Source organism: Callorhinus ursinus, unplaced genomic scaffold, assembly GCF_003265705.2.
Source record: "Callorhinus ursinus isolate GAN/ISIS: 27379988/994484 unplaced genomic scaffold, GSC_fseal_2.0 scaffold5, whole genome shotgun sequence".
Classification (NCBI taxonomy): domain Eukaryota; kingdom Metazoa; phylum Chordata; class Mammalia; order Carnivora; family Otariidae; genus Callorhinus; species Callorhinus ursinus.
This window is the reverse complement of record NW_027397067.1, coordinates 17,974,944-18,263,301: the sequence shown is the minus strand read 5'-3', so window position 1 is coordinate 18,263,301 and position 288,358 is coordinate 17,974,944. Positions and strand designations below refer to the sequence as shown.

The 288,358-nt window shown below is 38.2% G+C and overlaps 4 protein-coding genes, 1 long non-coding RNA gene, 1 other non-coding gene and 2 pseudogenes across 12 annotated transcripts in view; 6 read left to right on the top strand and 2 right to left on the bottom strand.

Annotated features, from left to right (window-relative positions):
• PPP1R42 (protein phosphatase 1 regulatory subunit 42) overlaps positions 1 to 37,977 on the top strand; it is a 64,499-nt gene extending 26,522 nt beyond the window's left edge. For both annotated transcript variants that reach the window (XM_025870695.2, XM_025870696.2), the window contains exons 6-8: positions 20,865 to 20,982; positions 24,773 to 24,889; positions 37,747 to 37,977. In XM_025870695.2, the coding sequence (XP_025726480.1) occupies positions 20,865 to 20,982; positions 24,773 to 24,889; positions 37,747 to 37,760 (249 nt within the window). In that variant the 3' untranslated portion in view covers positions 37,761 to 37,977. The remainder of the gene's footprint in view (positions 1 to 20,864; positions 20,983 to 24,772; positions 24,890 to 37,746) is intronic.
• Positions 33,811 to 34,614, top strand: LOC112823141 (small ribosomal subunit protein eS6-like; annotated as a pseudogene).
• A 1,306-nt stretch (positions 37,978 to 39,283) lies between the features above and the next one.
• On the top strand, positions 39,284 to 49,346 carry TCF24 (transcription factor 24). Its single transcript, XM_025870558.2, has 3 exons — positions 39,284 to 39,521; positions 40,124 to 40,536; positions 46,984 to 49,346. Exons 2-3 carry the CDS (start codon positions 40,147 to 40,149, stop codon positions 47,095 to 47,097), a joined length of 504 nt encoding a protein of 167 aa, XP_025726343.1. The 5' UTR covers positions 39,284 to 39,521; positions 40,124 to 40,146; the 3' UTR covers positions 47,098 to 49,346.
• A 20,074-nt stretch (positions 49,347 to 69,420) lies between these two features.
• LOC112823135 (uncharacterized) lies at positions 69,421 to 72,933 on the top strand. Of its 2 annotated transcripts, none has more exons than XR_003207950.2 (4): positions 69,421 to 69,560; positions 72,209 to 72,321; positions 72,583 to 72,647; positions 72,824 to 72,933. It is a non-coding gene; the product is annotated as an uncharacterized lncRNA (long non-coding RNA). The 2 variants fall into 2 exon arrangements; XR_012378227.1 differs by lacking the exon at positions 69,421 to 69,560 and adding an exon at positions 69,605 to 69,900.
• LOC112823749 (small nucleolar RNA SNORD87) lies at positions 72,420 to 72,508 on the top strand. Its single transcript, XR_003208120.1, has one exon. It is a non-coding gene; the product is annotated as a small nucleolar RNA SNORD87 (small nucleolar RNA).
• A 1,716-nt stretch (positions 72,934 to 74,649) lies between the features above and the next one.
• On the bottom strand, positions 74,650 to 108,807 carry MCMDC2 (minichromosome maintenance domain containing 2). Of its 2 annotated transcripts, XM_025870683.2 has the most exons (14): positions 108,654 to 108,807; positions 108,429 to 108,559; positions 108,299 to 108,358; positions 106,065 to 106,260; positions 105,038 to 105,160; positions 104,814 to 104,918; positions 101,888 to 102,013; positions 100,008 to 100,245; positions 95,266 to 95,471; positions 92,649 to 92,815; positions 91,965 to 92,144; positions 88,160 to 88,302; positions 81,001 to 81,110; positions 74,650 to 75,370 (listed from the first exon to the last, which is right to left on the bottom strand). In XM_025870683.2, exons 1-14 carry the CDS (start codon positions 108,745 to 108,747, stop codon positions 75,204 to 75,206), a joined length of 2,046 nt encoding a protein of 681 aa, XP_025726468.1. In that variant the 5' UTR covers positions 108,748 to 108,807; the 3' UTR covers positions 74,650 to 75,203. The 2 variants fall into 2 exon arrangements, with proteins under 2 accessions (XP_025726468.1, XP_073748946.1); XM_073892845.1 differs by lacking the exons at positions 108,299 to 108,358; positions 108,429 to 108,559; positions 108,654 to 108,807 and adding an exon at positions 106,445 to 106,534.
• A 14,852-nt stretch (positions 108,808 to 123,659) lies between these two features.
• On the bottom strand, positions 123,660 to 262,925 carry SGK3 (serum/glucocorticoid regulated kinase family member 3). 4 transcript variants are annotated; one of them, XM_025870680.2, is made up of 17 exons: positions 262,804 to 262,925; positions 191,232 to 191,448; positions 184,947 to 185,030; positions 180,284 to 180,356; positions 173,603 to 173,678; positions 166,360 to 166,447; positions 161,248 to 161,297; positions 158,479 to 158,536; positions 151,310 to 151,393; positions 151,075 to 151,206; positions 146,878 to 146,990; positions 146,746 to 146,782; positions 146,074 to 146,160; positions 135,299 to 135,394; positions 133,137 to 133,292; positions 129,793 to 129,882; positions 123,660 to 126,399 (listed from the first exon to the last, which is right to left on the bottom strand). In XM_025870680.2, the coding sequence occupies exons 2-17, from the start codon at positions 191,307 to 191,309 to the stop codon at positions 126,229 to 126,231; spliced, it is 1,473 nt and encodes a 490-aa protein (XP_025726465.1). In that variant the 5' UTR covers positions 191,310 to 191,448; positions 262,804 to 262,925; the 3' UTR covers positions 123,660 to 126,228. The 4 variants fall into 4 exon arrangements, with proteins under 4 accessions (XP_025726465.1, XP_025726466.1, XP_073748947.1 ...); XM_025870681.2 differs by lacking the exon at positions 262,804 to 262,925 and adding an exon at positions 208,542 to 208,670; XM_073892846.1 differs by lacking the exon at positions 262,804 to 262,925 and adding an exon at positions 194,111 to 194,131.
• LOC112823132 (cyclin-dependent kinases regulatory subunit 2 pseudogene) lies at positions 144,117 to 144,522 on the top strand (annotated as a pseudogene).
• Positions 262,926 to 288,358: the final 25,433 nt, after the last annotated feature.

Below are 288,358 nucleotides of genomic sequence, written 5' to 3'. Positions count from 1 at the left end.
CATAATGTATTATTAGTTTCAGAGGCAGAAGTGATTCATCAGTCTTATATAATACCCAGTGCTCATTATATCACATGCCCTTCTTAATGTCCATCACCCAGTTACCCCATTCTCCCACCCCTCCTCCAGCAATTCTCAGTTTGTTTCCTAAGATTGAGTCTCTTATGTTTTATTTCCCTCTCTGATTTCATCTTTTTTTAGGCCCTATGATCCTGTTTTGTTTCTTAAATTACACATAGGAGGAGATATGATAATTGTCCTTTCTCTGATTGACTTATTTTGTTTAGCGTAATACCCTCCTGTTCCATCCATGTCGTTGCAAATGGCAAGATTTCAATTTTTTGATGGCTGAGTAGTATTCCAGTGTGTGTGTGTGTGTGTGTGTGTGTGTGTGTGTGTGTGTGTGTGTACCACATCTTTATTCATTCATCTGTTGATGGACATCTGAGCTCTTTCCATAGTTTGGCTATTGCAGATATTGCAGCTATAAACATTGGGAAGCAGGTGCCCCTTTGGATCACTACATTTGTATCTTTGGGGTAAATCCCTAGCAGTGAAATCATTGGGTCATAGAGGGTACGTCTATTTTTAACTTCTTGAGGAAACTCCACACTGTTTTCCAGAGTAGCTATACCAGCTTGCATTCCCACCAACAGTGTAGGAGGGTTCCCCTTTCTCTGCATCCTCGCCAACACCTGTCATTTCCTGAGTGGCTAATTTTAGCCATTCTGACTGGTGTGAGTTGGTATCCCAGTGTGGTTTGGATTTGTATTTCCCTAATGCTGAGTGATGTGGAGCATTTTTTTCATGTGTCTGTTGGCCATTTGTATGTCTTCTTTGGAGATATGTCTGTTCATGTCTTCTGCCTATTTCTTGATTGGATTACTTGTTCTTTGGGTGTTGAGTTTGATTAAGTTCTTTACTGATTTTTGGATACTAGTCCTTTATCTGATAAGATATTTGCAAATATCTTCTCCCATTCTGTCGGTTGTCTTTTGGTTTTGTCGACTGTTTCCTTTGCTGTGCAAAAGCTTCTTATCTTGATGGAGTCCCAATAGTTCACTTTTGCCTTTGTTTCCCTTGCCTTTGAGATGTGTCTAGCAAAAAGTTCCTGCAGCTCAAGTCACAGAGGTTGCTGCCTGTGTGTTCTCCTCTAGAATCTTGATAGATTCCTATCTCACGTTTAGGTCTTTCATCCATTTTGAGTCTATTTTTGTGTATGGTATAAGAAAATTGCCCAGTTTCATTCTTCTATATTTGGCTGTCCAATTTTCCCAACACCATTTGTGGAAGGGACTTTTTCCACTGGATATTCTTTCCTGCTTTGTCCAAGATTAGTTGACCATAGAATTTAAGATCCATTTCTGGGTTCTCTATTCTGTTCCATTGACCTGTGTGTCTGTGTTTGTGCCAGTACCATACCGTCTTGATGAATCAGCTTTCTAATAGAGCTTGAAGTCCAAGACTGTGATGCCATGAGCTTTGATTTTCTTTCTCAACACTCCTTTGGCTATTCGGGGTCTTTTCTGGTTCCATACCGATTTTAGGATTCTTTGTTCCATTTCTGTGGAAAAAAAAGTTGATGGTATTTTGATAGGGATTGCACTGAAAATATAGATTGCTCTAGATAGCATAGACATTTTAACAATATTTGTTCTTCCTATCCATGAGCATGAAACATTTTTCCATTTCTTTGTGTCTGCCTCAGTTTCTTTCATGAGTGTTCTATAGTTTTCTGAGTACAGATCCTTTGCCTCTTTGGTTAGGTTTATTCCTAGGTATCTTATGGGTTTTGGTAAAATTGTTAATGTGATCAACTCCTTAGTTTCTCTTTCTTCTGTCTCATTGTTAGTGTATAGAAATGCAACTGATTTCTGTGTAGTGATTTTACATCCTGCCACTATGCTGAATTCCTGTATGAGTTCTAACAATTTTGGTGTGGAGTCTTCTGGGTTTTCCACGTAGAGTATCATGTCATCTGTGAAGAGTGGGAATTTGACTTCTTTACCAATTTGGATGCCTTTTATTTGTTTTTGTTGTCTGATTGCTGAGGCTAGGACTTCTAGTACTATGTTGAACAACAGTGGTGAGAATGAATATCCCTGCCATGTTTCTGACCTTAGGGGAAAAGCTGTCAATTTTCCCCCATTGAGAATGATATTCGCTGTGGGATCTTGATATATGGCTTTTATGATATTGAGGTATGTTCCCTCTATCTGTACACTCTGAAGAGTCTTATCAAGAAATGATACTGTACTTTGTCAAATGCTTTTTCTGCATCTACTGAGAGTATCATATGTTTCTTGTCCTTTCTTTTATTAATATAGTGTATCACATTGATTTGCAGAGGCTGAACCACACTTGCAGCCCAGGAATAAATCCCACTTGGTCGTGGTGAATATCTTTTTAATGTACTGTTGGATCCTATTGGCTAGGATTTTGTTGAGAATTTTGGCATCCATGTTCACCAGGGATATTGGTTTGTAATTCTCCTCTTTGGTGGGGTCTTTGGTTTGGGAATCAAGGTAATGTTGGCCTCATATAATGAGTTTGGAAGTTTTCCTTCCATTTCCATTTTTTGAAACAGCTTCAGAAGAATAGATATTAATTGTTCTTTAAATGTTTGATAGAATTCCCCTGGGATGCCATCTGGCCCTGGACTCTTGTTTGCTGGGAGATTTTTGATTAGTGCTTTAATTTCCTTTCTGATTATGGGTCTGTTTAGGTTTTCTACTTCTTCCTGGTTCAGTTTTGGTAGGTTATATGTCTCTAGGAATGCATCCATTTCCAGATTGCCTAATTTGTTGGCATATACTCGCTCATAATATGTTTTTATAGTTGTTTGTATTTCTTTGGTAGTGGTTGTGATCTCTCCCCTTTCATTCATGATTTTATTTATTTGGGTCCTTTCTCTTTTCTATTTGATAAGTCTGGCCAGGGGTTTATCAATCTTATTAATTCTTTCAAGGAACCAGCTCCTAGTTTCACTGATCTGTTCTACTGTGTTTTTGGTTTCTATTTCATTGATTTCTGCTCTGATCTTTATTATTTCTCTTCCCCTGCTGGGTTTAGGCTTTATTTGCTGTTCTTTCTCCAGCTCCTTTAGGTGTAAGGTTAGGTAGTGTATTTGAGACCTTTCTTGTTTTGTGACAAAGGCTTGTATTGCTATATACACTTCCCTCTTAGGACTGCCTTTACTGAATCCCAAAGATTTTGAACAGTCGTGTTTTCATTTTCATTTGTTTCCATGAATTTTTAAAGTTCTTCTTTAATTTCCTTCCTAATTTCTTCTTTAATGAATGAGTTGACTCATTCATTCTTTAGTAGAATGCTCTTTAGCCTCCATGTGTTTGAGTTCTTTCCAAATTTCCTCTTGTGATTAAGTTACAGTTTCAAAGCACTGTGGTCTGAAAATATGCAAGGAATGATCCCAGTCTTTTGGTACTGGTTGAGACCTGATTTTCGACCCAGTATGTGATCTATTCTGGAGGATATTCCATGTGCACTTGAGAAGAATGTGTATTTTGTTGCTTTAGGATGGAACACTCTGAATATATCTGTGAAGTCCATCTGGTCCAGTGTGTCATTCAAAGCCCTTGTTTCCTTGTTGATCTTCTGCTTAGATGATCTGTCCATTGCACTGAAGGGGGTGTTAAAGTCCCCTACTATTCCTGTATTGTTATCAATGTGTTTCATTAATTTTGTTACCAATTGGCTTATATAATTGGCTGCTCCCACGTTAGTGGCATTAGTATTTACAATTGTTAGATCTCCTTGTTGGATAGACCCTTTAATTATGATATAGTGTCCTTCCTAATCTCTTATTACAGTCTTTGGTTTAAAATCTAATTTGTCTGATATAAGGGATGGCCACCTGTGCTTTCTTTTGATGTCCATTAGCATGATGAATGGTTTTCCAGCCCCTCACTTTAAATCTGGAGGTGTCTTGGGTCTAAAAATCAGTCTCTTGCATACAACATATCAGTGGGTCTTCCTTTTTTATTCAGTCTCATACCCTGTGTTTTTTGACTGAGGCATTTAGCCCATTTACATTCAGGGTAACTACTGAAAGATGTGTATTTAGTACCATTATACTACCTGTAAAGTCACTGTTTCTGTATATATTGTCTCTGTTCCTTTCTGGCCTATGTTACTTTTGGGCTCTCTCTTGGCTTAAAGGATCCCTTTTAATATTTCTTGCGGGGCTGGTTTAGTGATCACAAATTCTTTTATTTTCTGTTTGTCATAAAAGCTTTTTGTCTCTCCTGTTTTGAATGACATCCTTGCTGGATAAAATATTCTTGGCTGCATATTTTTTCTCTTTTAGCACCCTGACTATATCATGACAGTCCTTTCTGGCCTGCCAAGTCTGTGGTAGGTCTGTTGCCAGTCTAATGTTTCTACCCTTGAAGGTTATGGACCTCTTGTCCCGAGCTGCTTTCAGGATTTTCTCTTTGTCTCTGAGATATGCAAGTTTCACTATTATAAGTCGAGGTGTTCACCTATTTTTATTGATTTTGAGGAGGGGTTCTCTTGCCTCCTGGACTTGAATGCTTGCTTCCTTCCTCAGATTAGGGAAGTTCTCTGCTATAATTTGCTCCAGTATACCTTCTGCCCCTCTTCCTTTCCTCTTCTTCTGGGATCCCAATTATTCTAATATTGTTTCACATTATGGTTTCACTTATCTCTCAAATTCTCCCCTCGTGATCCAGTAGTTGTTTATCTCTCCTTTTCTCAGTATCTTTATTCTCCATCATTTTGCTTTCTAGATCACTAATTCTCTCTTCTGCCTCATTTATCCTAGTGTTTAGAGCCTCCATTTTTATTACATCTCATTAATAGCCTTTTTAAAATTTCAACTTGATTATATTTTAGTTCTTCTGACATCTTACTCATATTCATACTGATTAGGTCCCTGGCAGTCAGTACTGCCTCTTGTTCTCTTTTTTGAGGTGAGTTTCCCATCTTGTCATTCTTGGAGAAAGTGGTCGTTTTTCTATTCATAGAGTTGCATCTATTGTTTTCTTAGATCTCCGGTTGAGTTCACAGGTGTTCTAAATTATTTAACAACTATCAAGCTGAATTCCTGGGACCAGAGGAAACTAAGGTCTCCAACTCCTCTGCCATCTTGGACTATCTCCTCCAACCCCATTAATACCAATTTTTTATTGGATCTGGAGCAACTGGGTTTCTCATTAATTGCTGAGGAAAATCTAAAAGGTACATCTCTCTGGAAAATAGTTTGACAGCTTCAGGGCACTTGGGTGGCTCAGTCATTAAGCATCTGCCTTTGGCTCAAGTCATGATCCCAGGGTCCTGGGATCAAGCCCCACATCAGGCTCCCTTCTCAGCAGGAAGCCTGCTTCTCCCTCTCCCACTCCCCCTGCTTGTGTTCCCTCTCTTGCTGTGTCTCTCTCTATCAAATAAATGAATAAAATCTTTTTAAAAAAGGAAAATAGTTTGACATTTTCTTATAAACTTAAATATGTACTTTTTATTTATGTAAATAAATATGATTCAGCAACCCCATTTTTATGTATTTACCCAAGTGAAATAAAAAGCTATGTTCACTCAAATATCTGTATGCAATTCTTTATAATAACTTTATTTGTAATTTTAGAAACAACCAAGTTTCCCTCAAATGGGCAATAAACAAACTGTATTCCATACCATGGAACATCTCCCAACAATAAAAATGAATGAACTGCTACTGATGCATACAACATGGACAAATTAAAAAATATTATACTGAGTGAAATAAGACAGACAAAAAAGTGTACATACTGTATGATTCCACTTATATGAAACTGCTGAAAAGTAAAAACAAATGTATATAGTACCAATTATATCAATAGTTGCTGAATGGGAATGGGAAGAGGTTGACTGGAATGGGCTACGAGTGAATCTTAAAGAATAATGAAAACATTCTCTCTTGATTATAGTGATTGTTATATGAATGTATAGGATTTAGTCTTTTAGTGGATGCATACTGTATGTAAATTACAAATCCATAAGGTTAATTTTAAATATTGGAGGAACTTCCAAAACCAAAGGACATGAATTGACAGAATGAAACTGTCTCCCAAATGCCAGCACAGTGGATGGAAAATGACCCACACTGAGGTGCATCCTTAAAAGTTTTTAGGACACCAGGAATAAATAGTTCCTAATGAATTTGACAGAGAAAAAAGGATAATAATACAAAGAATCAAAATGGAATCAGAATTACAGACGTTTCTATCTGGAACACAGTAGAAAAATGCCTCCAAAATTTTGAGATAAAAATCTTCTAAATCTAGAATTATATAGTCCATGAATTTTTCAATCAATTATGAGGTATAAAATATCTTTGAACATGCAAGCTCTAAAAAAACTTATGTCCCTTTCTCAGGCACCTTTGAAGAATGAGTCTCATCTAAACAGGACAGAAAACTAAAAAGAGGGAAGACATAGGATCCAGGAAACAGGAGAAAGTCAAAAGAAATTCCCAGAATGAATATGAAGGAAATCTAAAGTGAAGTCTTAAAACAGTATCTACCAGCCCAGGTTATAATAGGGTGAATTGGTGATAAATACATAGAAAAATAAGCAAATAATCAACCAATTTTTAATTCCAGGGACAATAAAAAGCAATCATAGTACATTATGTGATTTAACTTTGAACAATATTTAAGTGAGCTTAATTATGTAGTCAATAAATACTAACCATATCAACAATTTTATTTTTTTAATTTCTTTCTTTCTTTCTTTCTTTCTTTATTTGAGAGAGAGAATGAGATAGAGACAGAGAACATGAGGGGGGGAGGGTCAGAGGGAGAAGAAGACTCCCTGCTGAACAGGGAGCCCGATGCGGGACTCGATCCTGGGACTCCAGGACCATGACCTGAGCCGAAGGCAGTTGCTCAACCAACTGAGCCACCCAGGCGCCCCTTTAATTTTATTTTATTATGTTATGTTAATCACCATACAATACATCATTAGTTTTTGATGTGGTGATCCACAAGTCATTGTTTTCGTATAACACCCACTGCTCCATGCAGTACGTGCCCTCCTTAATACCCATCACCGGGCTAACCCATCCCACCACCCCCTCCCCTCTAAAACCCTCAGTTTGTCTCTCATGGTTCATCTCTCCCTCCAATTTTCCCCCCTTCATTTTTCCCTTCCTTCTCCTAATGTCCTCCATTTATTCCTTATGTTTGTTTTGTTGGCTGTTTCCTTTGCTGTGCAGAAGCTTTTTATCTTGATGAAGTCCCAAAAGTTCATTTTTGCTTTTGTTTCACTAGCTTTTGGATGTATCTTGAAAGAAGTTGCTGTGGCCGATGTCAAAGAGGTTACTGCCTATTTTCTCCTCTAGGATCTTGATGGATTCCTGTCTCACACTGAGGTCTTTCATCAATTTTTAGTTTATCTTTGTGTGTGGTGTTAGAGAATGGTCGAGTTTCATTCTTCTGCGTGTGGCTGTCCAATTTTCCCAGCACCATTTATTGAAGAGACTGTCTTTTTTTCTATTGCATGTTTTTTCCTACTTTGTCAAAGATTATTTGACCATATAGTTGAGGGTCCATATCTGGGTTCTCTATTCTGTTCCATTGGTCTATATGTCTGTTTTTGTGCCAGTACCATGCTGTCTTGGGGATCACAGCTTTGTAATATAGCTTGAAATCGGGCAACGTGATGCCCCCAGCTTTGTTTTACTTTTTCAACATTTCCTTGGCGATTTGGGGTCTTTTCTGATTCCATACAAATTTTAGGATTGTTTGTTCCAGCACTTTGAAAAATGTCATTGGAATTTTGATCGGGATGGCACTGAAGGTATAGATTGCTCTGGGTAGCATAGACATTTTAACAATGTTTACTCTTCCAATCCATGAGCATGGAATATTTTTCCATCTTTTTGTGTCTTCTTCAATTTCTTTCATGAATGTTCTGTAGTTCCTAGAGTATAGATCCTTTACCTCTTTGGTTAGGTTTATTCCAAGGTATCTTATGGTTTTTGGTGCTATTGTAAATGGAATCGTTTCTCTAATTTCTCTTTCTACAGTTGCATTGTTATTGTATAAGAAAGCAACTGATTTCTGTGCATTGATTTTGTATCCTGCCACATTACTGAATTGCTGGATGAGTTCTAGTAATTTGGGGGTAGAGTCTTTTGGGTTTTCCACATAAAGTATCATGTCGTCTGCAAAAAGAGAGAGTTTGGCTTCTTCTTCTTTGCCAATTTGAATACCTTTTATTTCTTTTTGTTGTCTGATTGCTGTTGCTAGGACTTCTAGTACTATGTTGAACAACAGTGGCGAGAGTGGGCATCCTTGATGTGTTCCTGATCTTAAGGGAAAGGCTCTCAGCTTTTCCCCATTGAGGAGGATATTCACTGTGGGTTTTTCATAGATGGATTTTATGAACTTGAGGAATGTTCCCTCTATCCCTATACTCTGAAGAGTTTAATCATCCTTAGGAAAGGATGTTGTATTTTGTCAAATGCTTTTTCTACATCAACTGAGAGGACCATATGGTTCTTCTCCCTCCTCTTATTAATGTATTCTATCGCACTGATTGATTTGTGAATATCGAACCACCCTTGCATCCTGGAGATAAATCCCACTTGGTCGTGGTGGATGATCCTTTTATTGTATTGCTGGATCCTATTAGCTAGGATTTTGTTGAGGATTTTGGAATCCATATTCATCAGGGATATCAGTCTGAAATTCTCCTTTTTGATGGGGTCTTTGCCGGGTTTGGGGATTAAGGTAATGCTGGCCTCATAGAATGAGTCTAGAAGCTTTCCTTCTGTTTCTATTTTTTGAAACAGCTTCAGGAGACTAGGTATTATTTCTTCTTTGAATGTTTGATAGAATTCCCCAGGGAATCCATCAGGCCCTGGACTCCTGTTTTTTGGGAGGTTTTTGATCACTGCTTCAATCTCGTTACTGGTTATTGGCCTATTCAGGTTGTCAATTTCTTCCTTTTTCAGTCTTGGCAGCTTATAGGTTTCCAGGAAGGCATCCATTTCATCCACATTGCTCAGTTTATTGGCATATAGTTATTGATAATAATTTCTAATAATTGTTTCTATTTCCTTGGTGTTAGTCATGATCTCTCCCCTTTCATTCATAATTTTATTAATTTGGGTCCTTTCTCTTTTCTTTTGGATAAGTCTGGCCAGTGGTTTATTAATTCTTTCAAAGAACCAGCTTCTAGTTTCGTTGACCTGATCTACTGTGTTTCTGGTTTCTAATTCATTGATCTCTGCTCTAATCTTAATTATTTCTCTTCTAATGCGTGGCTTAGGCATCATTTGTTGCTTTTTCTCTAGTTCTTTAAGGTGTAGAGTTAGTTGGTGAATTCGCGATTTTTCCATTTTTTTTGAGTGAGGCGTGGATGGCTATGTATTTCCCCCTTAGGACCGCCTTTGAAGTATCCCATAAGTTTTGGACCGATGTGTTTTCATTCTCATTGGTTTCCATGAATTGTTTAAGTTCTTTGATTTCCTTGTTGACCCAAACATTCTTGAGCAGAGTGGTCTTTAGCTTCCAAGTGTTTGAATTTCTTCCAAATTTTTTCTTGTGATTGAGTTCCAATTTTAAAGCATTATGGTCTGAGAATATGAAGGGAATAATCTCAATCTTTTGGTATCGGTTGAGACCTGATTTGTGACCCAGTATGCGGTCTATTCTGGAGAAATTCCATGTGTGCTCGAGAAGAATGAGTATTCTTTTGTTTTAGGGTAGAATGTTCTGTACGTATCTATGTGGTCCATCTGGTCCAGTGTGTCATTCAAAGCTCTTGTTTCTTTGTTGACTTTCTGCTTAGATGATCTATCCATTGCTGAGAGTGGAGTATTGAGGTCTCCTAAAATTAATGTATTGTTATCAACATGACTCTATTTTGGTTAACAGTTGGCTTATGTAGATTGCTGCTCCCATGTTGGAGGTGTAGCTATTTAAAATTGATAGACCCTTTAACAATGATATAGTATCCTTCTGTGTCTCTAACTACAGTCTTTAGTTTAAAATCTAGTTTGTCTGATACAAGATTTGCTACCCCAGCTTTCTTTTGAGGTCCGCTGGCATGGAAGATGGATCTCCATCCCTTCACTTCCAGTCTGGATGTAACTTTAGGTTCAAAATGAGTCTCTTGTAGACAGCATATGGATGGGTCCTGTCTTTTTATCCAATCTGCAAGCCTGTGCCGTTTTATGGGAGCATTTAGGCCGTTCACTTTGAGAGTGAGTATTGAAAGATATGACTTCATTGTCACCATGTTGCCTGTGAAGACCTTGTTTTTATAGATTGTCCCTGTAAATTTCTGTTTTATATCACTCTTGGTGTCTTTCTCCTTTTATAGAAACCCCCCCTTAATATTTCTTGCAGGGCCGGCTTAGTGGTCACATATTCTTTCAGCTTCTGCCAGTCTTGGAAGCTCTGCATCTCTCCATCCATTCTAAATGACAGCCTTGCCGGATAAAGTATTCTTGGCTGCATGTTCTTCTCGTTTAGTACCCTGAATATGTCTTGCCAGGCCTTTCTGGCTTGCCAGGTCTCTGTGGATAGGTCTGATGTTATTCTGATGTTCCTCCCTCTGTACGTAAGGAATCTCTTCCCCCTAACTGCCCTTAAGATGGTTTCTTTGGTTCTAAGATTTGCGAGTTTTACTATTACATGCCAGGGTGTTGGCCTGTTTTCCTTGATCTTGGGAGGGGCCTCTCTGCCTCTAGGACACGAATGTTTGTTTCATTCCTCAGATTAGGGAAGTTCTCAGTTACGATTTGCTCAAATATATCTTCTAGTCCTCTCTCTCTCTCCACCCCCTCCGGGATTCCAATAATTCTGACACTGGAATGCTTCATGGTGTCACTTATTTCTCTGATTCTATTTTCATGGATTCTGAGTTGTTTTTTCCTGGCCTCCTCTTTTCCCTTTTTATCTATTAAATTGTCTTCCAGGTCACTAATTCATTCTTCTGCCTCACTTACCCTAGTTGCTAGATTATCTAGATTAGATTGGATCTCATTGATAGCATTTTTAAATTCTGCCAATTCAGCTTTCATTTCTGCCCTTAGAGACTCATGTTGCCATTAATTGATTTCTCCATTCTAGCTATTGTCTTCACAATTGCTAGCTTGAATTCCATCTCTGACATCTTGGTTATACCTGAATCCATTTGTAAATCTGTGGCATAAGTCATAATCTCTGAATCTTTCCTATTTTGGGGTTTCCTCCTCCTAGTCATTCTGTTGAGGGGTGGTTGAGGGAATGTATAGAGTCCAAATTATTGACCACAACCCAAGCAAGAGGCACCTGTTTTCTAGGGACCTTACGGTTACTGGCCTCTTGTTCTCCCAGCCTGTCTTCTGGGGTAGGGGCCTGCCACACTGTTACTCAGGCAACCCTGTTTGGGCAAAGTTGCCCTGCCCCCGTGTGGTGGTGGATGGGCTCAGTGAAAACCAGTTTTGGGGGGCTTTTGTTCTCTGGTGGCTTTCCCTGGTGGCCTTCCGCATCTCTTCAGAGAGTCAGCATAGAAGAGACCATTTCCTACCCTCTGCCTCAGAGCCGAGAGATCGCCATCTGTTCTTCAGTGAGCTCTCCAGGCCACACTATCTCCGTTTCTGTCTGTGCTGCTATAAACTGCAGCGTCCTGGGTTGTGCGCCCCTCAGCAGGGCTCCCAGTCCTTGCCTCCAGGTCAGGGCACAGGGACACATCTCTGCCCTTTGTGCTTCTGAAACCGCCAGCCACCCCCAGTTCGCATGCGCAACCTCACTGCTCTGGGTTTCTGTCCTGGGTGCTGCCCTAGAGTCCTTTCCCTGCCGCTATCGGTCTGCAAGTCTGTGCCCAGTCCCCAGTGCGGTAGGCTATCGCTCACCAGAGGTAGGGTCCTGATGGCTCAGCTCCCTCCTCCTCCCGTTTATCCTCCGATATCTGCCTGTGGAATCACGGCTCCCCGCTTTGTACCTTGAAACCAACTGCCTGCGATATTCTGTTTGTAGAGATCCTGATCTATCTTCTTACATCTCAGGCTGATTTCATGGGTGTTCAGCTGGTAGATATCCAGCTCAATTCTGGGAACCGGTTGGAATAGGGTCCCCTACTCCTCCACCATCTTTTCCCCCCTCATATCAACAAGTTTAATTTAACTCTATTGACAGGATTGGGGAAGGGAAGTTTATTAGGGGTTGAGGTGGTCCTTACAAGAATTATATCATGTTCCATAGTAGGAATTCAGTAGATAATTATCTAAGATTTAAAAATCAATAAATAACGGCTGTTATTTAGTAATGTAGAGGTAAGTGTATGTAGGAATAGCTGTAAAAACTGAAAGTGGTTCTGTTATAAGCCCTTAGGTACTCTTTAAGTTTTGTTATAAACCCTACGGTCTTATTTTTTAACAGTGTTGATTGCATTGCCTTGATTTTTAAAAAATCTAATTTAAAAATGACTGAATGATTGGTAAGGAATGCCTGGGTTAACAGAATTCTGTTAACATATATCACCATATCCCCCATTAGGCTGAGAGCATTTAAGAGCAAGGAATTTTTGTTATTTCAGAATTCCCTAGAGTTCAGCCCAGTGAGTGCCTGGCACATAACAGGCACCAACTACATGTTTACAGAACGAATGAATAAACGAACAATAAAAATTATCCAACCATCTGAAGAAGGAATGTAAACCATTCAGCAAGTTCCAGAGGCTGGGCTATGCCAAAAATTGCTTTTTCCTCCCATAAAGAGAAGATACCCAGGGAGTAAGGATGAAATTTCAAGTTCTTTTACTTTCACCAAGAAGACAAGCAATTTAAAATGCCCTGCATAGCTTCTTGGAAGAGTGAATATATAGACTTGCCCAGGGTTCATTTAAAATGTGCTCTTGTGTTGTTGGTGGAAATGCAATATAGTGTAGCCACTCTGGAAAACAGTATGGGGGGGGTCCTCTTTCAAAATGTTAAAAATAGAATTACCCTACAACCCAACAATTGCACTACTAGGTATTTATCCAAAAGATACAAAAATGCTGATTTGAAACATCCCAATGTTTATAACAGCACTATCAACAACAGCCAAATTATGGAAGGACCCCAAAAGTCCAATGACTGATGAATGGATAAAGAAGATGTGGTGTATATAATGGAATATTACTTAGCGACCAAAAAGAATGAAATTGCCATTTGCAACAACATGGATGGAACTTGAGTGTATTATACTAAGCAAAACAAGTCAGTCAGAGAAAGACAAATGTATGATTTTATTCATGTGGAATTTAAGAAACAAAACAGACGAACACAGGAGAAGGCAAGGAAAAATAAAATAAGATTTAAAACAGAGAGGGAGGCAAACCATAAGAGACTTTTTTAAGTCTAGGAGAACAAACTGAAGGTTGCTGGAGGAGAGGTGGGAGGCTGATAAGGCTAAATGGGTGATGGGCATTAAGGAGGGCACTTGCTAGGATGAGCACTGATTGTTACATGTAAATGATGAATCACTAAACTCTTGAAACCAGTACTACACTATATGTTAACCAACTTGAATTTAAATTTAAAAATGATAGGAACAATAAAAAAATAAAACATGCTCTTGTGGTCCATTTCAAATCAACTTCCAATGGCTTAGTAAAAGGACATGTTGAAGTTTAGCAACAAAATATTAACTTGTTTCTTGATATGTATTATTGGGGTCAGTGTCTCCATTTTTTTTTTTTTGGCTTTCATTTTTCCATTCTTTATGCTCACAGACTGAAGCTGCCCCAAAGCTGTGACATCAAACTCTGTGCCATGGGAGAGAAAGCTCAATGTACCACACATAAGGTCGCTGACATCCTTCCTAAAAGTCTTCAACTACAGACAGCTTTGTGCCATGGGGGAAAAGGAGACCTCATTAGTGACTCCTAACAAAAACCCTATAATTACCCAAGGTTTTTAGCACTTAGAGCAGCTGCTTTTATATGGACATCCATAGGTTCCTGTATACACCTATAGAAAATACATGAAATATGAAAAAAAGAAAAATAATGGTCCCTTAGGATAGTTAAATAACTTTGAATCTTCCAATCAAGATTCTGGTTTGAGCAATGAGAAAGATATTTAAGAAAAATTAAAAGGAAAAGATATAACAACCACAACAAAAATTCTGGCAGGGCAACTTAAAATCTTGGAGCTCTGTGGAAGGAATAAGAAAAGGAAAAAGTAAAGAGAATCAGGTCACTGGCAAAAATAGGTATTCCTAAATGGTGCCCATTCCCTAGCCTACTGAGGGTACTAGAGCCACAGGGGAGTGGCTACATTAGAGGTGGAGGCACAGGACATAGACCTGGAAGAAGCTTCCTCCTTTTTGGGATTTCATTCCCTTCCCTCTCACTTCTACAGGCCCACAGCTGCCAAAGACTCCTTCCCCCAAGATCCTCTAACCCTGCCCTCATTTCTCCTATTCTCTAGTCCAAAACTGGTCCAGGGCAGAGATTTGGGGCAAGGGAGATGGGGGGAGGAGAGGGGGAGGGTAGCAGAGGAGTAGAGGAGGAAACAGAGTAACAGAAGATAAATCCTGTCTTTTCCTCTTTCTATGTCTGTGGCCCCTCTAATCAGCAAATTTTTCAAAGTGGCTTCATACAAGTTCTCCTTTATAATTCCTGTCCTTCTAATGTCAGATCCATTGATTCATGCGTGCTTTTGTTCATGTCTTCTTATCCATTCATTCAAAACACCCACCATCTAGCAGTGCTTGCTATGGAGGGAGACAATAGTGAACAAAAATCATAGTCCCTGGCCTTGAAGAGCTCTCACCCTTGAGGGGGAGAGAAACATTAAGCACATAATTACCCAAAAACAAATGTAAAATTGCACCTCTGGCAAATACTACAAAGAAAAAGTATGTGACTTTGAGAGCCTACAACAGGGGGATTTGCCTTTGTTAGAGAGCTCAGTGAAAGCTTCTCTTAGAAAGGGATTGCTAAACTGGGCTCTCAGAGAACAGAAGGGTTTACCAGGTAGAGAATAGCATGTGCAAAGGCCCCGGAGAAGGTGAGAGTTTGACAAAGATGAGAACAGGAAGCAGAGAGAGTGAAGGTGGAGCATACTACACGTAGAGGCTGATGGGTAGATGGGTCACATAGGTCATGGTAGAGGGTTTTGCCTTTAACCTAAGAACAATGGTGAATCACCGAAGGTGTTTAAGCAAGGGGTAAAGTAGTAATAGAATAGCATTTTGAAAAGACCAGCATAGCTACAATGTGGAGAATAGCTTGGAAGAGGCTAGACTAGTTAAGAAGTGAGAGATGGTAGAAACTTGAATAGAGCTGGGGTAGAAATTAAGTGAGTAGACACTCTGGAGAGCTGTTTGGAAATCAAGTGTACAGAACTTGGTGGTGAGTTGGATATACAGAGCATCGAAGAAGGAGAGGTCAAGAAGGATTCTCTAGCTCCTGCCTTGCTCGAGAGTCAGGTTCAGTGGAGAGGGAGAAGATCATGAGTTTTAGCCATATAGAGTTTGAGGTGCCTTGTAGTCTTCCAGAGAAAATATTAAGTAGACAGTTGGATACATAAAGCCAGAGCCCAGTGGACAGAAGAACATGGGTGTCTTCAACATATTGGTTATGTGGTCACTTAAACGGCCATGATGAATGATACTACCTATATATGGGAGGAAAGAATATTAGATGAAATGCTCAGTGTAGTTTCCTGTAAAATCTGGTTCTTCCCACCATGTACAGATGACCCTTCCTTCCTCAGTGTAACAGATGTTTTACTATTTGCATCAATGTGGCTATTCTTTTTCTGTAAAGGATATGCACATAAATGGAGATCATGGTGTGTTAGATAATTGTTTTTGTAGCCATGATTTTACAGTCCGCTGTGGTCCAGGGAAGGAAAACAAGTTCGAAAGAAATAAATGTAGATTATAGAAAAGGAAGCAAGTGAATAGATCCCTGAACATCTGCCACAGGGATACCTATCTGCTCCCATTCCACATAGAAAACTGTATGTTCAGAAAACATGGTGATGCCAGTCAGAATGGCTAAAATTAACAAGTCAGGAAACGACAGATGTTGGTGGGGATGTGGAGAAAGGGGAACCCTCCTACACTGTTGGTGGGAATGCAAGCTGGTGCAGCCACTCTGGAAAACAGTATGGAGGTTCCTCAAACAGTTGAAAATAGACCTACCATACGATCCAGCAATGGCACTACTGGGTATTTACCACAAAGATACAAATGTAGGGATCCGAAGGGGTAGTGCACCCCAATGTTTATAGCAGCAATGTCCACAATAGCCAAACTGTGGAAAGAGCCAAGATGTCCATTGACAGATGAATAGATAAAGAAGATGTGGTATATATACACAATGGAATATTATGCAGCCATCAAAAGGAATGAGATCTTGCCATTTGCAACGACGTGGATGGAACGGGAGGGTGTTATGCTGAGTGAAATAAGTCAATCAGAGAAAGACATGTATCATATGACCTCACTGATATGAGGAATTCTTAATCTCAGGAAACAAACTGAGTGTTGCTGGAGTGGTGGGGGGTGGGAGGGATGGGGTGGCTGGGTGATAGACATTGGGGAGGGTATGTGCTATGGTGAGCGCTGTGAATTGTGCAAGACTGTTGAATCACAGATCTGTACTTCTGAAGCAAATAATGCAACATATGTTAAGAAAAAAGAAAAAGAAGAAGATAGCAGGAGGGGAAGGATGAACGGGAGTAAGTCGGAGAGGGAGACGAACCATGAGAGACGATGGACTCTGAAAAACAAACTGGGGGTTCTAGAGGGGAGGAAGGTGGGGGGATGGGTTAGCCTGGTGATGGGTATTAAAGAGGGCACATTCTGCATGGAGCACTGGGTGTGATGCACAAACAATGAATCATGGAACACTACATCAAGAACTAATGATGTATGGTGATTAACATAATAAAAATTTTTAAAAAAAAAGAAAACATGGTGATGTCCTTGGAGAGGTTTTATAGCACTGTCACTGCACAGATATTCTTTGGGCTTTTTCTCAATAGGTTGTTTCCATGGGCCAACTCAGGCAACAGTCCACTGGGTATAGCTCTTTTTTATGAAATGGTTTCTCCAGTCTCAAAAGCAACTTTTATAAAACAGCTTGTTTATACATTAGGGATTTCTATGGTCAGAAGTTTGTTACTTGTAGAGTCAGAGATTCATTCAGGATCCAGGAAGCCTGCAAAAACGTAGAATCACAAAGCCATTAGGGAGCAGTCAGTAAAGTAAGATGCTCCAAAAAAGTGAAACTGAGAAAGTTTGAGACTGTAATGTATGGCTCAGTGATAAGGTTGGCAGTGCCTGTTCAGAAGGACCAGGCTGCAGGAGTGCCCAGTGATTGAGGAAGCACAGTCAGTGGCTTAGACTCTTATAACTCCAAATGTCATCCTAAGACCAGCAGCATCAGAAATGCAGAATCTCTGCTTCTACTCCAGAACAAATATATCAGAACCCACATTTAATAAATGAGATCCCTAGGTGATTCTTAAGCACATAAAAGTTTGAGAAACACAGCTCTGTACTACTGTTTCAAGAAGTGTAGCGATGGTAGGTTAACATATAGGATAAAAGCCATAGGGGAGAAAGAGATTAGAAATGGAAATGCAAGAGAAAGAAGACCCTAAGAAGAGAAGGCCTATGGAGAAGGGAAAAGATCAAGAGGACTGATTAATTTGAAAAAAGAGATGGGACTCTTCCTTTGTTCACAAAAATAGGAAAGAGGAATGGAAGAAGTGTGAGACCAAAGGCAGAAAACTGAGAAAACTCTGTGGGCAATGACCCAGTTCTCCCCAATAGACAGTAAAGTCAACCACTGAGGAGGAGAAAGAGAGGTTTGAGGCCAAACAATACTCCATAGTTTAAATTCAGAGGGCTCTAGTTTAAATGACATTTACTTTGGTTAATATTCCTTTGCATTTTTTCCTGTAACTCCTTTAAATAAGTATGCATCAATGTATTAAAATATTAAAACTTCACTGGCCATTTATAATAAAACTTCCATTTCTATAATAGTTGATGAGACATGAACTCCCCTAGGGCCAACATTATATACCTTGATGACATATTAAGTCAAATAAACATCATGGTTGCAAAAATGTATAAAAACTTGAAAGAATAGTAATATTAAAAAAATCTTTACCTATAGTTTTTATGTCTGCAAAGTTTGCTAAATCAATAAAATAATCTGAAAAGTTCATCTCACAGTCAGATATATTAGTGATTTACTTCATTGGTTTTCTGATGACCATTTATCATGAAGCAAAGCATCTTCAGAATGAATGGTGGAAATAAAAAATTTGATGTGCCTGCCTCTTAAGATAAACCAAATATTTGATTTATAAGACACAAATGAACAAACCACCATGGCCTGTCATGTTTTTCCAGTTTCTAATTTATTCAACCTCTGCTCAGTATTGATCCTGACAAGCAGAGTAGCCCAAAGATAAATTTATTCACTCCACAGTTTAGTCAGAAATAAGCCAAAAATTATAGATTTTCCCAGGCAGATGATGACAAGCAGTCAGGGGGATGACAAATGGCCGTCTTTAGATTTAGTTAGGACAGCTGGACCAGACATTTCCGATAAAGACTGGAGCATGCTGGTCAAATACAGGTTCATCAGTGGCCATCATTAATTGTAGAGCAAGTACTGCCAGTTACTGCAGGCGCCTACAGAGGAGCTCAGGCACCAGCCCTGCATGGGAAATAGAACTGGTTCCTCAGTATTTTGCAGCACTCCTCTAAGTGATAGCATGACATGATCATTTATCAAACAGAGACTGTCCAGAAAAGTGTCTGCTCCCTTCAATAACACTGAAGGGCAGGAAAGCGAAAGCATTTTATTAAAGACAGGAAGGCAATGAACTACCAGAGCGTATCCAAAGGGTAATCATATTTCAGCACAGGATTAGTTTAGTCTTAAATAAACATACACTGGAGGGAGTATGTCACGGGTCATTTATCAAGTGAGGAACAATTAACAAAACTCTACAGGATTCTTTTTATCTATACAAATTTTAAGTTTTCTTATTATTGTTATTACTTAACTTTTGGATGATGGGCATCATATTCAACACTACAAAAATACAATGCACAGTTCCTTCCTTAGAGGTTTTTAGACTAAGAGAAATACAGTGAAACTCTCACATAAAATAATCACGGGGATGTTTCAAATGCTGTTAAACAAATGCTGTGGAGAGGAAGTAATCCAGGGCCCAAGACTGAAAGATGAAGTTACAACTTTTGAAGACAGCTTTCTTATAAGAAATCAACTACTAGTCAGTGAGTCAGAAGGTTATTCTTCCTTACAACAATTTTTGTTCTCTATTGACCACAATTAAGAGAAAGGTTATTAGCTGAGGGGTGGTAGGGCAGACAAGACAGAGAATTAATATATTTATTATTTCTGCTTTGTTCCAGGCACTTTATGTGCCACAACAACCAATCCTAACTATTCACACTTTATAAATGAGAACACAGACTTGCCTAAGGTCATACAGTAAGCAGCAGTGCCAGGAAGGTTGGGATTGTCTATTTAAAAAAAAAAAACTCCTATATTTTTTTCACAAATTATTTATTTGGATACCTCAGAGTCTAGTACAGAACTCAGCCATGATTCAGTTAAGTATTTTGTTGAATAATGAAGTAGATAGAACTGGAAATATTTTTTACCATTTTACATAAGAAGACATGGGTCTCAAGAAGATTAAGAGAAATACCAGGTGCTCTGCAGTGGGTCCTAGACACCCACCCAGCTGTCCTTGTAATTATTCCCCTAAAATACCATTCCTTCATGTAGAATGTGGTGTATTTACAATGTGAAGCATTGTAAGCATTGTAAAGCATCCAGGCATATGCCTGGATGTTCCAAATTTGTTACCTGCATGATATGAAAGAGTTTTTGTGGGGATTTTTTTTCCACGTAAGTTCTACATCCAACGTGGGGCTTGAGCTCACTACCCTGAGATCAAGAGTCACATGCTCCACTAATTGAGCCAGCCAGGTGCTTCTTGTGGGGATTTTTAATATGTGGAATGGAACTGTTGTCACAGCTCATGGTAAAAAAAAAAAAAAAAAAAAAAGATTTTCTGGGGCGCCTATGCCTAGGTGGCTCAGTCGGTTAAGCTTCCAACTCGACTTAGGCTCACGTCATGACCTCAGGGTTATGAGATCAAGTCCGGCACTGAGTTCCGTGCTGGGTATGGAGACTGCTTAAGATTCTCTCTCTCCCTCTACCCCTCTCCCCTCTAAAAACCAAAAATAAACAAACCAAAAAAAAAATGATTTTCTAAAATCTAAAGAATAAATGCAGTCTTACCAAAAGAAAGTTTTCCAAAAATGGAAAAATGAAATATCTAAGTAACAAGAAACATGGATCAAGCAAAGAATAAGATGGAAAGTACAAAGAGGTTAATAAATATACAAGGCTGAAAGGTATCAGGCTTTGAAGGTGAGGAAATGATACCAGGAATAAAAATTCCAAGCAATGCATTGCCAATTAGTTTTAGCTTTGTAATTAAGAACACGTATGAATTAATCTATACTTTGTATTTCTTAATTCTCCCTTATATCCTATAATTTTGGTCTTGGCTTGAGGAGAACAAACGGAAGAATCATAGGTGTTTGCCTGTTGCTATTCTTCAGAATTTTCATTAATTTTGTAATTCTTACCACCTTATTCTAAAGAAAAGTTATTCCCCTAGATGTGTACAAGATCGATTAGTAGTATAGACCATTTTATTCAAAAAAGATTTATGGTACACCTTTTAAGTACCTAGAAAAGCAGTAATTACCTTTAAAAACAGTTAACTGATATGAAAGGAATTTTGATGATTATGAAATACTTGTGTCTTGCTTTTTCTTCTCTAATTATAGGATTTGGAATTTCTACTGAACAAGTTGATGAAGCTGTGGAAAATGGATCTAAATGGAAATCCTGTTTGTCTCAAACCTAAATACAGAGACAGACTGATACTGGTGTCCAAATCACTGGGTATATATTTATATTATATTAATATAATTTTCTTAGAGAAAGAGAACTGCTTAACTTTTTAGTTAATTTAACATCAAGCCTTGAAAAATATAAATATGATGTCTGATTCTATGAAAATAGTCAACTTTAAATTCAATATTTTAAATAAAAGCAAAAGTTAAAACTGAGAAATAAAACATGAAAAATATCTGCTCTTCAGAAATAATTAAGGCACCACATACCCTTTCTTTAAAAATGTGTAGAACTTGCTGACCTTTTGTCAAATTCTCATTGGCACAAATCCTCTGAAGATCCCAAGAGAATGTTCAGTTCTTGGATCTGTAGATAAAAATTAATCAAAGTATTCATTGTTTGACAACTGCCCTAAGAACGTACAGGGTCCCTTTCATTTGAAAGGGGAGCAAGGTAGGGAGCTCCTTTATGAGATCCTTAGAAATAACAACAGCCTGATCATGCACTATACTGGGGGTAATGGACCACAGCTCTTCACTAGGGACCAAGTCATACAACATTAAAGAGACAAGCACTGCCTTCTCACGAGGGAGATTCATGAAAGAGTTTCCTATATCTGAACTTCTGTGACATGCTATACTTGGGTATAAAAACTAATGCATGGCAAAACCATTTCAAACCATAGCTGTAATAAACCTTGATTAATCATGATGCTAGTACAGTGGTTCTCTTAGGGGAGGGAGGGGTTGACAAAGGGTATATCACAAAAATCCAAGATTTTTCAAAATACATATGCAAGGTCACACCCTGCCCACCACCCTTGACCCCACCAGCCAGGGGAAGGAAACTGAAAATATACCAGGAAAACAGTCATGTGTATTTTTTGTAAGTTGTGCAGATGAATCTGCAATTCACATTCCCTCAACTCTCCATCTCCTTCCCTTCCTGCCCACCACACACAATTGTATTAATCCACTTTCCTTAGGAAGCAGAGTAAATACAACTAATGTTAGATGCTTAAGAATCTTACTATGTTCACGGAATACTGTAGGTGATGCAGTAAAGGATTTGAAGATAAGGTACTGATTTCCAAATAAACAGGATTTAGTCAAAATTTTTTAAAAATAAATCTTTCCGGGCGCCTGGGTGGCTCAGCTGGTTAAGCGACTGCCTTCGGCTCAGGTCATGGTCCTGGAGTCCCAGGATCGAGTCCCACATCAGGATCCCTGCTCAGAAGGGAGTCTGCTTTTCCCTCTGACCCTCCCCCCTCTCATGTGCTCTCTCTCTCATTCTCTCTCTCAAATAAATAAAATATTTAAAAATAAATAAAAATAAATCTTTCCTAAACATATTTTCTGATTATAAAAGTAACACACATTTCCTTTTTTTTAAAATTTTAAGTAGGTTCCATACCCAATGTGGGGCTTGAACTTACAACCCTGACAGATCAAGAGTCACATGCTCTACCAACTGAGCCAGCCAGTCACCCCTAAAATTAATACACATTTCTTATAAAAATGCAGAAAATACAGAGAAGAGTATTAATGTCATTCATAATCCCACCATAAATCTGCTAACACTTTAGTATATGTCCTTTCAGTCTTTCCTTTTTGGGTTCTAGCTTGTCATTTTTTTTTTAAGATTTTTTTTTTTTAATTTGAGAGAGAGAGCACTAGAGAGAGAGAGAGAGAGAACAGGCAGAGGGTCAGCAGGAAGCCTGACATGGGGCTCAATCCTAGGAACCTGAGCAGAAGGAAGACGTATGCAACTGATTGAGCCACCCAGGCACCCCTAGCTTGTCTTATTTTCATGTCCTTTTTTTCCTAAATGCAAAGCCAAAAACAAAAAAGTGAATTGAGGACCTGGTTTGATGTGTCCCAGTAAGGCTGTGGAGAGACATGTTTTATAAGTAACCCAGTCCTCACCAAACAGAATGACGAGCCACACATTTGGTTTACTTAGCTGAGTGGAAATAAATTTTGTGTTGAGAACAACTCATTAAAACAAATCTCACAGGTGTTTGATCTTATGTCCATTACCTGGCTTCCCCTCCTGAATCACCTCTATCTGATCATTTCCTAAAAGAAGAAATCAGGCTTACTAAGGCACAGTCTCCTAGTCATTTCTCAGCTCTGTCTGCAACATAAACATGGGGAAAAAGGGATCATGGTAAAAGATTTGGATTTTCATTCCTTATCTTTATAACAGATGTTTTAAAAATATGTATTGATTTACACATATAACACCCAAAAATACACTAACAAATTATACAATTACTAATAAAAACAAATCTGGAAAGATATCAATAAAACCAAGTGGTTGGGAAAACTAAACATAAAAGAATGACCTTTAATATAAAGTTGTAAGTACAAAGATGCTTGATAATAAAACATTTAGCCAATTTCTTACATTATAATTTGGAGAGTACTAATTTCAGTTAAAATAAGTACATGGGACAATATATGGAAACAATTATATTTCTAGAGTTTATGGTTCTAAGTTTATATTTCCAGTTTCATCACTTTATTTTGTGCTTAGGATCTAACAATACTATGGATCATATTTAAATGGCAATGTTAATACTTTCAGTAGTGCAATGAGTAGCAGGATACTGTCACTTTCCCTGTAAGAACATGATTTAAACATTTTTACTACATCCTTTTCTCATTCTGGGATCCAGTGGAAGACATTACATGGATAATGAAAGAAAAATGTGTAATTACCTTACAAAACTACTATATAGCAAATTTTGTTAGAAAGAGATAGTCTTTTTGTCAAATGAAGGCCACATGTAATTACATATAAAACAAAATGTCCTATAAAGGAATAGTTTGACATTTTATAGTATATGTCACATATATACATATACAATGGAATACTATCAACCATTAAAAATTGTGTTTAAAGAAAGACATGGTAAAATGATCACAATACAATAATAAAAATTAGGATGTAATACTATATAAATAGAGAATTCCAACTTTATATAATATACACATACATAGAAAACAAAAAAATGTTAAAAATATACTGTTAGTGGGTTTTAGTGATTAGTTTTGGTTGTAGAATACAGGCAATATTAATTTTTTTCTTTTCCCACTTTTTGTATTTTCCAAATTACACAAAAAATTATTTTGTGTAATTTAAGATGCTCAATTTTCAAAACTTTTTTAGAGGAACAAAATGTAAACATAGCTGAAATCTTCACAGAACAAAGAGGCCAGCTTTGTGGGTTGTCCCTATCATATCCTATGTCCTAGGAGAAAATAGTGGCACCTGGGTGGCTCAGTTGGTTAAGCCTAGGATATAATAAGCATTATTAATGTATGTGCTTTTAAAATACCACGCTAAATGTACAAAATTTCTTATTCACTTTAACATAAAATATATTTTGCTTTTCCTTAAGAATAATAACCATAATATGGAAATGAATAGATAATATCTAAATTTTGTTGAATATGACATTTTTGTTTTTAAAAAATAACAATTTACATGTGCCCTAGAAGGGAAACCATACATCAAATTGTTTACAGTGACTATCTTTGTCAGTGATGGTAAGGAGAGTTATGGACAGTAATTACAGAGTCTTTTTATGTTTTTTTCACCATGTTTCAGTTGTTTATAATAAGCATATATTCTTTTTGAAATCAGAAAAAAAATAATTAAAAATAAGTAAAAGCTCAACAAAAACAAAGAAGTTGTATAAATAAGGTATTTTTAAAAGATATTTATTTCAACCTCTGGTGTAATTTAAGTTCATGTGCCTTAAACCAAAAATATATATATATTATCTATATATTTATATATAGTATTTTTTAACAAATATATTTTTCTATAGAATTTCTCGATGGAAAAGAAATTAAAAATATGGAAAGACAATTCCTAATAAATTGGAAAGCATCCAAAGATGCCAAGAAAATCAGCAAGAAAAGGAACACTAAAACCGAGGATGCAGGTAACTCAAACTAAGTAAGCAGGCTGTCATTTATTAGTTAACCACTTCTACTAAAAGGGAGAATATTCTACTCAACAACAACAACAAAAAATGCCAAGAAATAAGAGGCTTTTATTTAGATTTTTTTGTTTAAGATTTGGGTTTTTTTTTAACTTATTTACAATTTCTAGGAAATTTTACCTATAATGTTTACAGATGAAAGTGGTAGCTACTGTCAACAAAAGCTGTGTTTGGTTCATATTGAGTTTGACTGTGTCAGCTATGAAAACAGAGTCATGAGAGTGGAGGAAAATGCATAATTTTAATATCTGACAAAAGTGCATGATATTAAATATGCAAATGGTGAAACAACAATCAGCTATGTAAATTGTGAAACCTAAGTCACTAGTATAGGTGTTTAGCAGCAGTGCAAAAATCACATTTTCCATCAGGATACAAAATAAAAATGTTTTATGACAACCCCATCTGTGGCCTATACTCTGTAGCCTGTCCCCTTTCTTACATACATACCCCAACACTTGAATATTTTGTTTATGATATGCTTAAGGTTACAATACAAAGGACAGGTCAACTTCCCTTGCTTAACTTATACAACTAAATGTAGCAAAGTGTAACATGTAACAATAATCTTTACCATACTTGTGAGCATCCTAGAATTCATTCATCACAAATTCTATAGTCCACAACATTGGAATGAACCTCTTCCTCTGTTCCATGACAGTGTTTGAATGCTAACGGTCCTCCTATTTCACAGCTAATGGGATGGGACTGTAGAAAGGGGTTAGACTGGGGGAATAAGGAAAGGGAAACTACAATAGTGTAGTGAGGCTTCATGCATGGATACCATATCCTAGGAGCTCTGCCACTCTAGAATAAGGAGGTTGAGGTGAGGAGAAGCAAGGGTAAAAAGGCATGGAGCTCTGATGATTTTGCCATATCATGTCAATTGAATATGAACTGTGGGAAATCGTTTTGAAGAATGGGACTTTCTGAACTGACAGTATACCCATGAGTGATGATGCTGTGTTGGCAATGTGAATTTTTCAAGATCTGAAATCTATAAAATGGACAGGCAGCATTTCTTCTCCTCTGTTTATCCCTGGCGGGCTTTGAAGAGCAGAACCAGACCAAGGGTAAGGATTGCAGTATTTCACATATTTTCAGAATTATAGCAAGGACACCAAAGTACCTTATTAATACTAAAGTATTCATAGAATTCAACACCAGCCCTCACCCAAAAACTGAACCTATTCTAAACATAATGTAGTTTCCCTCATCTTAATAGATTTTAAAAAGTCTTCCTCCTTCAGAAACAAGTTAATTTATTTTTAACTTCTCCAATGAAATTCTACAAAACAACAATTAAAATGTGCCTTAAAGTTTATAATTTAAAAAATTAGTCATTTTATTTTCTCAATAAAATCCTTATTAATTTCTTCATAATCTAGTGTGACCACTAACAATTACCAAAAGCAATCTTTAAAGCCATTATAGATACAGTAACAACAAACCATCTGAAAAGTGAATTAAGAAAAGAATCCCATTTACAATAGCACAAAAAAGAATAAATATACCTACAAATAAATTTAACTATAAGGTAAGAAAAAAAAATAAGTGTATACTGAAAACTACAAAACACTAAAGAAAGAAATTAATAAACAAATGGAAAGACATCTTATGTTCATGAACTAGAAAATTTAATATTGTTAAAATGTCCATAATACCCAAAGCAATTAACAAATTCAGTACAACCTCTATCAAAATCCTAATGGCATTTTCACAGAATTGAAAAACAATTCTAAAATTCATATGGAACCACAAAAGACCACAAATAGCCAAATCAGCCTTGAGAAGGTTAGAAGCATCACACTTCCTGATTTCAAAATATATTACAAAATACAGCAATCAAAACAGTGTAGTCCTGAGGTAAGACAGATATACAGATAAACAGAATAGAATAGAAAGCTCAAAAATAAATCCATGCATAAATGGTCAACTGATTTTTAACAAGGGTGCCAAGAATACACAGCGGGGAATGGATAGTTAAATGTTGGGAAAACTGGATATCCACATGCAAAAGAACCCTTATCATACACCATACAAAAAATTCCACTCAAAACGGATTAAAGACATAAGACCTGAAACTGTAAAACTCTAGAAGAAAACACTGGAGAAATCTTCATGACACTGGTCTTGGCAATGATTTCATGGATATGACACCAAAAAGCACAGGCAACAAAAAGAAAAACAAACAAGTTAACTACATCAAACTAAAAAGCTCATACACAGCAAAGGAAATAATCAACAGAGTAAAAAGACAACCTACAGAATGGGAGAAAATATTTGCAAACTATACATCTGATACGGTGTTAAGCTCCAAAACATATACAGAACTCCTACAACTCAACAGCAAAAAAACTAATAACCAGATTTTAAAATGGGCTAGGGACTTGAAAAAGGCATATCTCCAAAGACCTACAAATGGCCAACAGGTATATTTTAAAAAATGCTCAATATCATTAATCCACAGGGAAATGCAAATCAAAACCACAATGAGGTATCACCACACACCTGTCAGATGGCTATTAATCAGAAAACCTAAAGACAACAAGAGTTGGTGAGGATGTAGAGAAATTTGAACCTTGTACACTACTGGTGGGGATACAAAATGGTGCAGCCACTATGAAAAACAGTATGGCAGTGCATCAAAATTTAAGAACAGAACTACTATATGATCCAGCAATCCCAGTTCTGTGTATTCATTCAAAAGAACTGAAATTAAGATTTTGAAGAGATATTAGCATTCCTGTGTTAATGCAGCACTAGTCACAACAGCCAAGATGTAGAAACAACTTAAACGTCCACTGAAAGATGAATGGATAAAGAAAACATGGTAGATACATATACAATATTATTCAGCCTTAAAAGAGAATGAAATTCTGCAACATGTTACAACATGAATGAACCTTGAGGACATTATGCTAAATACAATAAGCCAGTCACAGAAAGACAAATACTGCATGATTCCACTTACATGAGCTATGTAAAATAGTCACATTCATAGAATCAAAGAGTAGAATGGTGGTTGCTAGAGGCTGGGGGAAGGAGTAAATGGGGAGTTACTAATCAATGGGCATAAAGTTTCAGTTAAGCAAGATGAATAAACTCTAGATATCTACCGTACAAAGTTGTACCTACAGCCAAAAATAATTTATTATACACGTAAGAATTTGTTTACAAAGTAGATCTCATGTTAAGTGTTCTTACCACATACATTAACCAAAAAAGCTTCTGCACAGCAAAGGAATCAATTAAACTAAAAGACAATCTACTGAATGGGAGAAGATATTTGCAAATAACATATCCAAGAAAGGATTAGTATCCAAATATATAAAGAATTTATACAAGTCAAGACCCAAAAAAACCACAAATAATCCAATTAAAAAGTGGGCAGAAGACATGAACAGACATTTCTCCAAAGAACATACACAAATGGCCAACAGACACATGAAAGATGCTCAACATCACTCATCATCAGGGAAATGCGAATCAGACCTACAATAAGATATCACCTCACACCTATCAGAATGGCTAAAATAAAATGCAAGAAAAAACAAGTACTGGCAGAGATGTAGAGAAAAAAGGAACCCTCATGCACTATTGGTAGGAATGCAAACTGAGGCAGCCACTGTGGAATACCATATGGAAGTTCCTTAAAAAGTTAAAAAAAGAACTACCCTATGATCCAGTAATCACACTACTGGGTATTTACCCCCAAAATATGCAAAAACTAATTCAAAGGGATACATGCACCCTTATGTTTATTGCAGCATTATCTACAATAGCCAAATTATTGAAGCAGCCCAAATGTCCACTGATAGATGAATGGATAAAGATGTGGTGTGTATACACAATGGAATATTATTCAGCCACAAAAAAGAATGAAATCTTGCCATTTGCAACAACATGGATGGAGCTAGAGAGTATAATGCTAAGCAAAATAATTCAGTCAGAGAAAGACAAATACTGTATCATTTCACTCATATGTGGAATTTAAGAAACAAAACAAATGAGCAAGGGGGTAAAAAAGAGACAAACCAAAAAACAGACTCTTAACTACAGAGAAAAAACTGATGGTTACCAGAGGAGAGATGGGTAGAGAGATGGGTGAAATAAGTGAAGGGGATTAAAGAATGTACTTATCATGATGAGCAGTGAGTAATGTATACAATTGTTGAGTCATTACATTGTACACCTAAAACTAATCTAACATCATAGACTAACTATTTGGAATTAAAATTAAAAAGTTATAATTTTAATTAAAAAATTTTTAATGTTGGGGCACCTGGGTGGCTCAGCCGTTAAGCGTCTGCCTTCGGCTCAGGTCATGATCCCAGGGTCCTGGGATCGAGGCCCACATTGGGCTCCCTGCTCGGCAGGAAGCCTGCTTCTCCCTCTCCCACTCCCTCTGCTTGTGTTCCCTCTCTCGCTGTGTCTCTGTCAAATAAATAAAATCTTAAAAAAAATTTTTTTAATGTTTTTAGCACAAATTTTTTAAAAGCCATATAGAATGTTATATAGTACAGAAGTATCATTTCATACCTTGCTATAGTTGCTATTATAATAATCATTAATAATTTAAAATGGAAAGCACTCTAGTCAAGGAGGCAAAGGGGGGTAAGGGAAGAAAAGAGAGGTAATATTTACTGTACTAAACATTTCAGAGATCTATAAACATCATTGCATTTAATCATTATAACCTATGGCAGAGATAATTACATCCATTTGTAGATGAGAAAGCTGAGTTTCAGAAAGATGAAATAACTTGTCTAACGTCACAAAGACAGCAGTCATTCATCAAAATTATTTAACTTCATCAAACAGCTTTGGCTTCTAGTGACCACTCTAACAATGACTGGCTGAATTGTGCTTGGATATAAGGACAATGATGTCTCCTCTACTTAGAAATTCACTTCAGATTGGTGGGAATTTAGGAAAATCTGCAGATGTGTAAACATGATAATGTAAACAAATAATTTTTACAAATAAAAAGGAACTACAGAGAAAATGGGATAATATAAAAAAATTTTAAGTATTCTAATAGATTATATGATTTACTATATTGAAAAATAAACTCTAAGGTCAATTAAAATACAATTGAAATTGAAAGCTGATTAGCTGCAAGAGAAAATTACCTGAGTTTTCCTCAGGAGTACTTAGTTATACTCCCTTGGCCACTTGTAGAGATCCTTCTCTCTCACCTCCTACACATTTGTCATCCCCATCCAAACACAATGACACAGTTCTGAGCCTTTCAGGCTTAACATCAGTGACATCTGTGGATACATGTATGTAGCACATGATAACTCCATCCTTAGGTATGTGGCCAACAACTTAACACTATGGTCTTTATACTAAGGCTCTGTTATTACTGCTCAAAAGAAATGGAAAGCATGAATTAAAAGTCTAGGAGGTATGTTATGTATTTTTAAAATCTACAATATACCTTCAGGTCTTTAGAAGAACTAAGATGAACCATTTAAAGATACACTTGTACAACCAAATACATTATAAGTGAACAGGAATTCCTAGGAAGATAGTAATTTCTGTACTTCCTGACCTTTTACATATTTTTATAGCCTTATAAATTTGGAGCTGTATATTGAGGATTATGACAAGATTTATGCGGATTATGACTTAAGACTTCAAGGATCTTATGATAAAAAATCTTGTCCTAAATATAGCCACATAACTATATAACTCAAATTTGGAAACAAAATCAAATACTTAAACAAAATCCAAAATATATGCATATCTTTTAGCATATACTTCTGTAGTGCTTCTATGGAAACACTGATTTATTTATTGGGCACCTTGGATGTACACAAGACTATGCTAGACACTGGAATTAGAGGTAAATAAAACAGTCCCCACTTAAGGGGAAATAACTGCTGGAAAGGGAGGAGGATCTGTCAATAGGGAAATGATGTGGAATGTTAAGTTTCAAAATAAAGGTGTGAACACACTCCAGAAACTATACATAACTAATCTACTCCCTAAAGGTTAAACACTCTGAAAAACTAAACTCAGAACAGCAGAATGCAAGTCTGTGATATTTTATCTGGGATATTAAGTTTTTAATTGGCCTTATTTTGGATCTATTTAAATTTAATTCCATTTCATAAATTATAATTTTGGATTGTCTAATGCTGTCATAGGCTATGTTTACAATTTAGTTATTAGTTTCAAAGCAGAACCTTTTAACTCTTTGTATACTATAAGTAAATTTGAAACAATGCATCACATAGTTCCTATTTATTACCCACAGGTGGGTAAGCCAAAATTAGTCTTTTTTCTGATATACAGAGATACCTTCCAAATGGAAATGCATCCACAGAAAGCTCCCAAGAATATAACCCTAAAATTATTGAAGATATGGAGTAGATTCTTTCAAATATTTGTGATTTCTCTTTTTTGGGAAGATGGGACACCCTGACAACAACACAAAGGAAGAGAGGCCCTCCAACTGTCTCCTTGTTCTTGGGTCTCAATTCTTGACAAGGCACCCCCACTCCGCCCAAAAGTTCACTGTTGGTCTGCCCAAATAATCACACTGTGATGGAATAACTAGTTCAAGAAAGAGTGGGAGTCACAGACTAGATATACTCACTGAGGTAGGGCAAGTGACTCAGGACAGTCCCAGAAGCAGCAGGTAAAGATGTCTCAATGAGTAGAGATCATATCAAAGGAGCTTGAGGCCTAGCTGATGATGGGTAGTCCACTAAAGAATAGATGACTATGCCAACGGTATCTAGTAGCAGATAGGAGGGGCAACCCAGAGCATTACAGAGGTAGGCTACTTTCACTTCTCCAGACTAAAGGTTCTTAATCTGGTGTCCCTGAAGGAGAAGTTTCATTAGATTCTCAAAAGGGTTTATGATCTAAAAAATTAGTTGAAGAGTCACTATTCTAAACCTTGAGTATATGCATAATGTAGCTCCATATGAATCAGCTCTAAGTTTCCTGATAAGGAGAAAATTGCTTTTTTAGTTTTAAAAAATGATATTGCTTCAATGTAAAGATAAATCATACCAGAAATAAGTTTTATTTTATTTATTTATTTTATTTATTCATAAAACTAATAGGTACCTGCTCTATGCTGGGCAATACTGGATATAAAAACTCAAATGGAATACTCCTGATCTCAAAGGTCTTACAACAAGCTGGTTGGAGAGTCAAATGTGATACAATTATTGTGGAGTGTGATAAATGTTATGAGAATTATAAACCAGATCCTAATACATCCTATAAATTATTCATTCAAGCTTTTCTCATTTATACTCAATATAATTGCTCTATTGATCTTTCCAATCATATCATAGTAGTCATTACAATATAATGAAGGGGGCAACAGCATATTTCACTGAGAAAGTAAGCAGAGCCAGTGTACATATTCTAGAATAGATTTCCTTTTTCTGAGAACTGCTTGCTGAAGGCCAGATAAGTTTGTCGTGAGACCCTCTTTGCAGAGTCCAATCAAGGGATGGTGACTTAGCATTCTTTAATGGAGCCAACCTAAAGAAGACCTATGAACAACACTGCTGCACTGTCCTACCCCCATTCCCTGAAGAGTGGCTTAGGCTTGCTGGGATGGAGGCCTAAGGGAGAAAGGGTCCTGTGAGCCTGGAAAATGCTTTATTCGGGGAGAGGAAAAGGGATATGGAATCTGAGCTCATCTCCACTCACCAAAAACAAACAAAAAACACAGAAGCTGCGTGAGAGTTTGCTCAACTGCTTACGTTTGTTGCCATTACCATCAAAACCTGAACCACTGTATCCATCGATCACCCTGGTAGTTTCTTAAAAGATTTTCACTTTCACTCTGCCCCCACCCCAACCCCACGCACAAGTGCTCTCTCAAATAAATAAATCTTAAAAAACAAAAACCACAAAGAATAAATTCTAAAAATCTAAAAAGTTGATTAAAGCAACTCCTTCCCTTAATTACTTTAAGGGGAGAATGAGCTAGCATCAACAGACGTGTCTCCTATAGTCTACATTATTGCTCAGAGGTATAAAAGAGCTTAGAGTCTTCTTCCAAATGATAAAAGTATGTGCCCCATATTCCTTTAAGGTTCTGCACATTAGGAGCTGTGCCCGTATCCTATGTGAACACAGTGAAGCAACATCTGTCCAATGACAGGGGAATGTTTTTCACCTCCTTTATAAATGTGTGCAGTCTGTGCTCATGTATATTTATACAAGCCTGCTTTCCCTACAGGGAGGAAAAAGTCAGACTCATTGACGTTGTTTTTGACCCTCAAACTGAACTTGATACTGTCGATGTACACTTTAATTAAAGATTAGTTCAAAGCTATTTTTTATTTAACGGCTGATTCTAAACAAATGCCTTCACTGTTCAATTAAAAATAATTTATGTTATTAAAAAGTGTACACATGATTGCTTCTTTCTGTGTTTGTCACAGTAAATACTTCTGACAGATGTTTCCTCTCTTTTCAAACATGCTAGGAGGTGCTTGAGACTTAGTAATTTTAAAATAGACATTAAATGCATTTACATATTGTAAATAAGATCCACTGAGAATACTGTAGAGCACCATACACTGAAGAAAGCAAATTGTTACTTGATTATTTATCTTTTAAGCCTAAGCCCTATGCATAGAGTCAGTCCATCTCTTTTGTTACTATAAAAATAACTGTGTAGCTGGGTTAGAATGCCTTAGTTTCAGATACTTTTAAGGAATGTGAATCTCTGGGACCCATAATTCACTGGGAAATGTTCACTGTACATTATTTAACTATTTATAAAATACCTACTATCTTTAGTTAGAATATGGAAGTATTAGGTTTCTTTGAGTTAAAAAGTGAACTTTAGCTCTTTTTCGTGGCACCTTGGAGGCGGTAGGCTGCTTCAGGATGAAGCTGAACATCTCCTTCCCAGCTACTGGCTGCCAGAAACTCATTGAAGTGGAGGATGAAAGCAAACTTCGTACCTTTTATGAGAAGCGTATGGCCACAGAAGTTGCTGCTGATGCTCTGGGTGAAGAATGGAAGGGTTATGTGGTCCGAATCAGTGGTGGCAATGACAAACAAGGCTTCCCCATGAAGCAGGGTATCTTGACCCATGGTCGTGTCCACCTGCTGCTGAGTAAGGGGCATTCCTGCTATAGACCAAGGCGGACTGGAGAGAGAAAGCGCAAATCTGTTCAGGGTTGCATTGTGGATGCCAATCTCAGTGTTCTCAACTTGGTCATTGTAAAAAAAAAGGGAGAAGGATATTCCTGGACTCACTGATACTACTGTGCCTCGTCGCCTGGGGCCCAAAAGAGCCAGCAGAATCCGCAAACTTTTCAATCTCTCTAAAGAAGATGATGTCCGCCAGTATGTTGTGAGAAAGCCCCTAAACAAAGAAGGGAAGAAACCTAGAACCAAAGCGCCTAAGATTCAGCGTCTTGTTACTCCACAAGTCCTCCAGCACAAACAGCGGCGTATTGCTTTGAAGAAGCAGCGCACTAAGAAAAATAAGGAAGAGGCTGCAGAATATGCTAAACTTTTGGCCAAGAGAATGAAGGAGGCCAAAGAAAAATGCCAGGAACAGATTGCCAAGAGACGGAGGCTGTCCTCTCTGAGAGCTTCTACCTCTAAGTCTGAGTCCAGTCAAAAATGAGATTTTCTGAGTGACAAATAAATACAATCAGACATCAAATCCCCCCCCCAAACAGTGAACTTTAAAAACAGTAAAAATAACTTGCTTTCACCACTGCTAAGGTTATGTTTGAACAGTTGTAACAACAGATCTTCTATGTTCCTCAAGAGTTTTTAAAACTTAGGTAATATTTTTAGTTACAAAACTCTGGGATGATCTTATATAAACTCATCTGCAAAGCTCTAAATGCCTTTAATTATGCTGTGTTAAACCTAACCTCTGTCTAATTCATTTTATATGCAAAATAAACTTCTATGTATCAGTAATGGAGATATAATATTAAGACTTTGATTTGCAGTTAGTTGTCAAGGAACCCTTCTGAAATTAGGACACCCCTCCTTTAAAAAAAGCAATAGTGGTAAGCAACAAAGGGTTTTTTTAGAACAATCTAAGCTAGGTTTTGTGACTTCTAGTCTCAATTCTGTCAATGGCTTACTCTGTGAACAAGAGTTATGTAAGATCTAATTTTTAAGAATTATGTTATGTACCCCATTTTAAAATGTCTCCTTTGATACCTGAATATTCACTACCTTAACTTTTAAAAAACAGCAGAACCCTCTGAGATAAGAGTATGATCAGACCCATTTTATAGCCGGGGAAAATGAGCATTGGAGAGGCCCAGTCAGAGAGGGGCCCAAAGTCACACAACGGCCATGAGGCAGAGCTGAACTTGAATTCGGGTCACTGACTCTAAAAGCCAAGCTCTCAACTAATCTGCAAGGGGTCTCAAAAACGCCCTCTGGTATAGGCAGGTAAAATAAGTGAGGGAAGGGGCACCTGGGTGGCTCAGTCAGTTAAGCTGCTGCCTTCGGCTCAGGTCATGATCCTAGGGTCCTGGGATCGAGCCCCACATCGGGCTCCCTGCTAAGCGGGGAGCCTGCTTCTCCCTCTCCCTCTCCCTCTGCCTGCCTCTCTGCCTACTTGTTCTTTTTCTCTCTCTGTCAAATAAATAAAGAAAATCTTTAAAAAAAAAAATAAGTGAGGGAAGCAGGAGAATGTGATTGAGGTGAACTGAAGAGCACATGTCCACCCACCTAAGGGCATTTGCAGCTACTCCATTCCAAAACATTGTAGTCAGGCAGAACTTTCTCAAGTTCTTAAACTTGAGAAATCAGACTAACTGACAAGCAAGATATCTAGATTAAGAAATCAATGGATTTTAAAATATTGGCTCAATTTTTCTTAAAAAATATATATTAAAATGGATAAAAAGAAAAAGAATCTGGTAATGCTAGCAAAGATAAGGAACAACTGGAAATCTTGTGCATTGCTGATGGGAATGCAAAAATAGTACAGCCACTTTGGAAAACAGTCTGACATACTTTTTATAAAGTTCAACATGTACTTACCACATCTAACAGTCCCACTGTTAGTCCAAGGTATTTTTTCAAGTGAAATGAAAACCTATATGCACACAAAAATCTATACCCAAATGTGTATAGTGGCTTATTCATAATCACCAAAAACAAAATGACCCACAGACCTGACACTGGGGAATGGATAAACAAACTGTGGTATATCCATGTAATGGGATACTACTCAGCATTAAAAAGGATTGAACTACTGATACACAAAACAACATGTACAGATCTCAAAGTATTATGCTAGGCTAAAGAAGCCAACTTAAAAGAGTATGTATACACAGTAAGATTCTATGAAGTTCTGGCAAAGCTGAAACTATAGAGACAGAAAACAGATCGGTAGTTGCCAAGGCCTAGGAGTAGAATGCACAAAGTCACAACAGAATGGAAGGGTGGGATGATGAAATGCATATCTTTATTGTGGTAGTTTTTAATCAAAACTTGCTGAACTATTATATACTCAAAAGAATGAATTTAACTATGTACATTATACCTTAACTAAACAATAAAGGAAATAGTTGAAAGATGAAAAAAAAGCACCAATTATATAAAACCTAAGTTTTATTATACACACACACACACACACACACACACATATATATATATAAAACAGCAATGTACTTTCTTCACTGATATGTGTGATTATTTTACATTATAAAGATAGTAAGTTAAGGACAAATTGATATATTTAGAGAAAGACACATAATTTTAAGATCTACACCATACTCCACAAAATAAAATCTATAGCACTCTAAAGCCATCTACTTTCTGGAAGACTAGACAAGAACTCCAAAAAATACACTGTATTATTATGAAAAGAGTGTTTGAATTGTTAATAGGGAGTCAAGTTAAAATATGCCTCTTATTACAGTAACAGATACAAAAAATGTTTTGCAAATTATGAAGAACCTACAAATATTAAATAGAATAGGTATGGTAAAAAGCACAAGGATTTAGGGTCAGCCTGGCTCGAACCCTGTCTCTGCCACTTACTAGCTGTGTGACCTTGACAAATTGCTTAATCCTGCGGAGTCTTATTTTCTCAACCATAAAATGTAAAATCCTCAAAGGGTTTGCGTAGACTAAATGAGAAAATAAAGTGCTTTTTTGTAAAGCACTTTGCACATATGGTTAAATAAGGTACCTGTTTCTAATGTATGTAAGGTTGAAAATTTGAAGATTTTCATCTATTTTTAACTTAATGGCAAATAATGGCTTCTTGCGAGAATAGGACTACTCTAGAATCATGAAAGGATTCGGAGAGGCTGCTTCGAGTGGCAGCAGGTAAGACGAGGTGGCCCGAAGTGGTTGGTATTGTTTCACCAATCTTTTCGTTTGAACCTGACTATCGGGCAATACAGCTGTCCACTTTCCAGCCTCTGTTATCAGTGAAGAGCTTCCCTGGTGCCCCCACCTCCTCCGCTTAACAGGAGGCTTTAGCAGGCTAGGCTAGGGTGAGGCATGTGAGATGCCAAGGGTGCAAAAGTTAAGAAGCTCTGGGCATTTGCCTAGAGCTAGCCCTAGCCCAGCCCACCTTCCCTCCAAAATTCTTATTTCCACATTTCTCCCAACACATAGATTTTCCACGTTCTTCTCTACTGGGGGCGGGGGCGGGGGGAAGGAATTGTTCCGCTTCCTTTAAAAAGATTCACACAGTTTGGTGACTAATCATTAGCCTCTACTACTGTTGTATCCTAGAGTCTGTATGTTCCCATTTTGGGTAACTTTCATTTTTGAAATATTCCTGTTTTTTTTCTCTATTAATCCAGGTATCTCTCTTTGAAGGAATCTGAAAGCTGGTTGACAAAAGTGATATACCTGAACTTCACCTTCTCCGAACAAAAGTAAAAGAAAATTTGTAAAAAAAAAAAAAAAAAGATGAGTAAATTCAGCCTTAAGTGATCTAAAACGTACGTTTTTTTACTTTTATACTACCAGGCAATATCATCTTTTGTAGTTTGTAGCTCTAGGGTATCTCACTATATAAGAAAAACCTTTAAGCGGTTTGATTTGCTTCTTTATGGCATCTGAAACATTGCTTTTCAATTGGTTTTCCCTCATTACATACAATTTACTGAGAAAATAAAGATGTGCTTCCTCATTCATCAAAAGAAAGTAATCCTTTTTGAGCCAATGGTATTTTGGTCCATCTTTTCTAAAGCGTAAATCTAATTACAGTTATTGAACGGGAACTGAAGATTATTATTATTCTGATTCACTAATATACCTGAAGTGTAGAATGATACATTAAAATGCAAGTTGTCACCATTACTACATACTACTTCATAGTTCCAATTTAAAAATCTATAGTACAGAAATTACGTCTCATATACAAGAGCAATTTCATCAATGATATTTTAAATTTGATATTCTGTCTTGACTCCAAAGATTTTTAAATGTCCTGCTCTTCGAACTGAGGGCATTAGTTCAAGGACATACTAACTACGTTCTAGAAACTATCGTGCGTCCACTTAGACTTCACCTCTGAAGGCCCTGGGCCCAGGACCCGCGGGAGCCACAGGGTTGGGGGCGTCGTGGGCCCAGCGCTTCCCGGGCGGGCTCTGAACAGGCCAAGCGGCGCCGAGCCAGCATTAGCTCTCAAAGAGCCTCAGAGAGAGCCCCTCACCGGACAGCTTGCAGGCCACGTTTCCCGTGGGCCCCCAAGTGCAAGACATCTGAGGCGAGTTCCCTGCAGGGGGGCGGAGCCAGGACGAATTTTAGGTCCAAAAAACGAAACAAAGCGGGGCCCCGCGCGTGCGACGGAGGCGACCCGCAACGGTCCGCGCCCCCGGGGGAGAAGCGACCGCGATCCCAGGGCTTTTTACTCCGGTTTGGGAACTTCCAAATATCCCCGTAGGCGCACTATCTCCGAGCGGCTATAAACTGGTCACGGAGTACCGAGGTGGAGGGACTACTGCTTCAATTAGGGCAGCATGAAACATTTACCTTGGTGGTAGAATAATAGGTTAGCGCATCGCAGCGACACACTCCACATTTCCTCAGAAAATTAAAAGTCACGCTGGGCAAAACGGCAGGGCTCCCCGCCTCAGCTCGGCGCCTGCCTGGGAGGCGCCCGCGCTCAGGCCGAACCCGTGACGGAAAGCCGGCGGCGAGGCTAGGCAACTCGCGAGGCCGCCCCGAGGGCCTTCATCACCGCGGACGCTCGACGTACTGCGCCTGCAGTCACGCCTCGGGGCGAACCCGGACGGGGCGGAGGGAGGGGACATGACGACGCCCCGCCCCCTGTGGCCCCGCCCCGCCGGGCCATTTGATTAATGACTCTCAGCCCCCGGCAGAGCCCGTCAGGTGGGCGCGGACCTCGGCGGGTCCCGCTGTCCCAGCCCTACATGGAGTCTGGCCCACACACGCCTGGCCACGGGGGCGACCGCATAAAAGGCGCGCCCAAGAGGGCCTAGAAGCGGCTGTCGACTTCGGCTGGACGAGGATGGAGTGACTTGTGCGGCCCTGGCCACTCAGACCAAGCTCGACGCTCCTGGTCCGCTCTTGGAGCGGAACGGAGCCCTGCACGGCCGCTCCAGGAAAGGTGAGAACCTCAGTCCGACCCCAGCAGCGTCGCTTGGTCCCCAGGTTCGTTAGGATAGCGGGTGCCTAGGTCCAAGGTGAGGTCAGGGGGTCCCCTCTCCTCCCGCGGAAATTAGAATGAGCTCCCGCCGTCACCCCCGGGATCCCTGACCTCGGGAATGAATGGTGCGAGGGCTGCCCCCGTGGGCACTGAGGACCTTGGCGAGGCCAGGGCTTCCCGCTGAGCCCGCGAGAATGACCTGCCCATCTCTCCTGCGGGGCTGGCGCATAACGTTCCAGAAGTGCAAACAAGTCCCGAACCGGAGCTCTGCTTCCAAGATCTTCCTTCCTCGGTAGAATAGCCCTTTCACTTAATTTGTCCCTGAGAAGTAAAGTCGGCACCGTGCCCCTCCTGCGCCTTCTAAGCCCAGGAACTGTCAGGCCCCACAACTCTCCCAAGACGCGGGGAGGTAAACACGCCCCAGGCAAAACGACCTCATCTCTGAGAACGCCCCGAGCCACGTCGATGGCCCGGCCCGGCATGCCGTTGAAGCGAGAGGCCTGCGGTTCCCCGGGTTAAGCCCGACCGGCACCGGGTCTCACCGAGCCTTGGGTCCTTTGCAGGGCACGCAGCGCGGGAAGCCGCCATGGACCGCGACGGCCCCGCAGGCAGCCCCCTGATCGCTAGCAACGAAACCGCGACCCCTGTTGCCGCCACCCGCGACTCGAGCCCGGGCAGGGCCGGGCCAGGACCCGCGGGCCCGGGCGGCGGCGGGCGCCCGGGGGGCGGGAGGCCGGCTGCAGCGAACGCTGCGCGGGAGCGAAGCCGCGTGCAGACTCTGCGGCACGCCTTCCTGGAGCTGCAGCGCACGCTGCCGTCGGTGCCGCCGGACACCAAGCTGTCCAAGCTGGACGTGCTGCTGCTGGCCACCACCTACATTGCTCACCTCACCCGCAGCCTGCAAGACGACGCCGAGGCGCCGGCGGACGCTGGGCTGGGCGCCCTGCGCGGCGACGGCTACCTACACCCTGTTAAGGTAGGCAGGCAGGGCGGCCTGCGGAGCTGGGCCGGGGAGCAGGGCACCTTAACCCTCCGGGTCGGCCACCGCCTGGGCAGATGCCGCAGAGCTCTCACTCCTCCCTCGCGGCGAGACGGGGAACGGATCCGGACAGCGACCTTGGCCCGCAAGGGCACCGGTAGCGAGGTCCCCACTGCAAAAGGCTACTCCGTAACTGTTCACAGGTAGTGGATTTAAACCCGAAGTGGCTTGGGTCGTAGGAGTGTCCTACTCCACTTCCAGGATGCAGCCTACATGATGCCTTTCCTAGGTGAGAAGTTTCTTGGGAGTGCCTGTTGGGGTTTTTGGCAAGTTCTAGTGATTTTTAGTATCAGATTTACATTTATGAGCCTTTGAGAGTTTTAAATTTACATAATTACATTTCCATCGCGGTTTTTATCAGATGGTTGAAAAGTTTCACGAATTAAAGGGGGTGATGGAATTATCGCCCCTTAAATAATCCAGGAAACCATGTTGAAATTTTTTGTAAAACTGGTTAAGAACAAAGTGAGACCGTTCTGCCATTCTGCAGAGTAAATTTTCAGTCCGTTTTAATAAAGGTTAATTATCATGGATTAGGCAGTTAGCTAGAATGTTAGAAAAACTATAATGTATTTATGTAATTTTCACAATAGATTGGGGTATGTTAATCAAGCCGATTCAGTACTATACTAAGATTCTGTAATGTGCAAATTAGCCCCTAGAATCCGTTTTGTATAATTTGTTACATTACATGTAGGTAAAATGGTCAGGGTTTTCATTTAGCATGGTGTATACGATTATGATTTATTACCTATATTGCAGTGTTTAGACTCTGCATTGTCCTTCTTGCCTAGATTTGTTTCAAAATCCAGCATTTATCTGGCTTTCTGTTCAAAATGCATTATCTACCCTATATTTTCTAAACCTAAATTTTCAAATTTTTGGTTCTACCATTCTGAAATATTTTGCCACACATATAAATATAAAATCAGGACTTAGACTTAAGCATATTAGTGTTCAATAAATTATTGAATAACCATCATTGAAATGTAGTAAGGTACACTGTCTAATATTAACTGAAACAAATTCTTTGGTGAGGTTTAACAGTTTACTTTGCAAATATAATCAACATAATGATAGACGCAAGCTATTTTGAATATAGAAATTTGGAATATCATTTGTTTATAATTATACTGGACCTCATATCTTTGTGCTATATAATATAATCTCTGCTGAAAAGTCATTCATTATTAATTAGGGGTTTTGCTCTACAGTCTGCATTAGATTGATATTCAAATATATCATTAATATTAGATTTCTTTTGACTTGACATTTCCCATATACTCTAAAAAAGTTTAACATTAAGTAGACTTTAATACAGAAAGCATCTGTTAAATGCCTCTGTAGGAGATACAATTCAGATAAGAAATCAAATTGTTTTCACCTTTGTTTCTTATAGTATCTTTTTGAATAAATACTGTTAATAATTTTCATGTAACAATAAGCTTAACAGGAGTTTTTTTGTTTTTTGTACTTGATTCAGGCACCAAATGTTTTTGTAGTCTAATAACTCCTTTAAGAAAAATTAAATCTCATTTGTCCTCAAATCAATTGTTTTGATTTTAAAAGACAATTCTAGGGATAATGAAACAAGGTCAAGGATTACCTCTTTAAAATGAAATTGATGATGGTTGAACAAGTGACTAGTCTGTTTTAAAATCATTTACTGAGTGTCTACTGTGTGCAAAGCACTGTTAGGAGAGTGGATACAATTAAGAGTAAGACTCAATCCCTGCCCTAAGTTAATATATAATAGAGACAAAGACAAAAATAAAATAATGTAAGGGATAATGTTCTGTATACCATAAGAGAGCTATAACCATGTGCTTTTGGAGGTTTAGAGGAAAGAGATTTCGTACGCGTAATTGAAACCACCTGTAACACATTATTTTACGGATATTACCAAATGTTTAAGTCTATTTTTGATTAATCTAATGCAAAAGAAATAAAAATATTCTGATCATACTAATTTTTAGTTAACTAAGGATGTTGTAACCCATAGTTAAAAAGTGTTCCAAGATGACTTTTTTTTCTGCCTTACAACATAGCATTACTATGTCTTTGATGATTAAAGATCTGTTAACAAATATTTCAAGGCCATGATTTTGAGTCATCAGTCCTTATTATCTGTATTGAGATTTAACATTTTTGGGAATTTACATTAAGAGTATCTCAAATGAAACTGGATGGTTAAAGTGATTGGGATCCTGGGGCATAGCCTAAAACAGCAGTTTTCATCCCTTTGGGATGTGAGCAATTTGATTAGCACCAGTGTACCAAGGGGCAGTGATCCTTCAAGAGAACAGGGATATATTTCAGATTCTTATATTGGAGAAAAGCACAGATGACTTTATTAATTGCATTATCCCTGGAGAATCACTGTTGATAATATACATATACAGTAATCTTAAAACTAAAATACAAAGTTTTGTTATTTTGGGTCATTTAACTCCAGAATCCAAGAGTGCACTTTTAAGGTTTTCAGGTTCAGTTCGGTTAATCCTATGAGTTTGCTAGATTGTTCTAAGCCTCATGAAACATCATGGTTTTAAATAAACTTTATTAGGTAAAATAGAGGTCAGGATTGTGTTAATCTACAAAATGTTAAAACATTCCATTGAAAGGTGAAATGTAAAACAGTCAAACTAGCTTTTTCGGCATAATACATGCAGCCTAACCAATATTTTATTTACATTTTATTTCTGACTCTTAAAACTACATATATACATTAAATTCAGTTGAATAAAATCATTAGAAGCCTTTTGGAAAATCAAAGTACGAAGTTCTTAAAGTTTTATCATTAAGTTCATGAAAAATGAGGCAAAAATTCACATACACATTTTTTTAAGTTTATTTTATTTTTTAGTAATCTCTACAGCCAAGGTGGGGCTCAAACTCATGACCCTGAGATCAGGAATCACACATTCCTCCCACTGAGCCAGCTAGGCATCCCAAAAATCCACATATACATTTTTAAGTTTGCTTCATTAATTACTCATGTCCCGCCAAGGAACAGATGCCTTCATTTGTCTCCACATTTGGTTGCATGATTTAGAGTCATTCTCAATACAGCAGGACCCAGGTAGCACATATCAGAAATACCAGGGAGCATTCAGTGGAATGTTTATTTGCTTTTAAATATATTTAATTCATATGGAATATTCAAATTACATCTGAAGTTTAAGCATGACATTTTTATGCTCCTGAATATGAGGCAGGAATTTAAAAGATTGAGAAGCACAGGTTTATAATGTGCCAAAAATTCTACACTTGAAATTGATTATTTTAGCCCTACACTATTAACTACAAGTATTAGTCGGCTTGGACTGCAATAACAAAACACCATAGACGGGAAGGCTTAAAAAACAAATTTATTCTCTCACAATTCTGGAGTCTGGAAAGTCTAGGATCAAAGTACAGGCCATTTGAATTCCTGGTGAGAGCTCTCTCCCTATCTTGTGGTTGGCCAACTTCCTTCTTTCTCAGGAAAAAAAGAAGCTTTCTCTCTTTTTTTTTAAAGATTTTATTTATTTATTTGACAGAGAGCGAGATAGTGACAGTAGGAACACAAGCAGGGGGAGTGGGAGAGGGAGAAGCAGGCTTCCCGCTGAGCAAGGGAGCCTGATGCAGTCTCGATCCCAGGACCCTGGGATCATGACCTGAGCCGAAGGCAGACACTTAATGACTGAGCCACCCAGAAGCTTTCTCTTCAAAGACCACTAACCTGGGCTCCTGGGTGGCTCAGTCAGTTAAGTGTCTGCTTTCCACTCAGGTCATGATCTCAGGATCCTCAGAGTACCACGTCCACATCAGTAGGGCTCCCTGCTCTGCAGGGAGTCTGCTTCTCCCTCTGCGCCTCCCCCAACTCTCTCTCTCAGTCTCTCTCTCAAATAAGTAAGTAAAATCTTAAAAAAAAAAAAAAAAGACCACTAATCCATCGTGAGGGGACCCACCCTTTTAACCTCATTTAGCTTGAATTACCTCCACAAATACCATCACATTGGGAGTTAGAGCATCAACATATAATACAAACATTCAGTCCATAGCATTATGGCACAAGGTTCTTCGTTATAATGCAGGACTGGAATCTGATCTAACAATGTCAGCTCCTGACATATCAGAAAAAACCCATACCAGTTTCCAAAACTGGGGTTATCAACCCATGGCAAGAACCCAAGGACAGGACCAGAGATACACCCAGAATGTGTAAGAATGCACATCTGTGATTTAAAAAAAACCTGAAATGGATGCAAAAATAGGTAGCACAGTGTCAGTGTTATTACTGCATCAAATATAAAGTACAAGGTTATTTACAGGAAGATTATACAGGAGTAGATCATTTTAAATTCTAAGTAACACAAATTTTATATTTTATCTGTGTTTAAAGTATAGATTTCCAGCCAGAATAATCTGAATTTAACCCTAAAATGGACCTGAGCTGCATGAGAGCAAACACTTACTATATCTGGAGGCATAAAACTAGGACTCTTGTTGGTTGCAAAGAACAGAGGCTTCCTGGATGGTATCACATGCCTACTTAACTATCCCTTATAGCTACATTTTACATCTGGAATGCTAGTTTAGGTGATAGTACTGTACTCAGAAGTACAATCTGACTCTACCTTATACTCAACTTCTGCAAAAAGAGGTCCATTCCGATTTAATTGGTCTGGTGTGTGACTTGGCCATCGGTATTTTTTAAAGCTCCCCGTGTGATTTTATTTTTTTATTTTTATTTTTCTAAGATTTTATTTATTTATTTGACAGAGAGAAACACAGCAAAAGAGGGAATACAAGCAGAGGGAGCAGGAGAGGGGGGAAGCAGGCCTCCTGCTGAGCAGGGAGCCTGATGCAGGGCTCGATCCCAGGACTCTGGGATCATGACCTGAGCCAAAGGCAGACGCTTAATGACTGAGCCACCCAGGTGCCCCTCCATGTGATTTTGATATGGAGCTTGGGTTAAGAATCTGAAGTTCTTAGGGTCTTTTACCTTGTTAATAATTGTATCTCTATTTGAGCACTGCAGATTATTTGTCAGGCATTTAAGAACATTTCATGGTGCTGTGTAACCAGCAGTGAGCCTGTGACTGTTCAGTGATAAAAACAGCCTGCTACTCACTGTAGCATTTACTCTCTGAAGAGTGTGGGATCCCATTGCTGACCTTTGGGAGTTGCACTTTATTAGTCTAAAGACTTCTCTTTGTATAAAAGTAGTATTTCTCTGACTAGTATTCCAAGGACCTTAGAACTAACGGATTATCAGACACCCCTCCCCAAGAAAAATTTCTGAAAGTACTACTTATATAATACATTTCTTTCTCATCATGTCTATTTGGCAATAAGTCATATTATTTTTGAGAGGTTGTCCACTTTTAAGGTGAATTTAGAAAATTCACAATCAGGGGCGCCTGGGGGGCTCAGTCGTTAAGCGTCTGCCTTTGGCTCAGGTGGATCGAGCCATGCATCGGGCTCCCTGTTCAGTGGGAAGCCTGCTTCTCCCTCTCCCATTCCCCTGCTTGTGTTCCCTCTCTCGCTGTATCTCTCTCTCTGTCAAATAAATAAAATCTTTTTAAAAATTATAAATAAATAAGATCTTTAAAAAGAAAATTCACAATCAGAATACAAATGCAATAATTACTGAAAGGCTAATGCTGTATGATGCCACTACATCCAGACATTTATTTTGGATGTTTTATCTACATAACACCAAACATTATAACATTTGCAACTTCGAGATAATGCTTTTAGCTAGATAAAAATTTTTTTAAGATTTTTATTTATTTATTTGATAGAACTCAGGGGGATGGGCAGGGGGAAAGGGACAAGAAGACTCTGTGCTGAGCGTGGAGCCCAACGCGGGGCTCATTCCCAGGACACTGAGATCATGACCTGAGCAGAAACCAAGAGTTGGACGCTTAACCGACTGAGCCACCCAGGCGCCCCCTAGATAAAATGTGTAAAAAGTTGAGTTAGTCACTTATTGTAGTTCTGTGACAAGTGGGAACATATAATATTTACCATGTATAACTTCTTAAAATATCTTTAAATATTTTGTTTTAGAGTTAGTTTTAAATTAAAACACTGTTAATAGATGTATTTTCCTTTGCTTATCTATATTTTCTCCATGGTTTCTTAAGGTTCTTGTCCACATGCACCCATATTATTTTATACAGTTATAATCAAAGTCTTGGTATATTTTTACTTTTATTGCTAGCACTAATAAACATTGTTTTATGTTGTTCCTTCGACTTCACAATTATAATTGTTACTAGCTTCATGATGTTGCATTTGCTTTGAGGCATTTGGAATTTTTAATATTACTAATACAGACCTATCTGTCACAGATACTAATTTTTGGATTCTTGTTTAAATATTCTTTTTCAGAAATGGCCCATGCGATCAAGATTATACATTGGTGCTACTGGTCAGTTTCTGAAGCATTCTGTGTCTGGAGAAAAAGCAAATCATGGCAGTACTACAACAGACTCACAGCCTTAGGCTTTTCCCTGATGGGTGCTGGTAGAAAGTGGCGTGCATTGTTTTTAAATAGTAGGAAATCAGTCTGTATTTATTACATCAGGCATAACAAACATCATTCCTGAAAGTCTGCATGTAAATCCATAGTGGGAAGTTCAGATTTATCTGTCTCATCTAAATAAATGTGGAATGAAGTCATCAGTCTTGTATAAAATACACAGCTTATCTATCCGTTGTGAGAGATATTCACTACTGTATAGTGCAAGAAAAACTATTGGAAAAAAGAAAAGCACCCAAATCAAAGAATTGTGTATATATCCAAAGAATGCACACATTTTCTGTAGGTATCTATTACACCCTGAAAAGCTGATATCTATCAATAATCTTGATAGTTTAAAAAAAATAAGACACCGATATTCCATTTTTGTGAAAACCAGTTTATGCTTAAGTTGGTCTGAGAAGCCATTTCAATTGGAAGGTGTGAGATCATTTATTCAGTTTTAGCTAAAGATGTGTGAAAGGATTGTTGAGGTATTAGGAAGTTGCAGTAACTTCTACAACTGGTTATTTTTCCCTCTTAGAAAACCTATTTGGAGTATTAGAAGAGTTTGCTGTATTGGACAGGGCTTGGCCACCTTCCTAGATGACTATGAAATATCTTATTATGTTTCCAAATTGTGGAAGGCTTTGGGAATCCCTGTAGCCCAGTGTAAACAGCAGATGAGTGTCACTGGGCAGCAGGGTTCCTCACCCTCCTCCCTGGTCCCTCCATATCCGCTCCACCCTTTCAGGTCCTGGACTAGATGAGCAGGCACAGCTGCAGCCACCTTACAGAGTCAACCCCTCCCAGTCTCCGCTTTGCCTAAGCTCCTTCTCCCCCTTGTCTGTTGCTGTTCACAATCTACCTACTTGGCCATTATGAAATTGGAGAGAAAACCTGTCTGATTGGGAATTCCGGCACTGATCTGCACCTTGAGAGGGTCTGAGGACACACAGTGACTACCCTGAGCTCAATCAGGCCAGAGCATATCCCCCTGAATCTGCCCCAGTGTGAACATACAATCGGGAAGGTCCTCTCCCGTGGGCCTCTCCCCTCACACTGCACACCACGTGCCCAGGGAGCAGCTGTTCTACCTGATTGTGCCCGTTTCCGTTTTCAACAGGAGCTCAGGGGTCAGAGCCATGAAGTAGAAATGTCTGTCAGGGACCGCACTGAATCCCAAAACAGGTCTCTTGTCATGTCTTGAACTCCCTTCCTTCTCTTTCTCCTCATCTTAACTATTCCTCTTTCCAACCGTAAAGTTCATTTATTTCTCAATAACCACGTGTTAAGGAAGCTGAATTTGATCCAAGATTAGCAAATAGGAAAGTATATTAATGGACTTGGTTGAACCGATTACTATAGCTGTTGAACCATCATTTTATTTGTCTCCTCACTGCGGTTTTCTTACAGCTTTTGGCAGTGAAATGAGGTAAAGGACCATTGAAGGCACAAACCATCACTCAGTTGATTCAGCTGAACATGACCATATTTCAGCTCATATCTGATAGCCTGTAATTTTTATTATTTGAATGTGAATACTCCTAGTAATGTGACCAAAGCATGTCTTTAAAAGAAAAGGCATATAATAAAAAATTTTCTACATATTAATATGTAGCAAAAATGTTTGTATATTTAAATATTTGTGACTGTATTTACCCACTCATATAACATGGAAAGGAATAAAATGTAAAATGAGGTATGAATTCAGCCATTCACTATTATGTTATTTCCATAAAAAGTGCTATGACTAATCTTTTATCTTAAGGCATGAAAGCAAAGTTCTTTAAAGTTACCTGAAACTGAACTCTAAATACTACATTTGATAGCAAGAGTTTCAGAAAAATGGTTTTCTTGCTAATAATGATCTATTTGGCTACAGTTGTTAAAGCATTTAATTGGGGGAAAATTATGACTTTTGTTGAATTGCCAGACCTTTCTATATCATCCTGTTAAAATAGTTAAGCTTTGCCTTTGGCAGTATTAGTTTTTATTTCTTCTTGTCCACTTACAGAAATGTTTTAATGCCAAAGAAGTATATTTCTGTCCTAGGTTTTCTTAACACTTCATTAAATTGCTAAATATGTTAACAGCTTTTGGTAGATTGGAAATTCTCAAGGGAGAAATCGCATATTTTCACCCAAAGGTTCAAAGGAGCATGCTGTTTTAATTAATGGTACACGGTCGAGATAAACGCATTACTAAAATAAAGCATTAATTTGAAAATTAATTTAGTCTGTTAAGTTTGCATCTGTCTCTGGGGATATTTAACAAAGACTTAAGGTACATTTGAAATCTTTCTAGAAGATAGATAACTGTTTGGCATTAGCTTCTTCACCATGCTCCCTTTAATGGAGTATATATTAGGACTGGGGAGGGGAGGTATATTTGGATCACAGTATTATCCTATAATCTGCAAGGGAAATCCTAAATTCCCATCATTTCACTCAGCTCTCAGCAATATGACAGATATTTAAATTCTTCTGTAATGAAAATTTTAGAGGATAGGGAAGTGCCTTTTTAGAAGCATAACCAGTTCCAACAGACTTTAAAAATATTATTTCCTTTTCTGATTATAAAAATACAGTGCAGTTGATTGTATGTTGATCATGCATCAATAATTATATTAAAAGTATATATATATATATACACCTGTTTTACAAATTAAAACTTAATAATAAAAGGGATTACGTGGAAAATAAAAGTCCTGCAATGGAAGAGGGTGTTTGGGATATAGAATAAGGGTGGGGAAATCTATTCACACATTACCTGGTAAAAAAGATGGGTTTTGCATTTTTATGAGGCTTATTTGGCCCAACTACTTCAATCTGCAGTTATAGATATCCTAAACAGTGGTTTTCTTATCTATTCATGGAGACTTTATTTAAACTTAGAAGAAACTGCAAAAAGAATATAAATGCTAATTGACCTTACTGAAACACCCAGTCATTATTTGAGTTGAAATTGCTTTTTAGGTTAAATTACTCAATAATTTCTCTTTCTCTCACAGGTCCTCATTTTATATTCTTGAAAGCAACTAACCAGTTATTATCAAGAAAAGCGAAAGTAGGAGAGGGAGAGGTAGTTGTATATATATTTTCCAGCACATCATTTAATTTTTTTATTTAAGCCTTGGGGTATCATAGTGTCATTCTGAGGAAATAAACCAAACAGACAAAACATTTCTGCAGTGGCCTACGTGATTCCCTTAAAAATCAACAAATGGGGCGCCTGGGTGGCTCGGTTAAGTGACTGCCTTCGGCTCAGGTCATGATCCTGGAGTCCCGGGATCCAGTCCCACATCGGGCTCCCTGCTCAGCAGGGAGTCTGCTTCTCCCTCTGACCCTCTTCCCTCTCATGCTCTCTATCTCTCATTCTCTCACTCTCAAATAAATAAATAAAATCTTTTAAAAAAATCAACATGAATTGTACTTGGCATAATTATAAGAAAAGGTGCTTGTTGGCTCCACACAAATTGTATTCTTAGCTGGCAGGAAGAAGAAATTATAAATCAAACACATTGCTTCTGATCCAAATTTATATATTAGATATCTTACTTTGAGAGGATGGCTTAATCCAAATGCTCTTTCCTAACCAGGTATAGGTTATTGCAGGTTATATCAGTCGTATATTTTATTTGAAAAGGTATGAACTTGGACTCTTCGAGCATTGGCATATTGTTTTAATCTGGTAACAAATTCTATTTTTTAAAAAAAGGTTTATTTATTTATTTGAGACAGAGAGAGAGAGCATGAGCGTGAGGGGCAGAGAGAGAGGTAGAGAGAGAAAGTCCCAAGCAGACTCCCGCTAAGCATGGAGCCCAACATGGGGCTCAATCCCAGGACTCTGAGATCATGACCTGAGCCAAAACCAAGAGTTGGATGCTTAACCCACTGCGCCACCCAGGCACCCCAAATTCTTTTTTTTTTTTCACTTTGCTGGAGGATGTGATATCTACAGTTTCCCAAATGACTTTTACAACTAGTAGTGTACTAATGCTATCCTTCTCCATGGTACACTTTTGATTTTTTTAGTTTTGTTTTTGTTCTTGTAACTTAAAAAATATCCAAAAGTTAAGATTCCCAATTTTTAAAAGGAACACTAGGGAAATATAAAATTGTATATCTCAAAGAAATTAATATGTATAGGACTGTCTTACTGGGGAAAAAATGCCCCTTAAATCCTATAGATTTGTTTCCTATAAACTTTGAGTACAGCACAGACGGTACTGTGGCACAGTTGGGAATGTGGGACATTAGTGCTCTTGCCTAACTACATAAACCCGGCAAGGGCTTCCCTTCCTATGTTTATACAAGTCTTAGTTTCAATTCATAAGAGAAACCAGCTCAGTGAAATATACCTCAATCACTCAAACTCTTTCATTATAAATTTTACCATAGCATTCAGCTGTCAGAAGCTTTTAAATTATAAACTGAAGAATAATCTTAACTATTAGGCTTAAAGATTATGTCAATAGTCATTTCCTGTGCCTATGAATGTTACTGAAGAAACTCACACATTCCTGCCTTCTCAGAACCAAGAAGTATGTCCACGGGGAGCTCTGGAGGTGGACTTAAATCACTTGTCTCCATTTTTATATAGTCAATGTGAGGTCTAGATAAGAATTGATTAAAGCAATCTTATTTTCCAGTAAGTTCTGAAATCAGTCAATTTAAAAATCTTAAACATGTGCTATTAGAAAGCATCTTAATGCTTTATGTAGATATGTATATCATGTGGATCAGTATTTTTTTTAAAGATTTTCAAGATTTTATTTGTTTATTTGACAGAGAGCATGCACAAGCAGGGGGAGCAGAGGGAAAAGCAGGTTCCCCGCTGAGCAAGGAGCCCGATATGGGACTTGATCCCAGAACCCTGGGATCATGACCTGAGCTGAAGGCATCCCAGGACTCTGGGATCATCACCTGAGCTGAAGGCAGATGCTTAGCCAACTGAGCCACCCAGGTGACCAGATCAGTATTTTTTTTAAATTAAGTTGTATTTTAGGGGCGCCTGGGTGGCTCAGTCGTTATCCATCTGCCTTCAGCTCAGGTCATGATCCCAGGGTCCGGGGATCGAGCCCCACATCAGGGTCTCTGCTTGGTGGGAAGCCTGCTTCTCCCTCTCCCGCTCCCCCTGCTTGTGTTCCCTCTCTCGCTGTCTCTCTCTCTGTCAAATAAATAAATAAAAATCTTAAAAAAATAAAAAATAAAAAATAAGTTGTATTAAAAAAAAAAAGGCCTGTGCAAGATTGTTTCTCCTTTGTGTGCAGCACACCTGTCTCTCTTGCTGATTGTAAGCCCCTATACTGGAGTCGTCTTGAAACATAGGCCATAACCAAGTGGAAAAAGTGGTGTGCAATGGCAGAAACAGGAGAGTCAAGGGAAGGAACAAAGGTGGGAAGTGGGAAGCTATTTCCAAATTCTCCTTTCAGAAAGAGGAGGCCAATTCCACCACGAAACCAGTCAGACTCTAAAAGTGTTGGAAAGACTGCCTTCAAAAGACCTGACTTGAGGACAAGACCAGAACAAGAAAAAGCTGCTGATGTTGTGCTACACCTGACCCGAGAGGTCCAGAAAGCAGCCACACGAGGTCTCAGGAAGGACTAGAACCAGGTGGTTCTATTTCCCTCTCTGGCCAGACAGCCAGTGCCAGAAGCTGGACAATGTCTATAGAGTGATAGTGGTGGTGGGAATGGCTTGACTCAAGACAGAAATTCTTGTCACTCCAACAGTAACTGCTGTTCTCTCCCCCTCCCCCAACCCATGCAAGCCCCACCCAGACGTACGGCCACTCTAGGGATACACACTCATTACATTAGTGCTCTCCCTTCCCTTGGTGAAAGGAAGCAGAGCTTCCTGCAAAAATGAATGATGAGAGGAGAGACAGCATGTTACTCAAGATCCACCTTTAGTCAAACTTGAGGAAGTGAGGAATGGGGAGGCCAGAAGAGGTCAAAAAATAAATAGATCCTAGATAAAAACCCAAATCCCACTTCCTAATAGGAGGTGAGTTGGGGGACACCTATGTGAGCAAATTTCCTTGGGGCATGAAGTAGTTTACTAACAAGAGGAGGGGACCATATATATACATATGTATACATGTATTTAAAGGTTTTATTTATTTGAGAGCACAGAGGGGACAGTGAGAGGGAAAAGCAGACTCCCCACTGAGCAGAGAGCCCCATGCGGGCTCGATGGATGTGGGGCTCCATCCCAGGACCCTGGGATCATGACTTGAGCCGAAGGCAGATGCTTAACCAACTGAGCCACCCAGGCGCCCCGGGGATCATATATTTTTAAATATTAAACTGATTTAGTAGTGTGCAGGCTCTCCTACTCACTGAATTAAGGACCTCTGGTTAAAGGGAGACTCCTCCTAGAATGAAGTCATTGTTCACCTTTGAAGTCACAAAACTGACTCAGAATCCCTAGTAAGATAATAGACCTAAACTTCAAACTTTATTAAAAGAGAAAACAAAATTTGAAATTCCAAAAGTTGCCCTATAGGAAGAACAGCCAAAATTGGAGGCCTCTAAATACGGTTTTACTCTAAATGGTAACAGAGGGGAGAGTCAGGCCAAGGGGCAGACAGGGAAAAAGGCCGCAGTGCAGACATAATTCTCCGATGTCATCCACTGTGGGTAGAGTGATCCCAGGACCCTGGGAACATGACCCGAGCCGAAGGCAGACACCCAACTGACTGAGCCACCCAGGCACCCCTGAGAGTCTGCTTCTTACCTGCTTGAGGCTGCCTGCCCTGTTACCTACCTGGATGCTTTAGGCATTCTAGTGTTCTACCCCCAGTCCTGTTGGAAAATACCCTTCTTGGCTTCAGGTCTCTTACTGTGATAAGCATTTGGCTTCGTGTTTGCCCTTAACAAACTTCCCGTGCCTTTTCCTCATGTTCCCATCAACTCATAAAGTTGATGAGAAATAAAAGCTGAGGAAATGTATGTAGACAGTAGAAGTTAGGAATGTCTTCTCTGGCTGGTTAGCTCAATTAGATGGAGGGTTAAAGATGGCAAGGGGAAGCATGACACACATACAGAAAAACAAAACAAAACCCAAAAAGCCATAAAGGAAAAGATGGGTAATTTTGACTATATAAAAATAATTTTTTATGAAAAATTATGTTATTGAAAAAATCATAAACAAGACAAATAGACAAAAAGAAAACCGGGGGAGGGATGTTGGGGGGACACAACATATAAGATAGTCACAGTAGTCATTTCCTTTATATAAAATCAGCTTTGGGTGCCTGGGTGGCTCAGTCAGTTAAGCGTCTGCCTTTGGCTCAGGTCATGATCCTGGGGTCCTGGAATCGAGCCCCACGTCGGGTTCCTTGCTCAGCAGGGAGTCTGCTTCTCCCTCTGCTCTTCCCCCTGCTCGTGATCACGTACTCGCTCGCTCTCTCTCACAAAAGTAAATAAATAAAATCTAAAAAAATAAAATAAAATTAGCTCTCAGAAGTTAAAAAAACCAGCAACTCAGTAGAAAATTCTGCAAATGGTATAAGAAGTTCATTGAAAGAAAACAGCCAATATTTCTACGGAAAGACACAAACTCACATATGATTAAGAAATATAAATTTAAAAAGCAATGAAACAACATATTTCACCTATCAGGATGATACAGACTATCCAGTTGTAAGACAAATAAGTCCTGGGTAGGTAACATACAGCATGACCACTATAGTTAACAATTATATAACTGAAAGTTGCTAAGAAAGTAGATCTTTTTTTTTTTTTTAAGATTCTATTTATGTAATGGGGCTCCTGGGTGGCTCAGTCGTTAAGCATCTGCCTTCGGCTCAGGTCATGATCCCAGGGTCCTGGAACCGAGCCCCGCATCAGGCTCCCTGCTCCGCGGGAAGCCTGCTTCTCCCTCTCCCACTCCCCCTGCTTGTGTTCCTGCTCCCGCTGTCTCCTTCAAATAAACCTTTAAAAAAAAAAAAAAAGATTTTATTTATGTATTTAATTGACAGAGAGAGACACAGCGAGAGAGGGAACACAAGCAGGGGAGTGGGAGAGGGAGAAGCAGCCTTCCCGCCGAGCAGGGAGCCTGATGCAGGGCTTGATCCCAGGACCCTGGGACCATGACCTGAGCCGAAGGCAGCTGCTTAACCAACTGAGTCACCCAGATGCCCCAAGAAAGCAGATCTTAAAAGTTCTCATCACAGGGCGCCTGGGTGGCTCAGATGGTTAAGCATCTGCCTTCGGCTCAGGTCATGATCCCAGGGTCCTGGGATCGAGTCCCACATCGGGCTCCCTGCTCGTTGGGAGCCTGCTTCTCCCTCTGCTTCTCCCTCTCTCTCTCTCCTCCTCTGTCTCTCATGAATAAATAATTAAATCTTTAAAAAAAAAAAGTTCTCATCACAGGAAAAAAAAATTTATAACTATGTGAGGTGGATGTTAACTGAACTTATTGTGATATTTCACAACATATACATATATCAAACCATTATGCTGTACACCTTAAACAACGTTATATGTCAATTATGTCTCAGTATACTGGGGGAAATGGTTAACTGGACTCAGAAGGTAAGTGATGATTAATTTTTCTGGCATACTGGAGTTAATTTATTTTAACCAGGCCCTAATGCTTAAGAATGTTTTGTTTTGTTTTTTAAGATTTTATTTATTTGAGAGAGAGCGAGCAAATGAGTGGGGGTAGGGGGTGGGGAGGAGCAAAGAGAGAGGGAGAAGGGGAGCAGGGAGCCCGACGAGGGACTCGATACCAGGATCCCAGGATCATGACCTGAGCCAAAGGCAGACACCCTACCGATGAGGCACCCAGGCACCCCAAGAATGTATGTTTTTGATGAAAATAAATCCCTAGTTTTTATCCTCATGCCTTTTTCCCCCTCTCCCAGGTAATATTAAATGGAGCAATGGTGGGGGTACGGGGAACAATGGTACAAATTTAAAATACCCATTATCGGTAAGGATAAGGAAACGAGGACTGTCACACTGTTGGAGTGCAAGCCCTTTTAAATACAACGTGGCGATATCTCTCAATATTTTAAGTGTATACACTCCGACTTAGTATTGCACATTAAAAGATTTCCCTAAAGATACTCTTATATTCACAAATGCAAGAATAATTACTCCAAGTATTTGTCATTTACCTTGCAATTTGTAGATTTAACAATGCAGTATTACCTGCAGTTTCGGCTGCACCCAAGTAACCTACCAAAAATGCAAACCTGAGGATGTAACACACCTGCTGAAATCCCTTTAAAGATTCCCTATTATCTAGGGGTGCCTGGGTGGCTCAGTTGGTTGTGACTGCCTTCGGCTCAGGTCATGATCCTGGAGTCCCCGGATTGAGTCCCCGGATCGAGTCCCACATCGGGCTCCCTGCTCAGCAGGGAGTCTGCTTCTCCCTCTGGCCCTCCTCCCTCTCGTGCTCTCTCTCATTCTCTCTCTCAAATAAATAAAATCTTAAAAAAAAAAAGATTCCCTATCATCTAAAGGTATGTAACGCTCTAACTTCACCTGTGAAACCCTTACGTACACCCTTACTCTACCGCTTCCTGTTTTACATTTTCCATTATAACACACACACACACACACACACACACACACACACTACTATTTCATGCTTCAGTGCCTTTATTCATAAATCAGTTGGTCCACAAACATTTTTCCATTATTTTTTTATTGAAGTATAACTAACATACAGTGTTATATTAGTTTCAGGTATACATTATAATGATTCAACAATTCTAAACATTTCTCAGTGCTCATCATAACTGTACTCTTAATCCCCTTTAACTGTTTCACCCCACCCACCCACCTCCTCTCTGGCACCCACCAGAGGGGGTTCTGAATTGTTCTCTGAATTTGTCTGTTTTTTGTTTGTTTCTTTTTTCTTTGGTCATTTGTTTTGTTTCTTAAATGCTACACATGACTAAAGTCATATGGTACTTGTCTTTCTGTCTGATTTATTTCACTTAGCATTATATCCTCTGGGGTTGCAAATGGCAAGATCTCATTCTTTTTTATGGAGGAGTAATATTCCATTGTAAATATATACCACATCTTCTTTATCCATGCATCTGTAGATGGACATTTGCATTTCTTCTATATTTTGTGGAAGTGGGGTGCAGCTTTTTGGATTAGTGTTTTCATTTTCTTTGGATAAATACCCAGGAGTAGAATTAATGGATCATATGGTATTATTCTTAATTTTTTGAGGAACCTCCATAGTGTTTTCCACAGTGGCTGCACCAATTTACATTCCCTCCAGCACTGCACTTGAGTTCCTTTTTCTCCACATCCTCACCAATACTTGTTTCTTGTGTTTTAGATTCTATCCATTCTGACCAGTGTAGGGTGATACCTCATTGTGGTTTTGATTTGCATTTCCCTGGTGATCAGTGATGTTGAGCATTTTTTCATGTGTCTGTTGGCCATTTATATGTCTTAATTGGAAAAATGTCTATTCAGGTCCTCTGCCCATTTTTTAATACTATACTACAACAATATAATACTATATTATTACTATGTTAGTATTTTTTAACACTACAATACACACTGTTCATTGCTTACCATATCAGTTAGGAATTGCATTCAGCTGCTAATAAAAAAGACCCAACCTCAGGGGGTTAAATAAATTAGGACTTTATTCTCTCATGTAAAAGAAATCCATAGGTAGGAAGTCCAGGACTGGTAAGATGGCTTTATAAAGTCATCAGGGTCCAAGGCTTCTACTTTTTTCTCATTGGCCAGAACTGGGACACAAGTTCACCCCAGGTGTCAGGAAGGTATATCAGTCTGGATTTTGTTGAGGTATCTGCTCCAACTAGTTTAAAAAGAAAGATGTGGGACACCGGGTGGCTCAGTCAGTTAAGCGTCTGACTCATTGATTTCAACTCAGGTCATGATCTCAGGGTCTTGAAATCCAGCCCCGCATCAGGCTCCATGCTAAGCTCTATGCTAAGCATGGAGCCTGCTTAGTATTCTCTCTCTCCTGCTTCCTCTGCCCCTCCCCCCATGCACATACATGCACATGCACTCTCTCTCTCTAAAAAATAAAAATAAATAGTAAAAGAAAGAATGGGGTGCCTGGGTGGCTCAGTCAGTTAAGCATCCAACTCTTGGTTTTGGCTCAGGTCACGATTTCAGGGTCTTGGGATCAAGCCCCGCATCCAGCTCTGCCCTCAGCAGAGTCTGCTTGGGATTCTCTCTCTCTCCTCCTCTACCCCTACCCCTGCTCATGCTCACTTTCTCTCTCAAATAATTTTTTTTTAAAGAAAGAAAGAGCTTATTATAAAGCATTAGTGACTTACAGAGTCATTGAGATGAAACAAACTCAGGCTTAATTTATAGGAACAATTTTCAAAATCATTCCACAGAACTGGGCTGCCAAGGCAGCTGATACTTCTGCAAGGATCTGGATCCTGCCTGCCAAATGAGAAACTACCCCGACAGTGGCTAACTCTAGAAGCACACTGCCTTTGCCGCATATATGCCAGCAAAATGGATGGCTTGTGGCCTGCTTTTCTCATCACATAACTTGATTTAGAATTCAGGTTTTGTACCAATGCATTTGATTGGCAGGACCCAATTCACATCCAGAATCCTAGCTGCAAGAGAGTCTTGAAATATGTAATACTTAGCTTTTCAGTCTCTCAAATACAGAAATGCAATAGCTATCAAGTGAGCCAGTCTCCAGCATCTACCACAAGAGGCAGGAGAGACAGGCAAACAGATTGGCTTAGCCCTAAGACTGGGCATAAAACACAAATAAAATCTGGGTTTCAATATCAGGGAAGAGGGCTGGGATGGCTACAGAGACAGCAACAAGAGTGTCAGCCAGGGGTACCTGACTCAGTCTTAAGAGATCAAGGAAGACTTTACTGAGAAGACAAAGAGGAGCGGCATCTGGGTGGCTCAGTTGGTTAAGTGTCTACCTCTTGATCTCAGCTCAGGTCTTGATCTCAGGTTCATGAGTTCAAGTCCTGCAGTGGGCTCCACTTAAAAAAAAAAAAAAAAAAAAAAAGGAGAAGGAAAAGAGGGACAAGAGTATTCCAGGCACAGGGAAGGCAAGAATATACTGCTTTGAAAGAAAGATCATGGGGGGGGGGGGGGGGGCGCAGCGGGGAAGTGCCTGGGTGGCTCAGTCAGTTAAGTGTCTGCCTTCAGCTCAGTCATGATCCCGGGGTCCTGGGATGGAGCCCCACAGCAGGCTCCCTGCTCAGCAGGCTCTGCTTCTCCCTCTTCCTCTGCCCCTCCCCCTGTTTGTGCTCTCTCTCTCTTTCAAATGAATAAATAAAATTTTTAAAAAAAGAAAGAAGGAGCACGGGGAAGAGGGATGAATACTTCACATATATTATCTCATTTCATCCCATAAAAATCATAGGAATGAGTACTGTATCATTCCCAATTTGCAAATCAAGGAGGGCCTTAAAAGGCACAGTAAAGAATTTGGATTTCAAGGTAGCCAGAAATTCTCCATAGGAACACAGAGGTGTTGGGTGTTAGGGAGCTGCTGGTAAGCAGAAGAATACAGATTTCCAAACAACATAAAACACCATAAATATAATGATAAAGACTGGGAAAAGTTATTTGCCATGCAGGTAACTGATAATTGACAAAAGATTAGTATGCAGAATATTAAAGAAATCCCATCAATCAATTTTAAAAATTACAAATACTCCAATAAACAATTGGGTGAAGGCTAGGACTTACAGAAGTGAAAACCCAAATGATTAAAAAACATACGAAAAAAAATTAAGGAAAAAAGAAAATATATGTAATCTTTTCAACCTCGTGGCAAATGCAAATTAAAATAACAATAAATACCATTCTGCATTTATCAGATTGGCAAAAATGTTTAAATTCTGAAACAAGTTTTGACAGGGATGTGGTACTACCACTTGGAAAACAATTTGACTATCCTAAGTATGAAGATGCATTCCTCCTTCAATCCTTCAATCCTTCAACCCAGCAATTCAGCTTCTTGGGAATGGTGTTCTATGAGAACCAACTGTTAATTATTCAAGTATTCAGGTATTATGTAAACCAGTTGTTAAATAGCATCTTGAATGCTATTCCCCCATGATGGGGATATTTACGCCATAGAAATCTGCAACCACTATAAATCAGGGTTGGGTATTTTGCTTTGTTTTTAGATCCTATTTAGCAGAATACCACCATACACAGAGAAACTCTCATGCATATGCACAAAACACTGTGGAAGAAATATTCAGAATCTATGCCATGTTTAAGTTTATGGGGTATTAATTTCAGGACATCATTTGCATTAGATCATCACTAAGGTACCAATAACAACATAATTTAACCTTAGTTTGAATTTTTCAATTACTTCCACATTCTCAACTCTCTATGTAATCGTTCTTAAATAATTTCTTTAAACACTAAGAAAAGTGTATTATTTCACAAAACAAGAAGCCTGAACTGGGGTGGCTCCCTGGCTGGTTAATTTGGTGACTATTCGATGTCTTTAAGTTGCTTGATTTCTTCTCCTTTCTACTTTGCCATTTCCAGCAAGCTCCCCTCATTCAACAAGATGGCTGCAGTGAAAGAATTCTTTCACAGATAATATGTAGGGGAAGAAGAGCTATTTCTTCCCATTTGTGTCTTTTCATCAAAGAAGAAAACTTCCCCTGAAGTCTCCTAGCAGACTTCCCCTCAGGTCCCATTGGTCAGCTTGAGTAATTTCAGTAACATTCCATTACATTTAGAATTTGTCGAAGGATTTAAGTAGTTGTTTGCAAGGCTTACTCAATATAAAAGTTAAATTTTTTCAACAGAAAAGGAAAACCCTAGTGTCTCACACTGACAATTAAAGCCACTCATTATTTTAGATCCGGGCAGAAATCATAAGTAATTTAGGTAATTTTCACCAAAATTATCTCAGTAAAGTTCATGCACTTCAAGTGTTTAAGAATCAACTTTCATTCAGATCACTGCCCTATTTTCTGACAATTTAATGTATTTTTCACAGATTTGGAACTTTAACCTTGACGAGAGGTATAAATGCTATGATTATCTTAATGTCAATATTATGTTTAAAAATAATCTTGCCTGAGGTAAAATGATCTTATACATAAAAGTCATGCGTTTATGACTAGGGTCATTTACATTTCCCTTGCATTAACTCTATTTTGACATGCTTACTATTGAGCAAGGGAGAGCACAAGCATGTGGTTATTATAGCCAACTTCCTTCCAGTTCCAACCTCATTTTCTGCTGCAAACATCCAGGGGAACTAGGAGGTTCTCCAAATCATTCACTAATATGAAAAAGGACTGAAGGGTAAATGTATTAATTTACTAATGAGATTTACATGTGTAAAGTAGAGACTATAGATTCTGACAGCTTAAGAGAAGATAATATCCTATATGCTCTGAATCCACACATATGTCTATCTACAAAATGTAAACTTTCTAAGGTAATCCTGGTTATATTGTCAAATCAGTGGCTCTTTTTTAAAAAGTTACTTTTGATAAACTGCTATATCAGATTTAAACCATAAATCTTTTCCCTTGAAGTGGTTTTAATTGTATCTGCAAACTGGCAACATTAACTCAGTTCAGCAACTTGGAGACCAGCAACCCCCAGGGATGTGCTCATTGCTGGAGAATACCAAACACTTTTCATAAGGCAGGTCAAAGGTAAAGGAAGGAGTGATGATGAGCTGAAGAGACAAATTTTAGAAATGGTCTATTTTTGCAGTTGGAAGCAAAAATGTACTATTTTTTAATTATTATTTTAATATTTTTTAATAATTTTAATAATTATTTTTTAAGTTTAATTATAAAATTGCATACACACAGTAAAAATCCAAAGAGTAGAGAATGGTATACAATAAAAAATTAAAATACCACTTTCCCCACAAACCCCAAGTTTCACTCCCTAGAGGCATGCATTGTAAACAGTTGCAAAATTTTAAATACCATATTTTGTTTATTCATTCATTCATCAACGGATATTTGGTTGTTTCTTTTTGGCTATCATGAATAATGCTATGAACATTGGTGTACAAGTATTTGAGTCTCTGCTTTCATTTCTTTTGGGTATATTCCCTGAAGTGGAATTGCTGGAACACAGGGTAATTCTATGTTTAACTTTTTGAGGAACCGCCAGATTGTTTTCCCCCATGGCTGCACTATTTTACATTCTCACCAGCAATGCACCAGCAATGATACAAGGGTTCCAATTTCTCCGGACCCTTACCAATATTTGTTAATTTGTTGCTGTTGTTATTGTTTTGATAATAGACACTCTAATGGGTGTGAACTGTATCTCACCACAGCTTTGATTTTCATTTCCCTGATAGCTAGTTATATTGAGCATCTTTTTCATGTGGTTATTGGCCACTTGTATATCTTCTTTGGAGAAATGTCTATTCATGTCCTTTGTCCATTTTTGCACTGAGTTGTTTGGTTTTTTCCATTGTTGAGTTTAGGAGTTCTCCATATATTCTGGATATTTACCCCTTATCAGATATGTGCTTTGCAAACATTTTCTCCCATTCTGTGGATTATCTTTTCACTGTCTTGACACTGTCTTTTAATGCACAAAAGTTTTATTTTGGTGAAGTCCAATTTATCTATTTTTCTTTTTGTTGCTTGTGTTTTTGGTGTCAAATCCAAGAAATTATTCCCAAATCCAAACTGATGAAACTATTCTCCTGTTTTCTTTTAAGAGTTTTATAGTTTTAGCTCTTATATTTAGATCTTTGATCTATTTTGAGTTAATTTAAGAACTTCATTCTTTTGCATATAGATACTGTTTTCTCAGTACCATTTGTTGAAAGATTGTCTTTTCCCCATTGAATAGTCTTAGCATCCTTGTCAAAAATCAATTGACCATTTACGCAAGTGGATATTTTTTAGGTATAAAGGGAATTTATTCACATTATTTTTTGTGCGTGGAGTCCAACGTGGGACTTGAACTCACGACCCTGAGATCAAGACCTAAGCTGAGATCAAGAGTTAGAGGCTTAACCAACTATGCCACCCAGGTGCCCCAAGTTATTCACATTAATCAAGTCATCTGGCAACCCTGAGTCTCTACATTGACTTTCTTAAGTCCCTTTGAACATGATAGACTTGAAAGGGAGATGGGAATTCTAAATTCCAAAAATCCCTTTACTATTAAGAACAAAGTTTAAAGGAGTTAACATTAAATTTTGCCTAGGAAAAGGAATCTCAAGAAATGACTTAAATGAAGTTTCCATTAGAAAGGAAGGAGAAATACAAAGGCTTCAATAGAAAAAGAGAGATAAGAAAATGAAAGGTCAAAAGTCAGGTCTAAGTTCTTTACCCCACCCTCAGCACTGGAGATGGTGAAGTGGAAAAACATACGTTAGTTTGGAGGTGAGGTCTGAGGTAGAAATGTAAATTTGAAAAAAAAAAGAAATGTAAATTTGGGCAATATCAGTACATGCTTTTATTAAAAGAAGTGGGAATGGACACTAGGCAGCCAAAAATTAATAAATAAATAGTATAGAGACTGGAACATGTTTATATGTTGCTGGAGTGGTCCATTGGTAAGGGAGAGAGATGAGGCAAAAGAGAGAAGACACTTGAAGGAGCGTCCTTGAGCAGGAGAGAACCAAAAGCCTTTAACAGGAGGGACACTTTGGGCAGCAACAAGACAGAAGGAGAAAGTATGCACTAATGTACAGAGGGGCGTGAACTGGATGGTGATTTCCCAGCTGGTGGCTTCTTTTTGTTCAATGGAGAAGAAAGAATGTTCCAGTTATTAATTTACTGTCTTTCATCTCCAGATCTACCCCATATTACCTGCTCTGTGAAAATGGACCTGGACCATATAAACATTTCTCTTTTGCCAAACACATAATGTAGAGATCTGTCAGCAAACGGTACTGAAGGGAGATTGCAGGAGGAGCTTCTCTTCTTGTTTCTGGTTTGCTCCTCTCAACGGGTTCCTACGGTGCACTGTGGCCGGCACTACGTAGCACCTTCCTGTGGGTAGCTTCCCCTAGCGATCCAGAGGGCACCTTACTTCTCTGCCATTCACTTAGCCACAAAGTCTGGAGTGGCCGCCACCAAATCTGCTCCTTGCTAGGTTCTGTCTCAGCTCAGAGGGGGTGGCAACTTCAATATGTTATTTCCATAGGCTTTAAAATTTTTTTTCTCGGGCGCCTGGGTGGCTCAGTTGGTTGGGCGACTGCCTTCGGCTCAGGTCATGATCCTGGAGTCCCGGGATCGAGTCCCACGTCGGGCTCCCTGCTTGGCGGGGAGTCTGCTTCTCCCTCTGACCCTCTTCCCTCTCGTGCTTTCTATCTCTCATTCTCTCTCTCTCTCTGAAATAAATAAATAAAAATTTAAAAAAAAATTTAAAAAAATAAATAAATAAATAAAATTTTTTTCTCTTAATAGATAATCCCTTATTACAGTTAACTTTTTTTTTAAGTTTTTATTTATTCATTTAAGTAACCTCTACACCCAACATGGGCTCAAACTCATGACCATGAGATCAAGAGTCGCACACTCTTCCAACTGAGCCTGCCAGGTGCCCCTACAGTTAATTCTTTATATTAAATTTTCATGTTTAAATTACTTTGTGTTTTCTCTTTGTAGTCTCTTAAAGGGTCCTGACTTACCTAATAAGTTATAAGCTAAGAATGTTGGGGAGGGGAAAGAGGAGGTTTGGGAGAAATGGGCTGAAATAGTCTGGAAAAGGGGGTTAATAAATTTGCCAAACAAAAGTAGGATTTCCATTACACTATTTGGATGTATGGTAATTCATTTTACCAGTCTCTGGATATTTAGGTTGTTTAAAACATACACACACACACACACACACAACGTGGATGTGGATGGATATTCTTCTAATCTGTCTCCCTATGCTTTTGGAGACATCTTTTCTTTCCTTTCTTTTCCCTTCCTTTTCTTTCTTTCTATCTATTTATTTTTGACTGCTGTGATGGCTGACTCCTTGAAAAGACCACCAAAATAACCTGTTGGTAGAACACAGTCAAGTTTGGGCACCTGGGTGGCTCAGTCGGTTAAGCGTCTGCCTTCGGCTCAGATCATGATCCCAGAGTCCTGGGATTGAGCCCCACTGCTCAGTGGGAAGCCTGCTTCTCCCTCTCCCTCTGCCTGCCATGCCCTCTGCTTGTGTGCTCTCTGTCAAATGAATAAATAAAATCTTTTTTAAAAAAAAGAACAAAGTCAAGTTCATTGCTTATCACAAAAATTTGTAAGGAGGGAAGGATAAGAGAAGTAAGGGAGACTACTGCCTTGACAGTCTTAGCTTCTTAGACAGGGAGGCAATGGCAGGATATTATGAGGTTTTTGAGAGTCTGGATTAGGATGAGTTTTGTTTTTTTTTTTAAAGATTATTTGAGGGAGAGAGTGTGTAGGGTGAGGGGCAAAGGGAGAGAATCTCAAGCAGACTCCCTGCTGAGCGCAGAGCCCACTGTAGGACTCAATCTCACAACCCTGAGATCATGACTTGAGCCAAAATCAAGGGTCAAGGGAGCTTACTAGGTTTGGGCAAAATTCATGACCTAATATATAATAGACATAGCTCTGAATCTTGCATAGAAACAGTCATTTGATGAGCCTGGTGGAGTGATCTGTGTCCTAAGAAGGGCATTATTTATTCTCATGAGGAATAACTGAGTTGGTCTATGGTTAGGGGGGGAAAAGGTACTTTCCAGAAGTTTGAGTTATGTAAAGTTTCCTAGACAAAACAGCCAAAGCCAAATCCCTATAAGAAAACAAATAATAAATTGTTTTTCATCAAAATGAAACTTCTATTTGAATGACACTATTAAAAGAATGAAAAAGGGGTGCCTGGGTGGCTCAGTCATTAAGCGTCTGCCTTTGGCTCAGGTCATGATCCCAGGGTCCTGGGATTGAGCCCCATGTCAGGCTCCCTGCGAGCCTGCTTCTCCCTCTCCCGCTTCCCCTCTTGTGTTCTCTCTCTCGCTGTCTCTCTCTGTCAAATAAATACATAAAATCTTTAAAAATAAATAAATAAAATAAAATAAAGAATGGGAAAAAAAACAAGTTATAGACTGGGAGAAAATACTTGCAAATGATATCAGATAGCAAATAAGCATTTTAAAAAATGCTCAGTATTCTTCAGGGAAAGGCAAATTAAAAGCACAATGAAATATCACTACACACCTATTTGAGTGTCTAAAGCAAAAGACTGACCATACCAAGTGTTGACAAGAATATGAAACAACTAGAACTCTCAAGCACTGCTGATGGGAATGAAAAATGGTAATAACCACTCTGGAAAACAGTTTGGCCATTTCTTACAACGTTAAACACACACCTACCACGCAATGCAGCCATTCTACTCCTAGGTATTTACCAAAAGAAATAAAAGCACATGTCCATACAAAGACTTACATGAATATTCATAGCAGCTTTATTTGTTATAGCCAAACACTGAAACCTCCAAATGTCCATCAATGGGTCTATAGATAAACAAATAGTGGTATATTCAAATATGGGGAAAACTGTTCAACACTAAAAAGGAATTAACTGTTGTTACATATAATGGCATGGATGAATTTCAAAATGATTATGCTGAATGAAAGAAGCCAACAAAAAAGTATACTGGAGTGCCTGGGTGGCTTGAGTCGGTTAAGCAACTGACTCTTGGTTTCAGCTCAGATCATGATCTTGGGGTCGTGGGATTGAGCACCCCTTCTCTCGGGCTCCATGTTCTGCAGGGAGTCTGCTTGAAATTCTCTCTCCCTCTCCATCTGCGCCCTCCCCCCACTTGAGTACAAGCTTGCTCTCTCTCTCTCAAAAAATAAATTAATTTAAAAAATTCTCTCTGCCCCTCCCCCTCCTCTAAAAAAAGAGTACATACTGTATGATTGCATTTAAGCAAATTATAGAAAAATGCAAACTAATCTCTAGTAACAGAAAGTAAGTCAGTGGTTGCTTGGGGAAGGGGTTTGAAGGTGGGGTTTGGGGGCCATGAAGGAGACATTACACAGGAGCATGAGGAAATGTTTGGGGGTGATGAATATGTTCATTTTCTTTAATGGGATGTTTCACACATATACATATGTCAAAACTTACAAATTTTTCATTTTAAATATGTTCAATTCTTTGTATGTCAATAAAGTTGTGTTAAAGAAAAGCTATTTTTGCTTTTGTGGCAACTTTTGAGGCAGAAGTTGAACTGAAATTTGAACCCATCCTTCCTCAGAATTCCTGCACCCTCCATCATGTGCCTATAATGTTATCTTCCTTTGCAGAGTAATTAAAAGAGAGCTCTTGAGGCTTACAGCAGTACCCCCAAACCTTAAAGTTAATATTACCTGCTGAGGCAAACACTGTTAACAGTCTTCTTAACAGCCATACCCCTTTCTCTTTCTTTTCTGCCACAACCTACCTTCTCACATTACAAACTGATAATCTCTGGACATGTAACCTAACCATGGTTAATGAATGGTACCTGAAGGCCATTCTGGGTAAGATTTTCCACCCAGATTAAAAGAAAAAAAAAAGTCCCTTCTTCCTGACTTTGGATGTTGTTACAAGAAAATGTGATGTTTATAGCTGTGGGAGCCTTTTGGCAACCATGAGGGGAAAATCAAGGGTCTCAGAGAAGACCACAAAATCTGACAATGTTGCACTGCTGAATTAACCAACCCTAGAGCCAGGTACCTCTGGACTTCCTGCAATGTGGAATAATACACTTTCATTTTTTAAAAGCCATTTAGTTGCATTTCTTGTTACTTGCAGTTGAGAACATTGCATCTATTTAATGGATGACATTATTAAACAATTAAAATAACTGACAAAATGATAATCTGAAAATGGGTGTCTCTGGAGTTTTAGGAACACCTAAATTTTCGTCATGGAATTTAACTGTATCTAGTCTGAAGAAAGAACATATTAAGTCATTAAGGCAGTGGTCCCTTCCATAATCTATCCTCCCAGATCAGGTATCTCTTGGAAGCGATGCTAATAAACACCATGCCACGTGAGCACCGACAGGAGGATAGGAAAACTAGCAACTTAGGAGCTAGCCTGTAAGGAAGTGTTGCAGAAGTGTCCCTGCTGGTCTCCAGTTCCTTCCCATATGGCCGTAGGCATTGAGAAGCTGCCTAAAATGTTGCCCTAACATCTATAGGTTCAGCATCCAAACTCACCCTCCTCTATAACTTTCAGTAATGGTGGCTCCCACACCTGCCCAACCAGCTGTAGGCAAAGGCTTGCTTGGTGGAGGTGGCTGTCCAGGCTGTGAAATTAGGTTGTAGAAGTAATATCCAGCCATGAGTCTGCGATGCAGGCTGAGGCCCAAAGCCACTACTTGACAGAACTGCCCAGGTGGGGCCCCAAACAATTTTAAACCCCTATAAAACATTCAGCAAAAACTTTATATAGAGAGAAATCCTTTGTAAAGTGACTATAAGCACAATTTGTTTTGCAAGGTTTAGTTTTTTATACCGTGTTTCTTTGAGGCAAATATATTTTGTACTGGATTTTGTATGAATTTCTTAGACTTTCAGTGTTTAAAGGAAAGATGATATGTCTTTTACTGATTCAGTTGTTTAATTACATGCTTTTATGTGTATTCTTTCTGGCAACAAGATCATCAACCTGCCCCCTGCAGCACTAAGCCTAGTGCTTTGCATCCAGGACTCAATACAAAATGACTGAGAGAAACAAGGGGGGGGGAACCCACAAAACACAAAAATCAATAGCAAATTAGAACATGTTCATAAACAAGGCACGTGACTGCTTTACAAATGCTGTTTATAAATGCTCTATAATTATTATTATCGATAAAAACAGCAGCAGTAGCTGTTGTTAGAAGAAAAATATATGGCAGCTTCCTTTTTTTCTGGTAACTGGTTCTGTGTTTGTGTGAAGGGGTCGATTCCAGATACCCTTACTCTAAATTGGGATGTCCAATACCACCAGTTTTTCACGCACTGAACTACGTGAGAGAGTAGAAGACTAAGCAAATATATTGTACTAGGAATGGGAAACCCTTCCTTTTTGGAGCATTTTCCGCTCTCTTCGGTCCACTACAAACTAGGAGATTAAACATTTGCATACTCAGTGAAATAGCTCTAGGTGAAGTACTCATGAGCCTTGAAAGCCTCTACGGAGTTCCAAAAAGCCCCCCCAATAGGAACTTACGTTGTGGCACTCCACCGCAGGCCGAGATGCCAGACCTCCCGGCGGCGCCACAAGTTTGGCGAAACGCTGGGACCGCAACGCGGACCACACGCTCTAGCTCTCTGGCGGCCCTCCGCCGCTGGGCGAACGCCCCAATCCCGGGCAGGGGCGGGGCCAAGACCCGGAAGAGGCGGGGCCCGGAGCGCCAAACGCCGAGCGGAAGAAGCTGTGCTTTCTTTTCCGCGCGGCCACCGAAGGATGAGGATGTGTGGGGCATCGTCGGCCACGCGGGCTGGGCGGCAGGGTCTGCGGGCCAGTTGCTGGGCTCTTCGAGGTGGGCGTCCTCGCGGTCTTACTTAGTTCCCCCGTTCCTGCCGGGAGCCTGATTCCGTGCCGGAAACCATGCCCGCCTTGGGCCTTCTGCCCTTGGGTGCCCGCGCCCTGGGCCTCCGACCCGTGGTCCACACGGCCGCGAGGTCGGCCCGGGAGGCAACCTTCCCGTTCCCCTCCCCCCCGCCCCAGTTGACGGGGCCGGAGCTTACTTCCGGGTCGTTGGCTCAGTCGCATTTTTTGAGTAACCAGCCGCGACTCTTAACCTGACCCCTCTCTTATAGTAGACCTTGGCCTCAACTGTTCTAAGCCCCAAAATTAATAAAGGGCCTTCTCAGATTCAGGTGGTTCCGAGGAGGTTGGAGGGTACGGCGGGTGGGTTTGGTGCGCCTCCCCGGCCTTCTCCGAAGCCGTTTTGTATCCCCAGCAAAGCCTTGAGTGCGGCCTGGAAGGTTTTAAGGTCCCCTAAATGGGCTGCGTATTTACCCCTAGTAAGGGAGCATTTTATAAAATAGGGAAGGGATTATCTCTAGGATGTTAAGACAGCCTTTACTTAACTGTACTTTATGATTGGCTTTTAAACTTAACAGCAGTTTAGTAACAGTTCTGGTAGGGATTTAGTAGAGTTAACTTGTCGCATTTGTGAGTCTTCCTTTGTAAATATGCTCTGAGTGGTATTGAAGTTGGAGAACAATATGTACTGTATAGATTCCTGCCCTCCCCTACCCCCAGGCCATAAATGCCTGCTCTACGCTTAGATTTTGCGTTTATATAGAGATGTGTATTTCTGAACATAATACGGAAGAAACTGGTCAACAGCTGGGAGACTGGAAAAAAACATTGCCTATTCAAAAACAAGTTATTAATGAATACTTCACCGATGAGACTTGGTATAATCCTGCGGGTTTTTTTGTTCCCTCCCCCAAATACGTTGCTTACAACAAGGCAACTGTGGGGCGCCTGGGTGGCTCAGTTAGGTTAAGCGACTGCCTTCGGCTCAGGTCATGATCCCAGAGTCCTGGGATCGAGTCCCACATCAGGCTCCCGGCTCAGCGGGGAGTCTGCTTCTCCCTCTGACCCTCTCCCCTCTCATGCTGTTTCTCTCTCTCTCTCAAATAAATAAATAAAATCTTTAAAAAAAAAAAAAAAAGCAACTGATGGATGAAAGTAGGTTTTGGGTTTTTTTGTTGTTTTTTTTTAAGATTTTATTTATTTATTTGGCAGAGAGGGAACACAAGCAGGGGGAGTGGGAGAGGGAGAAGCAGGCATCCCTCCAAGCAGGGAGCCCAGGGAGCCCAGTGTGGAGCTGGATCCCAGGACCTGAGCCAAAAGCAGGCGCTTAACGACTGATAAACCCAGATGCCCCTGAAAGTAGTGTATATTTGGTATTAGTCATTATTTTGAGGACTAAGGGGCTTGAATCCTATTTTTATTGGTAAATACTGGGATTTGTTTTTTAATTTTACAAACTAAATGTTTGGTAAAAATATAATGTAGGTAATTCCTGAAGCATAATAAATACAGAGCCCACCAAACCATTTAAGAACGGTGATTTTATCAATACAATGGCCTCTCATTTCTTCCGTGTCCCATTCTCCTGCCTTCCATCCTGAGGTGCCTATCATCTGGGCTTTTGTATCCGCGTCTCTTAGCTTTTTGAGTTAAGTGGGATGGATAGCAGTTTTATTCCAAATATGTATCCCTAAACATGCTTATAGGCTTTAGAGAAATGGGATTATGCATGTAGTTTTCAGTAGTTCTGTCAATCTCATTACACTGAAATTTTCCAGTTGGAATTATTCATAACTAATAGTTTGTGTTCCTGATACTGATTATGTGAAATTATTTCCAGACTTGAAAATGATAAATTGTTTCGCAAGGTCCAACATTTGATGTGTCTTCATAAATCATTTCCAGTAGCTGTCTGATTCAGTGATTTATCCTCCTGGGGTGCTGCGGGATATGATCTGTGGCCCTGGCCATTCCCTTTGCACTACCTAAGTGTGCTTTCAGGCAACCTGGGACTTAATTCCACAAGACTGTCCAATAATGATGCCAACATAATGTATCTGTTCTAAAACTATGTTAGATTTGCCATTGTGATGCTTTAGTTGGAGGTCTGCACACTTGTTTTTATATACCTAACCTTTAACCTGATTCATATCTCATCCTTGTCAAGCTCGGAGACAGAAAAGCAATGGCTAGAGTACTCATTAGGACCATCATGTCTTAAAATCGATACTGCCCCAGTAAAGAACATCATATGTATCCACTGTTTTTCCTGTTCATGCTAATAAACCCATTTCCAGCTTGGAAAGATCATTTATGGAATTATTAGGGCCTAAACAGTCAAAAGTACTAATATGCTCAAATCATTATAGACATTTTAAGTTTGGGGTTTATCTGCTTTGACTACCAAAAAAAGAATTACACAGAAAGTACTTTGTTCATTAGAGATGTGTTAACAAAATTTTTCCAGTATATGGCCTTAATGTTAGTAGTTTTTATTAAAAAGTTGGGAGTCAGGAAGGTGGCAAATACTACATTTATGGTTCCTGGTGAGAAGGAAAAAGTCTCACTGGACCATTCCTATATATAAGATGCCAAACAGATGCAAGTACAAATGAGAACTCTAAATATTTTAATTTCCAGGTGCATTAGAGCCTATGAGGTGAAGATGAATGAAGGTTGTCCTGATGTTTTCCAGAAACTGTTCACAGGATGGCTCTGATAAAACCACTAGGAGCACAAGTGCATGTAATGAGGTACCAAAAGTTAATGTTGTGCTTTTTTATGTATTTGTGGTACTGTTCATGAAGGGCAGTACCAAAAATGTTTAATACATTTTTGACATAGGGTAAAAACTGGCACAATGATGACTTAAATTACTTTTTGCCGTTTACCCAGCTGAGGGTTTCTTTGAAGAAATAATTTTAAGACTGAGATGCCAGTAACCTATATTGTTTATGTGAATTGCCCAAGTATAATGCAATTTTTAATTAAAATGAGTGAAATGTTCTTTTCAGCATATAGGTAGCTGCAGATGAATATTCAAGTGCAAAACTATCGTGGTTAAAATTCATTGCCTCAAGTAAGTATGATTTGTTAAGTAATCACAGCTATTAATAATTCAAAAGTATCTGAAACTCCAAAGGGCTAGGGCCATTTCCTGTTAAAATTGCCTGTGTGTGTCAGGAGTATGATTTCTTTTTGATTTTTGACTATGGAATGGTTTTCACTGTTGGTTTCTAATTTTTTTTTTCCTAGAGGCATGCAATTGGAAGGAAAAAAGAAGAATTGGTCAAGAAGACATGAATTGAAACATGAAGATTAATATTTTTAACATTGATCACCTCAATAAATTATGTAGAAAAATACATGTTTGAGTACTTGCAATTGTTAGGCAAGTAAAGTTTATGATCTTTAAAAAATACCAAATGTTTAAACAGTTCCATTTTCATAATCACTAGTCCGACTTGGTTTTGTTTTTTAAGGTTTTATATATTTATTTGACAGAGACACAGCGAGAGCAGGAACACAAGCGGGGGAGTGGAAGAGGGAGAAGCAGGCCTCCCGCTGAGGAGGGAGCCCAATGTGGGGCTCAATCCCAGGACCCTGGGATCAATGACCTGAGCTGAAGGCAAATGCTTAACAACTGAGCCACCCGGGCACCCCACCAGACTTGTTTTTAACATACTTCAAGGATAGTATGTTCTTGACAATAACAAGCTCTTTTGTGAACCGATGTCCTTTCTTGCCTTAGGGGATTTCAGCAAACTAGATAACCATGGAGGTATACCTAAAAAATAAATATTTGGAATCTCCTAAACACCTTAATGAATTATCTCTTACAAGTAAAGATTTCACCTGTGACCTACAATTTGTTTAAAATATAAATCTTATTTTATTCTTTGTTCATACCTTTGAATAAAATAATCCTGGGGTGCCTAGGTGGTACAGTTAGTTGGGTATCTGACACTTGGTTTCTGCTCAGGTTGTGAGATGAAGCCCATCGTTGGGCTCTGCACTGAGCGTTGAGTATGCTTCGGTTTCTCTCCTCTCCCTCTGCTCTCCCTCCCTTGCTTGCTCTCATGAATAAATTGTAAATGATAATAAAATTTTTTTTTAAACAACTGCTCTGAAAAAGTAATTCTGCTTCTAGTACAAATAATGTTATCTTAAGGAAAATAGTGACTGGACAGTCCAATCTGGATTTACAAGAATTCTAAAACTAGGGGCACCTGGGTGGCTCAGTCGGTTAAGTGTCTGCCTTCAGCTCAGGTTTCCTGGGATGGTGGTGCTCTCTGCTCAGCGGGGAGTCTGCTGCTCCCTCTCACCTTTTGTGCTTTCTCTCTCAAATCTTAAAAAATTCTAAAACTGAATTCCTAACTGGAGACTTAGGTAAATCTTGCTTTTCCCCTGTTGAGTCCCACAGCATGTAATTACCTGCCTTTATCCAAGTTATAATTGCACTATGGCCAAACGGTACAAAACCTGTATAGCAACAAAGAAGCCACAAAGTAAGGTCCTGACTAGAATTATAGAACTGTAATATGTAAATTGTTTTTACAAAACTAGCTTTGCTTTCTGAATGCAAGTGTTTGGGACTAGTGAATATTCACTATTTTTGAATGATACGTCAAAGGTCCATAGAGAGACCTGTCTATCTTTTTTTTTTTTTAAGATTTTATTTTATTATTTGAGAGAGAGAGAATGAGAGATAGAGAGCACGAGAGGGAAGAGGGTCAGAGGGAGAAGCAGACTCCCCGCAGAGCAGGGAGCCTGATGTGGGACTCGATCCCGGGACTCCAGGATCATGACCTGAGCTGAAGGCAGTTGCTTAACCAACTGAGCCACCCAGGCCCCCGAGACCTGTCTGTCTTTATGGTTAAGCTCCATGAGGTACCAGTTTCTGAAGAACCGGCATGGTAGTATCTGGGTAAAATAGGTGGCAATTTTGTGATGACATTTTCCTTTTAGTAAGATTTATTTATTTTAGAATTTCTCTTAAGCTTTGGAAAATGAAAAAGATTTGGGGATTTTACAAGTGTATTTTCTCAGTCTTAGTCCCCCCAACCCACCCCCTGCCCCACCTTTCAGAGTAGATCTTTTCCCTCCAGAAACAAACTGGGTTTGCAAATTGGTTTATTCGCCTTTTGGTACCTTTCCTGAAACCAATTGCCAATTCTTGCTCTTTGATTTGATTTAAATTCCTTTTTTTTTTTTCATTTAACCTGGCTTAAAAAATGGGAAATATACAAGTTTTCCCTGACTCCATAATTAGGGCTTCCAAAATGATTTAATGGGTATAACACTATATAATAAAGTATGAAAGCTCCTTAAATTTGGGGCTTCTGTTACAGAAATTGCTGTTATCATTTGTCAGGTTCACAGGTGCAAGAAAAATGGTTTAAAATGATTATTTGTAGGTAAATGTTCTCATTTAAAGTGTTCTTGCCATCTTGTGACAAATAGCGGGAACTACACAAAAAGTGGTATTTTACCTTGCTTAGTTTGTAAATCATATTGAGACCATATTTCATACATTTAGGATAGCATTCTAACATACTACTGTACACATTACCTGAAGCATTACTTCAAAATCACATTTAACTTAAATATGAAGAAAATAGTGTCCTCAGATTGGCTATTCATCACTAGTGAAAAGAGTTGTCCCAGGTCCATATGTGGCAATAAACTGTTGGAGCTGCTGTTGGCACTGAGTCAAATAGATATCCCTTTGCTCTAAATATTCTTCGTTATACAATTCAAACGGAAATACTGCATTTGGAGCAACACAAAATACAGTGGCCCCTAAGTAAAGAAGGAAAAAAGTGTAAATGAGAATTTCTTAAAATGCTAAATGTGAAATCACATTTTCAGCAGAAGAGTAGGTTTTAAAATTAAGTTCTGACTTATTTAATAGGACATTTTTTTTAAATAAAGATTTTTATTTGTCAGAGCACAAGCAGGGGGAGTGGCAGGCAGAGGGAGAAGCAGGCTTCCTGCTGAGCATGGATCCTGATGTGGGACTCAGTCCCAGGACCTTGGGATTGAGCTGGGATCATGACCCAAGCTGAAGGCAGACACCTAACCGACTGACCCAGGCATCCCTTAATAGAATATTAATAATCATTTAAAGCTGACCTGTTTTTGAGACTCATGAGACAGTTTTGGTACATGCACAAACAACAGCGCCAAGAAGAAATATGTTGATTACATTTTAAAGTTTTGAAACTACAGAAATTTATCTGTTGACATAATCATTACAGTTTTGAACCTGAATAGTGATGTGAGGAGGTGGAAGAAGTAGGGGCAGAAGGTATTAGAAGGTAGGGAAACACTTAAATGAAGGTTAAATGGATGACTGAGGATAAAGACAGCATTGTATGTTTCATTGTTGATTCACTGAAGGAGTACCTACACTGACTGGCCAGGTGTACAGTTGCTAGCCAAGCAGACAGTGCCTCTCTCCTAGATCTGTCTGTCCTCAGTAAATACATAGCCTCACACTTCTGTCACTGCTCCCTTTATTACTCCCTTTATCTTACCTGCATCTTTGCTGTCCCTTGAGAACACTGCCTTCTTCCCTGTGGCTCTCTCAGGTGAAGCTGCTTTTTCTCAAAACACCTCATACCTTAGTATCACAAGACAGACAGTGCCTAACTTGCAGCCCCCTTGCAGCTACCAGACCATTCTCACCCCTGCTTTCCTCTGAATAAAAATCTTTCCTCTAATGCGCAGTGCCACCTGGGCTTTATTACCCTTTCCCTTCCATGGTCAAGTCATCAGTTCTCGGCACATGGCTCACAATCTTCCTCTCTTCCCTAATACCTTGCCATTTGGTGATTTCCATATGAATTGCTCGTTTAATTCCAGACCTCCCTGTCTTGACCTTTTCCCTTCTACCTCCACTATGCATAGTAAGGTCACAGGAAACTGGTATCACCAAAAACTTAAAACCGTTAGTTCAAATGTCCCCCTTCCCTACACTACCTACTTCCAGCTTTTAGGTCTTTTATCTCCAAGGCCTCTAATCAGCTTCCTTCAATTCACATTCCTTTTTTAACCTATTTAAGAATCTCTCCCAAGCCAGTCCCCCAACTCCCTTGCCCCCTGCAACACTCGCCTATCAAAACCTCAACTCTGCATGAGCCCAACTGTTTGCTTTATGCCTGCACTCGGGCTGCTAGACAGAAAATCACCTAATTGGCGTTTCTTGGTTTCACTTTAAATGAATCAGAAACCTCAAATGGATGGGCACTTGAACTGCCAGACAACCCTGCTAGGTTTGTCTAGCACAACTGTTTTTCTGTCCCCCACAACGTGACTATTAGATTCCGTTCTCTCCTCAAACGTTTTGTTTTTAGCTGATGACCTTGTGTAGAGCATTTGACCTAATCTACAGACCTGATTCTCTATCCCTGTCTTCCCTCCTATGAAATGAACTGACTTTTCTATTAGAGGCCAATGCCTTCACATGTGCTCTGGATCCCATCCTCTCTCACCTTTTAAAGGATTTTACTCCTTTGATCTTTCCCCGATTCTGTAGTATTAGTTTACTCTCTGTTGCACATCATAAGATCTATTTATTCTTAAAAAAAAAAAAAAAAATCCTGGGGCACCTGGGTGGCTCAGTCGGTTAAGCGTCACCTTCGACTCAGGTCATGATCCCAGGGTCCTGGGATCGAGTCCAGCATCAGACTCCCTGCTCAGCGGGGAGTCTGCTTCTCCCTCTCCCTCTACTGCTGCTGCTCTCTCCCTCCCTCCCTCTCTCTCTCTGTCAAATAAATAAAATCTTTAAAAAAAAAATCCTTTTTGGACCACACATCCTTCTCTGGTTAATACCCTATTTTTCTTCCCCATCTTTATAGTCAAACATCTCAAAGTTGTCTTATGTGTGCTATTTCCATATCCTCACTTCTTTTCCCACCCAAATCCCAGTCCACTGAAGTAGCTCTGATCACGGACACCTATATCCCCTAGGTTGCCAAATCTAATCTTCCATAACTACACGTGATTTTCTTTCTACATTTTAGCTGCTACTTCTCAGTCTCCTTTGTTAGTTCCTCCTCCTCGACCCCATTTCTAAATACTGGAATTCTTCAAGAGCCGTCCTTGGAGTTCTTAGTATATAGTCTCTCTCTAGGTGATTTCAGGTGATTTCATCCATTCCATGGCTATGAGTACCATCTCTGTGCTGATGGTTCCCAAATTAAATTTCTAAATTAGAACTCTCATCTAAACGATTCTTGTATCTGTCTATTGGTATCTCTGTAGGATGCCTCAAACTTATATCTATCATTTGGTTTTTCTCCCAACCCTTTTTCTATTTTTTTGCTAGTCTTGGCAAATGACACCATGATCCAGTCAGTTGCTCAAGGCAGAAGCTTGGGAGTTTTCCTTAATTCTTCCCTCTGCTCTCTGTCCCAGCTTCTAAATCTAGTTCATAAGCACAACCTATTGGTTTTTGTATCCAAGAAAAATGTCCCTGAGTAGAGATCAGTTTCCTGCTGTTATTTTTTTCCCCTTTTTTCCCAATTTCTTACTATGTTTAAAGTAACATTTAAGGAGGTTTAACATTGTTTTTTGCTTAAGACTTAAAAATCTTTTTGGGGCACCTGGGTGGCTCAGTCGTTAAGCGTCTGCCTTTGGCTCAGGTCATGATCCCAGGGTCCTGGGATCGAGCCCCGCATCAGGCTCCCCACTCGGTGGGAAGCCTACTTCTCCCTCTCCCACTCCCCCTGCTTGTGTTCCCTCTCTCGCTGTGTCTCTCTCTGTCAAATAAGTAAATAAAATCTATAAAAAATTATTTTTTATTAATTTTTAAAGATTTTATTTATTCATCTGAGACACAGAGACAGAGAGAATGAGCAGGGGGAGAGCAGAGGGAGAGGAAGAAGCCGGCTCCCCGCTGAGCCAGGAGCCCAGTGTGGGGCTCGATCCCAGGACCCTGGGATCATGACCTGAGCTGAAGGCAGAGGCTTAACCATCTGAGCCACCCAGGTGCCCCAAAAGCATTCTTGATAAAAACTAACATACATTTTTTTTAATGTACTATAACGAAAAATTGCTGCCTATTTTACTATGGCATGCCATCGAAATTGTTAAGACACAAGAGCAATGCCTTGGGTGGCTCAGTCATTTAAGCGTCTGCCTTCAGCTCATGTCATGATCCCAGGGTCCTGGGATCGAGCCCTGAATGGAGCCCTGCATAGGGTTCCCTGCTCAGTGGAGAGTCTGCTTCTCCCTCTCCCTCTGCTCCTCCCCTCCTCCTCTGCTCTCTCTCTCAAATAAATAAAATCTTAAAAAAAAAGACACAACTTAGATATCAATAAGAAGACAAAAATGTGTGTCTTTGACCTTAAAAACTATGGTATTATAATATTAAGGACTCCTGTGGTAGAATATGGCAATTTTCACTTGGTAAGCATTTTGTCAAGACTTTCTTGAGCATTTAAGAAAGCATTTGCTGAGGAAAATAAAACTCTGTAAAGATTTTTTTTCCTTTAGTTACTTTTTGTTTTCATAATGAATTTGTTAGGTATATTGATTTTTTAAATTTTTTAATTATTTTTTAATTTATTTTTTATTTTATTATGTTAATCACCATACATTACATCATTAGTTTTTGATGTAGTGTTCCATGATTCATTCTTTGCTTATAACACCCAGTGCTCCATGCAATACGTGCCCTCTTTAATACCCATCACCAGTCTAACCCATCCCCCCGCCCCCCTCCCCTCTAGAACTCTGTTTGTTTCTCAGAGTCCATAGTCTCTCATGGTTCGTCTCCCCCTCCGATTTCCCCCCCTTCATATTGATTTTTAAGTCTTTTTTAAAAAGATTTTATTTATGTGAGAGAGAGAGACAAAGAGCAAGAGAGAGAGAGCAAGCCCAAGCCGGGGGTGGGGGCAGGCAGAGGGAGAGGGAGAAGCAGAGAGCCCGATGTGGGGCTTGATCCCAGGACCCCGAGATCATGACCTGAGCCAAAGGCAGATGGTTAACGACTGAGTCACCCAGGCACCCCAAAAAGAATGCTTTTAAATACAGAATAAGAAGAATGTAAAAGATAGGGACACATGGCTGGCTCAGTCAGTAGAACATGGACTCTTGACCTCAGGGTTGTAAGTCAGATCCACACTGGGTGTAGCGATTACTTAAAAAAAAAAAAAAAAAAATATATATATATATATATATATATATAAATGGTAAAGCAAATTAAAAATAAAAATATTTTTATATCATTCCTCTTATTTAGTATTGGTTGGGAACCAATGTTTATCTCTTTTAGTACATAAAATTAATTCAGGATGATAGCTAACTTTCTGGGAATCATGAACCCGTAAAAGATACTTAATAAAACTTACCACTCATTTCTGCAAGCATAAAGGTGTAAAGCACATACATATAAAAATTTTTACAGAATTTAGAGATTCATGAGCCCCTAGAACTCTCTCAGTATTCATGAATCCCAGGTTAAGAATGCTTGATTTAGATAATTATAGAACAAAGTTCTAATGTTCTAATGAATCTTTGCAAAAAGTTATTACCATATAAATTGAATTTAAGACAAATTTAAGCACTGAATGTATATACACAGAAAAGTCAGTGTTAATACATCCTTTAAGTCCCACGGTTGGGACCAAAGTTTGGTTTCAAGGATGGTAATATTTTATCAAAATTAATGTCTCATCCAATTCAACAAAGACCTTTGTGAGAATATAACTCTCTTTACTCTTACCGTAAGAGCCCTTTTATGTTTTTATTAACAAAACCATAATAAACTCATTCATTTCAAATAATTAAATGCTATAGTCACAGGATTAGTATAGCTAGCAATTCAGAAAGGTGGTGATGCCAGATGATCACATTTTCTTTGGCTATGTGCCTAACTCCATTGAGGGGGACTGCTTGAAAATTAAATGTTGCATGTTATTTTAAAAGGAAGATGAATTTAAAATCACTTCATGTGTTGAATTAAGTACATGTTTTTTCAGAATTCTGTAAGTGTTGCAAAAGTTTAAATATCCAAGCAATCATGCACAATAAGGAACTTAACAGATGATACTACCTATAAACAATCAGTAAGTGTTCAAATTCAAACAGGCCTTACCTGATAAAAATTTATTATTCTTTAAAATAATATTTAAATATATATAACATTTTATTTTAACAGACTAAGATTATTTAAATATAATTATTTATAGTGACCATTAACAAATTTGGGGCACCTGGGTGGCTCAGTCATTTAGTGTATGCCTTCAGCTCAGGTCATGATCCCAGGGTCCTGGGATTGAGCCCCACATAGGGCTCCCCGCTCAGCGGGAAGCCTGCTTCTCCCTCTCCCACTCCCCCTGCTGTGTTCCTGCTCTCGCTATCTCTCTCTGTCAAATAAATAAATAAAATCTTAAAACAAAACAAAAAACAAATTAATAGATTACCATATTTCAGTGTGAGAGATGTTTCAAATAATAAGGCTGCAATTAGTGCATCTTCTTTAAGCACTTTATTCCTTAAGTTCAGTCGAGCATGGGATTCAGCTAGGGAAACTCTGAAAAAGAAAACTGGTGCTAATCAAAATATGCTGATATTATAAAGATAATATATATTTTGGCAGGAACAAACCAAGACATATGTGTACATAAGCCATACCTTAAAGATCAGCATATTGTTACTTTTAAAAAATTCAGTTTCTTTTCAAAGCATGTGTTTCCTACCAAGTTCAATAGACTATTCCAGAACAAGCAAATATCCTGACTTATTATCAAAGACTTGGTTTCCACACTGACTTATCTTTATTTTTATTATTCTACGCACTCTTCCCCAAGTTCTGTTCAGATAAACACACAGTTGGGAAAATTAACCTAACTAAATATCTCTTATAGATATCTTAGGTATTTTCTTCCAGTTCTTCATCTATTTAAAGTCGTCATAGAATCTTGAAATTTTAGTTTTGGAAGAGACCTTAAAGTTCAGACTCCCATCAGATAATTGAATTTTCTCTACAATGTCTCAGGCTACTTATTGTCCAGTCTCTTTTGAACTTTTCCTAGGGCTCACTAGGAATCCAGTCCTTTATCTTTTATTTTAAAACTAACTTTTGACTACCTAAAAAATCTCCCTCAAGCTCTTACTTGGCATATGTAATGTATTTGAATGATTGCTGAACTTGAAAATCAGAAAACCTGGGCTAAGGGGAATTCTACCAAACTTTTAAATAAGAATTAATACCTATTATTCTGAAACTGTTCCAAAAAATAGAAATGGAAGGAAAACTTCCAAACTCATTTTATGAGGCCACCATTACCTTGATCCCAAAACCAGACAAAGACCCCATCAAAAAGGAGAATTACAGACCAATATCCTTGATGAACATGGATGCAAAAATTCTCACCAAAATACTAGCCAATAGGATCCAACAGTACATTAAAAGGATTATTCACCATGACCAAGTGGGATTTATCCCTGGGCTGCAAGGTTGGTTCAACATCCACAAATCAATCAATGTGATACAATATATTAACAAAAGAAAGAACAAGAATCATATGATCCTCTCAATAGATGCAGAAAAAGCATTTGACAGAGTCCAGCATCTTTTCTTGATCAAAACTCTTCAGAGTATAGGGATAGAGGGTACATACCTCAGTATCATAAAAGCCATCTATGAAAAACCCACAGCAAATATCATTCTCAATGGGGAAAAGCTGAGAGCTTTCCCCTTAAGGTCAGGAATGTGGCAGGGATATCCACTATCACCACTGCTATTCAACATAGTAGTAGAAGTCCTAGCCACAGCAATCAGACAACAAAAAGAAATCAAAGGCATCCAAATCGGCAAAGAGGAAGTCAAACTCTCACTCTTTGCAGATGATATGATACTTTATGTGGAAAACCCAAAAGAGTCCACCCCAAAACTGCTAGAACTCCTACAGGAATTCAGTAAAGTGGCAGGATATAAAATCAATGCACAGAAATCAGTGGCATTCCTATACACCAACAAGACAGAAGAGAGACAAATTAAGGAGTTGATCCCATTTACAATTGCACCCAAAACCATAAGATACCTAGGAATAAATCTAACCAAAGAGGCAAAGGATCTGTACTCAGAAAACTATAAAATACTCATGAAAGAAATTGAGGAAGACACAAAGAAATGGAAAAACGTTCCATGCTCATGGATTGGAAGAACAAACATTGTGAAGATGTCAATGCTACCTAGAGCAATCTACACATTCAGTGCAATCCCTATCAAAATACCATCCACTTTTTTCAAAGAAATGGAACAAATAATCCTAAAATTTGTATGGAAGCAGAAGAGACCCCGAATAGCCAGAGGAATGTTGAAAAAGAAAATCAAAGCTGGCGGCATCACAATTCCGGACTTCCAGCTCTATTACAAAGCTGTCATCATCAAGACAGTATGGTACTGGCACAAAAACAGGCACATAGATCAATGGAGCAGAATAGAGAGCCCAGAAATGGACCCTCAACTCTATGGTCAACTAATTTTTGACAAAGCAGGGAAGAATGTCCAATGGAAAAAAGACAGTCTCTTCAACAAATGGTGTTGGGAAAATTGGACAGCCACATGCAGAAGAATGAAACTGGACCATTTCCTTACACCACACACAAAAATAGACTCCAAATGGTTGAAAGACCTCAATGTGAGACAGGAGTCCATCAAAATCCTAAAGGAGAACACAGGCAGCAACCTCTTCGACCTCAGCCGCAGCAACTTCTTCCTAGAAACATCTCCAAAGGCAAGGGAAGCCAGGGCAAAAATGAACTATTGGGATTTCATCAAGATAAAAAGCTTTTGCACAGCAAAAGAAACAGTCAACAAAACCAAAAGACAACCAACAGAATGGGAGAAAATATTTGCGAATGACATATCAGATAAAGGGCTAGTATCCAAAATCTATAAAGAACTTATCAAACTCAACACCCAAAGAACAAATCAATCAAGAAATGGGCAGAAGACATGAACAGACATTTTTCCAAAGAAGACATCCAAATGGCCAACAGACACATGAAAAAGTGCTCAACATCGCTCGGCATCAGGGAAATCCACATCAAAACCTCAATGAGATACCACCTCACACCGGTCAGAATGGCTAAAATTAACAAGTCAGGAAACGACGTGGTGGGGATGCGGAGAAAGGGGAACCCTCCTACACTGTTGGTGGGAATGCAAGTGGGTGCAACCACTCTGGAAAACAGTATGGAGGTTCCTCAAACAGTTGAAAATAGAGGTACCATACAATCCAGCAATTGCACTACTGGGTATTTACCACAAAGATACAAATGTAGGGTTCCGAAGGGGTACGTGCACCCCAATGTTTATAGCAGCAATGTCCACAATAGCCAAACTGTGGAAGGAGCCAAGATGTCCATCGACAGATGAATGGATAAAGAAGATGTGGTATATATACACAATGGAATATTATGCAGCCATCAAAAGGAATGAGATCTTGCCATTTGCAACAACGTGGATGGAACTGGAGGGTGTTATGCTGAATGAAATAAGTCAATCAGAGAAAGACATGTATCATATGACCTCACTGATATGCGGAATTCTTAATCTCAGGAAACAAACTGAGGGTTGCTGGAGTGGTGGGGGTGTGGGAGGGATGGGGTGGCTGGGTGATAGACATTGGGGAGGGTATGTGCTATGGCGAGTGCTGTGAATTGTGCAAGACTGTTGAATCACAGATCTGTACCTCTGAAAGAAATAATGCAATATATGTTAAGAAAAAAAAAAAGAAGAAGATAGCAGGAGGGGAAGAATGAAGTGGGGGAAATCGGAGGGGGAGACGAACCATGAGAGACGATGGACTCTGAAAAACAAACTGAGGGTTCTAGAAGGGAGGGGATGAGGGGGTGGGTTAGCCTGGTGATGGGTATTAAAGAGGGCACGTTTGCGTGGAGCACTGGGTGTTATGCACAAAAAATGAATCATGGAACACTACATCCAAAACTAATGATGTAATGTATGGTGATTAACATAACAATAAAAAAAATTTTTAAAAAAAGAAAACCTGGGCTAGGTCTTTAGAATTTACTAGCTGTGTGACTTCATATTTACTTTCTGGGATTTTTTTGAAGCTCGGGTATAAAATGGGGACAATAATAATTCACAGTTATTATGATTTCAAATAAAGCATTTGAAAATTTTGGGACTCACCCACAAAGATTATATAAATTTAAACTGAAATTGGTTTCACTGAAATTTCTACCCACTGGTCCCTGGTTCTGTTTTCTGAGATTATAAAACAAGCCTAATACTTCTTAAATATGACAGCTCTTCAAATATTCAAAGACAAATTTCCTAATTGCCCTACATTTTCTTTTCTCTAAGATAAAATATTCCTAGCTCTTTTAATATGTCATAAGACATCATTTTCAGGCCCTTCACCATTCTTTCTGGCTACTTTCCTCATGACCAGATTTGGTTAATATTCTTTTTCAGTACAGTACTATGGTGTGATTTAACCAGCAATGTAGAGGTGAGGCAGAACTAGCATTTTTTTTTTACTCTAGATACTATATTCTATTAACATAACCTGAATTCACAGTATTAAGAGCCATATTACACTGTTTACCCATATTAAACATAAAAAGAATGAAACCTCAAGTTTTTTTCATATTAAGACATCAACCTTTTCTTATCCATTCATACTTGGTTAGACCAAGATCATCATGTGAGTCTATGGAGATCTCTCCAGAGTTGTTAATTTCAAATTTGACTATAATGTTCCTGATATCCTCACCTTAGCTCCTTCTAAAAATGTTGACCCCAAATGAATATGTATAAAGTTTTTCAGGGCAAGAAAAGAGTACTATTCAGCTCCACTCTAGAAAAGCAAGGATGGTGTTATTAGGTACCTGTCTATAGAAGAAGCAGGAGAAAAATTTAAAGTTTATGACTCTTCTGAGTTCATTTACTTTGCTATTTCCTAAACTCCATCTCTACTTCTAGTGTTTATTTCTACAATGGGAAGAAGTAGAGTTATCACATTAAATTTAACTCTGCTTTATTTTTGGATCAATATAGTCAAATGTAAACTGAGGGGGCGCCTGGGTGGCTCAGTTGTTAAGCATGTGCTTTCTGCTCAGGTTGAGCCCCGTGCCAGGCTCCCTGCGTCCGGCTCCCTGCTCCATGGGAAGCCTGCTTCTCCCTCTCCCCCTGCTCGTGTTCCCTCTCTAACTGTGTCTCTCTCTGTCAGATAAATGAATAAAATCTTAAAAAAACACACATAAAAAAATGTAAACTGAGATATGAGTTTAAATATCTTTTTGCTACAGAGAAAAAAAATAAGAAAATGGGATTTTCAAGGCTTTGACTATTTGAGTATTGATTTGAGTATTTTATTTTATTATTTAAAAAATTTTTTTGGGGACGCCTGGGTGGCTCAGTTGGTTAAGTGACTGCCTTCGGCTCAGGTCATGATCCTGGAGTCCCGGGATCGAGTCCCGCATTGGGCTCCCTGCTCGGCAGGGAGTCTGCTTCTCCCTCTGACCCTCTTCCCTCTCATGCTCTCTATCTCTCATTCTCTCTCTCTCTCAAATAAATAAATAAAAAATCTTAAAAAAAAATTTTTTTTTTAAGTAGGCCTCATGTCCGATGTGGGGCTTGAACTCATGACCCCAAGATCAAGAGTTGCATGGTTCACCAACTGAGCCAGCCAGGCACCCCTGATTTGAGTATTTTAAATATTCCTTCAGAAAATGGAAAACATTACAAAATTCCGTTCACCATTTTAAAACATCATAGTTGACTTCTACCTTATCTTCAGCACTTTTTTTCAGGTCTATAAAGATAAATATACAGCTAGGAAAGTTAACTAAATATATTTATCTCTTGTAGACCTCTATCTGACATTTCCTGCCAGTCCTTCACTTATTTTATATTGCAGTTATAACAAGATATTTATTTATTTAATGGATTATTTTACCCCTGATCCTACTTCATGATTTGTTTGAAATTACACTTTAATTTAGAAGTAATGGTTTATCAATAGGGGACTGTTGAAATTATGGTACAGCCCCACTGGAACACAGTAAAACTATAATGCAGCTATTAAAACAGAATAAGGTAATTCCTTGTGTTCTGATAGTATTATAATATAATATGTAAACCATGCATGATTCCATTTGGGCAAAAGGAAAATATCTATCCATATGAATATATATTTATATTTAGATCTTTCTCAACTTACAATGGGTTTACATCCCAATAAACCCACTGTAAACTAAAAATACCATGTCAAAAATGTATTTAATACACCTAACCTACCAAACATAGCTCACCCTAGCCTACCTTAAAAGTGCTGAAAACACATTAGCCTACAGTTGGGCAAAATCATCTAAACAAAGCCATTTTTATAATGATGTGTTGACTATCTCACATAATTTATTGAATACTGCTCTGAAAGCGAAGCACAGAATGGCTGCATGGATATAGAATGGTGTCTGTGTACCAGTTGTCTACCCTTTTAATCTCGTAGCTGACTGGGAGCTGCAGTCCACTGTTGCTGCCCAGTAGGAGAGAGTATCCTACTGCATATTGCCAGCCGGGAAAAAGAAATTCAAAATTCAAAGTATGATTTCTACTGAAAATGTACATTTTCACACTATCATGAAGTTGAAAAATCATAAGTCAAACCATCCTAAGTCGGTGACCGTCTATACATATAATATGTTTAAGTAACATATTCATCTAAAAATATATAGCATATTCAAATAAAGTATGGATTTAATATACATCATATATTTAAATTACGTATGTTTGTACATGCTAGTATTTGAATGGATAAGTTTTGGAAAAATACACAAAAACTGTTAACAGTGATTATCTCTCTAGAGAGTGGGATAGCAATGGGTAGAGTTAGCTGGACACCTTACTCATTATTTTGGACTTTTACTGTGTCCATCCTTTACTTTTATAATAAAAATTAGTTTTTATATTTTTTTTATTTTTTTAAGATTTTACTTATTTATTTGACAGAGACAGACACAGCGAAAGAGGGAACACAAGCAGGGGGAGTGGGAGAGGGAGAAGCAGCCTTCCCACGGAGCAGGAAGCCCGATGCGGGGCTCATTCCCAGGACTCTGGGACCATGACCTGAGCTGAAGGCAGACACTTAACGACTGAGCTACCCAGACGCCCCTAAAAATTAAAAAATAACTTTTCCAAGGAACAATAATAGATGAGTCTATTGAAGTATTTAAAAGTACAGGGAACAATGCACTTAAAAAGAATTTTTTCTAGGTTCAACTAAAAAAATACCTGGAATATAAAAAAGCCATATTTTAAAAAACAATTATTTGCATTTGAAATCAATGCACTTTACTTAGACACATTTTATACAGAGGTTCCAATACAAAAATAATTTCATGAAAACAAATATTGGAGATTCAATTGATGTAACAATATAACAAAAGGAATTGTTGTATCACCTTAAAATCTTTTGGAGTAAGGTTAATTATAAACCAACCAACTAGCAATCAAAGAAAGAAACAAGTGAAATATAAATAAATTAATTAAACACATCATTTAAAAGTCAATACTGGCTTTAAAATTTTAGATTGAATACCTACAAGTATTTTAATGCAGATGCTGACAGTTTTGATCCACTTATAGAATCTGTTCTGATTCTTCGACTTGCTAGATAATAGCCATGAATCATTCTTTCTGCCTCCAGACTGAATTCTACATTCAAACTCTTTGCAAAAGCCAGCAGCTAAATTAAAAGTGTGAAAAATTTAAGAAATTCAAACTTAAAAAAAAAGAAAATCAAACTTTATTATAAAATCTATATTACAAAAAATCCAAAGTTTGCATAATTTATTTACATCAAAGTTGATTAAATATCTGGGGCCATCTCAAAGTCATTGAGCACTTTAAATCATCATCTTAACACTTGTAAATATTGTTAAAGTTTAGCCAGAGTAATCTCTTCCTCCCTCTTAGTGCATAAATGTTCTGTGCAATGTATTTGAATGAGGATCAAGGCTTTGCTTCTAGAGGAGTAAAGGCTCCCTTAGATCCTTTCAGTGGGAGAGAGGCTTCCCCCAGCAGCTCATTTCCCTTTGAATAGCTTTAATTCTTTGAATATTTATTTCCTTAAAACTTTCTCTCATGGGCCCTAGAGCTACCTGCCTTCGTTACTTCCTTTCCTTCCTTTTAAAGAACACAGCTGAACACTAACAATGTAGGAGGCACTGTGTTAACCACTATGAAGGTGGGCCTTGGAAATTAAGACTTCCAGGAAAGAACAAGCCTTCAACATAATGATTAGCACTGTCTTCTCTGAGCTTTGTGCTTTTTTTCTTTCTGAGGATTCCCAGTCCCTTAAATCCTTAATCTGTGACATCATTTCCAGACTTTTCACCACCCTGTTTGTTTTCTGCTTTTTCAACTCAGAATTGAAAGGCAAATTTAATCATAATAAGGTTGCTATTAACTATAATACTATATTTTAAATACAACTTTTTATTTTGTATTTTTTTAAAGATTGATTGATTGATTGATTGATTGATTTATTATTTGACACAGAGAGAACGAGAGAGACAGAGTGACAGAGAGCAAACACAGGCAAGGGGGACGGCAGGCAGGGGAGAAGCAGGCAGGGGAGAAGCAGGCTCCCCACTGAGCAAGGAGCCCAATGTGGGGCTTGATCCCAGGACGCTGGGATCATGACCTGAGCCCAAGGCAGACACTTAACAGACTGAGCCACCCAGGCGCCTCTAAATACAAATTTTAAAGGATCTGGATATGTCCTGTATTAGGTATGTCCTGTCTTCTTTATTCTCCTTACACTCCACAGTTCCCTCTAGACCTTAAGAACTGGATAATAACATTATTAATAATCTCAGTAGCCCTCTCTAGGTTTTATCCTATGGAGTCACAGTAATGTGCCAGCTATCTCCCCCTTCAGGAAAGGATTTGCTCCTAGCTCCTGGGAGTGCTGTCAGCATTGGCCTCCAGGTATCAACCTCTTTAAGGAATGCCTCAAGACAGCCCATATCAAGTGACTGAGATAGAAGCAGGGCAAGTGTTACCAAAAAAGTCTATTTCTGTCCAAAGCAAAACAATTCTGGTGGGTCTCTTTAACTCCAGAGCTCATTGTAGGGCTATCTTTGGGCCGGCATCACAGCTTGACTCCTTTCTCTGCCCAATCCTGTTTCCTTCTCCCTTCCACAGATATTAATAGAAGAGCTAGAAGAGCACTCCTGAATAGACAATGGCACACCAAACTCATCTTGATCAGTCTCCTGGAGAGCCCAGGCTCTGACACACTACATCCAACCTGTTTTGTGTAATGGACAGATTTATCTTCTGGAGAAATAATTTTCGCTGTTTCACAAGTCTAATAAAGTCCAACTGTTCTCTACAGTCTGAGGAATCAACTATAAATTTTTTTGCCTGAGCTTCAAGGTTTATTGTAAATTTGCCAAATCCTAATCCCAATGATTCTAATTTTTGCTCCAGTCAGCTATGTCTTCTCATAGTTTTCCATGCATATTCATTTCTACTTCTGTCTTTGCTCCTACTTTCATTCCTGTTTAGGATGTCCATCCTTCCTGTCATCTAAATCTTACCTTTTCTTGAGGCTCAACTAAAGTCTCACCTCCTTTTTTTTTTTTTTAAAGATGTTATTTATTTGGCAGAGAGAGACACAGCGAGAGAGGGAACACAAGCAGGGGAGTGGGAGAGGGAGAAGCAGGCTTCCTGCCGAGCAGGGACCCCGATGTGAGGCTCAATCCCAGGACCCTGAGATCATACCCTAAGCCAAAAGCAGACGCTTAACCAACTGAGCCACCCAGGTGCCCCAAAATCTCACCTCCTTGAAGTCTTCCCAACTCTTGCATTCTACTTGACATCTTCCTTCCTGAATTCCTAAAATACTTAGAGTTAGCACATGCAGGTTAACACTTAACCTGTCCCTTAATGGTTTCTTGTATCTTATTTTTATCTCAATTAAATGATAAATTATTTAAAGAAGATTTATTTTTCTGTGAGAACATAAAAGAGCAGAAGTAGGCTCATATATATATAAAGGATTCAGTAAATAATAAATCCCAAGGGGTTTTATTTGTTTGTTTTTCAGAGAAAAACTGGGCAAAAATGTCTCTGGGTCATTAGTGTGTCTATATATTTAGTACCCTAATTCCTAGAGATTAACTACTTTTTTTTATATATATTAAAACAAACAGGAGTGCCTGGGTGGCTCAGTCGGTTAAGTGTCTGACTCTTGATTTTGGCTCAGGTCATGATCTCAAGGTTGTGAGATTAAGCTCCATGTTGGGCTCTGTGTTGATCATGGAGCCTGCTTAGGACTCTCTCTCTTGGGGCACCGGGGTGACTCAGTTGGTTAAGTACCTGCTTTGGCTCAGGTCATGATCTCAGGGTCCTGGGATCGAGCCCCACATTGGGCTCTCTGCTCAGCAGGGAGCCTGCTTCTCCCTCTGCCTGCCTCTGCCCCCTGCTTGTGTTCCCTCTTTCTTTCTGTCAAATAAATAAATAAAATCTTAAAAAAAAAAATCTTTAAAAAAATATTCTCTCCCTCTGCCCCTCCCCCAAATATAAATAATAAAAAATAAATAAATAAAACAAAAATACCTGATTTATCATAAATATTCTTTTTCTGTTCTAAGCTATGTGAATAAACAATGCTCATAATTCCATTTTAAGTCCACCTCACTCTTCCTTTTACCCATGCAATCTACCTACAAGGAAAGCAGGCATGAAAAAAAATTTGTAATGACTCATAGATTCCCACTCCCAGTATTCCTGCCCTTTATCTATCCTATATAGGTATTTTAACTCTACTGTGGATAGACTTCTCAACAGTCAATATTGAAAGGGTGTCACTTGTAAATACTTGTGTACCTTTAATAGTTACAAAAATCATTACTAATTTATATCACCTACTCTCAGGTTCTCTGAACATGCTGCCCATGTTTTCATGGCAGGACACTGAAATGGGTTAGTGAGTCATGATAGGTATTCTCTAAAGTCAGAACTCTGAAGGCATTTATATAAAGAAAATCCCTTTGAATGGTCTGTAAAATGTAAATAACTGTATACCTATACAGCCTCTCATCATAATTTTCCATAGAAATATTCTATTGGTTTTCTTTTTACTGAGATTTTTAAAAGCTACTTGGATAGAGGTACAAAGAATTAACTCAACATTTTAATATTTATGTCCTTATGCAGTTTTTTATTTAATTATAATCCTAAATATTTTCTACACAATGTCCTTAAAATATTTAAAGGCTGAAAGTGACTTGGAATAGAAGAAATCTAAATAAAGAAAACTGAGAGCTCAAGTGAGTTCTATTTCATTTGAGAAACATTAGCACAAGTATGCTTGGTACTCATTTTTCCTGCCTGTACCTTTTCAAAATCTTCAGTTGTGAACTTCTTAGAAGCTACATAAAGCTGCCCTTCAGGATCAATGGCTTTCTTTAAAGTATGTTGCACAGTAGAAAGAAGTGGGTAGCAAGGAGATGATTCATTGCAGCTAATCAATAATCCAAATGCCTCTAGGAGATTAGCTGGAATCAAACTGCAATCCTACATCAAATGAAAATGTAAAAGACAAACATTAAATTCTGGCATTTCCACACTTTAGAAATAATTATAAATTAAGTATTGTTTATAATTATTTAAATTATTAACATATTTATATTATTATAATATTTTACTATATTAAATTATATAACTATTTTTGTTCTATTATTTGTTACTACTAATTATTATTTAAAGTGATTCCTGAATATCATGGGAACTTAATATGACCAATTTTTTTAATGCTCTTTATTATCTTCTTACACATTATTCATTAAAGCCTACTCTACTGCCTATTCACATAATAATTTCTAGTAAACAAACACCTGCTTTGCATGACTAAAAAAATGAAAATTTTCAAACAATTGCATCATTATTTAGTTCTAGTACCCGATTAAAGATAGAAATGGGTTAATTACAAAACATTAAGTACAACAAAAACATTGAGATTAAAATCTGTGATTAAATTCCCTGAACAACATTCTAAAATAAAATATACATATACCTTACCATCTGACCAATTAGAGTATTGGTTTTCTGCATATTCTTCCTTGAAGATGAATCCATATCAACAAAAGACCAAAAACTGCACTGAACTGGAAAAGTCATTTGTTGATTAACATCATCCCCAAACTTCTTTCCTGGGATGTATACTGTGATGCTTCTGCTTTCCACAACTAAGTCAAAAGACATTATGCATTTATATTTTGGTCTATATATCTACAAATTAATAACAGATATTATTATATAGTATTTTACTCTCTAAATGTTGAACAGTAAAGACACAAGTAAATTTGGTTGTTTTTTAAGATGTGGCTAAATTAGAAAATTTGCCATAAAAAGAACAAGAAAAATAGCCGGACGTTTATGTGTCCCATGACTTGATGAGAACAACAGTCTAAAGCATATAGCTGGAATTATGGTCAGTGTCTGGGTGGAATAGGCAGAGGGTTAAGAGACTGGTCATGTAGGTCATGCTTACAAGGGGGGCTGAAATTAAGCAATGTTCTTTTATGTGGAAAAGAAAGCAGGACATGTATGTAAGAGTGAAAGAGAGTAAGACTGAGAGAAAATATAAACTACAATGACTAGGGGAAATTATATCTCAAATCAACATGTTGAAAACCAAATTCATCATTTCTTCTCCTCAAATGACTCTGTGTGCATTACTCACAATTAGGGCTATCACTATTCAACTACTTAAAACCCATATAAAAAATGTAGAAGCAACAAAATCTCCTTTCTATCTATCCTTCACCCCTTATAACCATTCAATCTATAGATTCAATCCAATTCCTAGGATTCTATCTTTCAAATATTTCTCAAATTAGTCTTCTCTTCATTCATGATAAGAGTCTTTTGTCTATATTTATCCTTCTCTTGGGTCATAAGATAAATATATATTTTTAACTCTATAGAAACGGCCAGAGCAGTTTTCAAAATGGTTGTACTATGTTATACTCTCATCAAAAATACATAGGAATTCCAGTTTTTCCACATCCTTGGTAACATTTGTTGTCAATTTTTTATTTTTAATTTTTTTTTTGTTGTCAATTTTTTAAATTTTTGCCATTCTAGTAGCCAGGGCCAGCTATTTATTATGTGGGCCCAGTGTAAACTAAAAAATAATCAAACACAAGGGAAAAGCTGCTGTTAAATGTACTAATATAGAGAGCTTTTTCCTTTAAAAATATTTTATTACTGGGGCGCCGGGGTGCCTCATTCAGTTAAGCGTCTGCCTTCGGCTCAGTTCACAATCTCCAGGTCCTGGGAACCGAGCCCCACATCAGGCTCCCTGCTCTGTGGGGAATCTGCTTCTCTCTCTCTCTCTCTCTCTCCCTCTGTCCCTCCTCACTGCTCATTCTCTCTCTCTCAAATAAATAAATAAAATCTTTAAAAAATATTTTATTACCTATGAAATGTAATAGGACTGATGTGGAGAAATTAGAATCTTCATCCTTTACTGATCAGAATGTAAAATTGCATAGCCACTGTGGAAAACGGTTTGGTGGTTCCTCATTAAGTTAAACATAGAATTACCTTATAATCCAGCAATTCCACTTCTAGGTATATACCCAAGAGTTGAAAGTAGGGACTCAAACAGATACCTGGACTCCAATGTTCAGAGCAACATTATTCACAATAGCCAAAAGATGGAAACAACCTAAGTGTCCCTCAACAAATGAATGAATTTTTTAAAAAAGTGGTATATATATAAAATGGAATCTTATTTAACAATAAGAGATTCTTGAATAGACAAATTCATAAAGACAGAAAGTAGAATAGAGGTTACCAGGGGCTGGAGGTAGGGAGGAATAGGGAGTTATTGTATAATGGGTACAGAGTTTCTTTTTTTTCTTAAAGATTTTATTGATTTATTTATTTGTCAGAGAGAGAGACAGAGAGACAGAGCACAAGCAGGGGGAGTGGCAGGCAGAGGGAGAAGCAGGCTTCCCACTGAGCAAAGAGCCTGATGCCGGAATTGATCCCAGGACCTTGGGATTATGACCTGAGCCAAAGGCAGACATTTAACTGACAGAGCCACCCAGGCATCCCTGGATACAGAGTTTCTGTTAGGAATTATGAAAAGTTCTGGAAATGGAGAGTGGTAATGATTACATAACATTGTGAATGTGCTTAATGCCACTGAATTGTACACTTAAAAAAGGTTAAAATCGTAAATTTTATGTTATGTGTATTTCACCATAGAGCAGAACTCCTTCAACTTGGAAAAAAACATCTACAAAAAAACCTACAGCTAACATCATATTTAATGGTGACAAACTCAAAACTTTCTTGCAAAGATGAGGAACAAGACAAGGATATCTCTTTTTACCACTGTTTTTCAGCATCAGAGTGGAAGTCCTAGCTAAAACACTAAGACAAGAAAAGAAATCTGGGCCAAAAAAAACTCATATGTTAGCACAACTGAGAGCAAAAGCTAAAACAGTGCATTTGTATATTAAATTCCTCTCTTTTTATTAATAAAGGTAAAATGAGAAGTGTCATTTAATATAATTTCTCAGTTCCTAAAATGTGCACAATACAATCTTAACTGTTAACTCCTTGACACTGATGAGACTGTAAGTTAAACAGGTAACAATTAATTAGAAAAAATATTGTTTACCTGATTGAAGCTGTTCTAGTTTATCTTTTTTGTGTGAAGCCAAGTCTCCCATAAAGCAGATACCACCTTTAGCTAGCAAAGCACTGCCAGCTTGAATGCTAACTGCACCAGTTCCATACTTATTTCTGGATAGAGTAGGAAAAATTTCAGTAGAGACCGGATGACGTATACCACGGGGCACAAGGTTTATACTAAAATTCAAAAGCCTAGGAAAAAATAAATTACTCGTTACTATTATTCAATGTTTGATTTTCAAAAGTGATAATGTATAACAGCTACACAAATTTAATTTGAGTCAGTGTTTAATGAAAATTTTTTCTAAGATTTTATTTTTAAGTAATTGCTACACCCAACATGGGGCTCAGACTCACAACCCCGAGATCAAGAGCTGCATGCTCTACTGACTGAGCCAGCCAGATACCCCTAATGAGCACCTTTTCTAGGGATAAAAACATATAAAAGACATGGTCCTTAACTTAGAAAGCTCACAGCCTAGAAAGAGAGACATAAACAAAAAACTAAAACACAATGTGTTTTTAGGAGAACATCCATTGGAGAGTATTATTTCTTCCTGGAAGGAAGTCAGAGAAAGCTACAGAGAGATGACATTTGAACTGGGCCTTGCTCTTTATGGATTGCTTTCTTTTGTTTATTCAGAATTTTCACATTTAGGCTTGCCAGTAGCCCATAATGACTATCCCTGCTGCCTATATATCATGATACATCTTTCTGTTTTCTGATCTCTTTGCCAATTGCCTCAGCCCCTTCATTTCTCAAATTTAAATTCTAAGAAAGGATTATGATTGTCTTAGCTTTCAAAGCCTTCCCACAGAAATCACAGCTTGCTGGTGCAATCAACTATGATGAGCTGACATAGATATCCAGTGCAAAAGAGGATGAAGCAGTATTCTTTAAATATGCATAGGTAGATGCTATAAAATTTCTAGTGTACATGTCATTCCAAGGAATTTGGATGTTAGTTTGAAGATATATAAAATGGGGGAATGAGATTTAGAAAGAAACTTTTGCAAGCCTATAAAGCAGTGGTTTTCAACCCCACCTCACATTAAAATCACCTGGGGAGATTTTTTAAATTCCAATGTCAAGCCCTACCCCAAACCATTCTAGAGGTGAGCCAAAATCATAAATTTTTTTTTAAAAACTCTCCCAAGTAGGGCGCCTGGGTGGCTCAGTCGGTTAAGCATCCAATTCTTGACCTTGGCTCAGGTCTTGATCTCAGGGTCGTGGTTTCAAGCCCCATGATGGGCTCCAGGCATGGCGCCTACTTAAAAAGGAAAAAAAATTCTCCCAGGTAATTCTAATATGCAGTATGGCTGAGAACCTATTATATAGAACAATGGGTCTCAAACTTGTCTGTCTACACATTGGAATCCAATGAGAAATTTTTAAAAATAGTGATACAAGGGGGCACCTGGGTGGCTCGGTCGCTTTAACGTCTGCCTTTGGCTCAGGTCATGATCCCAGGGTCCTGGGACTGAGCCCTGCATCAGACTCCCTGTTCAGCGGGCAGCCTGCTTCTCGCTCTCCCTCTGTCGCTCCCCCTGCTTGTGCTCTCTCTCTCTGTCAAATAAGTAAATAAAATCTTTTTTTTTTAAAGATTTTATTTACTTATTTGACGGAGAAATACACAGCGAGAGAGGGAACTCAAGCAAGGGGAGTGGGAGAGGGAGAAGCAGGCTTCCCGCGGAGCAGGGAGCCGGATGCGGAGCTCGATCCCAGGACCCCGGGGATCATGACCTGAGCCGGAGGCAGACGCTTAACGACTGAGCCACCCAGGCGCCCCAAATAAGTAAATAAAATCTTTTAAAAAAATAGTGATAAAAAGTCACATAATTAAGGTCAAAATGCAAAAATCAATTATATTTCTACATATTCACAGCAAACATTTGAAAAATGAAATTAATAAAATAAATGGCCCGCCTTGCTTAAAAAAATTTTTTTTTAATAATATCAATATTTTCAAATATTTAGAAATCACTCTAGCAAAACATATGCATGAGCTTTGCAAAACATTGCTGAGGGAAATTAAGGAAGACTTAAATAAATGGAGATACACACCATATTCATGGATCAAAAGGCTCAACATTGTTAAGATAGAAATTCTCCCTAAAATTGATTTATAAGTTAAATGCAGTTCCAACAAAAATCTTTAATGGCCTTTTCTGGCGGGTGGGTGAGAGATTGGTATTAACATATGGATTCTAAACGTTATAAGAAAATGCAAAGGACCTAAAATAGTGAAAAAGAATCTTTAAAATGAAGAATAAAGTTGCACCACTTGATTCAAAACAACATAGAGCTACAATAATAAAAAATGTATGGTATTGCATAATTATGGACAAATAGGTCAAAATAACAGAAAGAATTCAAATAGATTTATGTCTAGTTCAATTTTATATCTAGTTTATACCCAGTTCAACTGATTTTCAACAATGGTGTCAAAACAATTCAATGATGAAAGGAAAGTCTTTTCAACAAATGGTATGGAAAAACTGTATAAACGCGTAGGAAAAAACATTAACCTTGACTCCTACCTCACACCATATACAAAAATTAACTTATGATGGATAACAGACCTAATATAAAAGCTAGAACTATAATGCTTCTAGGAGAAAATATAAAAGAATACCTTCATGACCTTTGGTGTAGGCAAAGATTTCTTAAACAGAAAACACTAAACTTAAAAAAAACCCAATAAATTGAATTTCATCAAAACGAAAAAGTCTGTTCATCAGACATTTTTAAGGAAAAAAATACTAGCTTTAGACTGAAAGAAAAATTTCATGGTACATATATGTGACAAAGGATGTATATCTAGAACAGCCCCTCTTAAAAGTGGGCAAAGGACTTGAACAGACACTTCATAAAAGAAGATATTTGAGCAGCCAATAAGCACATATAAAAGAGCTCAGATCGGTAGTCATCAGGGAAATGAAAATTACAACCATAATGTGATACCATTTCACATGCACCTGAATGGCAAAATTGAGAAACACTGACAATACCAGGTATTGGTGATGATAGAAACAACTGGAACCTTACACTGTTGGTAGGAATGTAAAATGGTAAAACCACTCTGGAAAACTGTTTGACAGTTTCTTATAAAGTTAAATATGTATCTACCTAATGACATAGCAATTCTACTCCTAGGTATTTATCCAAGATAATGAAAACACACATCCACAAAAAGACCTGTATAGGAATGTTTACAGCAACTTCATTTATAATAGTCAAAACATGCAAAACCCAATGTCTATCACTAGGAGAATGGATAAACAAATTTTGGCACATTCATATAATGGAATACTACTCATCAATAAAAACAACGAACTACTGACATGCACAACTGGATCAATCTCAAAAATGTGTAGAATAAAAGAGACTAGGCCCAAAAGAATATGCATTGTTTGCATTATATGATTCTATTTTTATGAAGTTCAAGAACAGGAAAATTGACCTACGGTGACAGAAATCACCTATGGAGATAGGAACTAAGTGAAGGAACTTTCTGAGGTGATGGAAATGTTCTGTATTTTATTGTGGTGGTGGCTATCACAATGTATGCACTTGTCAAAACTTATTAGAGTATACACTTAAGATCTGATTATTTCGCTATATACAAATTTTAACTAAAAAACAAAACAACCCCCCCAAATCTCTCACACCACCCCAAATACCACAGGAAAAGCCAGAGGTTAATGACAAACGGGAAAAGAGACAAAGGCCTTCATTTACAAGAGATATCACAAATCATTTAGAAAAAAACAACTTAATAGAAAAGTAGACAGTAGTCAAGGAGGTTCATAAAAAAATAATAAAAGTGTTTAACAAACTCTAAATGATGCTAAAACTTACGCCTCGTTAAAGAAATGCAAATTAAAATAAAATACCATTTTCCACCCATCAGATGGCTAAATTTAAGTTTGATAATACCCAGTGTTGGTGAGGCTGTGAGGAAACAAACACTCCCATGCTCATCAGTAGAAGATTAAATTGGTGCAATCTGTAGCAGTTAGTACCACATTTACATTGCAATTTAATTTTAATTTAATTTTAGCAAAACATCATCTGTCCAATTAAGTTAAATTTGCATTTTTAAAATTTTAAATTCATTCTATAAATTTGCTTTTGCTTTACAAATTCATCTAAGGTATTAATATAAGAAGTTTATCCCTGGCTTTTGAACATTTAAGTAATTTTAGAAATGGTACTTGCTAGTGAGAAGCCCCAAAATGCTGAGTAGAAGTTTATTCCAAAGTTAGGGTGATAGTCCCCAAACAGTAATTTTGGCACTTTTCACAGACTTATTTGGATACAGTGCATCAGTATTATTGAATGGAATCTTGGAGAAAAATAAGACAATGGCTTGTTGGCTGTTGGGGGGAAGATTATTTTAAAATGAAAGCAAAGTACAAAAGCAGAAAATGAACTAGGGAATGAGAGAAAAAGAAGCCTGTGAAGGATACATTTATTTGTAAAGGTCTGAGTGGGGAAATTGGTTGAAATTCTGAGTGGTTAGATTCTCAAAATATTGAAAGCAAATATCCAATTTATCAATTCCTGTTTTTAAAGTTCTGAACTTCATTAATAAAAGTTTATTTAAATATTTATACTGCCCAGATGAATTCTAAATATTTGTCTTGTAATAATGCTCATGGAAAGGATTTATGCAAATCTGTGACCAATTTATAATTTGAAAACATTCATATCACATATTTTACCTGTCTACAAGTAGAGTATCACTTGTTATAATTAAAATATCCAGGCAATTTTTCAGTTCCTTGTTATGGTCAGTTGTCTGTACTAGACTCATCAGCAAACAGAGCTTGAGCAAATTGTAAGTCCCAGGAGGAACAATTTGTGATGCAAAGATATTGGCAAGTATTGCCGTAAATTTCCAGCATGAGCTGGAAGTCAAAGAGAGAAGATGCTTGAAATTGTCGCTAATTCCTGAGGGAACTGAAAGTAAATATTAACACATATATTAAAAAGGGTTTTAAAACAAGAAAATGACACTATAGATCTCTAATTCCATTTATCTAAAATACTATCAAATTGTAGTTCTTCTAGTAATGCCACATTCAATTTCTTATAATAATATTAAATTATTATATATATTATATTAAATTATGATTAGAGGTCACTCTGGTCTCTCAATTTTATCCCAGGGAATATAATAAAAGGAAGCAGTCACCCCATGTGTCCACATAGACTGGCTGTGCGGGGGGCAAGCAAATCCCTCATTCTTTTCCTTTTAAGACCTACATGAACAAAGCCAGATCAGGGGGCTCCTGTATTGCAGTGTTTGCTTCTATATCTATGTTTAAAATAATACCACCTTTAGTGAGGGCTAAACAGCAGAATAGGAAATCTTTGAATGATGCTGTTAAAAGGGAAGATTACTCTCTACTACTTTGAAAGCACTGTACTCTATTATACTGTAACAATCTAGATCTTTCTCTACTCCCTTACTCTATCCAGCTCCTCAAAGGAATGAGTGATTTAATCCAACTGATCACTGGGAGGAATAGCTGTGCATGCATAAACCAGTCCCTTTCTCCTTCCTTTTGGGCTGCCATCAGAGAGCAATGATTTCTTCTATTCATCCATGCCCATGGACCAAGGGAGACCTACCTTGGTGTAACTCCTGCCACATTTGGGTGGTTAAATCTGCCTAATTCTATAGTGTAGCATGAGAAAGCACACTTTTTCACCTACATATAAGTCATATTCTGCTACCAAATCAATAAATCTGGAAACACTTCACAGCAGAAAATATTTAAAATAACATTAAAATATCTATTGTCCATTAGTGCTTTCTTTCTTCAATATTCTTGCTCTTTTAAGAAGCTTTTCTCTTCAAGACAAGCAGAGGTATCTAGAATCTACTTGCATTTAAATTCAACTTGGGCCTCTATTTTTGCAGATGGTTATCTAGTGATTCCAAAAAAAATCTAACTCTATTCAATATTTAACTAATCTTTCCTACTTTAATTATTTGTGTGCCAAGTTAAGAGTAGGTCTGCTCTCTACTTTTACTTAATGCTTATCTATGTTTGAGTTGTTAAAGGAAATTACCAGTAACAAAAGTGTATTTTAGTCCCCATCGCCTTTCTCTTTTGTCTTATTTCTTGATTGGTTCAGAACTCAGATGAGGAAAAGGATGCTATTGTATTGGGGTCTTTTTCTCAGACCACAAGTTACTTAATATTGCTTTAGTTAGAAAATAAAAGGTTGGGTAGAAAAACCTTTTGATGAATCTTTAACTCTTGGCATCTGGACACAATTTTCTCATTGCTAATTATGAAAAAATCGAAATAAAGTTTAGGCAAAAAAGGAGTCCTTCCTGTGGGCAAGGTTCTACATTATCACATTTTATTTCTTTCATAACATTTATTATCTGAAATCGTCTTGTTGATTAGTTTACAGGTTTACTGACTGTCTACCATATGATTTAAGAGTAGGAACCTGACTATAACTATATACCTAGTGCTTAGAAGAGTACCCAGCAATACTTATTTCCTGAGCAAATACTTATTTCCTGAAAACATGGACTTAAATTTAAATATTTGTTAATATATGATACTAACAATTTCCTTACCTTTTGGATTGCAAGAAATGATACTGTTTGCCTCTATACAGACAGCAGTTTGTGAAGTTTTTACACAGGCTGGAATTCCAATAATTTTATACTCATTTCCTATATTCATTTTACTCACTGATTCATCTAAGATTATTAAACACGAAAGAAAATATGTATTCACTAAATGAAACTTGTACATGATCATATGGTTCAAAAATCTAGAACAAGTAACAAGTTAGTAATTGAGTTAGTTGTAAAGCATTTACTTTTGTTTAGTATAATATCTATATAGAGTAACACCAATAATGTAAATCGAGGCAATTTTATTGCTGATAAATTTTGATATTTATAGGCAACGATGAATTAATTTCAAGAAGCATGAGACACAGCAACAAAATAGTCTCCTCTAATACAATTAAAGGAAAAACAGGATCATTCTATTAAAGATGAAACATCTTTGCATTAATCATAAAAAATGTTAATAAAAATGACCTTATAAATAATAATTTGAGAAGAAAATAATTTTAAAAGGTATTATTCACTACCTACAATATAGGCAAGGTATTTTTACATATATTATCTAATTGAAAACTGTTAGATATTATTATTCCTGCTTTGTACATGAAGAAACTGAGAAGTTAAGTAAATTGTACGAGGCTAAATAGTACATACCAGAACTGAAGTTCACATCTAGATCTGGCTATCTCTTGCACTATGCTAGGTTTCCCTTCTCACATCTACAGATTGGACAAAGCTTTTGCACAAATTCAGAATTGGTTGATTTACTGATTGTTTTAATCAATTTGGCCATGAGCCAAATTGATGAAACTCAGGGCTTGAGCTCATGACCCCAAGATCAAGACCTGAGCTGAAATCAAGAGTCCGATGCTTAACCAACTAAACCACCCAGGCACCCCTCAAAATTTATTTTAAAAACATACACTAAAAATCTTGATCCTCCATTACACAGTTAGAAGTTGGGTGGTTGTAAAGTTATGAGAGAAAGGCTTAAAAGGAGGAACAGGATTAGCATCTCTCCATGAAGAAGATCAAAAGGTGATCTTCTCCATCATTTTTTTTCTTCTCTCTCTCATTTCTTTTTTTTTTTTAAGATTTTATTTATTTATTTGTCAGAGAGAGAGACAAAGAGTGCACAAGCAGGGGGAACAGCAGACAGAAGGAGAAGCAGGCTCCCCACTGAACAAGGAGCCCGATGCAGAACTCAATCCCAGACCCTGGGATCATGACCTGAGCCGAAGGCAGACACTTAACTGACTGAGCCACCCAGGTGTCCCTCCTTTCTTTTTTTTTTTTTTAATTTTAATTTTATTTATCTACTTATTTATTTATTTATTTATTTATTGCTCCACAGAGCATATTGGTGTACCCTGTAGACTGGAAGGGAAGAATCAGGCTCGAGAATTGAGAAAATAAAAACTACAAACCAACCAACCAATCAAACAAACAATAACAACAAAAAACAACTAACTGAAGGATACAGAATGAATTATGAGGGGATAATTAGGGCAAATAGTTTTTCAACTGTTCCATGGAATCATAGAGTTTGGGAGATGTATCTTGAGGTCAAGGAAAGGTCAAGAAAAAGGTAAGGAGGCTGGGAAGTCTGGTGATCTCTTCTAATGTCAATCCCAAAAGGCCTGTTTTTTATTAATTTAATCTTTAAAAATTCATTTACATTCTATGGAAGAGTTTATTCGAAGAAAGGATTTTCTACCAAAATATAAGTTGGATAGCCACTTATATTTTTCTATGTTGTATGGTTTTTATCTAGTATATAATAGAACTAAGTAGACTTTAAGGCTGGAATGCCTGAATTTGAATCATGGCTGTGCCACATACTAGCTATGTAACTTTGGACAAGTTACTTCTCTGTGCCTCAGTTTCCAAATTGTAAAATTGAGATAATAACAGAACTTACTCGATGGGGTTGTGACTAAATGAGTTAATATATGTAAGAGTGCCTGGCACACAGTAACTGCTATTTAAAAATGACCTATTATCATCTGTGCTTATATGCTTGCCTCATCCTTGTCAGGCCACAGTGGGAAGAGTTCTTGTTTGAATTTCTACTTCCCTAACTCTTGAGTTTCCGATACATGTTTGATATTCAAGTTCTCTCTTTCCAAACAGTTTAATTTCTCCAATTTCAGCCCAAGAAAAGAGGCTGAGCCTCATCCTCATTTTCACAGTTCTGGCTTTTCAATGAAGACTCACCCTTCCCTGGGTGATTAATACCAATAATGATTTCCTCCATGGCAGGCTCTGTCTACTCACAGGTCTTTATTCATGCAATTCTCAAGAGTTAATCATACATCACAGCTCATTCATTTTTGTAAACAAATATTTATTGAGGTTTTACTATATGCAGTAAAAAAAACTAGTCCTTACCTTCATGAAGTTTACATTATAAAGTAATCCCAGGGGCTCCTGAGTGGCTCAGTTTGTTAAGTGACCAACTCTAGGTTTCCGCTCAAGTCATGATCTCCCGGTCAGGGAGACTGAGCCCCATATCAGTCTCCTTGCTCAGTAGGGAGTCTGCTTCCCCTCTGCCCTTCCCCCTGCTTGCAAATTCTCTCTCTCAAATAAATAAATAAGTCTTTAAAAAATAAATTAAATAACCCCAATGTTTACATAAGATACAACATAAAATGATGGGAGATCATTACCATAAATAATTGTGTCCCTGAAACTTAGCATGGTGCTTGGGACATAGCAGGTACTAATATCTTTTTAAGTGAATGATGTATGACTCAATGAATAACTGATACCTTAGCTAAATATGACTCTTTAAAACACTCAAAAGAACACCTATGATTCTTAAGCTATAGAAGTACCATTTATAATATACAGCTATAAACAAGTCAATTACATATTTTATATATTTTACAGCAATTTGTTTTTAGTTCACACAAAACTTACTTACCTCTTAGAAAAATTGTAAGAGATTGAAACCTACATGGCTGGTTGTTAGAATATCCTTGAAAAGCATGAAGTGCCTTTGCTGTGATTATTTCAACTATCTGTTTATCTTAAGGCCAATAGCAAAAAAGAATTAGTTATTTGAATATACATTCAATTTACTTTCCACATTAAGATATCAAATACTATTTTAAAATTTGTAATTACAAAATATAAATGCATCTTTACCACCAAGTACTCTAAATTTTCTGTCTTCTTGAAGTGAAGATGAACATAGATTACACAAAAAGTCATTTCTTACTGTTGCAGATTCTGTAGCACCAGGCACATGCACTCTTATATACTGAAATCCTGAAAGAAAACAAAGGTAAGCTAAATTTGCTTTTGGATTTAGCTATCCATTTTCATTCCTTTAAAATTATTCTAATTCAAAGTATAATTAATTCAATTGTGCATGTGAGTTCAGAGCAGTTCAATTAACATTTATTGCATGAAAAAGAAGATAGAGGGAGGGGAAAAATGAAGGGGGGGAAATCGGAGGGGGAGATGAACCATGAGAGACTATGGACTCTGAAAAACAAACTGAGGATTCTAGAGGTGGGGGGGGATGGGTTAGCCAGGTGATGGGTATTAAAGAGGGCACGTTCTGCATGGAGCACTAGGTGTTATATGCAAACAATGAATCATGGAACACTACATCAAAAACTAATGATGTAATGTATGGTGATTAACATAACAATAAAAAAAACATTTATTGCATGGCTATTTCTTGCCAGGCACTATGCTAAGACACTGGAGATATGGATACTTAAACACAGTTTCAAAAGGCAGCAATAAGAAACAGATAATTTCAATATGTGGTGTTCATTTAGAGAGTGCAGAGAGAAGAGAGGAATGACATCCAAGCCAATGAGAAGTGGGGATGAATGGAAAAGATGTCCTGAGAAGGACTGAATTGAAGTTAAGCCAAAGGTTTGAGAGAGGACATTACAGGGAGAGGAAACCGCATGAACAGTCATGAAACAATGTATGAGAACAAGTGCTTCAGCAATCCAAGAGCACCTGTTAACACTGTGGGAGAGAGAAGGGAAAAAAGAATGCACCTCCGGATTATGCAAAGTAAACTTGTAAACATGAAACACCAAGTTTTATTCCATTCTTTCTATTCTAGGAATGTTTCATAACTAATGATAAACATGATTTAGGATTAAACAATAAATTCCTTGATGTTTTGATTTTACATTTTTATATCTACCTTTTGAAAGAGGGCATGCTTCATCTGAACAAAGAAATCTTGCACCTTGTGTATACTTGGTTACAGTTGTCATTGCAATCACAATTCCTTGCATCATATAAAATCTTTGAGATGCATAATCAAGTGGAAACTCACAAAGATCAAGACTATAACTTCGTAGAGGAGGTAAATGTGTTAACTTCAGCACTATATTAATCTAATAAGAAGGAAAATTTGTATTAATAAAAATTGTAGATCCAATTGGACTTGCATTACACGATAGTAAGTATATTTGTACAGTAAATTAAATAAATAACTTGTTAGTGTTATTAGGAATCAAATTTAAGCAAAGAAATAAGATTTAAATATAAAATTAAAGATGCAAACCCCTTAAATCTTACATTTTAATTGAAAATATTATTATGAACTCATAATTTTTCTTTAAAACCACAATTTCTTGTGGGGCGCCTGGGTGGCTCAGTTGGTTAGGCTTTGGCTCGGGTCGTGATCCTGGAGTCCCGGGATTGAGTCCCGCATCGGGCTCCCTGCTCGGCGGGGAGCCTGTTTCTCCCTCTGGCCCTACCCCCTCTCATGTGCTCTCTCTCTCTCAATAAATAAAATCTTTAAAAAAAAAAAAAAACCACAATTTCTTGACTATACCCACTGACAAGACCTACAAAACAATGAGAATCCAATAGCAATGAACCCTTCCAGTGCCCAGATTATGATCTCTTAAATATAATTTCTCACCAAAAGGAACCAAGGCTGCTTAAGGGAAATGGCTGACTGCAGGTCTGAGGCAGAAAATATACCAGATGGACCTGGTGCACCTCTTTGTGCCAAAAACCAAGGGAGCTACCAAAAACTAAAACATGGTATGTGTCAAAAGGACATAAACGCAAACTTTAAGGTACTCCCAATGAACCAAAGGTTCAATAATATACATCAAAAAGAAGGACAAAGATTCATTGAAATATATCAGATATATCTTTAAATTCATGAGTTCCTCATAATAAAAAAAAAAGGAAAAACAAAACCAAAAAAATTACTGATCATCATTGAGGCTCCTAGATTTCAACTCATTATTCTCTGAAGATTTATAAATGGAAAAAAATCAACCATTCATTCTGCCTTTTAGGTACAAATTATATTTCAGGGTAACCAAATAGTTGATGAGAGAAAATTTCTGTTATAGAATAATTTCGGATAATAAATTCAGAAAGGTTGCTGAAATTAGAAAAATCACAATTTTACAACTTCTAATGAAATAATGGGTTCTAGTAATGGTCATCAGTGGCTGCAAAAACTATTAGGTGAAGGTTGATGGGAAAATGTATATTGAAGAGATCAGATTGACATTACCAGAACCCACTGATCAATTGTGGGATTACTAAAAGTGGAAAACAGATAGTGTATTTCCCCAAATGTAGTGCAATATGAAATACATGACAGTAAGTATGATGTATCCTTGTCAAAATGAGTTGAATCTGAATTTAAGCAAGTTTTTAGAGACAATTTCTATTTCCCAGAAATATGGTGTATGGAAGAATAAGTTAAATACCATAAGAACATAATCAGACAAATCCAAATTATGAAACATTAGCAGGAAAATTAACTAGTTTCTCCAAAACTCAGTGGTATAAAAAGGAAGAAGGAGGTAACTGCTCTAGATTAAAAGAGGTTTAATGAGATACAATAACCAATTATAATGTATAGGCTTTGTTTTGATCCTGATTTGAACAAATCAATTGTGAGACACTCTTGAGAGCCCAAATGGGTACATTTAAATATGGACTGGATATTAGATACCAAAAAATTGTTATTTTGTAAGGGGGCATAATGGCATTGTGGTTATATAAGAAAAATGTCCACAACTTTTAGAGGTTGATACTAAAGGATGGAGCAGTGACATTAGGATGTCTGGGATTTGCCTTAAAATATTTTGGTAAAAAATGGATGATGCAGGTATGGTAAAATATTGTAAACTATTAAATCTGAATGATAGATATATAGAGGTTCACCGTATTATTCTCTTTATTTTGGGGTATGTTTGGAATGTTCTATTACAAAAATATTCAATGTTATAAGTGATAATACAGGAAGTAAAGATGTGTATTTAAGATATTCTATTGAACTCTGAAAAAATGTAGTATCTTTTTTAATAAACAGAAATATGAATATAGAAATATTTATTTACAAGTAATCTTCAAAATTTTTTACCTCAGTTTTCTTTGTTAAATTTAACTAAAACTTACTTGAGTTTCAGTCTGTAATTGTCCAATTAATGAGAGAGTCTTAACAGCAGTAAAACAGACCTGTGGTTTCAAACAAACAAAGTTACCAAAAATTCCACATGACATAAAATTCTTTCTTTCTTTAACTTACTGATTGAAAAACTTGAGCAGCTTTTAAAGGCTCGTGTAAAATGTGATTTCCAAGTTCAGCATCCAATTCAACAATATCAGAGGGATTTATTAAAATGTTGAATCGATAGACAGCATAACTTTGTTTTGAATCTGTAAAAATACACAAATATAAAAATGCGGATAGTTACATGCAGGAATTTATTTTAAAGTTTCTAAGATACAATGTCACCTTTGCTGAACATACCATTGTAGTATTTGCAATCATCTATAAACTTTTGGAGGCCTCCACTTCTGTCAAGATAGATAAGGGCTGCCTCTTTCATTTTTAGACTTGACATTTTCTCCTAATTAATGATTCTTCTCTATTACTAAATGATTAAACGACAGTTGCTGGTAAAGACTACAGATGGTGAAACGCACAGAAAAGATGAGAATACCTAGAAATAAAATAAATTAGAATTTATACTTCATGATCTCTAATAAAACCTTACAAATTGTTCAACTTCAAATTGAGAGTGAAATGAAATGAGGTAAAATTTCCAACTTAGAAAAATTCCTACCCAAAAGGAAAAAAAATTTTGTGTTTTTTTTGCCAAATAACATTTTTTATCAACAGTAGGTCATCAGATTCTCCACAATATTGCAAATGTAAGAACAGGAGCCTCAACTGTCTCTTTACAGAGTAGGTGTTCCCCAAAAAATGCTTGTTGAAATAAATATTAGATGATGAGGTCCCCTTGCAGGAGTTGCTTAAAAAATGAAAGTGGTAAAAGTTGTTTCAAAAATTCAATCTAAGTAAAGTGTAGTTAACCTAAAAAATCTGAGAACTTAGTTCTAGACCCAGCATTTCCTAGTTGCTATGGGGCAATCACCTGACCTCTCTTGGCCCAGTATCTTCATCTGTAGAAAATGAAGGGGTTGCATTAGATGATAAGGCTTCTTCTGGCTTTAAATCTTCTATTAGTGGCCAACATAAAACATTAAACTTTGGTAATGAGAATGGAATATGTAAAATTCATTTAAAGACAGCAAACAGTAATTGGAAACAATATATACCAGTAATTGTATAAGATCTTAGGAATAAAATGATTAAGATTGGATCCTGCCTTCAAGGAGTTGCCAATTTAGAGAAGTCAGAAATAATGACCATCACATTTATTCATTATCAAATATTTATTGGGCATTTACTATTTATTGGATACCAGACTGTCCTAGACACTGGGGACACAAAGATGAGTAAAATATGATTCCTACTGTTCACAAAAAGTATGGTGAGAGATGAGAAATACGTAAAAAACTTACAATTTACTTGTTATAAAAAATATTAATGTACTAAGACTCACAAAAGGAACAAGATATATTAAATAGTTCACAAAATGACATCATCCTTGTGTTGGGGTCATAATATTTTCTATCGTTTTAGGACATTTTGACTTAATACAATAGGTCATAGAGAAAAAGCAATGAATTCTACTTTAAAGGTGATATTTGATAAAGATCTCACTAACTGGAAGAGATGTAAAGACAGGAGGATTTTTTCCAAAGATGGGGTAACCCTTTGTCACCCCAATTTTCAGACCTACACTATTGAATCCATGTCCTTACTACTTGGCATTCAGGCTACTTTCCAAATAAAAGAGACTGTCCTTTTTGCTATTATACAGGGGGGGAAAGTTCAGAGTTTCTCAGTTGTCATAGGTACAATGATCTTAAAGTGTATGTTGTGTTCAGGACATTACATCTGTGCTTCATTTGAACATAAGTTTTCTGGGGCTGAATGAAGGGAGGTTCTGAAATGGTTGGATGAGTCTCAATCAGGTTATTAAAATGTTTGAAGTCCCTGGAGTCCCGGGATCGAGTCCCACATCGGACTTCCTGCTCAGCGGGGAGTCTGCTTCTCCCTCTGACCCTCTTCCTTCTCGTGCTTTCTATCTCTCGTTCTCTCTCTCTCTCAAATAAATAAATAAAATCTTAAAAAAAAAAAATGTTTGAAGTCCGTGACGATTATATAGACAGGCAAAGAGAAACCATCGAAGTTTTTAACAGGGGAAAATGTCAGATTTTTATGTTAGTAATCAATGCCTGCTGCCAGCGTGCAAGATGGGTTGGGTAGAGAAAGAGTTGATTATCAGTTTCTAGCTACTGAAATAGTCTTAAGAGATGTATGGCCTAATCCAGGGCATGATGAATGAAATGAAGTAGAGGGGATGGATTCTAGACTTTTAAAGATTTCATGCTGGACATGGTGACCAGCCTGTGTTTTCAGGATGGGCGTGGGTGGATGCTGCTGCCCTAATGGAAATATGGAACCCCAGAGAAGAGTAGAAAAATAATGTAAAGTTCACCTTAAATACCGTAACCCTAACGGGCTCTTGGAACACCCAGATATATATATAAGCACTAGAGCCACGTAAATCAAGGCCTGGCGTCCAGCAGCTTTAAAAAAAAAACAAAACCAAAACAAAACAAAAACCCGAGAGATAAAGCTCCAGTGTCCCTGTGTAAAGCAGAGGTCTTGGGAGTAGATTCACTTTTGAGAAGGGGAAAGTGGAAAACGACATGGAAGCCTGTGGAAAAACATTAAGTAAGAGAACGGGGGTAAAATTCTACAAGCGTTCCCGTCCTCTAAGGAACTCAAGTGTTGGTTCACTTGCAACAGGCGTTGAGTCGCGTCTTCTCGCCCGTCGCGTCAGCAGAAAAACACCTCACAAAGTGGATAAAAGCGAATCTGACCTCACACCCTGGGATCTAGGACCTCTCCCACCACCATCCGCAGCCTCTGCTAGCAGGAACCCCGACCCAGCAGCACATAACAGCCAGTCTTTACCCACAGAACCCTGCCGGGCGAGCGCTCCCTTGAGACCAACACCCAGCGAGATCCTCGCACGCGTGCGCGCACCTCGCGGACGTTGGTGGCGCGGGGGCTGCCGGGACGCCGCCCCCTATCTCGTCAGGGTGGTTACCCAGACCCTTCCTCCACCCTCTTTAATTAAATCACCGTTGCACTCTCCCTGTAAGGCAAAGGAGAGGGAGGTAGATAGATACAAACCTTTGCTTTTTGTTGTTTTCACAGGCCAAGGGTCTCCCTGGTTTTTTGTTTTGTTTTGTTTTTTAATTTACTGAAAACTCTCCTTCTGGGATTGCAAAATGGTGTAATCAATTTGGAAAACGTCCTGGGACTACCTCAGAAGTGGAGTTACTGTATGATCCAACAAATCCATGCCACACATTATCTATTATACATAGATAATGAGAGGATTTAAACATATGTTCACACAAAAACTTACACACAATATTCATAGCCAAAAAGTGGAAACAACTGATAAATGGATAAATAAAATGTGGTATATCCCTACAATGGAATGTTATTTGGCCTTAAAAATGAGATATGCATTGGGGCGCCTGGGTGGCTCAGTCATTAAGCGTCTGCCTTAGGCTCAGGTCATGATCCCAGGGTCCTGGGATCCAGCCCCACATCCAGCTCCTGGCTCAGCGGGGAGCCTGCTTCTCCCTCTCCCTCTGCCTCTCTCCCTGCTCATGCTCTCTCTATCTCTGTGTCTCAAATGAATAAATAAAATCTTTAAAAACAAAAAAAGATTATGGGGCACCTGGGTGGCTCAGTTGGTTAAGCGACTGCCTTCAGCTCAGGTCATGATCCTGGAGTCCCGGGATGGAGTCCCGCATTGGGCTCCCTGCTCCGCGGGGAGTCTGCTTCTCCCTCCGACCCTCCCCCCTCTCATGTGCTTTCTCTCTCTCATTCTCTCTCTCTCTCTCTCAAATAAATAAATAAAATCTTTAAAAAAAAAATATTCTCTTTGTCCCTCTGCCCCTCCACCCCCACCCCCGTTCCTTCTCTAAAAAAAAACGATACACACATATATTTATATTAGATGTAAGAATAGCATTTAAAACCTTAAGTATTCAGTGCATTACTGCACATTGCAGACTCTAAAAATGATAGTGATATCTAGAGGCAAAGTTTCATTGCTTTTTATTACAACATTGCTGTAAATACTTTATTATTACAGAATATCACTGAACATCACAAATAAATTTTCAGTGGTAGGTTGAGAATTAGAAACTTCCCAGTAGGTTGAAAATTTTAAGTAGATATCCAATATATAAAACTAGTACATTAAGGAAGAAACATTTATTTTTAGGTATATTCACATGGAGTTTTGTTAGGCAGATTTATAAAAATGAATAATTTTTAACAGATGGGTCATCTTAATTTTTTAACTTAGAGATGGTGGTGTGGAACTGGACCGTTTTACCCAAATCAAAATCCCTTTCCATTACATTCTCATTTCCTCTCCCATTTTTTTCTGTCTTTCAGCAACTACACAGGGCTTTCTGTCACACTTTTTTTTTTAAATATTTAAAAAATTTTAGGGCAGTGTTAGGTTCACAGCAAAATTGAGCAGAAGATAAAGGGAGTTCCTAGGGACACCTGACTGATTCAGTGGTTGGAAAATGCAACTCTTGATCTCGGGGTTGTGAGTTCAAGCCTCCTGTTGGGTGTAGAGATTACTTAAAAACAAAATATTTTTTGAAAAGGGGGGTGCCTGGGTGGCTCAGTTGGTTGAGAATCTAACTCTTGGTTTCAGCTCAGGTCATGAACTTTTTTCACTTAGTATGATGCATTTAAGGTTATTCCATGTATTTTCATGGCTTGATAGAACACTTCTTTTTAGAACTTGGCCTATTCAGACTGTTGCTTTTTGTGTGAGTTTTGGCAGATTGTGTCTTTCAAGGAATTGGTCCATTTTATCCAGGTTACCACATTTGTGGCATAGTTGTTCATTTAGAACTGAATAATATTCCATCATCTGGATGTACCACAGTTTATCCATTCATCTAATAATGAACATCTTGGTTGCTTCTAGGTTGTGGCAATTATGTATAAAGCTGCTATAAACATCCACGTGCATGTTTTTGTGTGGATGTATGTTTTCAGTTCTTTGGGAGGATACTAAGGAGCACTATCATATGATAAGAGTATGTTTGGTTTTTTGTTTTTGTTTTTTTTAAAGATTTTGTTTATTTATTTGAGAGAGAGAATGAGAGATAGAGAGCACGAGAGGGAAGAGGGTCAGAGGGAGAAGCAGGCTCCACGCTGAGCAGGGAGCCTGATGTGGGACTCGATCCCGGGACTCCAGGATCATGACCAGAGCCGAAGGCAGTCGCTTAACCAACTGAGCCACCCAGGCGCCCCAAGAGTATGTTTGGTTTTGAAAGAAACCACTAAAGTGTCTTCCAAAGTGGCTATACCATTTTGCATTCCCACCAGTAGTGAATGAGAGTTCCTGTTGCTCCACATCTTTGCCATCCTTTGGTGTTGTCATTGTTCTAGATTTTGACCATTGTAATAGGTATGTAGTAGTATCTCATTATTATTTTAATTTGCATTTCCCTAATGACATATGATGTGGAGCTTCTTTTCATATGCTTATTTGTCATCTGTATATCTTTGGTCAGATGTCTGTTAAGGCCGTTGGCCCATTTTTTAAAAAATTTATTTATTTATTTGAGAGAGAGAGAGAGAGAGCATGTGAGGGGGGGAAGGGCAGAGGGAGAGGGAAAAAGAGAATCAAGCAAAGGGAGAGGGAAAAAGAGAATCAAGCCCCATATGGGGCTGGATCCCAGGGCCCTGAGATCATGATCTGAGCTGAAATCAGAAGTCAGCTGCTTAACCGACTAACAACTTAACTGACTAACCCCAGGCCATTTTTTAATCGAGTTCATTTTCTTATTCTTGACTTTCAAGAGTTCTTTGTAAATACATATATATGTGAATATATATATATGTATGATATACATATATATATATATTTATTTAAATATTTTATTTTTAAATACTCCGTGTACCCAACATGGGGCTTGAACTCACAACCCTGAGATCAGGAGTCACATGCTCCACTGACTGAGCCAACCAGGTGCCCCTCTTTGTATTTTTTGGATAACAGTCTTTTATTAGGTATGTCCTTTGCAAAGATTTTCTCCGAGTTTGTGGCTTGTCTTCTCATTCTCCTGACATTGTCTTTCACAGAACACAAGTTTTTAGTTTTAATGAAGTTCAACTTATTAATTAGTTCTTTCATGGATCATGCCTTTGGCGTTGTATCTAAAAACATCAACATAACAAAGGTTAACTAGATTTTCTCCTTTGTTATCTTCCAGGAGTTTTACAGTTCTGTGTTTTACATTTAGGTCTATAATCCACTTTGAGTTAAATTTTTTGAAGGTATGAGGTCTCTGTTTAGATTCATTTTTTGCATGTGGGTATCTGGTTGTCCCAGCACCATTTATTGAAAAGACTATCTTTAATTCATTGTATTGCCTTTATTCTTTTGTTAAAGACCAGTTGAGTATAATTCTGTGGGTTTGTTTCTGGGTTCTCTATATATGTTCCACTGATCTATTTGTCTATTTTTTTGCCAATACCACATTGTCTCAATCACTGTAGCTTTATAGTAAGTCTTAAAAACAGATAGTGTAGTCTTCCAATTTTATTCTTTTCTTTCAATATTGTGTTGCCTATACTGGGTCTTTTGTCTTTTCATATAAAGTTTATTGCTACCCACTAAACAACTTGCTGAGATTTCAGTTGGAATCGTGTTGAATCTATAGATCAGTTTGGAAAGAACTGACATTTTGACAAGATTGTCTTCCTATCCATGAACACAGAATATCTTTCTATTTATTTAGTTCTTTGATTTTTTTCATCAGTTTTTTTTTTAAGATTTTATTTATTTATTTGACAGAGAGAGACACAGCGAGAGAGGGAACACAAGCAGGGAGAGTGGGAAAAGGAGAAGCAGGCTTCCAGCGGAGCAGGGAGCTCGATGCAGGGCTTGATCCCAGGACCTTGGGATCATGACCTGAGCCGAAGGCAGACGCTTAACGACTGAGCCACCCAGACACCCCTCATCAGAGTTTTGTAATTTTCCTCATATATATGTTGTACATATTTTATTAGATTTATACCTAAGTATTTAATTTGGGGAACAGCTCACGTAAATGTATTGTGTTTTTTTTTTTTAAAGATTTTATTTATTTGAGAAAAAGAATGAGAGCATGAAAGGGGGGAGGGTCAGAGGGAGAAGCAGACTCCCTGCTAAGCAGGGAACCCATTGCGGGACTCGATCCCGGGACTCCAGGATCATGACCTGAGCCGAAGGCAGTCACTTAACCAACTGAGCCACCCAGGCGCCCCTGTATTGTGTTTTTAATTTAAAATTTCACTTGTTTGTTGCTGGTATATAAGAAAGTGATTGACTTTTTTATATTAACCTCGTATCCTGCAACTTTGCTATAATCACTTATTAATTCCAGAACTTTTTTGTTGATTCCATTGGATGTTCTACATAGATGATCATGTCATCTGCAAACAACAACAGTTTTATTTTTTCCTCAATCTTTATACCTTTTCTTTTCTTACTGCATTAGCTAGTACTTCCAGTACAATGCTGAAAGGAAGCAGGTGATAGGGGACATTCTTGCCTTCTTCCTGGTCTTAGAGGGAAAGTTTATAGTTTCTCACCATTAAGTATGATGCCAACCATAGGTTTTTTGTAGATATTCTTTATCAAGTTGAGGAAGTTTCATTCTATCCTCAGTTTACTGAATTTTTATCATGATTAAGAGTTGGATTTTGTCAAGTACTTTTTCTGCATCTATTGTTATGGTCATGTGATTTTTCTTCTTTAGCCTATTGATGTGATGAGATACATTAATTAGTTTCCAAATGCTTAACCAAACTTACAATGTAGAATAAATCCCACCTGGCCATGTTGTGTACCTTTTATACATTTTATACATTTTAAACTTTTTATACATTTTTGGACTCAATTTACAAGATTTTGTTGTGGACTTCTGCATCTATGTTCATGACAGATACTGGCCTGTAGTTTCCTTTCCTTGTAATGTCTTTGTCTGGTTTTGGTTAGCATAATCCTGACCTTATACAATGAGGTCATTAGTTAGGAAGTGTTCCCTCTGCTTCTACCTTCTGAAAGAAATGATAGAGAACTGGTATCATTTCTTCCTTAAATGTTTGGTGGAATTCACCACTGAATCCATCTGGGCCTGATGCTGTCTCTTTTGGAAGCTTATTAATTACTGATTCAGTTTCTACAGGCCTATTCAGACTGTTGCTTTTTGTGTGAGTTTTGGCAGATTGTGTCTTTCAAGGAATTGGTCCATTTTATCCAGGTTACCACATTTGTGGCATAGTTGTTCATAGTATTCCTTTATTATCCTTTTAATGTCCATGAGATCTGTAGTGATGTGTGTTGTTTTTTTTTTTTTTCTCTTTTTCTTCGTTAGCCTGGCTAGAGGCTTATCAACTTTATTGATCTTTTCACAGAATCAGCTTCTGGTTTCTTTGATTTTTCTTTCTTTCTTTTTTTTATTATTATGATCAGTTAGGTACTGTATAGTATATCGTTAGTTTTTTTTAAGATTTTATTTTATTTATTTAACAGAGAGAGACACAGTGAGAGAGGGAACACAAGCAGGGGGAGCGGGAGAGGGAGAAGCCGGCTTCCCGCTGAGCAGGGAGTCCAATGTGGGGCTCGATCCCAGGACCCCGGGACCAGGACCTGAGCCGAAGGCAGACACTTAACAACTGAGCCACCCAGGAGCCCCAGTACATCATTAGTTTTTGATGTAGTGTTCAATGATTCATTAGTTGCATATAACACCCAGTGCTCATCACAACACATGCCCTCCTCAATACCCATCATCTGGTAGCCCATCCCCTCAACTCCCTCCCCTCGAAACCTGTTTTTTTCCTGGAGTCCATAGTCTCTCATGGTTAGTCTCCCTCTCTGATTTCTCCCCCTTCAGTTTTCCCTCCCTTCCCTTATGGTCCTCTGTGCTATTCCTTATGTTCTATATATGAGTGAAATCTTATGATAATTGTCTTTCTCTGCTTGACTTATTTGACTTAGCATAATCCCCTCCAGTTCCATGCATATCGATGCAAATAGTGGGTATTCGTCCTTTCTGATGGCTAAGTAATATTCCACTGTATATATGTACCACATCTTCTTTATCCATTCACCTGTTGAAGGGCATCTTGGCTCCTTCCATAGTTTGGCTACTGTGGTCATTGCTGCTATAAACATTGGGGTGCATGTGGTTTCATTGATTTTCTTTGTTGATTTCCTATTTTTGATTTCATTGATTTTTGCTATAATTTTTATTTCTTTTCTTCTGCTTACCTTGAAAGTAATTAGTGATTATTTCCCTTGTTCCCTAAGGTAGAAACTTAGATTGTTGATTTTAGATCTTTCCTCTTTTCTAATATATGCATCCAGTGCTATAAATTTCCCTCTAAATACTATTTTCATTATATTCCACACATTTTGATAAATTGTTTTCATTTTCATTTAGTTCAAGATATTTTTTAAAAGATTTATTTGAGAGAGAGGGGGAGAGCACAAGCCAGGGAGGGGCAGAGTGAGAGGGAGAGAAAGAATTTCAAGCAGACATCCCCACTGAGCACAGAGCCTGATGCAGGGCTCAGTCTCACGACCCTGATATTGTGACCTGACCCAAAACCATGAGTCGGATGGATGCTCAACCAACTGAGCCACCCAGGCACCCTAGTTCAAAATATTCTAAAGTTTCTCTTGAGATTTCTTCTTTGACATATGTGTTATTTATAAGTGTGTTATTTAATCTTCATCTGTTTTGGATTTTCCAGTTATCTTTCTGTTATTAATTTTTAGTTTTATTTAATTGTGGTTTTAGAGCAAACATTGTATGATTTCTATACTTTTAAATTTCACAAGGTGTGTTTTATGGCCCAGAATTTGTTCTATCTGGGTGAATGTTCCTGTGAGCTGGAGAGAATGTACTCTGCTGTTGTTGGATGAGTCTATAGATGTCAATTATATCCAGTGGATTGATGGTGTCGTTGAGTTTAACTATGTCCTCACTGATTTTCTGCCTGCTGAATCTGTCCATTTCTGAGAGAGGAGTGTTGAAGTCTCCAACTATGATAGTGGATTCATCTGTCTCTCCTTGCAGTTCTATCAGTTTTTGCCTAATGCAGTCAGACACTCTTTTGTTAGGCACATACACATTAAGGATTGTTATGTCTTTCTAGAGAATTGACTCCTTTATCATTATGTAATCCCTTTTTTTATTCTTGATAATTTTCCTTACTTTGAAATCTGCTCTGTCTGAAGTTAATATAGCTACTCCTGCTTTCTTTTGATTAGTGTTAGCATGGTGTATTTTTCTCCATCCATTTACTTTCAATCTGTATGTGTCTTTAAATTTAAAGTAAATTCCTTGTAGACAACATACAGTTGAATCTTGTTTTTTGATCTACTCTGACAATCTCTGTCTTTTAATTGGTACATATAGACCATTTATGCTTAAAGTGATGATTGATATAGTTGAACTAATACCTACCATATTTGTTACTATTTTCTATTTGTTGCCTTTTTCTTGTCTTTATTTTTGTCTCCCATCCTTTTTTCTGCCTTCTGTGATTTTAACTGATTCCATTTTTTTAGCATATCAGTTACACTTTCCCCCCACCTTTTTATAGTAACTGTCCTAGAGTTTGCAATACCCAGTTACAACTAATCCAAATCCACTTTCAAATAACATTATACTGCTTCACAGTACAGTGAAGTACCTCAGTGTGATTACCTTATAATAATAAAATAATCTTAATTCTTCCCTCCTGTCTCTTGTATCATTGACATCATTCGTTTTACTTATATAAAAGCACAAATAAGCTTACCTATATGATATATACATATGCATACATTATCAAATACATTGTTGCTGTTACTTTGAACAAATTGTTACCTGTTAGATCAATTAAGAAAAGTAAAAGTTTTATTTTACCTTCATTTACTCCTTTTTGATGCTCTTCCTTTATGTAGATCTGAGTTTCTGACCTATGATGTTTTCTTTTTCTCGAAAGAACTTCTTTCAACATTTCTTGCAAGGTAGGTCTATTGCAACACATTACCTAAATTTTTATTTGTCTAAGAAAGTCCATTTCTCCTTCACTTTTTAAAATTTTTTGAGAGAGAGAGAGAGAAAGAGCATGTGCATGTGCATGAGCACGTGCAGGGTAAGAAGCAGAGGGGCAGGGAGAGGAACAAGCAGACCTCACAGAGCACAGAGCCCGATGCAGGGCTTGATCCCATGACCCCAAGATCATGACCTGAGCCAAAACCAAGAATCTGAAGCTCAATTGACTGAGCCACCCAGATGCCCCTCTCAGCATTTTATTTATTTCACTCCACTCTTCTTGTCTGCATGATTTCTGAGGACTAGTTGGGTGTAATTCTTTTCTTTGTTCCTCTATAGGTAAGGATGTTTTTCCTCTGGCTTCTTTCAGGACTTTTTCATTATCTTTGATTTTCTGAAGTTTGAAAATGATATGCCTAGGTATAATTTTTTGGTATTTATCCTGCTTGGTGTTCCTGAGTTTCCTCCATCTGTGGTTTGGTGTCTGACATTAATTTAGGGAAAATTCTGTCATTATTACTTCAAATATTTCTTCTGTTTCTTTCTCTTCTTCTTCTGGTATTTCTATTACACGTATATTACACCATTTGCAGTTGTCCCACTGTCCTTGGATATGGTTCTGTTTTCTTTAGTCTTTGTTCTCTTTGTTTTTCAGCTTTGGAAGTTTTCACTGAAATATCCTCAAGCTCAGAGATTCTTCCCTCAGCCGTGTCCAGCATATTAATAAGCCCATCAAAAGCAGTCTTCATTTGTTGTTGTTTACATCTCCAGCATTTCTTTCTGTTTCTTTCTTAGGATTTCTTTCTCTCTGCTCACAACATAGACCATCTGTTCTTGCTTTATCTATTAGGGATCTTAACATATATGTATATTTTTAGAGATTTTCTTTATTTGAGAGAGAGAGAGAGCATGAGCAGGGGGAGGGCAGAGGAAGAGGGAGAAGCAGACTTCCTGCTGAGCAGGGAGCCCAGTGAGGGGCTTGATCGAGGACCCTGGTATCATGACCTGAGCTGAAGGCAGACACTTAACAACTGAGGCACCCAGGTGCCCCTAGGGACTTTGACATATTAATCATACTTGTTTTAAACTCCTGGTCTGATAATTCCAACATCCCTGCATTCTGATGCTCTTTCTCTTCAAATTGTGTGGGCTTTTGTTTTTGCCTTTTAGTGTGCCTTGTAGTTTTTCTTGGTGGCCAGACATGACGTAGTGGGTAAAAGGAAGTGCTATAAATCTTTTAAAATGTTGTGATACAGTATGGTGAGAGGGAAGTGTTCTATAATCCTTTGATTCGGTCTTTATTTTAGTGATCCTATGCCTCTGGACAAACTTAGTGTGTTTCTTAGTTTTTTCTTTCCCATTAGGTGGGACAGGGTGGCTAGAGTGGACTGAAGTTGGGTATTTCCCTTCTCCCATATGTAAGACTTGAACTGACTAGAGTTTGGTACTTTCCTTCCTGCATATTAGGCTCTGAGAATACCCCTGCAGGTCAGGTTCTGATTAACTAGTTTCTCCTAAAAGTAGAAGACCAGAATGCCCTGGCATATTTGAAACGTGTCCCTTTTCCCCTCCTTCTCCTGGAATCGCAAGAGAGTTTTTCTCCAGTATTTGTGAGAAGCTCCTTGAGCTCTGGGAGGTCAGTTTCACAAAATTGTGGGGATCCCTATGACTGGCTTTCCCTGGACTTTTTCACTTTCAATTGCCTTCACTTAGCCTCTGGCAACTTGCTAATCTAGTTCAGGTTTTCCAACTCCTGCACCGCTCCCGCAGTGGTTGAGTCTCTGCTACAGTAAGTTGCAACTTCTTATATTCACCGGACTCTCCCATTTTGGGGGTAGCAGTTTGCCCTGCGTCCTCCCTTTTCTTCTGTATCCAAGAAGAGTAGTTGATGATTCAGTCTGTTCAGCTTTTTATCTGGTAACTTCCAAGCTCCTTACAGGTGGAACTGGAAAAAAGGAAGTCCCTGTCGTGCATGTACATGGTTCAGGTTGGGCTATTTTCATCTCTTCACCTTTTTCTTTGGCTCCAAATTCCTGGATTCTTTCATATGTAATGTGGTAAAATGTCTCAAATACTTTAAGATGGTAGTATTATGGGTTATCTAAATTTTATTTTTTGTTATATATAGCTTTGTCTTTCAATATTTTTCACTGAGGTATAATTTATATAGAGCCAAATAAATGCACAGCTCTTAAGTGTTAAAGTCATATGAATTCTGACAGTTTTTTTTTTTTTTAAAGATTTATTTATTGGGGGTGGGAAAGTGAGTGCACAAGTCGGTGGAGGGGCAGAGGGAGAGGGAGAGAATCTCAAGCAGACTCCCTGCTGAGTGTGAAGCCTGATCTGGGGCTTGATCCCACAATCCCAAGATCACAACCCTAGCCAAAATCAAGTCAGACACTTAACCAACTGAACCACCCAGGTGCCCCCAAAGCTTTGCTTTTGATATCTATTTGAGGCATATAGCTAGGGTTATCTTTCTAAAGTAAGTAAGTGTTAATGTTCAACATCAATGTATCATTAACAAAGTAGGCTATAATTTCTGTATTATTGAGGCATGAGAGAAAAATTTTAAAAAAACCAAGGCTGTATTAACTACTTTCTGGAAAGAACTGAAAAAAGTCCAACACACTGAGATAAATTAGACCATTTGGGTAAGTTTGTTTCATTGCCCATAAGCTTTCCGGATTCCATGAGTTAACTAATAAAACATAAAAACACTTAAATATTGATAACTCATTCTAGACTTTCCCACAGAAATTAAACTAAAATCGAAGTGTAAATCTCTGCTCCTTAATAACATGAGAACACTGAAAATATGTTAGAAGGAAAAGGATAAATCTATCAGATATATTCCTGCAAAAGAGAATTTTCAGTAAAAACTCTCATGTCACATTTGGACACAAGATTTGTAAAATCACCAAACATGTCTGGCTCTTCCAGTAAGAAGGGTTATATAGAATGATGTGGTTTTTTGTTTTATGCTATTAAAGATATGGTGTTCATCATTTTCAGTACATGTAAAAATAATTTTTGTTTGTAGGATCCTTTGGCTACTTCACTGCTATAAATCACTCTGAGTTTATACTTCTCTGTAGGTGTTTTTTTTTGTGTAATATTGCTTTCAATTATTCTCTATCTCGACTTTGGGTAAATTATTGAAAAGGTACACTTTGAAATAGCTATGTTTCTTGCTGATTTATTTACCTCTGTAAAAATGGACATAATATAAGGAAATAGTAAAATAAGAACTATTTTTGCATATGGGTCCTTTTAACTATTAAGGAATGTGTTTCAAGGATTACAAATGAGGGACGCCTGGGTGGCTCAGTTGGTTAAGCGGCTGCTTTCGGCTCAGGTCATGATCCCAGTGTCCTGGGATGGAGCCCCGCATTGGGCTCCCTGCTCAGCAGAGAGCCTGCTTCTCCCTCTCCCTCTACCTGCTGCTCCCCCTGCTTGTGCTCTCTCTCTGTGTCAAATAAATAAATAAAATCTTTAAAAAAAAAAAAAAGGATTATAGGGCACCCAGGTGGCTCAGTTGGTTAGGCGACTGCCTTTGGCTCAGGTCATGATTCTGGAGTTTTGGGATCGAGTCCCACATCAGGCTCCCTGCTCAGCAGGGAGTCTGCCTCTCCCTCTGACCCTCCCCCCTCTCATGCTCTCTCTCTCTCTCATTCTCTCTCTCAAATAAATATCTTTAAAAAAAAAGGATTACAAATGAATGATTATGCAATATTGGTAAGAGACCAAAAATGCTAAAGACGTAAAAAGTCCCAATTGGAATGCTTTCAGGGAAGTTAGAGAGCAATTACTCTTAATTGTAGGTGAGCAAAGAAGAACTAAAATGGCAGAGAGGAAACCCAGTATTTTTACAGCAGTGAATCCTTTTGGGTATCTGAACAAAGCCATTTAGCACTCCCTGCTGCAAGTCAATTTCATTCATACACAAAACTTGGCATATTATTTCAAGGTAGTCAAGATGCCTGACACTCATCTATGTACTTTTAGGATTTTATAATAAAAGAACAATCACCTTGGGATATGGAATAACCTGTAAAAATCAATAAAAGTAAAAACCAACCTTAAAGGCAAGTGGCAGAAAATCCCACTTTTAAAACAGACTTAACTTCCAAACCACATATATGAGGAATTAAGTCATCAATTTCAAGTTTATTGAAAAAGTCATTCTAATATCACAAGTTTTCCTGTAATACTCACTCCCACTTTTCATACAGTAACATCTGTGTTTTTTTTTAAGATTTTATTTATTCATTTGACAGAGAGAGAGCCAGCGAGAGAAGGAACACAAGCAGGGGGAGTGGGAGAGGGAGAAGCAGGCTTCCCGCAGAGCAGGGAGCCTGATGCAGGGCTCGATCCCAGGACCCTGGGATCATGACCTGAGCCAAAGGCAGCTGCTTAACCGACTGAGCCACCCAGGTGCCCTATCTGTGTAGTTTTTTAATATTATGACTGTGGATAATTACTAGTTAAAGGTAGGCTAAAAGACACTGGTAATGATAAGTTTTTATAGTGATCAAATTTTACAGTAATAAATATTTGAAATATTTAAACCACCTTTTAAATGTTCCATTGCTAAAATTATATCCAAACAGTGTTTGTTGGCTCTGCAAATATCTTAAGTTCAAAAATTATTTTGGCATATAAAAATTTTGAACGGAGAACCTGCTTCCAGTCTCTATCTACATCATTTAGCACCTCCCCCCAGGTATGCTGAAAACTTGTCAACTTCAGTGTGTACTATGCTGTAACAATGGCTGGGAAGCTCTTCACTATACCATATGCAATAAAATAAGAGGTATGGATAACATGAAGAATGTTAGGGATTCTTCACTCAGACCCTTGAATTTATTTTGGCAATAGCCATGAAATGGTTCAACTATTCAAAGGGCATACATTTTTTCCTAAAAGACTTAGCATGCCATGACAGAAAAAATAAACTTGAAACTTGGAAGATGTTTATTCCCTGAATATTAAATATGTCAGCTGCTGATAATCTAGATAATCTTTTATGTGTGTCCAAATATAAAGTTTTATACTTTTATCCCTCACATATACAAATAATTCATTTTTGTAATGACTTTTATAAACTGTCACCAATTTAATTTAAAATAATGACAGGAATTAGATGCTTATTAATCTTTTTGCTAGTTTTATTATACTTTAAGATTTGTATTTCTTGTGATCCAATAAACATCAGCATATTTAAATTTGTTCTTAAAAAAATACAATATTGCACTTTAATTTTTGGCAGTTTAATTAAGGAGTGGCTGAGTAAAAAAAAATCATACAAGAAACTAGTTTTTGTTTTGCTTTATAATAAGCAAAGAACTTTGTGTAAAAGCAGAACTTACAGTAGTGCCAAATAAACCACATATTTACAGTGTTGCTATTACAGTCTTACCTCTAAAGGAAGATTCAGTGTATTGGATGCAAACATTATTAATCTAACAAAAGTACACCCCCCTCCCCCCATTTTGCTGAACATTTTTAAGCCAAAGGGTATGTGAAATGCTTTTGTGATTCCTTTCTCAAGAGAAAATACATGGAAAGAATGCTTGTTCCTGAAGCATAATAAGTTGGTCCCTAAACTTTCATGATGTTTCCTACATGACTTGAAAAATTTCTTCTCTAAGAAGCTGAATTCCAAGGCAAGCATTCTTTTTTAGTTTTTCTGTATTCTCTTTTATAATGATAAATACACAGTTTGTTTTTAGTATGATTTTAAGGTCAGTTTCCTGTGCTTTTTCTAAGACAAAAAAGATACTGACATTGCATCTGCCTGAATCATTTTTAACTTTTGTTACACTGTAGTGAAATATATATACTGACCAAGAATTTGCTATTCTATTTTTTATATTCCCAATTAGGTAAATACTCTAGAAGGCTCACTATTTTTCACTAATAACCAATTAGAAAGACAGTTTGAACAGCTTTTTGCAAAAGCAAATACCGAGATTTAGGCCTACTTAACAACATAAAAACCAGAAAGAACATAAATAGAACGTATTTGTAATATAAATACATGACACAGAGACATTCATTTTTGGCACCACCTAAAAAAAAATCCAGTAGTATTTTATTACCCTTCAGATCTTTGGGAATATTTTAAACTTTCTAACTATTAAGCCTTTACTTTTCTTCCAGAGAAAAATAATTCACAAATTTGAATTGGTATTTCAAAAGCAATGGGTCTCCTTTTGTTATTTCTTAATTTGATCTGCAGAATGAACACTTATTCAAAGTGTTAACTCACAGCCCATGTGTTAACTATGCTTTTACATTTTAATCCTACCAAGAACTGATTATGTCAAAGAATGACTTATCATGGAAAGATGTGGTTTCTTCTTAAACAACCACATACCAATTGCATAGTTCTGATCTGAGAACAAAGGTCAAAGTAGAGAGTTACAAAGGCATTAATGTCATGTTAACCAAACTGAAACAGGCTGTTGAAAAATAGTCTGTCTTGGGTAGATGTTAGTGTAAACTGAGGGGGGAAAACAGTCATTAGCAAAATGTTTTCTTTAAAAATAGGTTAATGCTGAGAACAATAGCTTTTAAAACTCTTTAAAAATAAGCTTAATAAACAATAATAGAAATTTTAATTCAAAACTTAGCTCTTTGAAATGCCCTATTTTCTTGCATACAGCAGAAAATACATTTTTCATAGTTTTTAACATTACATGTAAAAATGAGGCACTAGTTAAACATATTTGAATATATTCACACAAAGAGGAGTTTCAGTCTCATCTGTAGGCTTATATTTGCTCAATGGTTTCTGGATGGCAAACTGTTCACAAAAATAAATCTTCTGAAGGAGGTGCGTAAGAGAAACCAACGAATGCATCATCTGCCTCCAGCACACTGGCGTTCACTATAGAATAGTCAGAAGACACACACACAGAATACGGAACTGTTTCTTCCGTAAATGCTGCATCAAAGTTCCTGATATCATCTGGTCCTGCCTAAAACATCAAAAGCATATTATTATTCACCTTAGCTTGTTTTTCACTAATTTAGTCTTTCATTAAAACCACTTCATGAATTTATATATTTATTCCTGGCAAGTTTAGATGTCTTCCTACTTCACCATTTCTTTGAAACAGTTTCTGCTTTTCCTTTCCAGAGTTTACTATTTAGGTGAGGTTATCTGTCCTTCTAGCAAAGTTCTTGTTGGAAGTGGGGGGAGACAAGGGTGAGGTAAGCTAGCATAACAGAGTCCTTACCTATGGTAACTTGAACCTCAGGCCCTGCAACTGACCCCCTCTCTCTCTACCCAGCACCACCTCTAAGTTTAGAAAAGGAGTCCAGGTAGGTTTTCAGGATGGCACTTTTCACTTGAGCTCCCATCAAATGCTTGCCCATCTAGTTTCTGTACTCTGGTTAGGTGAAGCCTTTTGAGGAGAATAAAGGGGCATTAAATAAAACTGTGCTACAGAGGTCGTTAGGCATTTGGCTAGGACACCTTAGCTGTAGAGGCCTAAAGAAGCTGGGAACCCGGGAAGTAAAGCATGGCAGCTTCTTGATGGAAGCGGTTCTTCGTCTTCCTTTACAAATCTGGTACAAACTACCGCACTTTCCCCTTCTGACGTATTTGCAGATAAAAACTGAGACACAAATCCCAGTGACTCACTCTTAGAACTCATCCCTGAATCTCTAGGTTATCTCTGCTCTAAGCGGGAGGGAATCCTTAGCATGTCTAGGTCGGCAAGTCTAACTGAGGTGAACAGACAAGGATCCAAGGCAGGTACTCTAAGCCAAGGATACAGTTAGCCTGGTAGGTCTATAAACAGCAGAGCACAGACAAGGGAAACCCAGAATGCTAGATCCCTCAATATGAGAAATTCCTCCACAGAGGAAGAAGAATGCTACAAGTTGTATTTATGTGTATATATAAAATGTCATCAAATTCTTACATGGAACCCCAGAAGCATGGGCTTTGGAATAAGACTAAGCTTTGAATTCTGGCTATGAAATTTGCTGGCCCTAATTTTTTTTTTTTGCTAGCTTTAATTTTTTATATAAATTATCCTATCTCTGTTTCCACTCCTGTAAGTAAGAATACTACCACCTACCTGTTAAGGTGTTGTGAGGATCTGATGTGTTAATACACAAAATTCCCAGAATCTGACATGTAGAAGGTGTTCAGTGAATGATGGCAAATGTTCTTTTACTTGACTTTATAGATATTTTAGGAATGCTCTTAGGGCTCATGGCTAGTACTGACAGGGATAACACTGTATTGCTTATGTTAAGAGTGAGGGAAGGATCTGTCTTCGAAGAGCCCGAGCTCAAATTCTAGTTCTTTAAACTCTGGGAAACTTATTTAACCTTTTCTGTGCCTAAGTTAACTCATCTGTAATATATGGAAAATAGCAGTACTATTTCATAGAATTGCTGTCAGAGTTAAATAAAAGGATGCAAGTACTGAGAACAGAGTAGGAGAACGTCTACATTAACATCCTCTAACTTTCTGATCTTTATTAATCCGTTAAGTGGAAAATGGTAACCTATTAGAGTTTGTCAGTGAATTTGAACATCTTTCCATATATTTAAAAGCCATCTGTATTTATTTTTCTGTAACTGCGTATTTTGTGTCTTTTGTCCATGTTTTTACTGGTCATTGGTCTTTTTTCTCATTGACTTGTAAGAATGCTTTATGTGCTAAAGAAATCTTCCCCAGTTTGTTATTTGCAGTGTTGTTGTTTTTTTTTCTTTCTTACCATGTAGACATTTCTAAATTTAATGTGGCCAAATTTACCAATTTCTTCTGTGGCTTCTTGGTTGTGGATCTTGCTTTAAAAAATTTTATTAGTCAAAAAGAGTGGGGATCCAAATGGAGGTACTGACTCTGAAGTCAACATTGTTTCCATTTCCAGTACTGCTTAAGAGTACCTAACTCTTTAATGTGCCTGATGACATATTTATTTGAGCTAAACTAAACTCAGTAAGACTTTCAATATAAAAATAAAAATAAAATAATTTTTAAAGGTCCTAGGTTCTTAGTGCAAACTCTAGAAATTAGGGACAGAAACTGTCCTTAATGGAGTCACTTCTGGATAAGCTATATGAAATAAGGCAATCTACAAATATTGTTAATAGGTGTACAGTGTCACACCTATTAAATATTACTAGTCATAAGCTATGCACTGAAACAAACCTTTAACAAAATGAGTAGACTAAGTAATATTTTCCTGAAGCAATTTCCTTATTCTGCACTAATTTACTAAAAAAGTATGTCATGAATTTCACAACACCAAAACACTTTAAATAAAGGAAAAAAAAATTCACCTATGATCCTGCAACCCCAAATCAATCTTGGTTTATATTATACTCTCTCCTAGTCCTTACCTGTTATTTTTACTGCTATAATAACACGTCACAAAAATTGCCATGTTTATTTTATAGTATAAGGACTGTCATGTTTTTGTTTAACATTATAAGGATTTTCTAAGTGCCTGCTCATTTTTACATTTATTATTATTACCATTCACTTAACGAGAAAAGGCAATCGAGCATAAGAAAGCATAGATAGAATAGTGATTTTGAAATGCACAGATTTGAATCCTTGCTCTGCTACTTTTTAATCCAGCTATGTGGCATCTCTGACTTTCCATTTCTTCATTTATAAAATATGTATAATAAGAAGGACAACAACGGTAGTAACTTGGTAGCATAAGGAATAAATTACATATTTTAATGCATAAAAGTATATGCCTAAAGATATAGCCATCAATAGTAACATCATTATTGGCCTACTGATGATTATTAAAAATTTCCCTACTGTTCTGTATTTATTTCCCCAAATTTTCAACATCGTAACATTGTAAACAGATCTTTGATGAAACTTTCCTTTAAAAAAAAAAAAATCTTTAGGTAAAATGTTTCCATCAGTTGATTTAACAAGTCAAGCTAACATGAACATTTTATTTTCCAAAAAGGTATCTAACAATTCACAGTACCATTAATGTTTGCCTGTGCTTGGTTTTGTATCATTCTAGAAAAAAATGTGCATTAATGTTACTTAAAATGTTTGTTGATTTATAGGCATGAGACACCTCACTTACTTAATTTGCATCTTTTTTTAATCTAATGAGCTCATCCCTTTTTATACATGTTCCAAAGAAACACTTCATAATTACTATGCTAAAAGATACTTTTACCAATGTAATATAATTTTACTGGTCATCTTGAAGTTATCAGTGCACTAGATAAACCCCGAGAGACATATTTTCAAATAATAGTACTGATGATTCAGTTTCATTCACATTAGACTTTGAGATCTATTGCTAAAATTATGATGAGCTACAGTTCTACATTTCACTAGTTCAGAAAATAAGATGTGGATAGACACTTACCACATTAGGATTGAATGGTGGTGGAATCCTCTTTTGCACAAGATCAGTCCAGCTGAGTGATTCAAAAAAAGGATGATTCTGAATTTCAAGCTAGAATGTTAAAGAAATACATAATTTTTTTTACTAATGTTGAAAAATACAATTAAGTACTCACTGAATAATTATATGAAGCCAAACCATTACCACTTTGTCCCTCAATAATTCTTTTTAGGTACATGCTAATGGTATTCATGCGGCAAGATAGTGTAGTGGAGAGACTACAACCAGAGCAGACAGGACAGTTATTCAGAATGACCAACCTAAGTTATATCCTCTTCACAGTCATAGTTTCTTTGTAGGTAAAATGGCGTTAACATTTGTCTTAGACACTTCACATGCAATTTTAATGACTAGTGAAAAATATGGAAATAAAAGAGATATGAAAAGAATAAGGCACAAGGTGCCTGGGTGGCAGTCAGTTAAGCATCCAACTCCTGGTTTCGGCTCAGGTTGTGATCTCAGGGTCGTGGAATCAAGCCCCACACTGGGCTCTGCGCTCAGCACAGAGTCTGCTTAAGGCTCTCTCTCCCTCTCCCTGTGTCCCTCCCCTCCGTGCTCTCTCTCTCAAATAAATAAATAAACCTTAAAAAAAAAAAAAAAGAAGGCACTACATAGGCACAAAGGATTGTAATTATTATCTGAATGGGAGAGGTAAAAAAGAAGTTAGGTAAGAGAGTTTTTTTACACACTGGGGTAGAGGTAAAATCAAACTGATAAGTTATCGTACCAAGAAAAAAAAATTCTATTCTGGGTTAGTATGATCAAAGGCTGGCAGAGTATCAATTCCAGTTATTTTCCCTGCAAGGTGACACAAGCGTGTATAAAGTAGGATCCAACCTAGTTTGGTGGGTCTAAACAGCCTTTTTGGAGATGAAGTAATGTTTGATCAGAGGTGTGAAGGATGAGCAAAAGTTAGTCATATAAAAAATGAGGGGGAGAACATTCCAGGCAGAATACAAAGGTCCTGAGGTGGCAAAGAGGTGAGTTTGATCAAGAAAATGAGTCAAATATTGTTGCATTACAGGAAAGGATTGGGACTGTCACACAAGGGGAAGCCTGAGAGGCAAAGAGGTCAGATCATATTGGGTCTACATTAAGAATTTCGGATTTTATTCTAGGATTATGAGAAATCATGAGGGAGTTCTAGGAATGTCACAAATATGGGGGATTTTTGGTTTGTTTTTTAAGACCGCTTGGACTGTAACAGGGAAATGGACTGGAAAGCCATGAGCAAATGAAGGAAAAATAGCTATTGTTGTGGCCAAACACAAACTCAAAATGGTTGGGGTGCCTGGCTGGCTCAGTTTGTGGAGCCATGATTCTTGATCTCAGGCTTGTGGTTTTGGGCCCCATGCTGGATGTACAGATTACCTAAAAATAAAGTCTTTAAAAAAAAATAAGTTGAAAATGGCAGAAAAAGAGTAATCACAGTGTGAGTAGAAAAGTGTGTGGTTGTGGGAAAGATTTAGGAGGCAAATACAACAAGATCTGGCTGTCTGTTGAATATGACAGGAAGAACGAGAAGTCAAGAAGGACTCAGATTTCTGACCTGAGGCACACAAAAGGGAAATGGCAGGAGTTTAATTTTGAACATGCTATGTTTGAAGTTCTCTCAAGAAATCCGAAGGGTGGTGCCAAATAGGCATATATCCCATTGTCCCGAGTTCAGAAGAGAGGTCTGGACTGGAGTTATAGACATGTGAGATGAAGACATACAGAGAACCAAAGCCACTGGGCCAATTGAGACTGTCCAGGAAGAGAGCGCAGAAGAAGGAAAGAGGGTTTAGGACAACCACAAGGAACCACAACACTTAACCATCAGGTTGAAGAAAGGAGTTTACACAGGACCTTACGGAAGAGGGCCCAGAAATACAGAAAGGAAAGCATGAGATGACTGTGGGATCTTGCGGAAGCCTATGGAACAAGAGTGTTGGAAGTTTATTTATTCATTTTTTTAAAGATTTTATTTATTTGTCAGAAAGAGAAAGAGAGAGTGTGAGGACAAGCAGGGGAGCAGCAGGCAGAGGGAGAAACAGACTCCCCACTGAGCAAGGAGCCCGATGTGGGACTCAATTCCAGGACCCCAGGGTAATGGAGTGAGCCGAAGGCAGATGCTTAACCGGCTGAGCCACCCAGACATCCTGAATTTGTATGAGATTTAAATGAATTTAAAAGTTCATGTTCCCTGGGGCACCTGGGTGGCTCCGTTGGTTAAGCGTCTGCCTTCAGCTCAGGTCATGATCCCAGGGTCCTGGGATCGAGCCCCGCATCGGGCTCCCTGCTCAGCAGGGAGTCTACTTCTCCCTCTCCCACTCCCCCTGCTTGTGTTCCCTCTCTCGCTGTGTCTATGTCAAATAAATAAATAAAATCTTTAAAAAAAAGTAAAAGTTCATGTTCCCCAATAGTTCATGAATTTACTGACATGTGAACATAACACCAGTGGCTACACAAGCAATTTAATTACCCTTTTTTTAAGGACTTATTTTTTTATTTTTATTTTTAAAGATTTTATTTATTTATTTGACAGAGAGAGAGAGACAGCGAGAGAGGGAACACAAGCAGGGGGAGAGGGAGAAGCAGGCTCCCCACAGAGCAGGGAGCCTGATGCGGGGCTCGATCCTAGGACCCTGGGATCACGACCTGAGCCGAAGGCAGACGCTTAACGACTGAGCCACCCAGGCGCCCCATAAGGACTTTTTATTTTTAAGTAATTGCTACACCCATTGTGGGGCTCAAACCCACAACCCCAAGATCAAGAGTCACACACTCCATTTACTGAGCCAGCCAGGCACTCTTAATTGCCCTGATTTTTTAAAAAACCAAACAAACCTGTAGATTCTATAATTACCTCAGGGAGGTGTCACCAAATTCTCAGAAGAAAAAATTTTATTAAATGTTAGTTCAAGGCAAAATGTATTACCTCATGCAGACAGGAGGCATATTCAATAAATTCTTAAGTAAAATGATTTAAAAGGTTAGGTAACCAAAAAATGCATGCCACACATTTTTTAAAAAGAAGGGAGGAAAATTCTTATAAATGAAAATCAAATAAATAACAGGGTGAGAAGGCAGGCTGTGAGGGGTGAAGAGGAGAGGCTCGAACTGTTACGAAGATCAAATGAAAAGCCGCCTGTGCAAATGCTTCAAACACTATAAACACTGGTGAGAACTGCTGGGACAAGCATGCTTCTTTTCCATGGTGCTATTTAAGAGCTGTATTCGTCCCAGTAAATGCCACATAAAATAAGAATTTTTCTTCAAATCTTAAGCTTAAATAAAGCAGATACTGGGAAGGATGTACATACAAAGTCTTCTTTGGCACCAAGTCGATTTTGCCTGTCTTTTTCTAGGAGTTCTTCCAGAATGGACCAGGCTGTGAGGCTCACTCCTGGCCTCAAACTTAGGGGCTTGTGAAGAATATTGTCATACATTTCAGCAACATCTCGGCAATAAAAAGGAGGCTGGCGGGGGGAAAAAGGAAAATAGTGTTAATTAAGCTATGACGAAATAGGGTTAAAAGAGTGGATTTGGCCTTGCTCTACAGGGATCAGTCTGGGTCTGGACAGTTCTAGAAATGCACAGGTCTTGTGGGCACATGTACATCTGCAGTGTGGTCTCCAATGTGAAGAGGGTTTAAAACCCAGCACCATGTAGAGCCCAACATGTGTTCACTGAATGTTCAAGAATACGCTGCAGACAGGTGTAAACTGTGTAAAACTTCTAATAGTATCTGCTTTAGAGAAAACCACCAACCTCATTAGAAGCATAAGGAAAGAACTACTGCACACAGAGATTCAACACAGATCAAATATTAAATAATTTTTTGAGACTTGGGAATAAATGAATTAAAACAGAGACTTCCAGTAGAGATGGAGACATGAAGATAGTGCTCCTTCCTAAGTACTTTGGGTAATAACAGCATTACGGGTACACTGTGCAGAATTACAATTCACAGCCTAAGCCTTGTACAGCTTCAACATGAGGATTAGCCAGTTTATTGTCGAGTTAATTTTTAAACTAAAAATAATTTTTAAAGTTAAGGCAGTTATATAGCCTGTCACTTTCTTTTTTACAGGAAAGCAAAACATTTTTACTTTTTAAAATCGAACTTTATTTTTAAAAAGTTCATGTGTCATTAGTGAAATCTATGTTTCAAATGTTCCCTTTTGAATCAACTGCATTTTATATACAATGACAGTATTTTCCACTTTCAGAGTCCTCTGAAGAAATTTAAAGGATTCAGAAATATCTGGACAGCAAATACTCAGCGTTTAAAGAAAGTAAGGTATATCAGTTATTCCAAGTCACTATAATGAGAACACTAAATCTTTTAGTAAGCAAGGGCAAAAAAGAGACAGTGTTGGTTGCCATAGGAATCTATCATTCAAAGTTAGCAACACAAGACAAATGCTCTAACATGTACCTCATGTGTTGGATTTCAATGAGAGCTCCCCAGTTTTTTGGGGGGGAAACCCCACACAAAACAAAAAGTGAATCAAAAAAACCAAGCCCCAGCTCAGGTCTCTGCTGATGATAGTATTTAGCTTAGTGTGATCAGCAGCGTGGGTGTTGAGTGCACGGTCCCCAGCATGGGGCTGCTGGACACTCATGGGATCACAAAAAGACCTTAGAAACTACTCTAAATATCTCAAAAAGTATGAAGAAAAATTGGTCCTATAAGAATATGTAAACTAACCAAAGTGCCTAAATTGCTTGCTTTTAGTTGGAATGATATATATTTTTAAAGTTTATTTTTTTAGTAATCTGTACACCCAACATGGGGCTCGAACTCAAGATCCCAAGATCAAGAGTCACATGCCCCTCCAACTGATCCAGCCAGACACTCCTGGTTGGAATATTAATTACCGTAGTAAAACAATTTTACACACGTTAATCAGAAGCACTGGTTGGCCTTATGTGTCTTCAATTAATAAAAACTGGGGTAAATGATTTCATAGTGAATATACTTTTTCAATAAAATCTAGTAATGTTTTTGGTAAAGGGAACAGAGGGTTTCTTATTGGCGGAAAAAGTGAAGCACCAGTTATTAATCCTATAAAAATAAAATACAAGGCAAAACCCAAAAGATATGATCTTCTAATTAATACAGAAATCTTCTTTCCATCTTTTTGAAATTGGGCAGAATAATGACGGGTAAACTGTATGAAAGTGAATAATATTAATGTTATAGCTAGTGTCTATTTCTAAAAAATGCCAAGCTGGATGAGAATATTGATTAGTGTAAGTAGTGATTAGTGTAACAGTGAATAAAAATTAAAAGACCAGTAACAAAGGAAAAGTTTTTCCTTTTGTATATATCCCCAATGTGATTCTGGATTCATTTAACCAGGTTACTACTACTACTCAATCAGTGTTATCTAAGAGTCCTCGGGATTATTAAAAAAGAGAGACAACTCAAAATAATGAAAATAAATTGGAACAATAATGAGAGAGCAGAAATACATACCAATCCATACAGCATTTCATAGAGAACAGCACCAAGGCACCACCAATCTACAGTATTGTCATAGGGCTGTTTTCGGATTACTTCAGGAGCAAGGTACTATGGAAAACATTAAATATTAGATCAACTGAATAAACAACTCATGATAAAATTTAGGAATAATTAAGAAATTTAACAAATTTAAGATGTCACTATGATGCTAAAAACATATTATCTAGATTTTTAATTGGTTGGGTATGCTCATCCTACACCAGGGGTTCTCAGGCAGTAGTATTCTTCAGAATCATGTGGCACATTTTTCAAAATACACATATTCAAGCACTTCCCCCCACAAACTGTGATGCAATTAGGGCAAACAGAAGAGGACAACAAATGTAGAAATCTGTAATACTATGTAAACTAGGTATTGGGCTGGGGGGGCAGGGAGAGTCTTTCACAAGATTATTTTAGAAATTCCTCTGATCATTACTCATAATTGTTTCTCTTGAAGAAAGAATTTTTAATGCGGCAATTATAATCCATTTTCCCCTTCATTTAAAGAAAAAAGAATGTGAACTGCATTGTTATTAGAGAATTATAACAGTAACTACTATTAATCACCATAGTAATTACTGTAATTACTATATAATTCTCTAACATATTATTTAGAAAAGTGTAAGTTATTAGATGGCTATGCACATTTTATTTGTAAAACACTTAAACATAATTTCACACATATAAAATGGTGAATTTGAATTCGAGATTGCAAAATATGTATTTTCTCTTCCCATATGAAGGAAATAATTTCTTCTTAGGCTTTTTTTTTAATGTGATCCAAAAAAATGGCAAAATATATTAAAAGGGTTTAGTAATTTCTGATTACATTTAGATTTAGAGGACCAAAAAAAACTTGTTTCCTCTCTTAAAACTACAGGACTTAAAGATTTTGATAACTTGGGGCGCCTGGGTGGCTCAGAAAGTTAAGTGTCTGCCTTTGGCTCAGGTCATGATCTCCAAGTCCTGGGATGGATACCCGCATTGGGCTTCCTGCTCAAAAGGGAGTCTGCTTCTCCTTCTTCTTCTGCCTTGCCCCACTGCTCCTGCTCTCTCTCTCTTTCTCTCTCGCTCTGTATCTGTCTCAAATGAATAAATAAAATTCTTAAAAGAAAAAGATTTTGATAATTATACAATCGATACACATTCAAGATAGTCCAAGATGGTGGAGGAGCAGGAGACCTTAGTTTCACCTGGCCCCAGGAATTCAGCTAGTAGCTATCAAATCATTCTGAACACCTGCAAACTCAACTGGAGATCTAAGAAAAGAATTGCCGCAACTCCACAAATAGAAAAGCAGCCCCTTTCTGTAAAGGAGGAGGTACGGAGAAGTGAATCCGAGGGGATATATAGGAAGATTAACCATGGGTGGAGGGAGCCTCCCTCGGCCAGCACCGGAAAGTAACAGACCAGTGAGTACAAAATCAGAACTTTTAGAAGTCTGCTCCGGAGAGGGATGTCCCTGCTTGAAAGGTGCAGAGGTGGTGAAATGGGGTGGAATCCTAGGTGGGACTGAGGATCCCAAGGGTCACAGGGAGACCACGGTGCCTGAGTGGGGCAGAGCTCCCAGGCATTGGAATGGGGAAGCCAGCAGCAATCAGCGAGCCTAGGAATGGGCTCTCAGCTCAGAAGTGGGCTCTGAGGTCAGGGTTGCCATATACCGCAAACCCAGGCATGGTCGGGGGAGTCCAGCAAGCAGTAGATCCTCTGCGAGACTCCCTCCGCCTCCCCCGCAGAGGAGCGGCATGAGTGCGCAACCCAGCAGTTTGCAGAATTTGGAGGATCCAAACCTAGTCACGTGCCCGAGATAGAAACAGTCACGGGCTGGGTGAGCAAGAAGTGTGGCGGAAGACCAGGGAGACAAGAGTGACTGACTGCTTTTCCCCGAAGGTGCACTGAAGAGTGGGCCCCTAGCTTTGGGCTCCAGGTAGGGAGATTGGTAGGGAGAATGGGAGGCCGCCATTTTCATTCTCATCCTCTAAAGCAGCCTGGAAAGCCTTCAGTGGGGAACAAAAGTCACTTGGAGCAATCTGGAGAGGATTACTTAGCCTGGGCCCCTGACAAGGACAGTGCAATTCTTCCCCGGCAAAGACACCTGAGAATCAGTGCAACAGGCTCCTCTCCCAGAAGATCAGCAAGAACATTCAGCTAAGACCGAGTTTACTGATCAGAGAACTGCAAAACTCCAGCGCTACAGGAAAATAGTATATAGAATACATGTTTTTCCCCCCATGATTTTTTAGTCTTCTAATTTTAATTTTTTTCACTCCTTTTTCAACCAATTTCTTATTTTATCAACTTATTTTTTTTAAATATTTTTATTTATTTATTTAACAGAGATAGAGTGCACAAGAAGGCAGAGCAGCAGGCAGAAGGAGAGGGAGAAGCAGGCTTCCCGCTGAGCAAGGAGCCCGATTTGGGGATCGATCCCAGGACCCTGGGATCATGAACTGAGCCGAAGGCAGACGCTTAACTGACTGAGCCACCCAGGCACCCCTATTTTATCAACTTTTAAAAAAGTCTTTTTTTTCATTTTTACACTTACATTCTATCCTTTTTGTATTTAATTTTATGTGTGTGTGTTTGTGTGTGTGTATGTTTTTCTTTCTTTACAATTTTGGGATGCAGTTTCTTCTAACAAACAGACCAAAATACACACAGGACCCAGTGCATCTGTTCTGTTCACCTGGTTATTTTCTCTCTTTTTTTAAGATTTTATTCATTTATTTGAGAGAGAGAATGAGGGTGAGAGAAAGAGCACATGGCGGGGAGGGTCAGAGGGAGAAGCAGACTCCCTCCCGGGCAGGGGAGCCCAATGCAGGACTCGATCCCAGGACTCCAGGATCATGACCTGAGTCGAAGGCAGTCGCTCAACCAACTGAGCCACCCAGGCGCCCTATTTTCTCTTTTTTTATTTTTATTTTTATTTTATTTTTTTGGTTTCAGGTCTCTTCTGATTTATTTAGTGTATATTTCTGTGGGGGTCATTGTTGCCATTTTAGTATTTTGTTCTCTTGTTCATCTATTCTTCTCTGGACAGAATGATAAGATGGAAAACTCACCTCAACAAAGAACAAGAGGCAGTACTGACTGCCAGGGACCTAATCAGTATGGACATTAAGTAAGATGTCAGAACTAGAATTCAGCATAATGATTATATAGATACTAGCTGGGCTTGAAAAAAGCATAGAAGACACTAGAGAATCCCTTTCTGGAGAAATAAAAGAACTAAAATCTAATCAAGTCAAAATAAAAAAGGCTATTAATGAGATGCAATAAAAAATGGAGGCCCTAACTGCTAGGATAAATGAGGCAGAAGAGAGAATTAGTGATATAGAAAAATGAAATTATGGAGAATAAAGATGCTGAGAAAAAGAGAGATAAACAACTACTGGATCACAAGGAGAGAATCTGAGATAAGTGATACCATAAAGTGAAACAGTATTAGAATAATTGGGATCCCAGAAGAAAAAAGAAAGAGAGGGAGAGGGGCAGAAGGTATACTGGAGCAAATTACAGTGGAGAACTTCCCTAACCTGGGAAAGGAAGCAGGTATTCAAGACCAGAAGGCACAAACAAGTCCCCTCAAAATCAGTAAAAACAGGTGAACACCTCGACATATAATAGTGAAACTTGGAAATCTCAGAGACAAAGAAAAAATCCTGAAAGCATCTCGGGACAAGAGCTCTGTAACCTACAAGGGTAGAAACATTAGATTGGCAGCAGACCTATCCACAGAGACCTAGCAGGCCAGAAAGAACTGGCATGATATATTCAGGGTAATAACCAAGAAAAATATGCAACCAAGAATACTTTATCCAGCAAGGATGTCATTCAAAAAAGAAGGAGAGAGAGAGAGCTTCCAGGACAAACAGAAATAAAAGAAATTTGTGATCACCAAACCAGCCCTACAAAAAATATTAAAAGTGATGCTCTAAGCGAAGAGAGAGACCAAAAGTAACATAGACCAGAAAGGAACAGAGACAATATACAGAAACAGTCACTTTACAGGTAATACAATGGCACTAAATTCTACCTTTCAACAGTTACTCTGTATGTAAATGGGCTAAATGCCCTAATAGAAAGACACAGAGTATCAGATTGGATAAAAAGCAAGACCCATTGATATTCTGTCTGCAAGAGACTCATTTTAGACCCAAAGACACCTCCAGATCAAAAGTGAGGGGCTGGAAAACCATTTATTATGCTAATGGACATCAAAAGTAGCTAAGGTAACAATCCTTATATCAGACAAATTACATTTTAAACCAAAGACTGTAATAAGAGGAAGGATACAATATCATAATTAAAGTGTCTATCCAACAAGAAGATCAAACAATTGTAAATATTTATGTCCCTAACATGGGAGCAACCTATTATATAAACCAATTAATAACAAAATTAAGGAAACACAGTGATAACAGTAGGGAACTTTAACACCCCACTCACTGCAATGGACAGATCATCTAAACAAAAGATCAACAAGGAAACAAGGGCTCTGAATGACACACTGGACCAGATGGACTTCACAGATGTATTCAGAGCATACCAACCTACCAACCTAAAGTAACAGAATACACATTCTTCTTGAGTGCACATGGAACATTCTCCAGAATAGATCACATACTGGGTCGAAAATCAGGTCTCAACTAGTACCAAAAGATTGGGATCATTCTCTGCATGTTTTCAGACCATAATGCTTTGAAACTGGAACTCAATCATAAGAGGAAATTTGGAAAGAACTCAAATACTCAAAGAGCATCCTACTAAAGAATGAATGGGTCAACCAGGAAATTAAAGAAGAATTTAAAAAATTCATGGAAACAAATGAAAATGAAAACACAACTGTTCAAATCTTTGGAATGCAGCAAAGGCAGTCCTAAGAGGGAAGTATATAGCAATACAAGCCTTTCTCAAGAAACAAGGTCTCAAATACACAACCTAACCTTACACCTAAAGGAGTTGGAGAATGAACAGCAAATAAAGCCAAAACCCAGCAGGAGAAGAGAAATAATAAAGATCAGAGCAGAAATCAATGAAATAGACACCAAAAGAACAGTAGAACAGATCAACAAAACTAGGAGCTGATTCTTTGAAAGAATTAACAAGATTGATAAACCCCTGGCCAGACTTATCAAAAAGAAAAGAGAAAAGACCCAAATAAATAAATCATGAATGAAACGGGAGAGATCACAACCACCACCAAAGAAATACAAACAAGTATGAGAACATATTATGAGCAACTATATGCCAACAAATTAGACAATCTGGAAGAAATGGATGCATTCCTAGAGATGTATAAGCTACCAAAACTGAAACAGGAAGAAATAGAAAACCTGAACAGACCCATAACCAGCAAGGAAACTGAAGCAGTAATCAAAAATCTCACAACAGGGCGCCTGGGTGGCTCAGTCGTTAGGCGTCTGCCTTCGGCTCAGGTCATGATCCCAGAGTCCTGGGATCGAGTCCCGCATCGGGCTCCCTGCTCAGCGGGGAGCCTGCTTCTCCCTCTGCCTGTCTCTCTCTCTGTCTCTTATGAATAAATAAATAAAGTCTTAAAAAAAAAAAAATCTCCCAACAAACAAGACTCCAGGGCCAGATGGCTTCCCAGGGGAATTCTATCAAACATTCAAATAAAAATTAATACCTATTCTTCTGAAGCTGTTTCAAAAAACAGAAATGGAAGGAAAACTTCCAAACTCATTTTATGAGGCCAGCATTACCTTGATCCTAAAACCGAAGACCTCACCAAAAAAGGAGAATTACAGACCAATATCCCTGATTAACATGCATGCCAAAATTCTCACCAAAATCCTAGCCAATAGGATCCAACAGTACATTAAAAGGATTATTCACCACGTCCAAGTGGGATTTATTACTGGGCTGCAAGGGTGGTTCAACCTCTGCAAATCAATGTGATACACTACACATTAATAAAAGGACAAGAACCATATGATCCTCTCAACAGATGCAGAAAAAACATTTCACAAAGTATAGCAACATTTCTTGATTAAAACTCTTCACAGTGTAGGGATAGAGGATACATACCTCAATATCATAAATGCCATCTATGAAAAACCCACAGCAAATATCATTCTCAATGGGGAAAAACTGAGAGCTTTCCCCCTAAGGTCAGGAACACGGCAGGGATGTCCACTATCACCACTGCTATTCAACATAGTAGTAGAAGTCCTAGCCACAGCAATCAGACAACAAAAAGAAATAAAAGGCATCCAAATCGGCAAAGAAGAAGTCAAACTCTCACTCTTTGCAGATGATATGATACTCTATGTGGAAAACCCAAAAGAGTCCACCCCAAAACTGCTAGAACTCATACAGGAATTCAGTAAAGTGGCAGGATATAAAAGCAATGGACATAAATCAGTTGCTCTTCTATATACTAAAAATGAGACAGAAGAAAGAGAAATTAAGGAGTCGATCCCATATACAATTGCACCCAAAACCATAAGATACCTAGGAATAAACCTAACCAAAGAGGCAAAGGATCTATACTCAGAAAACTATAGAATACTCATGAAAGAAACTGAGGAAGATTGGAAGAACAAATATTGTGAAAATGTCTATGCTACCTGGAGCAATCTACACATTTAACGCAATTCTTATCAAAATTCCATCCACTTTTTTCAAAGAAATGGAACAAATAATCGTAAAATATGTATGGAACCAGAAAAGACCCCGAATAGCCAGAGGAATGTTGAAAAAGAAAAGCAAAGCCAGTGGCATCACAATTCAGGACTTCAAGCTCTATTACAAAGCTGCCATCATCAAAACAGTATGGTACTGGCACAAAAACATACACATACATCAATGGAACAGAACAGAGAGCCCAGAAATGGACCCTCAACTCTATGGTCAACTAATCTTTGACAAAGCAGCAAAGAATGTCCAATGGAAAAAGTCTCTTCAACAAATGGTGTTGGGAAAATTGGACAGCCCCATGCAGAACAATGAAACTGGACCATTTCCTTACACCATACACAAAAAGAGACTCAAAATGGATGAAAGATCTAATGTGAGACAGGAATCAATCAAGATCCTAGAGGAGAACACAGGCAGCAACCTCTGTGACCTCGGCTGCAGCAACATCTTGCTAGACACGTCTCCACAGGCAAGGGAAACAAAAGTAAAAATGAACTATTGGGACTTCATCAAGATAAAAAGCTTTTGCACAGCAAAGTAAACGGTCGACAAAACCAAAAGACAACCAACAGAATGGGAGAAAATATTTGCAAATGACACATCAGATAAAGGGCTAGTATCCAAAATCTATAAAGCATTTATCAAATTCAACGCCCAAAGAACAAATAATCCAATCAAGAAATGGGCAGAAGACATAAACAGACATTTCTCCAAAGAAGACATAAAATGGCCAACAGACACATGAAAGAAATGTTCCACATCACTTGGCATCAGGGAAATCCAAATCAAAACCTCAGTGAGATACCACCTCACACCAGTGACAGGAATGCAAGGTGGTGCAGTCACTGTGGAAAACAGTATAGAGGTTCCTCAAAATGTTGAAAATAAAGCTACCCTATGACCCAGCAATTGCACTACTGGGTATTTACCCCAAAGATACAAATGTAGCGATCCGAAGGGGCGCCTGCACCCCAATGTTTATAGCAACAATGCCCACAATAGCCAAACTATGGAAAGAGTCCAGATGTCCATCGACAGATGCATGGATAAAGAAAATGTGGTGTATATATATTCAATGGAATACTACTCATTTATCAAAAAAATGAAATCTTGCCATTTGCAACAACGTGGATAGAACTAGAGGGTAACATGGTAAGCGAAATTAGTCACTCACGGAAAGACAGTTATATGATCTCACTCATATGTGGAATTTAAGAAACAAAACAGAAGATCAGAGGGGAAAGGAGGAAAAAATAAAACAAGAAGAAATCAGAGAGGGAGATAAACCATAAGAGACTCTTAGTCATAGGAAACAAACTGAGGGTTGCTGGAGGGAAGGGGGTGGGGGAATGGGGTAACTGGGTGATGGACATTACAGAGGGCACATGATGTAATGAGCACTGGGTATAAGACTGATGAATCACTGAACTCTACCTCTGAAATTAATAATACATTATAGGTTAATTGAATTTAAATAAAAAATAAAAATTAAAAACATTTAAAGGAGATAGAATTTACATAAAAATGTATCCATATTCAAAAAACTCAATATACATTCACAAAAAAATGTTTCTTCATACACAAACCAAACTAGAATGGTTACAAATATATCTAAGAGCTAGGGGTAGATTAGAAAAAGGAAGGAAAAAAAAAACATTTCAAAGTATTTTGCTTTTAATTATTTTTAACTTTTCTAATGTTGATTAAAAGTTTCATATGAGCCATTTTATCACACATTTCATCATGTTATTTGCGATTACTCTACAAAAAAGATGAAATACGGGGCGCCTGGGTGGCTCAGTCGTTAAGTGTCTGCCTTCGCTCAGGTCATGATACCAGGATCCTGGGATCGAGCCCCACATTGGGCTCCCTGCTCTGCGGGAAGCCTGCTTCTCCCTCTCCCACTCCCCCTGCTTGTGTTCCCTCTGTCTGTCTCTCTCTCTGTCAAATAAGTAAATAAAATCTTTAAAAAAAAAAAAAAAGGATGAGATACTACCTGGCTTCTAAGATCACTATAAATATATTAAAATTAGGATAGTTTAGAGTTGAGTCGTTGCTTTGGCCAGACCAGGACGTGTGGCCCGCTGCGCCCGCTCTTTGCACCCCGTCGCTCCTGCCCACCGGCAGGATGGCCCACAAGCAGATCTACTACTCGGACAAGTACTTCGATGAGCACTACGAGTACCGGCATGTCATGTTACCCAGAGAACTTTCCAAACAAGTCCCGAAAACCCATCTGATGTCTGAAGAGGAGTGGAGGAGACTTGGTGTCCAACAGAGTCTAGGCTGGGTTCATTACATGATTCATGAGCCAGAACCACATATTCTTCTCTTTAGATGACCTCTTCCAAAAGAGCAACAAAAATGAAGTCTATCTGGGGATCGCCAATTAAATCTTTTTCAAATTTAATGTATATGTGTATATAAGGTAGTATTCAGTGAATACTTGAAAAATGTACAAATTGTTGATCCATACCTGTGCATGAGCTGTATTCTTCATAGCAACAGAGCTCAGTAAATGCAACTGCAGATAGGTTACTATAAGGTGTTTAAGATAAAATTTCTTCTAGTTGGTTTTTCTTTTAATATAAGTGCCTGTTTGACTTTACCTGTTACTTTTGTTAAAGTTTGTATGTTGCATTTTTCAAAAAAATAAATAAATAAAATTAGGATAGTTTAAAATAAACGAAATGTGTGTGTGTGTGTGTGTGCATGTGTGTGTGTGTATGTGTGCAGGGAGAGTAACAAGGCTTTAACATGACTTGTAAAGATTATTATTGTCTCAAATGGAAGGTTACATTTTCTGCTAGCTAACATGATTAGAAGATGAGATGTTCTGATTAATTCTGACTTGTGGTTTTCTTTTTCTTTATTTTTTTAAGATTTTATTTTTTTATCTGACAGAGAGAGAGCGAGAGAGCACAAGCAGGGGGAATGGCAGGCAAAGGGAGAAGCAGACTCTCCGCTGAGCAAGGACCTGATGTGGGACTCGATCCCAGGACTCTGGAATCATGACCTGAGCTGAAGGCAGATGCTTAACCTAATGAGCCACCTAAGCGCCCTGACTTATGGTTTTCTTTCCTCCACATCCATTGCTTTCCTTTCTTCTGTTAAATAAATGGTTAATTTTATTATAAAATACTTTTCATCACACAGAAAAAGAGAAAACAGAAACCAATATAGCTGCCACTAATTATAGGCAATGTCAGTATTTTGCCATATTTGCTCTAGCTTATATAAAAAAAGCTTTATTTAGATACTCACATACCATGCAATTTACTCATTTTAAAGTGTGTACTTCAATGGCTATTAGTATATTTAGAGTGGTGTAAACATTACAATTTTAGTACATTCTTCATTGTTGATTGGTGATTTTTAAAGGATCAGAAATCTAATCAAATGCTTTAAAAAGTCTAAGGTAAACTTTTAACATTAAAAACACGTAAGTATATGAGGGGATGGGGTAACTGGGTAAGGAACATGAAAGAGGGCACTTGGGCCGCCTGGGTGGCTCAGTTGGTTAACGGCTGCCTTCGGCTCAGGTCATGATCCCAGAGTCCTGGTATCGAGCCCCGTGCCGGGCTCCCTGCTCAGCGGAGAACCTGTTTCTCTCTCTCCCTCTGCCTGCCACTCTGCCTACTTGTGCTCTCTCTCTCTCTGTCACATAAATAAATAAAATCTTTAAAAAATTTTTAAAAAATAAAGAGGGCACTTGATGTAATGAGCATTGGGTGTTATATGCAACTGATGAATCACTAAGTTCTACCCCTGAAACTAATAATACACTACATGTTAACTAACTTGAATCTAAATGAAATCTAAAAAAACAAAAATAAAAACAAATAAGTATAATTTATATCTTTGTTGGGTTATCTGTGGTAGCCTACAATCACAATTAAAAATACTATCAATAAACTTTAAATGTTCTGAAGGGATGATTATCAGATATATACAAGTGGCTAAAAGCTTTCTGAAATGAGAGTTTTAGTCTACTTTTCTGATTCTGAGTATTGTATTTGCACTTCGTGATTCATTTTCGCATTTACACCTGATTATATAAACAACAAATGAGACATATTTCTTACCTCTGGTGTCCCACAAAATGTTGTAGTCGTGTCAGATATAGCAATTCCTTCTTTACAAAGCCCAAAATCTGTTAAGACAACATGTCCCTGACAAACAGAGGGGCAGTAAGATAAAACAACACATGGGCATAAGCTGACAATTTTTAAAACCATTTCACTTTGAAATAATTATAGACCCACAGGAAATTGCAAAAATAGTACAGTTTTGTGTACCCCTCACCCAGCTTTTCCTAATGCTGATAGCTTATATAACTGTAGAAAATATCAAAATTAGGAATGGTAGAATACTGTTAACCAGACTGTCCATTTTATTCAGTTTTCATTATTTTTTTTTACACATATGCATTTGTGTGTGTGTGTATATATATGTGTGGTTCTATGCAATAGAGACGTGCAGATCTATGTAACTACCGCTACCATCAAGATAGAAAACTATCCACTACCCCAAAGAAACTGAGGATTCAGGCTACCCCTTTATCTTTGTACTCACCTATGCCCACTGTCCCTGTCACCTTGCAATCACTCATCTGTTTTCCATCTCTACAGTTCTGTCATTTGGAGAATGTTACATAAATGGAATGATGCAGTGTGGAACCTTTGAGGCTGCCTTTTTTCCACCAAGCACAACAACAATTAAATTGAGAATTGGTAGATTTTTAAAAGAATACTTACTACTGAATCCAAAAGAATATTTTCTGGTTTCAAGTCTCTATTAAATTAAATGGAAAGAAAAGCAAAACTGAGTATTAACTGAAACAAAGTAATAAAAAAAGACGTTTTTACAAGAAACACATTAAAATGTACCTGTACACTATTTTGATGGAGTGCAAATAACCCAATGCACTGGCAATTTCAGCAGCATAAAACCTAGCTCTGTGTTCGGGAAAGGACCGTTCTCTCTGTAGGTGGAAAAACAGCTGTAAAATGGAAAAAGAAATGGGTATTAAGATCATTCACACATAAAGTAAAACAAATATATCCTCTAAATACAAAAACAGGATTTTTGTTACTCGGAACATGAGATAAAAATGCACCAAAGCACAGAACTGTGACTCTCCTTTGTGCCCCTGCCTCGCAATCATTCTCTCTTCAACCACACATCTTTCTTTACCCTTGCTAACTTCAACTTGCTCGTCTGTCATTTACTCTTCAATCCCCAGCGTGGCTGTGTCCTCACCACTCTGGAAAAGATTATCAACCCAGACCAATGATCTGGATATTGCCATGGAGTCAATAAGGTCTTACTAGCCCTTTTTTTGACTGTGGTTTCACTTGGGAAACAAAACAAAACAAAACAAAAAAACCCACTATTCAGAGATTGGAAACAAGTGGCTGGCAGACCAAATATAACCCACAGACATAATGTGTTTGAGCCAAATGCTGTTTTTAGAAAAAATCTAAATTAACTGGTAACATTTAAAAAAATGGAGAAATTTTTTTGGTAAAAATTTAGGTTTGATTTCTTCTGGGAAAAAAAAAAAAGGAAGCTCTGCAACATTAAGCCTCAATTCCAGTGTGGTAGCAAATGGCCAGGGCTGAGCAGCAGCTGGGCTCTCCAGTTCATTTCCTATACTCCTGAAATCATATTTTATTTCTTACTACCTGTCCTTTACTCATTAGGTTACCTGCCTGGGCGAAGTTTGCCCTAGGTCCTTACTCTAAGTTCCCGGGCTTCTTAAAACAAAGATCTCACTTTAGGGCTCCCCCTTCCCTGGAGAGTTCCGTATTGGCTCCTTTCCGGCCCCTTACACTGCAGGGATAGCGAGGTGTCTGTCCTCAGTTTCTCCACTGTTATTCTTTCTCTAAATACCCTGTCCAGGTAACCTAATCCATCCAGTGATTTTAACCACCTCTATGTCGACGTCTTCCACGTGGACATACCCCACCTACACCTCTGCTTGGAGCTTCTCCTGCAAAGACTGGCCACCTACTGCTCTTTCTTGAATATTTCACAAGCCAACAAATTCAACTTGTCTACAACAGAGCCCCCTGTCTTCTTTTACAGATTTACTGCTACTGTAGCTATATTCTATCCTTTAATGACATCACTTTCTACCCAGCCCTCTGAGCCATGGGAGACAACAAGGTACAGTGAGAAGAGTCAAGTTTTAAAGCTGATCAGACTTGGATTCAAATCCTAATTCTTCTCTTTTTGTGTGCAATTCATTTAACTTCTCTGACTTACAAAAATTGTCCCCCAATTTTTCTTAACCTCTTCTGAAAGGTTATGGTGAAGATCAGTTATAATAGATCCTGACAGAGTAGGGACATGGAGGCTGGCCTGGGATTCATCTGGACTGCTCCTTTACCCTTAGCCTCTATATCTAACTATTGAATAAATTCTTCTGTTTTTATCTTTTAATTATTTCTGAAATACTCCCTCCTGTTTAGCCCTACTACTGCCTTTATTAGCTTATACTATCGTTAATATTCTATTTAAAATGAAAACGTGACCATTCATCAGTGATAGCTAACACTGTTTACTAACTCAAAGGCACCATATTGGGGCGCCTGGGTGGCTCAGTCGTTAAGCGTCTGCCTTTGGCTCAGGTCATGATCCCAGGGTCTTGGGATCGAGCCCCACATCGGGCTCCCTGCTCTGCGGGAAGCCTGCTTTGCTTCTCCCTCTCCCACTCCTCCTGCTTGTGTTCCCTCTCTCACTGTGTCTCTCTCTGTCAAATAAATAAATAAAATCTTTAAAAAAAAAAAAAAGGCACCATACTGAGGACGACTTTATATGTTTGTTTTATTTATTTATTTATTTTAAAGATTTTATTTATTTGACAGAGAGAGACACAGCGAGAGAGGGAACACAAGCAGGGGGAGAGGGAGAAGCAGGCTTCCCGCAGAGCAGGGAGCCCGATGTGGGGCTCGATCCGAGGACCCTGGGATCATGACCTGAGCCGAAGGCAGACGCTTAACAACTGAGCCACCCAGGCACCCCTGTTTGTATTATTTAATCTACCCAAGTAGTTTGAGGCAGAAAATTAATGAGGAAGCTGAGGTTCAGGAGGGCTTGTGTAAATGTCTAGTATCATATCAAGTAAGTACACAAGTCAAGGTTAAAATGTTATATGAAAATCAGAGGGACTACATAACTGATGAATTACTGAACTCTACACCTGAAACTAATGGTGTTCTATATGTTGACTAATTGAATTTAAGTTAACAAAAAAAAAGAAAGCCAGGGGGACAGTCCTAGTAAGAATAACAGGAAACCCATAATGAAATTATACTCCTACCTCTATCCTTTCTCATCTTTATTGCCCTCCTACTACTGCCCCATTCAGCTCCTCCTCCACCAACCCCAACATTCTATTCCATTCTTTTTATTCCCCATTATCTTAACCAAGTCTATCTTTTAGAATACAAGCCTACATGTTTCCACCTTTGCCACTCAGTTTATGAGAGATCAATGTATAAAAAGGGCTCAAAAGCAAGGTCCTAAAACAAGATGAAGAAACCACAGACAAAGCAGGAAGCTCACAAACAGGATCTCATCTGCAGTTAATGCCTTGCAGGACATTTCAAAGTCACAGATTTGTACTCAGGTCCAGGTTAAATCCAGGACCTGACACTTACTAGAAAGCATGGTGACACTGAGAAAGTTACTTAACCTCTCTGAGCCTTAGAAGAGTATTTATCTCAAAGAATTATAATGATTAATTGAAATAATGCAGGAAAAATAATTACACAGTGCCAGGCCCTCAATAAATTCTCATTATATGTTAGCACTCGTGTACACATAAAATAAAAATGACAACCTCAAATCTTCAGCCTTCAAAGTTTTGCATCTACACTGAGGAGGCATATGGCATTTTTGTCATAGAGATGTAGGGGGTGTGTGATGATTCTTTTAATCATCTTCCCCCAAATGATCTAGGTGTGTGACCATCTTTCAGGTTTGCAGAATAGACAGTAGTCTTCCTTTATTCTACAGTTAAGTACACTATATTAAGGTTGAAATAACCATTTTCCTCTCTCTCTGATCTGGAACTAGGGGATGAAAAGATCCCTTTGTGAGGACAGGACACAATCTACGAGAATAATTTTGAGAGACACTCACAGGTTAGAGATCAAACAAATTAGAAAGGTACGAGGATTGAGAACCAGAAGAACAGGGGGGTGGTCCACTGCCTAAATCCTGGAATCACACTGCCTGAGTTCAATTCCTGCCTCTGATACTTATTAACCACATGCCTTGAGCAAGTTACCCAGCTTCTCTGTGCCTCAGTTTCTTTATCTTATAGAACATGACTGTCGTGAAGATGAAATAATACATATAAAGATGCAGAGTGCTGGGCACATAAGTATACTTGATGCATGTTAGCTATTACTGTAATTATTATCATGACAGTAGCGTTTTCCAAAATGTATTTCAATATCCCTCTGATTAGAGTTTTGGGGAGTATTATTAACAGATTTGGTTCAAACAAAAAGGGACTGCATGCTAAGAAAATATTTTCAAAAAATCTTGGCTTTGGCAGAACTCAAAGTCTTTAACATGCTGAAACATACTGTGAATCACCAAGAAGCATACTGTTAATTGCCAATGGGATAGAACTTGAAACGTTTTCCAAACTGACTTCACCACAGAACTCCTTATTAGAGGATCATCTCGTCTGATTATAGTTTGCACGTTTTAGAAAATGACAGGCTAGAGTAATCTTTATATGCAACTGTGGAGACAATAATTATCTGAATACAAATCATGTTTTAGTCTAACGTTTCAGTATATTATTCCTGCTATATTATCCGTGAAGTCTGTAGCTTCATACCAAGGTTCTTTTATGAATCTTCCCACCTACACACCATAAGCTGCTTAAGAGCTTTGTTTACAATTCTCTACATCTTGCTTTGTGCTTATTAGCCAGCATCTTGAATCTAATAGCTGTTAATTCTGGCCTATCCTTCCAAAACCTGTTAAGCGAAGAAAAACTGTGATTTTACTCTATTTTTTCTAAACATTATCAACATTACAAAACTAATCATAAAACTCACCTCCCCTCCATTAACAAAATCCAGAACAAAATAAAGCTTTTCAGTTGTTTGGAAAGAATAATGTAATCCAACCAAAAATGGATGTTTCACATTTTTCAAAAGCACATTACGTTCAGCCATGATATGTTTTTGCTGTAAAAAAAAAAAGTAAAGGATCAACTTGCATTATATACCAGAAAACAATTCTGTTAATTGAGAAAGTGAATTTAGGAGAAACAATGCTATTTTATTTTACCTCTTTTCTGTTGAGAACTATTTTTTTCTGTAACACTTTGACAGCATAGAATTTTCCATCCAGTTTCCGTTTTGCAAGAAGAACCTGTTGTAGTTACAGATTATACAAACTATTAGAAATTTCAATATTTTGATAAAAACAATTCGCATGTCAGTAAATTCATAACTTATGTACAAAAAGTCTAACGGGGACCTAGATGACGTTTTAGTTTTGAAAACTGAATACTGAATTTATTTTTATTCTACTTCTTAGATATTTTAATAAAATAATAACAAAAAAGGAATGTTAATCACTTGAATAGCCAGGTACCAGGTACCACTCAAATACCAGGTACCATTTCTTTGTCACTTAATGTGCTGACGTTTGAGATTTTTACGAAATTTAAGTCCCCAAATCTATACTGCTTGAGATCCTCAAGTGTGTGTGGTGTGTTGAGTGTGCACATGCAAGCCCTGAGTCCTAAAGAGCGTCCTTAGAAAATACTGAGGCGGGCACCTGGGTGGCTCAGTTGGTTAAGCGTCTGCCTTCAGCTCGGGTCATGATCCTGGAGTCCCGGATCGAGTCCCGGATCAAGTCCCGCATCGGGCTCCCTGCTCAGCGGGGAGTCCGCTTCTCCCTCTGATCCTCCCCCCTCTCATGTGCTTGTCCTCTCTCTCATTCTCTCTCAAATAAATAAATAAAATCTTTAAAAAAAAAAAAAAGAAAAATACTGAGGCTATCAACTTCATGGATACTGATAAAAAGCGGAGAAGAAAATGGTTTCTATGTGATTGAAATGCATTTTTGTTTTAATATTTAGGTTTCTCTTAAGTTTTAAATTCAGAAGCATTCAGGGGAAGAAGGACCATGTAGAGCTGAGCTTCTACAATGGGCTAGGCTGTATGCACTTTCAAGGATCTGAAGAAATTTAGAGGCTCTTGCCCCAGAAAAAAAGCAGACATACTCAGGGTTTTGCAAATAACTTTTTAAGGGATTCAAGAAGCCTGACAAATTGTGTAACTATTAAATGATACATTCTAAAGCTTTCTGAGATGATCTGACACAGCAACTGGTAACACTGCTGGGCTTTATATTCTAGTATAGGTGTTGTCTTCCTCGATACAACTTAAAACCCCAGTCTAATCATGAGAAAAACATCAGATGAATTCTAGTAGAGGGACATCTTACAATATACCCCATTAGTACTTCTCAAAACCATCAAGGTCCTCAAAAACAAGGAAAGTCTGAGAAGCTGTTAGAGCTATGAGAAGCTTAAGGAGACACGCAAGCAAATGTAATGTGGTATTGTGGATGAGATCCTGGAACAAAAAAAGGACATCAGGTAAAAAGCAAGGAAATCTGAATAAACAATGGACTTTGTATCAATGTTGGCTCATTAACTGGAACACATGTACCATGCTAATGTAAGATATTAACAATAGGGATACTGTGTGTGGAGTGGAGGATGTTTGGGTATTCTCTGAACTTCCTGTTTTTTCTCTTTACTCAATTTTTCTGTAAATCTAAGCTGTTCTAAAAAATAAAGCCTATTAATTAGAAAAAAATGTTTGTTTTTAATCAAGATGGAGTCAAAACATCTTCAGGGTAAAAATGTCCTGGCTCAACTGTTGGCATTTTCCCCATTTTCCATTCTTTTGTTTGCTACAATATTTGACTCTATACAACACCTTTTCTTCGTACATTTTTCCTTTTCTCAACACCTCCCACCTGCCTGACCTTTCCTGCTCTAGTTTGACTGGTTCATCTTCCAATACATTATGAGAAAATAATTCAAATGTGGCAATTAGGAGGTACCAATTTCCCTAAAGTAAGCATTTTTTCAATAGATTGGTAGATTTGGAGAACAGGCAGATCGTTAAGAAACAAACAGGCAGGGGCACCTGGGTGGCTCAGTCATTAAGCATCTGCCTTCGGCTCAGTCATGATCCCAGGGTGCTGGGTTCGAGCCCCACATCAGGCTCCTTGCTCAGCAGGAAGCCTGCTTCTCCCTCTCCTGCACCCCTGCTTGTGTTCCCTCTCTAGCTGTCTCTCTGTCAAATAAATAAAATCTTTAAAAAAAGAAACAAACAGGCAAAGGGAAAATGGAACCAAGACCCCTCAATGGAGAAGAGTTTAGAATTTTAGATTGCCATTATTTATCATATATTTTTTTCTATTTTTCAAACACTGGGTTTGCATTTGTTTACTTTTCCATCTTTTTGTGTATTCTGCTTTTGTTTTACTGTACTTTATTGGTTTCTAACCACTTTGCAAGATTTAAAATTTTTATTAAACATAACATGTATACAGAATAACTCACAAATCATTACAGCTCAGTAAATTACTACAAAATGAACACATATGTAACCACTATCTAGGTCAAAAAATAAAACATTATCTTATAGTTGTGGGTTCATTTCTGGGTTTTCTATTCTATTTTTGCATTTACGCAAAGAATAAAAAAATATAATTCGAAGGGATACACATACCCTGTTTATATCAGCATTATCTACAATAGCCAAATTATGGAAAAAGCCCAAATGTCCACTGATAGATGAATGGAAAAAGAAGACATGGTATTTACAAATATAATGGAATATTACTCAGCCATAAAAAGAATGAAATCTTGCTATTTGCAATGACATGTTGGAGTTAGTATTATGCTAAGTGAAGTAAGTCAGAGAAAGACAAAAACCACATGATTTCATTCATATGTGGAATTTAAGGAACAAAACAAAAGATCACAGGGGAAAAAAAGAGGCAAACCAAGGAACAGACTTTTTTTTTTTTTAAAGATTTTATTTATTTATTTGAGAGGGAGAGAGAATGAGAGATAGCATGAGAGGGAAGAGGGTCAGAGGGAGAAGCAGACTCCCTGCTGAGCAGGGAGCCTGATGCGGGACTCGATCCCAGGACTCCAGGATCATGACCTGAGCCGAAGGCAGTCGCTCAACCAACTGAGCCACCCAGGCGCCCTAAGGAACAGACTCTTAACTAAAGGGAACAAACTGATTGTTATCACAGGGGAGGTGGGTGGGGGGAAGGTGGGGGGACGGGTTAAATGGGTGATAGGGAGGGCACTTGTGATGAGCACCAGGTGTTGTATGTAAGTGTTGAATCACTAAATTCTACACCTGAAACTGATATTACACTGGATGTTAACTGGAATTTAAAAATTTTTTAAAAGAAATTAAAAAAAAACATTATCAGTAGCCTGAAGCCCGCATTCTCCCCTATTTCAGAAACTACTTATCCCTGTCTTCCTCATTTATCTCAATTTGTAATAACACAGGTTTTGTCTTTTTTTTGAATTTTATATAATTAGAATCATATAAAGTTGTCTCTGACTTCTTTCACTCTAAATAATGTAATATGCATTCATGTTGTGGCATGAAGCATAATTTTTGTATTTTTATTGTGCAGAATAATGCATTACACATTTTAAAAAATTTAATTCCAATATAGTTAACATACAGTGTTATATTAGTTTCAGGTGTATGATACAGTAATTCAACAATTCTATACATTACTCAGTGTTCATTATGGTGAGTATACTTTTTTTTTTTAAGAAGTGCACTCTTAAACCCCTTCACCTATTTCACCCATCCCCCCCCCCCCTCTCCCCTCTGGTAACCATCAGTTTATTCTCTATAGTTAAGAGTGGGTTTCTTGGTTTGTCTTCTTTCCTTTCATTTGTTTTGTTTCTTAAATTCACATATGAATGAAATCATATAGTATTTGTCTCTCTCTAACCGACCTATTTCACTTAGCATTATACTCTCTAGATTCACCCATTTTGTTGTAAATGGCAAGATTTCATTCTTATTTATAGCTCATTGATATTCCATTGTATATGTGTATCTATGGACACTTGGGTTGTTTCCATATCCTGGTTATTGTAAATAATGCTGTTATAAACACAGGGGTGCATATTATCTTTTTGAATTGGTGTTTTCATATTCTTTGGGTAAATACCTAATAGAATTACTGGATCATATGGTAGTTCTGTTTTTAATTTTTTGAGGAACCTCCACACTGTTTTCCATAGTGGCTGACCAGTTTCCATTCCCACCAACAGTGCACAAGGGTTCCTCCTTCTCCATATCCCTACCAACATCCTTACCAACACTTTTTGATTTTAGCCATTCTGATAGCCATAAGGTGATTTCTCCCTGTGGTTTTGATTTGCATTTCCCTGATGATGAATGATGTTGAGCATCTTTTCATGTGTCTGTGGGCCATCTGTATGTCCTCTTTTATTATCATTATTATTATGTTCAATTAGCCAACATGTAGTACATCATTAGTTTTTGATGTTGTATGTCCTCTTTGGAGAAAAGTTTGTTCATGTCTTCTGCCCATTTTTTAACTGGATTACTTGGTTTTCTGGTGTTAAGTTGTGTAAGTTCTTTAATCTGCATACTAACCCTGTATCAACTATGCCATTTGCAAATATCTTCTCCCATTCAGTAGGTTGTCTCTGTTTTGTTGATTATTCCCTTTGCTGTGCAATGACTTTTTATTTTGATGTAGTTTCAATAGTTTATTTTTGCTTTTGTTTCCTTTGCCTCAGGAGACATATCTAGAAAAATGTTGTTCCAGCCGATGTCAGAGAAATTACTGCCTGTGTGCTCTTCTAGGATTTTTATGGTTTCAAGTCTCACATTTAGGTCTTAATCTATTTTGAGTTTATTTTTGTGTATGGTGTAAAAACGTGGTCCAGTTTCATTATTTTGCATGTAGCTGTCCAGTTTTCCCAACACCATTTAAGAGACTTTGTCCCATTGCATATTCTTGACTCCTTTGTTGCAGATTAAATGACCATATAATTGCAGGTTTATTTCTGGGCTCTCTATTCTGTTCCATTGATTTATGTGTCTATTTTTGGGCCACTATCATCCTGACATCTGGATTTTGATACCTCCAGTTTTGTTTTTTTCTTTTTTTTTTAAGATTTTATTTATTTATTTGACAGAGAGACACAGCAAGAGAGGGAACACAAGCAGGGGGGAATGGGAGAGGGAGAAGCAGGCTTCCCGCGGAGCAGGGAGCCCAATGTGGGGCTGGATCCCAGGACCCTGGGATCATGACCTGAGCTGAAGGCAGATGCTTAACCGACTGAGCCACCCAGGCGTCCCTTGTTTTTCTTTTTCAAGATTGCTTTGGCTATTCAGGGTCTTTTGTGGTTCCATATAAATTTTAGTATTGTTTGATTAGTTCTGTGAAAAACTGCATTACACAGTTTAATCCACTCTTTAATTGACAGACATTTAGATTGTTTATGAATAACAATGCCATGAATATTCTGGCATATGCCTTTCTTAGTGCATATGTGTATGCATTTCTGTTGGATATACAGTTAGAAGTAGAACCAATGTATCACACAGATAATGGCATATATTTAGCTTCAATAATTAACACCAGTTTTCAACAGCATAAAAAATGAAATACACAGGAATAAATCTAATTAAAGATGTGTAAAAACTCGACATAAAACATTACTGAGAAAAGTTAAAGATGAACTAAATTAAGAAAGGGATATACCATGGTCATGGATTGGAAGACTCAGTAATGTAAAATAACAATTTTTCCCAAATTGACCTACAGATTAAATGCAATCCCAATCAGAATCCAGCAGAACTTTGTGGAAATTGGCATGCTAATTCTAAAACTTAAAAAGATACACAAAGGCCTAAGACTCTTGAAGAAGAACAAGGAGGGAGGACTTGTCTTGTTGGATATCAAGCTACACAGTCTAATAGACTAATGGAACAATATATAATATCTTGAAACAGAAATATAAAACATAAAATCTAGAAGCAGATCCATGTATATATGGACACTGAATAAATGATGAAAATTACTCTGCAGATCAGTGGGGAAAGAACTGTCTTTTCAATAAATTGTGTGGGATCAGTTGGATATTAATAGGGAAAAAATTAACTGTGCCCTACAACTTCATGCTATATCCAAGAACCAATTCCTGGTAGACTCTAGATCTAAACATGAAATTTCCAAAAGATAATGCTTTTTATTTGTAATGACAGATTATCTCTAACATCCCAATACACTGAGCATTCTGAGTGCAGCATCCCTTTCCAACTTTCTGTTGCTGTACTAGCACAATGTTCAGCATGTTGTGGGTGGTCGATATATATGTGCTGAATTAACACACATGGATTTAATTGTATGGTTACAGTTTCTGGTATCCAGGGAACTGAGAAAACAAACTAGAGATACCCAAAGCTCAGAATGTAGCAAACTATAATTAAACACACGCATATTTATTTTTATTACAGATTGCAGCAAATGCAAAAAAGCATTTAAATATATCTAATGATCCTGGTAACTCCCTCTATGATGCTTCTGGCCTTCCTTGGTATGGCCACACTGTCAAGTTGTGTGATTCATCTGACACTCACTGTATGAGGAACAGCAGGGTTTTCAAACACCCTTTTCCTCCCTCAACTGTTATTTAAACAGTTGCTCATTTTTGTCTTTCCAGCTTCAGCTTAAACAGCACCTCTTTAAAGAAGCCATCCTTGACCGACCCATCTGAGTAGAAATTTTCCCCCCACTTGCCTATTGTCCTCTATCACTTCACCCTATTCTGTATTTACAACACAATCCAATCCCCATTACTGCTTTTCATTATTTATTGACCATATTTTTTTTTAAAGATTTTATTTATTTTGACAGAGAGAGAGAGACAAAGACAGCGAGACAGGGAACACAAGCAGGGGGAATGGGACAAGAAGGCTCCCTGCTGAGCAGGGAGCCCGATGCAGGGCTCAATCCCAGGACCCTGGGATCATGACCTGAGCCGAAGGCAGATGCTTAACTACTGAGCCACCCAGGTGTCCCATGACTGCATATTTTTAATTGGCTATTTCCCCTACTAGGTTGCAAGCATCACAAAGGTAGTAACTGTGTCAGTTTCGTTCAATACTCTCTAACTAACCAGAACCCAGTACACTGCTTGGCACATGATAGGTGCTCAACAAATACTCGAACAAATGAATTTTACGTTAAAATTTGAGTAAACGCCTTAACTCCCTAAGTATTTTGAAGTTAGAAAAAGCACTGTAACTCCATATCCCGCGTACCAACAAGTTCTGTGGCCTGGAATACATAAGGCAGGCATTCCTTAAGTACTTATTTACTGAACGGCAAAATAAAAACACTCTTACCTTGCCAAAGCTGCCTTTCCCAATAACTTTCAGGAAATCAAAGTCTGTTGGTTTAGCACTGGAAAAATGAACAAGAATTAGCCTCCTAGAAACTGGAAAGATGTTAACTTTTAAACATTTCTTAGCACCTCACTCTACTAAGAAAATGCTGGGCACAAAACATTGTAGCATGAAGACTCCAGCTTTCACACTGATAGTGTCTCATCTTGAATATAATGATGAATAGCAGTAAATATCTACTTGCTGATAAGACATTTTAAAACTTTATTTAAGCCTTGTTAAGTTCTGCTTAAGAGAGATTTTAGTAATAGTCTCTTTGGGAGAAAAGGATATATGTGTACCTGTATATTGTTTTGAAATCAATGTAGCTTCTATTTAAACCAATTTTATTAATCATAAACCTCACCAATGCTGTTAATGAGGGCCCTGAACAACTACATAAATTAGTAATATATTCCAAGGACTACCTCATCCGGCAATCCTTCGGACATGTAATATAACTTATCGTACATTACAGATAAAAGACCTCTCTGCTTATTCTCATAGATGGTAATGCAGAAAATCCAATAGAGAAACCAGAGGGAATACTAATTCTGTCCTTTTATTTCACCCTGCCAGGTGAAAACAACATTGGCTGTAGGTAGACAAAAGAACAGGGCAGCAGAAAGTGGAGCCTAAGCAGCCAGAAGAGCTTTTTCTTTCAACACAGTCTGAATCCTAAATTGGACTAGGGAGAGGAGAATGACTCCATTTAGATTTTAAATTTCCTTCATTTTTTTTTAAGATTTTACTTATTTATTTGAAAGCGAGCGAGCGAGCACGAGCAGGAAGGAGAAGCAGAGAGAGAGAGGGGGAGAAGCAGACTCCCCACCGAGAAGGGAGCAGTACATGGGCCTCGATCCCAGTACCCTGAGATCATGACCTGAGCCAAAGGCAGACACTTAACCTGCCAGATTTTAAATTTCCTTTAATTCACTACTGAGACAAATGGTCAATTCAAACATGAGAGTAACACCAGGTCTAGGTTAAATAATAACAGGTAAAGATTAGGGAAATAAATACTTAACTAAGTTCAGGTGTTTTTCTTCTTCAAGAATCTGCACTTTGGACTAGTTATTTTGTTCTTGAATGATATGCTGAGATACTGAAATAATTTTTTTAAACAAACGTAACAGCGAACAATCATACAAATTCCTCAAATAGTAAATAGGCTAATTCAGGCAATACCCAAGGCCCCACTGTTAACTGTTGGTGATACATCCTAACTGAAAGCGAGTTTCTATTTCTGTGCTGCCTAATCAACTCAGTGTTTGACAACAGAAAAGCATGCTCAAAACCAAACCTCCCCTTCCAGTTACCACCCCATTTCTTTGCTTTCCTTTGTGGTAAAACTCCTCAAATAAGAGATCTAAATTCTTTGTCTATTCCTGCTATTCTCTCCTCTAGTTCTCTATTGAATTCTTTTCTATCAGGGTTTGTACCCACCACACCCCTGAAATGGTTTGCAAAGGTCACCAATGACTTATCAAATCCAGTGGTCAATTCTCAACACTTAATTGCTTTACCAGCAACATTAACAGAGTTAATTACTACCTCCTTGACACACTTTCTTCATCTGATTGTTGTGACATCACATTCCCAGTTTTTCTACCTTACTGCAAAGCTGAAGGACCCAAACCTTAGGCCATTTCTTATCTACCTTTACTCACTAAATGGACCAAAAGAGTGAGGGAAACATAATGTCCTGGGGTAAAAGATAGAATGAATCCAATGAACCTGAAGAATCATTACAAGTAAGGACAGCAATACTATATACTCTTTCTCCAAACCATGGCAGATATCACTGATTTGTCAGGGCACTCCTCCAACTGAGCCAAGAAGTGGCCTGGAATCCTTTGTATTCAGTGGTCTAGGCATTCACTTTTTTTTTTTTTTATGTTATGTTAATCACCATACATTGCATCATTAGTTTTTGATGTAGTGTTCCATGGTTCATTGTATAACACCCAGTGCTCCATGCAGTACATGCCCTCCTTAATACCCACCACCAGGCTAACCCATCCCCCCACCTCCCTCCCCTCTAGAATCCTCAGTTTCTCAGAGTCCATAGTCTCTCATGGTTTGTCTCCCCCTCCGATTTCCCCCCCTTCCTTCACTTCTAATGAACTGCTAGAGTTGACATTCAAGATGAAGTCTATATATGCCATTCCTGCTGTTCCTCAATATGTTTTCCCTGTGCTCAAATATGGGACTATGGGAGGCAGGAACTGGTTAAAGCAAGTTTAACAGCCTTTAATATGCTAATGTCCATCATGACTCTTCTGGAACAAGCTGGCTGACAACTAGGGTTGCTCCAAAAACACCGTGCACCAGTGAGAATATCTATTAGGCCTGCATGGACACTTTTGTCAGAATACCTCCCCGGACTTAAGATCTCCTGAGAAATAAAGTCTACTGGTTTTACACACGCACGCGCACGCACACACACACACGCACACACACACACACCCTAGAAAAATAACAATAACAAAACAGCAGGACCCAACTATAATTTGTGGATTTAAGACCTCCTCAGAACTCTATTAAAGTAATGCAAAGCTAGAGCAGTAAAACAGGCAAGCATATGATAGTATTATATTCAGTGTAACTATGGTTATTATATTTTATAGGGTTCTAGTTAAACGGGTCTAATTAAACTGGTATATATTTATACATTCACAAAAAAGGTCTTCCTAGAATTCAGTTAGAGGATGTTTGAAACAGACTTACTGAGGATTTCCAGATGGTCCCAGGTTGATGTTCTGTGAGGTAGAGTGTAGCTATTGGGACGGGGAAAAAAAGCGGTAACACTCTTATTGTAAGCGGTAACACTTCAAAGGTTATCAGTCAATGAATGTTTCTGAAATAAAATATACATAACTCTACCATAGATATTGGATGTATTGCCATGTTAAAGAAGCCTGAAGTCCTAATTCTTAATAAATGCAGTAACTTATTTGGAAACACACAATATAATCATTTTAATGATAAATTTCAAGAGCAGTTTTAAGGAGAAAAATAAGGCAGAAATAAAGCTCAAAGTTGTCAAATGAATGAAGTACACTGGGGAAAGCTCCTTGGACAAGGTGGGTGTAGAAACCCAAATTTATGAAGGATCATTTCTACATTTAAAAAGCTGGTTAAAATGGCTGTTTTTTCAAATTTTCAAATAATTGCTTATTAATTTTATGATATGGAAATAATAAGATGATGATGATGAAGACTGCTAATGCTGGATTGAATTATAGGAGACGGACTTATTTCCAAGTCAAATACATGTAGACAAGAGTGTTTTTCTTTCTAATTCCACCACTGTAGTCAAATAAAAATTTTAGATAGCCTTTTCTCTTTACAATAATATAAATTTGATCCCTAATATTAATTTAGAAGCAAATCTTTACTTACCTACCACGCCATAAAGCAATTTAAAAAAAGATTCTAGCTCACTAATAATTAGCTAGAAATTTAACCCCAGATCCCATCAGATTAATCTAGTGATCTTGTTAACGTGAGCATTTTTTATAAAGCCAACTGTAGTGAATCCTGCTTCACATTTAAATTTCCTTTGAAATTGTTTATGCATACAGGGAATTAAAACAGTTACAGAGATCCCAAATATGCATACTTTTACTATAGCCCTACATAATTACCCTTGACATAAGTTATAGATATAAGCTTTAAAAAATTTTTCTCTTTAATCAGTACCAAAAAATTTTACCTAAGCAATTTCTTATTAGAGACATATATCATATAGATTTCCACCTCAATTCATTTGAAACTTATAGACAATCTCCAGAATGCAAACTACTTTTAAAAATAAAGGGCAAAAGTTCCTAAGCATAATGATATATTTCTTATGAAATAACAATATTGGCACCAGCTTCTTATAGAATGAAATTTCCTATCAATATCTTTACATGAAAAATCTTCATGTAATACATTTTCAGCTCCCAGAAGACAGAAATATAGAGAGCCATACAATCTAGCACAAGACCAAAAAAAAAAATGTATAAAAAATCTGGTTGATGAAATAAGATTCATCCTGTTGTGCCATAATTTTAACATGGAAGAATCTTTTCTGTTTATATATTATAGTGTTCCAGAGAATCTGATAACATAATACAAACTAAGTTACAATTTTGACACATTTATTCTTTTAATGAATGTGAAGAAAACTGATGGATCACTTTTTTAAAGATTTATTTCAGAGAGAGAGAGGGAGAGAGAGCTCATGGGTGAGCAGGGGGAGAGGCAGAGGGAGAGAATCTTCAAGCAGACTCCCTGCTGAGTGTGAAGCCCCATGCAGGGCAATCCCACAACCCAAGAGATCATGACCTGAGCCAAAACCAAGAGCCAGTCGCTCAACTGACTGAGCTACCCAGGCCCCCCAAAACTGGATCACTTTTCCATTTAATTAACTTTCCTTATATAGGTGAGGGAAGAGGATTCAATAAGCATGGATTAAACAATAGGACAACCTGTGCCCTGAATCACACCACTATGTAGGAAGATTTCATTACATAGTAGTGGTTTTCCTAATAGAGCACATTTCTGAAATAATAATGGAAATTACTAGAAAATATAATCAGATAACTTTTTACTCTACCCACTATTTTTAAAGATTATACTAAACCAAGAGTGAGACATAATTTATTAACAGTGAACACTAATCAAAAGCGTAAGTTTCTTGACTTCTTTTGGCCTCTATTTTTCTCTCACTAAATAAGGGGAAAGGTCCAGATGCCCTGAAAGATATTTTCTGGCTTAGAAGTCCTTAATAAATAGCTACAGCAGGGTGCTTGGGTACTCAGTCAGTTAAGCATCCCACTCATGATTTTGGCTCAGGTCATGATCTCATGGGTCTTGAGATCAAGCTGCTGGTTGGGCTCTGTACTCAGCAGGGAGTCTGCTTGAGATTCTCTCCCTTTTCTGAAGAGATTCTTTTTATCCATATTTTAAAACTGCAAGAGATCCTAGTCCAAGTTTCAGATTTATGGATGAAAAAAGAGAAAGGAAATAAAATTCAGATCTGAGGCCAAAAGTGACAGAGAACAGGAACCAGAATTCGGGAAGCTTCTTTCTTCAAAAACCAGCTGTCTCCTATAGCAAGGCAAGATATTTTTCAAATGACCTAAACCTATATATTCTCAACATGATTGCCAAGCAAAACATGGAAAAATCAGGGTTACATACATTTTATTCTTTAAAATATTTTTAAGTTTCATCTTTTTCTTTTTTTTTTTTTGATTTTTTTAATTTTTTTAATTGTTATGTTAATCACCATATATTACATCATTAGTTTTTGATGCAGTGTTCCATGATTCATTGTTTGTTCATAACACCCAGTGCACCATGCAAAACGTGCCCTCCTCAATACCCATCACCAGGCTAACCCATCCCCCCACCCCCCTACACTCTAGAACCCTCAGTTTTTCAGAGTCCATCATCTCTCATGGTTCGTCAGTTTCATCTTTTTCAATTAAAAATATACTCATAATTGGAAAATATGGAAAGTATCAGGAAGAAAATGCTTTTAAAAAATCTATAACCTTATTAACATGATTCTGCAAATATTACAGCAATTTCAAACAGTCTATGTAACTTTAAAAAACTGGAATCCCTGTGAGAATATGAATATAAAATTTTACACCCTGATTTCAGGTAACAGTATGTCAAAACTTAAAATATTATCTTATTTTCAAAATATACAATATATGGGGACAAACACTATTTGATGAATATTTAAATTGATTCTAATTTTTCACATAAACTATACTAAAATGAGTATCTTTTTTTTTTTTTAAAGATTTTATTTATTTATTTGACAGAGAGAGACACAGCAAGAGAGGGAACACAAGCAGGGGGAGTGGGAGAGGGAGAAGCAGGCTTCCTGCGGAGCAGGGAGCCCGAAGCAGGGCTCGATCCCAGGACCTTGGGATCATGACCTGAGCTGAAGGCAGACGCTTAATGACTGAGCCACCCAGGCACCCCGAATCTTTTTTTCTGTGTGAAGAATTATTTCATTTGCATCAAATCCTAAATAATTTGAATATTTTCATGTTTGGTACACATTGCCAAACTGCTTTCCAAAAGAGTTGCATAAAATTATAGAAATGCCAGGAAAGCCTTAAGGTGCCTGTGCTTTACCCTTATCAGTCCTGAAATATTTTATTTACTTTATATTTTTGTTAATTTGGCAGAGAAAAAAAATCTCTATTGTACAAATTTCACTTGCTACTGGTACTGAGCTTGAACATTCCCCCACATCTCTGTTTACAGTATTTCTTCATGCCCCTTTTCTCTTAATCTACTGGGGTCTTAAATATCCTTCTTTTCAAAAATCCATTTGTATGACATTTTTACATAAATATTTTTGCCTTATTTATTACAAATATGCCTTATTTATTACAAATGCTCTCCCAGTTTTTCTTTTGACAAATTGCAAAGATATAAAGTTAAAATATCCTTTTATGTTGTCCTAGGATCAACCACGTCACAAATGGAAAAGATAAATCAGTTCTCTTAACTGAAAACCCTCTTGTGGCATCAGAAATGCAAAATTACTACTTTAGAGTAGTCACAAAAAAGGAATATGTCTATTTTCCAAATGAAGATTTTAGCTGTGAGACAGTAATGTTCTGATTCATATTATCTTTTAAATCACAAAAACAGAACCATGACAAAATAATACATTATAAAGACAAAAACGCACTTGAACCCAATACCTCTGATTTTCATTCATATATTAAGCAAACATATACAGTTTTCATCATTTATTAATTATAAAGGTGTTACCATATTTATATACACTTTTTCATTATAATTTTAATTGCTAAATAATAATTCTCTGGGTTAAGTTTTATAATTTACCTTTCTCACATCACTTTCTAAAGTAAATGCTGAAAACATCTTTATAATAAGCCACGACTTATCCTATTTATTTATTTGTTATCACAATGATTAAAAAAATAAGAATATACTATTCTTGATTTGGAACACATACTGATTATGTGCATGTACCTACAGGAATAAAACTTAAGTTATACCAACTGACACATGCGTATTGGTTCTTCTGCATATAAAAACTTGGCAATGTAGAAGAAGTATTCAATTAACATTTTGGTTGAAAGGCCTTTCCTGCTGGTCAAAATTCAAAACAACAGTTTAAGTATGTTAATGATTATGAAGATTTATAATGATAAAAAATTAAGAGGTAAAGTGAAGAGAGAATATAAAATTGCATATATTGTACAATTAAAATTAGGTAACTAAAAAATCCTTATATATTAAGAGAAGATGAGAAAGAAAACCACTAAAATGTTAAAAATTACTGGTCTGGTTAGGGATAAGGAAGTAATAACATCAATTTTTTTTTTAAGATTTTTAAAATTTATTTGACAGAGAGTGAGCACAAGCAGGGGGAGTGGCAGGCAGAAGGAGAAGGAGCTGTAGACTCCCTGCTGAGCAAGGAGCCCAATGCAGGGCTCAATTCCAGGACCCTGGGATCATGACCTGAGCCAAAGGTAGACGCTTAACTGAGCCACCCAGGTGCCTCTACATCTATTTTCAAAACATTCTACTAACTAAACTTCCTACTACTCTTCCTTACTAAATACTAGCATGTATTACTTTTCATCATAAAAGTCCTCATTTTATAAATTTTATAATAAGTAGTAACCAGTAAGAGGTGTACACATTTGTTTTTATGTATTCTACAAAGTAAAAAATTTACAATGGATGAAATTACATCATTGTAAGTAAATGTTGCCGTAAAGTTGCCAGCAATTTCATCTTTGGGGAATGGTATTTTTTTCTGTTAAAAAATATAATCCCTCTTACTACCTTCTGAGTACTTCTTTCATCCTCATCTTCTGATGGATCTGACTGATGTTTTGGACTGTCCATTTGAAGGAATGCTCTGACATCTGGACTAAAAACAAAAATTAACTTTATTATGACTTTGAAAGCATTTCTATAGCTTTTCTCCCTTTTAAAATGAAAATAACCACAGTAGCATTTACAGTATGAAAGCCAATACAATCCATCAATATTATAAAAGGAACAGGCTGATTAATTTTTTAAAAATAGGGAATCCAACAGACAAATGGTCAAAGATATAAACAAGGCAGTTCATAAAGAAAAAACCCAAATGGTAAGGAAGATGTCTAGCTTAATTCATAACCAAAGAAATAAAAATTAAAACACTAATGAAATACCACTTTATGTCCATTAACTGGCAATTAGAAAGACAGATAATATCAGAAGCTGGTAGGGATACAGGGAAAGAGACACCCTCATGCATTGCTAGTAAGAATGTGAAATGAGGCAACTTTTCTGAAAAGGAATTTGGCAATACTTGGTGAAACTGTATCTGCATTTTTCCTGGGCCCAGAAATTCCAGTTCTAGGAATAAACCACAAAAAATAAATCATGTGCAGGTTCAGTGAAAGATGCGTGACTAGGATACTCATTCTAACTTTCTCTCTGGTAGTGAATCAGAAGTAAAATAGGCATCTACCACTAAAGAAATTAGTAAGAAAGCTACGGTCACTGCCCACAGAGAATTCTACTCAAGAGTCAGAAACAAGGTAGTACAGTATCATTTTTGTATATATATTAAATATTCACAGACATGAAGCAATACCCAATAAGCAAATTCCAAAGACATAACAAATATATGAAAGTGGGTATCAACAGGAAGGATGAAGAGATGGGTATGAAAATCAAACATGAAGTGCTCGCTTCGGCAGCACATATACTAAAATTGGAATGAAGATCAAACATGGAGAAAAAAATAAGACTAAAATACAAGAGGGGCCTTTTTTTTTTAAGATTTTATTTATTCATTTGAGACACAGAGATATAGACAGAGAGAGAGCACAAGCAGGGGGAGAGGCAGAGGGAGAAGCAGGCTTCCCACTGAGCCAGGAGCCCGATGTGGGACTCGATCCCAGGACCCTGGGATCATGACCCAAGCTGAAGGCAGATGCTCAACCATCTGAGCCAGCCGGGTGCCCCCAAGAGGGGCCTTAATGCACTAATGCAGTGACATGATTGCATTAATGACATCCCTGAGGGATAATTTAATCTCTGTATCTGAGGTACCTCCTCCTCAAATTGTCCTTAATGATTAAATAAAATATACATTCATTGTAGAAATTCAGAAAGATGAAAAATAATTTTTAAAAACAGTAGGGCTGGTGAGAACGTACAGAGCCACTGTGGACAACAGTTTGGCAGTTCAGAAAGTTAAACATAGAATTTCCATATGACTAAGCAATTCCATTCCTAGGTATGTACCCAAGAAAAATAAAAACATATTCACACAAAAACTCACAAATGTTCACAGCAGCATTATTCACAATAGCCAAAAAGTAGAAACCCAAATGAACAGACAAACAAAATGTAACATATCCATACAAAAGAATATCATTCAGTCATAAAAAGGAATGAAGTACTGACACATTAATACTCCATGGATGAACCTCAAAAACATTAGGCCAAAAAAAAAAAAAAGACAGAAAAGGTCATATATTATACGACTCCATTTATATGAAATGTCCAGAATAGGCAAACCCACAGTGACAGAAAAGCAGATTAGTGGTTGCCAAGGGTTGGGGGAAGGAGAAATTCAAAAGTACAGTTGACCTTTGAACAACATGGGGGTTAGGGACACCAACGCCCCATGTAGTTGAAAATCCATGTGTAACTGTTTGATTCCCCCAAAATTTAACTACTACTAACAGCCTGTTGTTGACCCGAAGCCTTACCAATAACATAAATGGTTAACACTTATTTTGTGTTATATGCATTACATATATAAACAATATATATGTAATACATATATATACATAACATACATATTACATATATATACAATGTAACCTAAAGAAAATATTAAGAAAATTGTAATGAAGAGAAAACACATTTACAGTACTGTCCTGTATTTACCAAAAAATAATCCATGCATAAGCGAACCCACACAGTTCAAACCCATGTTGTTCAAGGGTCAACTGTAGTCTCTTTGGAGTGATGTTGTTAGATTAGCCTTGAGGCAACAGAATTGGATAGTTGTGATGGTTGTACAGCAATGTGATATACTAAATACCACAAAATTGTATACTTTACTTTAAAAACAGTTAAAAGGGTAAATTATATTTATGTGAATTTTATCTCAACAAAAATTGTTTTTAAAGGTGAGGGTGAGGATCTTCAATCTTACCACACAGAGGCAACTATTACTAATCTTGGTGGTATTTTATTTCAATTTTTTTTCCTGCACTGTTAAGACTACCCTGTATTTAAAATATTTTTATCTTACTGGGGCTTTTTTTGCCTAAAAATTACATCATAAACATTTCCCCATGTTTGTAAACAGTCACTTTTGATAGATGTATGATGCTGTATAATAAGAACGCACTAAATGTTACTCAATGATTCTTTCACTTTAGAATATTTAGATGGCCTCTAACTTTTTACTATACAACTTTCACTGCTACAAATAATGTTGCAATGATAATCTTAGTGCATAATATTAGAACTGCATTTAGGATTTTCAATACAAATTTTTAAAAATAAAATTATTTGGTCTGAATTACAAACCATTTTCAGGCTTTAAATAGTTTGTTAAGCTGATTTCCAGAGAGGTTATACTAATTTATTCTCTCCCAGCAGTATATGAACATCCTGAAGACCCTCTCCAGCTCTGATTAGCATTAAATATTAGTTTATATTACTATCTGTAATAATTTAAGTAAAAATAAGTAATTTAAAGAAAAGGCACTCAACTTCATTAGTAATTAGTGAAAGAGAAATGCAACAGTAAGATACCACAACCCACTCACCAGAATGGCTCAAATTGAAGAGACTACAATACTAAGTGTTGGTGAGGTGAGCAGTGTGATCTCAGACATGGATAGTGTAAGTATTACCTGGTACAGTCACTTTGGAAAACATTTTTAACATTATCCCTTAAGGTTAAATATATAATACCCTACAACCCAGAAGTTCTATTCCAAATACATCAGAAATGTTTGCACATTGCACGAAAAGATATGTTAATGGCAACATTATTTGTAACAAAATAAAAATAACCCAAATGTGTATCAGCAGTAAAATGGATAAACTGGAGTATATTCATACAATGGGATATTATACAGCAGTGGAAATCAACAAATTATCGCTATGTCCAACAATATAAATGACTTTCACATGGTTGAAAACAAGCCAGACAGAGAACACATATTGTATGATTCCATGTATTATAAAGTACAACAATGGCCCCTTAATCTATCCTGCTAAAAATCAGGAGACTCATTACCTCTGGGAAGGAGGGAAGGAACAGAGATTGAGAGGAGGCATGTGAGGGGTTTCAGGTGTGCTGGTAATGTTCTATTTCTTGGCTTGGGAGGTGGCAACTCAGATGTGTTCACTTTCTCATAGTTCATTAACCTGTATAATCATGAGTTGTGCTCCTTTCTGTATGTGTTATACTGCAATAAAGCTCAAATAAGGTATTTTTACTCCCATTTGCATTTCTTAAATAGATAAGGAAATATTCAGTTTCTCTGGTAATTAATCAGCCGCTTGTATCTCCTCTTTTATACATCATTAATGTGCTTTGTCCATTTCTTCTGGTGTCTTAAGTGTGTCCTACCTGTACAAGCTCTTTCTATATTAAGTATATTTTATCTACTGTCCTTTACTATGGGAATCTTTTTCTACATTTTTGGTTTCTAATTTCACTTGTGATATCTGGGGTTCAAAAGTTTTTAAGTCAAATTTGTCACTGTTTTACTTTACAATACATCATGCACTGCTGATACGCTCAGAAAACCCTTTTTTTAAATCTAGAAATCCGGGAAATAAATATTAACCTATCTTATTCCAGTTTTTAAATAATTTTAACAATAAATTTTAGTAAAGTTGTTTTAAAATAAGTAAAGATAATTTTATTTTTTTAAGATTTTATTTTTAAGTAATCTCTACACCCAACATGGGGCTCAAACTCACAACTGCAAGATCAAGAGTCGCATGCTCCACTGATTAAGCCAGCCAGGCACCCCATTAAGTAAAGGTACTTTTAAAGTGCATTTCCCTAACACAGGAGTAACAGGTACACAGTAGGTGTTTAAGATACACTTGATGATTGGCTTCTCTTCTTGCTCTCTTAAATCTGTACAATTTTATAGTTTGATGTATAAATTAAAAGTGTGAAAATTAACAAAGCTCTGTTAACACCAAGATGAGATCCAGAAAATACAAAATGTCATTTTTTATTAAAAAGAAAATGTCAGTGAAAAATTAAGTTTGAAAAAACTCTTGGCTATTTATTTTTGGAATTCTATAAATGTCCTCTACCTTGAATAGAATGGTGGCAGTTATAGGGTGTATATGTACATAAAAATCCATCAGGTTGTATACTTAAGAATTGTGTATTTTATGGTATAATGTTAAAATGAAAATAATCAAATTGCTTTTAGTTGACTTTTAATACCAAATATAACATCTTTAAAATGTTATACTTCCAGATCCAGAATGAATATTTAGAATTTAATATACAGTGGTAGAGGTTCTTTGTAACACTTCAAAATGCAAGGAGAAATAATCACCAGCAACATTTGTTCTATATTTATTCCATGTAAGGCTCTGTCAAAGAAGACAAATTCGACTTCTTGGTTTAGGAACTATATTTCAAACAAGCCACTAATATGACAATCTGAGTAATCTCAAGGGCAGATAGCAAAAATTAATGGTTAGGGGGTGGATCTAAGCTGAATACCTAGAATTTGTCTTAGGAAAAAGGCATAATTTTTTTTTATTAACAGGGGTTACAGGTCTGTGATTCATCAGTCTTACACAATTCAGAGTGCTCACTACAGCACATACCCTCCCCAATGTCCATCACCCAGCCACCCCATCCTGCCCACCCTCCTCCACTCCAGCAACCCTCAGTTTGTTTCCTGAGATTTAAGAGTCTCTTATGGTTTGTCTCCCTCTCTGGTTTCCTGTTTCATTTTGCCCTCCCTTCCCCTACGATCCTCTGTCTTGTTTCTCAAATTCCTCATATCAGTGAGATCATATACTTCTCTTTCTCTGATTGACTTATTTTGCTTATCGTAATACCCTCTAGTTCCATCCCACTCATTGCAAATGGCAAGATTTCATTTTTTGATGGCTGTATATATATATATATACATACACACACACACACACACACACACATACACACACACACACACACACACTACATCTTCTTTATCCATTCATTTGTCAATGGACATCTTGGCTCTTTCCATAGTTTGGCTATTGTAGACACTGCTGCTATAAACACTGGGGTACAGGCGCCCCTTTGGATCATACTTGTATCTTTGGGGTAAATACCCAGTAGTGCAATTGCTGGGTCACAGGGTAGCTCTATTTTCAACTTTTTGAGGAACCTCCATATTGCTTTCCAGAGTGGCTGCATAATGTTTAAAAAATAATTATTCAGAGAGCCAAATCACAAAACGCTCTTTTACTGAGGAAAAGACCGACATACAAATACCAAATTCAAGGATCCTCCCTGATTTTGTTCGTTACCTGCTGAAGGCCCAGAATGGAAAGGCACCTGCTCCTCAATGCACTGGCTAAGCCCAGAGCTACCAGAGGTGCTGCACCTCTTCCCAACCCTTGTCCTTGTGAGCAACAGGGAAAATCCAAAGCACTAGGCAGAAGACCTTGGTCAGAGGAGGTCCAGTTCTAGTATTTTACTAATTTAGTAAGTTATATTAAGTTAAAAAAAAGGAGGTCAGAGGACTTGCTCAGAATGGTAGAAACCTTCAGTAATCACGCTGTGAAGAACTATACAAATGGTAGTCACCGGTTTTAGAACAACTGCTAAAAATACAGTCCTTCAGTGTTGTGGTTCTGAAAGGACTATTAAAGTGTGTCACGTCTGCATCACCATCCATAAGGCAACCCTCATGTCTACACAGCTATGGAAAAGCTCCCGAGATATTTTACTTTATCCTCTCTATTCTTCTAAGAACATAATACGTTATGTAAATAAAAAAGTAACATATATGTAAATTAAAATTAATAATTATAATGAATATCCATGAATTAATTACCAGACTCAAAAATGAAAACACATCTCAAACCATAGATCTAACTGTATTTCCGATAGGACCCACCCTTCTGGCTTATTAGCCTGAGACACACACAGGGCCGGGAAAGCACCTTCCTGTTAAGTGGCTGTCTGCAATGCTATGTGGAGAAGGCCTGGAGACCTTGTCTGGGTCGACAGAATACCATCCCAGGCGGAACAAGGATAGTGGCATGTGTACATGACCCTTAACTCCTTCAGCCTCATCTCCTTTCTGAAAACCTACTCCGTAGTCTAGTCACCGTGAAATGTAAACACTTAAGTGTCAACATGTCAGGCTTTTTGTAGATTCTGTTACATGTACTGCCCCTTTTGCCTGGATGCTCTCCCTACCTTTTCTCGAACAACTACACATCCTTTAAATCCCAGGAAGCCTTGCTTGCCCTCTGGCCAAGGAAAGCTGGCCACGTTTTTCTCCATTATCTTCTAGCACCTCTATCATAAAACTTTCCTACCTTTAATTGCTTGTTTATATGTCTGTTTCTCCCACTAGACAGGGAGCCTATGCCTCTGGAAGGCTCTCTTTACCTTATCAATGCATACAGCAGGTACTTAATAAGTGCTTTTTAAAAAAGTTTTATTTAAATTCCAGTGAGTTAACATATAGTGTAATATTAGTTTTAGCTGTACAATATAGTGATTTAACAAATGCTTTTTGAATATAATTAGAAAAACGTCTTAACTGTGTACTATGTAATGTTCTCTCAAGTTTAATCTAAAAAACTAATACAAGTACAAAAGGAAGAAAGAAAATAACTAGGGTCTTGAGCTGATGGAGGGAAAAGGAGATTAAGGACACCAGGGGAAAACTGCTTGAGGATTTTACAAACATATACAGCACAATATTCTATAGAATGTATAAAATCTAGATCAGTAGCTTATTCAATATTCTTAGATTTGGTTTCAGCACCTCTTCAAAACACAATGAAAATTACTTACTGGTTGTAAAGTTCTGGATACCTAACTAAGTTCTGAATGAATTCATTCAGTCCTGCTCTTCTTTGTTTAATAAAATCTGTCAAGAGAAACAAACTATTAGGATTATTTATGTCAGATTATGTAATTATCATCAATATAGTTATATAAGAATGGACAACCAATTTGATCAATAAGCTATTTCTTTTTTTTTCTTAAAGATTTTATTTATTTATTTGACAGACAGAGAGAGAGCACAAGCAGGGGGAGTGGCAGAGGGAGTGGGAGAAGCAGGCTCCCTGCTGAGCAGAGAGCCCGATGCAGGGTTCCATCCCAGGACCCTGGGATCAAGACCTGAGCCGAAGGCAGACGCTTAACCAACTAAGCCACCCAGGCGCCACTCAATAAGCTATTTCTTAATTCATGCTTCTTGATATACAATAAGAAATACTTAGAAATATATGTATGTATTTAAATCTATAAAAATCTATAAATACAATGACTATAAAATTAAAATCAAGCAGAAAACATACCTCCCAAAAGAAAACTCTCCAAAGAAATGCCCTTTTAGGTTCTAAATAGACTCACCACAAAACTTGGGGAGGGGCCTTGCTTTGTCTGACTCAAGTACAACCAGATAATGAATAAAAATTAATACTATGACACTGGTGATGGAAAATCGTACTAATTTAAAAAAGTAACAAGAATTACTGGAAATCCTTGCAACTGTTTATCACCAAAACTTAGCTGCTAAAAAACTCCCCCTGCTAAACATCCCTTGAAAAACACAATGGAACAATTTTCTAAAGAACAACTGTCTAGCAGCTTCAAAGTGTTTTGACTTGATAATTAAGGATTATGCATCAGCAGGTTAGCAATAAAGGTAAAGCACAAAAGTTTCTTGGAATTAAAAAACTTTATCTCTGCTACTTACTACTTAACTGGCCTTGAACCTAAGATTTAAATCCGTACTTGTAAAATGAGGATAACTAACATTTATACCTCATAATGCTGTTATAGGATTAAGTGAGACAGTGCATATAAATTTACAGTAAAATGCCTGGTAAAAAGAGCGCAATCTTTATTACTATTTTTGTTATTGTTGTTGTTATTTGTTGTTGTGGGTTTACAAATCTATCACCCTAAACCCAAATTCTTAAGAAATATCCTCTAAAAAAGGAAAAAAACAGGATATTTGAAAAAGTGTCTCACTGGCTGCATGTCTCAATAAAAATCTACAAACAATATTCAACTCAAGAAAGTTTTGATTTAGTCAAATGGTTTCTACTCAATAAAGGTTTTAATGTACAATGTTTGTCACCAAAATTATGGGTTGTTTCTAGTCACTCAGGTTTATTTCCATTTCTTAAATGTAAGGTATGGCTATAAAAGAACAAATATAAATTGGATCTGGTCTGTTAGATCTAGATGCACTTAGTACTTTTTTCCTGTTCAACTGTGAATTTCTTGAAGAAGTTCAGGAAGGTATCATATAGAACTCTTCCAAAGGCATTCTTCCTATTCACCACACAGTAAGGCAAAGGTGAGGTTTACATTAGAAACTACACTTGAAACAGTTATTTTTCAGGAACTGAACTTAGGAAGTAAACATAGAGAAAACTAAAATGAATGACTACATTTGAGATATTTAGAGAAAAGCTATATTATAGGGATGCAGCTCTAACCTGTTCTGTGGATACTTACTCTAAAGGTACATTTAAATTGGGAGATCAATCGTGAGATTAAGTTTCTTTCTTTAGTGAGCTACAGCCCATGCTGCCTAAGTGTTACTTCCATTTCATTGCTGACTCTGAACAGTTTTTTGAAAGCCCTATGGAAAGCCCAACATAAGAACAGAAATAAGTCAGTAATGAAAAAAGAAGCCCTATAGTAGTCAGAGTTTAGAGGAAATTCCAAGCTTAATTTTTAGATCAACATTAAGCCAGCAAATATCTTTAAAAATTCCAGGTAAGAGGGGTGCCTGGGTGGCTCAGTCATTAAGTATCTGCCTTCTGCTCGGGTCATGATCCCAGGGTCCTGGGATTGAGCCCCGCATAGGGCTCCCTGCTCTGCGGAGAGCCTGCTTTTCCCTCTCTCACTCCCCCTGCTTGGGTTCCCTCTCTTGCGGTCTCTCTGTCAAATAAATAAAATCTTAAAAAAAAAAAAATTCCAGGTAAGACTAAAATATACAAGCCCATTATTGGTAAGTCCCAAGAATTTATATAAAGCTGACATTCTATCTTTAAGAATTATAGTTAGAGATAAATATATATATAGGCTTGTGCATCATGGGTGGGGGAGACGGAAAGAATCCCAAGCATGTTCCACGTTGTACGGGGCTTGATCCCAGGACCCTGAGGATCATGACCTGAACCGAAATCAAGAGTCGGATGCTTAACCAACCGAGCCACCTAGGAGCCCCTGGAGAGATATATTTTTAAAAATCTCTCCAATTAAGAACTTATGTGAATTTATCTGTTGTCATTCAAAAGAAATTTCAAATAGAGACTGAAAAGAAATCAAAGCTTAGACAATAAAATGAAAGCTTTTCCAGAGTGTGTATGAAAATGACCTACACAGATTTCTGTCATTTCACTGCTTCAAGAAAAATCAACCAACGGGACACAATTTCCAGTACTGTGGGACAGGGGGGGAAAAAGATCACCAAACTCTGATGTAAGGAGACTTTGGGTTTTAATCCTAATACTGCTACTGGTGGCCAGAGTGCCTAATTATATTCATCATCAAAGGATATTTAGAGCCCCCAGGGACTACAGACATTTTTTTTTTTAGTCCTAATTCACACCTTTCTGGTTAGGAAACAAGGTTAAGATTTTTGTAACGTCCAAAACAAGCAATTTTAAATTTTAAAATAACATGTACACAAAAGGACTGTGAATTTTGATTTTAAAGGTACCATGCATAACCCAGACAATAGAGTACAGTGAAAAGAGAAACAAACAAAATTGGATGAACATAATTCTGCTATTGGCTGTGTGGTGGCTGGTCTTTGCTAAGTCTCTATTTTCCTCATGCATGAAACAGAGGTAAAAGAGCTACTTTATAGTTAGGAACTCAAATAACAGCACAATTATTATCACTACTACTGCTAGTATTATTATACTATTGTATTATTACAATAGATATTGTATTATTATATACTACTATTGCAACAGCAGCAGCATTTTTAAAAACAGCCTACTACAGGGAAAGAACACTGGAATCAGAATCTAAGATGTAACTGAGTCTCACTTGTGCCACTGCCTAGTTTTCTAACCACAGATTTCCCCCTTTAACCTGTCAACTAGGGGATAGAATTAAATGACCTGTAAGCTCTCTTTCTAGCTATAACATTTTGTGACTCAAAACAGAAGTCATCCAAAAGAGAAGAAAAAAGAGTAAGACTGGCTAATAAAATTAAGGTACCTAATTCACAAGCCTCAACTATTTGAAAATGTAAGTTCTAAGAGAAGCGATTTTTAAAATCTTTAACCTAATATTAAGGAGACCTTCCAAAATAAGGGACTAGTTGAAAATAGCATGCATGCACTCATTTGTTCATTTGTTCACCAATCACCTATTAGACACTTTGCCCTGTACAAGGCACTGGAAATACAAAAATGTTTACTTAAGACATGGTACCTATCCTCAAGAAGCTTGAGTTCTAGTGGAAGACAAATTTAAACAAATCACTACACTTGGGCACACCAAAGGAACTAACAGAGAATTCACAAGCTGCTATGAGAGCAGAGAAGAGGCTCCCCAGTCCTGCCCAGGGACTAGCACTTAAGAAAAATTTCCTGAGGCACTGGTACCTACACCAAGTCTTATAAAGAACCAGATGGGTACAATGTCTAGGCTTCAGAAGAACTCAAAGACTAGAACAATAATGGGGAGTTGTCTTTTTATTTTGTACAAATCTATTTCTCTTCAATTAGTAAGGGTTAAAAGTGGGAAAAGTGGTTTCTACATAAAAGCGGTTGAAGGATCATGCCTTTAAAAAATATTTTATCTCTAGCCCTTAACACAAGTGTAATGAAAGGTACTTAACTGATTGATGTTAACTGATGTTTTTGTGACTGGATAAATAAAATACTGAGCAAACAGTTATATATTCTAACATTCAAAGTCTCTAAATTTCATATGCCCTTTTATTGGACTCACACTGATTTTGGTACTTTGTACACTTATTTTTCTATAGTTAAGATAAAATAAACTTGTTTTTTTTTAACTTCAAAAAAACAGTAGTTTATATACTGACCTCAGGATCCTATTGGCAAAAGGCTTGATATTAAACCATTTAGAATATAAAAAGTATAGTTATCTCTGTGCCCTCTACAGGAAGATACTTAAATTCAAAATGAAATTTTAACTTTTTGAAAAGTATAGGTAGAAATAACCCTTAAAATCTACCTTCAGATATATAAAACTTACCTTAGGTTGGCAACCACCAGAATCAAGAAGTGAAAACAAGAAAATGGAGACACGCTCTTAAACTACAACATAAGAACTCAAGAGAGAGGTCTTTATCTCTTCATCTTCTTCCCATGACGAAATGAAATGATTCTGCCATTAGGTTCAACTAAGGGCTCTCCAGAACTCCAGACTGAGTTCAAGTCTCTATTATCAGTAACACACAGTTCCCGACTCCTCTCGGATGTATTTCTGCCACTTCACAGTAATTCATTCTCTCGTTCACCCAGGCCTGACACCTCACTTATCTCTCATTCCCTTCTCTATGTCTCCTTTACCTGAGCAATCACCAAGATTTCTTATAGAGTCTTCCTTAAAAGAGTTCCTGCATATTGCTCCATTTGTAGCTCATTTCCACCCCAAGCCTCGTTCTGATTATCTAATGTGAGGTCTATCGGAATATTCCCTTAGCCCATGTTCTAGTCTCTGTCCTGTCTCTTCTGTGCCTGTGACTACCGTTATTGCACACTGTCGGTTTCACATTCACTTTACCCAAATAACTCTAGGACCCACATGTTGCCCATGATGACATTTGTCAGCCTGCGCTATGCAGACACACTTCACTGCTACACCAATAAAGCAGCTCCATTTTTATCTGTTCTATGCATGACATCTTCTGTGAAAGGTTTCACTGGGAAAAAAGCATTCTGCAGCAGCTAAAAACTGGCCTACAGAATCAATTCTGCAGAATGTCCAATCCGGCTCTGTTGTGGTGACTCGGTCCTCTCTTGCCTCGCTTTTTTTTATTTGCTTCTATTAATGAATTCATATATTCAAGTAATATTTATTGAAAACCCAAGATCTACCAGGCATTATAAATCAATAAAAAAGACAAGTACCAATGTTCATAAAATCTACAGCCAGATGAGATAGACTGGCAATGATAATGAAGTATGCTAAATTCTCTCAAGAGAAAAAAATTCTACACATAATAGGGGAAGTGAGAACCCTCTCCAATCCTGAGGTTCATAAAGCATAAAAGAATGAAAAACCTCCAGTTGAGAGGGCTATAGGGGATGATCCAGCAGCCTCAGGGAAAAGACTAAGTTTAATTAAAGCAAGAATGTAAAAGAAATATGAAAAAGATGAAGGATAAAGAGGAATTAGTTAATCATGAAGAGAATTTCATAGGGCACAGTGGAAAAAGGCTAATTTGCAGAGAAGATGTACAGTCAGGATACATGATGTGAGAACTTATTTTTGAGTAAAGACCCAAGAAAGCAGACATGTGAGGAATCCTAGGTTTAATGGGTTACAAGGCTACAAGCAAATTAGTTACAGAGGTAAGACAGATGATGAGGATGGACGGCACTCTAGCCCATCAGGGTTCAGCTGTGGCATAGACAGATGGCTTTTCTCATCTGCATAAGGAGATCATCTGGTGGATAAGGAGACTTCTGTCTCTCTGTATGTAGCCATTTGTGACCTAGACTGATATGGATTCAAGTGAAAACAGTTCCAGGCTTAAGGCTTCAGACATACAGCTCCAGACTCCTGACAGCCTACGTGTCATAAGGCTTCCTAAGGGTGAACAATAGGACATTTTCTTAGTATCCCATTCAGAGGCTTGCTGGGTGCTGTGTATACAGTTTATATTTAATAAATATTCTGGATGTAACAAAGAATGTCCTTCATGGTTAGAAAAACACCCCCACTTATCCTTAATGACCAATAAATTTACCTGAAGCCAGACTGCTTGAATTTAACTTCCAAATCTGACACTTCTTAGCTGTGACCCTGGGCAAATTAATTAACCTAAATGTACCTCCGTTTCTTTGTCTAAAAAACATTGATGATAATAAGAACACCTGCCTCAAAGGGTTTTTGTGAGGACTGAATGAATTAAAACATGCAAAGTATTTAAAACAATGCCTGGGGGGTGCCTGGGTGGCTCAGTCAGTTAAGTGTGGCTTGGGTCATGAGCTCAGGGTCCTGGACGGAGTCCCCATCGCAGGGGCTCTCTGCTCAGCGGGGAGTCTGCTTCTCCCTCTCCCACTCCTCTTGCTTGTGCTCTCTCTGTCAAATATATAAATAAAATCTTTAAAAACAAAACAAAACAAAACAATGCGTGGTACACAGAAAGCCCCTTCCTGAGGCATTATGTTCAAAGAACATGAGATCGATTAGCTTCGTGAAGCCCTGTACTACTTACTGTACAGCACAATGAGTACATTAGCTACTTCTTCAAACTTCAACTATCACTTACGGCTGGTCTATGAAGGTACTGCTTACCTGGGTCAAAATTATCACCAAATATTCTCTTGGCAGGAATCTTCAGGGCCATAGCAGGAAATTGTTTCTTTAACTAGAATTAAAAAAAAAGAACATTATATGAACTTAATTTTCTAAGTGTTCTAGTTATACATGTACCAAAACAAATTATAATCTGATTTTCAAGAAAATATATCATAAGACATACTTTTAAGGCTATCATGATCAAATATATACAATATTAAATTACACCAATAAAATAACATTGGTTTGACTAATCATCCTATTTTGTCCCAATTATCTTTGCGACCCTGGATAAGTTACTTAACATCTCTGTACTTCAGTTTTCTTATCTGTAAAATGGAGATGATTTTGGCACTTAGACAAGAATCTGAATACATGTTACTCACCATTTATTACCTCAAGAGAAGTTGTGATCTTTGCATTCTTTCTATATGACAATTGTTTTGTAAGAAAGCTGGTGAATTTTGCTTTCAATACCCCCTGCTCTAGCCTACCCCTTATTAATATTTTAATACATTTGTTTATCAGATTTGCTTATTCCTAGACAAAGAACAACTTGGCCCTGAAGACATTAAATTTGGGGCAGTAAAGTCATAAAAATGGATTAATGCTTATTTTTATTATAAGCCTGATGTCAGAAAACCACACACACACATTAACTATATATCCAACTACCAAAATGTCAGGAAATACAAAGAATAGAAGAATGTATTAATCACTCTACACCACAAGTATGCAGTCAGCAAAATCCAGACTGAAAAATCGGTAGACAAATGACCCTGCTTTTTCAACAAAAAATTGTAACAGAAAGAAAAGAGAGGTGGAAGGGGAGACTTTGTGACATAAAGACACTTCACAGATTTATCAACCAGTCATATAAACACTAACTGAATACTAGATATTAAAATGTCATTGTTAATTATTTTCAGATGTGATACTAGTACTGTGTGTATGTGTGCACATGCATTTGTAAAGAACTTTTATCTTTTTAGAGATGTATACTAAAATATTTACAGATGAAAAGGTACGAAGTCTAAAATTTGCTTCAACATTACAGTGGGCTGGCTAGGGAGAGAGATGAAACGAGAATGGCCGTGTATCTGGACCTGCGACAGCTGGTGGTAAATTATATTGTTTTCTGTGTTTGTGCCATTCTCTCTACTTCTGTATGTGTGCAACAATTTCTACAATGAAAAAAATTTAAATGCAAACTACACTCATAAAAAATACATTTCTATGGACAAAATGTTTACAGATTGGTTATTGTACTTTTTGTTTTTTCTTGTACTCTAAAAGGAACACAGGGAAAGAATTTGTGTTTTCAATCTTAGGGAAATCCAGGCCAGGTTTAACCCCACTTCTGTGGTTTTAAAGAATACAACTGATGCAATTCCCCTGTTTTTTGCTTTGTACCTCACCACAGGAGGCAGAATTAGGAGTTATAGAAAAAGAGGCAGACAGAGAAAATGGAGAAATAAGAAAAAGATGAAAAAAGGAAGAGAAATACAGGAAAAATGAGAGAGAAGGATAATAAAAACTCAACTATATAGTAAGGAAAACTTTCTGCAAAAAGCTTAAGATGGGGTGTTTGTTGGAAAAAGAGAATGAAAGTGATCATGGTGGGGGAGGGTACCCCCAAACCATTCTACTTCACCTTTATACTTAAAGACACTCAAATATTAACACCCTTACCTAATTAATCTCTAGCTATTTACAGATTTATTTATTTGAGAGAGCATGCGCACAAGCGGGCAGGGGAGGAGATAAAGGGACAGAGGCAGAGGGAGAAGTAGGCTCCCGTTGAGGCAGGGAGCCCGATGCGGGACTCGATCTCAGGACCCTGGCATCGCGACCCGAGCTGAAGGCAGACGCTTAACCAACTGAGCCATCCAGGTGCCCCAGGCACCCCTAATCTCTAGCTATTTAAATCATGAAACCATCATGACATGAGGATGGCTCTTCACTCATGAAAGACCTCCACACTGCTGAGCTTTTAGGTGACATCCCCTACATTCTTCCTTCTTATAAACAGTCCTACAGAAGAAAACACATTTAGAAGGTAAATCTGGCTAATATAATCTTTTAAGCAAAATACAGAAAGAAATCTCAGATTTTCAGTTATTAGTTTACTGAAAAAAATTTCATCTTGTTTCTCTAAGAAGTTAATATAAACTATTGGTATACGCATACATGTGTTACAGTATCATCATGAGAGCTACAGTCAAATCTGTACAATCCTCAAAAAAATGCTAATCATTTATATAATGGTATCCAAGAATTTCAAACAGAGCTGGCAATTTAACCCTCACCCAGGCTCCAATATAAACTATTTTTTTTTCCAACACAAACTTTTTTTTTTTTTAAATCACTCAACATTACAGGGGTGCCTGGGTGGCTCAGTTGGTTAAGCATCCGACTCTTGATCTCAGCTCAGGTCTCAATCTTGGGGTCATGAGTTTGAGCCCTGCATTGTGCTCCACCCTGGATGTGGAGTCTACTTAAAAATAAATAAGTAAATAAACTAACTAAATAAAAATCATTCAACATTACAGAAGATATCCTCATGTACAAATTGTTTTTGGCTATTATTTTGTTTCAAAAGTGTGACTTCACTTACAGTCAAAAAAAGACTGTCACAATATCATTTGATTAAGCAACTAAATGTATATTTATTTAGTTTGGCTACATATGCATTAAAGAAAAATTAAAAAACAGAAGAAAACACAGTAAAAATACTACAGATCTCTGAGTAGCAACATAGCATGGGTGATTTTTAAGTTTGAACACTTATTTTCCTCTACATTCCAGATTTTCTAGAATATATATTAATTTTACATAGGAAAAATGCCATTTAAAAAACTTTATTATTTTAAAAGTTCAATTTTAACTAGCAAAGCATTTGAATATTATTTGGAAGAAAAGCAGACACAGTGAAATGCTAAAAAGAAATGAATCAGAAGGGGCTCCCAGTTGGCTCAGTCGGTTAAGCCTCTGCCTTTGGCTCAGGTCATGATCCCAGGGTCCTGGTATCAAGTCCCATGTCAGGCTCCCTGCTTGGCAGAAAGTCTACTTCTCCTGCCCCTTACCCGCTTGTGCTTGCTCTCTCTCTCCCCTCTCCCAAAATAAATAAAATCTTAAAAAAAAAATAAATGAATCAGAAGCCTTACTTTCATGACTTAACAAAACATGGAATATTGTACAACTAGACATTGGATTCATTCTGGCCCACTTAGAAAGTAATTTATCTAACTGAGATATGCTTAACTTCCTCCATATTTAAAGTATCTTACAAATGGTAAGTCGCAGACTTCTGTATCTATTTAACCCTATTTTTAAAATCAAGAAGCAGGGTTAAGAAAATTGAAGAAAATTACCTTCTTAATATGAAACAATTTTTTCTGAAGGATGCCTGGTAAACTACCACTTATTAAACAATGACATAAGGAGATTCCTATTTAGTCTTAGCGCAGAAAAAAATTTAAATTTGGGATTTGTAGCGTAATTGCTTTTTTCCTTAACTGAAGCAAAGCTTGGAATCCAGAGCTGTCTTAATAATCTAAGGTCTATAATGACCAACACAGGTGGGGTTCTTTGGCCTCCTAGGTATGTATGACTAATATCCAACACAACAATGGACAATAATACACAAACACTGGTCTCTGCATAGATCTGGCCTGACATGTTACAATGACCATGGTGCTCTTGCTTCCTACTTTAGAGAGTAATTGGAATTGCAAACACTGGATTAAAAATAATATTTAATATCTTAATTCTGAATATATAAAAATAGGTTTTACTAATTTAAACAATTAATGATCCCTTAGATATCACCCCCCACCGACCAGTAACTGTTAGAACTTACAAAAGTCCATATTCATTTTAGTTGTGTTGGCTACTTAAAATCTGGAACTGAAGACTTACCTCTAGCCACAAATGAAACTAGAGAAGGAAGGTAAGCTTATGACAAACTTTCAGACCTAAATCTAGTTGCTGGTCAATTTAGCCAGAAATAACATGACAATTAACAACTATTAGAGAGGCAGTAGAAAGAATTTATTTCTAATATTCTGACATTAAATGTATTTTAAGCTACATATCTAGTTTTTGTATCTTCAAGAGTTTACTTGGAAATTCTCAACAGTCCTCTCTCCACCCTTTTTGGTAGGAATTCCAAAGTTAGGATGCTTCTGGAGAATCTCTTACCCTTTTCTGCTTGTCTATTTGGGTAGGAGTATTATTTAATCACTCAAAGAAATCTCTCTTGGGGGCGCCTGGGTGGCTCAGTTGGTTAAGTTCCTGCTTTCAGCTCAGGTCATAGTCTCAGGGTCCTGGGATCAAGCCCCACATCAGGTTCCCTGCTCAGTGGGGAGACTGCTGCTGCTTCTCTCTCTGCCCCTCCCCTGTTCTTGCTTGCTCTCTCTCTCTCTCAAATAAATAAATCTTTTTAAAAAAAAGAAATTTCTCTTATTTGCAAGTTTTCTCAGGTGTTTTATTCTATCTTAATTTTTTTTAAGTTTTATTTAAGTAGTCTCTATACTTAATATGGGGCTTGAACTCACAACCCTAAGATCAAGAGTTGCACACTCTTCCAACTGAGCCAGCCAGGCACCCTCAGGTGTTTTGTGTTAAATAAAAATCCTGCAGACTGACGTTTACTTACAGTATTGTAAAGCTTATCAAACTCTGCATATCTCCTGAAGACAAACCACTCATTCCTGCCCATTGAGACCAAAACTTTATAAACCTGCGGAAATAAAAAACAGCATAACAAAACTTGATTGCAAAAAAATTAATTAGCTATTTAATAGGTGAATAACCTGTTTTTATACTCAGGGAACTGATATTAGACATCCATGTTTATAGATGATTCTCTAAAATACAGAAGTATACTGGTCAAAAGACTTACTTTATTTTCTTGAAAGGAGATATTTTATTTATTTTTTAAGAGATATTTTATTTTTAAAATGTTATGAAATATTTCTATAATTTTCAAAGAGAATAACACAGTGAACACCTGTGAACTCATTCAGATGTTCTGAATTCTAACATTTTGCCATTCTTGTTTCAGACTTTTCTCCCCCCAAGATTACAACATTATAGATTCAATTGATGCCATTCTCCTCTCCTCTTCTCCAGCAATAACCCTAAATTATAAAGTATTTTCAAAAGTGGCTCCTGGCACATAGTAAAGACTCAGTTCTTAGTTCTTCTCCTTCCAGGTCATCTTGTACACAGTATTTTTCAAACTGGAATTTATCCTCAGACTTCCTACTGCCATCTTACATGTGTTTAATATTTTCATATTATACATAACTTCATATAACCAGAGTCAACAACCCTATGAAGTAAGCAGAACAAATACTATAACCCCCTAGTATACACATGAGGAAATGATGGCCCAAAAAAGCTTAATAACTTGCCCAAATTCACAGACTTATGAGACTAAAATTTAAATCTTCGACCCTTCATGTACCAGAACCAGTATCAAATCAACAATTATAATACAGAATTAATTCTTGTAATTCATCCCATCCCATAGTTTCAGAGTATAATTCAACATACTAATGTAGAGAGAATGGTTTGAGACCCCAAAGATCTGTCATTTCTTTTTTCTTTTTTTAAAGATTTATTTATTTATTTGAGAGAAAGGAAGAGAAGCATGAGGGGTGGGGAAGGGGAGAGGGAGATGGAGAGAGTCTTAAGCAGACTCCACACTGAGTGAGGGGCCCGACACAGGGCTCGATCCCAGAACCCTGAGTTCATGACCTGAGCCAAAACCAAGAGTCGGACACTTAACCAACTGCGCCATCCAGGTGCCCTATGTGTCATTTCTAAAGAGAAAAATAACAAGAATCCATGCATTTGAGGAAAAGCTCACTGATGTATGACTTGGGTTATGAATTATAGAGATAGGAATTACTTTGGGGTTTACAATACAGTTGTCCATAGTCTGTTAGACAACTCAGAGTAAACCAGGTTTATTTTAGAAAATGGGTATACAAATATGTATAAACTATCCTTTCCCATAAAAGACTGAAAGCTACACTCACAAGTTCATAGTTAGATAATATGTGAGGAGAGTACCTCTCTGATACTGTATGTGATTAAAACACGAATTCTGTAGCACTTTGTAAGACATGGTCACGTTAACAAGCACACAGTGAGAAGGGTCCCAGCATGCAAAGCCACATTCCTCTGTGTGAAAGAGGAAAAGGTCTCACCTGGAAGGTGAAACAAAGTCCTTGGTATCAATCACCTGAGTTAAGTGATGAATTACTTAGACTGAGAGAAAAAGTAGCACCCAGGCACCCTACATGAGCTGGGATGGTGGGTGGTAACATGGCTCTTCTGGTCTTAACTAAGAACGCATCAAGTTGTCATAGAGGAAGCTACTGGATGTAAGATACCAGATTTGTTTGTAAGATGATACTGCTCACAAAGAGAGGATGCGGAAGTAGAGGATAAAGAACCTGGTCAAGGGGCCAGCAAAGCTACACCGTTTCTAAGACTAGGTTACAGATTTAACTCATAGAGCATTCAAGATCAGATAGAACTGAAAGCAGGACTGCTACCAAAGGATCAGAAACTTAGGTTTAGATGATTGCAAGCCACTTGAATCAGTTATGCTCGCTTCCTAGTGTGGTAAGGTGGCTTCCCATAGTTACCAAAGGACAGCCAAGACTAGAAGCCACAAATAGGTTCCAGGCTGAAGCAGCTCTGCTTCAGATAAAGCCCCATGAAGTTACCAATCAGCAGTATGACTTATGAACAAAGGCCTATTTTTTTTTTAAGATTTTATTTTATTTATTTATTTGAAAGAGAGAGAAAGCAGAGAAAGCCTGACTCAGGGCTGCATCCCAAGACCCCAGGATCATGACCTGAGCCAAAAGCAGATGCTTAACCGACTGAGCCACCCAGGCGCCCTGAACAAGGGCCTATTAAGTTCTAATAAAACACCAATAGGTAACCACAAACTCTTCAAATTTTAAAAAACTTTCATTTGCAAAATAAGCACAAGAATTTGCAGAAAACAGTACAATACTTATTACAATATAAAACTATTTGTTTTTTTTTTTTAAATATTTCCTTATTGCCTGTCTTGTCCCACCAGAATTTAAGATCCTTGAGAGCAAGGGCTGTATCATGCTTGCTACCTACCATATCCCCAGTGCCCAGAACAGCACCTAGCATGACACACAAACTCAATGACAATTTGTTGAATGGATAAATGAAAGTATAATTTAGACTTGGTTAAGACATCCTAGAAGGTAATGCCTTTCTCTGTTAGAAGCTTCACAGTATAGGGCGCCTGGGTGGCTCAGATGGTTAAGCGTCTGCCTTCGGCTCAGGTCATGATCCCGGGGTCCTGGGATCAAGTCCCGCACTGGGCTCCCTGCTCCTTGGGAGCCTGCTTCTCTCTCTGCTTCTCTCTCTCTCCTCCTCTGTCTCTCATGAATAAATAAAATCTTTAAAAAAAAAAAAAAGAAGCTTCACAGTACAGAGCTATATAAAAGACACGAGAACTAGAGTATAAAAATATTAGAGATAGCAAATAACACAATGTCTATTTTTGTTCCCAAGTATGACACAGGCATCTGGGATGCACTGAGGCTCGACACAGAGTCTGTGTTGGGTGAGGTAGAGTAGTCTGTGTTGACTAAAACTGAGGTTCTTGCGGACTGCCCTGTAGTGGTCGGCAACTAACATGTGAACTTAATACTACTTTTCATTCAACATCAATTCAACAAATACTTTTTAAATATCCATATCTGTTCTGGGTACTGATAAAGCAACAGTGAGGGAAGTTCTTATTTCAAAGGATCTTGCATTCTAGTCTAGTCTAGTCATAAATAAGCACAAAATGTGTCAGGGAGTGATAACTGCTATTAAAAAATTAAATAGGGTAGAGGTACCTGGGTGGCTCAGTCAGGTAAGCGTCTGACTTTTGATCTCAGCTCAGGTCTTGATCTCAGGGTTGTGAGTTCAAGCCCTGCACTGGACTCCATGCTGGGTGTGGAGCCTACATAAAAAAAAGGGGATGGTACGCCTGGGTGGCTCAGTTGGTTAAGCATCTGACTCTTGATTTCGGCTCAGGTCATGATCTCAGGGTTGTGAGATTGAGCCCGTGCTGGGCTCTGCACTGGGTGTGGAGACTGCTTAAGATTCTCTCTCTCCCTCTTCCTCTGCCCCTTGCAAACCCCCTCCCCAAAAATTAAGCAGGACAGAGAGTGAAACGGGTGGGGGGGGTGTGAAGGTGCTATTTCATATAGCGTGGTCAGAAAAAGCCTCTCTACCAGGGCAACATTTGATAATCTGAAGCAAAGAAATGAACAAAGTGATCTGGAGGAGGCCTCCGAGAATGCAGGGGACAGCTCTGGGAACAGGTGGGTAAGAGTGATGCTACAGGCTTCCCTGAACCTTTCACAGAAGGCATGAAAATACGTCTACCATGAAAAGTAAATGGACACTGAGATAACCCACTGCCTGTATTTGCTATATATGAACTTCCATCAAACTTGGCAGGAGGTTATGCCCTTAAAGGAGAGAATGCTCAAGGGTTAAAAAAAAAAAATAGGAGAGGGAAGGAAAAACAACTTTCACACACTCCACTATTTTACTGAGGTATACTGACCTCTTATTTACCATCAATGTGATGTTTCTAAGACTTGCTTATAAGACTGCAGAATAAATGAACAATGCTTAAGATGCCGCTGTAATAGACACCGAGCAGAGGCAAATGGCCAGACACACACTGCAGCCTCTCCTCTGGGCTTTGGTACAGGGTATGGAGGTACGTTTATTAAGAAAGGGAGAACCGAGGGACACCTGGGTGGCTCAGTTGGTTAAGCGACTGCCTTCGGCTCAGGTCATGATCCTGGAGTCCCGGGATCGAGTCCCGCATCGGGCTCCCTGCTCAGCGGGGAGTCTGCTTCTCCCTCTGCCCCTCCCCCCTCTCATGTGCTCTCTCTCTCTTTCATTCTCTCTCTCAAATAAATAAAAACTTAAAAAAAAAAGAAAGGGAGAACCGAGGAGAGGACAGAAGCTATTTCCAGTTCCTTGTCTGGGACTTTGGGAGAAAAGTGTCACTGGGGGCTCCAGGCCCACCTAGTTAAGAAAGGAGACTAGATCTCTCTCTGACAAATAAATAAAATCTTAAAAAACAACAACAACAACAAAAATGCCTGGGTGGCTCAGTTGGTTAAGCATCTGCCTTCAGCTCAGGTCATGATCCCGGGGTCCTGGGATCCAGCTCCGCGTCAGGCTCCTTGCTCCCCAGGGAGCCTGCTTCTCCCTCTGCCGCTCCCCCTGCTTGTTCTCTTGGACAAATAAATAAGTAAAATCTTAAAAAAAGAAAAGAAAAACAAAAGAGACTGGAGTGGTCAGACCAAAGGGTTTAGTTTAACTCCTCAGTTTTCCCATGTGACATGAACTCTGAGTTGAAAGTCATCTGTCATGGGATGCACCTGGCAGGAGCGAGGTGATCCCCAGGTCAGAGGCCGGAGTAGACCACTTGAATCAAGAACAGTGAAAGGAGTGGCAGAGCCTCAGTGGGGTCTACAGCCATCAAGAGCCAAGGGGAAGCTGAGTCAGCAGTAAGTCACCTACCACTCTGGCCAAGCCAACAAAGAACAGATCACAAATCAGTTGACTGACTGCAGATGCCAACAGTGGATGCCAACAAAATGTCCAGGGCTAGATCAGGTCAACCACACCTGGCTGTTTGCCAGACCAGTCACTCTACACCCAGAACAGCAAAGATCTAGAGGGCTGACAAGAATGCAAGAGCCTTCAGCAGGCTACCGTGAGGTCAGTCACTGACTCAACAAATACCACAAAAGGGGACACCTCTCCAGTCATAAACCATGATGTCAAGTTGAAGGAGTGTGTGTTCAAATAGGAGAAAGAGAGTAGAATAAAGACAGCCTGAGCATTTTTACTTAAAAGAACTGCTTAAATTTTAGCTGCAACTAAATGTTAAATAGAACTGAGTTAAATGAATTTCTTTATACTACTCAGCAGACAGTAGGGCCTTACAAGGAAGAGCAGATCAGTTATAGACTAGATAAATGATATTGTTTCAGGGGGAGCAAGGCAGGAGATCTCTGAATATACACACAAACAGGACTACTGGAACTAAATACAGGTTTGATTACACTAATTAGAGAAATGGCTACTCTCACTGACACAATGATTCAGCAAACATTCATTGTGCTTATTCTTTACAGTTCTATAGTAGATACCATGGTGATAAAAAATAATATTAGAAATGGTCTTTGCCTTTCAGGTAAAAAAAAAGAGATAAAATACTGGATTAAACATTTCAAAAACTGAGGTAGAAAATGATTGTTGTAAGAAAGATGCTGTGGAAATTGCAAGACAGGGGTTCTTAACATGGGATCCATGACTTCTGGAGTCCATTAAGCTCCCAACAACGCATGCAAAATTATGTGCATGTCTGTAGACCATTGTGTCTTCACATTTTCTGGTGAGAGGATCTATTGGAGTTTCACAAGCTTCTCCCAGGGGATAGGTAAACAGGCAAAAATCTGAAAAGGAAACTATATCCTGTTACAGTACAAAGGGAAGACTGTGGAGGAGGTATCATTTGAAGGGTAAGTAAGATCTGGATATGTGGAAACATGGGAAGGATGTTTCTAGGTTAAGGAAGAACAAAAGAAGAAATGGAAATATTCTCGGGGTGCCTGGGTGGCTCAGTCGTTAAGCGTCTGCCCTCGGCTCAGGTCATGATCCCAGGGTCCTGGGATTGAGCCCTGCATCGGACTCCCTGCTCAGCAGGAAGCCTGCTTCTCCTTCTCCCACTGCTACTCCCCCTACTCCCCTTCTCTCTGTGTCAAATAAATAAATAAAATCTTCAAAAAAAGAAAAAAAAAGGAAATATTCTCTATATTCATTTTTTCTCCATATGCTTTATATTCATACTTACAGTAAACCTCTTCTTTTTCTCTCTGTGTTCATCGGAGCTGGGAATGCTTACACTTGGGCAGCTTTCCTTGTAGTCCATGTTATAATCCCTTTGAGTTTATTGCCTCAAAAGGACATCAAAAAATGAGTCCGAAGAAATAGTCAGCAGAGGATAAACACAGTTAGCTAATCCAAAACATAAAACCTCTTGAGGTAACATTCATATTCCATCATGCAACCTTAATCAACAGGAAAAACAAAAACAAAAACAAAAAAACATGGATTAGCAAAATCATTTAAAAATACAATGATTTGTCATTATTCACAGGACCAATTTCATGCTTATTCTGATAGGAATTTACATTTGATCGTAAGTCACAGCCCAGGTTAGAGATACAGTTTCTCTTATGCCCCATCAATAGCTAAACCACAATCAAACATGTGCATCCCACCAGCCTTCCTTACCACTAAGACATTCTAGGAGCCACAGCTCAGGTGGACTGAGGGCAACTTGCACCCAAAAGGGCTCTATTTTGTTAGATTTCAAGCAGGGTTTTTAAAAGTGTGCTTTCCATCTTATTTTATTTTTTTTTAAGTGTATTTATTTAAGTAATCTCTACACCCAAGGTGGGGCCTGAACTCACGGCCCTGAGATTAAGAGTCAACATGCTCTTCCGACTGAGCCGGCCAGGCACCCCCAAAGTGTGTTTTTCAGGCTTCTTACATCAAGATGAGCAGGAGAAGCTTGCTTCAGATTAGGATCCTATATAGTAACTATTTACTCCTGTTTTAATGTGAGGCAACCGAGACATGGAGACATTAAATAAACTGCCCATCCAGGGTGTGAACGCAGGCTGCGCGGCTGCAGTCTTGACTCTTAACCACTGTGCTATGCTGCATTTTTACAACTGTGGATAATTCTTATGCACTGGGCCCCTGGTCAGAGATATTACAATCTTCATATAGAATAAATACAATTACGTTAATATTATCATTCCACCCAAGGACAAAGGACTCGAGATATCAAACTGACGTCACTTTTGCTACACAGCAGCCCATACTCTCCACTGATACCAAATAATACCCTTTAAATAGTTTGCCAGTTTCCCTGGTGACTAATTTTAGGAAGTCACTCTGACAGATCTAAAAATTGTAAATAAATTATATTGAAGTAATGATTTTGAAAATATCAATAGGCATTGAGTATTCAGGTATGGTGAATTTTAACTGATTATAAGGGTGCTTCAAGATGATTCAAAACCCACTTTGCTGGATTTGATGGTGGAAATGCAGTTTAGAAGGATGTATATGTAGTTGAATTAGTTGTCAGAAAACATAGACATGTCACTGGCCCCATCCTAAGCTCAGAGTGCCCCATTAAGGCAGCTCGATTCTTCGGCTTGCCCATTAGACCAGGACAGCCACGTGATCAAACTCTTGCCCCACAGTTCCATTGCTCTATTGCCACAGAATCAGAGCAGGGGGAACCTTAGCTCTTCTAAGGCAGATTAACCTTGCCTACGAGCCCCAGACCCACATCAGCCCATTCTCCAACTGCAGCAGAAGTGACAGGAGGATGAAAGTTACAGTGCTACATTTTCCACACCTATCCCTTGAGAATATGCGACCCAGAGGGTGGTGGGCCCTGCTGGTACTGTATTATGTACAGCTTGAATGTCTGTTTGTGCCTTACTGTGCATGGTCCACAGGAGCAGAACTAGAGGAGAACATCATGTCTCAGGTCTTCCATTTGGAAGGGACAATAAGCTTTGACATTAAGTGGCATCAGGAATAGACGAGCGGGAAAGAGCTGGGAAGTAGGATGTTGTTTCATACAAGGTACTCAGGGGACATGTGTAGTAGGCAATAAGTAGAGGCCAGCACTTAGGAGGATGCCAAGTCTCCTCACTACCTATTCCTATCACCCCTCACTGCACCCCAATGAGAGTTAGCTCCCACAAGAACCCAGGAAGAAGTTCAAAGCCAACTCTGGGAAAAGACTGCCTTTATACTGAAAAATCTGCAGAATCTCAGAAATTTTTACCAGCAGGAGTCTGAGGAGCATATATGGGAGTACATTCAAAGGATATTAGGCCAAGGTGGACTAAATATGAGATTACTGTGATCCTACACATGGCCACAAGTGTATCCTAACAATCTTTCTCCAGACCTTCCCTGAGAAAGACCTGCAGCCATTCAAAAGGGTGACTGCTCACTGGGTAAAGAGAAATGTACAGTCCTTCCAAGAGTTACCAGACACGACTTCTAAACTGACACTAATCCCCAAAGACCCAAAACATGGCCCACCAGTCAGAGCACCTATCTCATTCCAGAAAAGAAATGAGTAATGAAGTCAACACTGGTATCTCATGGTGGGTACTATGGGACCACAGGCCCATCCTTTGGTTATTTCCCTAGTCCTAAAATTTTTCTGAAAATGGATATACTTAGTAAGTGGCCAAGCCCCCACACTGGTTCCCTGTCCTTTGGTCATATGGAAGAAAGGGCCATGAAGAAACCCTTGGTACTCTTCCCCTCTCCCACTATGAAAGTAAACCAGAAGCTGTACCACAACCATGGGAGAAGTTCCAAAGTCAGTACTACTATCAAAAACACTGAAAGATACAGAGGCATTGATTCCTATTATATCTCCTTTTTTAACTTGCCTGTTTACTTGGACCAAAGCCAGAAAGATCTTGGAACATAACAATAGATGATGAGGCCAATCATGGCTGTACTTCTAAATGTGATACTTCTTGCTGGAGAAAATGAGCATAACCTCTGATATCTCGTAGATAACTACTGACCTGACAAATGCTTTCTTTTCTATCATCAGTAAGAACAATACAATGCAATTTCCCACCAAGTGCCAGAAATAGCAGTGCACCTTCAGTGTTTTACCTGAGGGCTATTTCTGCACTGCCATAATATAGTCTTGAAGGACTCAATTATCTCAATATCCCACAGATCACCACACTGGTCCATCACGTTGATGGCATTACGTTAACTGGATCTGGTGAACAAGATGTAGCAAGCACTCAGGATGCCTCTGTAAGACACATGTACAAGCCAGAGGATAGAGGATAAAACCCATGGAAGTTCAGGGATCTACCACACTGATGGTTTCTATGGTTCCAGAGGTCTGAGGCAGGAACTCTCCCATCTAAAGTAAAATTGCTACTCTTGGCACTATGTCCACTAAGAAAGACATAATACAATTGGTGAGCTTCATATTAGGATGTGCTGCTCTGACTTATATACTGGGTAACCTACGAGGCTGCCAGTTTTTACTGGGGCCTGATTCAAGAGCAGGTTCTTCAGCAATAAAAGCTGCCCTAACTCTTGGGGCTATTCCTTAGCACGCTCACCAGTACTACAAATGACATGGCAGACAGGGATGGGGTAAGGAGCCTCTGACAAGCATCAAGAATGAGTTATAGACTCCTTAGGGTACTGTCAATAAGTTTTGTCCATTTGGTTCCTGGCTTGCTACTAAGCTCACGTAAAGATTATATACCTGCCCATGGGAAACCAAGAGACTATATAATAAGAACAGCCCAGTCATGAACAATATTATCTGACCTACTGAATCATAAAACTGGACTGTACAAAAGCATTCCACTTGGTATGTTAAAAGCAAGACTGGGCCTGAGCAGGTCTGGAAGACACAAGTAAACCGCAGGAATACCTGCTACTTGTAGTATCTTCCTTGTGAGCTCTCTCACCACACACTCGTGGGGAGGACCCTACAGCCAGTTAGCAGAGGAGGGAAAAGACCTGCCCATTTATGAATGGACATGCATGGGATGCTAGCCCCACCCAGAAATGAGACAATGCAGCCCTATTCAAGGATGGTCCTGAAAGAGTGGTGAAGGGAACTCTTCCCACTGGGCACAATTCTGAGCAGTATATGTGGTGTCAGGAGAAATGCATGCCCCAGATATATATCTATGCTGACTTGTGGCCAACAGCTAATGGATGGCTCACTGGTAAAGAGCTGGAAAGAACAAGATTCAAATTGTTTTTTAAAGGGGAGAGTATATTCCCATATGTTGTTCTTTCATCTTTTTTTTTAAATAAAAATTTTTTAAAGTTTAAAAAGGAGGAGAGGCCTGCAGATGTATGCGGATGAATTTTTTAACACAGCACAGAATGTAAAAAATATTTTTGTCCTACATAAAAGCTCACCGTAGAGAGGCTGTCAATAATCAGGTGGTCAAGATGACCGGTCCTATGGATGTCAGTCAGCCTTTTTCCCTATCACCCATTGCTTGCTCAATGGACCCATGACAAAGTAGACAAAGCAGTATTTCTTTGTTCTAATACCTTTGACAACTTATGGGTTACTTGGAAGGAGTGGAAGTTGGGTGTGAAAGTTAAGATTATCTTAACTGGTTAGATGACTGAGTAGCAGAAAATTGTTGAAGATATTTACCAAACTCAGACCTAAGACTTCTGGAAATTCATGAGCATCCTGAGAGAATCAATCTATTAGATCTCAAAGACAAGTTGGACTTATTTTCCACTGTGACTAGGCCTGAACTTCATGGGATCAGAAATTCCGAAGAAGTGCAGAAATATTTGAGAAAATGAAATCACTCTTTCAGAAGCAATTCACTCATTTTGGTGCTATGAATCATGGCTTACGCTCCTTTGCTTGCCTTTTTTTTTTTTTTAAAGATTTTATTTATTCATTTGAAGGAGAGACAGAGACAGAGAGAGCACAAGCAGAAGGAGAAGCAAAAGGAGAGGGAGAAGCAGACTCCCCACTGAGCCGGGAACAGGACATGGGGCTTGATCCCAGGACCTGGAGATCACAACCTGAGCCAAAAGCAGACACTCAACCATCTGAGCCACCCAGGCCCCCTCTTTGTTTGCTTTTGATGCTTAAACATGGAAGGTTCCTGAATGATCAAGTATCTGTCCTATCAGTGTCACTCGGTTTCTGGAGTACTCATGTTCAATCTTTGGGCAATGTCTGTGTTTGCATGGCTCCCTGACAATACACTTTATTTTGTTGACATGGAGACCCATTATCAATAATATAAACCTAATATCAGAACTGCAATAGTCCCTGACTCAATGCATCCTCAGTTCTCAAAAAGACTGAACTGGCTGAAGAGAGGTGTTCTCCCTGATTTCATCAACAAGGACTGACTAACCCTAGGCTAAAAACTACGTTTTTATAATGAAATTTGGCTCAATTATCTTCTTGAGTCACTTTTAAATTATTCATAAAATTCATTAACTTTTGCCATTTGAATACAAAAATAATCATAAAAATTAAAGGCATATAGAAAAGCATATAGAAAAATATCCATCATCTTAGCATATACAACAGACATGTACAGTCAATATTTTTTGCATGTTTCTTTTTTTTCTGTATGTCTATAAACATATATGGGTGTGAGAATATGTCTGTATTATGAGTATGTGTGTGCTTGTGTGTTAAAATGATGGAACATATTATTTTACAAACTTGTACTTTAAACTTTATAATGTACCAGTAGTGATGATTATTATTACTGTGTGCCAGGCACTAGGCTGATATTTAATCTTCACAGTAACCCTAGAAGATACTATTGTCACTCTCCTTTAACATGTGAGCAAACAGACACCAATCGGGCTAGGTAACTGCCTGAAGTCACTGAACCAAGTAGTTGGTGGAATCAGAACTTGAATTGATGTCTCATTCCAGAACCTGTGATTTAACATGACACTCTACCCCTTTCCTTCTCAAGATAACCTCAGGTTTGGTGGATGAATGCTTTCACCGAGGAACAGTCTAGTCCTGTTCAACTGAAAGCTAAGCCTATGCCCTAGCCACGTGTGGTTTATCACACCATCCACCCTAATAAGAGAGAGGTCCCTGTCCCAGGAAAGTGACTGATCTGGATTTCCAGGAGGAAACTTGGATGTCATTATACAGTGTGCGGAGGAGAATTATGTCTGAATTGAGGAGATTCAGTGGGGGCATGTCCAACAGTACTGGTCAATGGGAAACTGGCAACTCAATAAAGATGGGACTACTACAGACTTGGATCCTGTGGGAATGAAGGTTTGGGGTCCTCCACCAGTAAACAACTTTGACAAGCTAAGGTGCTGGAACGGGGAGGGGAACATAAAATAGGTACTAGTGATGAACTTGAGGCAAAAGACTAGCTACAGATGCCAAGACTAGAGCAGTTTTGTTTTATTTTAGTTTTCTTCTCTGCTGCCTTCTCTGAACACTGGCATTGGCTCTGGGTGGGAGTACGAATGCACCAAATACAGTGAGTGTCGGTGGCTGACTGTGTTTCCCCCAAGTTAGGAACCTAAATGTTATGCCCAAAGTGTAAGAGGGAACGCTATGGGACAGGAAGGGGAGGACTCTGCTGGATATCCTCCATGTCTTTTCAGATCCCTCTCCACCCTGCTCCACGCCCTGGGATGCTGACCTCTACAGCCTGCACCCTTTAGGCTCCCTCGCCCTCTAGCTGCTGGTTGATTTCATCCCTCTGGCATGACGTGGGGTGGGAAAAAGCAAATACAACATATATTTGTCATCTTGCTCCTTCCTGAGCAGGCTGCAGTTTGGTAGCTACTGTGTTCCTCCCTCTAAGGCCAAAAACTCCTGAGAGATAATCTTCTGTCCTGTGACTACAACTCAAACGGGGACAATATGCTACAATTTTCCACCTCAGTCCTTGGACAAGATCAAATTATATGAGTCCTAGTTTCCTAATCTAGAAAATGAGGCAACACCTACCTTATATGGTTGTTGAAGCATCTGAGATAAGTAAAAGACCTAGTTCTGTGTAAGTAGTCAATAAACTGGATCTATTACATAGCAATTTGTTTCAAATTACTTTTTATTCCTTTGTTCAACAAATACTTATTAAGCATTCATTATGCATTAAGCAATAGAAAGACAAAGGAAGAGATATAAGAGAAAAATCCTACCTGCAAAGAACTTATCTCATGGGTAAGAATGATAAGCAATATAAAAATTTCAACAGTTCACTAAGTGTGATGTTATACGTATGCAGGGTACACCATGAGGACACAGATGAAGACTGTCATATATTCTCAGCCTACCTAAAAATAAAGCCAGGCAAAAAATTAATAAATAAGTAAAAATAAAAATAAAGCCAGGCAGATATGGGAGAAGTTTGAAATAAATCACACTTGTCTGCTTCAATTTTCTCTGAAAAAAGGGTGCTAAAGTCTTATGTTGGAAATGAAGATGCTGCTTAGAGAAAAACAATGAGATAAAATCACCTGTCCCCTAATAATAATAATATAATAATAATAATAAATTAAAGAAAGACATCACTTGTCCAAGCTACTATCCAGTTAATGGGCTAGGATTTAAGTCCAAATTTGACCACCTCCAAAATGTATATGTACTTGTTTGCTATACCACACTGTCTCACTTTAAATAAGGTCATCCGTTCCTTCAAACTAAATCAATCCAGTAACCTAACAATATTTAATATTTAGTGGCTAAGCTTATTATAAGCCAGACTGTGGCTCCTCGCTGAAGCCTTACTGACAGGTTTACCCAAGGAGAAACTGAAGCATAAAAGGAGAAGTAATCTGCTCCATGTGGTGGCATCAGGATTTGAACCCAGGTAGTCTGACTTCAGGACTTGCACCCGTTCTACCACTGCCTCTACAACATATATACACTCTAAAGAGTCCTTTGGAAATCAATGAAGGCTCATAAATTTATTCTTTTTTTTTTAAAGACTTTATTTATTTATTTGACAGAGAGAGACACAGTGAGAGAGGGAACACAAGCAGGGGGAGTGGGAGAGGGAGAAGCAGGTTTCCCACAGTGCAGGGAGCCCGATGTGGGGCTCGATCCCAGCACCCTGGGATACTGACCTGAGCCGAAGGCAGACGCCTAATGACTGAGCCACCCAGGCGCCCCTCATAAATTTATTCTTAAGTGGTCAGGACTGAATCTATGAAAAAGCAACCCTGCTATTACTATAAATTTAATCTATGTTTATTCTGTGAAACTGAAGCAATCAAAATTCTGCAAAATCATCTTATGGCCAGGCAGGGAAATAAAATAAAGAGAAGAGGACTGATATAAGAACCCCACAACTAAAAACAAACAGAAACTATGTTATTCTTGTGGGAATAAAACTTGGAATTTTGGGGGAGGTTCACAGGTAAGTTAGGCTTTTCAAAAGAAGAGCGGCAGGGCGGCAGCACCTGGCTGGCTCAGTCAGTGGAGCATGCAACTCTTGATCTCGGGGTCTTGAGTTCGAGCCCCATGTTGGGTGTAGAGATTACTTAAAAAAAAAAATCTTAAAAAAAAAAAAAGAGGGGCGCCTGGGTGGCTCATTCGTTAAGTGTCTGCCTTCGGCTCAGGTCATGATCCCAGGGTCCCAGGATCGAGCCCCGCATTGGGCTCCCTGCTCAGTGGGGAGTCTTCTTCTCCCTCTCCCACTCCCCCTGCTTGTGTTCCCTCTCTTGCTCTGTTTCTCTCTGTCAAATAAACAATAAATAAAATTAAAAAAGAAGAAGAAGAATGGTAAAAGAATCTGCCTTCACTCTGTTGGAGAGTCACAATATAGTCTTGGAGACTGGTTCCCAGGGGCAGCTGGCTCACCTAGGGGTGGGTCTTGTAGCTCTAATGAGACTAAGTTCAGATACTAACCCAGAATAGAAGAACTAACCTTGATATTCATCCAGTGAATCAACTCAGACAAGTCCAACATGACAAAAAGAAGTGGGTCAGATGAGAACAGAACTTTCAGGGACCAGCCAGACTTTAGGGGGAAAGTGGTTTGCAAAGGTAGACTAACAACTAGTAAATATTGTATTTATATGTAATGGTTCTCATCACGAACAGTGGGCAATGTCTGGGGATTTTTTGGTTGTCACAACTTGAGGGGGTTGCTAAGTGGCTACATGTCAAGGATGATGCCAAACATCCTACAATGTACAGGACAGCCACTACAACAGAAAGTTATCTAGCCCAAGATGTCAATACTGTTGAGGTTAAGAAGCTAATATTTACTGAGTACTAAAGCTAGGCACTATCTGAAGGGTGCCTTACATCTAACACATCACTTGTTCCTCACAGAGACTCATCAAGATTCCTTTATCTGCATTTTCAGATGAACAAACCTAGGCTACAAGGTCCATATTCTCACACACCTTCAGGTGGTAGCACCGTATGGTGATCACAGCTCTGACCTGAGAGCTTGGTGTGCACACACTGTCTCTGAATTCCTTATAGTACTACTGCATGCATCCCCTTCTTCTGAATCACCTTTGGAGATACAGGTTGAAGGGGAGAACACCAAGCATCCATTAACTATCAGGTGATAGAAAAAAAGGCCATGCACAGGAAAAGCAGCTTTCTGATTCTGCCACCAGGAGGGGTCAGGTTTGTGTAGCACTGTACGAGGAGTGGCCCAGCTTCATAAAACATCATGTCAACATCTAGCCAAGAGTGTGGTACAGAATAGACCCCGAGTATTGGCCCCATCACAAGGACAATCAAGGGCTAAATTATGAAATAAGAAGAACACAAGAGGGGCGCCTGGGTGGCTCAGTCGTTAAGCATCTGCCTTCGGCTCAGGTCATGATCCCAGGGTCCTGGGATCGAGCCCCGCACTGGGCTCCCTGCTCAGCGGGAAGCCTGCTTCTCCCTCTCCCACTCCCCCTGCTTGTTCCCTCTCTCGCTGTGTCTGTCTCTGTCAAATAAATGAATAAAATCTTAAAAAAAAAAAAAAAGAAGAAGAACACAAGAAAGGATGCTATCATAGGATATGGTTTTTTAAAAGGGGGGGAAAGTTTTAAAAAAATCATTAACAGATTTAATTTTTTTTTTATTTCGGGGCTGTAAAAAGTAAGAAATATGGATGAAATACCATGACAGAAAACTGTCCAAATTCATGTTATGTTAAAATTTTGTTGACAAATACTACTTAAAATAGATAGGCACTGATTAAGGCCTTTTTAAAATTAAGGTTTTTATTTCAATTCCAGTATAGCTAACATCAGTTAAGGCTTTTTTAAAAGAATTTTTTTCCTTCATCATTGTGCCCATGTTTGTGTCCATTACATGCAATTACTGTCCTGGATCTTGTCCATCTTTGTTTCAGACAGCCAAAAAATGTTTTATAAGAAACTCCAAAGATTCTCCAGCTTTTTACCTCTAAAATTTAAGCAGAGAAGTTCTTAACTCCATTTCTTTCACACATCATGGATGCTGTTTGGTACTGACTAGTGGACCTTACCCAAAATTACAAGACAGATACATTCGTAAGTATTGTATCCACTCTCAACTAATATGGCAAAGAGGGGTTCAGTGATTTACACCAAGGCATAAAGGGAAATTAAGAACAATCCTGTTCCAAAAGGCAAGAAGCAGACCTGGAAGAGCTACAGATTTTCTTCAGCAGGGGGGCAGGGGGGCAGGGGTGTTGGTGCTGGATGTTTGGAAACAAGGGTCCTAAAGGAGGGAACTGACAAAGGAAGAGACAAAAGAAAATCCCCTTACAGACATGGGGTATGGCATAGGGACTGGTTTGGAAAATGGGGACTGACCCAGAGAATATGAAAAGGAATGGGCATGGGGAAGGGGGCAGGAATTATTCCTGAGAACAGGCCAAGAGAGTTGGGTTTCATTTTAAACTACATTAAAAGCACCTTAGGAAATTCTTCAAACTAACTACTTTACTGAAAGCCTACTGTAATAGTATATAATCTGTATCTGTTCATTTCCACCTTTCAGAATACTAGCTCCAAAGAGAAACAAAGCACATCTTTGTCACATCTGTAAATTAAATTCACTGCAGAACAGATTAAAAATCTAACAGGATCTGAAAATGGAAGATACATAGTAACCTTCTCCCTACACATATCGCAGGATGAATCAGTTACAACTTTTCCTGTTTTCCTTCCTTACTAATATATCCTTCCTCTAATTCCCACCCCACCCCCCTCTCTGATTTTTCCCTCATTCTGTAATCACAAAGCAGTCCTAGTTTTTCCAAGGTTTATTGCATCTCTTATTTGAGGTACCTTTTATTTATCCTGATTCTTGATAAAGAAAAGTGGTATTAAGAATTAGAAATAAAATATGTGTAGGGCGCCTGGGTGGCTCAGTCGTTAAGCGTCTGCCTTCGGCTCAGGTCATGATCCCAGGGTCCTGGGATCGAGTCCCACATTGGGCTCCCTGCTTAGTGGGAAGCCTGCTTCTCCCTCTCCCACTCCCCCTGCTTGTGTTCCCTCTCTCGCTATGTCTCTCTCGTCAAATAAATAAATAAAATCCTAAAAAAAGAGAAAAGAAACCACTTTCTAAAAAAAGGAAATAAAATATGTGTAAGATATTCAATGTTGGGACACAGTATAGAAGAATGGTCTGCACCCAACAATCTGACAGCAGTATCCAAAAACCTTGACAAAAGTTACATGAGTCTGTTGGTTCTCTGAAACTGACTCCATTTAATACAGATATTTAAGGAAAGGATTGAGTGAGGAGGTAGAAGTAACAACTGATAGTCCTCTGTTTTCCAATACTAGACTCAAAGCTGCCAGGATAAGGAAGAAGATCCTAAACTGAGTCCAACTGATAACATGTCCCTCCACTGGTTACAGAACCGACAGGGTAGGGATGTTCACTGCAGCTGCAATGCTCTGCTCTATCCTTCTCAGCCTCCTAAGGTCACTGTCTTGGGTTCCCCACAACCAGAACACCTACCCTATTCCTGGCTTCCCAAGCTTTTCCACTGGGAGGTACACTCCCAGCGTATGTTCCAGGAAGATGGGAACACAACACTTTCAAGAATGATTCCTGGAGGACTGTGATCACTGGAAGAGTGATGGGTGGATGGATGATTATATGAGGCATGAGAAAAACGAACATGGAATTTCACAGAATTAGCAGTGGTAAAATACTGCAGGTCCTATGAAGCCTTGCTCTGGCTCTCTGGCTGGGAAGACTGGGAGAAGTGAGGAGGAATCAAAAACAAAACCCACCGCCAAAGAACCCCCACAATCACCATCACATTTCACAGTCTCTTTAGAGAACTTTCCACTCTAAGCCCCCGCAATCCATTATTCCTGCAGTAACCGGGGTCATTTTCTTCATCACTATAAATCTGATAATTTCACCCCACTGCTTAAACTCTTTCCATTGCTTCCCACTGCCCTTAGAATAAAAGCCAAACCCTGAATTGTTGCTAATAGCCTACAAGCACCCATATGGCCTAACCTTTTCCAATCTCTCCAGCTGCATCCCACCAGTGCCTCACCACCCTACTCGCTAGACTCCTGTGGGAACAGTACCCTTCCTATTTCTCACACACTGAGCACTCTCCCATCTCATCTCTTATACCTGTGTCCCCTCTGCCTAGCATGCTCTTCCATCAGCTCCTCACACTGAGGCCTTTGTGCAAACCTTTGGGACCACCTAACTACAGTGCTCCTTGTCCACAGTAATCTGTCGTCATCCTGGGTTTTTTCCATTTTAGCATTTATAATCATCTAAGATTACATCTTGTATGTTGAAAACCTCCCTGACTAGAATGTAGAAATTGTGACTTAAGTATTGCCACGTACCTAGGGTACACATTTCATTTATTCTTTCAACAAACAGGTGGAGAGAGGCACGTAAAAATTGCCATTTGCCAAAGTGTGTGAGATCTTCGAAGTAACCAATGGCTCATCATTCCTTAATGTCTCCTGAATCATCAATTTCTCCCTCTTTACTAGATCAATTCCATTATTAAATGTACTAGTATGCTACAGTACTCTAACAAAATCTTGAAAAATATAGATTTATTTAACAGATACTTGCACAGTGTTTACCATGTGCTAGAAATGTGTAATTAGTCTGCACCCCATCTTTTATTATTTGTATGAATGATCCTATCTGATATGTACCCTTAACTAAGGCTTTTGAAAACAAGGAGAACTCAGGGTAAACAAAGATGCTTTATACAGTGTCATAAAGGAAACTGTACTCCAAAGCAAATATTTGCTTTCAAGATTCTTTTTCTGACAATAAAACTTTACTGGTTAGCACATAAGAAGAAATTTAAATTGTGGTATGATTTAAATATGTAATTGGTTGTAAGTTTTCTCCTTATAGCTAATACAAGGTAAGGACTTAAAGTTAATATACTACAATTTAAAAAATAAATTTAAAAAATTTTAATTTTAATTTTAAAAAATTTAAAAAATAAATTGTAGTATATTAGCTTTAAGTCCTGACCTTATAATAGCTACTTATTAGTAAAAATAATCTGCAGATTTTTACCTTAAAGTTTTAACATTTAAAAAATTAGGACTTTTATATTTATTTTCCTTACCAACTCTTTCCTACCAATAGAAACTGCAGCTTCATCCTAGGAATGGTAAAATAAATATAGTCAACACCTCTAAGTACTCAAAATCAACAAAGAGAGTAAGTTAGGCTAATGCATGTCCTAGAATGGGAAAACACCAGTCAAGGTCTGGGAGGCAATAGAGAAAATTAAATTTCAGAAATGTCTATAGATGTTCTAGAGACAAATTTTAATTTATCAGAAAAAGTCACAAGCAAAAGAAAAGCATTCACTCAACTGGAGTATGTGCAAGGATATGCTGGGTAATGAAATGAAACAAAATATATTAAACCAGATGCTGATATCAAACAATAAAACCGGAAGTTTCTCACAATAGATAAATTCAAGTACCTTCTCTTTTCTCTGAAGAACTAAGAGCTTCTGGCATATATCTTCTCCATACATACAGGAAAATAAGAAAGAAGTATGAACACTTTATTAGTTTAAAAATAAGGGAAAGAAGGTAAACTACATTCTGCAGACCAGAAAGAGGAAGAGAAAGTTCAGTCTTACCCAGTTCAGAAAACAAAGCAGTGACAGTATTATTTGTGCGTAGAGATGCAAAAACAAAATAAAGCTAGGAATAATTCCCCACAAGAAAAACCAAAGCTGCAGATGTTGCTTGCTCCATGAAGTCTGTCTTGCCCTAATGGTTTCCTGAGTGAGTCTGTGTATCTTTTTAAACTTCTGCCTGTGCATTTAGGTGTTGGGTATGTTGCTATCCCTACACCTCTTCCCTTCTATGAATCCAGATCTCAGTATCTTCTTTTGGATCTTTTTATGTAGTACTAAATTTCCCCCTGCCTTCTTCCTTAATTGTCCGTATTATAGAAATGATTGTTGAAGCTCAATATTTAATGATTTAAAGACCTATAAAAAAGAACTTTAAGTTCACTTTTATTTAAAAAACAAAGAAGTGGATGTCTTATTTTTCCTTAAAAAAGTAACTGGAATTTTTATGTGCGTGATTCTTGTCCTCCAGGAGCTAATATGTAGCAAAAAGAAAAGATAAATGCCCAAAGAATTACAATTCAAAATAGACTGATAAATTCTCTAAGAAAAGTATGAAAAGTTTCTAGAATTCAGAGGAAGAAAAAAAAACACTTCTAACTGAACTTATCTAGGTATTTGGGGTGGTGAGGGAGGATCTGAAGGCTGGGCACTCAAAACAGAGAGGGCAGCAAAAGTCCTCAGTACAGAGAATAGCCATTCGTTCAATTTGTCTGAATTCCTGCCCACTTACAGGAAAACATTCACTCCACTCGATAAAAACAGAAAGAGAAACTGTCAAGAAGCAACACTCACCTTTGGCTTTTTTTTTCCTTTAAATTTTTTATTGTTATGTTAATCACCATACATTACATCATTAGTTTTTGATGTAGTGTCCCATGATTCATTGTTTGTAACACCCAGTGCTCCACGCAGAACGTGCCCTCTTCAATACCCATGGCTTTTACATGGCATTATCATTAAAGCCTTATTTTATTTTCATAGTTACAAGCATAAATTGGAAATCACTTTTCTTACATATAGGAGACAGAGGATGGAAAAGTGCATTTAAAATCATGTAGAGAACTGTGAATGCCAGGCTTCTCACTCTGGATTTCATTCTGCAGATGAGGATGTAAAAGCATTCGAAAAGGGAACCTGAAAGGTTGTAGGTGTAGAGAATGGAATGAAATGGAGGAGGGCTTAAAGAAACAGGGGTTTGGCAACAATAAGAATGGCTGGTTTGTAAAAAAATGACTGGAGAAATAAGTAATAGCGATTTGCTATTGCATGTGGAGTGCAAGGTGGAAGGAGGCATTAATACTGCCTCATGGTTTTATTCCTGGGTAACCAGAATAAATAACTAGAAAAGGGGGGAACGGAGAGCAAGGCAAAATGACAGTGAATTGGTTTAAGTAATTACTAGCCCTAGCTGGAAATGTCTGCATCAGATGCACAAATCTGACACCTGGTGCCAGGCAGTTTCCAAGCACTCAGGATACAGCAGTGAACACAACTGGGAAGTACCACAGCCCTCATGGAACTTACCCTCTAATGGCAGACAAGAGATAATGAACAAGTAAATAAAGAGATAAATATATATTATAGAAAGAGAGGAGTTGTATGGAATTTTAATTAGGGTCTGACTGAGATAGTAACATCTAAACAAATACCTAGAGGTGAGGGAGTGAACCGCGCAAGGAGCCAGGAAAGAGTCAGCAACTAACACACCAATATTTTCAAATAGTTTCACTCCATGATGCTTTTGAAGTTAGCAGCAATTGCAGTGTATCTCTTTGGTGACCCAGTCCTATTTCCTTGGGCTAGTATTCAGTGTTCCACTTCCTGACTCTACCCTAAGCAGATCAAAAAAACTTCACCAATAACACACTGATAACAAATTGCCTAGTAGGTCAATGTGTTTACACTGGCTGTTTATATTCCCTACATGGGAGAAAAGGACATTTTAAAACAACAAAACCAAAGCACTGTTGGAACATGTTTGTAAAAAGCTTAAGAGACAATCATCTTGTTCTCAAAGCAATCATTGATGTAGCAACTTTTGAAACTTGTGATTTAAATCAAAGGTGCTGAAGAATGATTATGAATCATGCAATTAAGCTACCAAGGAGGATGCTGCAGAGAGAAAAACCATTCACAGCACCATAAAACTGTCAAAAATAAAAACAGCACAATTATCAAAATCAGAAGTAACATCATTCTTTGATTTTATTATTTGTTGTTCAGCAGAGCTGAATTCTACCCTGAACTATGCATTTTATTGGTTCTGGATACTGGGGCCTCATCCTTATCTGTAAAGGGCAGCTGTTGTGATTTTTCAGATTCCTTTCAATTCTGAGATTCTATTTGGCTAGTTACGATTCCTATGATGTTTAGTTTATTTATGTATTTGGGTACTCTGGTTTACGTCCTTTTGCAATAATAGTACAAATAAGCACCCATCCCAAGTAACACAACTTGTAAGTTCTGTATAAAAGTGATAATGACCTTCTTTTAAACAAACATACCGGAGCTTGGTATTAAAAATGAGGATACCCTCTCTGAAAGTGCTGCCTTTTTCATCCGTCTTTTAGAACAGCCTTTAAGACCCTGAGGCTTCTGTATCATTTGAGAGTGGATTAGATTTGAAACCAGGTGGATGATCACATCTCTAGTAGGTGAGAAAAGTAATGAGACCTTATCTGGTGGGATTCAGTCTCTGAAATTCCAAAGGAATCCCCAAGCATTTCTAGCTACAACTCTGCGGAAAGGTTTTCCGGTGTTGACAGCTTTGAAGATTAATGCCCATCTAAATGCATAACAGCCAACCTTATTGTGGACTATGCGCCGGACGGAATTAAGTACTAACTGATTTAATCCTCATAACAATCCTATAAGGATGGAACTATCATTATCCTCATTTTACATATGCAGAAACAAAGTCATTGAGAAATTAAGCAAATTGCCCAAGTTTTCACAATTAAGTAGATTCAAACCCAGGCACTCTAGCTTCAAAGCCTAAGAGCTTAACCTCCACAATACACTGCCTATGTAAATCCTGGTGTCCCTGTTTAAATTAACAGTCCCATTACCAATTGCACTCTTCTTACAAACTGAATAACACGAAGTCAAAATAAAGCTGCACTGCAAGTTCATTATCGAGTTTCTCCTCCAGTCCTGAACCACAAACTAGAAATGTATTTTAAAGAACGTAAAATCTCAGTACCTGAGGTCTCTCGAGATTTAGGGAGGTGTGTGGAGCAACGCAAACGTTTTTCTGTCTCGGCGGTAATGCCGTGAACAAGTGCTGCAAAACTAGAGCCGGACCCCGTGTCTCCCTGCCTCTAGGGGTTCACGCCAGGGGGCCGCCCAGCCGCACCACGCGCTCCTACTACGCACGGAAGTGGCCCAGGGGCCGGTCCAACCAAACCACACCTGGCTCGAACGCGCCCGCGGGGGTTCCTTCACCTGGCTCTCGCGGCGCCCAGACCCCTCCCCGTACTTACCTTCGGGGACCCTCGCCCGACGCATAGCGAGCGGGAAACGCCGCCACAGCTGCGCCACACTCTACGGGCCTCCGCGCCGCGCCTCCTACCCCCAGCGGGGCCCACCACCCTCCCGGCCTTGGCCCGACCTCCTGATTCCGCCCCTCGCAGCAGGCCCCGCCCCCACCAATCAAGGGAACCCTCTAGGCCACTAGCTCCGCCCAAGGCTAGGGGCGGGGCTTATGCTCACTCAGCTCTGCCCCTAGCTCGCTAGAAGACGGTGGACCTGCGTGAAGGTGCAGGCTGGATGCCGCCAGGAGGCCCTAAATAAATAAAGCGGGGAGGGCGTGGGGGTGCCTGACCCCGAGGGAGTAGGTGCGGGACGCAGGCAGAGGGGACGGGGAAAGGGAGACAGACAGCCATGTGGCAAAATGAGGAAAGAGGCTTGGGAGGGGAAAGAGAAGGCGCTCTCCCCAGGTTCCAGCCGAGGTGTAGGGCTGGGTGAGACCTCTTAAAGTAGCTTAGTTCACTTACTCAGCGCATTAGCTAATCTCATTCTCCTCGGGCAGGGTAGGACTCACGAATTCAGGGTTCCATGCATGAGAAGTCATAGGAGCTAGGATTTAGAGGGGCAAAGAAAGGAAGCAAATCCTTCACTGATCACCACACATCCTCGTTTTTCATTTTAAAAAATTCTGGAAAGGGGTCTCAGTAGGAATCGCTTCAGACTTACTCATTCCTTCTCCCCTCAAATAGCTCAGGCACTTTTCAAGAGAGCAGACTCATTTCACCCAGGCCGAGTTTGGCATTAATGCCCACGGTGTACTACAAGGTTTGCGACTACATGTATGGATAAAGGAAAAAATCAGACCCCTCAGAAGGAATTATTTTAACTATTAATTTATTTGATTTTTGAAGGTGAAAAACTATTTGAGGAATCAAGTCAAACACTAATTGAATTGTGGTGGGGAAAACACAAGGCTCACTTTGCTAACAAGCAGCATTTGCTGGAAGAATTTCAGAAAACAGTGCCAAGAGGCCAGCCTAGCTGTGTGGCCCTAAGGGAAGTCACAAAATCTGAAGCCCCAGATCTGCTTATCTGTAAAATGAAGAGATTAGGCCAGGTGGCCTCATGACCTCTATTTGCCCTTCCAAACTTAATTTCATCCTGCTAGGCTCAACAATTAAGGGCAAAGGACCATAGGGAAAGTGCTGTCCAGTCAGGAGCCACATAGAGAAACTGGGAATTTTTAGAAAATGCTTCAGGGATCTCTGGCATCACTTCATTCAAGCTCTCCTTTCTGACTTTTCTATTTGCTATAATAATAACTCTTGTCCTAGCTAAAAACCTCTGACTCATCCCTCTCAGTCCTCACATTTGGTCACCAGGTCCTCGGCTTTTTCCATTACAGAGTCTCTTCAATGAACCTTCTCATTTGCACTGCCATCTCTGTATAAAGTACAAAATCAAAGAACTCAGGTTCTTAGATCTGACGCTCACCTATTTTTTTCCACCTAATCTCAACTACTCTGACAGACTGTTTCCTCACTGCACAGTAGCCACAACATAGAGCCAACATTCCTGCCACTGAACATTTATATCCACTGCTTCCCAGCTTAGATACTTCTTAAGTCCTAGCTACCTGTTCAGATGATAGCTCAGCTCAGGGACCTCTCTATCCAATAAAATGCTATAACACTTAGGATGTGTACCACTCAATGTGGCAACTTAGCAGGCCTACCTCATTTTGTTTTTTTCTGTTATTTATATTTATCTCCAAAACTAAACTGTAAGCTCCTTACTAGATAACCCTAGGCCCCAGCCAGTTAAGAAAGAAAAAGCTATTTTCAGTATCTCAAAAGCCTAAAAGAAATTTATATTCATCTACAATTAGGCTGTTCAAATTACCTAGAACAGTAAGATTCTGTTTTTTTTTTAACTAAAAAAATTTATATTTTTATTTTTTAAGTAATCTCTATACCCAACATGGGGCTCGGACTCACAACCCCAAGATCAAGAGTCACATGCTCCACTGACTGAGCCAGCCAGCCAGGAGCCCCAGAATTTTCTGTTTTTATCTGAAATTATATGACACTGAAATAACACCAATTATTTCATGTTAACCAAAGCTCTGATGGGCAGCTAGATGTGACTGATTTTTAGAAAGGGAAACAGGAGTGCCTGACTGGCTCCATCAGTGGAGCATGTGACTCTTGATCTTGGTTGGGGTCTTGAGTTCAAAAGTTCAAGTCCTATGTTGGATGTAAAGATTATGTAAAAAAAAAAAAAAGAAAAGAAAAGGGAAAATAAATTACTATTAAATAAGACTTTTTTTTTTAAAGATTTTATTTATTTGACACAGAGAGAGAGAGAGAGGAATCACAAGCAGGCAGAGTGGCAGGGAGTGGCAGAGGGAGAAGCAGGCTCCCCGCTGAGCAAGGAGCCCAACGTGGGACTCCATCCCAGGACCCCGGGATCAGGACCCAAGCCGAAGGCAGATGCTCAACAACTGAGTCACCCAGCGCCCCTAAATAAGACTGTTTTGAAGACTAAATCTATGAGATGCACAGAGATACATAAAAATAAAAATAGCCAGCCCATTCTTTTGTCACCCCATTGCCAAAACAAGTAACATACCCATAGTAAGTGCTTAAGAATATATTCATTAGTCTATGATTATTTTCAGCTTTCCTTAAGCCCTCTCTCTCCTTTGCTTTAATTAAAATACTGGTCTTTTCTTTTCATGCAAATAAGATTGTAAGAGTTTCCCTTCAATTTCAAATAAATTCTTAAGAATAAGATAAACAAGAATCACACAGCACTTCTCAGAGTGGGATTAGAATGGTTTTTAGTGTCCAAGAAATAAAGCCTCAAATCACAGTAAATTGCCTATGTCAAGGGGCCCTACATACTACTAACATCTTTAGAGAGTAAATTTTCCTTAATTGCAACCTTACCCAGATGACAAAAGTAGAAGCAGAACCAAGTTTGCAGAATGACTACCAAGTAAGAGTGAAAACTGATTTGCAATCTATCAATGGCCCCTTGTGTTTTGAAAATGTCACTGGCATGTTTAAAGGAGGCCCCAGAGCTCTGAAGTCTGGCCCAGACAATCTATAAATCACTACTCACAGCAAACCTTTATAATATTCTGGATGTTTAAAAAGCATTAATAGGCAGATTAAACAACAGTCACACTTCATTTTACAGACTGGTTGTACCAGAGGCTACTGGTTATAGACTCTTGGAATGTTTCTCTTCCTCTTCTAAAAATGTGAAGTAACTATTAAGATTAGAGCCTTAGGGGAACTTCTCTATCTGGCCAAGATGTAGTAACAAGGACCATATTTACTCTCCCACCTGAACGAACAACAACAAAAAGAAGCCAGACAAAATATATAAAACGACAGTTTTCAAGATGGATATCATGCAATGAAGGAGACTGATGCCTCAGAGATGTGAAATGTACAAGATTGGCCCTAGCTTATCACCTTCAGAGAACTTACAGGCCATGGCAGGAAAAGAGGGAACTGCAAGAGCTGTGAGACCAGGGAGAACAAGATAGCTAGCATTCACAACTCAGATATGGAGACAAGATAACAACACAGAGAATCCCAGAGATCTGCAGAGGGTCTTCCTTGGGAATTCAGGAGTGCTGATCAGTGTATGCCTGTACTCAGGGTCATGGAAAGAACAAACCATCTCAAAGCATTAGAAGGAAAAGTACTGGGCACTCACAGAGGACCAGGAACAGTCACTATTCACACCAGGCCAACTAGAAACGTCCCAGTTCAATGAGATAGAGTACTTAGAAGGGTCTTGCCCTAGTATCGGAGAGTAATTAGCCCTAGACTAAATGCTGCTTGGGTGCTACCAAAATAAAAAGCAAGATCCAAAAGGATCATATTTTGAAGTTATTTAACTGCATCTCAAATTAAAATTCAGGCATGTTTATAAAAATACAAAAATATTCAGCACCCAACAAGCTAAAATTCACAACATCTGCCATTCAATCAGATATTATAAGGCATGCAAATAAACAAAAATACGACCCATAATGAGGAGAAAAATCAATCACTGAAACTAACAACTGCATAATGTTAAAATTAGCAGACAAGAACATTAAAACAGTTATTATAATGGACATATATTCAAAAAATTAAGTAGAGACAAGGAAGGTATAAAAAATTTCTAAATCCAATTTAGGGATGAAAACAACCATCCCTAAGGTGAAAAATACACTGGATGAGATTAATGGAAGAATAGACATTGAAAAAGAAAGGATTAGTGAACTTGAAGACACACAATATAAAATTTCCAAGATGAATTGTAGAGAGAAAAAGGAATTTAAAAAAGAATCAATAAGCTATGGGAGGGGCGCCTGGGTGGCTTAGACATTAAGCGTCTGCCTTCAGCTCAGGTCATGATCCAGGGGTCCTGGGATCGAGCCCCACATTGGGCTCCCTGCAGAGCAGGGAGCCTGCTTCTCCCTGTCCTCCCCCTGCTTGTGTTCCCTCTCTCGCTGTCTCTCTCCATCAAATAAATAAATAAAATCTTTAAAAAAAAAATAAGCTATGGGAAAACTTTAAGCAGTCTAACATACTTGTAGTTGGGGTTGAAGAAGGAAAGGATAAAGGTAGGCTGGGGAAAGATCAGAATAGACATTTGAAGAAATATGACTGAAATTTCAAAATTTGATGAAAATTATAAACCCACAGATCTCACAAGCTTGATGAACACAAACACCAGAAACACAAAGAAAACTACAACAAGATATTTCACAATACAGTTACTAAAAACCAGGGGCACCTGGGTGGCTTAGTCGTTAAGCGTCTGCCTTCAGCTCAGGTCATGATCCCAGGGTCCTGGGATCGAGCCCCACATTGGGCTCCCTGCTCCACGGGAAGCCTGCTTCTCCCTCTCCCACTCCCCCTGCTTGTGTTCCCTTTCTCGCTGTGTCTCTCTCTGTCAAATAAATAAATAAAATCTTTAAAAATAAAAAAAAGTAAAAAAGTAAACCAGTGATGAAGCAAAAATCTTAATGGCAGCCAGGGGGAAAAAAGACATGCTCCATATGGAGAAACAAGAGTAAATATGACAGATTTCTTGTCAGAAACAGTGCAAGAAAAAAACAGTGGAGCAACATCTTTGAAGTACTGAACGAAAAAGCTATAAACCTAGAATTCTATACTCAGCAAAAAATATCTTCCAAAACTCAAGACAATATAAAGATTTTTTTCAGATGCACAGAAACTGAAAGACCATAACAAGAAGACTTGCACTACAAGAAATGTTAAAGGGAGTCCATCAGACAGACAGAAAATGACTCCAGATTTCTGGAAATATACACTAGGAATGAAGAACAGTGGAAATAGTAACAAGAGATGTGTTGGGTTTTTTACAATTTTTATCTTTTGAAAGATAATAACTGTTTAAAACAACAATAGTAATCATTTATTGTGGGCTTTATAGCCTATATGTAAGTAAAATGTATGACAACAATAGCATAAAGGTTGGGAGGAGAGACATGGAGGTATATTATGAAAGGTATATTGTATAATTAAGTGTAAGCATCCTATAAGTGACATGGCATAATTCATTTGAAGATAGGCTATAACAAAGTAGTATACTCAAACCCCAAAATAAGCTAGAAAAAGAGGAAAGAGGACACAAAGAACAGGTAAGACAAACAGAAAACAAGTAACAAGAGGACAGACATAAACTCAACTCATATCAATAATAACATTAAAGGCAATGGTCAAAACACCACAATTAAAATTTGTCTTACTGGATAAATAAAACAAGACGCAACTATATTTCACCTACAAAAAACTATATTTCAAATATGAAGACACAAATAGGTTAAAAGTAAAAGGATGGAAAAAGCTATACCATGCTAACACTAATCAAAAGAAAGCTGGAGCAGCTATAATAATATCACATAAAGTAGATTTCAGAGCAAATAATATTACCAGGGAAAGAGAAGGTCATTTCATAATTATGAAGGGGCCAATTCATCTTGAGGACATAAAAGTTCTAAACTTTTATGGGGGCGCCTGGGTGGCTCAGTTGGCTAAGCATCTGCCTTCGGCTCATGTCATGATCCCAGGGTCTTGGGATCCAGCCCCGCATGGACCTCCCTGCTCAGCGGGGAGCCTGCTTATCCCTCTCCGCAGCCTATCCCCCTGCTTGTGCTCTCTCTCTCTCTAGCAAATGAATAAATAAAATCTTAAAAAAAAAGTCCTAATCATTTATGTATCTAATAACAGAGCTTCAAAATAAATCAGAAAAAACTGAAACAACTTGAAGGAAAAATAGGCATATGCTATTTTTAGAGGTTTTAAAAACACTCTCATAATAATAGCACAAGTAGAAACAAGATCAGCAAGGATATTGTCTTAATCATTTTGGGTCACTATAACAAAATATCACAGACTGTGTAGCTTATAAACAACTGATTTTTAATTTTCATGGGTTCTGGAGACTGAAAACTGGAGATCAGGGAGCCAGCATGGTTGAGTCAGGGCCCTCTTCCTGGTCTATGGCCAGTATCTTTTCTCTGTGTCCTCACCTGATAGAAGGGAATAAGAAGTTCTGTGGGTTCTCTTTTGTAAGAGTACTAATCTTATTTATGAGGGCTCCACCTTCCTGACCTAATTACCTCCCAAATGCCCCACCTACTAATACCATCACCTTTGGAGGTGAAGATTTCCATGTATGAATTTGAGAGTAGACACAAACATTCAGACCATAGCAGATATAAAAGACCCAAACAATACTATTAACCATCTTAACCTAACTGACATTTATAGATCACTACAAGACACAAGAATATAATTCTTTTTCAGGTACACACAAGATATTTACCAAGATAGACAATATATTGGGCCACAAAACAAGTTTCAATAAACTTATAAGGATTTAAGGCATACAAAGTTATGTTCTCTAACTACAGTGAAATTAAGTTAGAAATCAATAACAGAAAAACATCTGGAAAATCCCCAAATATGTGAAATCAATATACAATTCTAAGTAACCCAAGGGTCAAAGAAGAAATCAAAAGGAAAACTAGGAAATATTTTGCACTGAATGAAAATTAAAACACAACATATCAAAATTTGTGGATGGCAATAAAGCAGTCCTTAGGAGGTAATACCCATAATAAAAAAAGAAAGTTCTCAAATCAGTGAACTCAGTTTCTACCTTACTAAACAAAGGGAGCAAATTAAACCGAAGTATTATGCATAGAAAGAAAGTAATAAAGATCTGAGCACAACCAATGAAAGAGAAAAGAGAAAAATCAATGAGACCAAAAGTTAATTAAAAAAAAAATCAGTCAAATTGCTAAACCAGACTAATCAGCACACACACAGAAAGACTGAGAGGGACACCTGGGTGGCTCAGTCAGTTAAGCCTCCGACTCTTGATTTCTGCTCAGGTCATGATCTCAGGGTCCTGGGATTGAGGCCCGCTTCAGGCTCCGTGCTCAGCATAGAGTTTGCTTGTCCCTCTCCCTCTGCACTTCCCCCATTCAGGCTCTCTCTCTATCAAATAAATAAATAAAAATTAAAAAAATAAAAATAAAAGGGGAGCGCCTGGGTTAAGGCAGTCAGTTAAGCATCTGCCTTTGGCTCAGGTCATGATTACAGAGTTCTGGGATCAAGTCCCAGGAGTCAGGCTCTCTGCTCAGCAGGGAGCCTGCTTCTCCCTCTCCCTCTGCCCTTCCCCCCCTGCTCATGCTCACTCTCTCTCTCAAATAAATAAATAAAATCTTTAAAAAAAACGTGGGGGGCGTGCCTGGGTGGCTTAGTCAGTTAAATGTCCAACTCTTGATCACAGGGCTGTGAGTTCAAGCCCTGCGTTGGGCTCTACACTGGGTGTGGAGCCTACTTAAAAATAAATACATAAATAGCTGTTCTTCATCAAGGCCTTTCCTATATAAAATAGGCCCTCCTCTGTTATCTCTGTAATAGTAGCTTGTCCATTTTCTTCATAGCACTGTGATCACAATTTGCTCTTTATTTCACTGTTTACTGTTCCCCTGTTCCTGCCCCATTAGAGTTCAAGGTCCATGAAAGCAAAATAACATATCTATCTTGTTTACCATAACATTTGCAGGGCCTGGGGCATATAACAACGGGGTGCAAATTATTAAATAAATGGACCAATTTCTCCAGTCCCTTCAAGTCTGCCTCCACAGCCTGTCTGGCATTTGTCCCTTTACTTTACTCTGATAATATAGGTCTGAGCCTTCCTGTTGTGCTAACTTTTTTAGTGGTCTCCCAGACTCCTTCCTATCCATATTGTAGAATGTTGTCTAAGACAATTCAATTCTAGTCAAATCATTTTCTCTGTTCAAATCCTGTAATAATTTTAATGCAATCTTTATCAAAATTCTAACAGCCTTGTTTTGCAGAAATGACCCTCAAATTCATATAGAATTGCAAAGGGCCCTATATAACCAAAACAATATTGAAAAAGAACAAGGTCTCATACTTTCTGATTTCAAAACTTATCACAAAGTTATAGTAATGAAAACAATATAATACTAGCACAGGGACAGGCCTATAAACCACTGGGATAGAATTGAGTCCATAAATAAGCCCATATATCTATGGCCAACTAATTTTCAACAAGGGTGCTAAGATCATTCAACAGGGAAAGGACAGTCTCCTCAAATAGTGGTTGGCCAATTGTGTATCCACATACAAAAAAATGAAGTTGGATTCCTACCCCACACTCTATATAAAAACTAACTCAAGATTGACTAATGACTTAAATATGAGTTAAAACTATAAAAATTTTATATGAAAACATAGATATGAATATTCATGACCTTGGATTTGACAATGGATTCTTAGATATGACACTAAAAGTATGAGCAACAACAACAAAATAGATAAATTGCACTTCATAAAAAATTAAAAACCTTTGTGAAAAATCAAAATTAAAAATTAAAAAATTTTGTGAATCAAAGAGTATCATCAAGAAAGTAAAAAGACAATATATGGAGTGGGAGAAAATATTTGCAAATCATATATTTGAAAAGAGTCTAGCATCAAGAATATATAAAAAACTTGTACAACTCAACAACAAAAAGATAAACAACACAATTAAAAAGTGGGCAAAGGACCTGAATAAACATTTCTCCAAAGAAGATATATAAACAGCCAACAAGCATATGAAAAGATATTCAACATCATTAGTCACCAGGAAAATGCAAATCAAAACCACAAAGAGATACCATGTCACACACACTAGGATGGTAATAAAAAAAAGGAGTGGAAACCAAGTGGTGGTGAGGATGCGGAGAAACTGGAGTCCTTGTATTTGTTGGTAGGAATGTAACATGGTGCAGCTACCGTGGAAAAGTTTGTCAGTTCCTCAGAAATCTAAACATAGAATTACCATATGACCCAGCAATTCCACACCTAGATATTTACCCCAAACAACCGAATACATGTGCCCAAATAAATATTTACATGTACATGTTAATAGCTGCACTATTTACAATAGCCGAAGGATGGAAACAACCAAATGTCCATCAAGGGATGAATGGATAAACAAATTGTGTTATATATATTCAAGAGAATATTATTCAGCCATAAAAAGTAATGAAGTACTGATATATATTACAATGTGGATGAACCTCAAAAACATGCTAAGTGAAAGAAGTCAGACACAAGAGGGCACATCCCAAATAAATCCACTACTTGGAATAGGTGGATTCACAGAAACACGAAGCAGATTGGTAGTTGCTGGGTGGGTGGGGGTGGGGGCGCGGCACGGGAATGGGAATAGGAAATCACTGCTTAATGGACATGGGGTTTAACTTGGGGTAAAGAAAATGTTTGAGACTAGATAGAAGTAGTGGTTACACAACATTGTAAATATACTAAATGTCACCGAATTGTTCATTTTAAAATGGTTAATTTTACGTTGTACATGAATGTCATCTTAATTTTATAGAAAACACCTTAACAATATCCCACTGATGACTAAATAAAATCTTATCAGCCTAGCTCCCTAGAGCCTTCATAACTGACCATTACATAACCCTACTTCCCCATCATGCCCCCCATTCTCCAAGCAAAACAAGCCCTTTCCTCTACATGCGACACAGAACCTCATTTCTCTACACACGTAAGTCCTGCTCTTCTTTCATGGCATTATTCAAATACAAGCTCCTTTAAGAGTTTTTTCTCAGTCTTTTAGTGGGAAATACTCTTTCCTGTAAGCTTCTACGAGCATTTTATCTGCACTTGTTGCAGATGTGCCCTCTTGTGTCTGACTTCTTTCACTTAGTATGTTTTTGAGGTTCATCCACATTGTAATATCTATCAGTACTTCATTACTTTTTATGGCTGAATAATATTCTCTTGAATATATATAACACAATTTGTTTATCCTCTATTAGTCAATAATTGTTGGCAAGATGCATATGTGATTCATCCTATTATTCCCAGTGTCCTTAGGATATTCTTACATGGATCAGCCACATAATATTGAAAGAAACAGATTAATATAAAATAAATTTCTGCATATGAATCCTCTTGGCTTCCATTATAAAATTGGAGATGTGTTTTTCTGAGAATGTATTTGACTCTAGCATGTCTAAAACCCTTTGAAAATCACATAAATAGGGGCACCTGGGTGGCTCAGTTGGTTAAGCATCTGCCTTCGGCTCAGGCCATGATCCCAGGGTCCTGGGATCGAGCCCCGCATCGGGCTCCCTGCTCCACAGGGAGCCTGCTTCTCCCTCTGCCTGCAGCTCTCCCTGATTGTGCTCTCTCTCTCTGTCAAATAAATAAATAAAATCTTTAAAAGAAAAGAAAATCACATAAATAGGTATTATTACAGTGTCCTGATAAAATAGTTATAGACATATTTCTGAACACTAATAGGAAATAACTAGAACTATTTGTATCCCTGACAATAATTGCTAATGTTCTTTTTTTTAAAAGATTTATTTATTTATTTGAGGGGGGAGAGGAGTAGGGGAAGAGGTAGAGAACATCTTAAGCAGACTCTGTGTGTAGCTCAGAGCCAGATGCAGGGCTCGATCTCACCACCCTGATATCATGACCTAAGCTAAAACCAAGAGTCAGATGCTTAACTGACTGTGCCGCCCAGGCACCCTATAATTGCTAATGTTCTTCTTCTTTTTTTTTTTTAGATTTTATTTATTTATTTGACAGAGAGAGATAGCGAGAGCAGGAACACAAGCGGGGGAGTGGGAGAGGGAGAAGCAGGCTTCCCGCCGAGCCGGGAGCCCGATGTGGGGCTCGATCCCAGGACCCTGGGACCATGACCTGAGCTGAAGGCAGACGCTTAACGACTCAGCCACCCAGGCGCCCCTTGCTAATGTCCTTAATAGTATGAGTCAAAATAATAATAGCTAACAGTCATATAGCACTTTTACATATATTGATCCTCACAATAAGCTTATGAGCTATGCACAACTATCATCCCCATTCTACAGGTGAAGAAACACCTACAAAGCCAAATCAATTGGCTTAATGTCACTTGCTATTAACTGGCAGAGTTGGGATTGGAATCTGGCTACTTTGGTTCCAGAGTACATACTCTCAACCACTATGCTACATCAGCTCTCTATAATGACAACTTAACCATGTATAATAAAATGACTTTGAAAAGTCAATGAGTTTCTAAGAAACTCATTGCTAATATCCTAGAGCAGATTAATGTGAAACTTCCACTGTTTTCTCAGACTTTATGCCTGGAATTCTGAGATGGCTAATAACTTTTATGAATAAACTTGATTCTATTGTACTGAAGAAAGTATATTGACTAAGAAACAAAGTTGAAGCAGGAACACAACATAACGCACTATAAAGATATAATGACAAATGAATTATAATAAAAGAACACAATAAAAGTTTAAGTACATCAACGGGACTGTACATTTACTGAAATATAAAGGAGCCTGAAAGTTTCATAAAGAAAGACTGATTATGTATAAATTTCTGATAAAAACAATTTTTAAATGTTATTTTCTGTATCTCAAATTCCAAATAATTCTTATATATAACAGTGCTTATATATCTTTTGTTAAATCAATGTTGGTTTATATAAATATTAATGTTACAGTGAAGGGGACCTAATTCTATAAAAGAGAATTAGTGACCTATGATACAATTACGCTGAAGCCCTCTATAGCAGTGGGCCAGAGAAAATAAAATTTGATAAACAATAATTAGAGGTTATTCATCTTAGAGAGGAAATAAAATCTTTGAATTTGACATCCAATTGAATCCTTTTCTCAACCCTCAAAAGTCAGGTCTTTTCTATTAATCTTGTATGCAGCAAATCATCTATTAATGATGTGCTGAGTAATTTTGACACTGGAATTTGGAACAGGCCTTTGGGTTTAAATTTGTCTCAAATGATTTATATGATCTGGTCAGTAATTTTTAATCCATGATTAATTACACATATTTCTTTTAAAAGACTAATTCAGATTCCATTAATGGAGACGGAGATTACAAGAACTTTTTTTTATGCATTCTTTTGTATGCTAAGGGGGAAAATTATTTTCCACCGTATTTTCATGATTCAAAAGACTATGTCATAAATAGGTGATTTGTTTTTTTCCAGTTTGGGTCCCAGAGCTTAGCACACTAATAGCTTCATTCATATGAACTTACTAAGATTTTTTAAAATTAGTTTCAAAGGTAGGATTTAGTGTTTCATCAGTTGCATATAACACCCAGTGCTCATTACATCAAGTGCCCTCATTAATGCCCATCGCCCAATTACCCCATCCCCCCACCCACCTCTCCTCCATCAACCCTCAGTTTGTTTCCTAGAGTTCAAAGTCTCTTATGGTTTCCCTCTCTCTCAATTTTCATCTTATTCTATTTTTCCTTCCCTTCTCCTATGTTCATTTGTTTTGTTTCTTAAATTACACATGAGTGAAATCATATGATACTTGTATTTCTCCGACTGAATTATTTTACTTAGCATAATACCCTCTAGTTCTACCCACATCGTTGCCAATGGCAAGATTTCATTCTCTTTGATGGCTGAATAATATTGTGTGTGTGTGCGTGTGTGTGTGTGTATCCCACATCTTCTTTATGCATTCATCTGTTAATGGACATCTGGGCTCTTTCCATATTTTGGTTATTGTGGACACTGCTGGTATAAACATTGGGGTGCAGTGCCCCTTCAAATCACTATGTTTGTATCTTTTGGGTAAATACTGGTAGTGTAATTGCTGGGTCACAGGATAGCTCTATTTTTAACTTTTAGAGGAAACTCCATGCTGTTTTCCAGACAGGCTGTACCAATTTTCATTTCTACCAACAGCAAAAGAGCACATTTTAAATGAAGTAAAATGAGCACCATCAGCGCCTAGATAGTGGTCTCTAGATATTTTCTGCTAAAATGAACCAGGGCTTCTCGTGGGATTGGATGATTGCAGATATGGGGCAGAAAATATACAAAATGAACCTGAAATGTCTTAACTTCCTTACTTTCTGGTGTGATATAAATGAATACCAGAGTCATGTCAAAGGCCTTAGGACCAACGCAGTTAACCAAAGATGGAAAAATCAAGCATAAAAAAGAATAATGACTATGGTGAACTGAAACACAATGAATACAGAAGTTTACAAAGACACTAAAAAATACAAAACAGGGGCACCTGGGTGGCTCAGTTGGTTAAGCAGCCAACTCTTGGTTTAAGCTCAGGTCATGTTCTCAGGGTCCTGGGATTGAGCCCCGCATCAGTCTCCATGAACAGTGGGGATTCTGCTGGAGGATTCTCTCTCCCTCTCCTCCTGCCCCTCCCCCCACTTGTGCACTCTCTGCCTCTCGAATAAATAAATAATTAAAAAGATACAAAACAAACCTCATGGATTATCTATGAGTGATACTAAGGAACTAAATCTTTTTTTTTAACTGGTAAATAAATGGTAAGAATCAAGCCTTTATACTGCCTTTCCAATACAAATTATATCCAAGGTAACCAAATAGTCCACGAGGGGATGTTGCTTTTTATAGAAGAATGAATAAAGAAGAAATGTGACTATTTTGCAACCTCTAAGGAATTAATGCGTCTAGGCAATGACCATCAAAGACTGCTCACCTTAAAAAAGGATAGCCAACCAGACATTTTGTCTCCCGAAAGCAAAAACACACTACCACTTATGAAGTATTCTTGCCAAAAAATGTGAACCTAAATCTCATAGAGTTTATAGTTCTAACTTCCAATGTATAGGAAAAACAGGGGTCAGAGATCCATGATAAATGACATTTCAGGGATTCAATCAGCAAAATTTAGTGGTAAATTCTATAGGACAAATGACCTTGTTTCTTCATTACATAAGTTGTAAGGGAAAAAAAGGCAGGAAACACTTAGATTAAAAGACTTAAAAGATACATCAACTACCAATTGTAATATATGGATATTATTTGGATCTTGATTGGAATAAACAAACTGAAAAAAATATGAGGCAATTGGGGAAATTTAAATATGATGACTGGATATCTAATGACATTAAGAAATCACTGTGGTTTTTTAAAGACATGACGTTATTGTTACATTTCTGAAAAGAGTCTATATTTTAGAGGTAATACTGAAATATTTAAGGGGTGCTTGTGTGGTTCAGTTGGTTGAGCGTCCGACTCTTGGTTTCAGCTCAGGTCATGATCTCAGGGTCCTGGGATGGAGTGTGGTGTTGGGCTCTGCTCTTAGTGCGGAGTCTGCTTGAGATTCTCTCTCTCCCTCTCCCTCTGCCCCTACCCCTGCTTGCATGCTCTCTCTCTCTCAAAATAATAAATAAGCAAAATCTTTAAAAAATATACTGAAAGATGAAATGATCTGATGTCTCAGATTTGCCTCAAAATTGTGGAGACAGGGGAAGATGGTGTGATTAGCTGAATAATATTTAACTATAAGTAGGTAATTGTTGAAAGTGGGCAACATGTTTATGAAGGCTAATTATACTATTCAGACTATTTTTGTAGATGTCTGAAATTTTCTATAATAAAAAGGTATGTTTTCCTTAAAACAGTGTTTCCTTCAGAGGACTGGTGAGGTGGGAAAGTGTTTTCATTATAAGCCTTCCTGTACTATTTGTTGTTTTTATTTTTAGGTACATGCATATATTTCATTTCTAAGGAAACAGTCCTAATAACAAGAAATACACGTAATTTTTTAACAAAAATTAATCAGTCTATGGTGATTTAGTTCCAAAATGTACATCAGCAGTTTTCAATCTTCAAGTCCATGGAGCCCTGGAAGGCCCTATGACCCTTTCAGGGGATCAGTGAGGTCAGACTATTTTCATAATAACACTAAGATGTTATTTGCCTTTTTTATTGATTTGCACTGCTGGTGCAAAAGTAATAATACCTAGAACTGCTGGTGCCCTGGCATGAAACAAGGCAGGCTCATGACTATCTTACTCATTGTTTTCTTCACCATTACTCACTTGAAGTTTAAAAAGAGGAAAAAGCCAAGTTCACTTAAGGATATCCTTGAAAAAGCAATAAAAATTTTATTAAATCTTGACCTTTGAATCCATTAGTTTTTAATATACTGTGTGACAAAATGGTGAGTATGCATAACGCATTCCTGCTGTATTACCAGTCTAATGATTGTCTGGAGGGAAAGTCCTTGTGTGATTGTTTGAGTTAAAAGCTGAACTAACTGCTTTATACAGAACACCATTTTTACTGAAAAGGATGACTGACAAATGACAATATTTGCCAAACTTGGGTATTTGGCAGACATTTTCTTGAAAACGAACAAAGTAAGCCTGTCACACTGAGGAAAACAACTCAGTGTATTTGTTGGCAATGATAAAATTCAACCTTTAAAGTGAAATTAAGAGTTTTGGAAAATTTGTTTCTTCCCCCCATGAGCTCGCCTGCTTCCTTCCACTGAAAGATTTTTCTGATGCACTCAGGGATATTAATAAATGTGATTTTAAAAAATATTATTAAATGAAATGAGTCAACATTTGGAAAATCTGCATGAATTAGTGAACCAGTATTTTTCAAAAGACTAATGTATGAAGTTACAAAACCATGCATGCACCAAAGGTCCCTTCAAAATGTAAGCTGACCATAGTGGGTTGAATGGTGGCTCTGCAAATGGATCACAAGATAAGATCATTTATATATTTTCCAGGTGAGCCTTAAATCCAATGACAAGTGTCCTTATAAGACAACGAGAAGACACAGAGACACACGGAGGAGAAGGCCACATAAGGCAGACAACCACCAGAAGCTACAGGAGGTAAGGAACAAATGTCCCCTAGAGTCTTTGGAGAGAATGTGGCTTTGCTGACTCCCTGATTTCAGACTTCTAGACTCCAGAACTGTGAGAGAATAAATTTTTGTTGTTTTAAGCCACATAGCTTGTGTTTAAAAAACAGCCACTTGCCAAGTCTTGGTATAGTGTCAAAGAAGAATTTTCACAGTTTTCCGGAAATGCTATTAAAATATCCCTCCTTTTTCCCCACTACCTATCTTTGTGAGGCCTGAGTTGGTTTTTTTTTTTTTTTGCATACTTCAATCAAAACAACATATTGTAACTGTTTGAATGCAGCAGGTATAAGGATCCAGGTGTCTCTTAGTAAGCCAGATATAATTAAAGAGATTTGAAATATGTAAAACAGTGTTAATCTCACTATTTTTTTAGTTTTGGGAAACACTTATCATAAAAATGTTTTATGTTAATATGTAATAGCTAAATATTTTAAATTTAAATATTTTTTAAAATTTCTCAGTTTTAACTTCTTATATAGTAAATATTGATAACCCACATAAATACAAACTCTTTGGGGTCCTCAATAATTTTTAAGAGTGTAGGGGTTCTAGACCAAAAAGTGTGAGAACTGCTAGTACACACCATTAGTAAGGGAGGACAGAGGAGTAGGGGCCTGAGCAATCAGAGGTATCATGCACATAAGATTCCAGTTATTTTTAACTATGCATTGGATTTTCAGGGGCAAGAAGGCAGAGACAGATTCTCCCAGGCAAAAGAACCCCATGAACATATAATACACTTTAGAAGCAGGTCTACACATGATAATTTCAGAAGACTGGACCATTAATAAATACATAAACAGGGGCGCCTGGCTGGCTCAGTCAACGAACAAAGTAAGCCTGTCTTGATTTCAGCTCAGGTCATAATCTCAGGGTTGTGAGATCGAGCCCTGAGTCAGACTCCATGAGAAGCATGGAGCATGCTTAAGATTCTCTCTCTCCTTCTCCTTCTGACCCTCCCCCACCTGCTCATGTGCATGTGTACCCTCACTCTCTCTCTCAAAAAAAAAAAACCTGTTAAAAATAAATAAATAAATGTATATATAAACAATTTTACATATCCACATTATTATTATCTTTTAAAAGACTAGATATATGACTCAATTTCAGGAATCTTTGTTAGTTTTTGGTAACCCATAACTTGAAAAGATTTTTGGTTTTGTAAATGTGGGTAACATACCATTCTTCTTATTCTCTTATTCCTCCAAAGAGATGGAAAGAGTCCCTTTAAATAGCAAACTAGCCAACTACAACCTTCCTCTCAGTCTGTAGAGTCACTCTACCTGGAACACTCTTACCTCTACTTTTCGCTTGATATTATCAGTCAACTAGGGTTGCCATACCAAAGTGACATAGATTGGATAGCTTAAACACAGAAATTTATTTTCTCATAATTCTAGAAGCTAGAAGTCCAAGATCAAGGTGTCTATCGAGTTGGTTTCTTCTCATTGCTTGTAGATGGCCGTCTTTTCCCTCTGTCTTCATTCGGTCCCCCCTCTGTGTACACAGTCTGTCCTCATTTCTTCTCACAAGAACACTAGTCATGTCAGGTTAGGGCCCACCCTAATGATCTTAACCTTAATTACCTCTTTAAAGACTCTATCTTCAAATACAGTCACATTCTGAGGTACTGGGGGGTTAGGATTTCAACATATGAATTTGAAGTGAGACACAATTCAGTCCATAAGACTTAGCTAACTACTACTTGCCTTTTGGGGATCAGCCTGAATAGTACGTCCTTAGGGGGGCGCCTGGGTGGCTCAGTCGTTAAGCGTCTGCCTTCGGCTCAGGTCATGATCCCAGGGTCCTGGGATCTAGTCCTGCGTCGGGCTCCCTGCTCTGAGGGAAGCCTCCTTCTCCCCCTCCCACTACCCCCCGCCTGTGCTCCCTCTCTCACTATGTCTCTCTGTCCAATAAATAAATAAAAAAATCTTTAAAAAAAAATAGTATGTCCTTAGGGCCTTACTATTAGGTTAGGGCCCTTGTTACACTCGCATAGTATCCAATACTTAACCTATGTACCATTTATCATGCAAATGTAATTAAACACTTGGGGTGATTGGTTTTTTTGGGTTTTTTTTACACATTTTTTTGGAAGATTTTATTTATTTATTTGACAGAGAGAGACACAGCGAGAGAGGGAACACAAGCAGGGGGAGTGGGAGAGGGAGAAGCGGGCTTCCCGCGGAGCAGGGAGCCCGAGGCAGGACTCGATCCCAGAACCCCAGGATCATGACCTGAGCCGAAGGCAGAGGCTTAAGGACTGAGCCACCCAGGCGCCCCTGGGGTGATTGTTTTATGACTGTCTCTCCTTAAGCGCCATGAGAGCAGAGACTGTGCCTGTCACATTCCCCAGTGGGCTGGCAGGGTTTAGGATAACCACTGACATACTAGGGCGACTCGATGAGTGAGGGAATGCTGTGTGGTGTCACAACATTAGAGAATTTTTTTTAAGTTAAATTCAATTAGCCAACATATGTACATCATTAGTTTCAGATATAGTGTTCATTAATTTATCAGTTGCATATAACACCCAGTGCTTATCACATCACATGCCCTCCTTAATGCCCATCACCCAATTACCCCATCCACCCACCTACCTCCCCTTCCGCAACCCTCAGCTTGTTTCTCAGAGTCAAGAGTCTCTCATGGTTTGTCTCCCTCTCTGATTTCTTCCCATTCAGTTTTTCTTCCCTTCCCCTGTGATCCTCTGCACTGTTTCTTATATTGCACATATGAATGAAACCATATGATAATTGTCTTTCTCACATTAGAAAGTTTTGATGAAAATGTCAGGTTTATGAGACTGCCTGGAATCATTCGGAATACTGAGGCAGCCGCCATCCACAAGAGATGTACCAGCAAATTAGTGCCTTGGTGGTGGTAAAGTCTCACTGGCTTTTCATCCCACTGGGGCAATAGGTTAAGGGGATAGAGATTTAACTCTAGTCCTGGCTCAATCATTAACTAGTAACATAAAAATGGGGCAATGTTCCTTAACTTTACATTATCTCTCCTCATCTGTAAATGCAGAAATTATCAAAGTTGGTCACAATTTAAACAGAAACCCCCTGATCTGTGAATATCCAAAATATACAGTCCAACTCTTTCCTTTGCTATTGGGACCCTGGTCTGCCTTTGCTGGGAGGGTCAACCACCTTTCACAACCAATTCTGCTAAAGCTCTGGGAGTCCCATCTCTGGTTTCTGAAGACTTCTCTCTCACCACAATAGCACATTGCTAATTAAATAAATCTTCAGTCACTACCACTTCCCAAAAACTCAGGACTCAGAGGGCAACCGGAGTTCAGGGGTTCATAAGGGCATTTAAAATCTAAGGCCAATATTTAAAATCTTGCAACCTGGTTAGGAATTAAGGAGTGTCATCTGTGACTTTTAGGGAGATGTGCATTTGAATTCAAAAAACCAAAATACAAATGAATGGCTAGAATATTTCTGGGGTGGGCGCCTGGGTGGCTCAGTCGTTAAGCGTCTGCCTTCTGCTCAGGTCATGATACCAGTCCTGGGATCGAGTCCCATATTGGGCTCCCTTCTCAGTGGGGAGCCTGATTCTCCCTCTGCTTGTCTCTCTCTCTGTCTCTTATGAATAAATAAATAATATCTTTAAACAAAAAAAAATAGAATATTTCTGGGGTATGGAGAGGGTAGGATCATATTTGTTTATTTTAAAGCTGGGGAAGTATGTAATATGGGGAAAAGAAAAGTGTCAGCAATTTACAGTGTCTTTAGTTGTTCTTTCCTACACATTGCCTAACCTATATATCTTGACTACACATGTGACTTTGAACAAGATTCTACCTTGGTTACTGTCCCCTCACCTGTGGATAAAAATACCACAAGAGATAAGCGCGAGTGTCAGGTGAAATCACATGTAGAAATGTATTCAATGCAGAGATAAAGAGTGAAGGGTTCCACAGGACCTACAGAGTCCTGGCTTCTGCCTCTTAGGAACTGCATAACCTTGGGCAAGTGTTAGCTTCTTTGTGCCTTGGTTTCCTCATCTGTTAAATGGAGATAATAGGATCTACCTCTTGTGGTTGTTATGATAATTAAATGTGATAATGTTTGTAAGATGCCTAGGTATCTAATACCTAAGTATTAGCTATTTCTTCTAGCGCTTTGTAATTCTTAGAGTTTTTCCACCCATTATCATCACATTTGACTATCTTAGAAACTTGTGATCTCTCCACTCTCCTTAAACTCCTCATGTCTTCTTCTTTCTCTTCCTCAGCAGTACCCGAGTTTCACTGAAGACATAGAGATCACCAGATTTTATCTCCCTTAACATCCCCCACATGGCCAAACCCTGTGGTATAAGAACCTGGGCTCTTTTCCCTTTTAGTGACTTCCCCTTCTCTTTCAGGAAAAGATGACTTGTGTTTCTCTAAAAACTAAAGGCTGCACACTTTCTCTGCCTGAAATGTTCTGTCCCCCTGTTTTTTTTTTTGTTGGGGTAACTCCTACTCTTTCTCTGGATTCATCTTCTTTCTGACCACCTTCTGCAAACTGGGGAGTATTCCCTTTTGTGTTTGCACAGCCCCTTAAATTGATATCCTAAACTATCATATTATATAATAATTCTCTCTTTGCACATCTACTTTTTACAATCTCAGAACCTAGCACTGAACCCGGCACGTAGAATAACCAAATGAAAGTGCTGAGTCCAAGGAAACCCTGCAGTACTGGGTATTGGTCACTCTATTACAAACTCATGTATGGAATGAACAGAGTCCACACTTGCTGTCTTCTCTTCTCCTCTACTCTTCACTCTTCAACACAATGTCATCAGCTTCCACCCCTCACCTCCCCAAACTGCTTTGTCACATAGCACAGTGCTCTCCCCGTGGCCAAATCTACGGGACACTTTATAGTCCCTCTTAGATTGACCTTTCAATAAATGATATTTAGTAACCAAAGATTATTCCTGTGGTGTACCTGCTTTTTCTTTTAATGAAGCAAGCCAGTATTACAATATCCACATTTACTAAGTTCATGAGTATCTGTGGATTCAAGGTACCATCCCATGTGTTGTTTACATAGTTCTAAATGTCATGCCTTCCTTATGACTTCATTAAAATAATCACAAGATGCGATCAATGACTACTATGTTTTCTGAATAAGAAGTTTCCAGAAGTCATGACTCATGGAATTAAAAAAACATTTGAAGCAACAAGAAAAGTAGTTCTCCTTTTTCATGAAATCCAAACAAGAAAACAGAATGGTATTCTGTTAGGAAGAATCATAATATGACTTTTCTTTTTCTTTAAAGCTTTGAAAGTAGATGTATAAAAAATTACCTATAAAAATGAGTAAGCAAGTATTTAAATTTATTGTACATTTATTTTAAATCAAAGAACAGATTTTTAAAAATATCTAAAGAGTGGAGGCTTTCTCTTCCCTTTTCTTAAGACTAACTATGAACCAATCCTTATAAAGCAAATTGCCCAGAAATTGTCTAATCACATATCCCTCTCTGTCACTGACCTCTAAGCTCTTTGAGGGCAAGATTGGATCTAGCTTCTTATTGCATCTCCAGCACTTAGACAAATAGGTGCCTGGCCCAGGCAGGGGCAAAAATAAATATCTTAAGTACAGAGGAAGGAAGGAAATCTTAAAAGTGAGCAAATTTTAGATAGTTGTAAAACAAGGGTTTTTCAGAAGAGAGGACATTGTATCAGCAATGCTCATAACTTCCAGATATACACCAAGGAAAACATTGGCAATAAACACTAGTTATAAAGTTGACAATTACCACAGCCATTATTGACTCATCTTATCATGAAGTTATAGAAATTCAAATATTACAATGAAAAATTAAGTCAGCATCTTATAGTCCATCTTACTTCCAGATGGTAGAAGATGCACTAATTAAAGCAGGCTGAATAAATATAAAATTCCTCTTTTGTCCAAAAATCAAGAAATCTGAAGGCAATTTTTCCACTGCCCATATTCAGAGATTCACACACACAAAACTATTTCCAGGCAGCAGTGGCTTATATTCAATTATTCAATTGGCATGTACCAGGACAGTCATCCTGGTTCATACATGCTTAATAAAAGTTAGCTGTTATTATTATTATTAGGATTATATTCTGATTCCTAAAAATTAACTATATCTTTATCTCATCTCTAGATCCCTATATCCATGTACAAACGTATCTAAGTAATCTAGAATTCCTCATTTCCTGACTTTCTGAATAAATCAACTATCTTTAAATACTTTGAACTATTTTTCCTAGAAAAATTGTTAAAGTTGATACCAAATTATCAAAGCACTGATTTGCAATAAATTCTCTCAATCTCAAATCCTCCTTAAATTCAAAGAAAAGCAAATTGAATTTGCATGAAATTCAGAAATTAAGCAATGTATTTAGCGATTCCATTTTTGTTCATATGCAACAAGGGACATGTATACGAAATAAATGTTCATACTAGCCAAAAAACTAGCAATAACCCAAATGTCCATCAAGAAAAGAATAGGTAACTAAATTATGGGGTAGTCATACAATAGAATGTTAACAGAAATGAAAATGAACCACAACTGTACACATCAACATGGATAAATGTCACCAACACTACCAGTAAAAGTATCAAGAGAAATTATTCCATTTATATAAGTTTCAAAAGCAAAAAATTCAGCAAGGTACTGTTTAGAGATAAATACAAATGTTGAAAAAAACCATTTTACAGTAAGTCAAGAGAATAATAAATAGAAAGTTTTGCCATAGTTACTTGGTGGGTGGAGGGAGGTGCACTGAATTGGGGAAGGGTACATGGGGATTCTAATGGATTATTAGTATTCTATTTCTTAAACTGAGTGGTAGCTACATGGGTGTTTTTTGTAGTGTTATTCTTTATATTTTGCACATCTGCTGTGAGTATTCTCTTATATGTATTTAATAATATGTTTAAAAAAGAGTGACTAGCTTACAAAAAATATTTTAAGCAATCAAATCTAGGTCCACTATATCCCTGGAATGTTAAACCTTCTACTTTTTAAATAAAAAAGTGTAAGTGGAGATTTTTAGTTTAATAAAAATATATCTGTAAAGCTACATAATATTTACCTTCAAAATTAGAATTTAGTCTTCCAAATGCAAGAAACAGCCCATTAATAAAATGATAATTTTTCTATCAGACGAATCAAATCAAATTTTGCCCATTTTGTTAGATGTTGACCAAAGGTAGTTAATTTCAGAAACTGTATTATAGAATAATTTTCTGAATAATACAAAATGGATCCATCCCTTACTCTATATTTTCTTTACCATTTTCTCACATAAGCATTCATACAGCTAGAATATCTAGTTAGAGTTTCACTGGAAATAATTTAATAGCAAAATTAGAAATCCCTAATGGCCAGCTCTGACATCATGGATTTCAAATTGATGAGTCCACCATCTTTGCAAAGGTAACCCAGAAAAATTGATGACAGTAGCATGCAGGCAATTTTCGTAATTAAAATTGATGAGCCTGCTCCTTCTACTTGTCAGAGTAGAGAGTTTATTAATCTCAAAATCAGAAGTGTTAGAGGGAAATATGAGTCAGGGCAGAGTTGAACTGATCCTGGGGGTCCCTAGCGCTAGTCAGGTCCAGGAGGACCGTGATACTGGCGATACAAGGAACAGCCTGGACAAAACATACCCACAGGCAGGATGAGCCCAGCATATTTACAGTACATTAACATAAAAAGGAAGAATCTATCAAGGCTTGACATATTCATAAATTCCCCTAGGTAATACCCAAGGCCTGAGTAGCTTGACAAAGAAGTTATTTCAAAAATTTGGAGTTCCCTCCAGCAACGCACTGTTGTTTTCATAGGTTGCTAATTCAGCACAGACAGGATTAACTCTTTAGAAAGCACTGAGCATAAATAGATATTACCTTAGTGGCAGTATTTTTTTGAATTTACTGAAACTATCTCCAAATTAAAACTTCTAAGAATTAGACGAAAGGATCTGAATTATATAACCTCCTACTGGTCGTTTTGATTCAGCAGAACATCCTGAGTAAGTAGGAGGAAAGGAGGAGGAAAAGGCGCTGAGCTAGAAGCCTTGCATATCTCAATAGAAGGAACTAGCTATGAATGGAGCCAAGCCCTGTGCTGAGGACTTCACATGCATTCTCTCATGTAATCCCCATGAGGACACCTTCTTTTTTTTTTTAAGATTTTATTTATTTATTTGAGAGAGAGAGAGAGCATGAGCGGGGATAGGGGCAGAGGGAGAAGCAGGTTCTCTGAGCAGGGAGCCCAACTCAGGGCTCAATCCCAGGACCCTGGGATCAAGACCTGAGCAGACGCTTAGCCGACTGAGCCACACAGGTGCCCCTGCAAGGACATCTTCTTAACTCCCGTGCTACAGAAGCAGAAAATGAAACTTTAAGTAACTCGCTCAGCAGTGCTGGAATTCAAACCAAGGCCTGTCCAACACTAATACTTGCGCTCTACCTGCCAGGTTACGCTGTAAAACACATTGTATTAATTTTTGATAAAGACTTAGCAAATCAAACAGATTAAAAAAACTAAATTGCCAAGTGGCTAAAAGTTTAAAAGATAAGAGTTTTTTTTAGCTTTATACTAAAATGGCACACATGTTGAAGAATTTTAAAATAATGTGTAACACCATTCTTTCACAATATGGCACCATCTCAGTCTCCTCCAGCTCTCTTACTCCTCTAGACCTGGACTTTCTAAAACAGGCATTCTGTACTCTTTACTCAAAAAACTATATGGCTATTTAAACTACATCAAGATAGTCTTTTCTTTATAAGCAATTGCCCTATAAGAAATTTTACTGAAGTGGGCACCTGGGTGGCTCAGTTGGTTGGGCGACTGCCTTCGGCTCAGGTCATGATCCTGGACTCCTGGGATCGAGTCCCGCATCGGGCTCCCTGCTCAGCGGGGAGTCTGCTTCTCCCTCTGACCCTCTTCCCTCTCGTGCTCTCTTTCTCTCTCTCATTCTCTCTCTCAAATAAATAAATCAATAAAATCTTTAAAAAAAAAAAGAAATTTTACTGAAGTTACGGGGATGGAAAAACCATGGTCAGATGCTCAAAAAGAAAAAGAACATTAAAATGAGGTTAGGATATAAAACAGTCTATTCTTCTGATTTTGAGATTAATAAACTCTCTACTCTGACAATATCTCAATATCATGAAAACAACTTTCACAAAGCCACGTTCAGCATGCTTCATATTATGAATTGTCTTCTAATGTCATCATCTGGATATTGGAATTGGACATGAGAAGACAATAAACACTGGTCTGCCAAAATCTAAAGTTAAAAGGGAGAACCTCTGTTTTTTTGAAATGAGAAACCACGAAAGGTAATTTAAAATCTAGACAGCATTCTTTCTATGCTCTCTGGAAAACAGTATGCCACTTAATACTTACACAAGGATTTCATCTACATAAATACATTAGCATTAATTAGGTCTCAACATAACTGTGTAGGAGAAATATTAGCATAGTCCCTCTATTTTTAATGACATATATGGAGAAACTTGTGAATTAAAAAGCTCAGGAAAGGATTTCTCATTTTAAAATGTTGGTATAAAGGTGTTTCACCCCTTTCTCTCAGGAGTCACCTCAAACAACAGGAAAAACACAAAAGACAACAAACTCCATACTATATGAAGACAGCCGATGGAGAAATGGAAAATGGGCAGAGTGGTAGAAGGTGAAACTTGAGGGTCTGCAGAGGGGACACCAGGCAGGAGGGAGCTGACCTAACCTGCAGATTCTGTAAAAAGGCTCAGGATTTGGTGCAACAGGAAAGAGATGAGAGGCTTCTTGTCTGAAAAAACGGAATGGTCCTTGAGAAAGCAGTTTCCGCTGATGAAATCTGTGATGGTCCCCATCAAAAAAGCTGGCTCATCTTTAACAAGTTCCACTCAGATACATAGGACTTTTATTTTGTTTTCAATGAATTTTTAGTGTTTTACTCTTAAATGATCATCAGGGACTTAAGAAGAACTTCTAATATAAAGGACCAAAAGAAAAAAGAAAAAAAAAACATGAAACAAACTAAAACAAATAAAAACAAGAAACAGAATACTAAGAATAGACAAAAGTTTTTTAACCTACACACAAAAGAAATACCTTCATAGAGATAAAAGATATATGCATGGAACAAGAACAAGATTTTTTTCAATAAAATAATTTTTAAAATGCACAATTCGATAATAAGAAAGAGCTCTTGGAAAGTAACAATGATGCTAAAACAAAACTTTCAGTAAAAAGGTTGGAAGATAAAGTTGAGGGACTCTTGTAGAGAGTAGAACAAAAATTAGCAAGAGATGGACAAGAGGAAAGACAGGTAAGAAAATTAGAGGACCAATCCAAAAAATCAAACACAGAACTAATCCAAGATCTACAAAGAGGAAACAGTGAGGATGAAATTATCAAAGAATTCTTCCAAAACATGAACAACATAAATTCTACATTGAAAATGTTCACTGAGTACCCAGTACATTGGCTGAAGGGAGGACCTCACAAGGCAGATCACTGTAGTATTTTAGAATAAAAAATGTAAAAAGATCTTAAGAGCTCTAGAGAGGAATAAAGAGGTCACATACAAAAGTTTAGGGATAAGAATGGCATGACTTCTTAACTGCAACAGTGGAATCTAGAACACAATAGAGCAATGCTTTTAAAAGTCTGAGGGAAAACAGTTTTCAACCAGAGTTCTATAGGCAGCCAATTTACCACTCAAATGTGAAGGTAAATTAGCTCATTAAGCTAACAGACCATGTGCTCTACCAAAAAAACAGAATCAGCCACCAAAGAGGCAGCAAGGGATCCAGTCCAGGTAAGAGGCAAAGGGAATTCACAGAATGACAATCCAGCAGCAACCCAGACTGGAACTGGAGAACAGAGGAATCCTGAAGGAAGTTTTCCAGAGGGGGAGGGAACTGGGAGATTCCAATCTGCTTGACCGAACTGTAAGGGCAATTTTATGGAAAGGTTGTTAAAGGATTTAGGAAGAATTAGAGAAAAGCTCAAAGAAAATCAACACTTAAAATGAACAAAACACCCTAGATACCATATGAATTGGAGAGGGTGCAATATTTAGAGCCCAATTGAAAAGTCCTTGTCTGAAAATAACATATATTCTAATTGGGGAGCTAATCCATAGATATAATGTGAACCATTGTTTTTCAATTTTTTTTTTACCAAGAACTATATAATAAATATTTCTTTTTTAAAGATTTATTGTATTGGGGCACCTGGGTGGCTCAGTCGTTAAGTGTCTGCCTTCGGCTCAGGTCATGATCCAGGGCCCTGGGATCGAGCCCCGCATTGGGCTTGCTGCTCTGCAGGAAGCCTGCTTCTCCCTCTCCCACTCCCCCTGCTTGTGTTCCCTCTCTCGCTGTGTCTCTGTCAAATAAATAATAAAAATCTTTAAAAAAATAAAAATATAAAGATTTATTGTATTTATTTATTTTAGAGAGAGGGTTTGAGAGACCGAGAGCGGGGGAAGAGGCAAAGGCAGAGGATCTCAAGCTGACTCGGCACTAAGTGCAGAGCCCAGTGCAGAGCCCAGTGCAGGGCTGTATCTTAAGACCCTGGAAATCAGGACCCGAGCTGAAATCAAGAGTCAGATGCTTAACCATCTGAGCCACCCAGGTGCCCCAAGAAATATTTCTTACATGATGAGCCAGCGCACGTGCGCGTGCGTGCACGCGCACACACACACACACACACACACACACACACCTGCAACAAAAGTACCATAGAACAATAGCACAGGTATCTCCTGCTTTTTTTTTTTGAAAGTTTGTATTACACCACGTTGCTTTTATGACACACCTACTTCAGTACCTGTTTTTGCTAACTGAAAGAAATCTGAAGAGGATTTCCACTTTTACTAAAAAGGTGAAACGCAAAAATGGCACTCAGCATTTGTTTTGCAGTGAGCGTTTATAAAGAAAGTGCACACCCCAAGCAGCCAGAGCAGCACTACCAAGTTCCTTGCCCAGAACTACACCCAGCATCTCAGCATCAAGCCACACCAGCTTTGAACTGTGTCTGTGAGCATCTCTGCTTCATCTACAATTTATTCTGGGTATCCTTTAGCAAGATGTATCCTAAGGTATCAGAAAAGCCTAAGAGGTTATTTTATTTTTTTGGATCTGGGAACATTCAAAATTGTTTCCATACTAATTAATGGTAATTGCTTCTTTGCTTTAACACCATTTTGGCTTACAAAAGGTTTCATAGGAACACTCTACTTTTGGATAGTGGGGGAAACCTATACTCCTTTTGATACACAACATATTTTGGTATTTTCTATTCTGGTCTATTTTATTCCAGGTTTTTATAATTTTTTATTTTTTATTTTTTTAAGATTTATTTATTTGACAGAGAGAGATACAGGGAGAGGGCAACACAAGCAGGGGGAGGGGGAAAGGGAGAAGCAGGCTTCCCGCCGAGCAGAGAGCCTGATGCGGGGCTGGATCCCAGGACCCTGGGATCATGACCTGAGCCGAAGGCAGCCACTTAACCGATTGAGCCACCCAGGCATCCTGGTTTCTATAATTAAAAAAAAATTTTTTTTAGAGAAAGAGAGAGCATGTGCACATGCGGGGAGGGGGAGGGAGAGAGAGAATTCTAAGCAGGCTCTGCTCTCAGCGCTGGCCTGACACAGGACTCAACCTCACGACACTGAGATCCTGACCCAGAGATCATGACCTGAGCGGAAATCAAGAGTTGGACACTTATCTGACTGAGACACCCAGGCACCCCATTATTCTAGATTTTTAAATGCTGATCACAGTCCACTAAATTGACTTCACAAGTCACTAATGGGTTGCAGCCCACATTTTAAAAAGAAAACACTACAAAAGATTATGGTATGTTTTATTGAAAAGAAAAAAAGAAAACACTTCGGGAGAATTGGAGGGGGTAAGAAGGAAAGCAAAAAAAAAAAAATCAGAGACTTGATAGAAAAAGAAATTTGAACTGAGTTTTCACGAAAGGATCATAATCAGACAGACAGTGAAAGGGAAGGCAGCTATTCCAAGTGAAGAGGAGGTAAGTAAAGGCTCAAACACAGGAAAACACAGGATGTGCTAAAGGTATGGCAGGACAAAGGGTAAGCCTGGATGAAAGAGACAAGTAGAAGAGAGAGAGAGGTAGGTTGAAGACTAACCATGAAAGGCTTGACAACTCTGCTGAGGAGTTTATCTAATGCAATTTGATAGCAATGGAGATCCAAGGAGTAGATCCAAGGAAATGCTCAAAGGGGGATGAGGGTGTTAGCAAACTACAGTGATGCCTATACCATTTCAGTGTGACTTATTAATTTTGTATGCATAAATTACATCAATTAAACGCAACATAATATGTGAATAGAAGCTGAGCAGTAAAACAACAGAAGCTTATTTTATTCATTCTGATTTTTTTCTTAAAACTTCCATGAAAGAAAAGAATGAATTTATTTGAATAATTTAGACCCTGAGGAAAAGAGGAAGTAAGTCTCTGATAGGACAAAGAGATATCCTTTCTTCTCTTTCATGATCTACTACAGTAATACAGAGGGCTCCTTGTACCTGAGATCTAGCCTCAGGTAACTTCTCTCATTTTCTTGAGCATACCGGCCTCTCTTCCCACTAAACTTCTGCACTTGCTGTTCCTTCAGCCTGTAATGCACAGCCCATTGACTGACACCAAGCTAGATGTCACTGAGCCTAAGAAGCCTTCTCTGATCCCATAGCTGGTTTAGATGCTACTGCTGTGAACTTGGGCTTCAGGAGCACTTCCCCTGTCCTAGAACTTTTGCCCTGAATTATAATTATTTGCCTTCACAATTAGACTGAAATCTCCATGAGGGCAGAGGTTATGTTGAGTTTGATTATCACCAAAGCCCCATCCACTGTTCCAGTGCCTAGCCCATAGTGAGCACTCAATAAATATTTAATGAACAAAAAGTTTTTGTTTAGTGTACCAACATATAATTTTAAAGTCTCTACCCTGATGCTAAAAGTCAAAATCTGTTTCAAGTAAGAACAACCAATCCGTATTTCCTGCCTATTAAGTAAGTGGATCTAACTGTACAGAATCATTCTGTAGAAGTTGCTGCCCAAAATTAGGTTGAATAGGTAATACAGAGGGTGTTGTAAGACAAGGTGAGGAGTTTGGATTTGAACTAATAAAGAGCCATTGTAGGTTAAGAAAGATAGGCATGCAATTAAAAGAGGGCTTTAAGAAGATTAGTCTCTTCTGGTATGCAAGATAGAATGGGGGAATTTTTTCCTCCATTTTTTTAGCCTGTTTTTTAAAGTATGAGCAGATGGCCAGATTAACATGAGCAATTAACCACAAAGGCCCAGTCTGTATAGACTGAGTTTAGTATTCATCAACTCAACAAACATTTTTTGAGGTTCTACTATGTTCTATGAGCTGTACTATGTTAAATCAAATAACTTCATATACTATAACCTGACCTTAATGAAATGGATACAAATTGTTGAGAGCTGAGCCACATTAATGTCAGCATTCTGGTGTAGTAAGGGGAACCTATGGTGCTTAAGTATAATTGAACAAGTGTCTACATAAAATTACTGAACCTAATGTTTTCATAGAACCAAGTCACCTTACACATTCTTTTCTTACATTATTAGTGCTCCTGTATTGATAAATAATTTTAATAACTACTGTGACTTCCATCTCTGGAAAAAAGCAGTTTGTTAAAAGTGTCCCAGGGAGCTCAAGACTTCCTGATGGGCTACAAGAGATAATTCCAATACAACAGTGTGTTAGGATAGAAGTATCCAGAGGTTACAGTAGAAGCACAGAGGAGAGGAAAGTGGTTCTATTTTGGGGGACAGTATAGCGAGGAAAATGAAAGTTAGGGAAGATGTCCTAAAGAAGGTAGCTCTTAAGCTGAGAACTGATAATTGGACAAGTTAGTGAAGACCAGAGGATCAGTATTCCAAGCACACATAGTATGTGTGGAAGTAATTACCATTGGAGCTGAGAGCATGAGCCTGGAAGAGCTAGTAAATAAGTAGAGATCAGAAGATCACAGTGAGCCTGATAAGCCATGCTAAGAACCTTGGACTTGATAATATAGGAAATGAAGAAGGTGTTTGTATGTAGTAACGACAGTGGTCATATCTTCACTTTAAATCACTTTGAAAGCAATATAAATGAAGGAAGATGGGGCAAGATCAAGATGGAGTTAGAAGGGGAGGGGGTGGGGGGATGGGTTAGCCTGGTGATGGGTATATAAAGATGGCATGTATTGAATGGAGCACTGGGTGTTATACGCAAACAATGAATCATGGAACACTACATCAAAAAAAATAAATTAATTAAAAAAAAAGATGGGGTTAGAGAAATCTAGAGAAAGAGGCAAGAGATGATGAAGCCCTCAAGAAGCTATAGTTGACATAGAACTGACGAGACAAACTTGAGAAATATGTAGGAGGTAAAATCAGGAGGACTTTGTAAATGACAGGATGTAGGCAATAAGGGAGACAAGTCTAGAATGCCTCTCAGGTTGATGGGGATATCGTTAAGTTGAATAGGCTAATAAAAGGAAGACAAAATTAGTGGAAATTGGGGATGGGACATCAGGAGGAGGGTAGAGAAGACATCTTTTGTTTTATACATGTTGTTTGAACTACCTGTAGGGTAGCACTATGTGAAGCTAGTTATCTGGTAGTAGGCAACTGGACATATCAGTTTTGAATAGCAAAGGATAAAGGTCAGTGTAGGAGCCATGATTTGGGAGTCATACACAAAAGATGCACGTAAACCAGAGGAGTAGCTCTAATCACTCATAGAGAGATTGTGTAGTCCAAAAAGGGCAACGGGCTGGAAGTCAGACTCTTGGGGACACAACAGGGGGAATAGGCTTATCACTTTAAGCTTAGGTCAGGAATAATCTCTGAAGAATCATTTCTTTGTCATTCTCCAGATCTCTCTCTTTCCTAAAGCTTCTTAGGACTTATGAAGGAAAAGTTGTGGTATATGACTTCCTTTGAAATAATTAACAAAAGAGAAACAAAATTAAAGCCATAAAATTTTATCCATTAAGAATATAGTAGTCCTGGGCGCCTGGGTGGCTCAGTTGGTTAAGTGACTGCCTTTGGCTCAGGTCATGATCCTGGAGTCCCGGGATCGAGTCCCACATCGGGCTCCCTGCTCAGCAGTGAGTCTGCTTCTCCCTCGTACCCTCCCCCCTCTCATGCTCTCTCTCTCTATCTCATTCTCTCTCAAACAAATAAAATCTTTAAAAAAAAAAAAAAAGAATATAGTAGTCCTAGGCGCCTGGGTGGCTGAGTCGGTTAAGCATCTGCCTTTGGCTCCAAGTCATGATCCCAGAGTCCTGGGTTTGAGTCCTCCCTGGGAGCCCGCTTCTCCCTCTCTCTCTCTCTGCCACTCTGCCTACTTGTACACTCTCTCTCTCTCTCTGTCAAATAAATAAATAAAATCTTAAAAAAAAAAGAATACAGTAGTCCCCCCTTACCACATGGTTTTGCTTGCCCATGTGTTTAGTTACCCATTGTCATTTGCAGTCTGGAAGCAGATGATCCTTAAATGTATCTCAGATCAATAGCAGCCTAATGCTATGTCACAATGACTATGTCATTCACCTCACTTCATCTCATCGCATAGGCATTTGATCATCTCACATCATTACAAGAAGAATGTCAAATGTAGTACAATAAGACATTTTCAGAGAGAGAGAGCCCACATTCATGTAACTTTTATTACAGTATATTGTTGTAATTGTCCTATTTTATTATTAATTATTGTTAATCTCTTATTGTCCCTGATTTATAAATTAAGCTTCATCATATCTATGTATGCACAGGAAAAAATAATATATATAGGGTTTGGTACTATCCTTGGTTACAGGGATCCATTGAAGGTCTTAGAACTTACGACCTACAGATACAGGAGGACTAGTATATTATTAATTACTGACATTTACTGAGCATCTACTATATCACAAGCATTATGTTAAGTGCTTTACAAGTATTATTTTTTCTTTTTTAATTTTATTTTATTATGTTATGTTAGTCACCATACATTATATCATTAGTTTTTGATGTAGTGTTCCATGATTCATTGTTTGCGTATAACACCCACTGCTCCATGCAATATGTGCCCTCCTTAATACCCATCATTGGGCTAGCCCACCCCCCGACCCCTCTCCCCTCTAAAACCCTCAGTTTGTTTCTCAGAGTCCATAGTCTCCCATGGTTTGTCTCTCCCTCTGATCTCCCCCCCCTTCATTTTTCCCTTCCTACTATCTTCTTCTTCTTCGTCTTCTTCTTTTTTTTTTAACATATAATGTATTATTTGTTTCAGAGGTACAGGTCTGTGATTCATCAGTCTTATACAATTCATAGCACTCACCATAGCACATACCCTCCCCAATGCCCATCACCCAGCCACCCCATCCCTCCCACCCCCTTCCACTCCAACAACCCTCAGTTTGTTTCCTGAGATTAAAAGTCTCTTATGGTTTGTCTCCCTCTCTGGTTTCATCTTGTTTTTCCCTCCCTTCCCCTATGGCTCAGTCAGTTAAGCGTCTGCCTCCCTTCCCCTATGATCCTCTGTCTTGTTTCTCAAATTCCTCATATCAGTGAGATTATATGATACTTGTCTTTGACTGACTTATTTCGCTTAGCATAATACCCTCTAGTTCCATCCACGTCGTTGCAAATGGCAAGATTTTGGTTTTTGATGGCTGCATAATATTCCATTGTATATATATATATATATACACCACATCTTCTTTATCCATTCATCTGTTGATGGACATCTTGGCTCTTTCCATAAGTATTATTTATTTTAAACTTAATAACAACCCTATGAGATATGTCCTATTACTGTGCCTATTCTACAGGTGAAAACCTTGTAAGTGGTGTCTGAACCACTATTTGAAATATGGTCTGGGTTAAATCCAGAATGCCCATTCTTTTTTTTTTTTTTTTTAAGATTTACTTATTTACTTATTTGAGATGGTGGGTGGGTGGGGGAGAGAATCTCAAGCAGACTCCGCGCTGAGTGTGGAGCCCAATGCGGGGCTCGATTTTATGACCCTGAGATCATGATCTGAGCCAAAACTAAGAATTGGATGCTTAACTAACTGAGCCAGGTGGCTCCAAAAGGCCCATTCTTAACCACATTTAAGTATAATTCTCAAAGGAGCTAAAAAAAAATGAGTCACCCAAGGCAACCTGCTACTTCTATGCATAACATGCCTGTCATTGACATTCATTCCATTTGTGACCATCTTATATACATTTTAAAGAAGTATTCTGTTTTTATATATGACTATATAAAAGTTTGAATAAAGGTTCTATTAAATGCCACAGTCCAAAGATTCAGTCCGCTTTAATTATGAAAGAGAAACATTAAAATTGAAGCCTGAGTGGTAAACTTCAACGACAGACATTAAAATAAAATAGCTTTTTAAGCACAAGATATTAAGTCTATGGCTAACTACCGGAGATGAAATAGAAAGTACTCTTTGCTTTCTACCTGTATAAAGTCTGAAAGTCAATACTGTCTTCCAAGATAGGGATAGATCTTGTGGGTCCTAGAAAGGCTTAAGAACAAATGCTGACCAACAAATTAATATAGTCTTCAACACAGTCACTTATCCGGAACCTTCTCCAAATGACCCAAATTTTATATTTTAATGATTAGAAAGTCCATGAGAAGAGACTTCCATTAAATATATACAGGATCTTTTTCACTGAGGATTTGGTGAATCTGTCATTTTAAGAGAGCTGTGCCTGATGGATCCTTCTACTACTGTACATACTTGCACAATAAACCATAATGACTCATAACCACCATCAATTACCTTAGTGTTTTGCAACTTGTTTTCCACTTTTCCCTCCTTTTAAAACTGAACTTAAGGCAATGTACACAGAATTATAATACATGAACTTTAATAGCAAGAGTTAAAGATTTAAAAAAAGAAAAAACCCACAGTACATTTGAATGGCTTGCCTCCTGGTTTTTCCACTAAAGATTACATAGATATTTAAAGTGTACTGTATTCTGTTAATGGCAGTGGAAAAAAATTGTTTTGGTTCTCATGATGTTAACAATTCTTAAACAAGGATGTTGTATATTGGTTTGATAGGATATCAAATCTACTTGTTTATGACTGTTCTTAGCTGTTGTTGAATGCAACTGTTCTTAAGAGTAAAGTTGTTTTGATGTAAGAGTGAAGTAAGTTATGTCAGGATTTCATCATCTCATCCATTATTGTTGATAAGCACTCCATAGCTCAGCTGCCGAGGGCCTTGCTTGGGGCTTATCAATAAAACATATGAAACAGCAACTATGGCAAGGGGACATTTAGATTATAAACACGGAGAGTCTGTGAGGACTATCTGTGAGTATTCAGTCTGGCAAGGTTATTTGTTGATCTAAATAGCTCTCCCAAGACCTGGTGAGCTGGTGGGTCCTGGTTCAGGAAAGGCCACTCTTTTACCGACAGTGGTGAAACTTGCAGCGGCCCCTGGAAGAACATCTTTCCCACCGACATCAACACTGTTGTTCCTTACCAACATGCTCCAGCAACAAAGGACTTTTACTTTTGCTCTGGCCGCCTAATGTCAGCTCTCGGTTGGCTGAGCTCTCTCTCCTGAGTACCAATCATATAAAGGTATACCTCAACTAAATTTGGACTTTATTTCTTTCATCTCCCCTTGCCTGGAACAATAATGTAATTTCTGATCTATCATTGTTTTGGAGTTTGTTATTTCTTCATTGGCTTAGTAAGAGATATTATCCTGTATGCTATTGGCTTATGAAATGCCTACAGCGAACCTGCAAGAAATGAATGGCTGGTGTTGACCTTAAAAATAAAACGTCCAGTTATTTTACCAGCAGAAGATGGGTTTATTCGGGAATAAAAAAGAATTGCAATCCTGGACAAGCAAGCTGCAGCAAAACCATAGGCAAGTCCAGAGAACAAAGGAGTAGTAGGTTCTTTTATAGAGAAAGGGGGGTAAGTTGGGAAGGCAGTTATAAACAAAAAATCCATCGTAGTAAACCGGGAGCTGGAAGTATAGTGGATTTTCACTGGCTGGGCTGTTGGGTGAGCGTGAGATAGGGTAAGTCTTTCTTCCTTCTGCTGAGACAGTAAAGTAGTATCCACTTGCAAGGTGCATCTCTTTCTGTTGGGTCTGCAGTTGCCTACGAGTAGTAAGGTGCGAGAGTTCTGCCTGCCGAACCTCCTGACCCATTTTAGTGAGGTTTCCCATTATTAATTTTCACACTGGTAAAAACAAACTCGGTCTCAGAGCATAATTTACCTCCTAAAACCAGATAGTATACTACAGTGATATCGTGATTTATATTAAGAAATACATATATCTGGTCTTCGTCAGTTTCTGGCAGAGCTCTTAAAATCCTCCTAAGTGATAAAAAAAAACCAATAAAGATGAAACAGGTGTCTTTCATCATTCATATAATAAGCCTGTTTCAATCACACCTGAGTTTATGTTAATGAGGTGAATTTTCGAAAACCCCAAGGTAATATAAGGTTAGTGACTGGTTGCCAGGGGAACCAATCTGATTAGATCAGAGGGCTAGAACTTTCAGTCCCACCTACACACCCACCCTGCACCTCTGGGGAAGGGAACGGGGCTGGAGTTCAAATAAATTCTATACAGATTTAATAGAACCACCAGTGGCCAATGACTTCATCAACCGTACCTACATAATGAAGCCTCCATAGAAAACCAAAGGGCAGGATTCAGAGAGCTTCCAGACTGGTGCACAAGGAGGTGTGGGGAGAGAGTGGTACAGCCCTGACGGAGGGCACCCCTCATCCCTTCCCACATACCATGTTCTGCGCATCTCTTCCATCTGGCTGTTCCTGAGCTATATGCCTTCATAATAAACTGGCGATCTCGTAAGTAAACTTTTTTTCTGAATTCTGTGAGCCACCTGGCAAATTAATCAAACATGAGAAGGGAGTCATGGGAAATTAAGTTATAGCCTGTTGGTCCAAAGAACAGGTAACAACCTGGCCTTGCAAATGTTGGCTGAAGGGGGTGGGGACAACAGTTCTATAGAACTGAGCTCTGAATCGGTGGGATCTCCAGATAGGCAGTGTCAGGATTGAATTAAATTGTAAGACACCCAGCTGGTGTCTCCGAATTGCTTGGTGTGCTGAAAAACTACCACACATTCATGACCAGAGTACGGAATTGTTCAGAGTATCGCGTGTAATGGAAAGCAAGAGTTTTTTCCTTCACAACTACACGAATATGATTTCATACAGGTACTGGCTTCCTTTTAAAATAAAAACAACCAACCATACCGATTCATTATCTAACAGCCACACCATACATCAATATTTCAAGATGGTAAAAATGCTCCTAAAATTTACATTATCACTAATTTTTTTTGCTAGAAATCACACAGATCAGAAAATATAACAAAAAGCAGCAATCGTTTCTACAACAGTTTTGCATGATCTGAGCCACACTTCCAACCTACTTTTCACTTTCCTACAGTGCATTCCACCCGTACATTTTAGAACTTTTGCAAATTAAGTTAGAAGTACTTGTTCACCTCAATTCATCTCTCGTGAATGGCTGTGTGGAACTCTAAATTTAAGTACAACTGAATTACTGTTCTCTGATTAGTGTAGAATAATTCTTGGATTCATGGCAAAGCCAGGCTAAATGACACTGTAAAGAAACCCTTTGTTTTCAAATAAATCAGTGGTTGGCTTTAGATAATGCTATAAAGAATCTTATTCATGTAGTGTACCCTAGTTAAAATTGTAGAAGTTGAGAACAACAAAACTTCCATCTCTATTAAAATAATAATCTTTATTCAAAGCTGTTTTTTTCTGTATGGATTTAATAGAAGCATAGAATTTTAAAGGTAGAAGGAAATTTGAGTAATTTATAATCAAAGAAAATCAAGTGGCTTGCTAAGGATCCCTTAATAAGTTAGTGGCAGATCTAACACTATAACTTGGGCTTTCTAAATTCCCTAGACAAGGCTATTAAGTATTATAGAATATTACTGATAGGTTATTATCAGCCAACATTTATCACATTCCTACTTTGTGCCTTTTACATTTGTGCCCAAGCATTTTTATGCCCATTTTTATACCCATCATCACTTTTCTAAGTTAGCTCATAAGATTTTTAAAACACTTAACAAAACTATCACATTCACTACTTTAGACGTTTAGTGTTGCCACAGAGAATATTGCCACATGATCTAAATGGAAAGAGGAAATTCAATTACTGCAATAACTACACTACTTAAGAGGATGTGCTCCAACGACACACTTTGCTCTCAGAAATTTCCCTCTCGGAGGTAGATAAAGATTGAGAAAACTTAGGAACTCATTTCTGTGTACTGGCTTCTTTGCCAAGGACCTATAAAGACTTCTGTAGCTACCTACCCTCCTCCTTCACCCACTTCTACACTTTTTCTGTATCACATTCTTTTTCATTCTTCTGTAGCTACTCTTTGTTTGTTTTCCAATCTATGCTTTCTCCTAAACTGCTGTTGCCTCTGATAATCCAAAAATCTAGAAAATCTAGAAACGATGTAGAATTTTTCCTCTACATTCTGGCCCACACACTTTTTTTCTTAAAGATTTTATTTATTTATTTGAGAGAGAGAGAGTGGGAATGAGCAGGAAGGGGAAGAGGAAGAGGGAGAAGTAGGATCCCTGCTGAGCAGGGAGCCCGATGTGGGACTCAATCTCAGGACCCTGAGATCATGACCTGAGCCCAAGGCAACCATTTAACCAACTCAGCTACCCAGGCACCCCTGACCCACACCCTGTATTTACCTAGGCCAAATGGCCTTCCAAAACGGTCACTGTTAGATGACAGGATTCATTAAATCAGAAATCGTTCTAACTACAGGTTAAAAAAAAAAACACACACACATTAAAAGGTGGGTATTTGCTTTTTTATAATCTCAAAACAACAGTCTATTTTTAAAATGCATTATAATTATAATTTCTATATATGCTACAAGGCAAAGTAAGATTATATTGTCCTTCACAAACACATGGTACTAAAATGTCCAAGGATTTTTAGCTGAGGAAAAGAATTTATTGGTATTCATATATTGATATATTTTAAATTGCCTCTATTAACTGAATTTCACATGGCCTCTCTACCACTGCAAATTTTGAAATGTGGATTTTATAGAATTTGTGTAGGTCTAGACCAAATAATGGTACCTTTGAAAATGAAAAATAAGGGGCGCCTGAGTGGCTCAGTCAGTTAAGTGGCTGCCTTTGGCTTGGTGTCCTGAGATCAAGTCCCAAGTCCTGAGATCTGCTACTCCCTCTGCTCCACTCCCTGCTTGTGCTCTCTCTCTCAAATAAAATAAAATCTTTTAAAAAAAGAGAGAAAATGAAAAATAAAATACAACTACTCACCAATTCTGGTTAGTGTGAAGATGTGGTGCTATTTGTTACATTTTTTAGAGCTGTCACCTCCACCACATGTTAGCAAGTAAACTCGTACTTCCTAACAAGTAAGTTGATCAAATAAGAGTGTTGATTCAGGGGTGCCCGGGTGGCTCAGTCATTAAGCGTCTGCCGTTGGCTCAGGTCATGATCCCAGGGTCCTGGGACCAAGCCCCGCATTGAGCCCTGCATCAAGCCCCGCATCGGGCTCCCTGATCTGGGGGAAGCCTGCTTCTCCCTCTCCCACTCCCCCTGCTTATGTTCCCTCTCTGGTTGTGTCTCTCTGTCAAATAAATAAATAAAATCTTAAAAAAAAAACAAGAGTGTTGATTCATTTGAGATGACATGAGTGTCAATACTGTTTGAAAAAACTATTTTAGTGCACTTTATTAACAAATCCTATCATATAGACACAAAAGAATCATGGGCCTGAGAAAATATCACTGAACTTAAGTTACATTTAAACTTTAATATTAAAAAGTAATGAAAGTAAATAATTTTTAAATTTAATTTTGTTTAAATAGCCCACTAAACATTATAAGTTCACATTTGAGTCTTTTATCTTGATAGTAAGTTTTTATATTTATATTAAAATGAAATAATAAAATAATGCCTTAAAAGTATTAAGAGGAATATCTAAGCAGAAGATCAGTAAGGAAGGAGAAGACATGAACAACACTATAAACCAACAAGACCTAATAGATATTTATAGAACAGTCCTACCAACAGGAGCAAAATACACAATCTTCTCATGTACACATGAAACATTCTCTAGGAAAGCCCACATATTAGGCCGTAAGAAGGCCTCATTAAATTTAAGAGACAGAAATCATACAAAGTATGTTCTCAGACAACAATGGATTGAAATTAGAAAGCAATAACAAGAGGAAATTCAGCAAATTCACAAATATGTGGAAATTAAACAACACATTCTTACATAACCAAGGGGTCAAAGAAGAAATCACAAGGGAAAAAAAAAAAAGAAATCACAAGGGAAATTAGGAAATACTTTCAGATAAATGAAAATGAAAACACAACAAACCAAGCCTTCTAGAATTCAGCTAATATAGTGTTTGGAGGGAATTATGTAACTGTGAATGCCTACTTTAAAAAAGGAAGATCTAAAAATCAACAGCTTAACCTCCCACCTTAAGAGACTAGAAAAAGAAGAGCAAGGTAAACCCAAAGCAAGCAAAAGGAAGGAAGTCATAATGATTAGAGTAGAAATCAATGAAATAGAGAATTGCAAAACAATAGAGAAAACCAAAAGTTGGTTCTTTGAAAACAAATTAACAAGGTTGGCAAGCCTTTAGCCATACTGATCAAGGAGAAGACTCATCACTAAAATAAGGAATGAATGGGAACATCACTATCAATCTCACAGAAGTAAAAAGGATTTTAAGGGAATGCTATGAACAGATGTACACCAACAAATTAGATGACCTAGATGAAATGGACAAATTTGTAGAAGGAAAAAACTACCAAAACAGACTAAAGAAATAGAAACTATCTAGATATGTAACAAGAAATTGAATTAGTAATCAAAATTTCCCACGAATAAAAGCCAAAGTCCAGCTAAAGAAAAATTAATATTAATCTTTCATAAAATCTCACCCCCCCCAAGAAAATGAAGAGAAAGGAACTCATTCAGGGAGGCCAGTATTACCCTGATACCAAAGCCAAATAAAGATATCACAAGAAAATTATAGATTAATATAGATGCAAAAATCCTCAACAAAATACCAGCAAACCAAATCCAGCAACATATAAAAAGGATTATATACCATGACCAAATATGATTTATTCCAGGAATGTAAAGTTGGATTAACATCTGAATACCAATCAAATGTAATATACTGTATTAACAAAATAAGGGACAGAAACTACACAATCATCTCGAGAGAGACAGAAAAGGCACTTAAAAAATCTAACACTCTAATGATAAAATCATAGCAAAATAAGATTTCCTCAAGCTAATAAAGGACATCTACAAAAAACCCACAGCTAACATCACATATAATGATGAAAGACTAAATGCTCTTCCCCTGTTATCAGGAAGAAGACAAGGATATCAGCTCTCTTCATTTCCATTCAACATTGTATTGGAGGTTGTAGCCAGAGCAATTAGGAAAGAAAAAATTATAAAAGGCATTTGGATTGATAAGGAAGAAGTAAAACTATCTCTATGTGCAGATAATATGATCTTATATATAGAAAATCCTAATGAATCCACCAAAAAACTACTCACACTAATAGGTAAATTCAGCAAGATTAAAAATACAAGGTCAGGGATGCCTGGGCTCAGTTGGTTAAGCAGCTGCCTTCTGCTCAGGTCATGATCTTAGGGTCCTGGGATTGAGTCCTGCATGGGGCTCCTTGCTCAGCAGGGAGCCTGCTTCTCCCTCTGCCTGCAGCTCCCCCTGCTCGTACTCTCACTTACTCTCTCTCGCCCATGCTCTCTCTAGCAAATAAATAAAATTAAAAAAAAAATACAAGGTCAATATTTAAAAATCATGGGGCACCTTGGTGGCTCAGTTGGTTAAACAGTTGCCTTCAGCTCAGGTCATGATCCCAGGGTCTTGGGATCAAGCCCCGCATCAGGTTCCCTGTTCAGTGGGAAGCCTGCTTCTCCTTTTCCCACTCCCCCTGCTTGTGTTCCCTCTCTCACTGTGTCTCTCTCTGTCAAATAAATAAAATCTTTAAAAAAATACAAATCAATTGTACTGGGTGCCTTGGTGGCTCAGCCGGTTAAGCGTCTGCCTTCAGCTCAGGTCATGTCCTGGGATTAAGTCCCACGTCAGGCTTCTTGCTCAGCAGGGAGTCTGCTTGTCCCTCTCCCTCTGCCACTCCCCCTGCTTGTGCTCTCTTTCACTCTCTCTTTCTCTGTCAAATAAATAAATAAAATCTTTAAGATTTTAAAGAGAGAGAGAGAGAGAGCACAAGCAGGGGGAGTGGCAGAGGGAGAGGGAGAAGCAGGCTGCCCACTGAGCAGGGAGCCCGATGCGGGCTCGATTCCAGAACCCTGGGGTCATGACCTGAGCTGAAGGCAGACGCTTAACTGACTGAGCCACCCAGGCACCCCATAAATAAAATCTTTTTAAAAAAATAAAAATCAATTGTACTAATAAAACAATTATACCTCAATATAAAAAATCACTTGTATTTCTATACAGTAGCAAAGAGCAACATAAAATGAATTAAGAAAACAATTCCATTTACAACTGTGTCAAAAAGAATAAAATATTTAGGAATAAATTTTGACAAAAGAAGCACAAGATTTACACTGAGAACTACAAAACATTGTTGAAAAACTAGAAAAGATCTTAGTAAATGGAAAAACAACTCACGTTCATGGATCTGAACACAAAATATCATTAAGATGGCAATATTCTCCAAATCCATCTACAGATTCAATGCAATCCCTATCAAAATCCCAGGTGCCATTTTTTCATAAATCGACAGCAGATTCTAAGATTCATATGGAAATGCAATAGCCCCCCAAATAGTGCAATCTTGAAAAAGAACAAAGTTGGAAAACTCACATTTCCTGATTTTAAAACTTACTACAGAGCCACGCTAAGCTAATTAAGACAGTGTGGCATTTTATTAGAATAAAAACGAGAGTACAGAAATATACCTTTACATTTGCGGTCAGTTGATTTTTTACATGGCTGCCAAGATAATTCAATGGGGAAAGTGTTTAAAAATTTAATGATTTTTTTAACGTATTAAGTGTAACAGATTCCAGAGAATGTTGAGGATGGGTTTATTCTGTCCTGTTCAATCACCATCTGTGATGTTTTATTTCCTTTTAAACTTTTCTAATCACTTGAATTTCCTCAATACCTTTCCTACCATCTTTGCCCAGAACATAAATACATTAGATAATGGGACAATATGAATTGAGACATAAAATGTTCTTTCATTCTTACTTGGTTAAACAGGAGCGCATCCCAGTAACTGCCAGGATACGTGATATACCTACGTCAGCTAACATCCATCAAAGATCATCATAATGATAGACTTTACCTGATGATGGCTTTAGCTCCGGATTTATTTAAGTGGTGCTAATTATCATCTTTAAGCGATTTTAGACAAGAGCATGACAACAGCATTTGTTAGAGTTGGCAAAGTTCAGTGGGCATTGGTTGCTAACAGTACAAGTTTAATACCTCTGCAGATACTAACATAAGACATTCAAACCCTATATATTCAGAATTTCACCCAGTCAGTAAATTGAGAATTTTAAGCCCTTTTCTATTAAGCAAGAAATATGTGATATTTAAAACATTTTCAGTCAGCTTTCTTCTTGAAGTCTGGCACCAGTTACTAAATTAAAACAATGTAATCTCAGAATAATAAGGTAAAACTGAAAAGCCAGTCCTCAAACTCATTTAACCACTACCTCAACAGCAGATGGTAATCCGAGTTATCTGTAAATCAATTCTGCCAGTTCTTTCAGATGAGAGGTTTAAGCGGAGTCAGCTTTTACCCCCTCCTCAAAGGCATAGGAGACCTCCTAGTAAATCCAGGTAGAAGTGTTCAGATCAGCTCTGCCCTGTGTTGCCTACATACAGCTCCCTTCAAAACCTCACTGAGCCCCAATTTGCTCATCTGTAAAATAATACTCACCTACTCCCCAGAGTTATTCTGAATATTTAGTAAAATAATGTCTTGGGCACCTGGGTGGCTCAGTTGGTTAAGCTTCAGACTCTTGATTTCAGCTCAGGTCATGCTCTCAGGGTCCTGGGATAGGGCCATGTGCTGTCCAGCTCTGCTCAGCATGGAGTCTGCTTGTCTCCCTCTCCCTTTGCCCCTCCCTCTGCTTGCACGCAATCACTCTCTCTCTCTCAAATAAATAAATAAATCTTTACAAAATAATAATGTCTTAAAGTACCTAGTATGTGGTAGATACTCAACAAATATTAGTTTTTTTTTTTAAGATTTTATTTATTTATTTGACAGACGGAGGGGAGAGCACAAGCAGGGGGAGGGGCAGAGGGAGAGGCAGACTCCCTGTGGAGCAGGGAGCCCAACGCGGGAATAGATCCCAGGACCCTGGGATCATGACCTGAGCCGAAGGCAGACGCTTAACCCACTGAGCCACCCAGGCACCCCTCAACAACTACTGGTTCCTTTCTCTTCGCTCTCCACAAAGTAAAATACAGGTCACAAATGACAAAAACTACAAAAGTCCAGATGAAAGAAACTATTTGGCTTAGTGTGTATTAAAAAGGGCAGTATTATTTAATATTAAAGGAAACTAACCTTTATTTTCTACAAGTTTCAAACTAATATACTCTTAAGTAGGTAAATTATAACCATGATGATAAGATACAAGATACCATGGGGGGAAAAAATCAACTAACTTTGCATTAATTATGTTGTTATTATCTGGCAGTTTTATTAGGAAACAACTGAGTATCCAGTTGGCAGAATATTGCAGACAATTTCAGTTAAATGACTCATCAAATAAGCCAACAAGAACTTAAGGCTTGGCTATATTTGCAGTATTAGAATTTCTTAAGAGAAGGCTTCATACTGAATTTTAAGACATTGCACTTGAGAAAGCAGAAGGGAACAAGTCAAGATTCCCACAAAATACTGCTAGTCCTTTGAGACTAGACTACACAAGGATTCTTTTAAAAAGATTTAAAACAACAACTTTTGAGAGAGAGAGACAAATCAAAAAACAGACTCAACTATAGAGGTGGTTACCAGAAGGAAGGTGGGTGGAAGGTGGGTTAAATAGGTGATGGGAACTAAAGAGTACACGTGTCATGATGAGCAGTGAGTATGTATAAAATTGCTGAATCACTATATTGTACACCTGAAATGAATATAACACTGTATGCTAACTGGAATTAAAATAAAACTTTAAATAAATAAATAAAATATATAAAATCGTGTTATTGGAAAAAAACAAAGCAACTTTCTTAAAGACGTATGGAAAAGGGAAAACAGAGAAGGGTAGATTTATTTTCTATAAGTCAGGAAACCAATAGACATGATTTTTAAAATGATTTTTACAATGGGTTACATATTGGCATGGTTCAAACCAAAAGAATATAAAAGAGACATAGTGAAAAGTCTGCTTCCCACCCGTGTCCCTACCCACCCAGCTCTTGCCACCCAAACCCAAATAGATAAACACTGTTAATTTCTTAGTAGCCTTGGGGCGCCTGGGTGGCTCAGGTCATGATCCCAGGGTCCTGGGATTGAGCCCCACATTGCATCGGGCTCCCTGCTCAGCAGGAAGCCTGCTTCTCCCTCTCCCACTCCCCCTGCTTATGTTCCTGCTCTCACTATCTCTCTCTGTCAAATAAATAAAATCTTTAAAAAAATTCTTAGCCTTCCGGAGTCTCTTTATGCTTAGACAAGCAAAGCAAAAATATATCCTTTTTCTTTCCTCATTTTTCTACACAAAAGTAGCAATTTATCAATACCATTCTGCATCCCAAAAGCAAATTTTTTTAAAAGATATTTTATTTATTTTTCAGCAAGAGAGAGAGCGAGCACAAGCAGGGGGGGCAGCAGGCAGAAGGAGAAGCAGGGAACCCGATGAGAAACTGGATTCCAGGACCCTGGGATAGTGACCTGAGCTGAAGGCAGGTGCCTAACCGACTGAGCCACCCAGGCATCCCCCTAAAGGCAAATTTTTAATCCTAAATATCCAGTGAAAGCAACAAATAAATTCAACAGGACAGGGACTTTTGTTCACACGAGTGGACTTTTAAAAGGCGAAACATAAATGATGTTAATGTCAGTGGGAAGCAGAAATAAAGGAAATCCAAAGGAGGAAACAAAACTCAAGGAGAAAAGGTAGCATAGTCTTATAAATCTCTTTAAAAATGTTCTCTGCTAAGACATTTGAGTGTCTTATCTTTCATTAATTAAAAGAAATCACTCCCTTATGGGACAAAAAAATTTTAACCAAATATTCATGAGAAGAGCGAGTAGGGGTAACAGGAGATCAATCAGAAAAGAGAGCTATTTATGTCAGAATGGATTAAATGCCAACTATGTACACAAAGAACTACAAAAATAAGAACAATTTTTTAAAATTATGTCAAAGTCTTAATTTCTAAATGTTTACTAACCCTGTTCAAATAAGTGAATGATATAGAACTTTCATGCTTAAGCCAGCATCAATTTTAGCATCATGTTGTTTGAAAGCTGAATAAAAATGTCTTTTCAAAACCTTTGTCATTAATATTTATGAAAAAAATAGGCCTTTACTCTCAGTGTAGCTTAAGCAGCTATTGTCTTGGTGTGAAGCTCCTCAAAACGTCTGGCCAAAGCACCTTTACAAGTGAGCTGATGTTGATATGAAGCCAGCTACCTGGGCCTGACTTGAGAGAGTCTCCAGGGGCAACCTAACATTCTTGCAACCAGTATTGCTTCTTCTCTGACTCCTAAGGATGAAAGGCTGATCCATGCTTCTCACTAATGCCTATCTCTGCTGATGAAAATCTGGAAGGAAAGGGTTTGGAATCTTGACATACCACTTCTCAAAGATTACTAACCTTTAATCTAAAATAGCCTTCTTAGTCTTCAACTTACTTAAAACCAAAGAGATTGCTTTAAACCAGATATCTAGAACTAGATGTATTTTCTGAAGGGAAGAGTCATCTTATCTACAACAGTCTATTCAATCCATAACATAGCTAACATCTTCAATGGGGAAAAAGTAGCACAAAACAATGCTATTGCAATAACATGAATTCTACCCCCCATTATAAAGTTTTAAATTTTATTATACATGCCAATGCTTAAGGAAAACCAGCTTATTTACAGAAGAGGAGGTGGGTGGGGACTTCTGTGGAAATTTTGAAAGGAATCACTGGGTATTCTCAAGGGCTTTGAAGGTTGAAACCACTATTCTTTATAATGTCTACCTTCCCTCCCAAACTAAAAGCTTTCCTTTCCCTTATTGAAGGCTTGTTCTTAACTGTATCACCATGATTAGTATCTCTTTGCTCAAGACCAAAATGAAGAGAGTGGGATGGAGAAAGAACAGGTATTTCCTTAAAGCAAAAGCTGGAAGAAAAGGAAAAAAGAAAAAGGTCAAAAGGCTACTAAACTTTCAGAAAGGGGGAAAGGCAGCAAGGGGACATAGGAGGAATGTGTGGGAGATAGCTGTGCACATGCTCGGCGGGTGGAGAGATGCTCGCCCGGACAGGTGCCATCTGGAAAGACTGGTGGAGTTAGTATGCAACGAGGGAGTTGTATGCATGAAATTATACGAAGCCAAGTGTTACTAACTCTGAGACAGCCTATAACAGAATAGGATCACAAGGAACTTCAAGGTCATCTACTCCTACCATTGGTGGGAGCTTTGTTAAACCAAGAACTCCAAACCATGTGCTTATCATTAGGAGACTGTTTCAAAACATCTAAAGTTCAGCTGTTCTCATTTTTAACTGAATTTAACACTTTTCCTTGGTTCAAATCCATTACTTCTGCTTCTCCTGCAGTGATCACAATCACATGCGGGTATTCCATCGTCTCTCTTCTTAAACATCTTGTACTTTGGATGTGCTTAAAATACAAGTATTGACTGACCTCCATTAGAAGGATTTATGCTGATCTGGATGGATTTATCAATCCACCCATGTACCCTCACCTCATCCCCTTGATGAGCAGTAGTATAAATTTCCATGAGTGTTATCCAGGTTTAGGGTATGGCAGGTGGCCAGGAAACTGTAAAGTAACTGGTTCAAACATGCATGGAATCCATGACGTTGGTTGGCTACATAAACATGATTCTCTAACCAACAAAGCAAGCCTCTATAAGAGAAATTTTTTAAATGGCATTGAAAACATGGATACACACAGAAGTTTAGAAAGATGTACTCTAAAATACTAAGAGCGATTATTAACTGATGGCAGGTTTATTGGTGATTCTTAGTTTCTCTTTTTCTTTAAATTTTTCTTGAAAAATGTGTTACTTTGGTGATTTAAATATATTTTAAAAGATACAAAAGAGAGAACATAGAAGTAATGGAGCTAGAAACTGGATGTTATTAGCTATGAAGTGGAACACTATGTAGCTGTCAAAATTTATGTAGATCTACAGATGTACACAATAAAGTGTTAAACAAGAAACAAAAAGAACAAATTGGGTAGAATGATTCCCATTTTTAAAAAACTCAATGTACATGGGATGCCTGGGTGGCTCAGTCGGTTAAGCATCTGCATCCAGCTCAGGTCATGATCCCAGGGTCCTGGGATCGAGTCCCACGTTGGGCTCCTTGCTCAGCAGGGAGCCAGCCTGCTTCTCCTTCTGCCTGCCGCTCCCCTCTGCTTGTGCTCACACACTCTCTCTCTCTGACAAATAAACAAAATCTTTAAAAACAATACAAAACCTCAAAGTACATTTATAGATATACAAATTTATATAAACATGAGGAAAAGTTTACAAGGATATAAAAATTGAGAGTGGTTATCTTTGTGGGTAAGATTAGAGTGGGAGGACTCATTTTTTTACTTAACATATTTCTCAGTTGCTTGAATTTAAGGGCATGCATACCTTTGTAATAAAAAATAATGTTTAGAAAATATGAGACAATAATAAAATTAAAAAGGGGGAAAGATGATGTATAGAGTTTTCTTGGGAAACTAAGGATATGATTCTTATATTCCTTCTTGGCTAGTCATATATATAACATGCATGTGCATTAGATTATATATAGGCTATACACTTGGTCCTATATGTATGTTTGTCTGGATATACGGACACTGAGTTGGAAACCAGATCATTTTAAGTTAACTTTAATCTATTTTTTAAAAACACTGAGGTAAATAACTAGAGCAATAAAGGTCCTTCTCATTTTTTAACTCAAGCAAACAATTAGTCAAGTCCTAGTGAAGCCTCACTGTACTTGAGGACATTTCATCCAGCCGTCTGTGGAATGTCTAGTCCATCAACGAGTCCAATTTTGTGTCTGAATGAATATATTACATATGAAGTCTATTTTACCTACAGGAAAAAAAAAGTTTGGTATTGACTGGCATAGCAAATATATCAGGAACCTGAATGGAAACACTTAACCTGAATCATATTCATTATTATATGCAATGTAAATACAAATGTCACTTATTTAAAATCACAAAACAGTAAAAGAAGTAACATTATCTCAACACTATAGACATTCTCCAAAAAATGTATGCCTTTAAAAAGGTAAAAATCCAGGCCTTTATTCAACCAAAAGTCTGTCAAATCATTCCTATTCTCAAATTAAAAGCCACAAAACCAGCCCTCTACATTTTAATTATCTGCAAACTCATATGGTGGCCTGAAGCAACAGCTAACTAGAATGATCCCTCCACACCTGGTGCTACAAAGGAGCTCTGCCTGCCAATGTCGCACACCAGTAGATGTTTTTAATCCTTGCCAGACATTCTTTGATCCCATGTAGGTCTTCCCTACATTTATGGCCCCACTGAGGGAGGCCAGTACTCTGCACAAATCCACCAGGAGAGCTTACTAAATATCTCTTACTTCACCCACACATCTCCTGTCTTCCTTCTTACATATTATCAATCTCTTACCCTACAACAATTCCCTTCACCCTCCTTTCACTCGCCCCCACGCCCACCCTAGGAAAACAGATTTCGGTTTTGAATAATAGAAGAAATAGTGGCTACAAGGAGATGGACCAAGACAGGTATTCAGGACCTGTGGGAAAGAGGAGAGGCCCTGGGAAACTAGACAAGGGCAAGGATACTGTACACTGCCTCAATTCCCTTTGAAAATCCCCTGGCTCAGCTTCAGAGAGGTAATAAAATTTTACTTATGGATGCTCTGACTCAGCCCTCAACATTTGATTTCCACGTCGTCTTCCTCAGCAATAACAATTAACTCAAAGTTAGTACTGAGTTAAAATTACTTAGACTTGAACTACAAGATGTGGAATCAGCACCTCTTAGATTTACTTTTCTCCATGAAATAGAAAGAAAAAAAAAGTGAAACGAGAACAAAGATGCCACCGTAAGGAATGGAATAGGTAAAGGAAAACAGAAGCCTTGAGTCCCTTAAAATACCATGGGAGCTGTTTCTGTCAGGAATAACATGTTACATAATTTGAGTTTCATGAATCAGCAGTTTAGTCAGTAATTTACATGAATTAACAAAGAGAGAGAAAATATGAGAATCGGAAAAGGTAAAGTGGTTTCTGAAACAAGACAGGTTTCAAAAGTATTTTATTCCACCCCCACACAGAAGAATGTTGACAGGCAGATGACTCAGTCTGGCTTCATTAAGGGCTTCTTACCATCTAATATCCCTCATGGGAAAGGCCACCCCATCTCTCTTTTTTCCATGATACCCTTCTCAATTCCTCCCTGCAGGTAATGGCCATAGTTTCCCCCCTAATTGAAGGTTAACTCTCTGCGGGTCACATACTTTAAGAAACAGAGATTATACTGGAAGGATATAAATAGTTGAGGGGTTTTTTGGTTTTTGTTTTTTTTTTTAAGATCCTTTAGGGGCGCCTGGGTGGCTCAGTCGTTAAGCATCTGCCTTCAGCTCAGGTCATGATCCCAGAGTCCTGGGATGGAGCCCCGCATTGGGCTCCCTGCTCCACGGGAAGCCTGCTTCTCCCTCTCCCACTCCCCCTGCTTGTGTTCCCTCTCTCGCTGTCTCTCTCTGTCAAATAAATAAATAAAATCTTTAAAATAAATAAATAAGTAAATAAAAATAAAAGACCCTTTAGGGGCACCTGGCTGGCTCAGTCAGAAAGCGTGTGACTCTTGATCTTGGGGTCATGAGTTCCAGCCCCCTGTTGGGTGTAGAGATTGCTTAAATAAATAAAACTTTTTAAAAAGAGACCCTTTATACTAACGTACTTAAAACATTTCAAAGAACACAGTAGTAGTAGTGTCAGATGCTTCAAAAAAAATTGACAATACCTATGATCATTGTGTTTGAACCTGATCATAAATCTAAGTAGCTTAATTGAGTTCACTGACACTGAAAACCTATAGTGATTTGTAGTCCTTAAAAATGACCTTCAATGAGTGGGGAGAGATAAGGAAGCTGTCAACACAAACAATGAAACCATATGTCCAATCTAAACTATCTTCAAATCAGAGGAAAAAAGAAAGATGTTTGAGAAGAGAACAAAATAACCAGCCTACTGCGTTTTTCAAAAACCAGAGTTGACAAATCCTAAGAAATGAGTCCAAAGGGCATTCTCATCCCTTTTGTTGAAAAGATGTTTATTGTATCAGGTACTGTTTGAAATAACTGAGAGACATTGGTATAGGCCCAGAAATCTCTTAGGCATAAATCAATTACAGTATTTGAGAAGCATAATGTTTGGAAAGAGCAAGAAATCTGAAGTCATTTGGAATCATTCATTCTACAATGTTTATTACTGGCTGGCACATGCCAGGCACTGTCCACATACCTGCTCTCTATTCAAGCTCTCTCTCCCACCACCAGCTGTACAATCCTGCCTAAAACATTTTACATTTCTATGCCTCAGTTTCCTCATCTGTAAAAACAGGAATAAAAAATGGCTGCCAACCTCACAAATATATATCTGGAAGCACTCTGTAAACCATGAAAGCGTTAGTTGTCATTTCACTTAACTGAATTCATGAATGCCACTGTTTGTTGTACCATAAGTTATATCAGAGGAAAAGGGAGCCTTCCCGCTTCCAGGAGACACCTCATAATGCTATTAAATAAGGCTCAGAGTCTCATTTAATCATCTCTCTGGAAATTTAAATGGGAGATAGAGAAAGCTAGAAAGAGAAAGCTAGTATGACGTGCAGATTTTGACATCAAATGATAATCACCATAATGACAAGAACCATGATTCACCATTTTGGGTCTCTTCCAATCTGACCATCAGGCCAAAAGACTCATTTGAAGAGGGTACTTTATTTTGGAAAAATATTCTCTCTAGGTCTGCAAATCACAAAATGGACACCTACCAGGTTGATCTATCAATTCAACGTTACTAACAGCAAATGGCAGCAAAATTACAAAGCATTATTTATGTTGACGTGTACAAGCAAAAACAGTCTATTTTATCGTACATTTCACTAAACTATGGTTTCATCAACTGTCAAACAGATTAGGAACAAAGCTCCTTTTAAAAACAAAATTAAGCTCCATGTAGTGGCAGTTGAAAAAGGGGGAAGTTCTGGTCTCTCCAGAGTTAGCTAATGGGCACTATGGGCACTATGGTGGATATGAAAGACTGTCTTACAGATGATGCTAGGGATCAGGCAGAGATCTGCAAGGAAGAGGTCTCATTCCCATGGCTCCAGACTCCCTTCCCCCAGGGAGTGAAGGGGTGGCGGCTTGTCTTACAGGAGTGGTAGCCAAGTGCGCCAGAAGGCACACCCAGTCCTAAAATATGCCTGAAACTTCCTCTAATGTTTCTAGCTCTTGCAGTGACATTTGGGGAACTGAACTGTACACAGTCTCTTCACTGCTGGAACCGCTATAATTTAATAGTTTGCGCTAACAATTTGAGTTAATATTTATAAAACACTAAGAAGGAGCCCAAGCACGTGGTAAGAACCATTTGAGTGTTTATTAAATAAATAAGTCACTTCCCAGATTGCTTGGGTAAATCCTCAACCTAGAGACAAAGTAGAGAATCAAAACACACAATAGTCTAATAGTTTTAAATAAAGATTTGGGAACTATAGTGCTCTATACCTATTTCTGCAGCTCAAGTGTACCTGCAGCTCAAGCATATAGTCTCTTGCGGAGGACCAAAATTCTACTCATGGTTCAGAAATCACTGTGCAAAATTAAATGATGAAAGAGTTTAAGTCTCAAGAGATAAATTCTTTCTCTTTTCTATCTTCCCAACTAACCACCACTAAAAATGACAAATCTAAAAATCTCAAAGCATTCTAGATGGTACATATCAACACTAAAGCTGTGGGAATCAATAGAGCCAAATTCACTTTAAAAAAGACGGAAAGGGTTTAAATCACAGAGAACCCAAGGGTAGTAGTAACCCATTAGCCTCAGATTTCAGTCCGCGGACAACAGGTTAATGATTCCTGTGCCCTCCACTCCCGGGGCCTCCTCCATCCCCGATCCTCGCAGGCGACCCGCGCCCTCTTTCGACCTCAGGTGGGGGTCTCCCACCCCCCCAGTTCCCGGCTCCTCTAAGCTGGGAAGTTGCGCACTGGGTTAACAATGTCCTTCCACCCACACGGTTCGAGCGTTTAGGAATCAAAAAGCAGAATCTGAATTCACCTCGAGGAAACACAGACCACAAACTCTTAGAGTTGGGGGCGGGGCGGGGGTATTGCTTCTCCCCTTTCACCAACTCGGAGGTTTTCGGGCTGAGGGGTCAGGGGAGCTGCCAAAAGACCCAGGAAAGTCACGTTTGCCCCGAGAAGAGGCAGCAGTCGAGGCCCGGGCACCGCTCGCCCCGCCCCGTCTCGTCTCACCCGCCCAGGGGCTCACGACTGCGGCCCGGACGCGCACGGACCCTGCGGCCGGCCCACCCGCCTCGGGTCCCTGTCGGCCCCGTACCTACCCCGCTCCACGGTGCTGCCTCCTGGCGCAGCGGGCGCGGAGCCGAGCGCACTCGCGTTTCCTCCTTCCCCGCAGGGCCGCCGGGCGCCGCCGCTTCCTCCCTGACGCGTCACGGCGGCCGGCGGCTCCTCCCGCAGTGTGCCGGGCGGTCCGGGAGAGCGGGGCGGCCGGCAGCGCGGCGGGAGGGCGCCCGCACCGAAGCTGGCGCTGTCGGCGCTGGGCTGGAGCCGCAGGCTGGGCGGCCCCTGCTCAGGCCCGCCGCCGCCCCGCCGCGGAAATCTCTTCGTCGTGGACCCCAGCGAAAGCCCGGCCACAGCGCGCGGTCTGCCTCCAGCTTCGCCGCGTGCGCAAAGTTCAGGGACACCGGTGGGTCCTGTCTAGAGGCTCGGGATCCTTGGTGTCTCTCGGCTGCTCAGCTGATAGTGACTGCTGCTCTGGGGCCCAAGAGCCGCGTGGGCCAACGCACCCGGCCGCCCGGCGGAGACGACCCTGCCGTACGCAGCGAGCAGGACCGCTGGACAGCCAGAGGAGTAAGAGTTACCCCAGGAATGGCCTGGTGGGCCTGTGGCTGGGTGTAAATTGGAAACTCAGGGAAGTGAAATAAGTATCCAAATAATTTCGAGGAACAACTATGCCTCATTTACTGTTATTTGAAGTATTCTACTTTTTTTTTCATCAGCAACGTTTGGCTTTTGTGTTTAGAGTTCAGAAATTGGCAGATCCTGGGTACAGAGAAATTTCCTTTCCACACATTTTCCAAGTCCACTTTATTTATTGATTTATTATTTATTTATTTATTTATTTGCATTCCCATTAATCTCCAAGTCAGCTGAGGTCACACTTTACAGTTTCTTATTACTCTTTCTTATTCTTTAAATGTAGAAGTTGCATTTTATTTGTATCCTTTTTTTTTTCCCAGTTAAAGAGAGGTAAAGAAGATGAGTGGAAAACTAAAAATGACATGATTCAGTGCGCGTGGAATAAAGTGGTTAGCATTTGGAAGCAGAGCAGGGTTGTGTTTGCCCCACAACACTACTGTAGTTGAAGTTTTATCAGATATCACTTGAAGATAGACTCCAACAACTATATAAAGATTACCATGTCTATATCAAGTTTTAGATTTTGAGGCAATGCCATAAATCTATGAACAAATAAACTTTCAAAGGTAATTAGAGGAGCCAGCATTTATGTGTGGCTTCCCTAAATTCAGGGTACATTTCCTTATGTTTTAAAATAATATTAAAAAATTTAACCCACAGGTAAGGTGAGAATAGTCATTTGTAATGTCAGTTAACACAGTATGGCCTCCTTCTTAAAGAATTGTGAATCCAATATTTTTATACTTCAAAACATAATAATCCTGCAGAACTTTCTAAACAACGATTTTCAGTGGCATTCGGAAATAGATGTAAAATACAGTAGCTACAAATCAACACACTGCCATGGTCCTTTGTCTGTTTCCATTGTGATCCACACAAAGAGGCACAGAGAAACTACAGAATTTCCTCCCTTGTAACAAAATCAACAAATGATCAGTGTATCTCTTAATTAAAACCATATTCACCATGCTGAAAAATTTCTCAGACAAAAGGAAATTTTGTGTCAATAAACTCCAAATATGACATCATTCTCGCTTTAGAGATACATACCTGGCTATGACATTTCAACTTTTCATTCCCTCCCTCCTTCCCTCCCTCGCTTCCTTCTTTCCTTCCTTCCCTCCTTCCCTCTTTCTTTCCTTCCTTCCTTCCTTCTTTTTTTCTCCTTAAAAAACAAACATCTGGGAGTCATTACATTTCCAGAATAAATCTTCCTGCTGTGAGCCTCACGTGCGTGCCCCCCCCACACACACACACACACCACCTCCCACAAAATTTTAAGACAAGAAGGTAGGTGAGCCACATTCAACTGATAAGAAGTTGGGTATTTTGCATTTATAATCTGAGAGCTGCAATTTACTAGCTTAATTTCTCAGAATACTAGAGGTTGTAAATATATTCACAAACAATATTAAAGGGCTTTTTCATTTAAAATTAATTTTTTTAAGATTTTATTTATTTATTTATTTGACAGAGAGAGACACAGCGAGAGAGGGAACACAAGCAGGAGGAGTGGGAGAGGGAGAAGCAGGCTTCCTGTGGAGCAGGGAGCCCAATGCAGATCTCCATCCCAGGACCCTGGGATCAAGACCTGAGCCAAAGGCAGACACTTAACTGAGCCACCCAGGCGCCCCAACTTAAAATTAATTTTAAAGGCACCTTTAAGGCTAATTACTTTTTTTTTAAAGATTTTATTTATTTGAGAGAGAGAGAATGAGAGACAGAAAGCACAAGAGGGAAGAGGGTCAGAGGGAGAAGCAGACTCCCCGCTGAGCAGGGAGTAAGGCTAATTACTTTGATTAATCATATTCATCTATAGAAATAGATCATATCTCCATGTTCCATTATGTTTCCAATTTCTTTGAGTTTATACTGTAAAAGAAAAGTTGTTAAATGTTCAGCTACATATCTAGCTGATATTTATGCTTTTATAAAAGGTTTCATACAAATAAAATTTTAAAACGGAAAAAGTTTTTTATTTAGACCATGGATTCCAAAATTTTGTTTGGAAATATGACTCTATTCATGCAGATAGGGCAAATATTTTGTTCATCTATTTTATTTATAATGTATAGATTATGAGCATAAGCTTTGGAATTGGATAGACTCAGGTTTAAGTTCTGGCTCTGCCACTTTCTACTTTGGGCAAATTATTTTACGTCTCTGAGCACTGGTTTCATCAGTAACATAGGATAATAGTACTCTCCTCAGTGAAACAGAGATAATAATAGTTCTTATCTTATGAAATTGCTAGGAGGATCAAATGAACTTAGTAGAATGCCTGGAACATAATATCAATTGATTGCTATTGTCATCATTATGATTAGCTTATATATAAAAATGCCAATATTTTATATTCCTTTTGTACTAGTATGAAGAATGGTCAAATTTGAGAGTTTGGGGAGAGTTTTTGGAGAAGTCCTAAATGTAACAGGAAAAAAATCATAAAAGCAATTCTAAGATACAGTTATGTTCAGAACTTTAGAAAATTGGACTGGTGATACTGTAAACTATTGACCCAAATATTAAAAATAAAAATAAACAACTACCTAACAAGAGAATACAGTATTGTTTTAGATAATATATTCCAATGAGATGAGTGCTTGGTTTTCACCTACTCTTCAAAATGGAAAACCTTTTCCCTAAACTGGTGCCTGATAAGGAACCATCATGACTTTTTATATCCTAATGAAGTCCTCTATTATTTGTAGTTGTTTCATTGTAACTTTGGAAGAGTTGAGGAGCATAATATAAGAAATATCACTTCCCAATAACGCAAGAAATATCAGTTCCCATAGGGAGAAAATTTGATAAAATGACAGCTATGGGACATGAATGGCTTCTATTCATAAGTCAGCTGGTAACAGAAGTGAGAGCCAGCATTCATTAGAATATTTGTCTTATAGCAGATAAATCAGCAAGACTAGACAATAGTGCTACCAACCACATGATTACAAAAGCAGAGATACTTTTGATTGATATTATTTGTATTGCTTTCATAGCACCTTTTCCTTCATTCTACTACAAACTCCTCTCCTTAAGTGGGTCAGATATCATAAGTTGTTGCTATAGTTTCCAGCTATGTTTATCCTTCAGTATGCCAATCGTAGCATCCCACAACTTCAAAAAAAGAAAACCATTTTTCTAGGGAGGGTAGTTTAAGGATAGTCCAAGCCATGAATTGGCTCAGGAAATAGTTAACCCGAAAAGCCTGCAGTAAAATAGGTACGCAGATGGGAATTAAAGTGATTAATGTATTGAATTTTCTGAGCAAAACAATTTAGTATAACACAGAGCCACCCAAGGGATAGTTAGAAAAACTCAGACACTCATGGGAATTGATGAGTATTGACACTGGTGTATACCACCTCGGCACAGAGCCAAAATAACTTGTTTCCTTCATTTAGAAAATGGTTGAGAGTATACTCATTTTGTGTGTTGGGGATGGGAATGACCCAAAGCTCAACATCGTTGTTGGGCCAAATTAGCCATGTTCAAACTCAAAACTGAAGTGCCTGACGTTCAAGTGTGTTTTGTAACAAAGTGAAAACCATTTTAAAGCAAGACTACATTAGGGTCAAATATAAGGTCCTTTAGATGACAGGACTTTTTCACTTTCTATATGAGACTCCTGAGAAAAACCAAGGGGAAGTGTTGAGAGATCAGAACCCTTACATTGCTGGCACAACTTTTGATAAAAAGTTGCTAGAAATTACTTTAAATCTTGCTAAGACCATTAATTATCTGAAGTGAAACTATTATCCTTCCCTAATTAGGAAATTAAGGAAACCTCATTGTCTTCCAATCTAGTTATTATGAATATCAAGAACAAAATACAAATCGCTCTCTTTTCTTTCTCACTTTTTTTTTTCTGTCTCTTGTTTGGATAGTCTGTTACATACATAAATTACATCTGTTAATAGTTGATAATAACTTACTTACATAAGTTGGGTCAGCAGTTACTGTGTTCCTCAGAGAACCTTATTAGGCCTTTGAGCTCAAACCTACTAGGTGGACTTTGAAGATAACAATTATTTTAGTTGCATATCAGTAGGAAATAACAGCTTTTCTTAAACACTTCATTTGGTGACTCAGTTACTTACTGTTAATTATGTACAATGAATGATTGAACCCATTTCAAATGCAAAGTCTTAATAGCCTCTGGCTTAAAAACGTGTGTTGCTGTTATTTCTGCAACTGATTCTCTAAGGCATCTGTGTCTGCCCCAACCAGACGTGTCAAAGACTTAAATAGACTTTAAGGGATTTTAACTTTTCATATACTGGAAGACCCTTAAATTCTCTAGGTTTTCTAGAATAAACAACCCGAGTTCTTTTAACTTTTTCTCACACCTCTTTTTTTTTTAATGTTTTATGACTCTCATATGAATTCTTTCCAAATTCTCCACATTCTTCTTTAGATGAGTTGCCCAGTATGAGACATGGAACTCTAGAAAGGATCAGGTAAGTCCTTAGTACAGTGAGAGCATTCTCTTACAGCTCTTCAATTCACACTCCTATATAGCAAGTTAGAATCACTCTCACATTTAAAATTACATTTCATCATTATCAGATTTTAAAATCTGAACTCGAAATGCTTGTTTAGCCTACTTATGTTTTCTTGCATTATATTTAAGAGGTTGTTTTGATTATCCCTATACTTATTTTATCAAAACTGTACTTTTCCTGAGTGATTTTGAATTTCATCATATTTGTAAAGTCAAAAAAAACCCAAGGCAGAGGGTGTGCATCCTAAGGGTACTCAAGACATTCTAATACAGTTCAGAAAGAAAATACTCCAATGTCTATTTGTTTTATTCAAGAAGAAAAAAGTTAGGGGCGCCTGGGTGGCTCAGTCGATTAAGCGTCTGCCTTTGGCTGGGGTCATGATCCCAGGGTCCTGGGATCGAGCCCCACGTCTGGCTCCCTGCTCAGCTCCCTGCTCCCCCTCTCTTTCCCACTCGTGCTCTCTGTTGCTTTCTCTGTCTCTCTCTCTCAAATAAATAAATAAAATCTTTTAAAAAATAAATAGAAAGAAGTTAAATTTTCTTATTTAACATACATATTGACACCGGGCTTACTCAAACAGTCCTTTTTCAGGCAGTCATTCATGTGCTCTGTGAGGTTCCCTGAGAAGGATGGGCTTCCCCCTTGCAGGAAAGCTCTCCTTTATCCAATGTCAGTGTACTGCAGGTTTGTGTAGCATAGGAGGTCATTGATGTGGTTAATTCTGTACAAACAAATCCTTTCAATAGAATCTATATAATACTTTGTACTGAGATGGAGAGTCATCATGGAAACTCTTTATCTTCTACTGAAGGATTCAGGATACTCAGTGTTAAAATCATTGCTCCTGCATACACACTACCTGGTCTGACCATAGTTCAGCCACGCCAGCCACGTAGTCCTGGGCAAATCATTAACATCTCTGAGGTTTTGTTTCCTCATCCGTAAATTGGAGAGCATAATTGTCTCTACTGCATCGGGTTGTTCTGAGGATGAGGTAGGCTAATATATAAAAATCTACCACCAAAATAAGCACTACATAAGCACTGGTTATTATTATTACTTAAGAGAATAAATATCAGAATGAAGATGTATTTTCCTCTGACAAAAATACCAGGGATCCAGATTTCCTTACCTTTTCTGTGAGTAGTATTTTCCTTTTAAGGTAAAGTTTTAACATGAGAGAGTAACTCCATCAGCCCTCTCCTTTGAGAGTATACGTGTTTTGAAAGAAACACGTTGGAAAAAATATTTGAAAATTAGAAATATTTCTATCAGTGTGTATTTTTGTTGCAAAAACCCCAGTGTGTATGTGTGTGTGTGTATGTGTGTGTGTCCTTTTAAAACTCTCATATATGCATACTTAAACATTTTGGAAACACAATTTTTGATTTCTTGAAATAGTTTCCAAATAATTTGAGTGGGCCTTAAACTAATTAAAATGCAATGCTTTAAAATTAGTTTGCAAGAATTGCTGATTGATAGCAGAGAAAATGGGAATTTACTAGTAAGGCTTCAACAAAAGCCTTTGCAGAACGGGTTGATGAGACTGAAGAAGAAAATGAATACTTTAATAGGTATAGCCAAAAACAATGTATTTCTTCAATTTAAATCTAAATATCTTTTTGAAGTATCTTTTTCAGCTATTAAAATGTAATATCAGAATAAACTAAACTTAGAACCACATCTTCAAATCACTATATCACAATGTGTTAAACCAAGATTTAAAAAAAGTAATAAAGTGCCAAGTAATAAAGCATCAAATGAAAGCAGAAATGCTTTTATACTATTAATAAAATGCCATTAAATTATTTAAAGTATATTGATTATTTCATGTTTTTAAATTTGGAGTTTCTGTTTTACAATGGGTACAGTCTATTAGTATAGGAGGTCACAGATACATAATTTATATGTATGTGCATTCTGTTTAGTGTCATCTAAGAATTTAATGCTTTTTGTTCTTTCTTCTTCATTCAGTAACTATTTGTTGAGTGCCCAGTGTATGCCAGGTACTGTGCTAGGCTCAGAGATAGAAATTAAAAATATTATCCCCACCCATAAAGAGTAGTTTAAATCATTTATGAAGCATATAATAAAGAACTGTTCCCACAACTAATCTTCACAGAATCACCTGTTTCTCAGCTCCTTCCCCTACCTCCACTCCCAGCCCTTGGCATAGACAATTTGCTGTAGACTGGGATTTGAATTTGAAACTGGTCATTCGAACACCCACTTAGTTTTTTATGTAGTTTAAATATACCATTTATGACTTATTTCCTTTCTTGATATCTGCAAGGTGCTTTTTATGCAATCATATGTAAATATAAATATCACTGATCCAACAAACATTTCCTCTTCAAATCACCGTGTTAAGACAGAGGGAAGGCTCAAGGTACAAACATGCATTGTGCTTTCAAGGGGATTTTATATCCTTGACAGAAAATGAGAAAAACACACTAATTTTTTTCCTTACATGATGTGGAGTGCATTCACTGTTGAATGTATTCCTCAGTACCTTGCCTTTTTAACTATCTCACCACTTTTGCCGGGTGTGTTTCTTCAAGCCTGATACCATATTATTTGAAAGTTTTACAAGCGAGCTATTTGGCTTCAACCACCTCTTTAAAACTTTATCTCATTGCTTATAATTTCAACTCATGACTGGGATAAATTACTTTTAATTGCTAGTTATTTGCATTAAAGAACAATCATGAAAAACAGGTAGAAGAAAAAGCTGTTAAGATCACAGAAATTAAACACCTACAATGGAATCCATTTCCCTAAAAAAAAAAAAAAAAGTGGTGATGTGAGGTATTCAAGGCAAGAAACTGAATCATATAACTACCTGGGGTCTCATTTACTTTTAAACTCGCAAATAAGCAAAATCAAAGTTCACAGCCTTTGGAGGCAACTCTATCTGTTTGACTTTTTTTTTTTTTTTTTTTTTTTGACAGAAAGAGACACAGCGAGAGAGGGAATACAAGCAGGGGAAGTGGGAGAGGGAGAAGCGGGCTCCCTGCTCAGCAGGGAGCCCGATGTGGGGCTCGATCCCAGGACCCTGGGATCATGACCTGAGTCGAAGGCAGATGCTTAACGACTGAGCCGCCCAGGCGCCCCTCTGTTTGACTTTTTAAAAGCAAGTGGTATTAACAATTTAGGGCATGGTGTGAAAAGTCAGACTTAGTTGCAAAAGTCTGTAATAATATAAAATTCAATTTAGAAAAATGTAAGCAGCACATTAAAGCAATAAAGAGACAATATCTTTATTTGAATTTTAACTGATACATATATACTCCTTGGGCTAACCCATTGCCCCCCAAAAATCCAATTTTCACTATAATAATCATTTTCAAAGAAAATAGAAAGAGAGGGACCTGGGTGGCTCAGTCAGTTAAATGTCTGACTCTTGATTTTGGTTCAGGTCATGATCTTGGGGTCGTGGCATGGAGCCCCACGTCGGGCTCCATGCTCAGTGTGGAGTCTGCTTGAGATTCTCTCCCTCCGCGTCCCCTTCCCCTCAAATGAATAAATAAATAAAATCTTCTAAAAGTTTTTTTAATTTAAAAAAATAGAAAATACCATTTGAACAAATTTAAGTATGGTATAGTGATTAAGCACATGGCTTTAGAGGAAAACAGCTCTGGGTTTGAATCTCACTGCTGCTTACCAGCTCTGGACCCAAGCACGTTTCCTAACTCCTCAGCCTCGGTTTTCTTATTTGTAAAAGTATTTCCTACTTCATAAGGTTGTTGTGAAGATTAAGTGAAATAAATTCATAGTAATGTACCTACTTACTATGGTAGGCAGAATGATGGCCTCTGAAAGATAGCCACATCCACATCCCTGGAAGCTGTAAATATATTATATTATGTGGCAAAGAATTAAGTTTGTGTGAACAACAGGGATGGACCCAGAGGCCATTATGCTAAGTGAATTAAGTCAGACAAGAAATGACAAATACTATATGATCTTACTTATATATGGAATCTAAAACTAAACAAAAATTAACTCAGATAACAGAGAATAGATTGGTGGCTGCCAGAAGCAGGGGCTGGGTGGGGGGGTAGGTGAAATGAGTGAAGGTGGTGAAAAGGCTCAAGCTTCCAGTTATAAATAAATAAGTCATGGGATGTAATGTACAGTATGGTGACTACAGTTAGTAATGCTGTATGTATATCTGAAAGTTGCCAAGAGAGGAGATCTTCAAATTTCTATAACAAGAAAAACATTGTAACTATGTGTGGTGATGGATGTTAACTAGACTTGTGGTGATCATTTAGCAGCATATACAGATATTGAATCATTATGCTGTACACCTGAAACTAATATAATGTCATATGTTAATTGTACCTCAATTTTTAAAAATTAATTTAAAAAAAGAATTAAGGTTGCAGATAGAATTAAGGTTGCCAGTCAGCTGACCTTAAGATAGGAAGAATATCCTGGATTTTCTGAGTGGGTCCCAGGTGATCACAGGGGTCCTTAAAAGTGAAGAGGAAGAAGGCAAAAGAAGAGTTAGAGAAAAAGATGTCACTATGGAAGGATGGTTGGAGAGATACAACATTGCTGCCTTTGAAGGTAGAGAAAGGGGCCTCAAGCCATGGAATGTGGGTGGCCGCTGGAATCAATACAATTAATTAGTTTCAATTAGTTTCAAAGTATCAATACAAATTAATTAGTTGGAAAAGGCAAGAAAATGGATTCACTCCTAGGACCTCCAAAAAACAATGCAGCCCCGCTGATGCACTAATTTTAGCTCAGTGACACCAATGTCAGACTTCAAACTTAGAGAGCCATAAGATAATACATTTGTGTTGTTTTAAGTCTCCAAGTATGTGGTAATTTGTTACAGCAGCATATAAAAAGCAAGTTAGATATATAGATACATCAGGAACTCTACAAGTTACAGTGTGAGAGCAAGTGTGGCATATAGAGAATTGTCTTTTTTTCCCCCAGTTTTGGAAAACATGCCAACTCACAGACTTTTTCATTTTTGTTTTCTTTATATAACTAATTGCAAGAGTTCGATTGACCATGCCATAGGATTATTCTCCAAGCAATAGAAGTGCTGTTGGTTAACAACTTAACCCATTATGGTTCCTTGATGATGGCAGATGACAATTATAGAATATAAATTTTACTTAAATACTATCTGGCTTCTTATATTTTACTTATTTATTATTATTATTTTTTAAAGATTTTATTTATTTGACAGAGAGAGAGAGACACAGAGAGGGAACACAAGCAGGGGGAGAGGGAGAAGCAGGCTCCCCACTGAACAGGGAGCCCGACACAGGGCTCGATCCCAGGACCCCGGGATCATAACCTGAGCCAAAGGCAGACGCTTAACGACTGAGCCACCCAGGTGCCCCTAAAATTGAATTTAGTTTGATTTGATTTAATTTTTTTCACTAAATTCTATCCCCAACGTGGGGCTCAAACTCACGACCCCAAGATCAAGAGTCACATGCTCTGCCAACTGAGCCAGCCATGTACTCCTAGTTTCTATTATTTGTATCTAGACACCTGAGAGTATCATACAAATTAGTTATGAATTGACCATGCTGGAGACTTACAGGAGTAGCCCTGCAGTCTCCTGAGAGGTGAGCTCAGAGATTGTCAAAGGAGGCAGACCATACTCACTGAGTCCTTCCTGCCTCTTCTTGGCTCTATCAGAAGCACATTATGTACATTATTGCCTTTATTTATTTTTTTAAAGATTTATTTATTTTTAGAGAGAGAGAGTGCTTGTGCACAGACATGGGGGGAGAAAGGGCAGATGGAGAGGGAGAGAGTGAATCTCAAGCAGATTCCCTGCTGCGTGCGGAGCCCAACATAGGGCTCAATTTCACGACTCTGTGATCATGACTTGAGCCAAAATCAAGATTGACCAACTGAGCCACCCAGGTGCTCCCATTATTGACTTTAATCCAAGTAACCACACCATCATTATCCCCTTTTTTACAGATAAAGGAACAGAAATTCAAAGAGGTGAAATAACCCTACCCAGGTCACACAGCAGGTAAGTGGCAGAGCTGAGTCCATTTGATTTGAAGCCCATGGTCTTTCTAGAGCACCACAGAGCCTTCAATGTCAGTGGGTGGTGCTGGATGAAAGGCCGGAAGGACCAGGTGTAGAAGAATTTACAAACTAAATGCCTAAAGCACAGGGAGGTCCCTGTGATGGTGTCAGAAGAGGTGAAAGTGAGATGATAAATGGTAACTGACCATCAGTCTTCATGAGTGGCAAGAGGTGCATGCCCTCTACAGCTGACGGCTGCTACCAGCTGACTGTTGCAAGGGGGGCACAGAAGCCCAATGTTGCCAGGTCTGTTAATTTTTCAATAAAAGCTAGCAATATACATTTTAATGTGAAATGGCATAATTTCAAAATGCTAGGAACAAATTCAGATTTTCTTAAAACACTGTGCAGGCCAAATGAGCCATATCTATCAAGCAAATGTGCCCCATGGGCTACCAATTTGAGACCACTAGTATTGATCCCTAGGACCCAGGGAGTGGTCTGTAGTCTTGCTAAAAGAGATGTGGGAAGGATTGAATTAGCTTTTGATTGAGCTCATTGAAGAAATACCTTAATCTAAGAACAAGGGAGCCTTATTCCAGGGAATTGAGGCACATCGGAGAAGGGAATATGACTCAACTTATCCACAGAATCTTCTTCAATACACCAATAATTAAAGCAACTCTAAACACATCAAACCCCCCCCCCGGGTTTGCTAATGCATAAGCATTTTTGGGTGAATCATCATTGATAGATATGCACGCTCATTAGAAGCCAGATTATTTTAATTGTTTTAATAAAAACAGCTTAATTAATAACATGCATCCAATTTTATATATATGCAAAAAAGCTGACACGTAATATCTGTAGAGTAGGAAGAAATGGCCTAAGACTTTGAAAATACATATTCAAAATAGTACAATATCAGAAAAGCGAATTACACTTAAAACTTACTGATACATATTTTAAGCAGAAAGCTCTGGTTTGAGAGACATAGAAATAGTTGCAGGAGGGGCGCCTAGGTGGCTCAGTCGTGAAGCGTCTGCCTTCGGCTCAGGTCATGATCCCGGGGTCCTGGGATCGAGTCCCACATCGGGCTCCCTGCTCAACGGGAGGCCTGCTTCTCCCTCTCCCACTCCCCCTGCTTGTGTTCTCTCTCTCACTGTGTCTCTCTCTGTCAAATAAAGAAGTAAAATCTTAAAAAAAAAATAATAAATAGTTGCAGGAAACACTGAGGGATGAGCTGACGGAGGAGAATGCAAGTTGTACAATACATTTCGTCTTCACCGTTGTGGTTTTTCTGACCCTGAGCTCTGCAGCCGTGGTAAAGCCATGGAGGAGACGGACAGCCGGCTTGAACCTAGGTTGGGAAGGTTCAAGAGAAGGACAATGGAGCGGAGGAAGAGAGGCCAAGTGGGGGCCAGGCCATTTATACTTGCTAAGGAAAGGAGGAGATGACAGGCAGGAAGATGAGGCCAAGGGCATGGGGGACGTGGACAGGTGGAGAGAGAGGTTAACAAAAACTTACTACACGTGCTTATACTATTCATAATATTTTACATTTTAAAGTACACTGTCATTTTCAAAGCATTTTTTAAAATAGACTATTTTTTGGAGCAGTTCTAGGATCACAGCAACATTGAGCAGAAAGTAGAGAGTTCTCAGATAACTCCTGCCCCCACACATGCACGACCTCCCCCACCAGAGTGGGACTTCCCTTGTAATGGATGAACCTACGTTGATATATCATTGTCATTCAAAATCTGTAATTCACATTAGGGTTCACTCTTGTTGTTACATATTCTATGGGCTTGGACAAATGTCTAGTAACATGTTTTTACCATTATAGTATCATGCAGAATAGTTTCACTGCCCTGACATCCTCTGAGATCCACCTACTCATCCCTTCCTTCCTCCCAACCCCTGGCAACCACTGATCTTTTTACTGTCTCCATAGATTTGCCTTTTGCAAATTGTCATATAGTTGGAATCAAACAGTATATAATCTTTTCAGATTGGCTTCTTTTAATTAGCGATATACATTAAAGCCCCACCCATCTTGTCATGGCTTAATAGCTTATTTCTTCTTAACATTAAACAGTTTTCTACTGTATGGATGTACCAGTTTATCCATTCACTTACTGAAGGACATCTTGGTTGCTTCCAAGTTTTGGCACTTATGAATAAAGCTGTTACAAACTCCATGTTCAGAATTTTGTGTGGAGAGTTCATTTTAACCTTCATAGTCTGAATCTAGAACAAGTGTTCTAAATCGAATCCTCAGAAGTCAAATATAGCACACAAAATCAAAGCATTTAGCATATGACTGGTAGAGTTTATCCTTTGAATATCCCTTTGAAACAAGACAATATGTTACTATGTTCGGAATAGAAAACCCTAATTTGATGATTTCAACAAAGGTTTTGAGGAATTAACTCTCTATTTTGTCATGGCCCCCATCTTCTCTCTGCTCCCCCTCTTCTCAGCTCTGAACACAGTTAACGTGATACGCTGGATCGATGGAGGCTGTAGCCAGGTTGTGTCGTTTCTGTTTGAATAATGAGGCTCTGACACTTATGAACGGTATGATTTGGAGCAAGTTACTCAACATCTTTGGGCCTCTACTTCCTCATCTGTAAAGCAGAGATTTTTCAACAGTGTCTACCTCATGGATTAAATGAGTTTATATCCACAAACTCTTAGAATAATTACCTGGCACATGAGTGTTTGTCAAATAAAATGAATATGTACATGGATCTACTGTATGAATGCTGGTCTCTCAGGCCTGTATACAATTCTGAATTGTGCTTTTGAGGCAAACTGTCAGGTCTGCAATTTGATTTATCCCACTTACAAGCCAATAAGTTAGTCTTTACTGTTTCACAGATGCTGAAAGAAGACATGAGACATATGAGTCAGAGGAAAAAAAAAACTGTTTTACCCACAGCACAGCATAAAAAGCATGAATTGTTCGTATCAATTCCTGTTGCCCCCAAGTTCCATATGCGTGATACCAAGGGGCCCAGACAGATGCTACACATGCAGTGGGTTTGTGTTCAGTGGGGGAACAGTGAACTTGGGGAGCCCATTGCTTTTCTAGCAAGCAACAAGCTAAGTCAGCTTCTTTGTCCCAGAGGGAGATGTTACTTTATCTCTCAAGATTGCTTGCTGTAGGGGCACTTGGCTGACTCAGTTACTAGGGCATGCTATTCTTGATGTCAGGGTTGTGAGTTTGAGTCCCATGTTGGCCGTAAAGATTACTTAAAAAAAAAAAAAAAGATTGCTTCCTGCAAACACAACCATGAGAAATGGCTTGGGTAAAGAGTGATGTGGTAGAAGACCTCTAAAATGGCCCATAATTGTTCTTGCCTCCTGGTATTCACTCCTTTGTGTAATCATCTCCAGTTTACTGTGGGCTCAATTTATTGACTCATTTCTAACTAATTTAATATAGCACAAGTGACAGGATGTTGCTCTGAGATGAGGTTGTAAAAAGACTGTGGCTTCTATCTTGGGCACCCTCTCATGTTCTCTCTCATTCACTCTGAGGGCAGACAGTTATCATGTTGTAAGCTGCCCTAAGAAAGACATGCACAGCAAGGAAAGGATGTCTTTGACCAACAGTGAGTAAGAACCTGAGGCCTGCCAACAGCTATGTTGAGTGACTTTGGAAGGAGAATCTCCCTTATTCAGGATTGGGGATGACTGCACCCTGGCCAACACCTTGACTGTAGCCTTATCAGAGACCCTGAGGCCAAGGGCACCCAGCTAAGCTATGCCCAGATTCCTAGTCAACAGAAACTGTCAAAAAAAAAAAAAAAAGTGTTTGTTATTTGAAGCCTCTATGTTTTGGAGTAATCTGTTATGTAGTAATAGATATGTAATATAAGCTGTCAGGGCCCTACACTCTTGGCATATTGACCAAGACATGAAGGGGTATGAGAGACCCGTAGATAACCATTTCCAAACAACAGGACAAAGCTACAAACCAGGGGTAGACACTGCCATCTTCCCAGAAGAGGGCTGACATGTTTAGTGTCTAGTATGTAGGGAGAGGCGGATACTAAAACTGGAAACTAGAATTTGGAAGGAAGCCCTTAGCTGGAACTAGCCTTAACAATCTCAGAGCCAGTTTTTGAAGAATTTTGCTTGCTTGAGGACATATTAAAGGATAGAAAAAAAAAGGCTTCTGCTCAGTGGGAAGCTAGGTAGGGTGTGTCAAATACTGAAATTCCTACTCTGCATTCAGTGAATCAAATTATCTAGTTGTGTATTACTCTCTGTACTCATTTGCCTTCTGTTCATCTGAGCTCTTTGTAAACTTTGTTTAAATATTTTCCCTGGTCTTGCTTGTACCCAAGAGAATTGAGTCAAATGCTTGATTAGAGGGGAAACAGTGCCCCCTGGAGACCAGAGTGGCAAAGCCCAGACACCACAAGAAGTACTAAGCAAGGCAAATGGCAAGGTTCTTTGTAAATGTCAAGAAAAGGGATTCCTGTGTGGCTCAGTAGGTTAAGTGTCTGTCTTTGGTTCAGGTCATAGTCCTAGGATCCTGGGATCTGGTCCCACACTGGGCTCCATATTCAGTGGGGAGCCTGATTCTCCTTCTGCCTGCCATTCCCCCTGCTTGTATTCTCTCTCTCTGTCTCTCCCTGATAAATAAATAAATTTAAAAAAAAAATGTCAAGAACATATTTAATTAAATTAAAAATCTCTGATTTAAAGCTTGTAAGAAATTGGTATGAAACATTTGTAACTAGGTGTTGATGGATGTTAACTAGACTTATTGTGATCATTTCACAATAATAAATATTAAATTATGTTGTAAACATAAAACTAATATAATGTTACATGTCAATTATATCTCAATTAAAAAACACATTCATTCAAAATTTTAAAAAGAGGGGCGCCTGGGTGGCTTAGTTGTTAGGCGTCTGCCTTCGGCTCAGGTCGTGATCCCAGGGTCCTGGGATTGAGCCCCACATCGGGTTCCCTGCTCAGTGGGAAGCCTGCTTCTCCCTCTGCCACTCACCCTGCTTGTGTTCCCTCTCTCACTGTGTCTCTCTCTGTCAAATAAATAAATAAAAATCTTTAAAAAAATTTTTAAAAAGAAATAAATTGGTATGGAAGATTTCTTAACATGATAGATTTTTTTTTCAAAGAGAGTCAATTTTATTCCCTACATAATGGAGGGCCAGCAGTACTGTTGTTAGGAACATGGGCTTTGTAATAGACAGGACTTCCTTTATTAACTGTGTGCCCTTAGCCAAGTTGATAAATCTGAGCCTATTTCTTCATCTGTAAAACAAAGATAATATCTCATTGGATTATAGAACTGATTAAATGAGATTATGTATATAGTGTCCTTAGTACTAGGTAAGTATTCAGTTTTTGAAAGCTGTTATTGTGATTAACTACTACTACTACTGTTTGAATGAGATAAGTGCGGTCCATCTGCTTAATATTCTCCATGCTGGTAATGGAATTTTCAGATAAGAAGAATTTACAGAAGACATAAATTAGAATAGAGGAAAGAAGGATCAATGGGCAATAATACCCAAGAATATTTGTAAAGGTGTGGGAAAAAAATGTAATCTTTTAAAAACTTTCTATCCAATTTATAGAGAGAGTTGTTACAAATATGTAATTAACATCACCAGTCTATTGGATAAGTGGTCAAAAGAGATGAAACAGAGTTTTAACGAGTGTGTTACATCACAACCTACTTACTGGTTAAGAAATGCAAAGTAAAACAACTTTCAGGTCTTATATACCTTTCAAAGTCTCAAATGTAAAAGAAAGATAAAAAGAATGGGTATTGGAGAAGACATAGGAAGAAGGCTTGATCATGGAACAATGCATCTGACTTTGCCTCCTACCAGCTATGAGTGCAGATGTTACCCTTTCTCTCTGTGCCTAAGTTTCCTTATCTGTATATATGATACAGCAATAGCATATTATAGATTCATTGTGAGTATTAAATGAGAAAAGACATGGAAAGCCCAGAGCATAACACTGGCTCTCACCAACTAGTCTCATCATCCTCGTCATTATCTTCATCATTGTTACTTGATTTGCTGATGTTATCACAGGCAGAATTGGAAAGGGGGCTAGCCCTTCAGGAGCAGTATGTAATAAGAGCCATAAAGTTCCATGTACCCTTTAAATCTGCTTTTCCCATGCGTGGGATGAAATTTATTTATTTATTTATTTTCTAAATATTTTATTTATGAGAGACAGATAGAGAGAAAGAGGCAGAGGGAGAAGCAGGCTCCCCAAGAAGCAGGGAGCCCGATGCGGGACTCGATCCCAGGACCCCAGGATCATGACCTGAGCCGAAGGCAGATGCTTAACCATCTGAGCCACCCAGGTGCCCCTCTGTTTTTTTTTTTTTTAAGAAATTTAAAGGGAAAAAATTACCTAAATAGAGATGTTTATAGCAATGCTAAGTATGACCATCAGAACTTGGGAACAACCTAATGCTCAGAAATGGGGGAGGGTTAAATAAACAAAGTATAGTAATACAAGATTCTAAGTATAAAAGGAATATACAAGAATCATAGTTTTACTGTGTATCAGGAAGAACAGTTCAAAAATAAAATGCAAAAATGACACATTCATAATAATCACAACTATAGAATACCTAGAAATAAAATTAATAAAAAATGTTCAAAACCCATTAAAAATTATGTTTTACCGAAGGACATATAAAGTCTTTGTAAATGGAGAGTCAAATATGGATAAGAAGCCTCAATATTTTTTAAAGCGATTCTCCCCATATTGATCTGTAAATTAAATGTAATTTTTATCAAAATCCGAATGGAATTTTTTATATTTAAAAGTTGAATCTCTAGTTTATCTGGAAGAGTAAATATTTCAAAATAGCCAAGAAGGTTTTGAAAAACAACTATAACAAAATAAGACTTGGCTTACAAGACACTGAAAGAACTGTAAAACTATATAGTAAATAGGGTAGTATGGTACTGATCAGAAAAAGACAACTAGATCAATGGAATGGAACAGAGTTCAGGAAATAACTCAGGTTCATATTTACAGGATTTTACATATGCTCAAGGTGGCGTTTCATTTTTAAAAAATATTTAATTTTTAAAGATTTATTTGAGAGTGTATGTGTGTGCATGTGTGCATGAGCCCGGGGAGGAGCAGAGGGAGAGAGAGAATCTCAAGCCGACTCCTGGCTGAACTTGGATCCCCGAGACAGGGCTCCATCTCAAGACCCTGAGATCATGACCTGAGCCAAAATCAAGAGTCAGACACTTAACTGACTAAGCCACCCAGCTGCCCCTTCAATATTTTATTTTATTTGTTTTTTAAAATATTTTATTTATTTATTTGACAGAGAGACACAGTGAGAGAGAGAACACAAGCAGGGGGAGTGGGAGAGGGAGAAGCAGGCTTGCCGCTGAGCAGGGAGCCCGATGGGGGGCTCGATCCCAGGACCCTGGGACCATGACCTGAGCCGAAGGCAGACGCTTAACGACTGAGCCACCCAGTTGAGAGAGACAGAGAGAGAGCACGAGGGGGGGGGCGGGGAAGGGCAAAGGAGAAGCAGACTCCCTGCTGAGCAGTGAGCTCGATGCGGGGCCTAATCCCAGGACCTGAGTTGAAGTCAGACGCTTAACTGACTGAGCCGCCCAAGAGCCCCAATATTTTATTTTTAAGTAATCTCCACACCCAACAGGGGGCTTGAACTCACAACCCCAAGGTCAAGAGTTGTATGCTCTGCTCACTGAGCCAGCCAGGCACCCCTCAAGGTAGCATTTCAAATCGGTGGGGGAAGACTAGATAATTCAGTACTAACAGCATAAGGACAATTGGCTTAATTACCCATAAATCATGGGTGATTTAAAAATCTAAATGTAAAAAAACAAAACAATAAAACTATTTGTAAAAAAAAAATTTAGAAAAATATCTTTGCAAACTTTGGGTAGGAAAGAACTTCCTTAGCCTGACACAAAACCTGGAAGCCACGATGGATTGATCAGATTACGTGGAGATTTTTTTTTTAAAGATTTTATTCATTTATTTGAGAGAGAGAGAATGAGAGATAGAGAGCACGAGAGGGAAGAGGGTCAGAGGGAGAAGCAGACTCCCTGCTGAGCAGGGAGCCCGACGTGGGACTCGATCCCAGGACTCCAGGATCATGACCTGAGCCGAAGGTAGTCGCCTAACCAACTGAGCCACCCAGGCACCCTAGATTATGTGAAGATTAAACACTTTGGTAAAGAGCTGTGCCTCTCCATGAAATCCCCAGGAGAGCCATAGCATGGGGTGAGAGATGGGAGTTGGGAGGCAAGTAGAGGGAGTCTAGGAAGGGCACCCAGGAGTCTTTTGCTATGCTTTGCTTTGATCCTGAGCATTGCTCCCTACTCAGAAAAGCACAGTGGATTTCTTACTTGGAATTTGATAGCTTTTTAAAAAATTTTTATTTACTTATTTATTTTTATTTTTATTTTTTAAAGATGTTATTTATTTGACAGAGAGAGCGCAAGCAGAGGGAGAGAGAGGGAGAAGCAGGCTCCCTGCTGAGCAAGGAGCCTGATGAGGGACTCAATCCCAGGACCCTGGGATCATGACCCGGGCCTAAGGCAGATGCTTAACTGACTGAGCCACCCAGGCACCCCTTGATGGCTTTTTTGAAATTTATTCCTCCTAGTTCCTAGTATTTCTAATTTTAAAGGAATTTAAATGAAATAAAAACTCAATTGGGGCACCTGGGTGGCTCAGTCAGTTAAGTGGCCAGACTCCTGATTTCAGCTCCAGTCACCATCTCAGCCCCATGGTAGGCTCCACACTCAGCAGGGAGTCGGCTTGAGGATTCTCTATCTCTCTCTCTCTCTCTCTCCCCCTCTGTCCCTCCCCCTACTCTCTCTATCTAAAATAAATAAATAAATCTTAAAAAAAAAACCTCACTTGTATCTTCCCCCAAACACCACCATAACTCTCATATAGCAAAAGAGACTAAAGTTAAAAGATGAGTGATACACAGGAAATAAATTTGCAAACTGGGTAATAAAGGGTTGCTATTCATTATATAGAAAATGTTCTTTTAAAATCAGAAAAGGAAAATAAAAAATAAAACAGACCAGGATGCCTGGGTGGCTCAGTAAGTTAAGTATCTGCCTTCGGCTCAGGTCATGATCCCAGGGTCCTGGGATTGAGTCCCACATCAGGCTCCTTGCTCCCCAGGGAGCCTGCTTCTCACCCTGCCTGCCGCCCCCCGTTTGTGCTCTCCCTCTCTCTCTCTGGCAAATAAATAAATAAAATCTTTAATAAGTAAATAAATAAACAGAACAATGATATGAATAGGCAATTCAATGAGAAGGCATACAAGTTGCCAGTTAATAAATAAGCATGTGTTCAACCTCACTACTAATCAGAGAAATGCAAATTAAAGCAAGATGGCTTTTTTTTTACCTATCAGCAGCAGTATACCAAGTGGGGATGGGTGGTGTGAGCAGTCAGCAGGAAGGAGGGCAAGCAATCAGGAGAATTTTCAAAATAATAATAAAACATATCATCATGCTAATTCTAAAATATGTCATTGGTACAATATTCTTCCCTACAGGGTTAGGCTGCTTCCGCTGCCCCAAACTCACCAGGCCCCTATTAGAATAGCAAAAATGTAAAAGATTACTAGCAACCTATGTCAGTATATGCCCACACACTGTTGGTAGAAGCATACAGCTTTTTTGGATGGCAAATCGGAAGGACTTAATCAATATTTTAAAGAGGTATTTCCAGGTGCCTGGGTGGCTCAGCTGGTTAAGCGACTGCCTCCAGCTCAGGTCATGATCCTGGAGTCCCGGGATCGAGTCCCACCTCAGGCTCCTGCTCGGCAGGGAGTCTCCTTCTCCCTCTGACCCTCCCCCCTCTCATGTGCTCTCTCTCTCTCTTTTTTTTTAAAGATTTTATTTATTTATTTTGAGAGAGGGAATGAGAGATAGAAGCACGAGAGGGAAGAGGGTCAGAGGGAGAAGCATTTTCTCTGCTGAGCAGGGAGCCCGATGTGGGACTCGATCCCGCAACTCCAGGATCATGACCCGAGCCAAAAGCAGTCGCTTAACCAACTGAGGCACCCAGGCGCCCTCTCTCTCTCTTTCAAATAAATAAATAAAATCTTTAAAAAAATAAATAAATAAATGGGTGTTTCCTTTGACCCAGTAATTCCACTTTTTGAAATCTAGAGTACTGAAATATCCCTAATATGTCTAAAGATATGTGTACAAAAAAAGATATATGTCCAATAAACTTTGTAAAGGGGACAATTTGGGACACAACCTAAATATTAACCACTAGGGGAATGGTAAATAATGTATGGTACATAGCAGAATTCTCTGGAATGGTTGAGAGATTGGACTAGATAACTCCTCAGATCTTTTACAATCTTCCAATTTTACGACCTTTGATTTTAGGCTTTTGAGGACAGTACCAAAAAAGGGGCATCAAAGATAATTAAAGCAATGACACCATTAATGGAATAACCACGCACTTCTTTAAGATAATCATTTAGAATAGGAAATTAATATTTGAAACCATCTTGGGGCACCTGGGTGGCTCAGTCAGTTAAGTGTCCAACTCTTGATTTCTGCTCAGGTCATGATTTTGGAGTCGTGGGATCGAGCCCCACATTGGGCTCCACACTGGGCATGGAGTCTGCTTAGGATTCTCTCTGCCCCTCCCCACCCCTCTCTAAAAAAAAAAGTCTTACTTTGAAATAATTTTGTATTTAGAGGAGTTGTAAAGATAGTACAGAGTTCCCATATACCATTTACCCAGTTTTCCCTATGCCAACATTTTATATAACCATGGTATTGTCAATAATATTCATGCCCTATAACCTGTTGAAACAACAAAGCCAAAAGAACTAGTGATCTAATTCTATTTACTGCAGGTAATAAGACTCTGCTCCATTGGCAACAGAGGCTAATTATAGCAAAGAAACCAAAGTCATCCTTCTTGGAGAGACCAACATTGAGGTGAAGGAAACATGCATTGTTTGGCCACTGCTTTTTCTGTGCATCCTTGAAGTGGAATGAAACTTGGCTTTTTACTGATGCCAGTTCAACTAATTTTAATTTTCTAATATCTGAAGTGAAAAGGGCTGAGGTTAGCAAGCTGAAGCATTATCTTAATTGTTTTGGAAAACATTTGAGAAACTGCTATTTTCAGACTCTGTTAATTTAATAACAGTAGACAAATCACAGTGAGTAAGCAGGTCAAGAACCTGAGAAGACTGAATGATAAGATTAAAACATTAAGCATAAGTACTCTTATTTAACAGCTTGCATATGCATGCCAAGTGTGGTGAGTGTTTATGGTTCACCAACTGTGTTGTATGCCAGACACTTCAAAGAACATTCCAGAGAGATGGTCTGACTTACTGGAAGTTTAAAGGCTCAAACCCCATATTTTATCCTGTTTTTTTAAAAACAGTTTTTATTATAAAATATTTAGACATTTTACAGGATTAATCCAGTTCCTACAAGTCAATACCATAAATTTTAAAAAGAAAAAAAAGAAGAAAAAAGGAGGAAAAAAAGAAAAAGCAGTGCTGTGGATTAAGAGACTTAAAAGATCTAACAACCAAATGCATTGTGTAGATCTTACTTAGGTTCTGATTTGAACAAACCAACTATAAAAAAGACATTTTGAGACATAAAGAAATTTAGTTATGGAATTGGCATTAGATGTTAGCAATAAATTGTTCATTTTGTGAATATGGCTTTGTGGTATGTAAGAAAATGTTCATATTTTGGAGGTGGATCCTTAATATGAAGGGACAAAATTATATATTTGGGATTTATTTTTAAATAATTCAGCAAAGGAAGAAAAAAAGTAACAGATGAAGTAAATGTCAGCAAACTTGACAATCATTGAGTAAGTAATTCCCAAGGTAATGGGAATTAATTATACTTTTTAAATGAAAGTTAGATTTTTCCAAGAAAAAAAGTTCTCATAAAATACCCACAAAATTTAAATTGGGGGTGGAGTTGTGGTTATAACTCTATACCTTCCAGACCTATAAGGAGTCTGTGATGGTCATCACAAACTGTACAAATGATCCTTTACAGATGAAGGAAGTCTGTTTCATTTGCTGTTGTGGTTTTAGTAAACTCTCTGACAAGAGGGAGACATACTCTGAGCTCACCAAAAACCCCCATTTGCCAAAGGTGCTATGAATGGTATCCCTGCTTCCACTCTTGATCTTCTGCAGTCATTCTCCATCTTCTAGCTAGAGTCATATTTTAAAACCATAAATCTGGGACGCCTCGGTGGCTCAGTTGTTAAGCGTCTGCCTTTGGCTCAGGTCATGATCCAAGTGTCCTGGGATGGAGACCCCCTTCGGCCTCTACCCCTCTCCCCCCCACCCCCTCCCGCTCATGCTCTCTCTCAAATAAATAAATAAATAAAATCTTTAAAAAACAAAACAAAACCCCCATAAATCTGGTCACCTCCTTCTGTGCTTAACACCCTTCAGTGGATTCCAGTTCCTGGGATAAAACCAAAAGCTCTAACACGGCTCATACAGCCCGAGGCGAGCGAGCCCGCGTCTCTCCAGCCACCGCTCTGCTTCTCACTGTGATCCCGCCCTGCTGGCTTCTTTCAGCCCTTCAGCCGCCAAGTTCTGTTCTGGCCACGACCTTCTGAGAGCTGGTCACTCCTCTTCGAACGTCCTTCTGCAAAACATCTTCACAGGACACGCCCCCACCATTTTCTTCCTTACAGAAACAGTTCTTTACTCTTTTAGCAATTTTCACAATTTATTTGGTTTTATTTATTTCATGTCTGTTTTCCCACTCTTCATGTGTATTCTGTTTATCATGATATAGCCAACAATATCCGATTTTTAATGAATCAGTTAAGAAACATTTCTTGCCCAGCTTCCAGTCCCATAAATATCATTGAAATATTGAAATTTAGTTTTGAAATATTGGAGAGGGCATTTAGTGAATATTATCCCCCAAATTGGCTTAAGCTTCAGAAGAATTACGGTTGAGGGATTGGAGGGGAAGGGAGTGGGGTAGGATGGTGCAACCCGTGGGGTGGGGGGCATTTGAGAGGAGAAATATCAGGGTGTAGCAAATGATGATTTGGCTGCTGAGTAAAAGCTTACAAAAGGGAGATGTTAAGGCCACTGTGATTCTCGGCGTGTTTGGATTCATAAACTTCCATTTCCCTGTGATGGCTTTTCCGTTCAGTCCGCACCTTGACTTCCATCCTAGCTCTCAGCTGTGCAATGAAACACTAACAGGAGGGGTTAGGGGTGGGATGCAGACAACTGACCAGAAGCTCTCACTCCTAGGCCAGGGAGCAAAAGTTGGCAGAATACATGCAAAAATGTACAGATCCACGGTCACAGGGAGATCTTAGCAAACTTCCTTTTTTTTTTTTTTTTTTAGGATTTTATTTATTTATTTGAGAGACGGGAGGTCAGAGGGAGAGGCAGACTCCCTGCTGAGCAGGGAGCCCAATGCGGGACTTGATCCCATGACTCCAGGATCATGACCCGAGCCGAAGGCAGTGGCTTAACCAACTGAGCCACCCAGGCGCCCCCTTAGCAAACTTCTTTAAAAGTTGAGAGCTCAAGTATACAAAATTTGAGCAAGACAGTTAACAAATTTGAGCCAATGGATTTATATATAACTGTACACTGTCTTAAAAATTTAAACACTACATAGTGCTTATGATGTGCCAGGCACTGTTGCAAGTGGTTTATAGCTATTGGCTCATTTATTTACTTTTTAAAGATTTTATTTATTTATTAGAGAGAGTGAGTGAGAGAGAGAGCACAAGGAGAGGCAGAGGGAGAAGCAGACTCCCCGCTGAGCAGGGAGCCCAATGCGGGGCTTGATCCCAGAACCCTGAGATCCTGATCTGAGCTGAAGGCAGACGCTTAACTGACTGAGCCACCCAGGTGCCCTGCTATTGGCTCAGAGTACATATTCTTTCTCAGGTTATATGGAATTGTCGTAAAAGTGATCATGTACTGGGTCACAAAGCAAGTCTCAACAAATAATGAAAATTCAGTATCTGTAGAACCAATCATGCGTAGTAAAAGGACAAAAACATGTAACCCAGCAGGTTCCCTAACAAAGGCAAGGAGAGGCGGGGAGGGAGAGTAGGGGGTGGGTGAAGCAAGAAGTATTAGCTCTACTGAATATGTTTTATTTGAGACGAAGGAAGGAAGGAAAGAAGGAGGGGGGAAGGAATGAAGGAATGAAAGAAGAAAGGAATGAGGAGGAGGAAGGGAAATTTCTCTTAAATAGTCCAAAAAAATAATCTGCATATATAATACAGAGAGCTAAGGATGAGCAAGTGTATAAAATACTGACATTTGGGAAACTCTGAAAGGTGTGTAGGAATTCTGTAATTTTTTTTTCAATTTTTCTAAAAGTCTGAAATGATG

Bases quoted from the DNA above. Each gene is read 5' to 3' on its own strand.
- MCMDC2 (XM_025870683.2), bottom strand. From the start codon at position 108,747: ATGTCAAGTCTAAAAATGAAAGAGGCAGCCCTTATCTATCTTGACAGA. The intron at 106,261-108,298 runs GTAAGTTTTAGT...CCTTCTTATTAG, and splicing joins AATTACAGACTGAAACTCAA to ATTAATATAGTGCTGAAGTT. The intron at 105,161-106,064 runs GTAGATATAAAA...GTTTTCTTTCAG, and splicing joins AGCATGCCCTCTTTCAAAAG to GATTTCAGTATATAAGAGTG.
- SGK3 (XM_025870680.2), bottom strand. From the start codon at position 191,309: ATGGACTACAAGGAAAGCTGCCCAAGTGTAAGCATTCCCAGCTCCGAT. The intron at 173,679-180,283 runs GTAAGCAGTACC...TTCTCTTGACAG, and splicing joins TGGTGATAATTTTGACCCAG to ATTTTATTAAACAAAGAAGA. The intron at 151,394-158,478 runs GTAAGAGTGTTT...TAACTACAACAG, and splicing joins GGAAAGGCAGCTTTGGCAAG to GTTCTTCTTGCAAAACGGAA.
- TCF24 (XM_025870558.2), top strand. From the start codon at position 40,147: ATGGACCGCGACGGCCCCGCAGGCAGCCCCCTGATCGCTAGCAACGAA. The intron at 40,537-46,983 runs GTAGGCAGGCAG...ATTCTTTTTCAG, and splicing joins GCTACCTACACCCTGTTAAG to AAATGGCCCATGCGATCAAG.